The 288,358-nt window shown below is 38.6% G+C and overlaps 1 protein-coding gene, 1 long non-coding RNA gene and 1 pseudogene across 4 annotated transcripts; 2 read left to right on the top strand and 1 right to left on the bottom strand.

Moving 5' to 3' along the window:
- Positions 1-53,349: 53,349 nt before the first annotated feature.
- LOC148217182 (uncharacterized) lies at positions 53,350-56,747 on the bottom strand. Its single transcript, XR_015798066.1, has 3 exons — positions 56,426-56,747; positions 55,302-55,546; positions 53,350-53,774 (listed from the first exon to the last, which is right to left on the bottom strand). It is a non-coding gene; the product is annotated as an uncharacterized LOC148217182 (long non-coding RNA).
- Positions 56,748-81,151: 24,404 nt separating this feature from the next.
- Positions 81,152-270,480, top strand: BCL11A (BCL11 transcription factor A). 3 transcript variants are annotated; one of them, XM_088149637.1, is made up of 5 exons: positions 81,152-81,586; positions 88,244-88,573; positions 251,666-251,808; positions 253,229-253,393; positions 265,925-270,480. In XM_088149637.1, the coding sequence occupies exons 1-5, from the start codon at positions 81,532-81,534 to the stop codon at positions 266,006-266,008; spliced, it is 777 nt and encodes a 258-aa protein (XP_088005763.1). In that variant the 5' UTR covers positions 81,152-81,531; the 3' UTR covers positions 266,009-270,480. The 3 variants fall into 3 exon arrangements, with proteins under 3 accessions (XP_088005763.1, XP_007423636.1, XP_007423635.1); XM_007423574.4 differs by having other exon boundaries at positions 251,666-253,393; positions 265,925-270,478; XM_007423573.3 differs by lacking the exon at positions 265,925-270,480 and having other exon boundaries at positions 251,666-258,013.
- Positions 214,289-214,744, top strand: LOC107326034 (small ribosomal subunit protein uS10 pseudogene; annotated as a pseudogene).
- Positions 270,481-288,358: the final 17,878 nt, after the last annotated feature.

Genomic DNA, 288,358 nt, shown 5'->3' with positions numbered 1-288,358 from the left:
ACACTTCACTGCCCTTATCACCATATTTTAGGCTCCAATGTAGGCTTGTACCCATACTTACCCATACCAGTTCACTTCTGGTTTTCTTCCATCAGCACTCCAGGCATCTCTTCGGCAGCTTCATTTCTTGATGCTGCTCAGTTAATTAACTTTCCAGGATAGCAAGGAGCAAGAAACCATGTGGAGACAATTTCATCAAGTGCTTTGGCCTTCCTGGTTGGTTGTAGCGCCCAACCAAAATATGGGATTGCCTACCAGACTGCTGAGAAAATCTCCCGCTACTTGCTAGAATTCATCTGGATCCATAAGATACCTGGGATGGACAATATTAATCAATCCCCTGTCCTGTAGAAGTCAGCAGTGACCTGGATGAGGGAATAATTTAAATACCATACATAGCAAAGAACTAACAGCAGTGTTCTCCATTTTCTGATAATAAACCATATTATTGTGATGCTGTAAAATAGTGGTCTAGATGACTTCTTTATCACTGTTTTTAAGTGGCCATTCAGATATCAGGAAATTTCAAAGATATATTTTTGCATGAGACAGATGAGCCTCAAACATTTCATGCATCTGATGAAGTTGGTTGTACTCCACAAAAGTTATGCCATGCATTATTCTTTAAGGGGCCACAAGATACTTAAAAAAAAAAAAAAAAAAGGTATCTTAAAAGTATTGTCCTTAGCAGAATTGCTGCCTATGGGAACTCAATCAAAAGGGCAAGTGCTCATTTTTTAATTTAGATAATGTACCTTGCTCTGAAGCAGCTTAACTGCTCTTTCTTCCAATAAACAGTACAAAAATAATTGGTTGGAATGTGTTGCAGATAAGATTTTTCCACTTTTGAAGCATTCCATTTTCCTGAAGGATGTCTTATTTAATCGATGAGAATTAGATAGGCTAAACTCTCTTGGGGGTGCTCCATTCACTCTTCAAAGGCAAGTTGCTAGCAACTCAGCACTGAATTATGTTATGAAGCTATATTTCATTCTTTATCATTTATTTGGAGAGGAGCACTAATTAATTGACGCTAGGTTGCTTTTAATTATGTCCCGCTCTGAGTAAGCTTTGGGGATCTGTTTATTGTTGGTTGCAAGGTTTAGAATGGGGAGGAGTTCAAAAAGTCTGTGTTTAGCATTTTCCATTCTTCTAGTTTCATCAAATGCCCTGAGACAATTACTAAGCTTTATTTTTCCTTGCTGTTTTGTTTTTTGGAGTTGCCAAAATGAATCCATGCATAGTTAGCAAAGAACAGATTCTGATGAGATAGCACTGCAGTCAAGAACATGATCATAGAGGAAAGCAGTTGGATTATTTGGATACTAGCTATCTAAACAATCTCAGTAATATCAGCACTGCACTGGTTAAGAGTGGAAAATCCAAATTCCATCAGGAAAGAAATGTTGCTGAACCACATCTGCCAGCATCTCTCATTACTGGCCCATTCTACCTGGATTTGCTAGGAGATGTAGTTCAATAATATCTAGTGGACCTTAAGTTTCCTATCTGTGACCTAAAATAAGTCTACATGAAGACTACCCAGATGTTTAACCTATAGGAAAAGTTGATTCTTCAAAGTTTGTTGAAGCAAAAGAGTTCAACAGAGAGGTCTGGAATAAGAGGGTAAGAAAGCAGGTAGGTTTAAAAAGCTGGCAGGTTGGAGAGAATGATCTGACTCTAAGGCAAGGGTGATCTGAAATATCCTCTTTGTTCCATTCCAGGTAGGAAACCTAGGGCAAAGACAATATCCTCATCTGAGTCTTCTAATTTGACTTGAGGGTTCTTTATGAATCTTTGTGGTTTGGTAAACAAAAGAATTCTGGGCTATTCCTGATGGTCAGGATATATAATGGTAGTTTATGGATGACCAGACCAATCACTTTCCATAAGTCTTTCCCCATGTGCACTGTTATTATATTTCCCCTAATTTGCAACTGGCGTGCTCAGCTGCCATACTGAATGGAATTTATGGAAGAAATGGTCCAACATATCTAGTGGGCCTCAGAGTGGGGAAGACTGCCTAAGGATAGGAAGGCAGAACTATTTCAGGGCCAAGGGCCACTTGTGAGTTTTGTGGAATGTAAAAGAGGTGCATGTGAACAGGATAAGGGGGAAAGTGACCATGCCTATAATAAAATTACTCAGATTTTTCTTAAACCACACCATACCAGTACTAAAACCACATGATTCATTCTAATTTATCTACTGGAAATTAGGGGAATCTATGGAGATTTCTCCTTTGGGCCAAATAATGTACACATTTGGCTTAGGAGAATATAGGAAGCTGCCTTATAGCAAGACCGAATGCTGGTCCACCTAGATCAGCATAGCTTGTTCCAGTTATGAACAGTGATCCATGGTCTCTGACAGAAGCAGGTTTTCAGGCTGTGTAGCTGCAAAGTGAAAGTGCTCACACGTGACAAAAGTTAAACAAGGATACAGTGGAACCTCAGTTTACGAACGTAATTCATTCCGTGACTCTGGCCGCAACCCGAATTGGTCGCAACCCGAAGCAAATTTCCCCATAAGGTTCAATGTAATTACCGTTAATCTGTTCTGGCGTGGAGGACAGGGAGGCAGCTATTGCTTGGAGGGAGAGTCCCCCTCCCTACGACCACGTGTCAGGGGTGGAAAATGGCCGTGGACCACGTGTCAGGCGGAAAAATGGCCGCGGACCACATGTCAGGGGCGGAAAATGGCCGTGGACCATGTGTCAGGGGCGGAAAAATGGCCGCGGACCACGTGTCAGGGGTGGAAAAATGGCCGCGGACCACGTGTCAGGGGCAGAAAATGGCCGCGGACTGTGTCACGGGAGGGAAAATGGCCGCGTATCCTGTTCGTACCCCGAGGCGGAGTTCGCAAACTGAAGCAAAATTTTGCGGCCGGAGCTGGTCGTAACCCGAAAAGTTCATTAACAGAAGCGTTCATAACCCGAGGTTCCACTGTTCTTGGCCTTTGCCAAGAAGGAGCTGCAAGATATGTACTCTGTGTGTGGGAGACTCTGTCTGTCCTTGTCAGGGAAAAGAGTATCAGAGAACACAAGAATTCAGACAATACATAGTTTTTATAGTAGGCAAAGTGGATGCAGGAAGATAGAGGAATGTAAAAGAGGTGCATGTGAACAGGATAAGGGGGAAAGTGACCATGCCTATAATAAAATTACTCAGATTTTTCTTAAACCACACCATAAACTAAACCACACCAGTACTAAAACCACATGATTCATTTAGCAGTTGTACTTTAGCAGTTGTACTTTAGCAAAAGTTGAACTTAAGCAAAAGTTTTCCCCTCTTTCCTTGGTAATCCATGCGGATTGCTTCTCTAGTCTACTGTAATTGGGTGTTGTATGTTAAGGCCAGAATCCTAAGTGAAGCAACTATTAAGGTCCTAGAAAAAGGAATGCTAGAGATGTTTCTTTGGATATACACACACAATGGACTTGTTCAAGATGCATTTCACAACCTTGGTTAATGTTTTGATGTGTATGTGTGCATGGGTGTGTGTGGCTTGTTTTGCAAATTTAGCATGTTTGGTTAGTGAATAATTCAGTATATTGTTCAAATCCCCAAAATGCGTAACTTGTTAATCAGGTTGTGTTATGTGAATACAACCAGTAAATGTTCTGGAGAGTGGATAATTTGGATTTGTGTTGAAAATGCCCTTTCTCTAGAGAGTGATGCAGCACATGTGGATGCCATACAACTGTGACACCACTAGAGGATACTCAAGACATTTCATATTAAATAATCAAACCAACCAACCAGTAAGCCCCAAATCTTATGCGATGGCCATGCCTTGTAAGTTTAAACCTGTTGCTTCTTTTTTCCACTTTTCCCATGTTTCAGTGGGCTCTTTAATCTGTGTTTCATGGCCTTGACGCTGAGCAGTTGTTAGGTGTTGGCATAACTGACATCTTGTCTTAAGAGTGCTGGTTCTCAGCTTCTCCCACAGGTGAGCAACTCAACACCCACAGGCTATTTGTGGCCTCCAGATCTTAGAGCACCCGCAGAGTGGGTAATATCCAACTCTCTTCCTGTTTGGAGGGGAATTGAGGGTTAAGGATCAAAGTGGCTTCCTTAAACCTTGCAGAAATGTGAGGAACCCATTTTGCCTATTAAAAAAATCACCTTTTTTTCCTCCCCTTTTTTGGTGGGTTAAAAAGCAAATGGGTGCTTTAAACTTCTACAAGTCGCTGAGGCACCCATTTTGCTCATTAAACCCGCCCCCTGCCCAAAGTCTCCTCCAAAACTGAAAAACATGAGGAATGGCACATTCTAGTGAGGTCATGACATTGCAGGCCAAACACTCCCCCCTCCCAACTCTTGGAGGCAAGAATATCCAAAGAACAGCCCTCTGCTGCAAGAAAGCTACTCATCCTGAGGATAGAGGATGCAGTAGATCCCTGTATCCCATCCCACTATGTGTTGCTGCTGGTGTTTGGGCCATTCCACAGGTACACCCTCCCTACTCAATTGAAATGTGCCATTAACATGCCAGAAAATTCAAGCAATGGCTCTCCCATTCCACTAGCATAGAGGCCAAATTCTAAGACCCCTCAACCAGCAAACCTCATATAGGATTTCTCTGTAGGTTAGCATATATCAAATGTGAAAAAGAGGATGTTATTTGAATTCAACATCAGCAATTAACTGGCTGTTCCATACATCTCTAGTTTTGAGCTTATTTCCTAGGCATGCCTGCAGATAAGGCTTGAATTTCAGTGTAGGAAAAAGAAGTTAGCACTCATTGATGAAGGAATCTTTCTGATAGTGGCTGGAGGAGACTGAAAAAAAACATTATTCAGTCATGATAAGCTAAGTTTAATTTCAGCTAAGCAGAGTTTTGTTCATGATAAAGGATTTTTAGAAACCAATTCTTTGTGCCTGTAGGGAAACCGACCCCTAAAATGTCTAATCTTTGACAAAGAATGAGAACAGACTTTTCTGCATCCTCTGTAAATCCCAGAGCTGATAGATAGTCAATGTGGAACACGCTGAATATAAAAAGAAAAAGACCCACTTCAGAACTTGCTGCCAATATAATATTCTTGGAGTCAAAGAGTAATCTTTCCCTAAGCGTCTTAATAATGAAAATAGTGGTCAGATAAGCAGAGCTCTGGATGCTCTGTGGTAAACCAAGGAATACATTGAAAGGATTTAAATTAATTTTTCTTTTAAGAAACGTAATCTTGATTGCCATTGCTGAATGCAGGCCTATTTTATGATATAAAAGTTAATGTTACCCACATTTGTGAAAGGAAAGGCCAAGACCTCTTTAAACAAGATTAGAAGAAAGAATAGAATCCCAAGGCAAACGCTATAAATTCCTGCATGTATACAGATACAAACAATACACATGGAAATGCAAACACTGCATAACATACAAAGAAAGATATGTGGACACCAGTGATGGAATGATTCAGATAGCACATCTACTAGAAAGCCAGTCAGGTATTCCAAAGAGAAAAAATGAATGCACGTCGGGGATACATAAATGCCACTAGATTTATTATCCCCATTTATCATGCCTGAAGGTAGCTACAATTAATTCACTACACAGATAGGAAGCTGAGATTTGGGACCATTTAGGTTTTAGCGGGTAGCCCATGATTTGTCCATAGGCTGCAAAAAGCTCCTGACCCCCCCCCCCTTTGCAGGTTTCAGGGCATTCTCTGATTAAAATTGCTAGAAAATAATGCACAAGTTTTTACCATATTCACATGGGAACCACATAAAAATTGTATTGTGGAGTCCTTGGGGTTCTCTGAGCTTGGTTCTTTTCTTGCAAATGTTTCATTACCCGGCTAGGTTACATCTAGCAGTAAACATAGGCTAATCAAGGAACTACCAGAGGAGCTAAACAACCCCCACCCCCACCCCCACCAGCACTGGTAAGGCAGGCCACAGTATATAAATAGAGAGCAAACCCCATCCCATTTTAGCCCTGAAGATGTTACCTAGCTGGGTAATGAAATGTTTGCAAGAAAAGAACCAAGCTCAGAGAACCCCAAGGACTCCACAGTTCAACCCTGAGCTACACATATTCACCTCTGTTGGTACAAAAAATTGTGTTGTAAATCCTAAAATAGCACATCCATGTGAAAAACAAAACAAAACTTCACAAAACTTCTAAAAACTGGTCTTGCCCATCTATGTGATGTGGTGCCCACCCATTTTCAGCTTCCCCCCCATTACCTACAGCGTTGGCTACAAAAAAGTTTCCCACCCTTGAGTTAAACGCAATCACAACAGCATAACAGTAAGTTAGGAATGGAAGACTAATGACTAAACTGTGCATTACAAAGTCATCAGTGTCACGGTAACTACTGCTGAAGCAAGAGTAAGTTATAGCAAATGGAATAAAGGTGTCTGGAATATCCATCCTTGAACAGTCCTGAAAGGAAATGATTATTTTCTTCTCTATATCCTATAAGAATGCTCTGTGACAATCTGGAATTCCCAGAAGTAGTCTCACATTTATGTTTGTTAGCCACAGATAGTGATATGCTTGCACATTCACTTCTACACAGCTTGTTAAAAATGGGAGAGAGATGCTGTGTTCACCTGAAACTTCTCTGTCATATCTGCCAGGGAAAGGTTTTTACTTCCATGACTCGGTTGTACGTGATGAACAGGTATTAGAGCTGTCACTCCAAAAGTGGCCACGCAGGGCACTACCTCCCAGACTGAACTGGAGGACAAAGGTCTAGGAAGAAGTATTTATTGTCAGGATAGACAAGGATTGTGAGCCAAGAGATTCTTTGCACAATAGAAGTAATTAGGAGCCTGTTGTGAGAATTAAGAGAAAACTTTTAATTTACTATTTAGTTATTCTGAAATGTAAATCTATTTAAAATCCTTTTTCAGTTATATAATAAAAGTTAATTTGACTCTTTGCTCAAATTTAATTTTTAAAAAGTGACTCTGCTATTTGGTAATTTCTCCACATTGCACCAAGTAATTCCTCACGTATATGTGTAAATATACCTTCCCATAAGTATGCATCTTCTTATATACTCTCCTCTCTCTCTCTCTCTAACACACACACACACACACACACTCACAGAGCCATATATATAAAATATGCCAGAGAAACACACAGAGAAAGAAATAGAGGAGGAAAAAAAAAAGAATTTCCAAATCAGGAAAGATTTTGGTGGTGGTAGTAAAACAGATAAAAATCTCGCTAGATTACAGTACTGGGATTACACTTCAATTCTGAAAAATCAAAAAAATCATTATTATTTATGTTATTCTGTTATTTTGCTGTTTTTATGTTTTGAAGGTTTATTATGTTATGTTGAATTTTATTTTTAATTCTTTGTTTTCATGTTTTTTCAAACTGTTAAATTGTCCAGAGTTGCTCTTGCAAATTGGGAGGCAATATAAATCTAAAAAATGAATAAATAAGGATATCCACAACAGTTAGGGAACACCACACATGGAGATAGTCTTTCTTGCTAATAGAAGTTTGGGTAGGAAGAACTTTTGGTTTGACCTAGGAATGCTCCTATATTATTGAACTGCAACTGGCATTGAATTCAGGCACCCTCACTGATCTCTATAAATACCCACAAAAGGGTCACCTCATCCTGGGCACAGAGAGAACTGCTCCTGTCTGTGCTCCTGCCCTCTGAAGACGCCGGTCACAGGTGCTGGCGAAACGTTAGGAAACAAAACCTCCAGAACACGGCCACACACCCCGGAAGACCCACACCAGCCATCGTATGCCGGCCGTGAAAGCCTTCGACAATACATTGGCATTGAATTATTTTGTTCAGGTTTGTATTGCTACCAAAGTACTAAAAGTTCCCTCTTCCACAGAGCTCCATCCTTGAAAACATACTTTAGGGACTGTGTTTCTGGTCTATACATTTGTAGAACTCAGTGGCTGTATTCACACAAGACATTTAACCCAGATACCGAATTAGCCTGTTTTCCGAGTTTGTACACTTCCTTGATCCATGGGTTGGATATATCCAATACAGCTTGCAAACTCTCAAAAAACAAGCAAACAAACAAACCTAAGGTCAAAGCCGTTCAAATTTAACATGCTATCCAGATGTAGCCATTGGTAGTCCTGAACTGCATCGTTAAGTGTGTTGGGTGACGTGGTGCTTAATTATATTGTTAATTAATCATCCATTATATATAGGTTTCACTGCACTTTTTCTGTAACCTTACGGGGTCAGCTCTTTAACTATTTGGTCACAGCCCATTTTTCCTCAGTATTTCCCTGAACTGGGAAAAACGTTAAAAAAAAAGACAATTTGAAGGTATTGCTCCCTCTCCTGGTGTAAAAGAGGGAAGCAATCAAATACTAATTTTAAGACGAGAAGGAAGGGGTTGGACTCTGGGCATTTTTCATTGCCAGTCCATTCTTATAGTTAATCCCTGCCTCCAATTACTGCTAATTCAAGGAATGGCACTCTGTTTAGGAAACCAAAACTGTTGAAGGGAATCTAATATTTCTTCTTGAAGACCAAAGGCTTTGCGCGTTTGTAGAATACCATCTTATCACATCACTGCCTGTCCTTCAGCAGTTGGAAAACTCAGACAGCTGTTTCCTTGATGGGCTATAGTTCAATTGACCCATGCAGTGATTTGCAAGCTTCTAGTGCCACAGATGTGGTAATATCTTGCAGCCATTAGATCTCAGAATGCATCAGTGCTGAAAAATAGCTAATGGAAGGATTGGTGCTCAGTAGAAAAATACATGCTTTACACATAAATGGTCCCATGTTTAATTCTTGGCATCTCTGGTATAAAGATGCAGATGATGTTAAAATCCTCCTCTACTTCAGTTCTTAGAGAAACACGGCTAATCAGAATGGATAATACTGGCCTAGGTAGACAGTCTGATCTGTATATAATATACTGATTTGGATTTAATACTCTTTAAACAAACACCTAGCTGCCAACACTCACTCTGTAAGGCATAAGAGGAGGGCCAATAAACAGGAGCTGAATCCAACACAACGGAGGCATTATGGCTAAGAGTCACTGGATCCAGAAAAGCTATGTTCAGCCTGCTTTGGATGGCGTTGCACTCTCTGTGATAGACGTTTGTGATTTGGAAATGCTCCTAGGTCCAGGTTTGTCCTCTGAGATCCAGTTGGCATGGTGTACCTTTTACCACAAGGATGAGGAAGCTGTGGCCCTCCAAAGGTTGCAGGACTAACATTCTCAACATCCCTCATCCCTGATTGAGGTTGCTGGGAGGAGGAGTTCAGTAGCATCTTTGGAGGTGCTGCTTCCCCATCTCTATTTTGGCTGAGCTATAATCATTTCTGAACAGGACAGTGATCCATGCCCTGAAAATTTCCTGGTTGGGTCATTATGTGGGTCTTCCTTTGAAGATGATGCAAAAGCTTCAGCTGATGCAGAATTTAGCTACAAGGATTTTGTCTTGCCAAAATTGATCATGTCATCATGATATTAAAAGAACTGCATATGTTGCCTATTTCCAGGCCCAGTTCAAGGTTCTAGAACTTTCTCTGAAAGTGTTAAATGGCTCTCAGGGCCCAAATAGCTGCTGAAGTGCTGCTTGTCCTCATGGCCTCTCTGTGTGTTGAGATCCTCTGTGAAAGATGTAATTTTGCGGAGTGCCTTTCTTATCAGAAGCGCAATAAGTGTGAGGGGAAAAAAAACTTTCTTCCTGCTGGTGCTCTGACTGTTGAAAGTTTCCCCCAATTTACCATATTTTCAGCTCCAGATTAAGAAATATCTTTTTACCCAGACATTTTAATGCTTATCACCTGTTTATCTGTCTTTCTAACCAAAACTGTAGTTGAAATTTTAATTGCTATTTATGACTGTTTAATATAAGCTTTATTATATCATATTGCATTATACTCTGCTGGGTTTAATATATTATCACTTAAAAATGAAATATCCTGAGCTTTAATACACATACAGTACAATGCTTAAGCATCTACTTTTGAAAATCTTAGTTGAGAAAATATGGATGGTGTTGAACATTCAGGAGATCTTAGCTGTGGTGTTCTCATACTGGTGTTATAGCAGCAAATCTTGTGGTGAATAAACCTAGTTTTCCGAGAGAGACAGAGACAGCATGGGCAGCTGATGTATGGTACTTCCTTAGAAGTCACTTCTTAATTTTTATAATGGGCAGTTCTGACTGAGACACCTTGTCCAGCATTTGGACTCTGTTATTTACATTTCAGAATTTGATTAGATGCGCCAGAGACGGAGTTGCCATAAGAAGCAGCAGAAGCTGGAAGGTGTAACAAGAGGGCAACTAATAAAACAGCAGATTAAAGGTCAGCTCTTGCATGATTTTCCATACTGCATTAACCAAATATCAAACTGTAAAGTACTTGATGCTTAAGGAATGAGAAGACTTATTCTTTATATTGTGCATTTGATATACCTATTCTGAGAATACACTGCTGCTCTTCAGGGCCAGTAAATGAGCGGGCAAATCGAACCATATTGTTTCAGATGATAGGTAGTAGAGTTGCATGTCTGAACACCTCCCCTTTGAGGAAAGCTCCCAAAATCTAACATTCCCTTTTAGCCATTCTGGGAAAGTATTACCCAAGGCAGCCAGATCCTATTTTACGATCTCCATTCATTCAGAAGGACAGCTGTGTATACAGCTACATACAATTACCCAGTACTTTCTCCCTCTTCATTTGATGTTTGTTTTAAAACATAAAGTACAATTACGTATGCAGAATTATGTCTCTGAGTTTATTAATACTTGGACCTAGATAAAGAGGTAGTTGGGAAGATGACTGTATATTGCTGGATAGTGACCCCATGATATGGGGCTTACCAAATGGTCACCCAAGTTGGCTTCTTTATGGCAGCCAAAACTTTTTTCTAACTGCATTGGAAACATTGATACCTTGCTTCAGAACAGTGGAATAAGGAATTCACTGATGTATCTAGCTTGGAATATATAACTGAACTCAAAAGACAATGTATGGATACATAACAGACATATATTAAGGTTAATGATACCTGGATCACTGTGTATGGTTTATTGAATTATAATATAGCTGGAGAGGTATCTCTTTTCTAAATATGGCATTTTAACTCACATAGGGGGATCCTACTTTTCCTCTAATTGGCCTGTTTTACTGATTCTAAAACAAAAAAATAGTTTTCAAATATTATTTCAAATAATTGTATGTTCACAGGGTTGTCTTCATTTGATTTGCAAAAATTTCCTCTTCGTGTTTGGTTTTTAATTTTAAACATTTTTATGTCTCTGTTGATTTTCAGACTCAAAGTTCTCTCATACCACATACGTACACCATAAATTAATTATCCAGGAAAACTTCCAGTATTAAAAACATAAACCAATTAAAGTTATCCATGATTGTAATTAGCTAAAAGAGCAGCACATCAGCAAAATACCAGCCTGGTAGTCAATTAAGATATTTCAGTATTAAGTAAACATAAAATGGATTGAAATAAAACTGTCTTCAGGGTTTGTCTAAAACAATAGAAAATAGGGTCCAAATTACTATTTTAGAAGAGAAAGGACCATAAAATATTTATGGTTCCATATTTATGGTTCTTTCTCCTCTGAAATAGTAATTTGAGTCTTTCATATTTTAAATGCTGTTGTCTGTTTTTATTGATCATGTCAGCCTCCATGGTCATAGGTAGTAGTCAAATACTATAGGAAAACCCAAATCATTCCATTCCTACAGTTCAATGCTTAACACACAAAGCAGCAGCAAAGCTTCTCTGATTGAGTTCTAGCAGCTCCTCAAATTTGTCTAGGCGGAGGAGATCACCCCCAGCAGCAACAAATCCTGTTTTCATAAAAGTAGCTATAGACACTGTCTGACATGGCATGTCAGAAGACAATAGTCTGAGTAAATGACAAATGAACATGAAGGCCAGAACGTTCTATCTGGGGAGAACTCCTGTCTCCCTCTTCCTCAGGTCAGTCTGTTGGCCTTTTCATCAGCCTCAGAAGACCTAAAAAGCATTGTCACCTAAACAGCATTTGCCTTTGATGAAAATAAGCAAGGACCATAGAAAAAACAGAGTTGGGTCCTTCAAGAAAGTAAGGTCAATTATACTACAGGTCTTTTCATCCTACATCAGATTTCAGTTGACTTCAGGTCTGCATTGAAACAATATCACTTAGCAATTGGGTAGAAATTTCCCACTCCTAGGACTGCTGGGAGCTGTCCAGCTACTGATTCCAGTGACTTCTTTGGAGACCTAGCAGGGCCAAACTTGGCCTGATCAGAAAGTTTCAGACATATAATCTTACTTCTTTTCCTTTAGGATGGAGAACAAGCCAAACAGATAAGAAGGGCAGTAGAAAATGAAGGTAGAGGAGAAAAAGTGTTATGATGGAGCAATGCAATGAAGTTGGGCTAGATATGACACCTTTATCCCCCAATTCAAGTGCTTATTTAACTGTACAAAGCCTTCCATAGGTTAGGCCATGATGATTGCAGAATTGTCATTTCCATATAATTATTCAGGGTTAGGTTATCTTTAAGGCCTTTTGAAATCAATCTATCTATCTATCTATCTATCTATCTATCTATCTATCTATCTATCTATCTATCTATCTATCTATCTATCATCTTCCTCACTGTCAAGATTAAATGCTGCCAGCACCTAGCTAACTTTTGTGTGTGCCTTCAAGTCAGTCTTGGTAACATTTTTCAGATGTGTTTTGCCATTGTTTGCTGTCAAGCCTAAGGCGGGACTAAACTCACAGTCTCCTGGTTTCTAGCCAGTACCTTTAACCACTACAACAAACTGTTTTTCTAGCTGACCTTGGCTGATCTTAAATAGTTAAGCAGGCCAGACCTGGTTAGTGCTTGGGTGGAAAACTACCTGGAAATATTAGGGCTTTAGGGTAGACCATTCATACTTTGATAAGCAAACTATTTTCTTACATGTCCATTGAAGCCACTTGGAGCTGATCTAAACTCAAGGGAGTTTTTACTTTTTTCAGATAATTTTAGATATCACAGAATTTCATAGTTGTTGTTACTTCTGGCTGCAAAAGATCAAGATATCTTCTCAGCCGATTTTGTCCTTGTTGATCACGCAATTGCCTCCAGTTCAACCTGTCTGCTGTGTGCTCTTGTTGTTAGCCTCATCTTGTTGTCTTATGTCAGCATTTTGCTGAGACCCTGCTGCTCACAGCAATTCATAAGTGAGCAACATATCCATTTGTAAATGATATACAAAAACTGAAAATTCAAGAAAAGAAAATGCATTCTTTCCCTGGTTGCATGGTTGGAAGTGATAGGTCATCTGCCCTATGATGATCTAGGGTTCAGCAGAATTACACAGTTCTGTAAGTGCTCAACAGTGTCAACCTCTGATAAGGCTCTGGCTATAAAATGCTCATTGCAAACCTATTTATTGATTCATTAATTACTCTTTGCTGGGAAGGCAAAATGGTTCCTGATTTCACTAGACATTAGTGAAGGGCATTGTAGCATTTAAGTTAGGAGGGTTTTGCATGTACATTAGGCTTTAAACTCATTTTTTAAAAATAACATTAAAAAAATCTTCCAGTGGAGATGATTTCTGGAAGATTCTACTAATTGGATTGATGTATCTTTGTATCAGAGCATGATCTTCATTGCTGAATATGCTGACTATGTCCATAGCACACAATTAGTCATGCCCTGCAACAGTGATATGGATTTAGCCATTTGTTGCTACAAAGTATTTTCTCTCTTATTAACAGTATAGGGTGCACATTTCTAAAACTGAGGCCCACAATCTGCAGTATTTTTATGTTAATCATTAAAATATGTTCTCCATTAATCACTTCTTAAATGTTGATTTTAAAGTATTTTATTAATCAAACTGATAAAAGGATGCATCACTAGATCATAAATGAATGGATTTCTGTTCTGAGGATAACATAGATCGTAGGGAAGAATGAAAGTGGCAATTTGGGTCAGGGAATATGGTAATTCCTTGACTGGAGCCTGCCCTATTATTCCTAGTACTTACACTGTCAAGAAGTCATTTTTCCAAATTGCTTCTTTTTTGCAGGAACATTATACAACAGTTACTTCTAAGTGGCTTTGTAGAAGATTCTCACCCACACCTTATAATAAACCAAGTGTGCAGATAACATATCTTTTCATGCTTTTAAAGTGCTTGGATGATAACTGTGAGAAATTATCTCATAAATGTTACCAAGAGGTACCTGTGGCCATTTTCTCATGACCCCTGTGAGATAAAGTTTACTGCCTTAGATCATGATGCATTGTCAAATTGCAGGTTTAGCTTGTCTGGCCAACAAGAAGTAATTGAAGAGTGTTATAGCTTTACAATCCATGTTCCAAGGAATTGGGAGCATCTTAGCTGTTAGACCTGAACAAAATAGGTCAGCACTGAGAAAATAAAGTTTTCTGTATTTGTTTCTCTTTCTTTTTACATCAAAGGTATTTCTTTGTGTGTGTGTGTGTGTGTGTGTGTGTACGTGCGCGTGTGAGAGAGACATTATTTCATGACATTTCCTGAAAATCCAATGGATGATTTTTTTTCACAGTTAAACAAAAAGATATATCTATGTCTATAGAATAGTGGACCACTATTCTTTTTAATTCATGGTTATTTTTTTCACATATTTATTAAAGCCATAATAATTTCTTGCAACACATTCAAGATACAATTTTTCTGAATGGTAAAAATAATAATCAATGATTGAAAATAGTATTCTAATCAATTTTTACTGTTTTTTTAACTGACATCCCCAGATGAACTGACTAATTTGTGTTCCAGGTTCTATTGCAGAAAAGTGTATTCTCTTTTAAGAAGAGAAAAATCTGTTTCTTCAGGAAGAATGTTATGCTATGCTTGAACAAATTTTATAAAAATCCCTCAGAAACTTTTCTGCTTGGTTAATTATAGGTTTTAAAGTATAGGTTTGTGCTGGTCATCACCTATAAAGCCCTACGTGGCATAGGGCCAGGTTATTTGAGGGACTGCTTATCACCTATGGTTTCTGTCTGGCCAGTATGTATTGGCAGAGTTTCCGTGCGCCAGGTTCCTTTGACTAAATAGTGCCATCTATTGGAACCCAAGAAGTGTGCCTTCTCTGCCACAGTGCCTGCCCTCTGGAATGAGATGCCCCCTGAAATGCATGTGGCTTCCACCCTGTTTATCTTCCATAAGGCCTTGAAGCCTGGTTGTTCTTCCAGGCATTTGGTTAAGATGAATGGAGCCCCTTGTTGGATGTCTTTTTATCTACGTTTGTGTATAAAGTGACCAGATCCCATCTTGTTTTGTTCTGTATTATGTTTTTATGGTTTATTATGTTTGTGAGTTGCCCAGAGTTGGTTTGGATTCGGGTAGCACCTAAATTTAAATAAGTAAGTAAGTAAATGAATAAATGGCTTTGAACACCTTATAGGTGGAAAGGTGGGGCAAAGGTTGCATAGGTGAAAGTGTTTGTTTTTCTATCAGTGGCATATTTGTGCCCCTCACCTAAATTAGCAGCTTGGATTCTGACTGATGAGTAGATCTGGTCTTGAGAAAAGCTCCAGCCTTCTGCTTGAACCATGCTCTTCCCAGTTATCAGGATAATTTTACAGTTGATCTCTGGGAAAGATAATGATAATGGAATAACATTTGCCTGGGTCATTATATCCTGAGATCTTTATTTATTCTCCTGTGGATCTATTTGATAATAAGCATACACCCCTGCTGTGTGAAAAGAACATGCAGATCCCATCAGTTTAAAGCAGCAGAATAGTTACTTGTAAAGAACCATCCTATCTTTCTACCCAACTCTTGGGGGACTTCTCTGGACAGATGCTGCTGCTGGTGCTTTCTTCTTCTTCTTCTTCTTCTTCTTCTTCTTCTTCTTCTTCTTCTTCTTCTTCTTCTTCTTCTTCTTCTTCTTCTTCTTCTTCCTCCTCCTCCTCCTCCTCCTCCTCCTCCTCCTCCTCCTCCTTCCCCTGATCAAGTCACTACTATTTTTCCTCACCCACTCTTTCTTTTTCACTCTTTCCTAACAGCTCAGGATGCAGATACTGCACAATAACATAGCTGCTTCTTTCCCTGGACTTTGATCAGGATGGGAGGCTGCTTTCCAACTGGATTGCGGGTCCAAAATATAATACACATAATAATTACTGCACTTGTTTCTTCAAGAAGGAGGTGCAGATGGCTAACAAATTGGGAGGGTAAGAGACATAAAAGAAATGGTAGAGTGCTTGCTTAAACTGCAGAAGATCCTAAGTTCCATCACTGGCATTTCTGAGTACAGTAAGGAAATGCTGCTTGTTAATGAGAAGGCATTACTGACCTAGAGAGACCAATAATGTCTGCCAGTCCTTCAGGGCAAACCAGATCAGGAAACAGACTCCACAGGAAGACTAGAACTATACTTTATTGAGTTAGGCTATAATAGCAGAATCTTGCAACCCTGACTGCACTTTACGTCCCTTCCCTCAGTGAATCAGGGAGGAGCCTGCCTGAGTCTCTCCCAAATACAGGTAGTCCTCAACTTACAACCATTTGTTTAATGACTGTTCGAAGTTATGACAGCACTGAAAAAAGTGACTTATAACCAGTCCTCGCTCTTACAATCAGTTGTAGCATCCCGGGGTCACATGATCGCCATTTGTGACTTTCTCAGGGGGCTTCCGACAAGCAAAGTCAATGGGGGAAACTGTATTCACTTAACGACATGTGATTAATGACCACAGTGATTCACTTAACAACCATGGCAAAAAGGTCATAAAATTGGGTGCGACTCACATAATGACCACATTGCTTAGTGATAGAAGTTCCAGTCCCAATTGTGGTCATAAGTTGAGAACTACCTGTACTATCTTCTTCTCCAGGACTTAAGGAATGTATAAGCCCTCTTTGCTTATAGTGATTCTTGCCTGTTTTCCTCAAGGTCATCTCCCTGATTCTCTACATGTGTGTGTGGATAATATCATATTAAGGTTTACACTTAAGGTTGCAGTGGACAGAGATGTTTGTTTGCACTTTTTAAAAAAAGATGCAATTCTTGTCAAACTCTGTCAGGAGTGCCGGTCTAGCTTCCATTTTAGTCTGATTTGGTTTGAGGCAGCTTATTGTTCTAGCAATTGGTATATTTAAATTGTACTTAGGAACATAATTTTTTAAAGTAAAACATAGGCAAAATCTGAGGGTGGGGGTAGGCAGACTGGGAGAAAAGGTTCAGGGCAGGTCTAGGGGCAATGGCAGCTGTTTCATCCAGATGGAACCAGTACAGAAGTTCTCTGAGCTCTTTTGACAATGGTAGAACTGTATTAAGAAAGCAAAAAAAGTTTTGCTTTTTGGATGACTTAGTCTGAAAAAAATAAAGGAAAGAAATTGCCCATCTTATTGTAGTTGTACCTCTTTTGTACAGGCAAATAGTTATTCCTAGTTGCTGTAACAATTTCCCTGACTCTACTGGCTGTGATTCCAACATCCTTCTCTTTGTTTTCAACTGTGTTAAAAAGAGCTGGGTTATTTAAACTTACCATCAAACAGAATAAAAATCAAAGTGAGCTAATTTTTCTGAAACACTAATCATTTTAAAGCTATTGAACTAAATATAGAGGCAGTTCATTAAATCATTAAAACTGCTTGCAATAATCCTCACAATGTCATTATAATGGTATTCCCTAGCCAGAGAGGTACGTTTGCCTTAAGCACAGTTTAATCAAATTAGATAGCAGGCCTATGTCATGGGGTTTCTCCTATTGATATTCATTAAAAATACATGATTTATCACTAATCTATGTAAAGTATATCCTGCTTCTGCCAAATTAATTTTGTAAGAGTTGGGAGGGGGTAGAGAGTAAGGAAAACAGCATGGTCTATTGTTACAGTACTGATTTAAAACAGACGCACATTTTACAGTATTTGAATGCTTTCTCTTTCTGATTAAAACTCTTGCAGTACCAACCAAACCACAAAATGTAGTCATGGTATCTTTTAGGCCATGGGTTTCCAAATGTTATATTTTTTGAAGCACTTTTTTCCATTTACTTGCCAGGAACATACACCATGCACATTCGTTGGAATTCTGGTATACAGATTTGGGTACATGTTCAGTTGCTCTAGATCAGGGGTGTCCACAGGGTCTGGTCCAAAAAGTCAAAGTGACAGCCATGACAGTACAATTGCACTTAACAAAAGGAGGAACTTCAACTGCACTGTTGTGGCTGCCATCTTGACATTTTGGACCACATTCTATGGACAACCCTGATTTAGACCAAGTCCAGTGGGCAATATTATGCTAGATCAGGCTTCTAGCTGGAAGTATTACAACTTCCAATTAACCCATTCAATATGGTCACTGGCTGGGGAAGAGGAATGTGGTAGCTGATAGTATCTAGAAGCCGCCATTTTGGGAAAAGGCTAAATAGACAATTAATATGACCTGACAGAAGAGAGCTTTGTACATCCATATGTTTCTAATGCTGTCATGGCTGCTGGTAAGCCGAGTAAGTCCTTGAAGGTATCCACCGTTCCCTGCAGCCACGTTTGATTCTCTCTGTTCACACAATATAGTCTGCCACATATGGTATCAACTGCAGACAAGTAATTTATCTAGAGATCTGTGGTCAGACACCCCAGAAAACTAAGAACAGATTCAAATAATAAAAAGCCTCATGGCAAGCTTAGGCTTTAATGTGCTACTTATTATTGTTGCCAAAAAGCTAAGATGTTTCTCCTTCTGAACAAGCAAACTTTTATGGCATAAACTTTCTAGTCTCCTTTATTCTTGTTCTTCCAGATGTGTTGGGCCCATCCCCTTCAGATAACATTATTTTGGCTACACTGATTAGAAACAATGGACCCCGTGGTCAAATTGACTGGGGATGATGAAAGTTGTATTTATTTATGATTTATTTAAATTTTGAGGCAATCTAACTTGTTGACAGCTCTGGATGGCTTATAAATAAAAGATGAAACAATACATATAAAAAAGAACACAGCCAACCAGAAGAGCAAACAACCAATCTTAAGTTAAACAAGGCTAAATTGACTGACTAAAAAGGGGCTCTACAGCCACACACAACCAGGTTTTTAACAGTTTCCTTAATGTCATAAGGGTGGGAGCCATGCAAATCTCTGGGGGGATATCATTCCAGAGAGCTGCAACCATGTAGGTGTACCTCCTAGCTCCTGCAAGATCACATTGTTTGATAGATGGGACTTGGAGGGCACCCAGCTGTTTGATCACACTGGGCAGCAGTTTCATGTAGATGTTAAACAGATGTTAAACAGAAAGGAGAGAACATTGAATCCTGCAGTGCCCCACAAGTGACAGGCCATCTCTCCCCACTCTTCCACACTGATTGGAACTAGCCACAGAGCAAGGAGGAGGACCATTGCAAAACAGTGCCTCCTACCCCCAATCCTTGAAGCTGTGTGAAAAATACACAGTCAACGCTACTGACAGTAACGAAAGCACGCTAGGAGGGCACCAGGTTGGAGAAGACTGATTTAGGCAGATCTGATCAGCAATAGCTTTATTTCCATAGACATTATGAATGCTATTGATGTTCCTTTCAAACTTCAATAAAAACTCTTGGTCAATTTTTTCCACATTTGTCAGGCTTTTTTTCACTAAGTGAGGACAACGACAAATTACAGATGTTTAAACTATTTAAGCTGTAGCTGCCAACATCTTGCTGAGTGCAACAGCTGGTTCCCCAGACGGGAGGAGCTGCAACCCTGCAAAGAAGCATCCCATTAGCTTCTTTTTTGTACTGTAGACATACACTCAGAAATAGAGGAAAGATCTACCAGCTGACAGCCAGCAGCTATTTAAATGGGTTATTGTGTCACCTGCTTCTGTGCACAGATACTTCTTGCTGATGACAGTGTAAATATTTAAAAAAGGAAATGCTTTTCCAAATGCAAAAGCATTACTTGTTTCAGTTTTTGCAATGCTATAGGTTATTTGCTTTATTCATTTAACATTCTATTTTTTTTAGTTGAAATTAACACATTATTGATGAAATGTGTTGGACTATGTTAATGTCAGACAGCAGGCGAGGGCAGGAAGTGGCTGCAATATTCAATTCAGAAAAGGGACTCCTGATATGAGAAGCTTTTATTAAAAAGGAAAAAATTAATAAGAGCTTTTCATACTATGACTTAGACCATAAAGAAGTCTTCTTTCTGCAGATCACCATCTTGTGTTCCAGAACGAGAGGTTTCTTTCTTTATTTTCCTGTTCAGGCCAAATTTGCTTCTGGTGTCATTGCAACAATCTTAGACTTAATGCTGGGGGAAAGTTTGATGAGGTGATATGAATAAATAAACTTTTGATAGCTGCATCCCCCACAATTGGAAGGTAGCCTTCATAAGTATGAACAAAGGATATTCCAGAGACAACTGGACAGCAAAATGGTATATGAAGTAAAAAAAAAATTGTTAGATTTGTGGTTAAACATTTTTCACATTTTTCTTTTCTCTCTGCTTCTGATGTACAGATTTATTTTGCTACTAGAAGTGTTACTGACCATCTCATCTGGGAAAACAAACAGGCAAACAAGCCAGAGTTGCTGGATCCATTCTGGGCAAAAAGTGAAAGCCTAAGTGAAAAACAACAACACTCATTTGTTATAATAGAAGAATGCAATATATCAAAATAATTTCCCTCTCAGATGCAAACTAAGAAGCTTTGCTAAGTAGATGTCTACCTTTTCATGGCTATAGTCAGCTGTGTATATTATTCAGGACATATAAAACACTGTAATAATACAACAATGTAATATCCTAATAACACGTGTGCAAAACATCCAAAAGAGGCATTTCACAAAGCACAGCAGCACAAGTGCAGCACCCCTCGCAGAAGCATTAAGGCAGCTGTATCCTCCAGAACAATGTTTTTCAACTTAGCAATTTTAAGATGTATTGGCTGGGGAATTCGTGGACTTTAAGATATGTAAATTCTGGGAGCTGAAGTCCATGCATCTTAAAGTTGCCAAGGTTGAAAAACACGGCTCCAGAGGATTCGTTGTAGCTGCTTTGAAGTCCTTCCTCATTTGCCTGCACAGGTGTAGGCATGTTGAGACAATACTTCCCCTGGCACTGTTGTGAGGTAAAGCAGCTTTGCATGCACACACAGCCAGGAAGGATTTTGAAGCAGCTGGAACAAGCCTGCAAACTGCTTCTTCCTAATGCTTCCACAGCCCCATCCACATGGATGGGCATCATGATGGTCAGGGATGTTAGTGACCCAAGCCCCTTTCTGCCACCTAGAAGCCAAAAGCTAATAATGCAATTGCTGAAAAATGGTGGTGTGGTTTCTCTCTTTCTGAAATAAGAAAATGTAACAATTCTGTAAATAAAGTATTAGAATTAACATAGATTGAATGCCCTCCCCCAATCCTCTCCCAAACACTCAGAAAAAATGAAAAGTCCCAACCACGCTCATGTGTTGGATGCATTTTGTGATCTACCACAGGTGCCCTGCATATGAAGCTCAACAGAGAAAGCAGATGAGTCAGTTTGATTGAGCTTTGCTCTTACGCCACGTGAAATGAAGATGAACTCTTAGACATGTCTAATGGTTTTCCACGGGGATACAGTCCGAAGTTGGACAGGACCAAACCTGCTTTGACTGTTATGCTGATAGGTGATTCTTCCTCTTGTTAAGAAGGTATAGTATTGGGCTGATGTTTCCTTGTGAAAATGGAAGTTGTTAAAAAGCCATTAACAGGAATCTTTTTGAATTTGTGCTTGAATGACATAAAGGTAAGGTCTCTCTCAAGCTGAGCTGGATTCCTGGACATGCCCGTGTAATTTTTGTCTGGGAAAGAATTCAGAAGGAGCTTGCCAATGCCTTCTCCTGGATTTTTTTTTTTTTTTAAATTTCCAGCTTGCCTATTGCCCTGGGATTCTGTGGTGCTTTCCATTTGAATACTAAGCAGAAATGATCCTGCTTAACTTTTCAAGCTCTACAAGGTTGGCTAGGTGTTGTCCTCTGCTGTGGGCAAATGATTGTACCCATCAGGATTTGGACAATGACTTATGTGGGAAGAGAGAGAGGAAGGAAATACTGGATGAGAATTAATGAAAAGTTATGAATTGATCAAAGACACCTGGAATGTACGTATATCAGTGCAGGCCAGTGGTGTCCAGGGATGGGGGATGGAAGTTGTCAAAACAGTCAATATGTCAACCTTTTGATCTTTTGGACTTTTTGGATACTGCTCCCCGTGGACAACCCTAGTGCAGGCCTTTCTCTGGATATCTGATCTATAGTAAGTCTGTAAATTTATAACTAAAACGTTAAACGTATATTTTGTTTTCTTTTTCTTTCTGCTCAAAATTAATAGAAACTTGAAAAGCACTGAAATTTCTTCCTTCGTGGGAAGTGGTGGTGCACAATAATTGATGCCAATCCATGGGCAGCTTACTGTACTCAGTCAAATGTCCAAGGCATTAATTAGGATTGCTTTTGACTTTAAACACATAACAATATTTCATTTCCTGTTTTCATTTCACAAATAGAAAATTAATTGCATGCTCTTGAAGCCGGAGTAGATACAATTCATTATGGATTGTTAGGGTTGTCTGTGATAAATTTATCAAGCTTACATAAAAACTACATTGAAATCACAATGAATCCATCTTAATTAAAGCTTTTTTTAGTGACAGGTACACCTGTCCTGAAACTGTGGGGTGGAGAGAGGAAATCAACAATTCTTTCCAAAAGTGAAGGCTGAGTGCATATAAGACAAATGGTAATACTGAAAAATACAAGTATATGTATTTATATTGATTTCTCTCTTTCTTTATGTACAATATGCATATCCTGCATATATATTGATTTATCATTTTCTATATTGATGAAGAGTTGTATGCTTCTTTATTACAGTATTGCTTCTCAGTATTGCTTCTCAGTGCGAAAGGATAGGCAGGAAACTCTGTGAGAAGAAATTACTGGGACTTGATAAACCTTTGCAAAATCTGTTTGCAAAATACACAAAAAGAACCTGGGACCAACAGCAAACAGTCCAAAAGGTACTCTGAACCTGAAAGCCTCAGTTCCAACAAAATCATTTAGGATATACTTCTGGCAGATTTTTTTTTCAAGGTTTCAATCTCATGTACAAGATATCTATATCTGTATCTATATCTCTGAAGGTATGAGTCATTAGTGACCCCTAAAGAAGCACCTGCTTGTTAGTTTTTCCAAAAGAATCATGTTGCTTACCCATTAGTGATAAGAAACTGGAAACACCTCTTTTCATCTGATACAGCAAATAGAATTTCCATTAAGCTATTCTTCTTGCCAATTAATACTTTTTAAAATTAATACTTAATGAATAACCAAATAAACTAACAAAAATTCATATTTAGTGTTCGGTATATCATTACAACAGAACATTGAGATGATTGTAGAGTTTTGCTTCGTTCCAAAATATTTCTTTCTTACATGCCTGCTGAATGTAATGGATTAATGGAATTATACTCCTGAATAGATTGCCTTATTGATTTTCTTATTGATTTCAAAGCAAATAAATGATCCATCCTTAAATATCTATTGATACAGTGTCACTGTGTTCATTTTACACTTTTTTCTTTTTATATACAACCAAAAGAGCTGTTTAGTTAATCATGTGCTAAATCCAATTTATCTAATTTGTACACTATTCAACAGGCAAGCTTTCTGACCAAAATACATATATTTGAACAAGTGAGTAGATTCATAATAAATTATCAGATCCAGTAATTAGAACTGATAACAAGTTAAACAATTATTTCTACAATAAAAATTAGAAGTATTTATTATTCCAGTTCTACAAATTATGTGTCACAGCCAAGATTGGCCAGTTTTCTTCTTCATGATTCTAGTCCTACCAGGACTGGGGAATCATAAAGGTAGTATTTAATAATGTATGAGGTGCCCAACAATGTTGTTGTTTGCAGTTGGGCTGTCGTGATTTGTTCCAAATTTAGGCAATCCAAATTTCTTCTAAGTCCTCAGGGTATTTCATCTAATGCCCAGTAACAACTGATATCACTGTCAGCTTCTTCTAAATGTTTGTGATCTCTATTTGCAAATCTCCGTATTTTGTAATCTTTTCCAATTCCTTGTCTTCAACATTACTCTCTCTTGGAATTACTACATCAGTAAATCAAAGATGGTTCTTTTAAATGACAATATGTCTGGAAAGGTATGCTCCAGGTGTTGATCAGTCTGAATTTTAAAATCCCATAAAATATTTTGCTCTTCAATACTTTATCATTTCATGTTTCCAATAATTCTTATTGACTGTGAATCCATACATTTTGTATAAATGCCAGTGTATCTTTTCCCAATTCAATCATGCTTTTTCGTAATCAATCTGTGTGATTTTGCTGCATCCAGTTATTATGGTCAACCATTTCGTCCTTGGCACAACTGACGTTTACTATTCGAACTAGGCTTTTTTCCATGTTTGCCTTGATGACATTTGTATGTAATGCTTATTTTTGGGCAGCATAAAGGATTCCTTCTGCATCCTTTTTTAAATATACTATTCTTAAGTCACTGCCATGTTCTGGTATTGCCTGATTTTCCTTTAGTATCTTTAAAAAAAAATGTCCATAGAGTGCTTTGGTTTTCCAATTTTCTAATTTCATTTCAGTGCTGTTGCTTTTTATAGTCCTGTTTAGATTCCAGTTCTGCAAATAGCCTTTCTTTCTGAGGTTCTTTCAATAAGTTATTTTACTTGTCTTGATGGACTCATTAAATCCTCATTTTTCCTCCCCTACAGTTTGTTTTACCTGTAAAAGTAGTTGTTCCTTGGAAGATATAATATATTTAGATCACTATGAGGGTATAGTGCATTATTTATAGTCATCAATTTTCTGGTTTGCTGGCCAACATTATCAAGGTACATCTGACTCCTGTCAACTATTCCTGCTGTATATCAAATTATTGGCATTGCCATGAGATGATGACTCTGATTGTATTTTCACAATTTAGACTAGCCTTTAGGATTTTCCTTAATCACTTATCATATTCTAAGCTTACTTTTCTCTTTATTGGCTTGTGCAAAATTTCTAATATTTCCAAGATTCCTAATACTTATAAGCTTGCTCTAATGCTAGACTTTTGATGGTTGTTTCATTTATGAGTTAAATACCTTGTTTTGAGCTAGTGATTTTCTATTTCTTTACTTCTATGATTGCATATTTATCAAGCCCAAACTGCATTGTGCTATCATTACTAAATATCTGAGCAGTATTTAATAATGATTCCAGTTCAGTTTTTGATTTGGTATACAATTTTAGGTCATCTATGTAAAAAACACGGGAGACTTTTTTTACCTTGCTTTGAAAATTGGTAGCCACGTTTTGCCTTATTTAGTATCCTTGACAATGGGACCATTGCCAAATTGAATACTAAAGGTGATAATGAATCACCTTGAAAGATCAACTTCCATGCTTTCATAGATGTTTCTGCAAAACTGGATATCTTGACTGATATAATATTTCCATACTTTTCATGATCCAGCTATATGTATGGGAGTCAAATGCTTTCCTTCAATCAATCCAAGTTATACATAAATGTATTTTTCTTCATTTTGAATTTTTTAGGATTGCTTCATCAATAAATAACTAATCTTTGATTCCTGTGAATTTTTGCAGTTTTTGTTCAAATCCAGTCAATCCAGTTTATAGACTACGCAATAGAATTCTCTGATCAGTTCAGTATAAATAAAATATATACTTGAAAAAAACAATATTCATAAAAATGATCAGATCTGATAATAAAAATAGATAAGAATTTAAATAATTATTTCTCCAATTTAAATAATAATAATAGCAGCTTATATCCTGCAACAATACCTTTAACACCATCAAACAACATCTGCCTATCCCAGGTCCTTGGGAAGGACTCAACGGGTGGATAAGAATGCCAAATCCAGGCTAAACATCTGGCTGACTGTGCAACTCTCAACAGTATATGTAAGCAGAGATTTCAATATCTGTTTTCTTACATTTCAGCTTGTTGTGCATGTATAGCAGAATGCATTTTTAAAAAGCATATCTGAATTTAAGCAAACATTTTCAGAGTTGTAAACTACTGGAATTAGTTTACTGACTAATAGGATTATTATTCTAACTGATGAATGAGAAAGACTAGGACTAGGGGATGCAAAAAGGCAATTCTGACTAGGTGAAAGGAGAAAACACATAGAAAATGGTAGGAATATGTTGAAGTAACTCTAGCAAGAAGTCTCCTGTTCATTCATTGGAATCCATAGTTGGCTTAGAACACATATAAAACGACTAAACCTATCTAAAGACAGATGCTTAGGGTCCAAAATGGCAAATAATGCTGTCTGAAGAAGTTTTGTGTTCTGGCAGAAAGTCTGTATTTCAAAACTGGCTGTCCCCATGAGGGGGAGAGGAGAAGAAAGTACTTTGTTTTTTCTGTTTGAAACAGTCTGAATGGGAAAGGGTGATAGTTTCAGTTAGGGATATGCAGAAGTTATTAAGGAATGGAACTCTGGAACTTCGGAATATTCTGCTCCCACTCTGAACCATGATGAATCTTCTCCCAATTTGGTGATTTCTGGAACTAAGTTCTCTAAAATACAAGCAGTTTGAGCTCTCCCAAGCATGGTGCTCAGGTCAGAATAGTAGAATAAACTGCCTGCAGAGTAGCATGGTCTGGGAAGAGGTTCACCACTGCCTGGAGGTAGAATGAAATATTCTGGAGTACTCCAGAGTGCTCTGTTCCCAAATTGGTGAGTTTGCACGTCTCTGGTATCAAACATCTAACCAGGGAAAAGCAGAGCAAAGATCAAACAATGAACAAAGGTTGAATCCATTATTCACTGTCTCTACTCCTTGTGCCCCTAATAGTCAGTGGAATAAGAGTTGCAAAGAATGAATGCTTCTGGAGCTGCGTTTCCATCAGAAACAGGAGTCTTGGAAGCCTGAAGAACTGGTGTCAGGTGTGAGTCCGGATAGTGGTGGATATGAATATTCACCAAGCTCTTTCCTAGGGCACTGCAATTTTGCATTTGTGTAACAGAATTCTCCATTTATTTGGTCTGCAATTTTCAGTTTCATGGGCCTTTTAGAGGTTGCTTAGTGTCATCACACATACCAAATCTTAGTGCTGGCATGAGTCAATAGTGATTAAAACAAAAGGAGATGAGGGAGAAAATGTGTCTCTCTGTGTGTGTGTGTGAGAGAAAGAGGGAGAGGAGGAAAAAATATCACATAAGATCTGCCAACCAACAATTACACTGTTTGGAAGGAACATGGAGGAAATAAAATTTCACACAGTGCTCCAGAGTAATCCTATAGGGATATTTGGCTGAATTACTATATCTATTTTTGTCCTGAATGCCCAATGAGAGTCCTTGAGGGTCTTTTAAATTCCCCCTTTTTCTGTGTGTCCCCATTTTTGTGAGAGAGATCTGCAGCCTTGAAATAAGCCATCCTCTGCCTTCTCTTTAGTGGTTTCCACACACTGACCACAGAAACTGCCTGGCGGGATTAACCTTCCCTTTCTTTTCTGCTCATTTGTCAGCTTTGTAACTGCAGTTGTGACACTAATCCTCTTGGAGGCATGCCCTGTTTGTCAACAGCAAAAGGAAACCTCCAGAAGTCAAGCCAGCAATAATGTACTGTATGTTTTAAGGAAGGTGTTTACTGGGACTCTTAATAGTTGGAGAGAGTAAACCAAGCATTTGGTCTGTCTTCATCCCAAAAGGCCATATAAGTTCTATATTGCTAATAGGGAGTGAATATACCTGCTAGCATTCAACAGGCACAGGAACTGCAACAGCAATATATTCTTTTTTCTCTTTTAAAACTATGATCAAAGCAGCACACAGTATTTAAAAAGGGGAAACACTGATCACCATTTCTGTCAGATTCAGTTCTTGCTTCTTCTATTCCTCCCTACTCTGTCAGTATATCAGTTCTGCATAGGCAGTAATTTGGGTATCAGTGAATGCATGCAAGTGAGAATTATCACCATCATGGTCACTGGGCATTTCCTTGAGTTTCCTACATCCAAGGCAATCCACCTGAATCCATCTAAACTCCTTTGATTTTCTAGGGCCTCTGTTTGCATATGCAAGAGCCTAGGCCATAGTTTCAAGGTAAATTCCATCTGTGGATGAATGGAGGACAGCTCTGAAACAGAGGATGAACATTTCTGGCCATAAGCACATCCACAGATGGTCATTTAGATACAAATGGACTTCATGGTCATTGAAGGCACTAGGTTTTTTCCCAGTTCTTCACTCAGCATCAGGTAGTTGCATCTAAAATTTCTCACGTAGCCTCCCTGTGAACTACACTGAGGATGTAGAGAGAGAAAAGGAATAGATCCCACTATCTTCTGCTAACTACATTTATAAAGAAAGAAAACTCCACTGCTATTTCTAATATATCCAGGGAGAAGGAATCCCCTTGTGTTTTGTCTTTTAAAATCCAGGAGTTGTTGCCACGTTTTCTGTCAGAGAAAAGCCCAACATTTTTACTCTGAATAGCATGTTCCTGATTTGGGGGTAAAGATAGCAAAATCTTTGTCTGTAACTGGTTCTATTCTATCACTTTGTCTTGTACTGATTTTGAAAACAGGACCAGTATTTGACTGACAAGGCTTACTCTTGTCTGAAACCTCCTAAAAGCAGGTGCAAAGTAATGTCACTAAACCAGCTTCTCCTGAAGCTAAGAGGAATCTTAAAAGCAGACAGCAGCACCCAGAGCATCTTATTAGCTTATCGATTGCCCCAGGACTCACAGCTGACTTCAATGGCTTACAAAAGGAATTAGACAACTTAATGGTGAATAAAGATAGGCCTATCAAAGGCTATTAACTATAAGCAAATAATTTTTGACTGATGTCCTTACCAAATTTTAATTAAAGTGTTTTAAAATATAGCTAGGCTTTTTAAAATAATTTGACAGAGCAATTCTGTATGTTAATATGAGAAAGAAGACCTATTGAGTGCAATAGGACTTATTGTCAAGTGCAAGCTAAGATTGTAATTCTATGCATAATTACCTGACAATTATTGATTGATTGATTATGTGCCATCAAGTAGGTGTTGACTCTTAGCGAGCACACAGATCTTCTCCAGGAGGATCTGTCCCTAACCTGGTCCTTCAAGTCTCCCTATGGTGCACCCATTGCCACTGTAACTGAGTCCATCCATCTTGCTCTGGTTGTCCTCTTCTTCTCTTTCCTTCCACTTTTCCCAGCATTACAGCCTTTCCAGAGACTTAGGTCTTTCCATAAAGTGTCCAAAGTAGGATAATTTGAGCCTGGTCATTTGTGCTTGTGGGAATTCTACCTGACAATGAGCCCACTGAATACAATAAGACTTTATTTTGAGCAAACATGCCTTCTTAGCCTCTTAATTCTATTACAATCTAGTAAACTTGTTGAGTGTACTGTTAACCCTCTGCTGCTTTTAAATTTTAAGCTTTGTGGTATATTATGTTTTACAGCTTTATGATGATGATTTGGTTTAATTTTTTATTTCATGTCGTAAGCTGTCTAGAGAACTTCTCATTATAGGGTAGTATATAAGATGCAAATATATAATGCTATCAGGTTATAAATCATGCTTTAATTGTGGAGGGGGGAGTTGCAATGAGATGCCATAGCACATATGAAATGTTTATTAATAGCTGGTGCCTCCACCTTAGAGTCCAACCATCTTTGGGGAGGAGAAGAGACAGTCATGGAGCAATCAGGTTTGATAGATGTCTGTAACTTCCATGAATTTGAATGATTGATTGTCAGATCTAATCCTGATGAATGTCACAAATTAATGATGTGTTGTGTTAAAAAAACCTTTTCTTCTGATTGTCCAGAATCAACTTACACCAATCAACAAAACTGAGAATGTCTGGTTTAGTAAGAGATGGATGGGGAAAAATCTTCTTTGACCACATTCATCATGGACATTATATTTTGTAATCCTCTATGAGTTAATCTAGTGCTGATTGCTTGCATTAGATAAGCATAGCTTTATTCATATTTCCCTGATCTAAAACATAAAAAAAAAAATCAAATGAATCCCAGGTACCTCCCAATGAATCATTTCCACATACAAGGAGACAATCCATACTTTTTCTGGTCATAATGGCAGAGCCTATAAGTGGCAGAGAGAGAGAGATTTCAACTTTCTCTGCACATCCTGAAATTTGGGGGGTGCGGGTGTCTTTGCAAGCTGCTTGAAGAATGCATGGCCTCTTTCTCACCCTTGTTTTGTCCCCTCTCTGTCTGACACGGCAGGCATGCTGAACAAGAGTGGCATAAGAATCGATCTGCAGGCAATCAGTGACACAGCGGCTGGCCAGAGCCACACTCCACACCATCGATTGGCTCCAAATCAATTTGCACACCACATTCTCCTCTCAGGTTACCTGCCATTTCAGGCAGAGAGGAATGGTGAAGTGAGAAGGAAATTGCACCCAAGTATGTTGGGACCTTTATTTGTAACCTCAAAGGTCACCAAGAGGTGACCTTTCTCTGTTCATATTTCTGTGCCTATGCTCTGTTGGAAAATATGAGATGGATCTGTTTTGATAGGTGGAAGGATAGCCTCCATCTATACAGCAAAAACAAAAACACCCTCACAATTTTTTCTTATGCTTTATTTTAGAATTTTCTACCTGTGTTCTGAAATCATATGAGCTAAGAAAATACCCATCTTGTGAAATTGTGCAGTTCGGTTTTGGGACTAGGGCGCTCTTCACTGGCATTTTGTTCTAATTCTGACCTGTTTCCAAGCTGCCAATCCATGCGTGTGGTTTCTCCCTTCAGTTTTGTGGGGGACTGGGTTATACTGAAACATAGCAACAAGCCCAAAGCCTCCCTATGGAGGAATTTGCACAGCAGTCTGGAATTGTCTAAAATGGATTTGGGAACTTGAGTTCAGCATCTTGTGGGAAGCAAGACCTTGTCTTAACAGGCTGATTTAACAAGGCCACCATATTAAGCCATCATACCGTTTAGTAGTTTGAACCCACCATCATGTGAACACCACAACTGTGTTTGGTGTCCTGGTTCAGGGTTAAACGTATTGTGTGAAACCAGCCAGGGCATTTCATGGCTGAGTAAGAACTGGATTTACTTCTCACCATTTCAAGTCCAGCATTTCATTTTTTGGAACTTAGTTCTTAGCTTTTTTGCCAAGACTAGAATTGGAGCTTCTGGTAAATTCCCAGACTGTTCTTGTTCCTTATGTAGTTAGTTGCAAAAGGCAATGTTGTTTGCTTCAGATTCACGAAGTATTCCCCAAAGAAAATACACAAAACACGAGCAATACACATATATTCTCACAAGAGTGTATCTTTTTTTTTTTTTAAGCCTACCCAAGCTTCTAGACAGAGGGACACAGTTATTTAGGGAAATTTCTGTGTCATCCACACTTTATATGTTTGGCAGGAGCCATGAAAAAGCGTGGTGACTTCATAATGTGGAAAACTCCTCTAGGTACGCTGAGGACCCTCTCCACACATTCAAAAAACAAGTGAATGCTCATTGCGGCCACTGCCTATATGTATATGCTAAATATGTACATAAAACACTTCCCCCAAGTATATCACTGATAAACCCCAGGACTCCCTTATATCTTCTATCAATGCCCAGGGGCAGCAAGGCAGATCAATACTTGCAGGATCTAAGAATACTTCAAGTAAGCAACCTCCTCTCACAAACTCTAGGCTTTTATCCTGTCCTGCAAGGCAGACCACTTTTTCTACATTCCACCCCTTCTTTACAGGCGTGGTTAAGATGGAGAGAGTTCCTTGGGGAATGTAGGCTTAGGGTTTATTTACTCTGAAAGTCCAATTCTGGGGCCCTCATTCAAGGGACACCATAGCCATCTGTTTCTTATCACAATGACACAAAAATGATGAGACCTGCATCATGACGTCACAATACAAACTCTGCCCTTTCATACTTGCGTTGCAACATTGCAGGGAAATACGTGATTGGTGGTTTGTGGCATGATGTTACAATGCAATTTGTCACCCCACCCCCCCAAAAATCTAGGCGGACTCCACTTTGATGCAGTCAGGTTCCACCTTAAGAAAGAAATCGGATCCTTGATCTGTATCAGCACCCAGTGTCTTTGCCTTTAATGGTGCTGGTCTGAGTGACCTGGCAGGCCTCTCCTTGTTTGCCATAGTCCACCATTCTCCTTCGAGAGGAAAACAGTTTTAACCAACTCAAGCCTAGCTCTGAGCAGATGTTCTAAGTGGGAACAGCATGCATCAGACAGTATATATGCATATGCGAAGGGTCAGAATAACACTATGGTTTTGCCTCCTTACTGCACTGAAATTCCATATGATCTGCTTAAGAAGGACACACACAAACATGCCTCAGTTCTACAATTTGTAGCCTGCAGAGTTGAAAGGCATGGACTGCCAAGTGCAGCCTACATGCTTCTGAGCATACAGAATGGTTCCAGTACCCCCACCTATCTAAAAGCGTGCATTTTCAAGTATATTTCTGTGAGCCTGAAATCTACAGTGAATATGGCTGGACCACTGGCTCAGAACTGCGGTGATGAGTGAAAAGGGGTTTCTTGAAATTGGGAGCTGAGCTGGGAAATAGTAATAAATGCCCTGAATTGTGGAGGTTTCACTTCTGCTAACAACAGTTCCAGTTCTTCCTTTAAGTTTCCCCCCCCCCCCCAGTGCCTGTGGAAGTGGGCTGGTGCTGCCATTTCACCCCCCACACATTCTGCAGTGCCATTCTGAGAAGACTCTGAGAGAAAAATAATCTCTCAGTACTTTGCTTTCTATTGGCCACAAGACTATAGTAGAGGCAACTTGAGGAAGGAAATGGACAAGAGGAGATATTATTTTCTTTCCCACCAGCAACAATGTGAGAAATAACTAATGCTAGTGTTCCCAGCAATGATAAAAACTAGAACTGTTGAGGGGGTACTTGAACTTCAAGTATGGAAAAATAGCTTCCCATTTTCCCAACCTGGAAACAGCATAAAGGGAAATTTCAGTTGAAGTTCAGTGGCACTTCCAGTACAGCCTTTCGGTCTCAAGATGGCGCCAATTACCTGTTAAAACAGGCCTGGCGACAGCCATGCATATTAAACAAAGGGATTTCACAGTTTGCTGCTGTCTGTTGAAGAGAGTTTTGTGAGGCTTTGAGATGGTGTTAGTTATAGTTGCGTGCCTTCTGTAACGCAGCTTAGGAGGAAAATATGCAGGTACAGAGGCACAGCCCTAGGAGAACAAGAGAATCAACGCGTAAGGTGGAAGACAGCTTGGTAGACATTCCTGTACTGTTGTTCATATTTAAGAAAGGCTTAACTACTGTCTAAAAGGAAGTGATCCAAATATCTCTTCTTTACCCATGTTTTCCCCTTTATCGCAAAAAAGAAGGTATTGAGGATCAAGAGCCCAAGGAGCTGCAAGAGCAAGGGGAATGGAAGAACGAGAGAAATCATGTGATCAGTGAAGTTTCAGGATGTCTTCCTCTACATTTGTACAGCAACACCCTTGCCTTTGCTGCTTTGCTGAGGAAGCCAAGTGAGAAAGACGACTCTGGCCCCAGTGAATTTACTGTCTAAGTTTCAACAGGAGGAAGGCAGAGGGAGGGATGGAGATAGAGGACCAGTCTAGGCACCTGCAGTTAGGCATAGCTTTTGTGGGAGCTATGAACAGTTGAGCCGAAATATAGCACGGGATACAAGCACAACCACTGGTATTTTAAGGCACCATTCCTCTTTCTAGACTAACAATCGTTTGGAATCCCCATTTGCTCTGCTGGCTTGTCAATAGTTGTAGTAATTGATGCTGCAGTAGCCATGTTTTCCATTGATTTAAAAGCCCCTGTTCCTTTTGTAAGGAAAAGACTAGAAGACCGATGGGCAGATAAGTAGATGTCTGGGTAATTTGGAGTTCTGCCTAGCAATAGCAAGAATTAAAAAAGTTCCCCTTCCCCTTAAATGAAGTTGAAGAAAAGTTGTTTGAGGGAAAATTCAGAAATGGATTTCTGCATGGAAAGACTTAGAACTGTAGAAGTGCCATTCCTTAATTCTTCATTGACATCTGCCCTCCTGAGCCAGTATTTTCATCTTCCCCAGGTTGAGAGACTGCTTAATAAAGCAAAAAAAGTAGATCACACAAACCTGGCCTCTAGCCATGCCTAAACTAGAATCAATTGTCTTCAGAAATGTGCAAAGTAGTTCAATACATATTTTGGATAGCAGGTAGTATATGAAACTGCCAGCCATGCGCTACATAGTGCCTTAGTGTTCACACACATGCATTTTGGGCAGGATATTCACCACCCATCAAACTCACATCTAGAAGAAAAGAACATTTAGCTCCTCAGAAGCCATTTCCAGACTGCTGGGCTTATTCCCATGTAGCCCTGTGAGGTGGGAGTGGGGGCATCAGTCTGAACTGGTGAGGAATGTTGTAAACACCTTCATTCCCCCCTCCATCCCCACCCCCAATCTTGTATTTGCCATAAAGAACCAGAACTTGCCTTCTGAGGGGTTTAAGTATAGCTGTTTCAAAAGCATTTCCTTTGAGATCTAGTCTGATTCTGAAGCAGCTGGAGTTCTCATGTCAGGGGGAAGCTTGTATAAATCTTTGCCCTGCTTGTCTATTGTATTGCATTTTAAATATACTTGAAGTTACCTGAGGAACCTTTTGGCAGGGTGTAAGTATTTTAAATGAATACTCAATTACTTCCAGTTCTGTGGCAAAGTATTGTCCATTCCTGCCAAATATGGGCCTTTGAACAGATTAGCTTCCTCAATTTGGTACCATCTTAACCTGGGGACTGAATGTCTATGCTGGCTGGCAATTTTAAGAATCCCAATTCCAACTCATCCAAAGGGCACCAGGTAATGGAAGGCAGGAATACAATTGGCGACTTCAATTGGGAAAACAGGATTGGGCCTGGATAGAATGGGAGACTTCCAAGGAATACCAGAACTGTAGCCTAGGTTAGGAGGATGAAAAAACATCCCAAGAGAAGGCAGTAGCAGGCTTCCAAAACTATTGCCAAGGAAACTACATGGATGGGCCCATTTAAGCCACCAAGTGTCCAGCTCAACTCAAAAGAGACTTTACTTTTAACACAGGCTTTCAGAAATTCTTGTGATGGGTGGGTAGGAAATTTTTCCATGGGCTGATCTCAACAGAGCGGCAGATTTAAAAATCGAAGGAAAGGTTCTTCCCTTCTTGCCCCCTCCCCAGGCTATTACTTTTCTTATGCTCCTGATTTTCATAAAGGTCTTCCAAACCTGGTTTCTTCTTTGACCTGCTTCCTTTTAGCTTGGCGCCCACTTTGTTTGGATGCATTGGTTCAAGTCCCGTGGATGATGACTTGGGAAACAGCTTCATCATCCTAACAATGGCTCCATGTAAAATTTATAACTTAGCTGCAACAACTATGAACAGCGACCTGTTCTGCTGCAAAGGGATGAAAATGAGTTGGTTGCAGAATGTTTTGCAGAAGTAGTTTGAAAACCAAATCTGGGTTGCCTCTGTGTGGAATAAGCCATTTTAGGTATACCATATTTAGACTGCAGACATCCTGGTGATTGATAGACGGCAGCAAAGGGATACAGGATACTCTTAACTCAGTCTGGTGGTTGCCTGGACCTTTGCAGCCTAACTTTGCTATGCCTAAGCAATATGACTCTTAGGTGATGTTCTTAGATTTCCAAACAAGCCAAAAATGATCTTAAGCTCTACCTCATTGCCTATCCTGTACCATTTCTCTCCAAAGACATTCTTTTTCTCCATCCCATTCCTGCCTACCCCAGCTAGGGAAAGGGGGAGGGGTGAGAGAGGCATGTCAGTTTGAGGGTAAGCCCTAAATGTAAGTTGACAGTGAAGGGAGGGAGGTGATGTGATGATTGAAAACATATGGGGCAAGGCTTATTTCAATACATTGTCCCATTAAATATTGCACTAGTGTATCTATCTATTTTTAAGAAATTGCAATTGCAGCTCAATGCTAAGAAATTTCTACCAACTACAGTCAAATTAAGGACAATTTCTGAGGCTCAAATAAAGTGGCAGATGTATATTTACCACCAACACATATCTAATTCACACAGCTCTGCCTTACCATCTAGCAAATCCAAATAGGATGACATCATGCTACATGCTTCTTTGGGTCAAATTACCTTATACATGCTTTTTAAAAAGTGTGCCTTACTCTGTTAGTTATATTTAAAAGGGGAAGCAGGATCCTAATTTAGATGAAAAGCATGGGCAGTCAGTTGCCCATTTAAAAACCCTGCAATCTACTCCTCAAGCACTTTTGTCTTTGGGAACAAACAGCAATGGGAGTTTTCAGAAAGAAACCAGCAGTTGCACACCACTCTTCCAGTCTGGTTTGGAGTTTAGAGCCACTGCTTTTTCTTCAAAATAAATCTGTCATTGCAGAGAACCATACTTAATATAGTGCCTTGTTTGCTCCTTGCTGGGGAGATATAGGGGAGGGGTAGGCATTGGCAACAGCCCCTTGTCTTGCCCCATTCCCCAGGACAGATCCTGAAACAGCCTGGCTGAGTCAAAATGGTGCAATTAAACAAGCTAGGCCATCAGTCTTGGTCTGTAGCTCTCGATCATCCTCATGAAAACTCAGAGAAGATGCAAAACAAAAGGACAATCAGAAAATGCTTAAGCACACCTAGAGCTGCATCTAAACACAAAGGAAAAAGGAGACTAAACAAGCGCAAGGTTTTTCTGTTTTCTCCCTGAGCCCAGTAATCCCTTTGATTACATCTAATACCTGCCAAAACCCAGATGGTATGCCCACCCATCTCACAGTGTGATAATGCCACATGGCAAAATCTACCTATTAATATTAATTGTCAGCCAGAGAATCTTTCTGAACTGCTATAGTTTGAGACTGCCTCCAGAAAGCAGGGCACGGTTTAGCAGGGATTTTAGAGTAATTCTCATTCTTTCAGCCTGAGTCTCACATATGTGGAATGTTAAACAACATTCATCTCATTCCCACCACCTTCAGGTTCTTGCAGTCCTGGCCTTAAATATCCCTATATTTGGTGGGTTCCACCTGCTGACCAAAGATTTTACCTTCCCATTTCCAGAAGCAATACCACTGCACCTGAGAATATGCAGTGGAGGGCATGTTCCCTAGTTAGTTGTTCACCTTGGCACTGCCCTGGCATGTAGGATGTGCCACTTGTGTAAACCATATTAGGAACTGACTTAGAAATTGTTGACACGTGTACCCCAAAATCAAGTCCACAAATTCCATGCCTCCAGCTTTAAGTTTAAACTGGAAAAAAAATAGATAAACTTCTACTAGTATAGTTGGAGGAATAATTGCAGTTTGGTAAGACAGCCCATACTCTGTAGGCAGAATTTCCTGGGTTCACCCCCCCCCCGCCCCAAAAAGGCTGGGAAAGGCTATTTGAAATTCTGGAGAGTTTCTGACAGTAAGTATTGACAATATCAAGGCAGATGCACCAATTACCTAATTCAATTTAAGGCCGTTTTTCTTGTTCCTGACATCTTCTAAAGTTAGAATGAATCAGCTACCATTCATATATCTTTGATACAGATATCGCTGCTAAAATTATTATTCATTCTTGAGAATCCTAACTACAATTCTTCAAAAGCATTTCCATAACAGGTTTTCTTGGGGTTGTTCCCCTCCAATGGCCTTTCACATCTGTTTTCCTAGCATAATGATGCAGAAGTTTCCATCACAAGTGTAGAGCAAGGGAAGGTAACTAGGTTCCTATAAGGCACTTCAGACTCCAATTCCCATCATTTCCACTTTTTATGGTTAAGAACTGTAGCTCCTGTATCTAAACTATCTGGAGGGAACCAGGTTGCCAACTTCTGCTTAGACTACCTTATTTGAGGTCCAAGTTGCCTCATTTAGAAGAGTGCCCTCTGTTATGATTGGAGACAGTGCAGAATGCAGACTTTTTCTATGAACTATCCATATCTGTGCTGTAAGCTATTTTATAACCCTCTCCCCCACTATGTTACTATCTGCTCTGAAACCTTATATCTTTGCTCACTCTATTTCATAATTTTATTCTAGCCTTTAATCCACATACCTCATGCACATAAATGTTTCTGTGCATCCAAGCCAGCAGAACAGAGACCATGTTGAAAAAGGAGGGGTTCTCAGTATGATGATATATGCAAACCCCCTGCATGTGAGCATGCTTTTAAACGAAACATTTCAGCATAAATGGTTGAGCTATAACATTGTAGGACTGCAGTGAGCAGAGTTTTCAAGCACATTTCTTATTAGGATATTTTTAAAGACACCACTAGCTAGTAAAACATTACTAAATCTCTATTTTTCTGTGGGATAGAAGCAGAAGATTAAAAGAGACTATTCAGTTATAAATAAAAGTAAGTCATTAGTAGGAACAAAATAGATAACAAATGATAACGAGAAAAGTAATGCATGAGATTAGTCCAATGAAATTTAGTGTGGAGGTACCCTGCATTGATCAGATGTTAAGAAAGAAGATTAATTTGGTACATTTTTCCACATAGTGCTTATATAAAATAGAGGTCCTTACCCTTTTAAAAAACATCTGTTGGTAGTCAGTGATTTCTACATTTAACTAACAGTCTCCAGGTATTTGTGCGAGATTTATTTTTACCCAACCAGCAGTAAACTCAATTATGTAGATCATACATTATATATACAAAAAAGACATCCCTGGGTGATTTCAAAAATTTAAGTACGGTTGGACTTGGTTAGGAGTGGGATGGAAGACCACTGGGAAATACCTGTGGGGTACACTAGACAGGAAGTAAAAGAAATATCCAAACCATTTCCATATTGTTGCCAAGAAAACTACATAAATGCGTCAAACTCAACTTGAAGATGATTTTACCTCTAAATAATATTCATAATCTAGATTTCTGCTTTTCACAGAGTAGATCTATATGTAGATATAAGGGGTGATTTGGCAGGGTGGAGATTAAAAGGGAAAAAATAGCATGCAAAATAACTTTTTTAGCCAGTTGCCTATAAAAGCTTCAACATAAATAGCCTAATCCTGAGAAACACAATGTGATCTCATAAATTGACCAACAGGAGCTTCACCATCGAAAGTTCTAAAACAAACTGTGATGCCAACAACTCTTAGCTTACTGTCTTGTTTCTCTTGGAAAATTTTCAGATCAGAAGAAAATATATTTCTGGTTTTAAAATCTGGTTTTTAACCCCCCCTCCGCATTCCAATTAAGAAATCAAGATGTTGATTCTTGCTCTCCAGAATTTCCTCAAACCAATTGCTTTCCCCTTTCTCCCTTTTCTTCCATTCTACTGTATCAGTTTTACCATGGTAGCCATTTCCTTTCTCTGCATCTGTGTTTGGCCGCTTCTGAGTGCTCTTCATAGAAGATATGAAAGGGAGGAACAGACAAATGCTAGACTAAATAGCTCCAGCTGAACAACAGTAAGTGCTGGACAAAATATGCCTGAGGTTACCAAAAAGACCTTAAGAACAGAAAGCTGCGACATGTTAAAGATGCATCGTTTGAGAGTTGGGCAGGGAGAGGAAGGAGTAAGGGGTGAGGAAAGCTCCAGGGATATAATTTAGCCCTCAAAACAAGGTCAAACACATTTAATCCTCCCTGGAAGGTCGAGGAAAGGCCAGACTGACCCAACCTCTGGCTTCTCCATCTGGCTCTTCCTGAAGCCAGGCACTTTCAACAGGGGAATGTGAGTTCCTGACTGGCTGCAAACAAACTGAAGTAATCTCCAGATTTAGGGGCTTTCTCAAGCTGTTTGCTAACCTTCTCCCATAGCCTCCGGAAGTTGTTGTCCACCCCCACTTCGCAGAACTGCACAGTATCAAAGTCAGAATCATAAAAGTGCTGTGGTTGCTCAACATCGCAAGGTTTACTGAACTTTACAACTTTGCTGTTAAACCACCAACCCCAGTGCTTAAAACCAGGCTGCCTCTAAAGCTGTATGTACATCACTGGCACCCCCCTATCTCCACATTTCTCAGTTGTCTCCCCTGTGCTGAAGTTCAGTTGTAAATTCTTCAGAGCAGGAACCTCTCCTCTGAGCCTGCCTAAGATACATTGCTGCTTTGGAGGAGGTAAGTTGTTTTGACAACTTCAGGGATAGGTTTGCAGCTGTGTGGCCTTATGCTGGCTGGGGAATTCTGGGAGTTGAAGTCCACACAGCTTAAAGTGGCTGAGGTTGAGAAACACTGTGCTAGACTATGATAAAATGGATCTGGGAAGCTTGTGGTTCAGCAGCCCAGTTCTAGACTTAGCACATTCATGTGGCAGGCCATCAACTTAAGATTTTTTATGAGCATAGCATATTAGAAGAGGATAGCAATTGTGTTTAGTCACTCTAATTAAATGTTGTGTCCATTTTCTTCCCCAGTAGTAAAAGTACAACTACAAATTAAATAATATTTTTCTGCCCTTTTTTGTTAGTTGAAATCTGCTGCCAGAGGTAGCTGTCTCATTTTAAGGTACGCTGGCCCTGCCTCTTGTTTTCTGCAAAGCACCATGTCTCATGCATCATGACTTCAATGCACAAAGAATGTGAATTATGTACATAATTTGCATGATGATATCATGATGCATGTGACATCACTCCCCCCCAACATGTTCATGCCTAATAATACATAAGACGACATACTAGTAAAATTATTTGAGAATCAAACTCACACACACCATTTAGAGAAAACAGCTTTTAGGGAACTCATTTCAACTATGCTTCCACCCCGTCATTCTGTGCAAACAGGTGGCTGTCTCATTCTCTCCTCCCCACTCTTATCTCTTTCTGGAAAACTGAACCTAAAGTTTTGCAGTGGGAATTTTTGGCATGAATTTATAAGCATAAGACAGGAGATGGTCATTCAAACCTAAGTAGAGTGTTTCAGGAGCAGGAGATGAAACCCAGAACAGAGAAGATGCTGCATCTTTTCTTTCTTAACATTCCTCTGTTAGTTTTGCTATATAATTATTTTACACTTCTGTGATAGCATATATAGATCTGTGAGGAGATTACCTTTTTAAATAGGATTTGGGGTTTCAGAATATATGCAGAATCCCTCCAGAGAAGAAGGTTGGTCTCTTGTTTAGCTATTAAGTAGCTCATCTTTAATATGTTTCTCTGAGAACAATCTATCATTTTATGATATTACCATTTTTAAAAAATATTGTGTTTTATTGTGTTTTAAATGGCCTTAAGTCTTAGATGGGGACTTCATAGAAATGAGTGTAATAAATATATAGATGATAATATGTATCTCAGAGATACACAAAGGAAAGCCAGCCTAGTTGTGAGGCAGTTGCTGTTCTGTCCATTCAAGTAGTAGTTACCACCTCTAATATCAGGGATCTACAGTAATCAGCAAATCAGAAAATGATCTGGCAGCTGAGCTCACTTGCTGAACAACCATACTAGATATGGTATGTTTAAAATGTTATTGTGAAGAGAGATTATGTCTGGGATGCTGAGAGAGGGAGAAGAGTTCTGACCAATTCAGGAATCCCAACATAGGTTCAGCCATTAGTAGATGCACTAGGATAGCGGGGCAACCTTTTGGTGGACAGAGTCACACTTAACTTTTTGGGGAAGGGGGGAGGAGGACGAGAGTGTGAGTGAAGCCACATCATATACAGGAGCAGAGCTTTTTGGTTCAGAGTTTTTTAAAACTGTTATACCTATTTTCTTGCATAACAGTTCTCTTTTTTATATCATTTTTATTGAAAATTTTACACAGATAAAGGGTAAACATGAAAAAATATATAAAGAAAGAGTAAGAAAGAGAAAAAAGATGGAAGGGAAAAAAAGTGCAGAAAATACAGATAGAAAAAGTATTTAAAGAAGCAACTTCCTATCTTCTTTACAGCAGTTAGAAATTTACTATCTCTCCTCCCCTTTTAAGATTACATATACTGTATAATTCCGTTCTTCCCATATTCAATCCTTTTTAATTAGCAAATCCAGAAATCACCAAGTCATTTTTATTCAATTTCAACAAAAAGTGCATAAAGGGTTTCCAGTCTTTTATGAAGTATAGTTCTCATATGTCACACTTCAAAATGGCAGCAAACTGTGCTGTGCATTTTCAGCAATTATTCAGTACTACAGATTCAGCACTGAAATATGGGTTTTAACGGCTGACTAGGATCAGTTGATGGGGATTGTATCTTATTGGTACCAAAATAACTGCATTGCTTTTTGGTCTGTCCTCCAGGTGTAGTTCAAATTGGTGATACTTATGTCTGAACACAGACTTTCCAACTGGAGTCAATATGCTCAGGACATCTTTGGAGACTTTTCTCCCACCATCAAAGCTGAAAGAGTGGTGGCAACCGAGAAGAGCCTCAACTGTGCATGGAACATTCACTCACTGCATATTCTGAGATCCTTTCAAGCCAAACAAATATTCTTCAAACTTTCAATCTGTTTATAGGTCGCTTTTTCTTCTTCTACTGTTGCTGTTGCTGTTATTGTGTGTATATCAGTTATTCCTGCTTTAGAATTGCTTGAAATGTCATGCAGTGGGTGACAGCACCTAGCTAACCTTCGTTGATATTGAGGGTTGGACCTTTGGATGGGAGACCACCAAGAAGCCCAAAACTGTGTGCTGGATGGGGATGTCAGAAAAAGGCAATGGTAAACTACATCTGTAGTATTGCCAATAAACTGTTACCACCAGAAGCTGATTTCAGTTTAGGGGGACTCTACCTTAAACATAACAAAATCATAGAATGTTAAAATTTAAAGGGAACTTGGAATCATATGGCTTTACTTAGCAATTTATCTCCAATGCAGAATACAACTAATTGATTCCTCATACATGGCTAAGCTCCACCACCCATTGATGAAGAACCAACTTGGCAAGCTGTGCCAAAAATCAGCATTGTTTATACATTGTTGGAGTCTGATATTTCCTACACTGTCCTTGAAGGCCCTCAAAATGGCCTTCTTCTGGGGCATTGTGAGAGATTTTCATTATTCCCCATAGAGAAGCTACTGCATGTGCGTGAGGGAGTAGCAGTTCAGAAATAGTGTGGGGAACCAACATGGCGGCAGCTGAAAGCAACTTTACCTGGAACCCTGGCAAATAGGCAGACAGTGTATACGTACCGTACAAGGCAGAAGTAAGCAACTGCCCCTGGCTTGGCTTTAGTTTGGCCACATGAGAAATAACACCTAATCTCATTTCTCAATGTGTGTGCTAGTGTGACACACCAGTTTGCAAAAACATTAGTTGGGTTTGTGCAAGGCAGTGGGGTTTGTAGGTTCCTTCCTACAAAATATAATGTATGAGCTGACCCTTAAGAGTGCACTGTATTTTGTAAAAATGTAATGAACAGAAACCCATGCTGCAGTTTGCTGAAAGGAGCTTTTCCACCAATTTGTTCCCCCCCAAATGAGAACAAATGATAAAACTAAAGCTTGTTGAGCACTTTATCCCACTGTCTGAGATCTCTCTCTCTCTTGCTCGCTTGCTAAGTAAAGCAAAGATTCTTTAAAAATAATTGTCAGGACAGGATAAATATGCAGGGTGGTGGCGTGTGAGTGAGTAATTTTTGTCTCATGCAAATTACTGACAATCCCTCCTTCCATTGGTAGTAAAAACCTGCTTTATTAGAAACTGAACAAAGAGGTTAAGAAAAGCAGGCCTAGAATTTCCCCAATCCCTTTTTCCACACCAAAATATTTATCTTATTGATAAAAGCCACCGCGGGGGATTTATTAATTATTTATTTACTTCAAGAGATGCATTCACTTTCTTTTACCCTGAAGGAGAAAATTCTACATTGAGTCAACGTTGTTTTGTTTCTATTCTGCATGAATACAGGGCACTATTATCATTTTCATACTGACAGAGGTCACAGGAATTAAACCCTTGGTTTTTCCTGCTTGGGGCACATTATTCTCCAGGAATCTTACAGCCTGGCCCCTAAATATCCAGCTTTCCAACGTTTATTAAGTTTAAAACACAAACACACCCAGATGCTAGAAGAAACATACAGCTAGTATTTAACCTACTAATCAATATGAAATAACTAAAACAGCAAACGTTAATTGGCTAGATTTATCAACTGAAAACTCTGCTAATCAGGCATATGTTAAATAAACATTTAAACAGGTTTTTAAAAAACAATAACTGCAAAAATAATTTTGGTGGCATTGTAGCAGAAACTTTCTAATTCATACAAGGGAATGCCTCTGCTGTGATGTCTAAATTTTTGCAGGCATCACCTGAAGCCAATAAAAAATGAATGTTTTCCTCCTCTTCAAACTTTTATTTTTATCTAAATGAAAACGCATGCAGATCTAACACATTAGTCTATCACCCATAAAAATAAAATATTTCCAGAATTCTTCACTTATATGACTAATAAGTAAGGGTAGATGCAGACTTGGGTTTGACTATTTTCATTATTTATATGTACTGACCAACGTAAGAGATACATTTTCTGGACTTCCCTTCCTATAAACTGTAGTGCTTCCTTGGTTCAAATATTTTTCTGGTCTATGGAATGGACAATCCACAAATAACTGCATTAAATCATTTTCCTGTGGGGTGGGATGGATCTTAAACACATTTTACTGGTTTAGGAACACTTCGGTGAGAGCTTGACATTTAATTACTAGTGGTTCATTAAAACAAAATGGTCTTCTAGAGTATTCAACCAATTTCATTAGGGGTGGCTGTAGGGTATGGTAAAAAAGTCAAGATGGCAACTGTATTAGTACAACTGAAGCTCCACCTGTATTGTATGTGTGCTAAATTTCCCATGGATGGGATAACGGTGTAAAATGGATGCACTGAGCTCTATACTTTTTAACCCACCCCCAAAAGATACTGAAAATGTTGGGTGCACTCACACTGGTGAAGTCATGATGTCCTTGGGACCACTTCCTGCAGCTTCAGGAGACCAAAGAAATTAGCATGGTGAACTAGCTGCCCAGCCCTAGCCAAAAAAAAGGAGAGAGAAAAGGAGTGGGCTTAGGCCCCACCCACTGCTAGCATGCACCCCACAAACAAATGGGGCTGTGGAATGAAATACAAAAGCCTCCTCCTTCTTATTCAACATTGGCTTCCTCCGTTAAATCTAAGCATCATTCTGGGTGGTCCTCCTACAGCATGCAGCCCTTGAAAGCCACGGAGATGTTCCAAAAGTTACCACCAGCTGTAATTTTTTTATGGGGAAATTACTAAATACACAGTAGTAATTGTCTGTGCCATTCATTTGGAGGGCATGTTGTGAAGTCAGCAAAGCCCTAGTAACTATATTAAACTGTATTAACTATATTAAATGTACTATCATATTCAATCACATTTAGTTTTTATCCTGGTTTTGCCTACTTTCTGCAGTGTGTGCAGGTAGAACTAAACAGCAAAGGCCAGGAAAGCTCAGAAAGATTACTTATCCCTGCCTTATAGAATCTTTTTTTTCCCTAAATCTTTGCCTAAAATCTAGAATGTATTATTTCTGTAAATGGAATTGTTGCTATAGGTTCCCTGCAGCAATCATTTGCAAGTCTTAGCATCAGGACAGTCAATAGCTGGTTTGTATTTCAATGGTCCAGGAAGGGCCATCACCCTCTGAAAAGCATTTGGAGCAACACTAGAATGGGTTGCAATTGGTAGATTGTTCCTTTTTCTCCCCCACCACAAGAGTCCAAGAAAGAGACTAACCTAATTTATTGAGCTTTAATCCCTCAATATTCTACTTGTGAAGGAAGAAGCAGCAAAAGCCATCCTGGTCCTCTGCAAGAAATCTGGAGAAAATCAGGGAAGAAAGTAAAAGAGCAAGAGATAAATGCTAACAAATTCAGTTATGTGTATTTGGAGGATGAAGAAAAATTTGGGTGGAAGCCAAAGACTGCAGATAACTAAGTTTGAAGAAACGTTTGGGGAAAAAAAATTGTTAGACTTTTAAAAAAATAAGTGCATTTATTTGTTAGATTTATGCCCCCACCTGTCCTCCAGAAACTCAAAGCAATATACCTATCACTTTCTCCTCCATTTCCACCCTCCCCCAACAAAAACCTTGTGCTTAAAGTTAGGAGACATCACCTCAAACTTACCCATGGGCTTCCACAGCTGAGGATGGATTTAAACTTTGGTTTTCCCAGTCCCACTCCTGCACCCTAACTACTACATGCTGTACAACTGAGATGATGCTGATATCTCTGAAGAGAAAGTATAGGAGAAATCTGCCACCACAACATCAAGAACAATGGGCCTCTATTGTCCCCTGGGGGGGAAACCTTCATTAATGATATCCGACACCTCACCTTTGAAGGCAAAGGTATCTAAGGGCCCCAGGCCCTCCAGCTGGATCTCCATCTGGAGGCCGATCTAGTTGGGTATTATGAAAAAGCCCAGGGTTGGGGACGGCTGCTCTAGTGTGTGTATCTTCTCTCCGGACGTCTTCTTGACAGTCAAAGAAAAAATTCTCATCTTGTTCTCAAATTGCCACTATGGTAATAAGTTGATTCAGATGGCAGAAGTGTTAGATGTAAAAAAAAAAAAAAAAGGGGGGGGAGAGAGACTTCCCCCCCCTTTTGCAAAAATGTACCTCTGAAACATTTTCACAACTAAGAGGTATAGTTCTTAAATTAGAGCAGCAAAAATGAAAAATGATTAAAAAATACAAAACAAAACTTGACATGGTCTTATTATAAAACAGCTTGTATGCCTTCCCCAAGCATAGAAAAATTCAGACAATTTCTTGATTAAAGAAAATTGTTGAATTTTCTGTTAAAAATATTACATTCTTGGTCTCCTTTTCAGGTTCCAAAGTTTTTATTTTTAAAAAAACAGAAGATCTTTAAATGGGATAATGGGTGTGTTGACAGTTATCTATTCATCTCAGAGTAGCATCCATTTCCCTCAATTCAATGAATTCTTTGCAAAGAAATAGCATAAAGTGGTGAGGCTTACAGGTGCACTTAAAATCCTGATATTCTAGCAAAAACACACTCAGCGTGCATAGGAAATGGGAGGTTGATTTGTGGAATGATGCACCTACCTTTTGATTATTCATCCCATTAAAAAAAATACTTTAATTAAGTAAAGCTTTTGCTGAAATTTTCTTCAAGACAACTGATGATTTCATGGACACATCCATGTAATTTTCTGGGCAACAACATGGAACACCACCTTCTTCCAGATTTTTTTTTTTTTTAACTTCTCAGTCTAGCCTACAGTCCTGGTACTTCCTGGTGGTTTCCCATCCAAAGCTTTTTGAAATAATTCAACATCGGTATCATCTAAATATGCTGTGCAATATATTCAGAGTTGGAGATGAGAGTCTTGTGGTCTGGAGTTCAAGGTTGTTTGGTTCAGGTATAGTTTATCTGACTGATATTTCTATGGTTTGCCCTGATGTGGACCCTTTCCCATGTTAGTTATCTGCTAAAGACAAAGTTAAATTAAATTCCCATATAGTTCATGTGGTTAGAAGAGCCACCTATAGGAAAATACCATGCTGTGATCTAGAACATGGAATTCTTAGTTTGGGTGGAAAGAAGACAATGAAAATGCAATAAGATAGGAAATTATAAAATCATATATGATAAAAAGAAAAAATTCTCCCTCTTTCATACTATTTTTATTGAATTTATTTCTCTTACTATATTTGATGATGTCTTCAACAGTTTCTTGGGGTGGCTATGAATAAAATAAAATTTAAAATGAAATTTTGTATAGAACAGATCAGTGTGGCATAACAATAAAACACAAAGAAGAAAGTTAAAATTATATTACCAAATGTTTCAAATAGCTTGATAAAGATCTTTTATTGAAAAGGTCCTACGTCCAGGACAAAATAGTAGAAAACCAGAACCCATGATCATAATAATGCAACAACCAGAAGGAAGTCCTTCACATAGAAAATTAGTCTCTGTAGCATGAACAGCCACAAGTAGTAATTAGCCATTAACTTAGCTGACTTCTTAAGGTACAGTATTAGACAAATTAACCCAGCTGAATTAATGGTGACTCCATGAAACTGCCAGGTACAAAGAAATTGCATTGTTAAATGCCTGATTTTGAAGGAAGAAGCTGAGTCTTTCCTGCCTTGTCTGGGCAATCAGCAGAAGAACTGGGGGAGGAATCACTGACTACTGTTGGAAGCAGCAAATTGGATTGGTTAGACCTTTCATCTAACTAGCAGAAACATTCTGATGTTCTTGAAGTATCAAGAACATTAAAAGAACATTAAAAATTACAGCACAATCAAAGTAGAATTTCTAATCTATTTCGCTGCTTCCTGATTTCAGATTCCTTGGTTGTGTGAATGAGCCAGAAAATCTTAAACATAATGGAGAATTTTTCCCGTTATTTCAAATGCTATACATTTCGCAGTTTAACTATTCATTTGTTTACGTTAGATAATCAGAGATGAAACTCTGGTTCATACATAGACACTTGACAAGGAGAAGCATGATGTGGGAGGGGACACATGAATTTAGATTTGCAATGGTCTATTAATTCATGCAAGCCTAAGATTATAATTACACCAGTGTAGGAAACACAAATACATATGTAGAAAGAAATTTGTTGAAGAATTGGGGTTGGGCAATCTATAGTGAGTTGAAATTTCTGCAAACATTACTTAGAACTTGTGTCTTGAGATGCTGACTTTTATTTGTTCAAGGAGACTATGCAATCTTTTGAGTTACATAGCTCTTTCAGCTCATTAATAGCCATCTTCTTAACTCATTTGTATTTCTTTTCTGAAGTCAACTTAGCAATATCCAACAAGGAATTCTACTACATTGCTAGTCTAAGTAGGGTTTTTCCCCTATAGCATTTATTTCTTGCAGAACATTCCAGTTTTTTTGTTGCTTTTTTCTGAAATATTTTTAAGATTGGAAGCCCCTGATTACATAGCATAGCTGGTTTAGAAGACAGTGTTATAGCTGCTGGCTAGCATGACAAAAGGTTTTCTGTAAGAAATGAATATTCCTTATATTTTTAAAAAAATATTTTAAAGTGTCTAATGTGCTTTGGCATTTGCAGGAAGCAGAGAAATTCAACAGTTCTATTTAAGGAAGCGTTGTCTTGGGCTGAAAATGGTGAGTTCTGTTAGGAGGAAAGAAACTAACACATCCGCCTCAGCAATTTTCTAAAAAAACCTGTTAAGTTACACGAGTGTAAAAAAAAAAAAAAGAGAGAGAAAAAAGAGAAAGGAAAGCTTTATTTTATGATTAATTGACACTCTTTTTTTGGCAGGTGTTGGCAAGATTTCCAAACGAACCTTATGCTGCACATATCCTTGTTTTGTACCAGAAAGTTTCACAAATATCCTATCTTCGTACCACAAAAAGCTATTGTAATATTCAAGGGGGGGGGGAGTTGGGTGTATGCATGTGTCTGTCTGTAATGGAATTATTCAGAGTTTTGAAAACAAAGCTAAATCCTAGCTGTAAATCTAAATCATAGTAAATTCTTCCAGACCAAGAGAAATACTGTTATCAGGTACCTTTGCAAAAATTCTATAAGCCACAATGGTGCCTAATGCATTTCCAGCTCTTACTAGACCAGTGTTTCTCAACTTCAAGAACTTTAAGATGTATGAACTTCAGCTCCCAGAATTCCCCAGCCAGAAACACTGTACCAGAGACTGATTGCTGACCTGAATGTATAAAGAATGAGCAGGCAGTTTTGTGGGATGAAAGACCCATCCCCCAAGAGCTGCCATGGTTGGGGAGACCAAGCCCCCCACACAAAAAAAGTTAATCAGAAGGCAAGTTAATTGCTTCCCATTACCCCATGTAGCCTCCCGCTAGGTGGTGCTTCCTATGGCTTCTAGTGGCTTTGTATTTTGGGCAGCAGGTAGCTACATTTCCAAAGCACCGAGCTGCTGCCAACCAACCTTCGAATTTTCCTAGAATATTTATGTACATCTTAGAGATATTCTTGCAAAAAAGATGATGCTGAAGGATGGTGTTTTGTTTTGCAGTATGACACTATTTATAAGTTGTTCTAAAACCTGTAAAAAAATGAAAAATCAGGTGAGGCAGGGAGTCTGTAGGCATTCAAAAGGTTTTGTAGGCACATTGGTCCTTGTAGGTTCCATGGTGCTTATCCATAATATAAAGAAGTGTTTGCGGTTCCCCCTAAAATGTCAATATACCTGGGAGCTCCAGGCTGGAGAACTTTTCTCTAGTACAGTGTTTCTTAAACTTTTTTCTCTTAGGACTCCTTCCCACTTTTAAAAAATTATAGGGGACACCAAAAGAGCTTTTGTTTGTATGGGTTATATTTATTGATATTTACTGTATTAAAAATTAAAATCGATGCATTTGCTGCCGCTACCACTTCTCAACGCTGTTTGATGGGATTTAATATTGTATTATTTTTCAACATAAGCTGGCAAATAATTCTGATTTCATGGACCCCTGAGAGGGTCTTGGGGGACCCTCAGAGGTCCTAGGACCACACTGTAAGACACACCGCTCTAGCACATTTCAGCTACTTCATTAATGAGGCCAAATTAACTTCTGGATTTATGGCATATACATTGCCTTCATCTATTTTTGTTACAAAAGCCTGTATAAGTGGCTAGCAACAGAATGGTAAAAACAAATTAAAAAATGAAAACAAGGTCTGGGAATGGGAACATCTACATTCAGAATCAATGAATAGAGTTCAGTTCTCTGATTAAGGAATCCCACTTTCATGGCCTATCTACAGGCTATGGAAGGACGGGCTTTCCAGCAAGAGGGTAGTTTATGTGCCACAACCGAACAGGTCTTGCATTTAGGGCCTGCTTTGGATACCTTCAATGACAAGGAGAATAGAATGAAGCACATGAGCATCGGTAAATCTGGATCTGCAGTGACGGAATTAAAAGCAGTTTTTGCATAAGACAATTGTGGGTTTGATGCATTACTGTAATAGGGACTTAAAAAAAAAAAGCACAAGGATAGCTTTTTTAAAAATACACACCAAGCCTGCTTTCCTACACTCATTTAACTGGGAATAAACTCGAGTTTTACTTCCAGCTTGATATGTATCGGAAGGAACTGTTGACCACATTATACTTCCTTTATGGTCAAAAAAGGCATCTATATTGAGGCTCTCTTGAGACATAAAGTTTAAATGTAATTGCTTAATTGATGAGCAGAACAGCCCACTAGTACTGGCGCAATGCCGGTGTAATTTAGACAGAATCCAGCTGGCATAGTGGAATGGTAGGACTGTGCTGTAAATTGATTAAAGGACAGATGGCTGTTCAGTTAAACATTCTTTAATTAGCTATGTTTCACATACAGTATTTCAGGAATCCTTTTCTCTATCCTGTAAGGTAGGCCAATACAACAACTCCTTACACTTCAGACAGGAGAGCTCACAATGCTTACTCTTAGCTATTAGCTCTTAATGTACAGGACTAACAGACAGCATATGGTACTGTATTCATACATATACTTAGTATTAACTTTTTCTCCCTCTGCTCTTTCTCCTCTTTGCCGCTCTCATTTTTTCTGTAGCTTGTCATGCTAATTTTGGCCATGGCTAAAATAGGCCTGGAGAGTTTGGTGTAGTGGTTAAGGTGTAAGGTTGGTGTAGTGGCTAGAAATTGGGAGTTCTAGTCCTGCCTTAGGCATGAAGCCAGCTGGATGATCTTGGGTCAGTCACTCTCTCTTAGCCCTAGGAAGGAGGCAATGGGAAGCCACTTCTGAAATCTTACCAAGAAAACTGCAGGGACTAGTCCAGGCAATCACTAGGAGTCAAGGCTGACTCAAAGGCAAAAATAAATAAAAAAATAAATAAATAAAAAATTGCCCATGGCTGAGACCAAATCATAGAGGGCCTCACCTTTCCAGAGTGTTCTGCCATCTCTACAGAATATCTTATGTAATTTCTTATTTAAAGGTTTGCATTTTTAAATGGCAGATGTTTACTTACTGAGCCAATACATTAAAAATCATGTTGCTCTGCTTTAGCAAAAAGAGAACATTGTGATAGTAATGAGCATGCAAACTGAATCAAGATTACTTTCTTAAAAATATTCTATTTTTTTTAGTGACTAATGTCATCAAATAGTCAAAATGGTGACTACTATTGTTTTTATTTATCATATTTATATAGCCACCCATTTCACACAAGGTGACTCTGGGTGGCGTACAACAATTAAAAAAAATACATAGTTTTTAGTTGGTTGAATAGTGTTTTTTTAAAATAAATCTTCAATTTTATTATGCTGAATACTTTTGTGATTGTATTGATTATGACTATAGTCTTTAGACTTAAGATGCAGTCTTTTCATGTAAACAATTAAGCAAGTAAATAAATATGCAGAATTCATTTTATTGTTACATTTGCCCTATTGCTGGTTGTTGTTTTCTCTCTGTTTGCTTAGGGCTTCAACTTATAACTGACTAATCAGTTAACCAATAAATTAAAAGTCTTTTGACTGAATAAAAAGAGAGCACATATTAGCTGAGAAACATGTTTAAAAGTAATTTTAACACAAGCATTTAGTAAGAGTTCATATGGCAAGTGCTATGTTTGAAGAGGCATTCCTTCTCTGCGTGTGTGCAGGGGTCCTTTTTATAACTTTTCTTACTGTACATACCTGAATTTTGCACATTTAATCAAGAATTTATGATTGGCTAAATTTTGTTGGATTACAAGACAAGACACTGCTAATTATGATCAGTAGCTTTTACAGCAATCAGTATGCTTACTTACACATACAAATACTAGGGACTGATTTACATGGTTTTTCACACGATACAAAAAATTGTAAGGTATCTTCTCCATCAGTGAGAAAGCTGAAATTTGGTACAGAATTCAGTACAGCTCTTTTCTGAAATGAGAGTCAGAGAGAATATCTAAAAATAATTAAGATGTTTCAACACCAGCTATGAAGCTGAAACTTCATACCCTTGTAGACCAAGATACCTTTACTATCAGAAAGGAAATTGAATGTTTAGGGTTGGGGATTTTAATGCAGATTCACCTCATTTACATTGTCTAGACTTATATATGGACAGAAACAATTGTTCTTTGAGGTTTGCCCTTTACTAAATTTTGCAGCGCAAGTTTCAGAATAAAAATACTAACACAGAAATGCACATATTAGAGAAAAGTGGATACAAAAATGCTTTTTGCTGAAAATAGTTTGCAAAATTTGCATATATTTGGAAAAATATTAGGACAGGTGTGCAGAAAATGTGTATATATTTTCAAATGGCTTTTCGTATAAAAATTGCAAACGCATCTAATTAAGATTGAAGGAATTTATGTATTGGAAAAATTGAGCAACACTGCATCTGGCACTATTTTGGCCCTACGTGAGGCATCTTTCACAGTGATTAGCTCTACAGCAAAACACAAATCAAGATCTATGTACAATACATTTTTAGGATGCGTTCAAATAAAAGTATACAAAATTCTGGTAAAATACTAGCACCTTGTTTAATCTAGAGCATTTATACTAAAAACAATATAAGTATACTGCAAAATGTAGACTATAATTTGGGGGATATCTTGTAGAAATAAACAAATCTGGAAATAAACCCTCCCAACTCAGATGTACAGTTATTTAAGAGTTAAGTGTGGATAGAGTTGTTTTTACATTTTACTCCAAAGGCCTCAAAGACGAGTGTGTAAAATGATCTTATTTGATACTTACAACAGCCCTGTGAAGATTATCCTGAGAAGGTGACTAGCTTCAGATCAACACTGGAGTTTCATTGCTGAATGAAACCTGGGATTCAGATTTCTCCTGTTCAGGTTAAATATTATTTATTTAATTTGCAATTTGGCCAAGTGAGAAATATTTAATCTGCTGTACCACAATGAGCACCTGTAGAGGAAGAGGGAAAACACATGATGTGAGGCTCCATTTTCTACCGAATCAAGCCAGGTGGACCACAAACTCAGCGGTGCGTTCTCTTCCTAGCAGTGTGTTTTCAACCTCAGGTTAACAGTGGCATCTCACAAAGTCTTGCTACCTGAGTACTATTTTATCAGGAATTGCCTGGTGCTGCAGCTGGCACCTTCTGAATACAAAGCATAGAAAATAAGAGCTCCTGAAAGTAAGACAAAAATCCATCCCGTGCTTCTCTCATTTCCCACAACTGTCAATCAGATGCTCCCAGGAGGCTCAGAAGAGCTATCACTATTCCCATAGTTGTTCTCAAGTAACTGGCATTCAGTGGCATATTATGGTAAAGCAAAGTTTTCTACGTCCATCCAGATGAAACCATTGATCTATCAGTCCTCCATAACCACAACTTGGTTCATACATTGTACAAAATCCTTGTTGACCTAATTATGTTATGTTAAATAAGCCACAATGAGCTGGGCTCATATATCACACAGCCCAAAACCAGGTAAACCCTTGATGGTTCAATGTAGTGTGTGAACCTCCTGGTCTGTGTCCCATTCCCTTTAAAGCTGCCTAAGTTAATAGTCCTCCTGAGGTCACCTGTGAAGTTTAGGTAAACAGGTTATCTTTGTAAAGTATTTTTACCTTGTCAGCTAAAAAGGTTCCCAGGCAGTTTACAAAGATCAGTTCATGAGGAATGTGCTCAGCCATTAAATGAAATCCTTTCCTTCTGTTGAGGTATTCCCATATGGGGAGTTTGAAAAGCAGATGCTTGATACCCACAAACCACAGAGGAAGTCTGCTGAAGACTGTTAGTCCAGCAGACCCAAGGCAGTCTCCAAACCGGTGGCCAGCATAACCATGCAGTTCTAGCATTCACTGGACACCCTCCTTGGCTTTCAGTTTCCTGCAACATCACAGCAGACAAGGCAGCACACCTTACCTTAGGCAGCAGCACAGTTCTTTCTTTTTTCACTCTTGCCAACAGGTGTGTGGTGTTTAAGCCCAGCCTAATGTGGCTTATTTAAAACACCAAATCTATGTTTGACACTAAATTGATCCACACATCTGTATGAACTCCTATCTAAAATCACAGGTACAACTTTTACAATACCTGCACATAAATGTTGTTTGGTGGAATTGTATCAACCATTCGTACCTTGTTTGCACATTATCTTTTGCTTAACATCCTGAGTCCTTCAAATAGCACTCACTGGCCTTTCTGTGCCCAGTGGCACTTCTTTGGGTACCTGATTTAATTTTTTCAAAGATTCTGATAATTAAAAGTGGGGGAAGCCTGCAAGTTGTATAGCAAAGCACCAGCTGTAAGTTGTAATGCCTTTGGATTCTATGTACACCCACACCTTTTAGAAAATAAAACAGTGAGTAGCTAGAGCTCAGTATTGTCATTTTCCAGTCACCCCATCCGATTTACAGTATAAAAGTAACCAAAGGATAAAGAGTACCTAGAAAACCAGGGGAGAGTGGTAGGAAGCAACTCACCAGTTTTCCTTGTAGTAAATGGGTATTTTGTGACTGGTCACATCCCCAGAGCAAGCAGTTGTTGAGAGGGCCTAGTAAGATGTCCTCAAGATGTCCTCCTTTCCTAGAGGATCTGCAGTTGGATGTCTGGACAGGTTCTGTTGAAGATCTAGGTTGATATTGTGTTACCAACTTCACCCTCTGTGACTCCCCTTGCGCCACATATAAAGTAGAAGTTCCTTAGAGCAGAGACCTGTCCTGTAGTTCTGAATAACAACATACAAGTTGATACAGAAACAAAGGAAGCTATTTCAGGCCAGGATGAATTCTTGGTTTATCTAGGCCCAGACTGCTCTACGGGGCACCAATCCTCTAGATTCTGATCTAGAAAACTATTCACACTGTGTTCCACAGAATCCATGGGTTTTGTGAGAACTCAATGGAGTTCCATGAGACACTAAGGGGGGAGAACAAGTTCACTTGAAAGCAGCCAATTTTCTATAATTAGAGCTTAGCTTCTTGATCAGAGGTTCTGGGATTTTTTTTTTTTAACTAACAGGATCCAAGGTCTGAAAAAAATTAAAAATAACTAGTCCAGAGGGCTTCTGTCCCATCACCTGCATCTCATCCTTGTATTCCTTCCTCCTCCTCCTCCTTTGTAATTTCTATGTCCCATACGCAAATCCCCAGCTGCCAGTAACCGTGTGCTCAAAAATCAAAATTGGAGAGAAACTGTAACCATAGTCATACATATATAAAGTAGGCCTTGATTCATAGCTCAGGATGTTTTCTTTATTCTTGTTTCTTCAACATCTACATCTAGACTAGAGGTAGCTCCCTGCAGATCTTCTAGATTACAGCCCCCTCATCCTTGACCATTCTTCATATTAGCTGAGGCTAATGGCAGATGTATTCCAAAATATCTGGAGGGCATAATCTAAATGAAGGCCTCTGTTAGCTTTGATGCCTACAGGAAGAATTTGGGCTCCTGCAGTTCTCTTAGTCTGACCTTTTTTTTTTCCCCGGTGCCTAGCAGTCAGTGTTGACTCCTGGCAACTGAGCCTAAGGCGCGACTAATGCTCACAGCCTCCCGGTTTCTAGCCTGATGCCTCAACTGCTACACCAAACTGGCCCTCTGGGCTTACCCAAAACGTCCCTCTCTGCTCTCTTGAACAGCTATCCAGCTGCTATTAAGGAGCTGTCCTTTTTCTTTCCAATCCAAAGCAAGAGTTTTATTTTGCGCGCAATTCTGACGTTGCTTGGCTAATGATTGCCTTCGCGTCAGCGGTGGAGAAAAGCAGAAACCACGAAAGTAATTTAGCATTAAGTGCGCGATGCGGGGGAGGAGCCGACTGGTTAGTCCAAATGACTCTAATCGAAGGCGGCTCCGGAATCAGCGAAAAGCGTTTCCGTCCAAAGCGCCGGTTGCGTGTGCTGCAGTTGGAAAAGTTAGAGTGCCCTCGTCCCTTTCTTCTTCCGTCGTGTGATCTGCCAACGATTAAAAAAAAGTGCGCCTCCTCCTCTTTTTTCGACGCATCAAAGAAAGCAAACAAATACGCGCTCCAAATGCAAGGCTAGTCCGTAAATGAAAGTGGTCCCGAAAAGCTTGTTTTGTGCAGGAATGTAAGGCAATGTGTTGCAAACGCGACGCGTACAAAACAGCAAAATGGAAATTTTTGCTTGCGGTTGTGGATCTGCAATTCGCAGCTCGCGCCCCCATGCAAGTTTTGCAATTAAGGCAGTTTTAAAAGGAGGAGCAACTCTTCCATCTAGCAATGCAATCTCTCAGAATAATTATTTGTAAAAGATAGCCACGCATTCTTGGAGATAAAAATGCGGCTATTATACCGGCGGCTCTGAGAATACAACAACAAATTGCATAGTCAAGATGAATTAAACGGGAATTTAGAAATACCAAGATCCGGCTACTGCAGTTCAAAAGCAAAAAAAAAAAAAGCAAGCGACGTGTTTGCGCGTGAGAAAGATCGGAGAGGAAAATAAGAAAATTGAAGGAGAAATAGAGGGGGGACAATGACAAAAGTGTTGATTTATTGCAAAAGCCGCTGGTCATTTCCATATATTGAAATGCGCCCAAGCGACCAGCAAGGCAATTTTCTTCTAGGAGCAGCAATCGCAGCCGCCGCCACCGCTGCGCCTGGCCAGGGTGACTCCCACGTGACATCGCCCCCCCCCCCCGCATCTCCTTTCTTCTACATCTTTACACTTTACGGTTTCCTAGGAGGAAGTGTAGCGGGACTAGCCTCACGTGTGGCCGAAGAAGTGAGGCAGGCCTGGTCTTGGAAAGGAGGAGGGCGAAGGCTAAATGGCGGAGACAGGTGGGCTCGCCACGAAAGCCGCTTCCAAATTCCTTTCCACCTTCCTTCGCCCGCCCTCCTTTGTGTCGTCCGCACAGAGAAAGCCAGAGGTTGCCTTGCTTAGCCCCAGCTTAACCGCGTTTCCTCGGGAGGAAGTCTTACAGAAGTCGGTGCCATTTGACCCGGGGGGGGTGCCTTTGACCTGGCGCAGTGGGATTACTCGGGAGTAAGCCTTTGCGAGCTTCACCGAGCTTTCTTCTCCAGGAAGCGCGCGCCGGCTTTTTAAGCCAGGGTACACCCTCGCATAAGGATGGCTACGATCCTTCTGCGCGTTTCCTCGGGAGTAAGGCTGGGTTTGCTTTCAGGAGTGACATGGGCAAGGGCGCGTTTATTCTGGAAACGCGGATCGCTAGCCGGACGTTTGCGCGGGAGCCCTACGCGGGTGCTTCGTCGGGGTCATTCCTGAGAAGGGTGGGAGGTTGCCTCCTTGAAGGACGCCCCTTACTCATGAATTGGATCTCTGCTTATTCCTGTCCTCAGCACTCCTAAATGAGTGAGAATTCAGCTATTTGGGGATGCATTTTTAATCATACTACAAATAATGTTTTGGGACTTGCGTTATTTTTTAAGAATTGCTTTTCCGAGTAAGTTACAAATAAGATCCGGGATCTGAAGTTACATTCGTATTCTTGCGTGTGGGTGGAAGTGTAACAGGAGTTATGCAAACGGTTGTTTAGCAGCATCAAGTGTTTTATGGCTTCCCTTTAAAGTCCAGTAGAGTTACAATTTTTAATAATTTAATTTTTAAACGTTCTTTTATTGTAGATTCAGTATTAACTTATTTACTTGGACGTCTGACTTTGTACATGTCTACTCGAAAGTAAGACCCACTGAATTCAATGGTTCTTACTCCTAGGTAAGTGTAAATAGGTTTTCCTCCTACAGCTGGCTTCTCTGCACTTCTTTACCCAGGATTCAGCTCAGCTGAATTTCTGCACAGATTCAGGCTGCCTTCATCTGTAATCCTAAACACCCGAACATAGTGGGCCTTGTTTCTAAAGAAATATGCCTAGGATTGCCAGCTCCTTTTGCGTACTAGTTTGAGGACAAGCCAGGTTGACCTTAAAGTTAGACTTCCTTTTGACAACTGCAGTCCTGTTAGCAAATTGATAATAAAAACATTTGCATTTAAACAAAGCTTTTTGCAGAGTGAGCCAACATAGGATTGGGCTGCATAAATAATTTGCATATTTTTTAAAATAAATTGTTCTTTCAACTGGTTTCACTAGAAATTTTCTTACCATCATTCCCTGTTCTTAAAACAAATAAGTAGGCAACATTTCTAAGTACAAAGTAGAGTGGGTGGAATTATATCAAAGAACCCTGAGCTTAGAGCAGGTGGGATGAATGCAATAAAATGCAACGGAATTGCTGGACAGTGGTGAATTCTGCCTGCCAAAAAGCTTTTTGCTATTTTCTCCCATGTGGTGGTGGTGGTGGTGGTGGTGGTGGTGTGGAAGTGTGTCATGAATAGCTTATAATACTGAATCCTGTGGGGAGACTTATGGGGGGAGTAGGAGGAAGGAATGGTGGAGAGAGAGAGAGAGAGATTTCTTAGAGGTGAGGGGGGATCACATCACAAATAGATTTATGGTTGCATAAGAAGCTCGGTCATTTCCATATATTGAAATGTGGTGTCCTTTGCACGCATCGCCCAAGCCCTTGGAAAAAAAGGAAGGGGGGAGAGAGGAGGAATAAAGCGGAGGGGGGTGCATTGGATTCTGCCTTGATCAATGTTGACTGTGAAGCCAGGAGGAGGAGGAGGCTTCTGCGGCCTGGGGGAAGGAAAACCCTGGGCTTGCACCAGATGGAACAGGGTCTAGAGGCAAAGGTCAAGGTTAGCTCAGGCTGCTATTGAATCCGTGGCTGCAAAGATAGCTCTTTGCCTTGGAGGCACCCACTGGGGCTTCTCAAAATCAAATCTAATAGAAAAGGCAGTCTGAGAATGAAATCGCTTCATCTGAATGCTAAAATTGTTATTTGGCTACATTAAAGAGAGAGAGAGAGAGAATGAGAGGGGAAGGATGGAGGGAGAGACCACTCACATCTCTCTGTAGCAGTTTGTGCCTGGAAAAAAAAGGATTCTCTTGTGTGCACATGCTCGCACTTGCAGGCACACTGAATATGTTGATGGCATCAGCAAGTTGCAAGAATGACAAAGAGGGGTGTGTTTTGTGTATACATGGATCAGATTTAAGATGCTTAGGAAGCAGGCATTTACTGTATAAAGCACCTATATAATTCAATTCTTTTACAATCCACACATTTATGAATTGGATTCCTGTTAGGCACCAATTACCACTTGAGCATTTTAGACTTTGGATTAGGCCTGAAAGATTCAGTAATCAGATAGGTTAAACAGATAATATTGCCTTCAGGTGCATAGAATTGAAGAGTGAGTGCCCATTTGTATACCAGCATCTTAGTAGGAAAAAAGACTTCTCTGCCCATGAAAATATGGCTTTCTTTATACTGCTTTAGCTGCAGAAATTACATTCTTCTTGCATAAGTCTTAGTTTGAAAATTGCTAAGGAATCTGTTACATCATTGCATAACGTCTTACATGAATATTTGTGAAACAGTGCTAGCAAACATGGTTCCTTTTTCCTTTACACATAGACCCATTTGTGCACATTAAAAGCCTGCATATGTCAGTTCAGAAACATCCATTGAGTTTTGCAAGGCTTGTAGATTGGCCTCACGTATTTATTTACTAGATTTACTTCTCACCCTTCATTTGGGATTTCTAGGCCATGCTAAGCCATAATGTGGTTTGTTTGGGTCTCTCTTGGTGCGATGTGTGAACTCAGCCAGTGTGGTTTGTAAACCATGATTAAAGACTTAGTGTGAAGTATAAAATAAGCAAACTGAGATTTAGGCAATAACCCATGGTTAAAAGGATTGTGACTTAACTTGATGTGTGAATCCAGTTTTATTCGCAGGTAAGAGGAAGCTAAGTCATAATCTTCATTAAAATGTGTACAATAAATCAACCAGAATGTTTTTTTTAATTAGAGTGACAGCCTTTGGTCGGCTTGTGACAGGCTGATTTCCTTTTATGGTGTACATGCTGAATTTGATCATCCAGTTACCTTTTGCAATATGACTCAGCCTTGTGAAAGAATTGCATCACTAGAATGGAGTATATTCTCTTGTTCTGCCTCTTCCTTCTAGATTTTCTGCAAGCAGACCCATTTTAAATATCATCTGCCCATGAACAAATGCACAGATCAACAACTGCCATGATTTACATTTACAGTAAACATATTTTTATATTCCCATTCCAGAAACACTTCCAAAGTAGGACATCTAGTTCTTGTGAGATCAAATGCCAGCCATGCTAGGTTAGGCTTGAGGGCTGCATAATAGGGGTTAATAAATTTGGAATTAAATGATCATCCTAGCTGGATAGAACTGCTACAGATGTTTTAATATATAGCCTTCACTGACAGTCAGCTCACAGATGCAGATAAGATCAAGCAGCCTCTAGATTGAATCCAGTAGTTATATGCAGTGAAGGGAAAGTGAGGGACACGATGTAGGTGGCGACATTTTGGAGAGAGACAGGTTGAGAATTCTAGCTTGCTATGTTTTTTTTCTCTAATAATCAGTCTTTGCCTGCAGTTGAACTTGGGGTAGGGATGGAAAAATGGAGGTGGAGATCTCCTCCTGTGAGGGTGCTCTCTTTATGGAAGGTAGGTATGAGGACTACCATATTTTGTTTACCCCGCTGGATTTTATCCTGCCATTCCATTTCAATCGGAAAGCTGTGATGTTTTTAACTGACTATTTTTGATGCATGTACTTACACAGTTACTTTTACTCACATTATGGTTACTTCCAAAGTGTGCTTCTGCTTTATTTGGTTCTAAATACAAATGCTTAAAGCTAAAACAAAGTGCAGCTGCCCACATATTAAACAGTTGGAAAGAAAGAACAAACCACCAGTTCATACAACTTTAGTTGCACAATGGTTACACTGGATATTGATATTTATCAGTCTTCAATAATCATGCTTCTCTGGGCAGTATACATACTGTAGTTTCTAATTAAAATGTGTAAAAGCCAATAGGGGGAAAAGCACAATAAACAAGGCAAAAATAATAATTTGCTGTAGAAATAGCAATGAATATTGCATAAAGCCTGCAGTAAAAATAGTAAATAACAGTGAAATTCTAAAAAGGCCATTTTTTAACATGGCTTGGAAGATAAAAAGGTCTACTATCATTGAAAGGACCATAGTGCAGATCTTTTTGGGGAGGACGCTCCACAGATCCCCCGAAAAAGTTTTTTCTCTACCTTGCCACAATATGCCCTTGGAATTTATTCCAAGCGCTGATCTTATTTGGAAAAGCCATTAACAGGTTTTTGTCCAGGTCATATGCTTTTACACACACTGTTCTTTGGCTACAGTAAAATCTACTTGAAGGGTCCAATTGGATGCCCTGAACCAATGGAATGCCCCTCCACAGGGCTTCCGTAGTGGTTGGCTGTTGGCAGAGTTGCTGCATAAGGTAATTCTTAACTTCTGATACAATCATGTATTAGTACCTTTTCTCTGGCTTTGGGATGGCAAAGCCCTAAAAAGCCATCTAAAAGTATTTGAACTAACAAATCAGTTGACGGGCACCATCTTAGAAGAGACATGAAGAAATGCCTGTTTTGAGATGGTGCAAAAAGAGAATTCCGCACCTGCCGTTCCACATAAATAGTAAATGCTAAATATAACTACGCACAATTATACAGTATACCAGTTGTCTACTCAATGGCACTTCAGTTTGCTGACCCTTTTATTTCTACTGGTGCTTGCTTGAATCCAGAGGTGCATTACCTAAGAACTAAATATTTGGAATGATTCTTCTGCACCCCCCTCCAAAAAATACCTATTTTCATAGAAAAATGTTCTTTACGAAGTATGGCAGATGTCAAGGAGGATCCAGAGAACTGGGATTGGAATTGTGGAATCTCTGTCTTATCTGTCACCCAGAAAGCAAGGGCTAGGCCTATGTATTGTATTATGCCATAATGTGGCTTGTTTAGTTTTGTCTTAGATTGTTTTGTGGTCCTATTAACTGGTTTGCAGCTTAGTGTATTGTGCAGATCCAGCCACTTGGGGTTTATTCAAACCATGGTTGAGCAAACCACAGTGAACCAGGCAATATTCTTTATACATTTGGAGAGGAAAAGCACACAGGATTTTCAGTGTTCATTGTTACCTCTGTCCCATGCACATCTCTGTTCTAGGTAGGGAGTTGAGAAGTTAAATATCACTTAAGCAGCTTATTATATCACTCTCTTTCTACCCTCTTCTCTCCAGCCTTGTTCTTAGCTGTAATGTTTGGGTTTTAAAAAGCTACACACATACATAAAACAGTATTCCTAGATGAGGGTGTAAGATGACATGATAGACTGGCCTATAACAATTTTTATTATTTGATAAAGAGGAGGATGCCTCCTGATCCATTAGACGCCGTCATGTGAATATATTTCAGGCAATTTTTAAAATGGATATTATGTCTTCAATAGACCGTCAAGGGTGTGAATGATATTGTGTTATTCTGTGATGTGCGGAGAGCACTGCACTATTCAAAGGAGCACCAGTGATAAAGTTATTGCAAATCTACTTATATCCTTTACTCTTAGATAAGATAGCTGTGTGAATGTTGCCCCCCCCTTTAAATCTTTTGGAATAATGACCTGCAAAATTTTACTTTGACAAACAAACCTCTCTTAATGGCTCGCCAGAGGAAAGCAGAGAAGGGGAATGGCTCAGATTTTTCGTCTCTTGTTTATATTCTAACTTTCCGATGTGCACATCATTAGGGCAACAAACAGAAGCGTTATTTAAATTTCTCGCTAATACAAGAGCAAATGACCAAAATCAACCAATCCAGTCTTGGGCTATAAAAATAAAAAGATATAGCCTTTAATTTGTTTTAGCAGTAATGAGATTATGGCGCCATGGGCAAATACAGCTAGATTTTTACGAGCAGGTACATTAGAGAGAGAGATTGAGAAAGAAAGAAATAGTGGGAGAAGGGGGAGAAGTTTTATTTCTTGTATGGCTGGACAGCTAGGACAACCTTAAAGGTGTCTAAGTTAACATGCAAATATATTGGCTGAATCTTTAATTTAAAGGCAGTCATAATATGCTACGGATCTTTCCTGGGGATCTGGATATAGCGTTTTTTTTTTTAAAATAAATGCAAGTGCAAATAAGCTATAAATAAATTTTGTAACATACGCAACAAGATAGACAGACTGAATGAAGGCTTTTAGTTGAAAATTAGTAACGCCGCCTCCCATAACTTAATACTACGTAGAGACCCACTTCCAGTAATTTTCCTTGTGCTTTTTCACTTCCCTAGAGTTTTGCTCAAAGCCAATTTTTATACTTACGTTCTGTTCCTTCTGAAAATAACAGTTTGTAACAAAAATACTGATGGATCTTAGATCTGAAAGAGGTTTTTCACAGAGTGCTTTGCCTCCTCTTCCGTGGACAGCTTGTGAATACAGCAGGGGGCACCACTGACATATAAATTACTCAGAATGGAAGTGTTTTGGCTGGCGTCCTTCTACTTGAAGGCGGAACCATTGAAACCAGTTATCTCTCGGCGATTTGCATATTTATGGGGCCTCCTGCAGTTTTCCGTGATTGCTTTACAGTCAGGAAAGGTAACTGCAAAATATAGATCCTCTTCTTTAAAGGAAAAAAATGAAAAGAGATCACACCCAAGCAGTTTCTCCAATACATTGCTAATCTTTGTAAAACCTGTGCCGTGAAATTTATTTACCAAACATCTCCCTCCGCTCCATTTTGCGTTAGAAGTTGCAGTAGATAAGAGCCGAGCAACCCGAAGTGCATGGTTTTTGCCAAAAGTGCCATGCAACAAACGCCAAGCATTTCCAAGAAGATAATTAGCCCAGTCACATTCCATATGTGTATAATGTTAAAGAGGTTGCAGTCCCAGAAGGAAAGAAATGGCATCTGACAGAGACTGCTCACCGTGGGCTGTGCTACATTTGCCTTTAGCTACAGCCTTCCACAACATACAGAACTCCAGTCGGCCCCGCGCACAAAGATTTTTCAGATTCAGTAGAGAGGATTTCTCCTTTACTCAGAGTAAACCCTAAATTCTCATCTTTAAAACCCCTTTAAAGTGCAGGATTCAGCTTTAACCCTAACCAATGCTATAATTTTTTTTCATTTTTAAAAGAACAGGGAAAGAATAATAAGTATATTCCAATAGATTGGAGAACCCAGCAGAATCCAAAGAGGAGTTTGCTCTTACCCTTCCCACAGTGCTGGGCAGGGGATGACAACCCAAAGGCAGGGTCTCCTGGTCCTCTCTAGTCCAGGAGAGGCAGCTTCACTGTGCTAAATGCAGCATGTTGCACAGGGATGAGAAATGCTGCATTTGCAGAAACTTCCTGTGATCTGGGCCTCCTCAAATATACTGTCTTTTTCTTTATGAACCTTCTCTGTGTAATTGTAGCTTTGCTTAGTGTTACCTGCAGACAGAAAGTGAGCTTCCACAAGGAGCAGGGCTACAGTACCCAAGTACTGGGAAGAAGCATCTAGGCCCGGTGGTTGCCCATGCTTTTCCTTTTTGCCCCTTGGAGCTTTTTTTTTAAAGGGCAATTACATTTTACCCCTTACCCACCCCCACCCCCATTTCCCAAGGGGAGAATTGAGCCTTTTTTTAAATGGATGTGGTAGATCACATTTGCCTCTGCAAAGATTAAAGGCACCTATTTGGCCATTTAATCCCTCCGCTCAAATTTAAACATTTTAGACCAGTATTTTTCAAACTTGGCAACTTTAAGATCTGTGGACTTCAACTCCCAGAATTCCTGAGCCAGCATGAAGTCCTCACATCTTAAAGTTGCCACATTTGGGGAAAAAAAACCTATTTTAGACCAATTGTGGATGTTTCAGGGCTGTTGTGAGATCACATGTAGCTCACAGGCTTAGGGTTACTCACTTTGAATTTAGTTTGTCCACTTACTCACTTTTGACAAAACTCTCATAGTCTTTTTATTGAAATCACGATTTGAGGTTTACCTCTTGTCTAGGCAGTTCTGTTAAGGAATGTATGGATCATTCCTCTTGAGCTAAACCTGGTTCCTCTTGGAGAACAGAATAATGAAACCTCCATATAGATGCAGGCTGTAGCTGCATGTACATGCTACTAAGCCATAATGAGGTCTGTTTGTCTTTGGCTTAGCAAATTATGCAAATCCGGTTATTGTGGTTTGAAAACAATGTGTTATGTACTTGCAAACCTCATCTTCTGCACGTGTTCTGCTTCTTTGAACAAAGAGAAGTTACAGAGGTGCAGTTCTTAGCTGATTTTTCAAATACACCGGTTCTGGACAGGCGAAGAAGTCATAGCTGTTTACCTGGCAAAGTTGCCATGAATCTCTAACAAAGTTTCCTGCAGTACTGGTATGCCTCAGAAGAAAATTAGCCCATATGATGATTGATATAAAGGAGAAATCTGCAAGCATATGAAAGATTGAAAAAAATAATTACAGAATTTTCAACTCTCCATGTGCAGATGTAACAAGAACTTATCATAGCCCATAAAACACAGGAAAGGCAGCTTATACAGAACATTCCAGCTGAACCTTACTGAATTGTATTGTGAAATTAGCAAATTAGCATTGAAGGCAGAGATATCTTCTGTATAGAATGTGCTTTTTTAAATCAGTGAGCGTGTTAGGACTGGCAGTATACAAAGGAGTTGTGATTTATAGGGTTAGGATTAAGTGATGTTAGGATGTTTAACCATTCTTGTCCCCATTTTTTCTCTTCTTATCACCTGTTGACATTTTGCTGCCAGGTGTAGTTCCCATAGCAAGTGAAGGGAAAATGTTTAGTGAGTGAGAGGCATGCATTCTAAAAGGGAAGGAATATCACATATATTGGAGAAGCAAAGTTAGACCCTCCTTTGTCTCCAAACATTAGATCAGCTTCAATTTCTAAATGCAAGTATTGATGTTTGAGGAAATCTGAATTGCTCCCTTGACCTGACAGTCCTCTTCTACCAGTTATCTTGCAGGCATGGAGCTTAGTTAGGAAGTAATCTGTTCTTCAGGAATCTTGGAATTTGGGAGGATTACTTGAGGAAAAATGTGATTTGGTGAGCAACTGCTATTAAAAATAAATTGTGTCTTGGACTCATTGGAAAAACAATAAAAATCCTGAATATTGTAAAATCTTTGAAGAAATGTGTGGTCTAGTCACACCTCAAGATTATTGTAGAACTGAAGGGTGCAGAAAAGAGAAAAGCTGGAGGAAAGGAGGGACTATGAGGAAAAGTTACATTGGATTAGGCAACCTGTGGTGGTCTAGATGTTGAGGAATTACAACTCCTGACATTGTCATACTCACTAGGGATGCTGGGAGTTGTTAGGGCTCTTTAGCTTATAATAAAAGATGATGAAGGGTAATATTATGTAGATGGTTCATAATAGGGATGGCTTCATTGGTTCCAGCATGAGAAAAACTTCTTCAAGCATCCCTATTTGAAGATCTTTAGCATAGGAGATCTAACCTTTAAATGTAATTGGTTTTACTGACAAAACCCTTCCTACCATAAATAGATTTCTCTTACCACTTTCCCCTATCAATCTAATTTTACTCACTGGTGTAACAGAGGAGTAAAAATTGAATAAAATCTGAACATAACTCGCCAGTCATGTATAATGGCCCACCAATGGGTTGATAAATCTGGTTTTGCAACAATCTTAGAACTATAGTTGTAAGTTATTGGATGTCTAGCAGCTTGCATGTTTGGACCACTTCCTTCCTTTTCACTTGTTTGTTCAATTTATATGGTCACCTATCTCAAATTCATGACCCTGGGTGGCTAACATAGTTTAAAAACTATGTAAAAAATAAAAAAACCATTTAAAAACCATAAAAGCAAGCACACCTTGTGGTTTCAGAATGCTGCAGAGATCTGAGAAACGTTGCCCTGTAGTTAGAGACAGAACAATTTTTCACAACTGTTGAGTGCCAGGAGTGCCAAGAATTTTGGTATTAAGGCTTTTCCGCACTGCAGCCTTAAGCTGCTTGTCTCCCATGCATAAACTGGCTGGAAATGAGGCTGGTTTAAGAAATCCCTTTCTGGATTTCAAGCCCTGCCTCAGCTTTGGCCAGGGGGATGGCCCGATGTTCTGGTCCAGGCTACAGTTACTGCAGCTCCTGCTTTTTAAAATGATGTTCTCCTGGAAGGTTAAAAAGAAAAGGCAAGACTTGCTGTTTTACCATTTTTTTCCTCAGAACTTGGTCAATTTCATTTTTTTTTTTTTAAGTCCATCCTTTCCCTGTTCCATCAGTGAACTTGTTCAAAACAAGAAAAGCCCTGCTTTTCATTGTTCTACTGGTGAACTTGTTAAAATCGCTGTAGAGGCAGTGACCACGGAGGGGAGGGACCCTTCCTGCCAACAACTGGGATGCAGAGGTTTGTCTGCAGTGAAATGAAGTGCAGCAAGCATCACTTGAGCTGACGCAAGCCCGAAAACATTGCTTTTGATGTGTAACACAAGATGATGGTCAGAGGTTGCCTTGCTGGTGGGCTTTGAGCAGGTAGAAGATGATGCTGTGTGTTCCTGCTCTCAAGAAGTGGTCAGTGGCCCATTCTTGGGCTAGGCAAGTTGGTCATATGGATCAGCCCCTGACTCGGGAGAATCTGCATCAGATTTTCAGCCATGCATCTCAGTGAATAAACAACCTCACAGGGATATGTTGAAGAGAATGTAGGATTTTGCTTTTGTTGAAGGAACCCTGTGATTTAATGATTGGTAATCTAGGTTTTTCTTTTCTTTTTTTAATGGCTAATAGTAACTAAAATTATCTGGATTTAGAGATGGATTCCTCATGGGGAAAAAAATTGATTTATTGCTTGATTCTTACAACGGATGTCCAGGATTGGGGAGAACATTTACCAGTTGTATTTTGGCCTATGACGCATTGAAAAGAGTTTTTGACGGAAAAATCTGCAGGGCTGCCAAACATTAAACAAGCATAGACAAGCTGTGGTACTCCAGATGTTGCTGAACTACAATTCCCAGTATTCTTAGGAAGTGCAGCCAGTGGGAGGGAGTTGTAGTTCAACATCTGGAGTACCACATTCAACTGTTCCTTCTTTTGCATCATATTCTCTGGCTGACCCTTTATTAGTGATGAGGTATGGAGAAATTAACAGCACTCTCTATGCAGTGGAAAGTTTTCTGTGGCAATTTCTGTCAGACTGAGCTGTAATTAAATGTATGGGAGCAGACTAGGTTTTTTTTCTCAATTGCCAATATTAAGAACCAGGGGCTGCCTTGATATTTTGGGCTACAGTTCCAAGAGCCTAAGTATGGTGGGAATTGTAGGCCAAAAGTTCTGAATGGAGCCAACTTGAGGAAGACTGAAACAACTCCTATATCATAAAGTTGTTTTGACTACCACTTTTAATTGTAATACATGTATGTCAGCATTCTTCTCAAATACACATGTAAAGGCTTAACCCATTGTATTAAAAAATAGAGTGTAGATATATAGCTGTTTCTTGAAGGCAGCTAAGCATATTATTTCATTACAAATGTAATTGCGCTATTTTTTATAACATCAGTGCACAGTTGTTGCAGGAACAAATACTTAGAGAGAATTCTAAATCTCCGCTTGAGTAAGTGAGGTCAACTTTATCACCCTGTGTTTCAATTTGATATTGAGGTAATAAAAACAATATCCTTTACTCTAAGATAGATTTCATGGAAACACAAACAGGCAGTTCCAAGTGTTGAATCAGAGACCTGCCTGATATGTGACCTATCAAGCCAAATGCAGCTTCATCATGCAGGAACAAAGCGAGTGAGTGAATAAATATATGGTCTATATTAAGCTCCTGGCAGGCCACTATCCATGGCTGGGAGGCTGCACTTAGCTTGGCTATGCAAATGTATTATATGTTATGCTGTTATTTTAATTTATTGTGCTGTTAGCATTAGTGTAGTACAGTGTAGATTGGCAACTTGGTGCTTTCCAGATATTTTGAACTACATTTCCTACCATTCCTTGGCATTGGCTATATTAACTGATACTGATGGGGTTCAAAGGATAATATGCCTGGAGAACAGAATAATTCTCTAAGGTATTAGGCATAGAATGGGAAACCCTGTATGCAAGTCGCCCTCAGTGATAAAACTCACGGGTCACCTTGAACCAGTCACTGTCTCTCAGCCCAATCTACCCAGCAAGGATATTATGAGGACACATAATAACGTGGGTAATGTACAATAAAAAGGCTTGGGTGGCAGCACAGCATTGGAATATTGGAGTTTGTGTTGATGTGGGTATTGTACTTCTTTACATTAATTTAGAACTAACACTGCCCTGGAATGCTAGGGTTGGAAGAGGTCATTTATGCCATCAATTCCAAACCCCTGCTCTGTGCAGGAATCCCAATCAAAGCATCCCCTGGAGGTGGCTTTCCAGTCTCGGTCTGAAGAAATGCAATGAAGGGGATCTCTTCCCCTTGGTAATTAGTTCCATTGTCAAAGTACTCGTTAGGAGGTTTTTCCTAATGTTTAACAAGAATCTGCCTTCCAGTAACTAAAGACCACGATTCCATGTCCTGTCCTCTGGGACAGTAAAGAGCAGATTGACCTCCTTATGGGTGATACCACTCAGTTACTTAAAAAGTGCAACTGTATCCCCTTCGGTCACTTTTTTCTACCGCAGCTCCTGGACCCAAGCAAATGCAAAGCTGGGAAGCTTTTCAGTGTGAATTCCTGAGATGAAGGACCGGATGGTGCCTCCCCTCCCTCCCATACAGAAAAGCTGATTGAACTGGCAAATGAATTGCTGATAGTGGGTCAGCTTCTGACCCATTATTCTTAAAAGCAGCTTTGTATTTCAGGTGACATTGAGCAGCCCACATGCCACACCATTCTCTTTTCAATGCTGCCTGAAGAAACATCCTCCCTCTCCTCGATCCAAGCTGTAATCTAGCTCTTTGTCTCAGAGGTCTGGTTCACAGGGTTTGCTCATCTGAAATGTAGTTTGGATTTTGCACGTTGTATAAACCTAGCCATTGTAAACCAGGGTTTATGACTTAACATGCTGTATGCAATTATTCAATAATTGGGTTAGGCAAACCACACCTTAGCATGATGTCTGAACTGAGTGTCACAGCAGTGCAATAATGAAGCACTTGCTTTGGATTCCCAAGTTCAGTAACTGTAATCTCCAGTGAAAGGATCAGGTGGTAAGGACCTTTTCTTATCTGCTATTTATACCTGCACAGATCATCCTGGCTACTCAGTGTCACTCTTTGATCACATGATGCTGGCCTTATATATGACCCTGATCAAATTTCTGCTGATAACTTCACATTCCAGAATAAAACTTTTTTTTTTCTCTTTAGGCCACCATAGAGCCATGATAGGTAAACTTCATTGTGCTTTCCCATTCTTTCAGGGAGATGTGCTGAAAACTCGTTTTTAAGAATATAAAAATATACTCCATTGAAAAATGTAATTGCACAAAGGTTGCTAGGAAAGTTGTACTTGTGATGATTTCTGATGGTTCCTTCAGTGGAGTTAATTAGCCACAAATAAACCAGCTTCAGAAGCAGTTTCCATGGTGAACCCCACAAGATAGGCAGTTTGAACCCATGGGACTTATCCCTAAGTAAAGCTGTGTAGAACGGAGCCATATATTCTCCTTTCAATCCAGAGTTGTTGGTTGACTGGCTTCCAGTCCTAAACTCCAGAACCTTTTTCCGTCAGCTTCTGTCAGACTGGAAAGTGTTATACTGCAGGTCCCAATATGGCTAAAGTGGAGTTGGAGTCAGAACATCTGGAGGCTATCAGGTTGGGGAAGGCTGCTTAACACTGTAAGAGCTGTCTGCCACACTGTTACCTATGGCATATGGATAAAGTGTTAAAGGCTCTTTAATGATGCAACCTCGCCTGGTTGTTTTATACTCTTTTAAAAAGTGACACCCCTTTTGCATACTGGGAAGTAGTTATATATTTTTTTTAAATCAGGAAAATAAAAATATAATTTATGGCGCTTCAAGGATAAAAATGTAATTGCAACATTGTAAGGAGTGATCTTGGGAGTGTCAGTACAGGTCCATGCGTGTTTCTTTGGGAGGAAGTCTCCATTTGAGATCAAATGGATCTCCTTTCTCCCACATGGAGAGGTGCTGTCTGGATCAGTTTGAAATCTGCAAACTTTGGCAAAAAGTCTTACTGAATTTAGCAGCTTCTACAGCAAAATCCCCAGTGTGATTGATGGCAGATTGCAGTAGGAAATCAGCAGTAAGTACAGGTCTATCTGTTTCATCATGTTTATCCTGAAGTAGCTCTGAAGTAATGGCACAATCCTATTCAGAATTCCCATGGAGTTCAATGGGGCTTACCTCCAAGCAAATCCATAGGATTTTGTGCTGTAGCTTTAGCAGCTTATAAAACCTACCTAAACATCCTGGTGGGTTTGTGCCCTATAAATAGGGCAAGAGGCCTAGTTTGAGAACTGCCATGTGCAAAAAAGGACTTGTGCGTAAAAGGTGTGCCATTGAAGTTACAAAGGAAAAATGTGTGCCTCATTAAAGCAATGAAGTTTTTTCCAGTTGCATTCTGAATCAGGAGAATGGATCCCCCCCCCCCCCACTCAGTTAAGCAAGGCTCAGAAGGATCCCTTTGGGGTTCCCCCTTCAGTGTGTTTGTTTTTTGAGGGGAGAGTTTGCTGTTTGTGGGCAAAACAAGCATCAGAAGGAGAAGACACAGTGACCTTTCCCGGGGAAGCACCTGCTCCCAGAACCCCCACAGCTGAGCTGGTCAGGCGGGTCTGAGTGTCCCTAATGCAGCCATGGCAGTTCTTCCAGTTCAGCGCCTCATGCTGCAACTCTTTTTCTCCCAGATTGCTTACCCACCATAAGGTGGAAAAAAGCTTTTTGAGCTTTTAATATAAGGCTCCTCTCACTGCCTGGGTCTTTGCTTGGAAATAATTTGCTCCAGAATTCGATAGGGATTTCTTCTCTACCATGTTATATGACTGCCACTGTAGGTGAGTGATCAAAGCCTTTTGTGTATTTTATCAGTCACACAACAATCCTGCAAAGTAGGTGGCTATTAATGATCTCCATCTTGGCTGGGAAAAAAGGCTCTTTGGGTTCGCCCAGATGTAAGGAAGTGATCAGCCATCACACGCTCCTGAGATCCCCTGTGAAGAGAGGAGGAGGGATTTCCAGTAGAAAACATATGGCGCTCTGTCTCCTTCTCCAAACTACAATCTCCAAGATGTTTTGGGGTAAAGCCATGCCACTTAAACTCCTGAAAGTGGCATCAGTTTTTCCAGTACAGATGTGTACCAGATGTTTTTCTTGTTAGGGCAAAGTCAGCTGTTGAAATAGCTCTTCAGTCCACACATTGCTGCTGCTTTGGAATTTAGCTAAATTTTCCCATCCTGCCTCCCCACCCCCCATTCATTGTTCTACAGCTTTCATAAGCTTCAGCAAACATGGCTGAGAGCGATGGGAACTGTAGTTTGGCACATTTGGAGGGCAACAGGTTGGGAAAGGCTAACTATTTATTGCTCTGACATGCTTTCTCCATCATCTGTTACAATCCCCTGCATACATACCTATGAAAGGATCTTACAAGATTATTTCTTCCAAGGCAGTTCAATCTTACCCTCTGAGAATCCCACTGAGATCAATGAGTACTTCCAGTGCTGTGGTAGGTGCTCATCTGAGTAAAGCCCCTCCTCAGAAGTAAACTACTAAATTTTGCAATATTTACTTCTAGGTAAGTCTTAATGCCATGTTGTATAGGACTGCAAGCTTAGGGAACTTGGATTCACCAATGAGAAGCAGATAGGAATTGGACAGATTTGCTGGACCCTGCTGGGATCCACCAGCTTGCTTATAAATTACTAGGCAGGTGGGATCAGAAACAAAGGTTTTAGAAAGAAATCTTCATGTTTGAGGAAATGAAATGAATTGTAGCAGTTAAGACAGTTCCATTTTCTTCTCTTCTGTATTCCAGATCAACTTGATCATTTGTTTTAGTCCTTTGGACCTTTAAAAAGATTGTAAGCCAGCCAAATCTGAGAATAAGAAGGCCTGCAAACAAAAGATGGCATTTTTAAGGTTTCTCCAATTGTTGTGGGGTGTGTATATGTGAGAAGAGTACTGAAAGTAGATTGCAATAAGAGTTCAAATGAATGAAAGACAAATAGGTTCTTGATAAAAGTCAGCACTTAAAAGCAGCTTAAATAGGTCTTGGAATCCCAATGCTGAGATCTATAGTCATAGACTTCCAGGGGTGAGATGGGAAGATACCTGGCACCTGTTAAAAGTGCATTTTAGTCAGTTAATATATTAGTCTTAAAAAGGCATGATCTAAATGCTTTTATAGAAAATGTATTTGAGGCATTCAAGTTATCCCATTGCAGGATGGATAAAATATTGTGGCCTGAACATGCCATATGGGTATTTCATTAAAGGGAATCATAAGTGCTATCCACAGCCTTCAGAGAGTTAGGCTTAATGGTTTCACATCTCCCAATAATATAAGGGATCTTAGAAGTCCATCATTTTGTGTTAAATTGCATCCCCTCCACACACAGGCATTCTGTGCACATAATATAGACCAAACATGTTAATACACTCACATGCACCCACTGTAGAAAGAATGTGTATAGACTTGTAGAATTTAAGGAGGGGGGTCAAACTCATCAGGTTATGTCTACTCAATACTCTCTCTGGCAGATCCCTTCTATACAAAAAATCAAGATTAGTTTTGGAATCTGTCCCAATCACCTATTACAGCGTAAAGGAATATATAGAGCAGACTTCGCCTATGGCATTCCTAAAGTTACAAATATTCTGCAGTCCAGTGCCATGTAGGTTTATTCAGAAGTGATACACAATGAGTTCAGTGGAACTTAGCATTCAAAAGTTTATCCTTCCACAAATGTGGCAAGACTTGAAGGTCTTACAAGACTTAGTTGGTTTTACTGCAACAGAGTAGCAGCAAATTATTTCTAACATACTTACACATTTTCTCACATACAATACAGAAAAATAGCTGAATGGTCCTCTATTCACATCCTGCTCAATCTGTAGAGGTAGACTTCTGGATCCAAAGGGGTTCCATAGGTGCATACGTTTCCCCCTGTGCAAGTTGACAGTCATATCTGTGATTGGTTTCTTTGTGCAACAAACTGCATCCAGGCCATGTTCAACTCAGTTTAGCCTCAAGATCAGGGTTGGGGAATCTCTGGCCTCCAGATGTTATTGGGCTTAGACTCCCATCAGTCCCAGTTAGCACAACCAATAAGTGGGGATGATAGGAGTTGTAACCCATCTGGATTTGGAGGGCCAACTCTACTGTGTCTCAATCATATCTGTAGGACAGGGAGACAAGTGTCTGGAGCATGTCCTTGGGGTGGGACCCTGTGCAACTGCCTTCTTAATTTTGTCTTCCAAATAAAGTGTTATTGAGTAAGGTTTCCTTTTTTGCCAATTAAACCTTATTTCTAATTGTCCCTTCCTACAATAAAAGAAAGAAAAATAAGATACTTTGCTTGGTTTAGGTGGCATTTATTTGGGGATTAAAGACAGGCATGCACAAACAAAACAAAGCACAAAATACAGAAAAAAGGGAGAAAAATATTGTTCTGCTAATATGAAGAACTGAATGAAGCATAAACAGTGCAGATTCCAGTCAGGGTACACAGTCTAGATTGTGTGGCTGAGTTTGCAAGATGTACTGTACCACAAACCAGGCAGCTTCAATTGGCAAATCCTGCCTGTACAGCTAGCTTATAGCTCAAGGCATCTTGTGAATCAGAAACTTGGGCTAAATGCGTAGTCCATGGCTAAGTTAGCTAAAGGTAAGTAGTAGTGTGAACAAAACCTGTGAATGTGTGTGCACAGATGTTTCAAATAATACGTTTTTATAAGAGAATTAGGGTGTTTGTAAATTCGTTGTGGCTCTTTTTCACACATGAACTAAGGGGAAGGAGGTACTCTGTTCAACTATATTTTGAAGGAAGAAACTTGGTTTGGGCTACAGAATTCCAGACAGAGGGGCAAAAATATGCATTTGCTCCTTATTTCAAGCATATTTTCAGACATAAGCCTGAGAGCAGAATTATTTACCTACTTTTAACTGGTGTCTATTCAATATCCTTCACATTGGGATTCTCAGTTTTCTTTGGAATACCCATTCTGCTTGTGATACAAAGCACTTTTCTTTCAAGTAGGCTGCACTTACTTCAATAGGACTTCTTTCCAAATAAACATGCTTGCTTGGAAGACAAACATGCTGAAAACAATATCAAAAGATCTTTCATCAAACATACTTAAGTTGACGCTATTTTAGTTGGAAGCAAAAGGAATTTGTTTTGATTCCACAGGGCTGATTTCTAGATTAGCTCAGTGAGAACTTTAGCTGTATTCTGTGCGTTTACTACCCCCACCTTTTCTCTTTATCACGGAGCTGTGTATCTAGCTGTGTTTCTGTCATGTTTCCTGTACCTTTTTGCCTATTTCACAATAAAATCCCTCCCCACCTGTTCCCTTTCTTACCATACTTTCTGCCGGATCTATCTCGCTATCCGTCCTATAGTCTTAGTTTCTCTCTCGGATCTTCCCATCTTACCACAGCCTCCTTGTTGTACTTGGCTGCTTTTTCCTCGCTGCCATCTAATCTTACTATTCATCTTTAACACTCACAGATTGTCATTAAGGTAACTCCAAGTGGTGTCATTTTTCAGCCGCCAACATCTTATCGGGCTGGCTGCGGGGGAAGGTAGCGTTGGAGGAGAAGGAGTCGGAGCTGCTGTAGTGGGTGGGAGGGAGGAAGGAAGGAAGGGGGCATTTTGGTGATGCTCAGAAGCGCCTTTTTGCTCGCTGCCCCTTTCGACGCGCCTTTTTCTTCGGTGCGGCTTTTGCTGAGCCCGGGGAGGACAGAGCTGGCAGAGGGAACCTAGGAAACCGGCGGCTGCTTCCTCCCGCCGCTCTTCTTCTCCCTCTCCGCGGCAGTAACTCGCTTGCCGGTTCTAGGGGGAGCCCTTGTCGTACGGGTGGAGGCGCGCGAAGCCGCGTCTCAAAGCAGCCTAGCTGGCAGCTGACCAGCGACAGGCCTGCTTCACTCTGCGGGACAGCCCACACCATCACCTCGGGGCCTGCCTGGTGCAGCGCGACCCGCCTAAAACGTCCCCTTCGCCCGAAAGGGCCTTGCTCCTCCGAAGGGGGCAGAGGAGCCAGCGGACTCAAGGCGTCTATCCACCCGGGTACTTGATTACACCAAGGTCGGCGAGGCGCTGGGCTTCCCAGTAACCTTATTTGGCGCGGCCTTCAGCGGTCCTTGCTTCCAGTGGTTTCGCTGGGAGTAAAGTCGCCACTATCCCCTTCCCTCTCCCCCCCCCGCCCAGGTACAGGTGCGCGCTCGCAGCAACGTCGAAATTCAGCAGCTCTCTTCCTCTCCGAAGTCCCCTTGACCAGAGAAGAAACTTAGGGAGGGGGCTGCAGTTCGAGCCCCCCCCTTCCATCCAGCGTCACTAATGACTAGTTCGCACGCGCTGCTGCCACCGCCGGCCGCACCATTTCGCCCGGGGATCGTTCGATTCCTCGGAAAACGCGTCCTCTGCCGTTTCCTCCGGAGCCGAGGCGAAAGCGCTCTTCTCTTTTGGAGCCCCGCACGTGCGTGGAGCGGGAATCGGTCTGCTGATTTCTGAGAGCCTCTTCTTCCCCGGATCGGATCGGAAATCGTTTCTGCGAGGGCCGGGGTTGTGCAGGCGTATCGAGAAGGGAACGCTGAGGAGGAGGTCTTTGAGCTTCTCCGGGTGTGTGTTTGGGTGAAAGAAAACGGACTAGGACAGTCTTTATGAGGGTGACAGCAAAACTTACACCCTGATCCTATGTAAATTGCTCAGAAGTTCAGTTAAGTGGAGTCAGTAGTCATGAGAAGAAGGGAAAAGCACGAGCGAATGTGTTTGGAGACGAATGGAGAATGCCCTGTCCTTCCCCCGAGGCCCTGCGCTGTCCGCGGAAAACTCTTGGCTGAAAACAGGGCAGGTTTGCAGCCGAAACGTTTGTATTTGGTGTGCAGAGGGTGGCAGTTCAGCCCGTCGGCGGGTCAGCGAGCAGTTTGTTGCGCCCAGCGGAGCTTCTGGGAGAACAAGAAAGTGGGTGCGTGTGTCCGAGTACACGTGGGAGCTCGTACAGGACGCGCCTGTAAGAAAGAGACGGGTTCACCTCTGTTTCTGCGCAGCTCGTTTGGACGCAGCTGTGTCGGCGCGCGGACCGAGCGCGAGTCGTGTAAAAGTTGTGTGTTTAAAAATGAGTGGTGCAAAGGGGAAGGGTTTGTGACTGAGATCCTGGGCACACTTACTCAGGAATAAGCCCCAGTGGTCTTCGCTGGTCTTACTCTGGGTAGGCCCCATAGGGGTGCATGTCAAGGAGAGCGCCCCAAGCGGGCGCAGATTAGACAAATTCGCCGCCCGGGCCCAAGAATGAGTGCGGGAACGGAACTGAGAACATTCATTCGTTAAACCCCCGTGGATTTTAACCGACCTCTCAAGCACTTTTCAAACGTTCCGGTCTTCAAGCGCCCTCACAGTAGAACTTTCTTCTGGGGAAACACACCCAACGGACAGATTTCTTCCCCAGAAATCAGGATGACCTGAAAAATGCTCAACTTCGGCTGTTTGGCGGTCCGTGTCTGCGCGCGCGCACGCCAAGTTCGGTTCTTTTAGAGGAGAGAATTGATGCGGGCCGCACGCGTGGCGCAGGCTCCCTCCAAAGTCGAAGTGATCAGAGGGACTGGTTTTTTTATTCTTATTCAAGACCGTTAACAAAACAAAACAAAACAAAACCACCGCACAATCGATAATCGCAAGAATTACATCAAGCCGTTGGCTTCACCTTCACATTCCTCCTTCCCGGGCCATTGCCTTCAACGGAAGAGTTTGAAAGGTACACTCGGCGCAGGGCGCAAGGAGAAGGAAGCGCTGAAAGTACCTCCTGCCCGCGGGCCTCGCCGAGTCTGGAAAAGGCCCGCGCGCGCGACGCCCCTCCCCCACCGCAGGGACGCACGGGCCGCCGCCGCCGCCGCCGCCGCACCTCGCTTGCCTCAGCTCAGCCTGAGCCGCCTAAGCCTGGCGCCGAGCCCTCTCGCCCCTTCGCATCTCCCGGCTCGCCTCCCGCTCCTCCGCCTCAGCCCTGCAACCCGACCCACCCTTGGCCGCCCGTGCTTATCCTTCTCTTCTGTGGCTCGGCGGCTTCCTTTCTTTTTGAGGTTGGAAGCGTGAACAGCAGAAAGTTCATCTTTCCCCAGCGCGGGATTTTTCTTTTTTCTCCTGTTTACTGTAATGAGGAACTCGTACTCTCCTCAGACATGAGGACGGTGGTCTTTTTTAATCTCTGGTATCCATTCCCTTGTCTGCTGCTGCTTCCTCTTCTCCCCTCATTGCCCTCCTCAGGCTGAGGGTATGCCCTTCTATAGCCCATTACCCAAAAATAAGCCCCAGTCAACTTAGTGGGACTCAGCGCTGAGTAAATGTGTCATACCGCCACGGAATTCTTCCTTGGCCTTTTTGGCCGCGAAGAAAACGCAGGAAATCTTTTCCTAAACTTTCCTTCCCTTTCGCTACTTGTGGGGCTCATTCTTCCTACTCCCCTTAAAATGAAGGGGCTGTTTTATTTGGGAGCCTTTTGTAGGGCTTGCCTTTCTTCCCTCCTTGTACATTGTGAGCCGGAGTTGGAGACATGTTTTCTCCCTTCCATCGCCAAATCCAGGACCTTCTTGGTCGCTAATATGTCCCTTATCATTAACAAGCCATTAACTGCCTTTTCTTCCTCTTATTAGTTTGTTCCCCCTTCAGGATATTGTAGGTAGAATCGCCAACATTCCTTCTTCCCCTTCTTTTTGTGAGGGGACAGCCTTCTTCCTCCTTTTATTTTTTTTTAAATACCCCACTTTTAAATTTAAACACATTTTATCTTCCGGAAATATTTTGGACAGTGCATTGTCAGGGGGCGGGGGAAAAGCTCCGAACTACTTCTCCTTTCACAAACCTAATAATAACGACCTGCCACCCGGTCTCCAAAGTTAGGAGAGCTGAGGCTTAGTCGGAGGGACACCCCCCCCCAAGCAAAGCAACAGGTGAACTTCCGCTCTCTGACCCCAGTTCCAGCTTTTGTGACAGACAGACCTTAGAATCAACACGTTTAAACAGATTGTTATACCACTCTCCCCCCCCCCTTTCAGCTTGCTGAGATTAATTCTAATGTCGAGGCTGTCAAGCATATTGGAAACATGAGCTCTGCGATCCTATGCAATCTCTTTGGAAGCAAGTCCCACTGCATCCATTGAAGAATCCCCTTGGATTCTCTCAGTAACGGAGCTATATTTATTTACAATGGATTAGAGACATTCTTACAACCCGAGTGTGGTCCTGTTTACTCACGAGTAAGCCTCACTGAATTTAACGAGGGTTATTCAAATAATTGATAAGGTTGAATCTTTAGACATTTTTCTGGTTATATACGTTTCGCGGGGGGAAGATTCCAACCCGGTGGGGAACAGGGAGAATCACCTGTTATGTTTACTTCACAAACCCTGGGATAGTTTATTCCGTATTAATTCATAGAACATTTGGGAATTACTGTGTTTTTAATTTAAGAAAAATCTACCAGTTTCTATTCTTCGCTGAGAGCCATACCAAACCAAGTAGAGCTTCCATGATTTGAGGCAGTGTACCTCTGCTGCCATATCCAGGCATATAATCGGCTTTGTCCAGTTTCCACACATCCTTCCGAGGTAATTGCTTGTCCGAGGAATAATGAACTAGACATGACCTTTTGGCCTGATCCTGCCTGAACAATTCTTAACTTTCCACCTCTTAAAGGATGAGATACTTGTGCTCTCACTTTGCCTGTTCGCTACCGCTGTTTTGCTTTTAATTGTGCGGCAATTTGCTAGCAACTCTCTATGAAGGTAAGAGCACTCATTTGCAGCGGCATTTGACTTCTTGATACATTTTACGGTCTCTCCCTTTCTCTCTGCTCGCCCCTCCCCCCTCTCTTTTCTTTTTAAATTTCCCTCCTGGCTTTAATTGATTTTTTTAAAGGCTCACAGCACACTTTCTTTCGTACCAAGTCTTCCTGCTCCCCCAACGTGCTTCCTTTCCTTTTTCTGCGGTCACTCCTGGGCTGTTGCGCGCCTTTACGCACGCCTCTCTCCCTCTCCCTCCCCGCGTCTTCTACCACTCCGCCTCCCTCCGGAGGAGCAGCAGCGTGTGCCTGGTGCCTAGGAGGGTAACCCCCTCTTCTCCCCCCACCACTGGCCATTGGCTTGCCCTGCTACGGCTCCCCCCTCACTCTTTTGCTTGATCATGTCCAGCCCCCGGTGACTGTCCATTGGCGTGGCGCACTGCTTCCCTCCTCCCCTTTCCTCCAGCTTCGCCCTGCCCATGTTTTGTATGTCTCTGTCCATCCAGCCGCTTGACGTTCAAGTTCGTAGGGACGTCACGTCCGCACTTGAACTTGCAGCTCAGGGGGGCTTTTGCCATTTTTTTCATCTGTCTCTCTCTCTCTCTCTCTCTCTCTTCTTTTTTCCCCCTCTCTGTTTCTCCCTCTCTTGCACAGAAAGGAAAAAAAGAAAAAGAAAAAGCCATGACTGCTATCCCACAATTCATCTTCCCCGCGCCATCTTTGTATTATTTCTAATTTATTTTGGATGTCAAAAGACATTGATGAAGGTATTTTCTCTGGAGTCTCCTTCCTTGCTCACCCGGCGCTTCCCGATGTGATCCGAGCAAGAGAGCTCCGTGCGCGCCCGCCCGAGCAACCAACACCACAATGTCTCGCCGCAAGCAAGGGAAACCCCAGCACTTAAGCAAACGGGAATTTTCGCGTAAGTAAACCACCTTACCGCTCTGCCTTTTACCTTTAAGCACACTCGCTTGCAAAATAATAATCATAATTCAACAGTTTTTTTTAATATTTTGCACATTTCAACCTTTGTTTGTGCATGCGTCTTTTTAATGTATTGGAAGACAAAAACGCAACTCACCTTAAAACTCAGGCCCCCTGCCCCTCCCTCTTTTTTTGCATCGCTAGCACCTACATTACTTTTCAGAGAAGATCCTTCTGTTCTTCAGCGCTTACGGTCGCTTGGTCTCTCGCTCAAAGTTCCATTTGTCTCTCCTCCCCCCAATTGATTCTTCTATAGATATTTTGCCGGAAGAGAGAGCGTGTCTGTGTGCGCGCGCCTGCAGCTTACAAATGAATTGCAACTTAAGAAAGCACGCAAAGACACACACATTTTTTTTTTTGCGGAGGACAGAGAAGAGGCAAGCTGCTTGAAGGAGGGGATAAAAGTGCGAAAGAAAGCGGTACATGTGCGTGTACGTGTGTGTGTGCTTGAATCGGGGCAGTTTCTTTATTTTCACGCGGACAGATTAGGTGCTCTCGGGGCGCCTTGTCGTGTGACGACTCCCCCTTTTTTCAAATCCGCTTTGCTTATTCCATGCAAACCTCCCCCTTGTTTTTTTTAGATAGGGGTGAAAAGGGGGACCATTTCTTTTGTCTCCACCATCAAGATATGGGGTGGTGGCGGTGAGAGATCGCCTACCCCCACCCTTTTCTGCGTGTCCCGCTCCTTTTTCTTTCTTTCTCTCTCCCTCTCCAACTCCGCACCGGGAAAGGGCAACGAAGGGGGCAGACGTGGTGTCTGTTTTTGGCCGGAGATCGGCTGCTTTTCTCTTCTTGCACCGCCACGATTAGCTTTTCTCCCCTCCCCCCGTCAACTGCCTACTCTTACCAGCCGCATTTTACCCCCCCTCCTTTTCTCTTTCCGTGGTTAGCCCCCAAACTCTTGCTTTGCAGAAACTTGGGTTAGCATGCGTGCAGCTGAAAATGTAAGAAGGATCGGGGTGTGTGGATATGCATGCGTGTGGAATTCCCCTCCTTTCTCTCGTACTATTTTTTGGAAGATTTTCAAAAAAAAAGTGGAAGTGGATTTTGATTGGGAAAAATCTCGTGTCTGACTGTTTACAAGCGCCGCGTGTGCTGCGGAGTCGCTGCCAGCAAAACAGGCTAGGAGAACAAACGTATTGGAAAGAGGAGAAATTCGTACAACGTATTATACACACATGCAAGGTTTTGTAGATACTATAAAAAGAAATAAAAGCTTAGATGCAGCTGTGTCATCTCTGATCGCAAGAAAGGGACCATTACTCTCCCCTCAACAATTAATTAGTACTCCCACCTCAACATTTGCATTTTGATGTAAGGATGATATTTTCCTCCTTTTTATTTGAACAAAATAGCGATTTTTGCAATGGCTTGGTTTCGTCTTTCAGCCTTCGAGGCATGCCGTGCACAAAAGCTCGAGCAAAGCCGTCCTTGCTTGCAAACACAAAAGGGAAGTCTGGTCTGGACTTGAGATGGTTGAAGGCGGGCGGGCAAAGTCGAGGGGGGAGGAAAGGAAGACATTAAATATATAAGTTGTATTTGCAAAAGAGAAATGCGTGGTCTTTCTTAGGCTGTTTTGTTATTGTTTCCCTCCTTAATTTTCAAGATTGAAGCTCTTTTGATTTTTGCAAAACTTTGCATTTTAGCCGTCACTGCTCCTTTCTCCCAATTACCGCTGCCTGCATTGCAATGCAAATAATATCCGTTTGGCAACATGCATATTTAATTAAAATAACTCACTAATAAAACATTCCTCCCCCTTCATTTTCATGGATTACAGTTGTCTTTTAAAATAAATACCTTGCACATTATTTTTCTGCCCATTCCTGCTATTTTTTTAATTGTTATTTGAAATGCAAAACGGTATGTTTATTGCAACATAACTGTCATACTTTTGGACATGCTGCTATCACCTTCCAAACACGTTGCAAGATTCTGTCTCCCTCCCTTCCTTCAGCCAAACTGATAACCTAATTTGACTCTTATCTTAAACATGGGGTAGGGGGTGGGGAGGGTGAAGTGGTTGTTTGGAGGAAAAGATGCCCCCTTTTCTAATGTAAAGACGAAGATTTGCATCTATATTCCAACCTCTCTGGTCCACACTCACCTGGAGAATACTTGAAAATTAGCCACAGAAAATAAATATACAGAGAAGTGTAAGTTTTTGTTTAAATAGAGATTTGTGATGTGTATCAAGGGATCAGTAGAGTTCCTATAGAAGTTTATTTTTTTTCTGTCTTCTTCTTCCAGACTTGGGGAGCAGAATGGGAGAATGGGGGATAATGAGATTATAGCAGAGGGGGCAATTTGTGTGAGTTGGGTTAAAACAATTCTTTTTCTGCTTCTATAATTTTTTTATTTAAATTGTGAGGTTTAGCCACTAGGAGGCAGAGTGAGATCAAGAAAGCCTAGTGAACTTGAACCTGATCCTTTTGCTCACACATCTTTTAATTTTCTATATTTTTCATTTGGCATAGGAAGGTGGGGTGAGAGTTCTGTGTATTTATGTATGTGCTGTGTGTATGTGTTCAGATATTCTCCCTTTTTTCTTCCCCCCCTCCCCGTGTAATTCAGCCCCTCCTTTTTTTGCTCTTAATTTTGTTTCTTGTGTTAATCTTTGGGAAAGGACTGTAACATTCAAATTACTCTTTTACCAGATGCCCTCCCATATAGAATATCACAGTTACTGCTTTTCATCTTGTCATCATCCCTCCCCCCCCAGCTCAGAGCAGGAATAGTCCCTCTGTTAGGAAGAACAGCATTAAAATAATTATTAGGTGACCAAGAGCACTACAACATAGTATTTGATTATTTATTTATATATATACACACACACGCGCGTGTGCAAAACAAACTATGTGAGACAGGAAACTCCTCTTAATATTTGTTCTGTATTAAGAGCTTTCCTAGATGTGCACCTTATTTTTCTGATGAAGGAAAAATGTACAAAAATTCAAAGGTATTAAATGCCTTTTCAAAGACTTTTTGGTGCTTTGGCTTGATTTGCAGAGCATCCGCTTTTGTTTGGGTGGCTTGGTGAGGGCTGTTATTTATCCAGTCTTAGTCCTGTTAGCTTATTGTTGCTTTTGAAAATCAGTTGATTTATTTTGTTTTTAAAGTAGATCCCTAAGAGAACAGCTGGCCGAAAAGGCAAGCAAATATTTTGGGTCCCTTACATGTGTTACTAGGTGAGGTTTCTGAGGCTAACCTGTATTCTCTCCCTCCCCCCCAACATTGTGTTTTCTGCTCCTTCCCAAGTTCATATCCATCCAGATGTTCATTCACCTAAACACGATTACTTTTTCTTTTTTCCTTTCTTTCCTCTCTCTGTTTTTGAATACCATTCCCTCCCCTCCTTCAGCTTCTGTTAAACTAATCCACTTGGATGCAAAGTTGAAACTGAGGTATTGTTTCAATTTCAACTATTTTGCCCAATGGGGCGGGGGGGGGGGAGAGATATATCTTTAACTGTCCTCCATTATTTGTGACTCAGGTTTGATTGCTTGTTCCATCCTAATTCATATTTCAAAAATGAAAGATGTTTTCTTCTGTAAACTGGAAAATGCCTCCGTTGGCATTTCTGGCTCTGTGCTCTTTCTTCTTCCTTCTTCCTACTCTTTGTAAAGAAGTGAAATCTGTGGCACTAACATTTTGTTTTTCAATTTAAAACTCCACCTTCCTTTTAGGTTGGCCTTAAAAAGAGAAAATACAACCCCTTTTTTCCTTAATGATCTATTAGTTTAAACAGGAATGTCAGATATATAAAATATAAAACAAAAATGGTGGCCAGTAAATTAAAAACAAAGCCTAGCATGCAAATAAGCGACAGCAAGGATGATGATGATGGTAATACATTAGCTCTTTGAATTGCAGACATACTTTTGAATAACAGCAGTACAGTTTTGCCCTGCATTCTGTATCTTAGAAAACCATTTTTAACAAACTCAGTGTGCCAGTTCTCATTCATTCATTGCTCTGTCATTAGTCTTGATTAGCAATCATTTACATTAAGTGCTTTAAAAAAATATGGAGGGTATTCGTATGTTTTAATATCTTACTATACCTTGTCTCTTATAAAATTAATTGGATGAAATGCAATCAACAATACTTTCGAGTTTTTACTTGATTTGCTGTTTTTTAATGAAGATCCAGGCCAATTACACAGAGGTTTACAAGAAATTACTCCCCCCAACCGTTATTTAGTATAAATATTATCTGTTTAGAAAATAAATGTTTTGTCTTTTCTTGCTAAACCATCTTACTGATTACACAATTGTGTTAGGCCCTAGTCGTATAGTTTGACTAACTGCTACTTAGAACTTCCTGTTATACAGAAAATATTCAACTCAGTTATTTTGCTTCTTGGATTGGGTTTGAAGCTTGCATGGAAAAATATTTCAGGTTTTTTAATACTTTCAAGATAGAGTGTGCTGGGACAATCTGTTCTTATATATGTTGCCTGCCGTTTTGATAGAACTTAATATTTGCTCACCCAAAAGAGTAGAGGAAAGTAGATACCATAAAAGCACTGATAGTCCCAGTTTCCCCCTTGACTATTAATCAATAACTGGTGTTAAATTATTTTTGGTCAAGAGAGCTTAAGTGGAACTCCTGTGGGTTGAAGATATTTCAGTGTAAAAAATAATGTTCATGTTTCTGTAATTAGTATTACTTTACATTCAGGAGTAAACCTGGAGACCAAAAAAAAAAAAAAAAAAAAAAGTGAAAGCAGAGAGTTGCAGAATTTTTGTTTAGAAGGAGCTATGACATCCAAAATTATGTTCCTTTGTATATGTGGGAATTTCTTGAGATCTCCATAAACAGTATGGATAGTTCGGAAATAAATTTAATCTGGTATACTTTAAAAAAAACCAAATCTATTCCAATATGACTCTGTCAAATTGAAATCTATTTTTGATTCTCTGTGGCTTTAAATTAATTAAATATGAAATTGGCCATATACTAAAGAAGGTCAGGCTGATTAACTGTTGAGGTATTGTGTCCTTTCACTTCTTTCTTAACTGGTAGCTTTTCATATTTTGCAAGAATGCTATTTCATGTTTGTTTATAGGTGAAAGTACTGTGCGGTCGTAATGGAATTACATCCCAAGCTGGATTTTTCTTCTCTCTCATTCTCTCTCTCCCTCCCTCTCTCCCTCTCCCTCTCAAACCATGAACACTGTATAACTGTTCTGCAAAAATATTTTAATGGAAAGTAATAGTGGGAGAAAAAGCTAATTGCTGTATATCTACCTTGTTAAAATACCCATGTAGTGTCTGTAGAAACAGACTTTTAGTGGAGATTTCTGGAGCTTGTTCAGCAAATTAATCAACTTTGACAACATTAGGAAAGGTGCTTTGAATCTAAAGAAAGGACTTTGGTTATGAATGCTGGAATTCAGTCATTTTTATATTAAGGCTTATAACTTACAAAGGCCCCCAGTGCTTTATGAATGAATGGGACACTTTTTTGGGGGAAAGGGCTAATTGGTTTATTTTCATAGATGTTTGGAAGCATCTTAAATGTAACTAGAAATTTTCAGTAGATTGAAGATATATATTTATATTTTGTAGATGAGATGTTTAGAAAAAGTCTGTGGTTATTCTTGTATTTTTAATAATACTTGATAAATATACAATAAATAAAATAGCAGATTTTTTTTTTTTTGCTTGACCATTTTAGAGAAGTGTTCTGAGAAATTCTGTGTGCATCTGTATATGTATGACACAGAACATAGGAACATACTTAAAAGCTACGGGCTGTTCAGGTAATGGGTGCCAACTGGCAGATGGACATAAGCAATCTTTTTCGTAATTGTGTGATTATGCTTGCTTATATTTTTGCATGCATGTCCAAACAGTTGTATGCATAAGTGTACCCTAAAGCAGCACATTCATTCCAACATATGACACTGACAGGGAAAAAAACACACACATAATTTTGTGAAAAGAAAAAAGACACCCATGGGACCACAAATAGATGGTTCTGAAATTTACTTTTGGAGAAGGTGAATAAAGGTAAGAATTCTGAGTCCCCATATTTTTTTTTAACTATTGCCCATTTGTAAACAGCAGATTTCTCTCTCTTTTTTCTTTTTGCTCTTTGGGGTATGAGAGAATCTCAAATGCTCACCTTCTCAGTTATTTGCATTGTAGCTGCTTTTCCTTCAGATATAACCGCTCGGCATCGCTGATAAATTTGTTTTCCTGTTGCATGACAACATGCTATAAAGGACAGGCTTATTTGTATCTTTAGTTTTGGGATTGGAGCGACCTAATCTTTTTTCTGTTAAAACTAGTGCAGTAATAAAACATACAATCGTTTTAAAATAGGGATGTGTTATGCCTTTTGTTTTAAGGAAGACTCTTGATGAAATAAATGAAGTGTTTCTGTGGATGCTCCCCCCCCCTTTTTTTTTGTTCAGGCATCCCAGCACAATGCTAGATTAGAGGTGTGATAGTATTACTACCCAATATTTGGGATTTTATTTTTTTGAAAGTTTGGCCTGTACTCTGCAAACATACTTTCCCTCTCCAATTCTTTCTAGTTCTTAATCAGTATTTGAATACCTGATTTCCTTTGTTTTCTTTGCAGCCGAACCCATTGAAGCCATTCTTACCGATGATGAACAAGATCATGGTACGTTGGGAGCTCCAGAAGGCGACCACGACCTCCTTACCTGTGGCCAGTGTCAGATGAACTTCCCTTTGGGGGACATTCTTATTTTTATTGAGCACAAACGGAAACAATGCAATGGCACTCTTTGCCTAGAGAAGGCTGTGGATAAGCCCCCTTCGCCCTCGCCAAGCGAGCTGCGAAAAACTTCCAATCCTGTGGAGGTTGGCATCCAGGTCACACCTGAGGATGACGATTGTTTGTCAACGTCATCTAGAGGAATTTGCCCTAAACAGGAACATATAGCAGGTAAATCAAAGTGATTGGGGGGGGGGAAGGCAATAATGGCATGTTTACAGGTTGTCCATTGAAAATGTATTCTTTTGTAGAAAATCTGTTTTCTGACATTTTATTTTACCAGTTCATGAATTAAATTTGCACCATTTCTATTTATATTAAGTATGCACACATCCAGTATTCTTACAGTTATCTATAGAAGCATAAGACTCATGACATATGGAGTAACTTTCCAGCTGTTCTCTTTTCATGTCTTCCATGTTGTGTACATTTTTTTGAATCTGGATTGCCAAATTGTGTTCATCCAAAGAGAAAGGTACAGAAGAGAACTAGGCTTCTCCCCCCATCTGCAGCTTTTTAAATTTTTTCACTTATGCCTCTCTTAATATTTACCATACAAAAATGCCTTCAAAGAATTTCCATGTCATACTTCACCATTATGTTTTAACATAGGTATACTGGTGTTAGTGCTTCCAGTAGGAAACACATAAAATATCATGGACAGATGTGTAACAGTTCCTTTGCAGTGAATGTTCACCGGGAGAGATTTGATTGGCTACTGTTTTCTGTCACATGTTCCTAGTGTATGTGTGTGTGCTTTATATATTTACTGCAGGAAACGCAGGTACAACTCCACTGCAATCATATAGAAGCAAGTTCTTTATGAAGTGTAAAGCATCTCTGCCTGTTACGCTTGCTTAGTCCTTATTTTGATTCATAGGATGGAAAGGACCCTGGAAAGTGTTGCCCTACAAGACCTTTAAGTCATATGGAAAGAAGCTTTTCTTCTCAGAAGAAACTTCTCTCTCAACTTTCAAGGTTGATTGTACCAGTTTGTAAAATGGAGACAAAACCTACATCTGGGGAGCTTAATCCAGACAGTAACCCCCCCATCTTATATAAGTGTTCTAAACAGGTCATTAAAGGGCAGCAAAGTCTCCTGGAAATGCAACATACCAGCTCCAGAATTTGCAGTTCTGCTGCTGTGCCCATGCTTGCTGGAATTGGTTGTTTAGTCTTTTTATTTTTCTTTTTAATCATAGTCTTCTGCAAACTGTGGTGTGAATGGGAAAGAGGGGTTAACATCCCCTGCTTCTGTTCCATTTTGTCTGTCACTGCATGGGATGTAATTAAAGGCAGCCCTTTGGTGAAGTGACATGGCTGACCTTGACTTTCAGATGCCATTTTCATTGCCCAGGCCAGAGTAGAGAGGGCAGTTTCTAGGGCATGCAGGTTTGCTTATTTGAAATGTTTAAGGACATGTTAGAAATTTCAAAAGTTTGATTTGACAAGGGAGGAGGTTGCTCTCTGCAATCTTGCCTCCTCAGCTAAATGATAAATGTCTCCCCTTCCCCCACCATACTGTCTCTTGTCTCTGATGTGGTTTTGACAGATGTATCTTGATTTTCTTGTACGGCTTTCTGCTGCCGCATGTCACCCATATGAATGTCCAAGGCAGATTGGCTTTTTGGACAATGGCATTAACCTCAACTTGTAATTAAAAATAATGTAAAATAAGAAAAATTGATCAACAACAAAAAACTGGTGGGCTGCATCCTGTCTGCATGTGTGTATGCTTTTTTAAAAAGGAAGTGAAAAGATGTTTGAAGTTAATGCAGATGTGGAGAGGTCTGTTAATACTGCTAGATTATAAAGAATTGTGTTTGGTGTTAGAATCCAGATGGCAAACAAAACTGCTTTCCTTTGGTTTTCATGTGCGCTACCAAAATTGACATAGATCGAATAAGGGTAAGGAAAGGCCAGAACAGTTAGCATAAAGTATCACTTGCACTATTGTTTTAATAGCCTAGGGGAGGCTGTGGTATTAGGAGACGTAGTGTATGTAAGTCACATGCTGCCTTGTATTTAATTCACCCCCCCCCCCAACAATCTCAATAAGGAGGCAATTCACAAGCCACCTCAGTCGGCATGGCCCTGTCAGTGTTGTTGGATCTGCAGATGAATAAGTGGACTAAAACTAGCTTGTCAGCTGATGGAAGTGATGAACATTTATTTTGTCCCTTTCAAAATGAAATAATTAAGTTAACTATATGTGTATTTATACAGAGAGAAAAAAATGGTAGGTAGGTAGATGGGTGGATAGCCAGCCTTGATATAATTGGAACAAATCAAATTTAATTTCATTTTTTTTATGCCTGCTTTGGCAGTTTTGTATTTTATGTAGTTTTATAATTCAGGTTTAGCTTGATGACTCTGGTTTGTGTTAGTGGATTTTTCAGACAGATTTTAATTTCTGGTGGGGTACCTCATGTATGTATTTGTATATGAAGTCATTTCAATGGTAAAAATGAAGCAAAAGCTGTAAATGCGATTGTTGAGCTCAAGACATTTTAATCTGCTATACAGCATGCAGTTTATTGGAATTTTGAATTTGGATCAAGTATTGTTTTGATACGGAATGGCTTGGATACACATAACCTTAGTATCTTTGTCATATGAAAGATGGAGAATTCTTGCATATTCATAATTTTAAAATTTGGTGTCTCAGTAGAAGTATGCCACTGCTGCACCCCTACCGAGTTATCAGCAATTTTAAACTATTTTAATTCCTTTTATATCTTTGTGTTGCCTGTTATTAAAAGAATACTTTTTTACCTCCTAAATTTTAGATAGCTTTTTATACAAGCTTGGCATTATATGTCTACATACAGAGTACAGGCCAGCTTCCCTTGTCTGAGCTGCAGCGGTCTGTATCCATGTTACAAATTATAGCAAGTATCTTGCATAACTCCTAGAGTTACAGTGCAGAAGCAACATGCCCATTGATCCAAACGTTTTATTATCTTAGATATTCCTTGTTCCTCCTAGTCACTTAGATAAATTAAGAAGTAGTTTATATGCATTAAAATAATGGCAAGGATGGGTCACCTGGGCATGTGATTGGGTGTTTGTGTGTATGTGATGGTGGGGGGGGGCAAAGCACAACTGGAATACAACTATCTTATTTATAGCAAGTTGCTTAAGCTATTGTAATGTCATGTGCTGCTCACATTCTGAACATGAAGGAGGTTCATTTAGTCAGTGCTTTCAAGAAGGGTTTTCTGATCTTCTGTGTACTGCAGGCATGTTAAATCGCCAAATATGGAACATCCCTTCTGTGACATAATGCACTATTTACATATTAAACATCTCTATTTCAAAGAGTAAACAGAGCATCTGTCAAGCAAGAATTAAGGGGGAGGATGAGCCAAAAGGCCCGCTCTGTAGATACTAGATAGGTTGCTTGGTCCAAGATGGAGCAGAACTGTAAGAAGGGAAATAACAGCTTTTTTTCAATGCATTGCTGCTGCCTTGCCAAACTCAGACCCATTTGTATTGCTTGCACAAGTGGGCCACTATATAAAAAAGCATATAGGATTATCAGCATACCAAAGTCTGGCAAGCTGTGTTTGGGTTATTGGTTGTTAATGTATTGCTTTGAACAGAAACAATGCATTGTGCTGCTTGAGGATTTGAGTCCTTGTTTTTGAGAAGTAAGACTGAGGCTAGAAGCACAGAGTTGTGCTGAAGTCATAAAGTGAGTTCATTGCTGAGAAGAGATTTGAGTTGATGTTTTCTTGTTCTAAGTCCAGCATTCACCTGGACTTAAAACTAGGGGAGAGGTGTGTGCCACAGTAGGATGAATATTACTTTATATTTTTCAAGTGCTTGCAAATGCTAGGGCTTTTTGCCATTTATTGTAAGAAACTTGTTTCAGCCATCTATTTTGTACTTCAGAAAGAGCTTATAGAATTCATTTCTAATACCTCAGTATAAATGCAGTACATGTGACAGATTTGCTTGGAAGCCACAGAGATTGATCCTAATGCAATGAAAACAATATCTGTTTGGAATAACTTGCCACCATTAATCCCTGCCAACCAGTGAGGACAATTTTCGTTCTGCTGTCACCAAATATATTGAAACTATACTTTCCAGAACTCCTAGCTAGCATACTTGTGGGCCATGTTTAAAGCATTGGAAAGCAGAAGATTGGGGAAGAGGGAGTTATATTTTGCTAGCTATTCATAAGATGGTATTGAAATGATAGGAAAAGGAAGTCTTTCTTGTAATGTTTTAAACCATATAGTAGTGAAAGAGCCAGGGGTCTTGCACACATTTAAGGCCTTTAAAATATGGTCCTTACTCCCTAACAAATGGATCAAAATTGGTGTAAATAGTTTTTGAAAGTCTTCGTGGAATTGACCATTGAAGACAGAGTTTTAAAATCAGACTTGAGAGTACAATAAAACTGCTCAATTTATTGCTGTTCAAGATTAATAAATTTAAATAGAAAATGAATCAGCTAAATTTTAACTGACCTGTCACTGTCATTGAAGGCAGGGAATTATCTTAAGTGATAAGAGTACTCCAGTTTATTATTGAGGTGATTCTTATTTTGGTGTGTTACTATAATTAGGAATGAAAAAGAGAAACACAAAGTGGGTTGTTTTTTTTTTTTGGTTAGTGAATAAGTCACTTTGCACATTTAGCAAAATGGAAAAGTTTTTAAATTTAATTTGCCAAGTAGACTTAATTCAAAGAGGGAACCATTTTTTTCTGGTGGGGGAGAGAATATTCCTACTTAGAATTTATGTAGACTCACCAATGTTAAAAGGATTTATTTCTGTCTTGAGAAACGTGTAATGTAAAATTTGAAAATGGGACAGTTAAGGAGGGAGGCGAAATGGTGGTGATTGGAGACAAATGATGAAAGTGAGCAAAGTGCATACTTTGGCTTCATTTTGGCTAGGAACATGTATTTGAGGGTTTCAAGATTTTCATGCTAGTTGGCGTTTTAAAGGAAGTTACTGTTACTTATTTCTTACTTAGGACTTCATGCAAGGTAATTTGTGAGATACATCCATCAGTGTCCATCTACTAGGAAAATGGATTCTATTGGGAAAAATGATTTTGTTTTCCTGCAAACCTCCACCCACATTTGCCCTCCAGATCTGTTCCAAGGAGTTGTGGGATTTTTGTGGAGTGGGGCTGGAAGAAGAAAAGCAAGGGTACATTAAGTTTGCTTACACTGTGATAGATGTTGCCACATACTACTTTTTTTTAAATCTGTGGATTGACAGGTGTTATAGGTAGTCAGAATGTTCATTTTGCAGTTGGACAACTGAGATAACATTTCATAGATCTTTGGCTCTTCTAAACTTGGAATACTGATCTCCCAAGCCCATCAAGCCACTGACTACACCGATTTATTCTGGTTTGCTTTATAAACGTTAGTCTGATTGTTTCTTTTGAAAGTGGGAGATGGGAATGCTCTTTTCTGCTTGCATTGCCTGTCACTCATATTTCTACATGCTGCTATCTGCTCTTTCTTGCTCTGCAGAAACCAATCGGACTGTTACCATTTTTAGTTTAGAAAAGGCATGATTAACTGATGTGAAGGAGATTGTAATAGAGGTTTTTATAGTCATCCATCCATTAATGTTTTCCTGTGTAGATATAACACAGGCAAAAGAAAGTTCTCCAATGTTTAATGAATTTATGGAATTCACTGTCACAAGATGTGATGACAGCTACTGACTTCAATCACTTTCAGAAGGAAATAAGACAAATTCGTAGGGTTCTAATGATTGTTAGTCTGAGTTGCTTTTTATAATCTTAAGTTAAAAAGCAATTTGATTTTGGTTTAATACAGAATGGGAATCCAGTCAATTAAGCTTGTTTAGCACATCATAGTGACATTTGGCCACTTTGTCACGAATTACTAATTGGTGGGTAGCAATAGGTAGTAGAGAACTACAGCTTTTATGTTTTACTACATTTCCCAGTAGCATTTGGTATGACACTGCAGGAAGCAGGATGATGGAGTAGATGAATCTTGGGTTTGCTCCAAGATTCTTATATGCATGTGCATGAGCTCTGGGTATCATTGGGACTCATGTGTGCAGTGTCCTGGAATGTTACATTTACTATTGATATGTACTAAAGTTTAGTGTTATGGTTTGCTGCATTTTGTAGATTATTTTAGAAGATAGCCAATTTGGAGTGTCTTCCAAGTGAGAGAATATCTTCTCAGGTTCATAAAAAGATCATATAAATTGGGGAGATCTGTAATGGTTTAAAATGCTTTCATTGTGTAAAAAAGTCCTTTCCATTACTTCTTTCATTTTGTTTCTCCCTATTTCAGCAGTTTACATAAATTCAGGATAAAATGTGCATACTGTTTGAGCTACTATTTTAGTAAAACCGGAGTAACATAAATTGATTCTTTGTAATTCTTACTTTTGGGCAAAAGTACTTCTGGAGTTCAAGGATTGTTCAAGCAAAGTAGTTGGATATTCTTTTTTCCTAGGCTTGCTATTTTTAGCAACAATTTGTCTTACAATCTTGGAAAATAAAAGAACAATTGAGTATGGCATTCTGAATGATGGGTGCATCTAGTCATGGGTGTATAAACCAGTGTTTTAAAGACATGTAGAAGAAAAAATGATTTATCATAATAAGTGCCATTGGGAAAAATGCTCCATAACAATAAAAGAATGAGTTCTGTTAAGACTGTAGCAGGAACATGTTTATTGTCCTGTTATATATTAAATATGGATTGTCATTGAGCCATTTTCTAGTCAATAAGCACGTGTGTTGCAATAAAAGGCTACCTTCTTAGGATAAATAATGTTCAGGGTTCACTGCTTTGATATAGAAGACACAAATTACTGCGTCACACCATGAGATGATACATCTTTAACTCTTTAGTTTCACTTTCTTGTCTTGTTTTACAGAAAGAAAGTCAGAACTACTGTTGATGTGAAATTTTGACAATCCATATTAAAAAAATACCTTCTTTTGCTCTCTTTCTGAATATGTGCATTCGTTAATATCTAGCAATGTAGACTAACTTTTCCACAGGCTCTGGAGTAAGACAGTAATTTTAGAGGTCAGTTGCTGTAATAAAACAAAATCTGATGGAAAATGAAAGCATTCTGCATGATTGTGCATGTTTATCCTATAAGGTATCTTTTGTCAGTGATTTAGCAACAGTTTAATGATAAAGGAATAACAAGCAGTTCTGGTTTTTGCTAAGCTGAAAGGTAGATAATTCAGTTAATGCTAGTGAAAGCCGATATTATGATTTTTAGTATTACTTGTTGTTTCTTTATATTAGGCAGATATCTGCTTGTTTGTATAAATTCGGTGGCCTATGGTTGTAAGGGAATGTAATCCTGAATTTTGTTAAGCGTTGTGATTTATAATGCATGATATAGATAATACATGTGCACGTGTCCTTATATAAGCTGTTAAAGAGACAGGAATTCTTTAAATGATAGTATTATTTCCTATAACATAGTTCTTAGTACAAAATTGGGAGACTAAGCCTGCATGATGATGATGATGGTGGTGATGGTGATGATATTTATTTTATTTAAATTTATTGGCCACCCAACTCCATTTAGAATTAAAATGGATAGAAGAGAAGAATATAAGAATATAAGATTGTTGCTTTGCTTGCCTACGTCTCCAGTAAATGGAATAAGTGCAGTAGGCCAATTGTTCTTTTAATTTTATGTTTTGCAAATTTCAGTTTTTATTTTAAAACATTCTAACTGTATGCTATTGAAAATTCTAGCATTTAGAATTTAACAGTTGCAGTTTGGATGGGCAAATGGGACATGAACCTTTTGACCTAAATCTCAATCCATTTTTCTTAATCTGAAGGGTCAGTGGAGATTGCTGCAGTTTATGTAATACTCTGAAAACCCCCACTCATTCTCACATTTTCTCCTGTAAATATAACATTGCAGCTTAAGGTAGTTATTCATCAGAAAATTTGAGCTGGAGTCCTTCCTGCCTTCTCCATGTGAGTTTTGCTTGTAAATAAGAACTGGGAAAAGCTGTAAATTGTCAGGTTTATTTTATTTTATTTGTCAATGCACAACATCAGAGCAACTCTTTCCAACAGAAATTGTAAAGGGAACCATCACTAGATTATACAGTTGAACTATTGAAGTGCTTTTCTTTTCATTGCTGGATGGTTGTTAGAAGTTTTTGGAAAGCTTAATTAAATCCAGAGGTTTGCTTGGATAGGAAATGTACTTCTGACAAGCAAAGAATGCTGCTGCATTGCTGAGACAATCCCCATGTTCTGTTTTATTCTGACTTATATATTAAAACATTTTAAAATGTTTTTCCTCCTTGCCGTTATCCAGGCAGCTTACCAACACAATACTCAGAAAGTATTATGAAATTATAAATTATATCATTGGAGTTAGCAGGATAAATGCATGGCATAATTTGCTGAGTATGCATTTTATGAGATTCCTATTCTGAAGTTACTATTTTGGAGAAAGGTCTATGAATCTGGCAGGTCATCGTTTGCCTGGCAGTGAGGGATTGTTCCAGGTTTTTTTCTGTTTCCCCCAGACCCTATGATATGAAAGCAAGTTTTTACTTCAAATACATCAGTCTTTTATACAGAAGCATAGAAATTTCCTTCATTGTTGATCCTCCAAAGGAGCTTTCACATGAGCTGGAGTCCCTTGAAACAACCTACTACTTTGCTTCCAACTTGTTATATTATTTAGCATATAAAGATTTTTTTCCCCTATATGTATTTTTTCTTCTTCCCTACCAGCATGTGATGGTTAATTGAGGTGCTCCCAGTGAACTGAAATTGCCCTAGGTGCACAGGGTTGACTGAATAGCAAGAATGAGCAAGAACATATTGCAAACTGGAAATAATTTAATAAATACCAGTCCTATGGCTGGGCTTGCTTAGACAATAAAGAGATTGATTTATAGATTCTCAGCAGGGATGTTAGAATAATAGTGTGTGTGAGAGAGAAAGAGAGAGAGAGAGTGAGAGTGAGAGTGAGCAAACATTTAGGGGAGTAGTAAAGTGCCAAAAGATAAAATATTTCAGACCAAAAGTACAGGGAAGTGAACCATTCTTTCATGGATGTTTCCCTAATACTTTTGAACAGATTGAAAGTATTTCAGCTCTGTAATAAGAAGAAGGCAAAATTCTTTATGTGTGTTTTTCAAACACAAATGAGAACCACAGTGATGTGATAATACAAGCCAATTTATGTGAAATATACATACATTTGTCACTTAGAATATGTGAAGTTCTTTGGACAAAATTCAAGGCCTTATTTAATTATGTACAGCGCAGGATAGCCAAACTCATTCTCTCTAATACTGATCACAGTGCCATTTTGTTTTTAAACAAAAAGCATAAGGTTTATTTTTTTGGGGCTCTTTTCAGTAATAATTGCTTCAAGAATGTGTGTATTGTTCACTGACGGAACTTTCACCGACTATGTTACATTTCATATATTACACTAGAACAAATGCAGATATACTTATATAATGCTCCATAATGCTTCTCTGATGAGTGTGTCTGTATATAGAAATATCTTCAAATATTTGGTCATCTCACTGGAAATTAAATTCTTGAATATACTCTTGAAAAATTGGATGTAACCTAAAATTTTAAAAAAGTAAGGTGTGAAAATGCTTTGTAAGAGTCTTAAATTGTACTGGTTTATTATGTTGTGCATAATATAGGATGACTGGCTTTGGTCATGTTACTGTACTGTTGAAATAAATTGTATAAATAATACCAGAGAACATGAGTTCAGCCAGTTCTTTTATTTACTTTGTTGATCCTTTTTTAACATAGTTTATTGTCTTTTTCCCCACAATTTCCTGTTTAGGTGAAAAGCAATAACCTCTGGATTATTCAGCAGCTAACTTGATCCAAGTTTAAATTGGTCTTGTGCTTAGCTACTTATGAAAAGTAACATAACATAACAGAACTTGAGGCAATTTAATTTATATATTCTCTAATTGGACTGTGGTTGCACATTAAACATAGCAGCCATAACCAGGTTATGCATTCTGCAATCCCAAGCAAACACACATTTGCTATTTCGAGCTCAAATCAACATCTTGGGTACCTTACTTTATTATCATTTTTTCCTAAAAGAGAAATATGAATTTCTAGTCCTTAAGAATATGACCTAGAAAATACCTGGTGAGGTGATGAGTATTTGAATAGACTTTTTATTTATTAGACTTTGATTTAGAGATTTTTAGAAAATGTGGGTTGATATGGACATACATGAACATTGTAAGTGATGTGTTGGGAATTTCTGTCCTTTTGCATCTTGAAATCAACAGGGTTGTATATTTTGCTGGTGGAAGAAAAACTGGTAAATATGTATGTTAAGGAAATGTAAACCAATATTCTTGTTTCTGTGCTTGTTGATAATAATTGAATGACTTTGTATAACTTGGCTGGCCCAAAACATGCTGCCTGAGGCAGTCAGACAAGAGGGTTCACACAATGTGCTAAGGTATGATGTGATTTATTTGATGTCAAAATAAGGTGTGAACCCATCCACTGTGGTTTGTAAATGATTTTTTTAGGGATAGGTTTGTACCTCGTGTGACGCCTAAAAGCAACCACATTATGAATTCATACAGTGTATGAGCCAACCCTCACCCTCTGAACAAACTGAACTGGCAATTTCTTTCATTCCACTGATGATGGAGTGTTGTTTTCTGTGTCTGAGGGCAGTAATCTAGCTTAGGGAGTACAGTACAGGTCCGTGCCATGTCCTTAGCATCTGCCATCACTGGCAATTACCTAACTCAAATCCGGTTGATTTCAACAGGCTGATTCTAAGTCAGTGGGACCAGCCTTGGTTATTGTGATTGCTCTAGATAGAGGACACCTCTATTCCTTTACTTCCCCCTTCTTCACTTCCCCTGTATCATGTACCCCTTCGTTCTCTTTTGTCTAAGGACTTCTGCTGCTGCCCCTTCACACCCTGTCATAAATCTGTCCTCCAATGAACTACATTTAATTCATCTTAGCAACTGACTAGATAATTCTTCACTGCAGAGTGTTTCAACTGACTGATGGAAAAAGGAATAGGTGCAATTTTTTCCCTCATGGATAACAGATGGAAGGAGGAACTTGCCTACCTGTGCACACTTACACATTTTTAAGAGCTCATATTCTTAAACAGCAGCTGAGTTTCTTGATTGCCCACTCTGTTTCTGTGCTGAGTTTGTGCTGGCTTTTGGCAAGCATGCCACTCAAATCAGTTTGCTTCAAGGTCTGACAGACTTGGGTTAATGATGTAGTTATTTTGAGGTATAAAATAGCCACAAGAGATTATAAAATATCTATATACTACTAAAACTCTCATTGCGTTTATCTGTTTGCCTGTTTGTACCCTCAAGCATTATACCGCAACAATTTTTGAATTAAGGTACCTAACTTAAGGTACTCAAGGTAACTTAAAGAATGGCTAAAAAATCTGGGACCCATTACTCCTGTGGAATTGAAATTTCCACAATGTTCAGACCAGTTTTATTTGCAAAGTTGTGGCCGTTGCAGCATCCCTGTGGTCAAGTGATCATGATTTCTGACACTCCCTGCCAGCTTCCCACAAGCAAAGTTAATGCAGAAGCTGGCAGGAAGTTGGACATCTCTCCCACTCCCACTGCTTTTTTGCCCACCCACGGTCATTTTGTTTCTTCGTTTAGGGAAATAAATATTGAATTATTGTTGAAGTTCAGTTATTTTTCTGTTTATGATATATACTCTTCTTAGATGTTCACGGGACCGTCCAGCACTGGGGTAAAAAAAAATAGGGTCAGCCTAAAATTTAATGTTTATTCTGGTCACATCAGACTGCGCTACCTTTTTCTCAAAGGATGACCCAACGGGTCACTGGGGTGCCTAATATTGTTTAAAAAGCAAAACAAAATTATTTAATCCTAAATGTAACTAAAACAAGCTTTAGCATCTTCCTGTAAAGTTTCCTTTTCCTGAACTAGATTGATTGGATCTAGGCATAGACACTTAGAACGCAACTCTAAGCATGGCTAAGTTGGCATCCAAACTTTTGATTCTCCATATTAAATTTGCACTAACACATTGCAGTTGCATTGTGTGAGAGGGAGGTTCTTTGGATTAAGAGGAAGCTCTTTGGACTGGTAGCTCATGCCTCTCCCTTTCAGACCTCCAGCATTATATAGGAGCTGGTTGGAGTGTAGCAACTGTGGAATACAACTGCATGATCCTGGGAAAAGGTGTGCCTGCTTTAAGGAGTTGCAGATGGGATACTTTTGGGCTCCTGTATGTTTTGAAACACCTTTTTGCTTCCAGTCTGAAGGGCTGAACAGTCCTACTAGATATAGATGTGTGATAGAAGTTGTGGCAAAACAGCTCTTCCTTCACTGAAAGTCTTAAATCAGACTAAAAGGACACTTTTGCAACAACATTTCTTTCCTTTTGGGGGATGGTAGATATAAACCCTTTACTTCTGTATGCCTGGCAGTTGATTAGGAACATCCTCCTGTTATAACCTCCCAACCACTTTAGCATGCTCATAATGAACTGTGCTGGAGTTTGCAAAATGTTTGTTTTCTTTGCTCCTACCTCATTTAAAAAAAAATATTTCAAGGAGCGTGTTGTACTGCTCTTTGTGGTGGAGGCTTTCTGTACATTCCTCATTCCAAAGTGATGTTGAGTCAGGCTGTTGAGGGCAGGAATGGAGATATGCGTGACTATATGTATTTGTCTATTAAAGTGGTGAGAAGGTTAGTCCCAATTCCTGTGGGGATTATATGCTCTTCATTTGTCCTCACAATTAGAGTGCTGCAGAGTAGCTTTTGGGTTTGAGTTCAAATGGATCCATGTCCTGTCGGATGCAATCCAAAGAATATTAATGCTCTCTTACCACCATACAGTAATAAAGCTATATACAGCAGATTAATTTGGAGGCAATCTAGGGAATTGTAGAAGATTAAGGTAGCCTAGAGAGAATGAAAACCATAGAAAAATTTTCAGTTTGCTAGATTTTCCAGAATAAAAGAGAATTGATTCATATTCCTTCTAATTTTGATAGAATTAAGGCCTTTTCTCTCACTCCCCATTAATCTTTTAAGGAACTGATGTAGAAATTTGCATAAAAATAGTGTGGGGATGGTGGGATGAGAAATACCTTCCTGTTACTTGTTCAAATGTGTTTTGCTTAAGAATTGCCATACATTAATTTTTAAAAGCAAATCCTGCATCTGATTGAATGAAACAAAGGAAAACACCGTCAACATTTGCAGTCTATTTTCCTCCCAAGCCAAACAAAAAGCAAGAACACCTCCTCTCTCTACCCCCCCCATTTTTACATTTAAAAGTAGTTTTGGGCCATTTTTCCTGCTTTCGAAGGTTTATAATAAAGTTCTAAACATGTATTTTAATTGGGAAGGAACAATTTTGACCCCCCCTTTAAAAATAATGCATTTATTTGATAAGTTCAACCGCTGTCAGATTCATTTAGAATAAATTGAATGAAATGTATGAACGGTGGGATGAAAAAGAATAGCTCCCTTTTCTTCCAGTAGCTAGATATACTTTTTAATATTGGAAACAAATGAGGTATCAATTAGGTGTTGATTTTAAACTTTTTAGATTGTGCATAGAGGTGTCTGTTGTCTCCCCTAGGTAATCTGATGCAATCCTGATGGAAGCTTTACATATACAGTTTACTGATTTAAACAAATGTACTTTGGTAGGCGGAATGAATCAGTGTTATTGAAATTTGGAATATATATATATATATATATATATATATGTGTGTGTGTGTGTGTGTATTTCACTCAAAATAACAACATTGCAGACTGTATCAAGAAACAATCAAATTTTAATCTTTCTGTGAAATTATGGTGGGAATATGCTGGTGCTTTTGTAGATAGGCATTGTCAGCATGTTATTTTGCTTCAGATAGGCATCACTCTTTGAATTCATCCTGGAATAGTTCAGTGTTGATGATGATGACGAAGGGATGCCCAGGGAGAGCTGGTCAGTTATAAACAATGAGCACTTGTTTATATGGTCTTTGTTTTTAATGCCACTACTGAAAAGGTTATACCGACTATTTTACTTTGGAGTTAAAGAGAAACACACACACACATGCATGATTTAAAAGCTTGCTTAAATTCTCCATCTTTTATTCCACAGTCCAAATTATATTTAACCAAGTAAACAAAGCATCTGAAAATAAAAGTCTCCAAGCAATATGGGTTTCATAAGAGACATAAATTTTAGGCTCCCCCGTTCCCCCCTTTTTTTTGCCTAGGAGTTTCAGTTTTGGGTTGGTAACATCTGTTGAGTTTAATTAGCGAGATAAAATATAATTAGCTTTAATTGATGAATTGGTATGGTTAATCAATGGAAGCTTTAATCACAAATTTAAATTCCCACCAGTTAATTGGTATGACTGAGAAAAAGTTGTGGTAATTTCAAATGGGTGCATTTTTGTTACCAACAGTGTTAAATTTTGTCTGTTTACCTCTAAATAAACTTTATAGTTGGATTTTCCTTCATTCCAATTTGTATTCAATGGTAGTCAGAAGTTTTACTTTCTGATTGAAATTTTATTACTTTTCATTTAATGCAAAGAATGTAGATCAAGGATGTTTGGTTGAAAATCTCAGAAGAAGGATATTTTAAAACAAATACTAAATGGCCTTGCTTGCTTTATTTCTTTATTTCTTTGATTTATGTAGCCACCTATCCCACATAAGTGACTCTGGGTGGCTTATAATAAAATAGATAAAAACAATGAAATACATAATAGATTAAAAACAATAAAATACATAATATACGTAATATAAAATAAAAGCACATAATTTGTTAGCATAGCTTAGCATATCCTGTTAGTATATCTGATGTGTTACTGTTAATTCCAAAGGCTAGTCTCATGGATTTGGTCCATAAGAAACAAAGAAGGAAAGAGGAACTGTTTCCTAATTGGGTATATTAGGTTTTTTCCCTCTAGGTGAGAAATTACATTGCTCTTAAGAGAAGCTGCCTGTTACCTTTTGATGTTTTCTCACAAAAAACATTTTACTCAGTTTTCTATGAATTATATAAATATAAAGAAATATTTTATATTTTCACAAAGAAGGTAAGAGAGTTAAAAAGTGTTTAACTGGTTGTCATTTAAACTCAGTCTTCATGAGGTAAAAATAGGTAAGTGAATATGCTTTGTCCTAAAATGCCAAATGACAGCTTACTGACATTCATATACTAAACATTTCATATTTTGAACTATTGTGTAAATTATGCTTGAGTAAAATATGTAGCATTTGAGATACTTTAAAAAAATTGTATCTCAAACTACTTTTTTTAAAATACAAGCACATTTTGGATCAGTTAGCAGATAGTAATTTTGTGTTGATCATAACAGAGATTTTGAATACAGTATGGTATATATTTTATATCTATTGTCATCTATAGGAATTCTAGTAATAAATAAACTATAGATAGCCCCCAGTTTAAGAACAAGTTCTGTTCCGCAGGTCTCCCCTTAAGTTGAATTTGTATGTAAGCTGGAACAGTATTATTGTATAATATTGTATAAGTAGTATTGTGTAATTAACTTGAACCACTGTGTATTTAACTTGAATCATAGTGTATTTAACTTGAATTTTGCTGCAGTAGGCTCCATTCTTAACTATGGGTCATCCTTAAACTGGGCGCTCTTAATCTGTGGACTACCTGTGTAGAAGTCAGTCTGCTCCTAATACATATAGAGAGGGGTGTGTGTGTGTGTGTAAATAAAATCAGAGCAGGCATTTAAAAAGGAAAGGGGATTGTTTTTTAAAAACATATTTATAACAATCATACTAATGAACATGCTATTTTACAGTTCTAGGAGTATAGAAGCTGTAGTACAAGCATTCCAAACCATTCTTTAAAAGCTCTGAATGTAGCCCAATAGAGCCTTTGCCAAAGTTTTGCTAAACTATAATTTTTAATGTGGCTGAAGAGGAAAATTGTTGAATAAGTGAGAAGTCATGTTAATTCAATTTAATTGATTTAATTAATTTTAACTTTGAATTAAATTTAGCTTTTGTCCCCAATCATTTTCGTGTCCTGGACAAAGATATTCTTTGGAGTATGACTATTCTGCCTGCTGCTGAAAGGCCAAATAAAAATATATTTATGTTTACAAAATATTTTCAGTATTACAATATGTTTTGCCCCAGAATATGTATAGTCAGTTGAGGCTCATATTCTTACAAGGCATTTCAGCAAAGGCCGCTAGATTTATTTATTTTTAATTATACACTGTCCTTCAAAATAAAAGTTTTGTGTAGTTTTGTCCCTTCCTCACCCAGGGCGGAGAAATTAAAGTTGGACACATTGGACCAAATGTGACTTCTTTGTGTTGTGAAGAATTTGAAGCTGTACTGTCTTCTCACCAAATGATTAAATTAAGACACTCGATAATCTGTTATCTATATAAACTAAGCTTCCATTTTAATAGGGGAAAGTGCTGAGCAGATTGTAACAGGAATAATGTGAAAAATGTCCATTACTTATATATTTAGAGGCTTAATTTCAGTTAGGGTTGAGGATTTCTAGAATTTATAGAAAGTGAGATTTGAGCAGGATTTGAAGGAGGTGATGATAGGGAAGAGACTGAAAAGGAGTTTGGGGAAGGAAGTTCCAGGCAAAGGGGCATCCAAAAAAATGGAAGTACTTGCAGTTTGGTTGTGAGGTTGTTATAATGTAACCTGTATTCCTGCCTTACCATAATTGTTGTTGGTTCTGCTCTAAGCAGGCTCTATAAAACAGTTCTTTTTCCCCTATATAGTATAAACAAAAAAGTGGCTTTTGAAGTTAAAAATTATATTGCCTTATTGAGTCTTAGTGAGAAGTATTACTGTCTTGTAATAAAATGTATACTGTTTATTTAGTGGTAAGTTTTGTGTAGTACTGGGAAAGGAGGTAGTCAATAAGGAAAACACTGAATTTTGATAAATTAGATCTCTTGGATCTTTGAAAACAACTGCTGTCCTTTTAACTTCAACATTTGAGGAATTTCAAAGGAATGCATTTCTTCTGATCTTGAGGCTTCTGTGACTGATATTAGGGACCAAAAAATTATTATAATAAAAAAATCCTACCTTGTTCTGCATATAAGTGGATGGTGTAACAAGTTAGCACAGGAACATACTTATTTGTACAATAGAGATAAAAATATTCTTGTATGAAAACTAATTTGTTTGTTCATGGCAGCTGCTGTGGTATGACTCCTTTTACATTACTCGCGATGGTCAAGGAATGAAACTATGAATAGGCATTTCCGACTATTTTCAGTGATAGCTAACTGGTAACTGGGAAACATACTATTATCTTTGAAACATTTATTACTTATTTATTGCCTTTCAATATGCAAAACTCAAGGTGAGCGTTCAGAACTTCTTCAGTGTTATTTTAATCAAGATGTAGCATGTTGGCTACATCACACATTCATGTTGGCAGGGAGGGGGTTATGTTTCACCAATGTTTGCTATTTATTTTTGAAAATTAAACACATACAATACATGCATAAATGGTGTCATGTCAAGTTTTGCCTGGGGTGTTTAGGCATTCTCTAGTAAAATCTTTAGAAGCTTGAGAATGAATGTATAACTTTTTGTAGAGGTCAGTGGTGGATTTTTTTTTTTTCTGATTTCTTCCCTTAGAGCTCCCCAAGACTAATACACTAAATCATTCAAATTTATTAAAATAGCAGCAAACGTGGAAAATAAGGTAACTTAACTGTATTGAAATTATAGTATTCACTTTTCTTTGTACTTTTCTTTTTTTAAAAAACTTGCTTTGTACATACAATCCTGATGGAGATTCTCTTCCATGTGTATACATGCCTGTAAGGTTTAAAACATCCTAGAGGAAATTATAGAAGTCTTCCAAAAAGGAATGTGATGTGAATACAACTTCAGAAATGTTGAAACCATTCTTCAGACATCTCCCTGCAAGTGTCTAAAATTTGTTTTTAATCCAATTTTAGTTTACTCCCTCACAATCCATAAAAATGGGCTTTTTTATACTATATTGGAAAGAACTGGGAATGTAAATTGAATGGCTCTAGCATAAACTGTCAGTGACAGTTCACCTTGAAGGAAAAGAACTTTCCCTTTTCTTAGAATATGTGGCTCTTAAAACCTGAGCACATTTTATAATGTCACATTTACCTTGATGTTAGAGCAGTTATAAGACACTTTGTGGTCCTCCTCTTGACATCCCCCATTCTCTTTATGCGGAACATTCAACTTCCTTTTTAATTTGGAGGGCATTTCTGCAAGCCAGTGTTTTCAACCCTTTACTGATTTAGTACTGTTTATTATGCAGAAGGCTAATAAAGGGATTCTTGTGCTGATACATATTGAGTAGTTACAGACATTTGGGTTAAAAAAAGAGAGAAAATTCAAGTTTGCTGTATCCTTTTGCCTGTAAGGATCAGAAGGATGGAGGTATATATAAGCATACACATACACATATTTGTGAAGACTTTTATTTAACTATCAATATATTCTAGGATTGAAATGTTGAATTGATTTAATTGATAGATTAATTGCCTAAAGCTTTGGTTGAATGATAGAGGGCAAATTTTAAATAAATTTAGATCATTTTAATTATTGGTAGCTATGAGAGTGTTTCTGGTTTCTTGTTTTAAATCTAGTTTAAACCTGATGAGAATCTGATGGGTAGTTTAAAAAAGTAATGAAAAACAGCAACAACTAACATTAGCATTTATTTATTAAATTATAATTTATCTTACAGTTCTTTCAGTATTTCAAAGGGGCACTTATATTTACTTATTATAAGAGCAAGTATTTAAATTTGATTAATTGATTAGTCTGTGAAAAGGCAAATGCTTTTGCCATTAAAACTTCTTTAATAAAGTACATAGCTATGAAGGAGCAATTCTAAAATAATTTTCTATTGATTTCTTGGCTGCCAAACACCTGTTGGAATGAAAATAGCTTGTGTTGCTTCAGAAGATGCTAAGGTTTGGACTTTGCTGGGTGTGCGAGTTACTTGCCTCTGGGGGGAAAAACCCCGCTCTTGTAGTGAAATCTCATACCACAGATACCTGAATTTGCTTTTCCATCTAGGCTCAGCTGTGGATTAGTATCTTTGGCATTGCTAACCCTCTCTGTCACTGGAGGGCATCAGTGATCAGTATGCAAACTGAAGGGGAAGACTGATAATTAAAGTACAACTCTGAGCCCCCTATTTAATAAAAGTGTTTTGGGGATAATGTTTGAACTAGGCCTTTCACTTTCAGTGTAGAAAATTCTGAATGCTATCAAAAGTTTCTTTTTAGGTCCCAACAATCCCTATTTAATGTATAGGAAACATTATTAAGAGACTACTCTAAACAGAGCATAAAACTAAGTTGAGATGTATATTTTGAGAGAAAACTGTTGTTATATTAGGTGAAGTTATAACAAATTTCAGATGGCGCTGCATAATAAAATTAACAATTAAAAACAATATTATGGAAACAAACATACGCATGATTTAAAAACTCCAGGGAACTTGCAGAGAAAGAACTGTGTTGAGCAATACATGTACTAGTAACTGCCTTCAGTTCTATAGCTCACAAAATATCTACTAGCATCTGCCGTTAAATATTGATAGGATCCATTTTTATTTTAGGCAACAGAACCTGAAATCATGGAGAATATGACTGAGTAACTTTTCTTACTGACAACTCATATATTTTAATTTTTTTCACTCAAAAATGGCAGATGTTTCTTTTTATCAAATATCATTCATTATACTCATAAATATATTCCTTTATTTCTGTCTCTTCTAGATCAATTTGCCTTGCCTTCTTAATGAAAATACTTTTTCTTATTTTGCTTTTAAAATTGTTGCCAGTGCACATTGAGAATAATTTTATAATACGGTTGATATATACATGGAAAATGCAGCTACAAGGGAGAATAATTTGGGGGGGATGGAGGTGGCAGAATTTTTTTTAAACTGTTCTTGGAAAGTAGCTTACAAAATCACTCATAAGCTGTTTATGTTGCTTTTGATAAATTACCATGTTTAAAGGCATGGTTGGCACTGAAGGGTTTAGGTTTTTGAATAAAGTCTTCCAAACTGTTTTTATTCTCTGTCGTCAGTGCCTATAGCTTGGCTTCGAGATCTCTGTAGAAGTTGTATTACAGTCTGGAAGACAGAATGATTTTGCATTAAAAGAAGAAGAAGGAGGAAATCATAGGAAGAAAAACCCTTTTTGCTTTTTGGACGAATCTTCCTGATAATTTGCTAAAGCTCATTTGAATTTTAAGCACTTCTTTAATCTTCAAAGGCTAAATTGCTTTATGAATATGCATGGTGTGGGCAGACTTTAGTTCATTACCTAGTTGTAAATTCTAATGACCATTAGGTCCTTGCAGTAATTGTGAATTGTTTTGCATTTTTGATTGGCCTATTAACATGTGCAGTCTGCACACATCAGGCCAAACTGTCAGGCTGCTGAAGGAGAGGGGGAGAGAAGGGAGGGGGGAAAAAGGTGAAAATTGTTTATAGCACTAAGATTCTTAGATTTTTTTTTCAATCTCAGAAAATTGATGATGTAGAAAAAAAAATTAAAGCAGTGTGTTTTCAGCACCCCCTTCCTCAAGATTGAAAGTTCACCAAGAGATTTGACATATTTAATTTACATGATGACTTTGCACTCCTTCATTAATGCAATTTGCATATGAAGCTGTTGTTAATCACTTTTGATCATGTTTTGTGTATTAGCTGCCTCAGTAGCTCTTCTCCCTTGGATGCTCTAGTCGAATGCAACAAAATGATGCCTTCTTTCTTGCCAAGTTTCCTTTAGTGAATTGAGGAATTAGATGTGTAACCTGGAGTAATTAAGTATATTTTATCCATTCTCTTTTAATGTTAAATACAGTTTGTGGAAGTGTAGAATTAAATTGCTCCCATTTGGGGGAGACATTTCTTTTAACAATTTTTAGCTAAATCTCAGTATAGCCATCTTGTGCATACCTTTTCTCTTAAGTAAAAAAGGTATATAGGCATGAAATATACTACTACCTCTCCCTCTTGAGTGATCTGGTACTAGTAAAATATGATGCAGGGGGAGAGGTAGTAGTATATTTCATGCCTGTATACCTTTTTTACCATCAGACTTTTGTCAGTATGGAAAATCCATCCAGGAAAACTTGCACTGGAGAAAGGATTTGTGCAAAAGTCTCTGGGTTGCCTCAGCCTGTAATGTTTTAGTAAAAACAACACAGCTTGTTAGTGTTTTTTCTTCTCTCTCTTTTTAGAAGAACATCATTGCTGCATGCAGCATTTCATAAACAAAAGTGGTAAAAGATCTACAAGTTCCAGCTCACACTCTAAAATAAATTAAATAAAAAATTAAATAAAAAATAAAATAAAGGGGTGGGAAAGGGGAGAAGTAGCAAAAGATGAGCAATGTCTGACCTTGAGCTAAGTGACAGTTTGTGGGAAATGATTAAATATTATAACAGTGTTCTTAAGAAGTGGCATTTGAGAAGGAAGTATGAGTAACAGAAGAACCAGGAATTTCAAGGACTGAATTCCAGGTATAGGCGGCAACCAAGAGGGAATGACCTAGGTATTAGGACAACAGCTTAGATTAGTTCCATTTGATATATATTTATGCTGTTTATCCACTACTTCCATCCAAAATGGACTCTGGCTAAGGAAACACAGTAACACTCCTTGGTTGACTAGATGCCCAAGCAGCTAAAGAGGAGCAGTTACGCTGAATTTAACCAAAAGAATGAATGCTAAAGTATATTGTGGGTGCCTCTAGCTTGTATGAATTGCTGTGGGATACTTGTGAAGTATAAGTAATGTTTTATTTTATATTTGAGGAATAATTATAGACATAAATGCAAGAAAGAAAAAACATTTAAATTCTTCTTTCCACTGCCCTGGTGTTGCCTTTTTTCTTCTTCCACTTAATTTTTGTTCAGTCCCTCAAAATGCTTGATAAAATATTGACGACAAGGCCACAAAGTTTTCATGGAAAGCAAATTTTGTAAAGTAATTAGAAAGGAAAGTAAGACTGCAGTGTAAAATGGGTAGGCAACTTAATGCCTATCAGTTTTGAACGTAGCTCCCTTTTCCAGCTTTGCCAGTTATTTGGGATAAAGGGAGTTGTAGTCTAAAAATGGAGGGTACCATATTCTTATCTCTGCTGTAGAAACATCTACTTCACATTAAGTTTAGAATTTCCATAAATATAACTAAATAATAAATCAAGGCCAGTGAAGTCCTTTTGAATTAACTGTGGCTTATATTTTTTTGAATCCATCTCAACATTCTTTTTGTTTAACAGTAACTCTCTTTCTCTCCCCATCCCCTAGTTTGTTTTAAAAACAAAATAAAATAAAAATTCCGCATCAAGAAAATCAAAATTAGATGCTGAGACAAAATTATGGAAATTAACTAGATTTGCATGTAATTGCATACTTTTTGCCTAGTTTATTCTGCTTCCAGGATTCAGGTGCTGAAAGCGTTTATGCTGTGGACATGTGTTTAAAGTGAGAATGCATGGTGGAGTATTCTGATGGGCAAAAAAGAGGATGAAGGAGGGGAGGTGGAAGAAATTAGAACTGAGAAGAGTTGTGAGATGGGGCATAGCACTCTCATGAGAAAGGAATAGCATTGAACAATTGTTTGCCATTTTTGGAATGAAAAAACAAACAAACCCTGACTAGGGTTGATTGACTATCAGACTGACCTAACATGACACTTTAAAGTTCTCAGTTTTCTGTCCTCCTATATAATAAAGCTGAAACAGAAGCAAAGAAGGTAAAGGTCTATATAGTTATGCATTATGTTGAAAAGGTGGGCAGAATTTTTCTTCATATTACTAGAAATCGTACATCATTTAATTAAACATTTTTTCTTAAAACTAAGTATGAAGGAGGACTAGATTTGGATTGGATCTCTAGTGTTTGTATATGTGTAGTGTTAAATCTCTTAGTTGTCAGTTATGGTACCATTTGGATCAAAGGCAATGTGCCTACCATTTGTTAAAGAGAGTTTTGAAGAGACATATCACCTTGATGTTCTATATGAGGGTTTCTTGGAAACATCTAATCATTCATTGTGGGAAACAGAATACTGGAATAGGAGGACCTTGGTCAGCTCTGGCAGGGCTTTTCATACTTTTTTTTATCTAAGCAGCATTCTTAAAACATGCACCTAAAATGTGAAGCATGAATATAACAGATATGAACTTGGAAACACCAACATCAGATTAATAAGGCTCTAGAGAGTTATGATTGGCTACAGATTGCAGACTTTGATTTACTGCTATGTAGTGTTCAAAATGTCCCTGAAAGTTCTACTTTTGAGCTTTCTAACAAGTTTTCCATTTTTCCTCAGTAGCTATGAGTCCCAGAAAAATATATGGACATATATTTTTAGGGTGCTGAATTTTATGCAAGGTTGTATTTATACACAGAATTATCTTTAGAGCATTTTTAGCTGCTGTTGAGAGTCCCATGCCAAGAAAAGTTGAATTTTGCAACCTATAAGCATTATGCAAATGTAACCTATTAGGTTATTTTGCAAAGTATATTATACTCCTGCTCATCATAGGAAAGGGCAAAGAAAGCTATAGAGGTTATTGAAATTGGTGCTTTACAACTTAGGATCTGGTCTAGGCTCTCATCAATCTTGACAAAGTTTGATAAAATTTTAAAAGCCAAGTGGTTGCTTGATCACACTTAAGCTCAAAATAGCATAGTGAAATTGGTTCATGTGGTGAAAAAATAATGGATAAATGGGCAAAGCAGTTGTATTATTTATTCAACATTTGTCCTTTTAAAAAGAAAAAATAAATGTAAGCTTGGACACTTAAGTATATAAAGTTAATAGATTATCATCCCTGGTTGGCTAAATCCCTAGCTGTTCACCATTTGAAAATGGCTATGAAATACCTTTAATAAAACAGTACACTGAAGATACCCAGTTATATATCTCCATGCCTGGCCGACCTAGTGACTGTGTCCCAACACCTGGAGGCTATAAGGGTTTGGATTGGGAGGAATCACCTTTGACTCAACCCTAGCAAGAAGGAATGGCTGTGGGTTTTTGATTCCCCCTGGTTGCACTCCCCCAAGTGCAGCTGGTGCGCAATTTGCGGTTCCTGCTTGAGGAGGAGGTGGCAGCTGTGGCTAGGGGGGCCTTTGCACAGATTCATCTTGTGTGTCAGTTGTGCCCATTCCTGGACCAGGAGGTCTTGCCCACAGTCATTCACACTCTGGTCACTTCCTGGTTCAATTACTGCAACTTAATCTACCTGGGGCTGGCCTTGAAACCATCTGGAAATTACAACTGGTCTAGAATGCAGTGGAACATGCAGTTTTGGATATGCTACAGTTTGCCCATGTTATACCATTGCTGTGGGAACTTCACTGGCTTCCAGTTTCTTTCTGGGTGCGATTCAAGATGTTTGTTATCACCTTTAAAGTTCTGGATGGGGCAGGGCCAGGTTATTTGCAGGATTGCCTCCCCCTGAGGGTATCTGCCCTTTTCACGAGATCTGACAGGGTGGGTGCATTCCAGGTCCCTTCCCACCTAACAGCACCTGTGCCTCCTCATGGTGGCCCCTGCCCTTGAACACCTTTCCTCCTGAGATCCATGGGCCACTACCTCCTGATCTTCCAAAAAGCCATGAAGCCCTGGCTTTTCCCACAAGCCTAGAGGTAGTGTGAGGCTGGAGCCCAGAGAAGCTCTAAAGTCCCCCTGCCCAGATTTGTGGGGATGTGTGGTATTTGGGGGTACCAGGGGATTCTGGTGGTTGTTTTTTATGTTTTTTTTTAATACCGTCTTTGCTGTTTTATTATTGCTTGTGAGCCACTTAGGGTTATGCTGCATAAGATGGGCAGCTGTACAAATCTATACACATAAATATGGAAAGAAAGTAGCAATGCTGTTCAATATAATTTTTATTCTCCTCCAAAATGTCTCTTTGCTCCTCCCCCATCACAGCATTTAATAGTATTGCGTAACTCCAAATATTTTGAATCTAGATCTATGTTCACTGAATAGATCTTTTCTCATTTACCGTATCTAGTACTTATCTTTTGATTGTTCCACATTTTCTGCTGATGATAACAGCAAATGCTTTAATGGTCTAGAACAGTTAATGAAAATAAAAGATGAGGAGTGACCATTTTGCAAGAAACATAAATTTGCTGTTCTGACAAGGACACTTGGTGTTGCTTTTTTGTGACTCCCAGCCATATAAAAGAAGCATGAATTAATTAATAGTTGCTGATATTCAGCTGTGAGTATATTTTATTTGTGTATCTGGAACACAAGGAAATAATTTATGTGAACTTTTAAAGTTATAAAATGAACCAGTGGGGTCCATCTGTGAGTTCTAAGTCTTTTGTGTGGATGGATATGGAATGGTTCTCCCCTTCCTGGCTTCATAACCTTCCTCAGACAGCATCTGAATGTATGTGTAATTGATTTTATCTATGCGATTATTTTCATAATGTAATTTATTGGTAAGATACGAAAATAAAACTGTCATGGATAAACTGGCTAAATACAAAATGTTAAGAAGAAAGGGGTAATCACACAACTTTTTAATAGAAGTAATTCAAATATTTTTGGAAAACAAACATGTATCATTTGCCTTCTGTTATAAGGCAATTAATCTAATCTTAATGAAATGCAGATTTTTTTTCCCCGCAACATTTTTAGAGCAGATAGGAAAGGATTTTATTGTTGTAGTGTGCAGTGTATTTATATGTGACCATTGATTGCTGTTTGTGTTTTCTTGAAATGGAATGGTGAAAATTATATAAAGTCTTTGAAAGTAGAATAAAGGATTCTGTTTCTTCAAGTTGTCTTAAAATGAAAAGTGCAGCATTGTTTCACAAACTGCTTTAAACCATTATGATATTCTCAATGAAACACTGGTAAGTGTAAGCAGATTTTGTTCTATTTCTGAGTAAATTTACAGCTACTTAAAGTGTGGTATATTTGAGACAGTGCAGAAACTGTTCAAATGTCAAAGTTAAAAAGATCTGAAACTTATTTTCTCCCTTCCCTATTTTCTTCCTTATCTTCCATTTTTCTCTCTTCTGTTTCTCACCCCGTCTCTAAAAATGCTTGTATAAAACTTCTATGTTGATATAATGCTACTGTTATATTAGCCATACTCCCAGTCTAAAATATTATTTTAATTTGGAAGTGCAAGTTTTGGAATCAGACTATTAGTATAAGTTGAAGCCAGGAATGATATTAAGAAAAGAAAACTCATTTTTCTTTTCTCCCTCTCTGCAAATTTTTTCATTTGAAAGCTTTCCACAAGAGTTGGGGCAGTATTTGAGGCCAACCCACATAACCGCGGCAAACAGTTTTGAGGCAAAGCCACAATAATGAAAGACACATGAAATGAAATTTGATCAGCAAACATATGCCTGTGCCAAGGAATTTCCTTTTGCCATTCACATACCAAAATTCTGTTACTCACTAATTTGTTGCAGTGGTACTCATTCAGAGGAACCATAGTGAAAGGAACACAACCAAATCGTAGCATATGAAATAGCCGACCAGAATTCTCTTCTTGTAAGAACTAATTGTAAGGGGAATATTAGCAGAATCATATTTTATTGGAATTGTATTATGATGATGTAATGTATAAGAAGTGAACTTCCTGAAAGTAAAATACAACTTCCATTTTTCCACATGTGAATTAATGCATCAAATTAAATTTTAAAACTTTAAAAAATCTTTATCTGATAATTCCATCTCACCCTCACTTTTGTGTTACATTCAACTAAAATGTAAATTATTTTCCGGTTCTAATTGGATTTAATTATTTCTTTGGGAGAGGATGGTTGGGAGGGGGTGGAGATGGCATGCAGCTGTCCTGCTGAAACAAAGGATGTAGCGAAGGAAGAAAAAAAGTCTACCCGAATCCCCTCCCCTTACCCCCAAATGTTGGTTAATAAACACTACAGAGGATGCAAATTCTGAAAGGCAATTCATATACTGGATGGGAAGGGTATGGAAAAGATAGGAAGTAACTGTGCAGCTGGGGCTTATAAATGTGGAATCATTAACTATTAGTGCATATTTTTTCTTTAGTGCTGTGTGGTTTTAAAATAATTTTTTCCCATAGAACCTGTATTTGACCCATTAAGATGGAAGGATTAAACAATATAAGCCAATTCTTCTCCTTCAGGAAAAGTTATAAGAACTAGAAAAATGTAATGTTATAGATGGTTTTCTTTTAAATAAATAATAAAAATATTCTTCAAATAATATACAGGATACTATCACAGGTCTCTCCAAATTTAGAGTTAGTACCATTAATTAGTATGAGTTACATAGTTAGATCCTACCATGTGTAAGTTATATGGGGCACAAGTGGGTAGGCATAGTTGCTGTAAAGTTTTGAGATAGGATCATAAGCTTGCTTACATTGAATACAGTTATTGGTCTTTATAGTTCAGTATTGTCTACACTGACTGGAAACCAGTCTTGCAGGTTTGGGGCTGGGCAATGATAGGAAGTAAATGTGGGAATGTTAGTATGCAAAGGATGTTCTTGAACTTTGAATTTTGCTCGTTCTCATGGGATACAAAGAACAGGGATGGTTGTCCATAAAAGTGAAGTAGGCTCACTTTGAGAAAAAAATTGAATTTTAAAATACTTTTTTTTTTTTCTGTATGTATGGACCCTGATTGCAGGGTTCATCTAAGTGCCAGCTACTGGCAACCAGTCTAAAGTTATAGGCATTACCTGATAAGGAGCAGATTGATAAAAAATGCATATACCTGAAAGGAAGACTAATTTTTTTTTAAAGACCCTCCCTTAAATTAGGAGGGTCATCATAGACTCACTGACAATAGAGTAATGGTAGTAGACAATATTTTTTTCAAATATTCCTTTGGTGTGGGGAGGTAGAATTACATTAAATTCAGGGTTCTGTTCCTTTTGAGTAAATTTGAGTAAAAAATTTACTTTGCTTTCAATAACCGTGCATCTAGAGAATCCCCATGTTTATGGCAGATGATAATATCGTTCTTTAAATTTGCATTTTAAATTACTGTGTCATATTTTAATATGACATATTTTAGTAACAGTTTTTTGAGAAAATTTGGGTTCTCTGGTTTAAGTTACATTTTCGTATTATTACATAGGTTCCTGGGTAAAATGTATTTTTTTGTTCACATACTGTCTCTCCATACACTGGAGGTGGATTATATGATTTGCTCTCTTCGTTGTATGTTTATGGGCAGAGACACACAACTGTGTTAAAATGTAATCCCTCAGTTCTTGAAATGGTGGAAAAGTACAGTATGCTAGCATAATATTTGCTGCTCTGAAGGCCAAGGCCAGCAAGTGATGTTGTCCTAACAATTTTAATGTGAGACAAGGAAACTTTTGGTGGATTCCCCTGTTTTCACTTCTCCTCTTCCTGAGTATTACCTGCCAGTGGGAAAATCAACCACTAATTGCTTTCCTTGAGAGCTAGTTTGATGTAATGGTTTAAGGCACCAGGTTAGAAACTGGGAGACTTTGAGTTCTACTCTTGCCTTATACACAAAGCTGGTTGGGTGATTTTGGGTTAGTTACTCTCTCTCAGCCTTAGGAAGAAGGCGGTGGCAAAGCATTTCTGAAAATTTGCCAGAAAAACTGCATGGACTTGTCCAGGTAGTTGCTCGGAGTCAAGAATGACTCAAAGACACAAAAACACACATACAAAATCAAAACTCATTTCTTAGCATGTGATGTGGCAGGGGTGGTGTGCCACCCTTGCCATTTTGATCCCATAGAAGGAGCAAAATTTAGAGTTCAGGTATATCATTTGAATGTTCTTTGGATGGCAGGTTTAGCCACCTCTTTTTTGTAATAGTGATAGAGCTCCCCTGTTTCACCCCATGCTCCTCTTCTATACCGGTGACTTGTGAGTTAAGAGGTTCAGAAGAGGGTGTGGAGTGAAGTGGTACAGAATGATTACTAATGAGTAAACTTTGTCCTCAACTGATGCTGCAAGGTAATGGCAGTCCTGGCCGAAAGTGGCCATGGCCAGCAGCACCCATATGTAGCGTGGAGTAGGACAAGGACATAGAAATAGGTAACATGGTGTTGCTTCCAAAGTAATAAATACAGTAGAAGGAACAACCATGTGAAGTCCCTAGTTTGATATAGTGATGGAAAATCTGTAAAGCACTCATTGGTGACAGAACCAGCAACCCTACTGGCATAACCAGTTCTTTTTCCTGATTTAAGTAGACTTGTGCACCATGGGACTAGTGATAGACCCATTTGTTTTAAAAAAACAAACATTTACAGTAATCTTTCAGAGCAGTGCTAAACCCATATACATAAGAAACCTACTTATGGCCTGACAAGCATTTTGGAAGATATTATGTGCGTAGATATCTCTTTGAAAGCCAGGTGTGCAGTTGTTCCCACAGTTCAAATCAAAATAGTCACAAGGGCAGATCCCAGCAAGTGGAGGAGAGTGTTGTGTCTGTAGCAACCTAAAGTGGCCAATAGGAGCTGGAAGGTCCTAGCCTCTGACAATGTTATGCAACAAATTGTTGACAAAGTGTTCTAGATCATATTCATGATAAAAACTATATCATGAGAAGAAGGAAACACTGCTTTAACAGTGGAATAGCTAAAGACAGCTTCTGCTCCTCTTGGCTAGGGGGATGAGATGAATATAACATTGTGAGGAGATGTCATAGAAAAGTAGTTACTGGAGCATGTTTGTGCTCATGGTTAGGAGGTCATGAAGATGACCCTTACGAGAAAGTGATGTGTATGTAGAATGAATATTCTTTTATGATGTAATTACATTATGGATCAGTATCTTGAATATTCAATCTTAAAGGAAATCAACCATGATTGCTCATTGGAAGGATCGATAATGAAGCTCAAGCTCAGATACTTTGGTCACCTAATGCGAAGAGAGGACTCTTTGGAAAAGACCCTGATGCTGGGAAAGATTGAAGGCAAAAGGAGAAGAGGACGGCAGAGGATGAGATGGTTAGATAGCATCACTGAAGCAATGAGCATGAAACTGAGCAAACTCAGGGAGGCAGTGAAGGACCGGAAGGCCTGGCGCAGTATGGTTCATGGGGTCACGGAGAGTCGGACACGACTTAACGACTAAACAACAACAACAACAACAAATCTTGAATATTATCTGATACTTTTCCTTTTGCATTGCATCCTTTCCCATGAAACTTAGATTCCAGTGCCCAAGTTCAGTTCAGGGAGGAGCGGTGATGAAGTTATATTGCTTCTTAGTTGAAGCATGGTTAGATCAGAAATAGGCTTTATAATAACACAGAAATAAAATCTGTTCATGAAGCATGTTGGCAGTATTTTTCTGTATGGCATTAATTAGTATTAGTATTACAATATTGTTATACAGATGTATTGAAGTGGACAGTAGTTTTCAGTAAAATACTGATGAAAAATTATAACATCTTTGGAGCACACTTAAAGCACTCTTGCTGTATAAAGTGATACCCATAAATGGTTTAACAACAGTGCCAACAACCTGAAGATCTTTTCACAGAGAACTACCATTGGGACAGGTGGCAGCCTTAAAAAGTTTGCAAATCAATTAGTCTGTAAATGCACAAAATACCTTAAATTCTAACCATTGCTATATTCATTAAGATTGTCAGCAAGGAAAATCTAGCATTGTAATACTGTGTTCAGGAAAATGGGCCTCATTGAATCGGATGGAATTTCTTCATAATTATGATCAGAGTTATTCTATTACAGTGATGGTGAACCTATGACACACGTGTCAGAGATGACATGCCACAACGTTTTGGGTGACATGCCAGCATTCACCAACACCTGACAACAACTATTCTCCCTGTTTGAGTTACCAAAGAAACTGAGTTTGACTCGTATTTCATTTTTGTAATTATTTGACATTTCTTTATATAATACGTAGCACCATACATGATAGGACTGTATTTTTTTAAAAATAAATGAATATGTAAAGAATTGTTTCTCTTTTGTTTGGGGGGTGGGGACACGCCAGCAGAGTCAAGTTAGGCGTTTTCCTAATTTTTGACATGCCAAGCCCAAAAGGTTTGCCATCATTGTTCTATTAAAATAGCTACCAGAAGAATGGCTGTGTTACTCCCTCAAACAAAAGCGATTAAGACCCTTGTGGTTCTGAAATACCACATTTATTATAACATAAGGCTTCTTGGATCTATTAAAATATATACTATAATAAATATGTTAGAATTTAAATGCTACAAGAGTCTTGGTTGCTTTTGCAGTACAATAGTTACAGTGGTGTAAAATTTGAAGACCTGGTCTTTGTAGTGTGATCCACACTTCTGTAAATACTATTTCTCCCCACAGTATGAAAACAATACTATTGGACTGTGCTTATTTATTTGGGAACCAAATCCAGTTACCAAGTAAGTTAGTTAATTATGAAAATTGTTCCTTTTTTCATGTGTCTGGATTGTGTGTGGGGCTTGGCTTGCTTACTTGACATTTCCGGGGGGCTCACTTTCCCAGTCTCTTTTTCTGCAGTGCACCGGTTCCCTGCTTCAGTGGCTCTGCTCTAGGAAAAGAGAGACAGTCCAGCAGACTTTGTCTTACCTTGGAGCAGTTGTTCTATTTGAACCATTTGCTGTTTGGTCTTGATTGAAAAGGTTGGCAAGAAATAGTGCCCTGGTTGTTTTTAGAAGTTAAAATTAGCTGCTGCTGCTGCTTCTTTTTTGCCTGGAGCAATTAAATTTTGTTTGGAGCGGTTAATCAGTTTTCAAAATGGTAAAGACTAAAAATATAAAATCATGACAATTTGTAAAGCATTTTCAAATGCATGTAGACTTGTACACACTCACACAAATGTACATGTGGTACTTAAAATATTTCACCTTGAGTTTTGAGAAAATATGTGATTGCAGAATAAAACCCATAAAACCCTCACACTTAATGTCCTTAATTTTTTTTAAAAGTGTGTTTGTGAGAGAATGCTTTTGTGGTCAATAGCAACTGCTCCTGAGAAAGAAGTAGAGGCAAAGAGGTTAGTAGTAAGAGAGCAAGCACACAAAGGGAAAATTGTACATTGAGATCATTATTTTGTTGTGCCTTAGTGTGGCCAGACTGGTTTAGCAGACAGAATGATAGATGGCTTTGTGAAGGGTCCCAGGGTGTGCCCTGGACTTGAAGCGTTATGTTTATCTTGAATGGAAAGGGAAAAGCTCAGACATAATCGATGTCTAGTTTTTTAGGACTGAGAGGGTCAGGGAAAAGGGCCAGCATGGGGTGAATTGTGGAGGTGGGGGATGAAGGGAGAGGAGGAAAATGGGAGGGGGCTTAGGCCATGGTTGTGGCTGCCTATTAACAGATGAACTTGGCTGAAGTCCAGAGTGTGATGAGAGAGTGTCACATCCCAAGAGCATTTAGGTCTTTTCAATATTTTTTTAATGCTTCCTGACTGTACATAAAATGCTTACAGGTCTTTTGACTAAAGGAGAGAAAGGCGGAGGGAAGGTGGGGAAAGATGAAGACAGCTAAATTCCTCCCCCCTCCCCTCCCCAAAAACCAGTTGAGACCAGTCTCTTGGCCATACAGACGGTTTCTATCATCTTTCTTGGCTTGGTGTTCAGAAGAAAAAGAAAAAAGGAGTTGTGTTAGTGCCAGTAACCTAAGGGCCCAAGACAAAAAGAGTTTCATTTTTTTCTCCAAGAGGCAAATTAAAATGAAAGTATGTGCTAATGCACACACACATTCTGTGTTACAGAGATGAGAAAGGTTTGATGAACTATAATTGTGATTTGCCAATGAAGACATATTTGACACAGGAAAAATATGGATATTGTTTTATGTTAATACAAACCAGAGATTGATAGCAAGCCAGCTAAATGCAAAAACATTACATGAGGACAGTGGCGAGCCTTCTCAAATTAATTTTTATGTGTTATTAGTCATTAACTCACTATTCTTTGTCATTAACTCACCATTTTTATTTGTACTAATTGATAATGACTCTTTTGCTACTGGATGGCTACATGTAAATGTAGGATGACTGCAGCATGTGGCCATTGGCTTGATTATAATGTCTGTGTGTATATATCTACATGGTTTAAAATGTCAAAGTGTAGAATAGTGGATGAACCTCCAGTTGTATAATTTATTAAAATAGCACTGTTGATGTAGTACATCTCTGACCTGTAATGTCCCATCCGTAAGTGGGGATAATAAAACTGGGTTATGGTAACTAGTCAATCTAGGCTGATCTCAAAAAGTCAGACCTAGTTAATATATGAACGGGAGACCAGTAAGACTGTAGACTAGAAGGTTTTTTTAAAAAATTCCAGGATGAAGATGGTGACAAATCCTTTCCAGAGCGTTGCCAGGAAAACTACATGGATGTACCTATGAGGTCACAAGGAGCTAATTTTGACCTGAGAAAATATTTTACTGTTTTACTGTACAGGGCTGTTGAAAGTATTACTGAGTGCTAGTTTGGGAAGCAATCTCGTAAAATTGCCGGACATAACAACTATCCAACTTTCACAAGTGTGACATCCCATGATTAGTTTACAAGCAACAATTGTGACCCCTGATTGCCAACAAATATCTAGTTCACACAACACTAATCCATATTTGCTTTGGATTAATCTTATGTTTGAACCAAGCTATTGTTTTTATGAAAAAGTGAGCACGCTGGTATAAAATGAATCTTTCCATAATTACAGAGATTTTCAGAACTAGGGAAGTGTAGCAATTGTAGCCTCGTGAAAGAGTGCCGCATTAAACACTTTAGCAGTCTTTTTGCTGGACTACCCAGTTTTGTATAATATAGTTTGAGGATTGTTCCCATTTTGCTTTTACAGGTAATATTCCTTTTCGTGGAGAATCACACACTCCCCCTAATCACACTCTTGGGGGAGAATCACAAACAAGTCAGTGATTGTGATCTGTAGCCTGTTGGCTGGGTCCTGCCTGTGAATCCTTTTTTTCTGGTCTTCAACAAGGCTGCCAAATTCTAATGACTTTCATTCGCAGTTTTGCTCATAAAAAAGAACAGTTATGAGGGGGTGACAATCCTTATTTGAATATTCTGTCTGTTGCTTGATTTGATACTGTACGCAGTTCCCCTGGATATATTCTATTTATATGAAACCTTCACCACTAAGTGGTGCTGACTTTATCAGTCTGCTGTTTGCAGAACTGGAATAGCCCCTAAGGATACTGAAGTTGGTTATGTCACTATCAGCAGGCCCAAACATGTATTCAGAGTACTGTAGTTTTTATGCATCACTTTTTGTTAATCAGAGAGTGTGATGTGTGTTCATAAGGTGTGTTTGTAGGGCGTTTCATAACCAAATCTAGAAATGGAAAATGGTGATAAAACACAACTCTAAAATCCTATTATAATATACTTGTAACTGTTTCACAAGGGTGTTACATGAGTTAATTTTGTGATGAAATGGTAATAAAGTACAGTTAGTTTTTTAAATTCATGTTTGGAGAATTTTTTTTAGAGAGGGTGATGGAAAGTCCGAGAAATCTGGATAGAAGTACATTTATGATACATGAACTGAACCGTTAAGAGCACTACTCTTACCTCCTGTTGCTACTACCATTGTGAAGTACGCCAGAATTTATTACTAAAATACAGAAATAAGGCCTTGTGTGGTAGAACTAAATATTCTAGATTCTCCCTTTCAGTTTTTTCTCTGAGATTTTGCACATGCATTATAGCTGCCACGTGGAGCCACTTCAGTTGCTTCATATGTCAAGTCATTTGTCTACACTACAGCAACTCATAATATGGAGGAATAATTTTGTCATGTAAACTGACACCTTTTTTTTTAATGTGTTTTTGATGACATGGAGAAAAATAATCTCAAATGACTGAAAACTTTTTCTGTTGAATGAGTATATGCATTTTACTTTTATTTAAAAGAAATTTTGCAAAGGAAATTTTGAGGAACAACTTTTAACAGACTGAATTAACAAATGTTACAAGGCAAACATAATTCTCTTACAATTCAGAAATTGTGCATCCTTCTAATCCTTTACATTTTTAGATTTTGTTTCAAGTGATGACTGAAGCATAGTTTTTGTAACCATTCAGGCAGATTGTTAGCCTGTTTGCCCAGGAAACTGTAATGGGGTTCCACATAATCTTTTTTTCCCTAAAAGCAATACTTTACTCATGCTCAGGGCATGGGTGTCCATTAGGGGAGGGGGGAATGAATGTACATGAGGATGTCGTCACACAAATGTCACAACTTCATACTTGTGTCAGATGTCAGGATGCAAGTATGTAATGGTGGCATTTGTGTGATGTCACCATACATTTGTTGTTGTTTTGGCATCAGTTTTTCCTCTCTCTCTTGAAAACTGCATACCATGGATGTAAAAATTTAAACTGCATGTTCAGCTGTGTCATCATGAATAAAAACTGAATGTGGTTGACAGTACTGAATTCCACTTCAGATTTAAATATGTTGACATATTCATCTTAATGCTGTGAGAAATATGATTGCCATATTTCTTTTTATTACAGAGCTCCTATGCTTTTAATTACTCTATGAAACATTGTAGGAAGGCCAAACTAAAGCTATATCAGTTGAATTTCTTCCAGTCAAGCAGGAGCATGCCAAGAAAAATAGATACCAAGCTAGAGGAGTTTTAGATGTGGAAGGAAAACATTTATTTGTATTTTGTATGTGTCATGTACCAATCTAAAATTTAAGTATAACAGCAACAAATTTTGCACTGTTTGTTCATTCCTACTCCCGTATTAACTATAAAAATTAAAAATCCCCAAAAACAGAAAAAATTCCAGAAATTATATACACACATTTATATGACTAATGCATTTTAGCTAGAATGTATACTTTGACTAAAAACAGTTACACTGGATTTTTTTGCACAAATTCATTTTTCAACTTCAGAAGAAAGATATTACTTGTCTTGTTTTCCTGAGATTTCCACTAACCTTCTTCCAGCAATTTACTAATCAAAAGGCATTTTTCAAGTTTCAATTTGTCAGATATCTCTGATGGCTATGTTTTTAGAGTTTCACGTGGCTTTCAGACGTCTATGTTACGTATTGTCTTGTCTTCTAGAAGCAGTGATTTAGAAGGCACATGGCTAAGTTGGCCTCCTTCTAATAAACTCTCTCAGGCATGCAATTGTATTTCCTCTGAACTTGCTTGAAAATTAGATGCTGTGAAAGTTACAGTTAATTTGGACTGAAGAACAAATATTAAAAATGGCATTTCTTTTATTTGTGTGTTCCATAGTGATATCCATATATGCTGTTAGTTGGGTCTTATCCAAGTTTTTTTATATGGCTCCCGTGGGTGGGGTACATTATATATGGCCTTACTGAATGCTGTTATTTGTCTTCAGTCTGATATGAAAAAGTATTTTGGCTATATACAGCACTTCACAATAATCTGCGATGATGATCTATGCTTGTCCTGTGTCTTTGTTTATTGTCTTAACATGCACTTGTAACTTGGCAAATGAGTACACCCAGACCAGTATCCTTAGGAGGCTTGATGTGCAGATGATCCAGTGATTTGGCTATGTGAAATTCCTAATTTTCTATTTCCTTTTTTTTCCTCTCAAGATCTTCATTAGCATTAATTGGCTTTGTTTTTCACATTTCCTTGTAAAATTGTCATGGATCTTAGTAATAGAGCTGAAAACTATATTCAGTGCTGAATACTGTGTAGAAAATTGGTAGTTTGTTTCTGGAGGACTGGAGAATTCAGAGCACTTGGGTGTAAATATCTGATGTATCTTTGAGTTGGTTCAGACGTAATGCTGGTTTTCTGAAAACGGTTACTTGCAAAATGATAACTAGTCCTTATTACATTCCCTATTCTTTCATACTCATTCTCTGGTGTATATACTTCTTTTTTCTCTTGCTTTATTTGTGTCACTGTAGTTTAATGTAACAGAGGTTGTACCATCTGCATTTAAAACTAATCAGATTTAAAGCGTGAATTACGAGAGAACCTATTTATCATTAACCATGGTTAACATTTTAGTAATAATTTAGACAAAGAAAGGAAGATATGATTTGTATCTGAATAAAGAGATGGGAATTAGCATACATTCCTTGGGTTAGACCTTGATGTGTAAATCATAGTTTGTAGGGATTTCCATTATGCCTGTACTAGATGTAAATGTTCCTGAGAATATTTGTTAAAATAGAGCAGGAATTGTCTATCATAATCAATAGTTGCTAAACATTGTTTATTTCTTGGCAAACATAGGGCAGTTGGGGGTATTTTGAAGATCTTAATTTTACAAAGACAGTTAGTTTGTGGTCTACTGGCCACAAGTCATCCCAAAAGCTCAAAAATTTTGATTTGTGGTAGGATAATTTCATAATATACATTAAGCTTCCAACAGATTTAATAAACTAACATTAAAAAGAGCTTCATTGCATCCCAAAATGCAAAAAAAAAAAAAAGGAGGGGGATATTTTGCTTTGGTCTCAATACTGTCACTATGTCACCTCCTTGTCACCTGTAGCTCCTGGTTACAAATAAATAAATAAACACAGACACACTACAGTGGTGTAAGTTTATCTATTTGAGATACAGTGATGTTTAATTTCTAAAACATAAATGTCCTCCCTTGGTGGTTTACAAAATTAAAATACAGCCTCATTGTAACAACAGAATTACAAAATACAGCAGTACCAGTGAGCAATAGTCACAAATTATTTACATAAAATAATATGAAGTTGTGAATAAAATTAATTCACTTATTTGTGGGCATATTCAGAAGAATAGAATCACATAGGTTGCTTTCCCGGATCATAAGGGACTTTTCTAGGACCTGTGCCTCTGCTTTGAAAAATCTTGGCCTTGCTGTAAGTTTGGATAGTGAGTAGAATATGACTCTAAATTGTGACAGTTCCAGAAGATTATACAGTTTATTCCATTTGCTTGAACGAATGATTGAACCCAATCAAAATCTAGCAGATTGATGTCATTCATTACAGTTTACAAGCCATCTGATTTAACATTGGGTGCTTTCTTTTCTTCTTTCATAATCCAAAAGAAAAAAGAGGTGAACACAAAATTCTGAGAAGTTAATATAGCCAGCCATTTTTTTTTTGGTTACAAATTAAATTAAAATGGTTAACCTGGTTTATTTAATTAAGGGGACTAGTCATGGAAATACATTCAACTTATGCCTGGGATACCCAAATGTTATGCCAATTGTGGAAAATCTATAAAAAGTATACCAGTGATTCAGGCTTATGGTATATGTTGATTCTCTTTTTTTCCCTCTCAGAGCAGGGATCCATGCCAGACTGAGCATATTCAAGAACTCCTTTTTTAAACATTTGGGTGAATTTCAAGCCCCAGCAAAGTCAACTTAGAATGTCTCAGGGGATGAGCTGGTGACCTTTAGGTCAAGTACCTGGGTCTGGAGATTCCATAATAAATACTGTACTGTAGAAACAAGGAGGGATTTAAAGAGCGCTGTAAGCAAAGGAAGAGGCTCCAGAGAGGTATAGGCAGCTTCACTTAAGAGGCTGTTGGATGAGCGGTGTAGTATTTCTAGTTCAAACTGATTGAAATGTCGACTAAAAATCAATACTGTTGACTCTGAATAATTTACAGTTCTCTCCATGCTAAGTAGTTCTGCTTTTGCTGCACTGACATCAGAACTAGAGAGTTCTGATTGCCACAATGAATCAGATGCATTATAGGTCAGCTCTTTATTTGTTTCATCATGACTTTTACACAGTTGTCATATAATTTATGGTTGCTTTTGTGTTGTCAAACACTTTCATTGCAGGTTTCTCCTTAGCACACAATATACTCTGTCTCTTATACACAGACTTACATACATATAACCATGGATTTTAAATATGACTGTATTACTTTCTTATCTGAGACTGAAGAAACCTATTATGCTACCTTCAGGCAAATCCAGATGCAATAGCTAATTATAGATATGCATTTAATTCATATTAAATGAGAATATGTGTTCCGATTCTTCATTAGCTCTGTCTGTGAATACTGCAGCTATAAAGAAAGACAACCTTACTCTAGTCTAATGAATATGTTTTCCAAATCAAGAAAGATCAGTTGAGGATCCATGCTTCAGAAGTAATATTCATTGGTCAATTTTTAAATCATGTTTTGGCTAAAAAATATCAATTATAATTTAATTTATAGAAAACAATAAGCTTGTATGTTTATATTGCTGACACCCTATTTTTGACAGGAGTTTTCAGGAAGCCCTTTAGTTTCTCAGGTTCTTTCAGTCAACTGGAATTGGCTACAGTTAAACAATACTGGGCATGCTAGTTAATGTACAGTTACATGTTTATAGGTCAGACACTTCATATTGTATGCTTCCTATTTATGTAGTAGGAGATGTCAACTTTCTTTTGGAGGCTGACTTGTAATACAGTTTGGGTTCTTCATCTGGATGCTTTCAGATGAAGCTTTATCGTGGAATCACATTGTCTCATTTATGAATTTTTTTTACCAGGGATCTAGACATCTTCTACTATAACTCTCCTGTCTTTCCTCACCAGTGTTTCTTCCTTTTTCTTCTTCTTAGTATTAGAAGGAAGAGGTAGAATAGCTCTAATTGGGCTTGAATTATAGATTTTTAGTATGTATGTATTTATTTATTCAATTTCTATTTATCCTTTCCATTTGTTGAACACTCAAGGCAGCTAACAGCCTATCCCAAACTTTTTTAGGACAGTAAAAGGCCAGTACATACACTTTAAGCTGGTTCCGAAAGTGCATTTATAAATGAGCATTATAAATAATAAGCCCACTGTACTATCTAAGAACAGGAAAAGGAAAGGAGAATTCTTACCTTTGATTAGAATAAGGATACTATGCAGTGTTCTACAAATCATAATTTGCTGATTGCAAGTGAGCTTTGAGAATGTGTGTTGTGCTGCATTTTTCTTTTTTTTCTCTGAAATATACCCACTCCCTTTTTGCTCGTATTAACCATGGTGATACAATGTATACTGTACAATTGGAGCCATTTTGGAATAGAGCAGCATAGAAATTCCAGAATAGTAATAACAACAGCAATAACAATAACAACAACACTCCAGACTTAGCAGTTGTTGATAAGATAGACAAAAAAAGTCTGGATAGTGGACATTGCAATACCTGGAGGCAGCAGACTAGAAGCAAAAGAACTAGAGAAAATACAAAGACCTGCAAATAGAAATAGAACAACTGTGGCAAAAGAAAGCAAAGATAGTACCAGTAGTAATAGGCATTGACAAATCACCATCAGTCAATTCCAAAAGGCAGCTTTCCTTGGAACAGCTTACATCCTGCGATGATAACTTTAACACCATCAAACAACATCTGCCTATCCCAGGTCCTTGGGAAGGACGCTAGGTGGATAAAGATGCCAAATCCAGTCTAAGCTTCTGGCTGACTGTGCAACCAACAACAATAATAAACAACTAAGGTTAAGCCTGAATAATGGTGAACAGGTCCCCTCATATCTATGGTTTGGAGCTGCTTCAGACTAGATGGTTTAAAACAGCGGTCCCCAACCTTTCTGGCACCAGGGACCGGTTTCGTGGAAGACAATTTGTCCACGGACCCGGGGTGGGGGGATGGTTTCGGGATGATTCAAACGCATCACATGATAGGGTTTTGAAATGAGTCTGCAAGCAATTGATTTATTAAGGTTTCTCTGCAGTCAGACCTCTCTGCTAATGATAATCTGTGTTTGCAGCCACTCCCCAGTGCTAGCATCACCACCTCAGCTCCACCTCAGATCATCAGGCATTAGATTCTCATAAGGAGTGTGCAACCTAGATCCCTCGCATGCGCAGTTCACAGTAGGGTTCGCACTCCTATGAGAATCTAATGCTGCCGCTGATCTGGCAGGAGGCAGAGCTCAGGTGGTAATGCGAGCGATGGGGAGCAGCTGTAAATACAGACAAAGCTTCACTCACTCGCCTGCTGCTCACCTCCTGCTGTGCGGCCCGGTTCCTAACAGGCCACGGACCGGTACCGGTCCGTGGGTTGGGGACCCCTGGTTTAAAAGAATCGTGATTAGTGTAGGGACACTTGTAATTTCAACCATGGTTAAATTCAGTGAGGGAAAGAAGGGAATTCACTGTCAGAAGGTGGGATGAGGAAATGTAAGCTCTTGTGCCTGATTTGCAGTTTGCAAATCAAGGTTTGCAGAGATGTAGTACTGACATTCATCCAATACCTAATTCCAAATATGTGAGAGAAGAGTGGGACTATGGTTGTTATGCCTTCACCCATGACCACGTAGGCCTGTGTCTGTATTGTATGTGCATTGGGCCAGGAGATCTAACATTCAGAGCTTGCATGTAATTTGGAAAAGTAGTCAAGTCCCAGAGGAACCTGTGCATGGGAAGTAGATGCACCACTATGGACTTTCTGACCCAGTATATGGGGCCGGTGAGTACACTAATTGTTCTCTCACATGGTGGTAATGATATGGAGGTAGATGCTTTATAAATATAATGCCACCCCTTCACTGAATACAAAGATACATCTTTTCCAGTATTTTGTCACTATTCGTTTGCAGGATGCTAGCAACCATTCTCTTCTGCTTTTCCATTACTTCTGTCAGGTAGACATTTACTACTTCTGAACAAAAAGCTTCCATTCCCAGCTGTCAATAGCTGTTAGTGGTAAATTTATTTCTCTTTAATATAATAAAGCAGGAAGGAATATTCCTTTATTTTGGGGTCGTCTAACTTCAAAAACAGCTGCTAGGACCTATTGTTCTCTCCACTAATTTTTGTGAGTTTGCTTATACTGTTGCCAGGAACTGCTTGTGTTAACCACAGCATCACAGAATATGAGTTTTGCCAATAACCTGGTTTAAGACATAATTTCAGATTAAGTGGTTAAATATTTATAGCGTAAAGGAAAGAAATATCACACTTTCAACCCCTGTCCCCCCCACAAAAGAGAGTTTATTTGCTCATGGGATGTTTGCTTGCATTTAACCAGAAGGAAATGAAGTGTTTTTTAGCATAGTTGATGCATCTAAATGACTGCCTAAGAACTGAAAATGTTGTTACATTTGCTTGTCTTTGTAATTTTGAAGTCTAGAGGATATCTAAATATTAACGTAGTTCATATGCAATATATAAGAAAAAAAATACCTTGCAGTGGTTTCTGAACTGCAGCTAAGGAAAACATTTCCCCAAATTCTCATCAATGTCCAAACTGGAGACTGAATTAATGATTCTACTTTTTATATAGTTCTGGACGCATAGGTTTTGCTCAGCTAACTTACAGATGTACTCACTCCCACATACATCTCTGTCTTCACAGATCCTGTGATTAAGCTCTGCTTCATGTGCCATTAATGCTGAAAAATAGATTTCTTGGTACTGGCTCTGGATTTGTATTAGAGCAGAAATGGGTAGGGGATAGATTTGAAACACAGGGATGAAGAGCTAAAGTTCTAATAAACGAGTAAATAATAAATAAGCAATATTTTTATAATACATACACATGTACACATATACTGAAATATTGCTTATTTATTATTTACTCATTTATTAGAACTTTGGCTGCTGAAAGTATTGAAACCTTGTATACCTTTCTGACAACCAATTTTAGTATCCCAGGTAGACTGAAAACCTTGAGGCTTCTCTAGTCATTTAAGAGCCAGATTATATGTCTTGTGGGTATTTGGCTTGGTGTTTGTCAAGATATGTAAGATTCAAAAGGCATAGCTTGGGAGTATTCCTTGATTTTTCACAGCATATACGCAAATTCTGACCAACCCAACTTCTGATTTTGAAGTTAAAGCAGCAGGTTTACATCATTTCTTAGTGGTAGAAGTTGGAGAGAACAGAGGAAGGGATGTCTAGGACATTTTCTGGCCCAACATACTTATTTATGGATATTTGTTCTGTAGATTTATATCCCACATTTCTTCCAGGAGCTTAAAGCAGCATCAATGATTTTCCTTCCATTTTTTTCCTGTAGAACTCTGTGTATTAGTGTGGGCTGAGAGAGAGTGACTGGCCCAGAGTCACCCAGTTAGCTTCCAGGACTAAGGATTGACTTGAACCTTGGTCTTCTTGGACTAGCTCATCATTTTATATTATTACGTGGATTGAAGCCTTTGCTCCACACCAAAAGAGAATGTAGTTGATATGTATACAGGCAGTCCCTGTGTTACACAAGAGTTCTGTTCTAGAAACACTGTAGTAAGCCAATTTTTGTGTATGTTTGATTGCTCATATGCAAACATGGCAGCTGTTTTTGCTCATGCAAATGTGGTCGCTGTGCTTGCCCTCCCTTTCTGTAAAGTTAGATATAAGTTAGGGCTTACCTTACTCGGGGGCTGTTTGTACTTGTAGATCACATTTCAATGTAGAAGAGTGAGTCAATTGATCTTGTGATGTCTCTTCCCATATGTGTTAGAATTTAAAAAAAAATTTAAAGTAAAAATGGGGGGATCTCTTTTATATAAAAGACATTGACATCCACCTTAAATAAATAAATTTATATTTTTATTTATAATTCACATAAAGCCATCTAACCTCTTGATGATTACACACAATAAGAAGTCAGAAAACAGGTAATGCTTTCCTATAATTGAATGTTCAACTTAGAGAAGGCTGGCTTGTTGAAATTGCTTGCCACACAGCTGCTAAAGACACAAAAAACTGTAATGCCAACTTTAAGCAATGCAAAGAATGCAGTTTTCATGAGTGACTAAACAGTTACATATGTCTTTCATTAATTTATTTTAGATTGGCAGTACATTCAGTGAAAGATCAGGCATGGTATTTCAGATAGGGATGGTGTTCAAATACCTGTAATTGTATAATTTCAAGATTAAATTGTTAAAAAGCAAGTTGAGTATAAATGCATTTGTTTGTAGATAATTACTTATACTGCATTAGTATACTTATGTTGTCAGCACAGATTGGTCATCCTTTCTTTTCTTTGAGCAAAAAGGCTTTGAAACCATGAAGAGAATATATCCCTTTCAGTGTTTATTTTGGCAGTAACAGCCCATACAAAAAATACCCTTACTTCCCCCTCAACACTGATGCAATCAACTTAATAGCCTCTCCTTCAACTACATTTTTTTTTTTTTTAAGGCTTGAATTGAAAAAAGTACTGCTGTATACTGTAAGTCTTGTCATACACTCTTCAGTAATGTGGGCATAGCAACACTAAATTTCTTTGCAGGACTAATAAAACCCATGATCTCTCTACTAATGGAAATTATTTGCAGTGGCAGGCTAATTATTTCAGTATTTACAAACTTAGGAAAAAAACCTTTGTTTTGCATAAAATTAAACTTGACTTAAGAAAAACATGGGTTCGTCTTTACTGCTATATTTTCCTTTTAGGTGATAAGCTACTGTCCAGACAGAACTACACTTAAATCTGGGGTTTCTCATTTATTTTTTCATCTATGTTCTCTGGGTGGCAATTCCTTCTCTAGCAAAGAAGATGAGCAAATGTCTTCAAAGTGAATTGGGAAACCCCATTTTCAGATGGGTGCATGTGCGTTTCTGATTTTTTTCCCCTTGACATAGCTCCTTTGAATGTCAATCATAGCCAAAGAATTGATTGCCTGGAGGTGGGGGAGTTGTTCTCATTCAGTAGGAAGGCATTCCTCTTTTCTCCATAATCTACTTGAATTAATTCACTGCTAGTACAGTCTTCATGGGGACAACCTCAGATTTCAATGTATATTTTTTGAAAAACCAAATAGTTGTATGGCCAATAATTAATAGCAAAAATAGTGTAGAGTTCAACTGTAATTATTATCTGACTTTAATGTACTTTGACAACCATGGGTCACAACCCTTTTCATGCTTTTCATTTGGCCTTTAATGAAATTTCAGAACTCTAATAAGTGGGCAGGGTCAGCACAAAACTTAAATTTGATTTAATTTAATTTAAATCCAAATTTAACACAGTCAGATTTGGGGGACCCAAGTACTCAGCTTCATCCAGAAGAACCTGGAACTGAGTTGAGTTGTCTTTACTGCCTTTTCCACTGCTCTTATCTTATAATATATCCCTGCCAATGTGATTTCTCATTTTAGCTACACCATCTACCAATGTCATTAGAGCCTCAATTTTTTCTCTTTTGCCTCCTGTATACTGGTTGCTGCCTCCCTGACACCTATATACTGTTTCTTATTCCATAACCAAACCACAATTATGTGTGACTGGAACAATTGTGTATTCTTTCCCCTTTTTCTCTTGCCTTTCCTTCTCCCTCTTTACAGTCACTTCCCTGCATCAAATTTTAGATTTTAAGTTATTCGGGGCTTTATGATAACAATACATAAATAAATATATTTGAGATGACAGCTTCATTTATTATCTGGCTATCCATTGTTTTATCTCTCTGAGGTTAGAGAGTGTCACAGTGTCATTGGAAGAAATTTCTTCTTCAGTTTATTTTGGTAGGGTTTATTGACAACTGCTTGTGGTGGTACAGGTAGTTCTTGCTTAACAACCACAATTGGGACCGGAATCTTGATTGTTGAATGAAGTGGTCGTTAAATGAGACGCCCACATGACTGCTTTGCTCAGTGACTGCAATCCAGGCACTCCCAGTTGCAGTGGTTAAGCAATCTCCTGGGTCATTAAGTAGACAAGTGAAAGAGCTGCCTGCTGAAGGATTTCAGCTTCACATGCAGCAGAAATCCTCTCGGCAGGCAGCCCTTTCACTCTCATATGTTCCTGCAGCCTGCTGAGGGGTTTTCCCTCCCCTCTATGCATGGAGGGGAAATCCTTTGTGGAGCTGCAGGAACGGAGCTGAAATCTTCAGGGTTTGAGTTTGGTTCCTGCAGCCCGCAGGAAGATTTCAGATCCCCTCTGTCCCCTCCGCTTGCAACCTACTCTGCCAGTTTCCCAGTTCACTTTCTGGGGAAGCTGGCAGAGAAGATTGCAAATGGTGATCACGTGATCACGGGACTCTTGGCAACTGGTCATAAATGCAAGCTGGTTGCCAAGTGCACAAAATGTGGTCACGTGACCATGGGGGGCACAATGGTTTAGGACAGCTGGAAGTGCTTTATGGCTTTCTACTTGAACCAAAATATTGGATTCTGGAAGCTCAGTTGAACCACATATGATTGATTGTGTTTGGAAGAAACAAAACTCAGAAAGGTTTGGTTGTTCTGTAGCAAAATCTGGAGGTATTCTGGAGTGATTTTACAGAGTGAGCAGGACAAGATGGTGTGAGTTACCCCTTCTGGCCCTTAGCAGCTCCCAGGAAGGCATATCCCACCTGCCATTTGCCTTCCAATCTTCCCAGAGTCTTCCTTTTCCTCCCTCACTGCCACCAATGTCCCAGCATGCCTTATTCCATAGGCCTGCATGCTGCCAATTTTCCCAGCCCCTTCCTTTCCTCCTATCAGCTGCTAATGTCCCAGCAAGACATATTTCACCATCAATCAACACACCAATATTTCTAGTCCTTTCCCTTCTCTCTCCTCTTAGCCATCACTACTGCTTATGCTGCAGCAGGGCATATCCCTTCTGACTACCTGTTCCCCTGAACTTCCTAGTGTCTTTTTTCCCTCCTACTTCCTCTCATCTGCCATTAATGTATCAGCCTGTGTGCCTGTTCTTTACTGCAGTGGTTGCAGTAGTACTGTAAGAATATAGTTCCCAATTCAGTATATCCAGCTGTTAGGCTGGCCTGCCATCCAGTTTTCCTAGTCTGTTTTCTAATTTGCTTTCCTTCAGCCACCATCAATATCCTTGCCTTTTCCTGGCTTACCTGCCCCCTTAGTCAGTTCTGCCTGTAATTGCATTTTATTCAGTATTTGGAAGAAATCAGTCCCCTTTTGTTCTGTATATGTATTAAAACATTCAAAATGTACGTGTTTTGTGCATGGAATAGTTTGTGTGTGGAATATTTGGTATGTCTCTTATCAGTTCCTGTTTCCTTCTCCATGTTACTTATAATGCACCAAGTAGTAATGGATAAGCATTTGAAAAGGAATCAGAGAAGAAAGTAGAAGTGGCACTAAAAGTGAAGGTTCTTTTGTTTAAAAAAAATAAGATCTTCTTAATAAATAAATATATCTTACCTTTTAGAATACATTTTGAAGTGCCTATGGCTGTTTATATTTTCTTTCATTGTACTGATTTGAAATTAAATACATAGTTGCTTATTATTGTCCCTACATTTATAACTTCTGTTTGCAATAAATAATCACCAACTTCAGATTTTAAATGTTATATTTATTATGAAAAGTAATTAAACATTCCATATGATCTAATAGTGTGATAAAGGAAAGTCATCCCATGTGCTTTAATTTTTACATGGTATATTATCAGTTGAATTTTGATAAAATTCTAACCTATCTACCCTATGCTAGGGTAGCATGCAGCGTACTCAAATACAAATATGAAAAATTTTGCTATTTAGCTTTCTTCCTATTAGTACAGATTACTGTGATTACAATTCTATTTCCTGATATTATTGTAATTTATCTGAGGCATTGTATTGTCCATGTAATGTCAACCATTCTTACTAGGATGGCCTTGAGTAGTTAATGGGGTCAGTCATGTCAGCATATGATATATGGATTACAAGAAGTTAAGTTGCTAGAGTAGACAGCTGATAAATAAAAATACACAGTGCTTTCTCACCACTTGTCTCCTCTTCTGAAGTCACAGTGTCTGTTATGGAGTAATAAAGTGCTTTGAAGGATACATATGGGTAGGAAGTTAACATAAAAGTAGGAGATCCATATCTGATGTTTGGGGTACAGGGAATATGTTACATAATTTTATTTAAGCTATTCTTTGACCAACAGAAATTAGAAAAAAAATGTACTGTAATACCTGCAGAGGTAAGCTCATGACTTATTTATTTATTTATTTGTTTATTTATCAGTCATATTTATATAGCCACCCATCTCACATAAAAGTGACTCTGGGTGGCACACAGCACTTAATTAAAAACAATACATAAAAAGTCATAATTAAAAAATAACTATAAAAAGCACACAAAACAGAGAGGATGATATTAACCGCAATAAGGGAGCAATCGCAAAATCTCCCTGATCCCCTGGGGAGAATTCCAGTATTAGCATAACTTTTCTAAACAGAATTACGGAAAAAATGATAATTATGCAAATGCACAGCAAAAGCCCATTGTTGGCAGTGTTTATTGGCTGGAAGATGTGGTCATGAGCCCATCCCCCTCTCAATCCCTATAGTTGGGATTGCAATCCAGTATAAAATATGTTTAGTCTAGTCTAGTCTAGTCTAGTCTAGTCTAGTCTAGTCTAGTCTAGTCTAATGAAATATGCAACATATTGGGTCCTGAGATAGTATTGTTCATGTTTTAATATTACTCGAGTGTAATGAAACATGTGCAAGTATGTTCATGTGGGAATGTTAGTTATATTTAATGAATTCCAGTGGGTTGGAGCTGATAAGCTATTTTGGGAGGAGATTATGGTAATTTGCTACCGGAAATTGGCAAGGAGAGAGAACTTAAAAATTGACATTAAGAAGGAAGCAAAAAGAGCTGCTATAACTTCTTTATTTTCCCTTCCAGTTATATCAGTGCTCATGGTAGTTGAGTGATGTATGAAGGACTGCATTCTTAAAAACAAGTGATGGGGGCAGGAGGAAAAATAGTTTCAATTTTATTTTAGTTACTTTAAAATGTAATTAAAGTTAAATATAGTTAATGTGAATATTCTCCTAATAGATGTTTTTCTCTTCTGCTTATATTACAGAATTATTATATTGCTACCTGTTTTGAGGTTCATACTTGGGGCTTTGGAGCCTCAAGTTATGCACCATTACTCTGTAGTTCTATTTTATTCTTTTAAGTTTGTAAAATGGTATTACAACAAAGGCATACATTACTGGATAAAAATCACTTTCTAGGTGATTATTGAAGAAGTATCTCAGGAAGAGTAGTAGCTGTGCAATCCTTTGGCACAAGTGAACAATTGCAGTGTAGCGTTGGCACCTCCTCTGTTGGAAGTACACTGACAGGATGGAGAGGCTTCATCCAGCCCTGTGGGTGTAAGCCACTTTCCTCTTGTCCCAAGCAGACTGTTGAGGTGAATGGATTTTGTGTGGCAGTTCTTACCTTCTAATTGCTATGAATTGTGAGTAGCTTCATAGATACTGTGATGCGACAGACTGAGAGCAAAATATGGTTAGCTGCATGATGATGAACACCCTTTTTGAGCAGTGTTTTGAATTGATTTGCCTTGCCATCTGAATTATGACTTCACTTGTTGCCATTGAACAGCCACACTACAACATTTCACTAGAGAATGGAATACAATTTAATTCCTTAATTAACTTCTCCCTTTTTTCCTTTTCCCACATCTTGCATTTGGTTAAATGGATTAAAAATGTGCATGGGTGTGCTTGAATGTATGTGTGTCCTGAAATACATGAAGTCTAATAAACTTTTGCCCTTGAGCCTGTGAAGAAAACGTCCAGGCAATTTCTTTTTCAGTCTACATGTCTCTCTGGAGCACTGTTTCTAAAGATTGATCAATAGGTTTATTGTAAACTTCACTGTCTTTAAAAGCATTGTGACCTTATCCTATCTAAAAATAGCATGCACTTCTGCTGCCAAGGGAACCTTGACCTGCAGAAACCTATTTGGAACATAACTGACACATCCAGTCAGCTGTGTATCCAACACACTCTTGGAGGACATATTCTGTCCAGCTTCATCCCATCACTGACTTAGAAGTCCTAAAAAGGGAAATATCAGCATTTGCCAGAAGATAGCTGGTGTGGTTGGGGAGTGGTGGTGGTGGGCTGCTATGCTATGCTAACATCTTTGAGAAAAGATCAAATGCTAAAGTAAAAGTTGGAATATTATTCCTTCAGCCTCATAATTCACTGATAAAATCTGTGAAGTACTCCTGTGGTAAAGGCAGGCAAGTAGCAACCAAGGGGCTTAATTCACTCTGAAAATGTCTAAAAATTAGAGTCAGCAGTCACTGAAGAAAGCTGAGTGCATTGAATTATTACTTTTTAAAAAGCCCATAATCTATTGAAGTGTAAGCATATCATGCTCCTAATAAAAAGATAAATTTATGTTTCAGATTGTTTTCATTCTTCAGAAACATTTTAATTCATTGTCATAAGAGTGAAACCCAACTTGTAAAAAACCCCAAAACCTTCTTAAGGCCAATGCTGTCCACTTCAATAATACTTGATTATATTTATAAAAAATCAAAGTGGTTATAGAACAGGTTCTATAAGAAGGTCTCCAACTCTTAGTGAACAAACTAAAGCCCAAATGTAGTCCCTGTAGGCTTCTTCTTTGGGACACTCTCCCTTCATCCCTTGTATTGTTCAGCAAGGACTGAAACACCAGAAGCATTAGTTTTGGCCATTGAGTAACTTTGATGGGGGTGGAAACTTACAGCTCATTATCAAGGTTCAGGCAAAGAACCTCTTGACCCTCCCCAGTGTGAGCAGCAATGGATGCTTCAGCAGAACACACATACTCTCTCTCCCTCCTCCCCACTTTTCCCTTAAAGAGCTCTTTTTGAGTAGTTGAAAGTCACAATATGAGGAAGTGTCTACTGAAGCATCCATTGCTGATTACTGAGGAGAAAGGAGTTTTAAAAGTTCTTTGGGTGATAGAAGGAATGGGGTTCTTGGAATCAGGGATCTAACTGAGGCCAGATGAAAAATTCCTAGGACATATTAAGCTCCTGAGTTAGAAGTGGTTTTCCTTTAATGTAATATTTAGCTTGTTGGCTAAACTAGTTTCTGTTTGCAAAATCATTCCATCTTTGAAATAGAATAATTCTGCACCACTAACATCACCCACTACTCCACACTTCTGACCAAAATTATTTTGGGTGTAATTGGACTAAAGAGCTTTCATTTTGAAAAGAAGTAAACTAGCTTTTCAGAATGGCAAAACAATTTATTCTCCAACTAACAAAAGCAGGGGCCCTTGTCTGAAAGTAAGGTTGCTGATAAGCATATAAGGATCTTGGGTGATCTTCACTCTGCATGCTCCCTCTGCAGAGGCCAAGTTGATCAGTTTCTATGTGTGAGTTACTCTCCATTATATATAATGTCTCTTTAATGTACAGACTCTTTTTAACAAATGTCATTCAATTCTCTGAGAGTGATACTTTTAGTTGCCATAAAATTTTTAGCAGATAGTCTAGTTGGACTCCAGTAGAAGAGAAAAAAAATAATAGCTGCTTCTGATACAGACATAAACAACAATGTCTATCATGGTGTCATGAGTGATATGTTATATCCCTCCATTTTATCATTCTCCCCCCCCAACCTCCAAAAGTTATAGACTGAGAAATCAACAGTTTGCACTTTTTACTTTCTCTTTTTACTTTCTTTCTCTGAATTTAGTTTGTATTAGTTTTTATTACTGTAATTAAATTTTTCAATGAAAATTATATATATATATATATATATAATTTTAATTGAAAAATTTAAAAAGTTTATCTAATATAGCTTAAGTAATTAGCATAAGAGAACTGTAATCTCCTGCAATATTGTGAATAGTTTTCAAATTGGACACAGATTAAAATTCAGGCAATCACAAGTTTACCATTTTTTTTCATATGTGTTCTTTGCACATTAATCCCCTTACAAGTCATGCTTCTCCCATTCCATGTTATCTTTGCTATTTATTATGCTTGCTTCTTCCTAGTTATCTCCCTAAGAGTTAGTTTTATACTTAAGTCCTTGGAGTGGGAATCTGTTTTGTAATCTTGTTTATTTTGCAAAGCAGAACTGAAAAAAAATAATAGTAAAAGTAGCATATGTATTAGTAATCCGGCCACTGTCCCTGTAAGGTATGCTAGTTGTTGATGGAGACCTGAAAATGGCTTATTAAAATCTAATTATCATATTGAATAAATTTGAACTGGAACTTTCTCAGTTCACATGTGATGTTCAAAGCATTGTTCCAAGCCTGGGGTTAACATATTTTGGGGGCCCTGTTTTGTTTTGTTTGATTTGTGTTGCTTTTAGAACATTTTAATATGGGCTGTCTATGTGATGTTGTTTTATCTGTTTCTATGGATTTTTTTGGTTTGGTACGCTGCTCAGAGTCCATCAGAATTGGGCAGCTATAATGAATATAATTGAATGAATGAATGTTTGGTATTATGTGAGTGAAAATTGGATTTGCTTCCTCCTCTTATGCCTTCCAAATCTGATCCAAAATATAATGAATCTGTTCCATCCATATTGACAAACTATAATTGTTATGTGACTTTTAAACCAGAATTTGAAACTGCATTTAATCTATGGTTTCCATTTCTGGTTTGGATGGCAAATGGAAGCCATAATTGTCATAGATTTAGTTTGTTATGAACCAGGAAATCAGGAAGGCATTGGCATCTACAGAACACAACAAGAAACTCAGGCTACTTGAGGTCTCTTGGGCCCTCAACTTCTTTTATGCAACTTCTTCAGTTCTCTAAGATTATGCTACTGAAATTTAGTGAAAAAGCACTGCATAACAATGGAACAATTGTCCATTTTCATTAAAAATATAAGAAGCAAAATTAATATATTAGGCTACAAAAAATTCTTTAAGGTTAAAATAGGTTTAGAGCATTTGTGGTTCACTGTTGGGGAAAACAGACATTGTTATAGCATGTTAAGTGAACCAGGTTATTACATAAATCAGTAGTACCATATAGTTGTTTGGGTATAGCATGTTATATGTACACAACAATTCCATCATGTTATTCCAGATTTAGGGGTTACTGTTGTGTGAACCCAACCATATTTTACTAATACAAAAAGCCTAAATTTGCTGTGGAAGGGGAAAAGCCTGAAAATTCAATCCAATCTCCTGTGATAGCCATAAATTCACCTCCAGTGCACCAGAATTAACTATGTAGACATGAATCTTGTAGTTCACATAATTTGCCATTAGCATGAGCATCTATTTATTATAGTACTAAAGCATTATACATTGTATTACAAGTTACAGTAAGTTAAATAAAAAATTCCATTGGGAACTGTCACTTTTTGTACCAACTTACTTGAAAGCCCCTATTGCACATAGAGTGGTTCTCTGCAATAGTTCAGCCATCAAAGAACAAAAATGTAAGAAAAGACCCTGCTGAACTAGACTAAAGGTTTGTCTAGTGCTCTATCATGTTTCTCACAGTAGCCAAACCAGTACATCTGGAAGCCTATCTATGTACATTATCGTGACTTTTAGATGTTGGTAGCTGTTCTTAACACGGACCAAGAAATGGCCATTACTATATATAAGGTAAACAATTTCTGTAGGTTAAGTACAGCAGATAAGAAAAGAATATCCAATGTTATGGTTTTGGCATTCTCTCTCTCTTTGCTCTTTTGCTCTCAGTGGCAGTGTAGGTCATAAGAAAGTAGTGACCCATTCTTTTCTCTGACTCGTGTTCAGGCACCCTTCCTGACTTACCCCTGACTAAACCTAATTTTTGTAACTGAGGAGATGGGCCAAGTTCAAGAAGTGGCTTTTCTTTGAACCCTATCATTCCTATACAGGTAGTCTTTGCTTAATGACTGTTTGTTTAACAACTGTTAAGTTACGATGGCACTAAAAAAATTACTTATGACCGGTGCCCGAAGTTACGACCATCGTAGTGCCCCTACAGTCATGTGATCATGATCCATGCGCTTGACATCCTAGGGTCATATGATCGCCATTTGTGACCTTCCCAGCCAGCTTCTAGCAAGCAAAATCAATGGGGAACCACATGATTCACTTAATGACCATGTGATATGCTTAAGGACCACGAATCACTTAATGACCACTGCAGAAAGGTGTAAAATTGGGTCTGGTCATGTGATGATTCACTTAGCGGCTTAAATTCTGGTCCCAGTTCTGGTCGTTAAGTGAGGCCTACTTGTAATCTGGTCATCACTCTTGATTTTGGAATATACTTTTTTTGGCAGCAGAAGATTGGTCAAGACATTATTTGGAGACGCAAGGATAGTTTTCGATACATCAGTATATAATAACTTACTTGCTTTATGTTAATAATGTATTTGCTTAGTTAATGAACAGAGTTATGCTTGTTGTGAGCTGAGGTCAATCTGTCAGCAATTTGCTTTACAACCTGGAACTTGGACAACTGCTTTTTCAGTAATCAGGACAGGCAAGCCCTTTAACTGGTCACTTGTCATGCAGTTTCTTGGATAATCTTTTACCCACTAAAGATATTAGAATATGTTTTCAAATGGGACACTTGGCAAAGGAATATTTCAGTTAATCATAATTTTGATTTTTCAAGTTTGTATTTATCTGGGAGGGAAAGAAATTAAGCAAACTATTACATTTGGGCATTTCTTCATGATGCTTTTTAAACTTTTGACAAAAGTTTTATATTTAATTATTTGTATTCTTATTTCATGTTCATGGTTAAATGGATGAGGAGGAGGATGATAAGTGGGGAAGGGGTTAAATTGGCAGGGAAAAGCAGCAGAATTGGACAGTAAGCCAAATGGGTGCTTTGGAGTGGGTGTGAATGTGCACTCCACACCTGTCAGCCCCTCCTTAAAGAAGTTGTATCTGTTACTGAAGTCATATGTTAGCTGTGTGACCCCTGGAAAATACATGTTTGCATTAAGGAGATGATGACAAGGTACAACAAGGTGTTTCAGAGTGGATGTGGACACCTTGTCAGCACTTCCTTAACTCAAATATGTATTTTCCTGGGATTATACAGTTCCCTTACCATGTATGGGAATTAATTTAATATTTTATGAATCTTCCTTTTTTCTTTTTCTTTGTTTCTTTTACCCCTTAAGTTTTAGTTTATTGTAATAACTGTAATGCATGTATTATTTCATTGTACTAAGGTATTAATCTTCTTTTTGTTTGTTTAACTTCACTAATAAAAAAGAAATCAAGTTAAAAAGAGTGAAACTGGCAAAGCAGGAATTTGTGGTCAGCATAGATCAGGCGCCTTCCAAGACCATCAAGAAAATAGCCAAATATCTGTTGACTCAGAAAGGCAGAAGGAAAAAGTCTAGAATTTAATCCTTGAATATAGATCTATATCTGGCTTCATTTTTTTCTGCAATAAAGATCTAGATAAGTCATGTCTAAGAGCCTTCTACAAAGCAAGTCAGTTGCAGAATAATGGGATAAGTGTCTGATGAGATTTATAGATGAGAAGTGCAGAAATCTAGCCACTGCTGGCAGTTAAAATGTTGGGCAGGAAAGGTGAATATTTTCCAGCTGTGGCAAACATGTCCATTGTTTACAGAAGGAAAAGACGCATACAATGCTTTTGAGTAGCGGAGTTTTAGATGGTGCTGCAAAAGAGGAAACATGTCTGTCCTCAAACTAAGAGAGATCCGAGGAAACAGTTCTAAAATAAAGGTAAGCTGTGCATAGCTCCAGTTTAATGACTGTGTTATATTGCCAATCTCTCCTTCCTCCTAGTCTCTTACTCAGAGTTTATGAAGATGATAGAAACAAATGTACAAATGAATACTCTTTCAAGACAAATTAAATAGATCAACAGAACTCATTTAAAGGGATGGGGAAAGGAATTTACTGTTTGATGAACCTGTTTGATTTTCTGGGCTGTTGTTAAAGTTTTGAAATCAGACTTCCCCAGTAGCTAAGAGAAATGCTGGATCAAATTCTATACCAAATTCTCCAATATGTACTCAAATTACCATATGTGCAATTCATCCTTTGCATCTGATGATATTTAAAATCAAGCACCTCTTTTCAAATTAATGGGAAGGAACAGGGGAAGTTTCCCAGAGTGCTGAAAGTGCAAAAGAAGGTTTACTTGGATTTTTTTTAATCTTAAACATTTGTTAGCTGAAATTGCTGTCATAATCCTTTTGTAATTTATTTGCTAATAGTTGATGATATTTATTAAATTTGAACACTTCTTTCATAAAGAGTATTGCCCCAGGCTAAGACTGCTTTTCTGGAGCAATTTCTTAAAGTAGGTAGGATTACTTTAAAATGGGTAGGTAAAATCTTCAGTGGTGAATGATGGTAGACTTCTTATATTTTCCAGTCATTTTTGCACAATAATAATATGTAGAAGCTGGATTTTAAAATAAAATGAAATAAAAATGAAATAGATATTTGAGATTATGTACATACTGATTTTTTCTGTGTCACACTGATTCTGGTATTATTGTGGTAAAATTGGAAATCTTGCCTACAGATCTTTTGTGATTTATCAAAGCTATGGGATCTGGTATAGTAGCAGTAGTACTGTAGTTATAATAATAATCAGTAGTAGTAATAGTAGTAATAGTGAACATAAGAGAAATGGCAGCTCTTCCCATGGGTAGACTTGCTTTTTTGTTACTGTGGTGCAAGCACTACTTATGCACTTTAAGCTGACTTAAAGGCTTAGAGTGTCAGGCAGTATTTGTGCAGAATCACTATTCTTTCCACAAATGTTAGTTTCATTATTGTACTTCACCAACTGTTATTTCTGCATCTCTGTAATTTTATTTATCAGAAACTCAGAGCTCTTCAACTTCCAGAGATAACCTTATGTTCTAGTTTTAGCCCTTGGTCAACTGAATTTTTGGTCTCTGTTCCCTGTTGGGTCAGATTGTATTCTCATGCCAAATGAGGTCCAGCCATGTTGGAAACTATTTAGATTTGTACTTTATTCCAATCTGGTTGATTGTGGCAGCAGAGAATCCCTGATTATTGGAGGAGATCGAAGTCAAAGCAACTGCGTATTGTATTGTATTGTATTGTATTGTATTGTATTGTATTGTATTGTATCGTATCGTATTGTATTGTATTGTATTGTATTGTATTGTATTGTATTGTATTGTATTATATTGTATTTATTATTTTAAATTTATTGGCCATCCAACTCCAGTGGACTCTGAATTAGATATATATTTGATCCTCTAAATCATGGAGGTGCCCTGATCCTGGCTTTTTCTTACTAAAATTGACATTAACTGAAGTTTGTCATTATGCCTTGCACAATTTTAAATACAGTCTATATTGTTCACTGTGCAGATTATCAATCTGCATCTTGTGGGATGCTTCTTACACAGGATAGGAAAAAACCCCCCAAATCAGTAATAATTTGCATGTAGTACCTATATGCTAATTTATTTGAATACATGCAAGTTTAGAAGTCATTATTGTAATTTAAATAGTATGAGTAATATATTCCAACCTAGTGGAGAGAATTATGACCAGGAGAATTGTGTACTTCTTTGATCAGGTACTAACTTTTCTTTCTTAGGTTCCTTATCACTCAGCAAGATTGGGATTGCAAAAACAGTTGGATGTCTTTAAATAGAGAACTCTTCTGTGTTGACATTTATGAATAAGATGATCATATATAGTGTACAGGTATATTTGAAACTAACTGATAACAAGTGGCACAGAATAAACGGAGAAAGAACAACTTCTGTTATGGGGGGGAAAAAACTTGCAGGGAAGTCCCAATTCCAGAGCATTATTTTCTTATCATGCCCAAGGTATGGCTCAATGTTTATTTTTAATGTTCTAGCAAGTCTTATGTCTAACATTACTTATATGCAGCCAGGATCCATCATCAGTCCTGGAGACCAACTTGTTTTCCCAGATGGCTGCCAATAGAAGCAAGTGAAAGAGAATGGTCTAGTATCACAAACCCCGCTCCCTAAAAGTCTATTAAAAAAAAATCTCTTGCCACAGCCACTGTTCTGTTAACATTTTTTTTTTCCTTCTGAGATGACAGTTGGTAGTAGATTTTGTATTCCTTAAGATGCCCCATCCAGTTTGGATTCAGAAATTCTAGATGCTAATCTATAATTTTGCTTTTTGTAGACTTATGGTGTTTAAACAAGCATAAAAAGCATGGGCCATGCCCACTAATCCAGCTTTCAACATTCTCATATATGTTTGGGTCACCTGTAGCAAATTCTGAAGGAAGGAAGAATTGGAGGTCTGGCTTCATGGGGTTCCCCATTTGGGAAAGTTCTAATTATATTTAAGCAATGTTATGTAGCATGTTCAGAATGCAGCAACATTAGGGAATGGGTTGTTGCAGTCCCTATGCTCCTTATACACATTTTATTAACCCAATATTTTAGCTGAGTTCTAACTTGTACTTAAGAGTGGCAAGCATGGTCTTTTGATCTCAAAATTAATATTTCTGAATATAGGAAACATTTCACATTTCACCCAAGCTTTGGAATATGGTCTCTCCAATCCTTTCTATCATGTAAGTGCCACATATAACCAGTTGAAGTAAGTTATTGCCTTTGAGAGTTTCCAGCTTTAGTAAAAATAATTATGCTTTCAGACAAACTACAGGTAGTCCTTGCTTAACGACCATTCATTCAGCAACTGTTCGAAATTACGATGGCACTGAAAAAATGGACTTACAACCCGTGCCCAAAGATGTGGCCATTGCAGCGCCCCCATGGTCAAGTGATCAAAATTTGGACACTTGGCAGCCTGTTTGCACTTACGACTGCAGGGGTGCTACAACTCCACCCACCTGCCTATCTCCACCCCCCCCCCATCTATGCTCTTTTGGCTGCCCTGCACAGTGGCAATTGATGGCAGCACTAGGGCTGGGTGTGATAGAATGTATCTACAAGAGGAGAGTGATGTGAGAGATCAAGGCTATCAGGAGGGAGGAGGTGCATTCCAGGAGGGGAAAGGAGGCAGGAGACAATACAGTCCGCAGAGGGAATGTGGGAGCCGAAAGAGGTTCAGGATAGCCACTCCCTAGAATCTCACAGGGTATATCCACTAGTTGCTGTAGTATAGATTTAGTCTGGCAAGATTCTGTCTATAGGTGTAAGCAAATAAAGGAACTATACTGGACTGTTTCATTGTTGTTCTTGGGCTGGGCTTGACACTGAGGCTGCCCAAGGCCTTCAGTAGTCTCAGCCAAGCTACCATTGCCCCCAGGCCTCAACTTCAGCCCCCAGTGCTTCTGCTGCCACTGAGAAATGCCGCCTCAAGCCCCACACTGCTGGCCTTCACTGCCTTGCACTGTTCTCCAAGCTGCACCTCTTGTTCCTTCCCCAAGCTGGTGCCTCTCATTCCTTCCCTAAGCTGGCATTCTGTTCCTCCCCCAAGCCAGTGCCTCTCGTTCCTTCTGCAGGCCACACATCTTATACCTTCTGCAAGCTGATGTCTCATTCTTTCCCCAAGTCAGGGCCTCTTGTTCTTTCCCCAACTCGGCATCCCGTTCATTCCCCAAGCTAGCGCCTCTTGTTCCTTCTGCAAGCTGGTGTCCCATTCTTGTGATCCTTCAGAAATCTTCTGGTCTTGTCCAGGACCTGCACCATTCCTTCTCTAAATTGTGAAGGTTTCCAAAGGGTCACGAGAATGGGGTGCCAGCTTGGGGAAGGAATGGGATGCCAGCTTGGGGAAGGAACAAGAGGCATGGCTTGGAGAACGGTGAGAAGTGATGAAGGCCAGCAGTGTAGGGCTTGGGGTGGCATTTCTCAGTGGCAACAGTGGTGCTGGGACTGAAGTTGAGACCTGGGGATGGTGGCAGCTGGCTGAAACTGCTAAAGGCCTCGGGCCTCTACTTCAGCTCCAGTCCTGGTGCTGCTGCTGCCGAGTGCCACTGTGCATGGCATCCAAAGGGTCATAGATGAGGGGGGAGATAGGTGGGTGGGGGGAGTTGCAGTGCAGTCGTAAGTGCTGCTGGGCCGGGCTGGGGTGGCTGTGGCTTTGCACCGCACTGCAGCACCCCCCAACTCACACGTGGCCTGTGCCGGGCCTCCCAGGGCCCTGAGGCACCCCCATGCTCCTTACCTGGGACTCCATCCGCTTAACAACCTGAGATTCTTGCTTAACAACAGCAGCCAGGAGTACTGAAGTGGTCACATGACATCTCGCTTAACAACCACATCGCTTAGCAACCTAAATTCTGGTCCCAATTGTGGCCATTAAGCGAGGACTATCTGTAGAATATTTCTCCTTCATTTACACAAATAATCAGTTCTGCCTAACAAAACTTTTAATATGTTTTAAATCTTACACAGTTCTCTGTGAATCAGGTGATGAAACTAGCTTACATAAATATTAACTGAAAGATTAGAGATTATTTTGTATACTGGTTTGTTTTTAGCTGACAAATTGTATATTTAATTAATAATTTGATATTACATTGCAAAAGTATGGGAAAATAAGTAAGAGGTACATTATGTGAATATAATAGTATCTTATACATGCAGAAATTAGTTTCATAAATAATTCTGAAGATCTTTGCTTTCATTTACAAAGATAACATACATGTTCTTGTCTATTAAGGCTCTGAAAATAAAACTGAAGCTCCAAATGTGAAAGCATTGAATAGTGAAATTACAGAAAATAGGATTTTGTACCTTGGAAGTAAACTAAATTGTCCAAAATAAACATTCTCGTAAGTTTGACTTATGGTAGAATCTAGCTATTATTTGGATATTAGTTTGATAATATATTAAAAGAAAACAACATTTAGTCTTCCTTTATCCTATCCTAGGATGTTCTTGTTTACAGAAACTATCTTTCCTTCTCTTAGGGAAAAAAAATGTATTTACTGTTTTATGTTATGTCACACCATTTTATTTTATTGTACCATTCTGCAGAAGTGGCCCAGCAGGAGTCCTACAACCCTAAATTTTATAAGAAATAAATTTAAAAGGGCCCTTTTACAGCTACTGTAAATAATAAAACCCAAAGCTTTATCTACTTAAAAACACAATTCCAAAATATATAGAAAAATGGCAAAAAAGGGCAGAGATTTCTTTCCGTGAAACTATATACAATAAAAATGGCATAATTTGTTGTGTAGGAGCTAATACGGAGCTGGCTGAAAGGTCTTGTGAGCCAAATTCTCACCTGAGTGGTAGGAAATGGCTGTGCTTCTGGGATAATGATGTGCTCACCTCAGGAAAGAAACCTAATCTTAATGGCTGGTGGAAGGCTTCTCCAAGGGGCCACGTTTTCCTGAGAACACTGTAGAATGTGCAGGTATGCCTCAAGATGCTATCCAGAGGAGTAACCATGTAAAATATGTGGCATTTGAAACAACAAATAGTGCTGTAGCACCTTAAAAGACTAGCATATTGACTGTGGCACAACCTTTTGTACGCTGTATCTGATGAAATAGACAGTAGGGGTTTTTTTCCTTTATAAAATGTTATATAGAAATAATTTTTAAAAATAAAAAACAAACAAACAGAAGAAAAAGAAAAGGTCAAAAACAGTATCTATGAAAAAACATCTTGGTTCTTAAACACAGTCTGAAATTACCAGCTGAGTAATATTCATCAGGCTTTTATCCTGATAAACAGCCAGTTCATCAGTAGAGATGAACACATATTATCCCTCAAAGATTGTAAACCTGGGGTAGCACTGTCTTTCCATCATAGACATATGTTTGCTGTGCCTAATGCTTGTCAAATCCATAATTTTTCATATAATGATACTGGCAATTTTTATATATAATTTAACATCATATCTTTGAACCAGATTACTCCTCCCTAAACCATGTTAACACATTTATGAATAGTAAACAATTGTGGGCAAGCCCATATCATATGCATAAATGTGCCCTTCATTATTTTATACTTCTAGCATAATGAAGTTGACAGCCCCTTTTAAACATTCTCTGAGATGTCTGATAAACATGAAAAAAGTTGATTTAATCTCATTTTAAGAACAAAAGAAACATACTTAATATACTTTAAGACCCTTAACCATTGATTTGTTAATATTCCAGTTCCCTGTTTCAAAGTTACAGTGCTTAAATTATGCTTTAAAAATGCTTTAAAAGCCTTAATAATGCTTTTAATTGTTTATAAAAAATACTGTAGATTTCAGTGTTAATAGTAACTTAGGAGTTTTAGATGCTACTAGAGTGGGTGTCTGGACTAACTTATCAAATCAAAGATGCTTTAATTGAATGTACTACCATTCTGCAGTTTCAAATGATCCACATTCGTTTTGCAATAATTCAAATGGTTTAAAAACTTGGTTGACAATTATCTGATCTGAAGTATTAATTTCAATATTAATTAGCCCATGAATTCCAATAAAAAGAGAGGGAAAGGGAGACTGGCTTTCTCTTTTCATATTGGGATTTTCCCCTGGTGTGTTCATCTGTGAATAAGGATCAGAATTATTCTTCTGTCCTAATTTATTCCAGATATGCCTCATAGCCTTTCATGTTGGAAATACAATATAATTTTGACTAAAAAAAGGAATCAAGCCCCTGTTATGATGTCAGAGAAGTCACATAGTAACTTCTTGATTGTGCTCATAGTAGGTTTTTTACTTCATCATTTGGATAACATAGAGAAATAGAAGTCAAGATATATGCCGAGAAACTGGATGTCAGGAAAGTTACCCCCCTGCCCCACAAGCATCATATGATAATTGTAATCTTAAAAAAAAGAAAAACTTGGGGTTTGTCCTTCCCAGAAAAAAGTTTCTTATTATTAATCTGGTTGAAATATCTTAAAGATATTAAGGGGATCCTTCTAAGTACATGTATCAGTCTTGAGGTAATATTCATTTCTGCAAGTTTTCCCATAAATTCATTGGGATTTTTAACCATCTCTTCATTATCAGTATTAATCTGAATTTGCAGAAGTTACATCTGCAGATAAATATTTTTCTTGGGATTATTATTCCAGGACATTTAAAATAATTTAAACACAAAATAATATCCCAGTTTTTACTAATTTCCATAGGTGCAATAAAACCCATAGGAAGTGTGTGAGACCTACTCCAGTTAATTGAGTAACTTGATTTACCAAAGTGTTGTACCATGTCTGTGAAGTTTAAATAGAACATTAATGATGATCAATACAACATAATATATCACCAACCTATAACAACAATTTGTGTGCAGCTCCAACTAATTTTATGCCTAGAATGTCCTTCAATGATCTAATAAGACAGACCAATTATTACAGTATTAGATTAAATACAAAGGGATATAAAGAGCATCCTTGACAAGTTTTATGAGACACCTTGATAAGTGAGGAAATAGTTCAATTTGTAATAGCCCTGGATCAGAGAATATATTTTAATCCGGTTAAATAAAAAAGAAGGAAATACATCGGGCAAACCTTTCTCCAAAAATTTCAACTATACCGTATTAAAGGCTTTTTCTGCATCCAACAAAACCACTACTGCCTATTCTAGTTTTTTTGAAGGTATATATAAAACACCAATTAATAGCCAATCGTCCAAACTCCCATCCTTTTATAGAACCAGATTGTGCCAAGATGAACTATCAGAGGTTTGTCTATACTCTGATGTGCCAGGGTCAAGATCACAATTTTGACATCAACATTTTAACAAAAAAAATTGGTGATAGCTAGTAGAACTAGCAGAATCTTTACCAGCCTTCAGAATCTCAGTTATATAAACCTCATTAAAGGAAGTTGGGAAAACTTCGTTCAAGAATGCATTATTATAAATCTGTAACAAGATAGGTGCTAAGCAGTTGATGGCCAGGCTGTGATTTTATTGAATGTAGGGAAAAAAAAGTAATCGTTACTTCTACAAAGATTAATCTTTTCTAGACAAGAAAGTGGGGGAGGGGATATGCATAAAGCATGCGTGCAAATTCCCTTCCTCCTTCCCAAATTACCTGACATTAGTAACAAACACTTCTTGCCATTTTTTTCTCCCACAAGAATGCAGCCCTTGTTGTTCTCTCCAGAAGTTCAGGTGGCATAGCTTGAGGCTTTTCACCATGAGAAGAGTTAGTGATTAGTGATTCATCTTTGCTTTACCTTTCCAAGATTAGCCCCACTAACAGCAGAAGACACAGTTTCCTGAATGACTCTGAATAAAGCACTGATGACCGTTAAAAAGGGGAGGAAAAAACTCTTGGGGGGGGGGGAACATGTCGGAACACATATTTTGCAAAAGCTCACCATAAAAAAATGCTGAAACTCACCTTGGAATCTGCTGAATTACAAATGTGAAAGACAAAACCTTTAAAACTTTTGTGCACGTGACTGTTACACACAGTGGATTCTCTACCACACACCTAAACAAGGCGATTTTAAATTGCTGAAGCAATAGGACTTTTCTAAGGTTAAATTCCTGAAGTTGGAAAAGGTACCAGTCAGCCATTTTTGATATCTTTATGCTGCAGTGGTCTCCTGGACATCTTTTCAACTGGATTCTTCCACCCCCACCTCTTGAATGGCTGGGCTGGATGAGGGCAGACATAAAAACACAAGATAAGTTTCTCCTGGATTTTCTGACTGCCAAGTTTTCCTTTGTGAAAGGAGTACCACACCCATGTCTGCCTACCTACAGGTTTGAGAGGCAGACACATTTTTGGCACCAAGCAAGGGAAGGGTTCCAACATGTTTTAAAGAACAGCTTTCCTGCCTCTGTCAATCTAATGTAGTGATGTTTGCTGAGTGTTTTTAGGAGATAAAACTGATGCAGGGTTACTCAGAAGAGAAGGCACACGACACATGTCAGATGCTGCCATATACTAATATGATGAAATTATCTACATCTCTATTGCCACTATTGCCACTGCGTTATAGCTTTTGTTGTTTTCATTACTTCTAGTGAAATGGCTATCACATGCAAATGTGTAGGTTTTACATACAGAGAATTATAAAATAACCAGGATTTTACTGGTTTAACTGATAACACTGTTCTGTCAGATAATTGATATTGGCAGTTTGAAAGACTTCTAGTCATGTTCCTAACAGCAGATAGGTGAATTAAATGAAAGCCTTTACTTTGCTTGTCCATTGAAAAGATATTAGGCAACATTCTTAAACAGTCTTTGTGTGTTATTAGAGCATTTTATAAAAGTTAAAATAGAAAACAAAGCAATAAATAGAATGCTTGTGACTGTACAGATACATGTATGAAAATGATCTTGTGAGTAATTTATGAATCTTGTAATAGCTGTTGGCTGTGGAGTTCATATTTTCTTATGCTATGCCAATTAGCAATGGGAAATTAGCCAAGTAGTGCTATGCAGGGCTGTAGTGCTTTAGAACAGTCACCTACTTCAGAGACTTCTGTGATAGTGAAGATAAAGTGGGAAGAATTAGAACCTGGCCTCCTTATATGTTGGCTTTCAACATCTGGAAGTTTGGAAGTGGGTGGGTATTTGCATATTTATTGTCCTCCCCACCCTTTCATATGGTGTAATCCCAGCAGAATTTTCGTATACCTTATGTCTAATAAGGACAGGGATAGAAGTAGATTAATGAAGTTAGACATATACCGAGGGCTTGCTGGATCTGTTTAAGATATATCTAGCTCAGCACTTTTTGCTTCCACCAGTGATAAAACATACTTTTCAGAATGAAGGAAACAGCCTTAATTTGTTATGTCCAACTTCTAATATTTAGAAATCCCTATCCATGGAGGTTTAGCTACCATGGTTGACAGCTGTGGATTAGTAATATTTATCTCATCCTTTAAAACAAAATTTAGATTAGTGGCCCTCATCATTTTTTGTGATATTGAAATTCCACTTGGATTGAATAATTTTGTATAGAAGTTTTTCTTATGTCAATTCCTATCTCCTCCCTCCTCCCAACCATTAACTGGCATTTTTCTATTACATTACAATGTAATTTCTTTTCTGGAAAAAGTCAGTAGACCCATCCAGCTCTGTTTGGAGGAAAGACTGATGAGCCTCTTCTTTGTTATGTGAAACCCTGTATGTTCACCCTTGACCATTTCTCTTGCAGGCTGGTGTAAGAGGTTAGAGATTTTAGACTGTTTCCCCAAGTGTCAGCATTTAGGAGCTCCATTAGAAAGCCTTAAGATGGATGGCCAGAATGAAGTGAGAGAATACATTAGCTACTTGGAACAGTGCATAAGACAAAGCCATTTGTGAGGAGTACACTGAAGTTTTCCATTGAGGACTCCTTCCCCTCTGACATCTGCTATAGTTCATTATAAATCAAGAAATTACCCCTTTCTTCACTCATGAAGCAGGCAATATTATTTCTGGAGGTAGTCCAAGATGTGAACTTGGTGCTGTGTCTTTGAGGTATTCCAAACTTGAAAATACAGCAGCTGTTTTTTTTTTTTTTTTTGCAGCTTATAGCTAAAAAGGAAAGTAAGATGTAACTTCAGATTTTGAGAACCTTTGGGGCAAGATTATCTCAGTGGGCCCAACTTCTCCCCACTGCTGTCAGGAAACCTCTGGGACTCCATTCTCCTGTTTTCCAACATATAATAGAATTACTGTTCTCATCTTTATATTTTATATGTTTCTCACACTAAATGGTAGTATATGTGCAGCAAATGTAGGTGAAGGTATAGATGAAGGAACAATTAGTTAAAAGAGTACAAGTTGTTTTTTGTTTGGTTTTATTTTTTTACCATGACCAAGAGCAAAATGGGGGTTAATATCAGACTGGGGCTATTTTACTGTTTGTTTGTTTGTTTGTTTGTCTGTCTGTCTGTCTGTCTGTCTGTCTGTCTGTCTGTCTATCTATCTATCTATCTATCTATCTATCTATCTATCTATCTATCTATCTATCTATCTTACATACCATGAGTGAGTCTGACTACAATTGCTGAAAATCAGTGGAATTTGGTTATTTATTTATTTATCTATTTATATCTATCTATCTATCTTGTATACCATGAGTGAGTCTGACTACAATTGCTGAAAATCAGTGGAATTTGGTTATTTATTTATTTATGTTTAATTCACTCAATTTATTAGCCACCCATCTCCCTTTATCCAAGTGACTCTAGGCAGCATACAACAAGGTTAAGAAACAAGCAATAAATACATTAAAAAGTATAAAAAATACAAGAAAAACCAAGTGAAACAGAAAATAATAAACAAAGGGATGTTAAAAATAATGGAGCCAACTCACTAGATCACCTATCCCCTGGGGTCCCCAAGCCTGCTGACACAACCAGGTCTTGAGGGACTTTTGGAAGCTCAACAGGACAACCTCACCTCAGGGGGAAGAAGGTTCCACAGTGCGGGCATCACAGCAGAAAAGGCCTGCTGCCTAGGGCCCACCAAATATAGCTCCCTAGGCATCAGAACCCGCAACAGCCCTCTCTGTTGGATCTGGTAGGATGGGCAAGTGAAATCGGGGAGAGGGTGGTCCCTCAAGTAACCTGGTCCCATGCCATGAAGGGGTTTAAAGGTCAACACCAGCACCTTGAATTGGACCTGGAAACAAACTGGTCAGTGCAGCTCGCGAAGCAGAGGTGTAACATGTATTCTACCAGAAACATGCATAACTGCTTGCGCCGCTGCATTTTGTACCAGCTGAAGTTTCTGAATACTCTTCAAGGGCAGCCCCATGTAGAATGCATTGTACTCTAATCAGGAGGTGACCAGGGCATGAGTGACCGTAAGTCCCCCTGATACAGAAATGGGTGCAACTGGCGCACAATATGAAGTTGTACAAAGGCCCTCCTAGACACGATTGCCACCTGCTCATTGAGCAGGAGTTGTGAGTCCAGTAGGACCCCCAAATTGTGCACAGGTCTGTTTGGGGCAGTGCACGCCCATCTAGTACCAAAGATAGTAAAGTCTTAGACCCAGAGGAATTCAAAACCCAAAGCCCCTCAGTCTTGCCAGGGTTCAGTTGAAGCCTGTTGTTCCCCAGCCAGACTCTCACAACTTCCAGACACCAGGATAGGATGTCCATAGCATTGCTTAGTTTGCCAGGATGGAGATGTACAATTGAGTATCATCAGCATACTGATGATACTTCATCCCACCCCACCTCATGTAGATGTGAAAATTGAGGAGAGAGCATGATCTTTCCTTCCCAATCACCACTGACTGGAACTGGCCCCATAGAAAGGAGGTGAACAGGCACAACACTGTGCCACCCACCCCAATCCTCTGAGTCAATCCAGAAGGATACCATGGTTGATGGTATTGAAAGCCACTGAGTAGTCAAGTAAGGCAAGGATGGAACGCACAACCACTATCCTGCCCACACCAAAGATCATCCAAAAGTGTGACCAATGCCATTCAGTGGCATACCTAGGTCTCAACCCTGACTGGAAAGGATCCAGATAAATCTCTTCATCCAAGGCCCTCACTACGCAACCACTTTCTCAACCACCTTCCCCCAAAAGGGGAGTTTGGATACTGGATGAAAATTGTCCAGTATTGTGGGGTCCAGTGGTGGCTTCTTGAGGAAGGAGCAAACCAAAGCCTCCTTAAGAGGTGAAGGAACAACCCCCTCACTCAAAGAAGAATTCACCACTAGAAACCACGCACACAATACCCCTGGGCTGCTTTTGCAAGACAGAAGCAGTGTGGATCCAAGGAGCGGGTGGGTGAGCTCACAGTCCTAAGGACCCAGCCCACTTGCTCAGATCCAACAGGTTCAAACTGGGCAAGATTCCACCCTAGACATCTTCCCTCAGGCCTGCAGCAAAGCCAGTGTCCAACTGCAAACAGATCCGAGCAAATTTATCTGACAGATGCTGAGCAAATTCCTCTGCATGACCCTACAACAGGTTCGTTGCTGTTCTTTGCTCAAGAGGCCTTGTTTCTTTCTATGTTGAGGTGGGAGATACATGGAAGCAGCAGTTTAAGTTATGGAAAAGGTGCCATTTTAACCAACAGGGAGAAAAGAATGCACATATGTCCTCATGCTTAACAAGCTTCACCCACTTCATATAACTGTCCTCTCTTCTTGCCCTTCATCCTCCAAAATACTGAATTTGGCCCCAACCACCAGAAGATTGACCACCCCTGTCTTTTACCAGTCCCATTTGTTAATACAGTTCCTTTGTTACAAACTTTACACCAGTGGAAACTTTACACTGAAGGCCAGACTCACGCTCTTCTTTGTCTTCTACTATGCTAGAAAATTTGGCAGCTCACGCTGTTCACTTTTTCTTTATCCTTTTGGAAGAAGGGACTGTGCCATCCTTTATGTCTAGAAAATAGTGTGTGTTGGAAACAAATAATAAATATTTCATGTTATTAATAAATATTTCACCAAAGCAGGGAAAGTTCTAAAAACTACTTGAAGTATTTAGAGTTTGGCCCAATGGTGAAAGTCAGTGTAGTGGGTGACACAGCTTGCAGTATATTTGAGGGATTTGGGGCTGGGGTGGGGGGATAGTATAAATTCTGGAAATACATCATCTAAGATTTAAATTATGAGAAAAGGCTTCAGTAATTCCCTTATTTCAAGCAGAAGTTAATCTCTTTTAACTTGCAGGAGAAACTTTACTTTCTGGATAAGTGCAACTTGGTATGCCTTTCAAAGTTCAAACTCCTTGAACTTCATCTGTGCCACTGTATTGCTGGATCATAGAATATAATAGAGCTTGTAGAATTTGTGTTATAAAGAAATAGGAGTTTTTCCACCAAGCATCCATTTCAAAACATGCTAGATTATTTGAAATAGGAGGTCAAGAAGCTGGATATGGTTACTGAAAGCCTTAGGGGAGCCTCAGACTGTCTCCTAAAGTTGCTACCAAAGGTCAAATATGACTTTCTACCTCAAAAAGTTGGATTAGAGGGTACATTTTTTGCCCTATAGATAATGATGCCCATTTTAGGTGACTAGAAGATGGTTTGGAGAGGTATTTGCTGTCATATATACAAGGGAATCTTGTTAATTAATATAAATAGAATTGCAGATTTAGTCTGATTCAGACTAACATTTTTGTCTTATCTAACTCATAATTGTGAGTAATTTATGTAGACTTTTTTATGAGAGTGATGATGATGGTGATTCACATGAATCATAGCTAAAACAAGGAAAAAACATAATTTCTTAAATAAATTAGACACAATCTGCTAGACAGATGCTAAAAGAAAAAGGAATGAGAAGGGAAGAGGGAAGAAGAATCAATTTTAGATACTAATTCTTTAAGTTACAACTGTTACTTATTGCTCTTCTGTGACTGGCTAAAATAATGACCAATTTCTTGACCAATTTTTCAGGTGTTTGGCATCTGCAGACTGTTGCTAATGTTAGAAATGTTACAGCTGATGGGAGTACTTAGCTAACCTTGCCTGGTCTTGCAAAATCTAAGCAGGTTTGCACCTTCTTAGTCGTTGGATGGGTGATCATCTGGAAACCCCAGTGTTGTAGGAGGTGACTAAGAAGTTGAAAACAACATCTCAGAAGAAGGCAGTGACAAACTACTTTAGTGTTATTGTCATGAAAGCAAAATGGATATGTGTTTGGGGTTACAAGGAGTTAACTTTGATTTTAGGAAGCTTTTATTTTACTCTTTCTAAATAAATTATGTGGAGAACAGGGTGCCAGTGAAAAGACATATCCTGTATGTCGAATACTTTCCTCTCTCCCATAATACATAACCCAACTTTCTTGTGCTATGACATCATCATATCATGAGTTTCTTTTTCCTGCTCTTAGCTTTCATGGCAAGTGACACATGTGATGAGGACACAACATTGTAATATCTGTCCCAGGAAGTGGATGATAATTTAACTGTAAGGTGCTGTTTATGTCAACATAATTCTGGCACAAAATACATTGGGGAGCTGACATACACTGGAAATCTTGAACAAAATTTGCTCCTATTGTTGTTGTTATTTTAGGGCATTTTTAAATCTAACAAACAATTTTTCTTTCCAGAAACAGAATTCTGTTTTGCTTTGCTTTGTTTTAAAAATGCTTCATTCATAGTGATGAGGCTTTATTTAAAGAAGTAGCTGTGAGGATGAACTTGTCTGCACTAGAATTTTAGGATGCTAAGAGACTGGCTCTGTCTCCATCATATTTTTTATCTGGGTTACTGCAAACCTTTGAATTATTGGAGTTTGAAAGAGACTGTGCATCCCTCTTTGCTTTTTCAGGCTTAGACTGTGGTTATTCAAGAATTTAAATGGATTTTTTCCTTCTTCTCTCTCACTTGGTTTCCTTGGTATGAATCTTTTGAAATTTGAGCAGGGAAATCCTCCCTTATCAGCCCATACCACCTCCACCTTGCCTTGTATTCCAAGAAAAAATGCATCTTTTGTATTCAGAACTGGGACTCTGTCCCTATCTTAGTGCACAGAGGTCTAAGGAGGCAAGGAAGTGACCACTTCAAAAAGATTATCCTGCAGCTTAGGCATATCAGCAGGCTTTATAATACTCCTGTAATTCAGGACCTGAAAACGAAAGAGAAATTTCTTAAAGAGAAATAAAGTGATAGCTTTTTCTTTTGCCTTTTCACCAACTAATATTCAAAATCCTTCAGCTGGGCCATTTCTGAATTACACACTTCTCTTCTTAAGGCATAGAGTTATGAGGAATAAATGAAAAAAGAAGCAGTTCTGTCCCCATTCAAGCAGTTTTAAGCTGGGGATTGTATGTAGGAAAGATGATGAAATGTAGCAGTTAGAAATAATAGAAGTTATTGAGCCAGGGTCTTTATCACAGTGGCACCAAAACACTTGTACTTTCATCCAGGAAACTGCACTGTTCTGTTGCAGATGGTTTTGTGTCAATAAGTTGCAAGTTATTATGCTTCAAAGGACACTTAGTTCCTTAGATCTGCTAAAATGTGACCTCTGTTATTGGCTGATCTGTCTTTTCCTGCTGCTTTTCTGTACGGAAGAGCCAATTTGGTGTAGTGGCTAAGGCATCAGACTAGAAACCATGAGACCATGAGTTCCCGTCCTGCCTTAGGCATGAAGCCAGCTGGGTGACCTTTGGCCAGTCACTCTCTCTCAGCCCCAGGAAGGAGGCAGTGGCAAACCGCTTCTGAAAAACCTTGCCAAGAAAACTGCAGGAACTAGTTCAGGCAGTTGCCAGGAGTCAAAAACTGACTTGAAGGCACATTATAATAATAATTTCTGTATGGAATATTTAATAAGATTGTGGGCTTCTGGATGTGTTCATTATGTAATCACTCTGCCTCTTCTATTTTGTGTTGATGGTAATATGTAGAAGCAATATCAACTTCCATTTGTAATTTCTGTTTTTTGGTCGCTTCTTGTCCTTTTGGTCTCATCACAGAAGATTTGTCAAGAAAGGAAGTGCAGAATAGCTGGACAGAGTGTTTTGGTTGGTGGTAATAATAGGAGCCAATTGTCTAGAAACATATGTTTATAATTTTATTATAATCTTGAGGTACATTCAAATGTAATAGGGGGTTTAAATTTTTACTAAGTCTAACGGCAGCAAACATACTACTGCCATTCCCTGTAGAAGATTATCAATATGGTAAATTATCCCAAGTAGATTACTGATCTCATGAAAGAACTTCTGATAAATTTCAGGAAATGACTGTAGTTTATGGAAACCAGCATGAGGTGCTTTTCATGTAATCAACATGAGGTACAATACATGTGTATTTGCTGCTCATTTGTTCAATACTTTGCAAGTTTCCCTCAAGGTTGCTATGTTGCATCGGGAATTTTTCAAGCATTCAAAATGTATCATTTTGTATCTGGGGAATATATGTCCAGATATATTAATTGCTGTTTTACCACCTGTATGTTATGTGGCTATTTACTTCCAGTATTGTTAGAAATAAAATGATCCCACTTGTTTATGTAATTCAAAAAATTGTTTAATTTTGGTGTATTTAATTTTTAAAATATATATTTTAAGATTGTTTTTCTTGTTAAATTCGTCCCTCAGATAATTCATCTAATTTTGTTGCAAGTGATAAAACTATTAGCTAGTATCTACAACAACTTCTCATTACTTTGGAATCCTTTTGTTGAAATCACCTTCCTCCTCTTCCTCCTTCTCTTCCTTTGCAAGCTTTGTCTCATGTTCCATATAGGTAGTCCTCGGGTTATGATAGCAGTTGGAACCAGAATTTCTGTTGCTAAGCAATGTGGTCATAAAGCATGACATCATGTGTCCGTATCGCTTAGTGACAGCAATCTTAGCAGTCTCAGTTGCCGTCGTAACCCAGAGATTGTTAAGAGAGGACCTCATGTGACTGGAGTCCTAGGCAAGCAGGCCAGCACTACTGAGCAGAGGCAGGCTAGCAGGGGATGTGAGTGTGTGCTCGAGTGGGCGCTACTGAGTGTGGGCGGGTGGGGGTGCAAACAAGTAAGAGATCCATGGGATCTCGTGCTCTTTAGTGCGGCTATGGAGAAAGGTTTTTCAGGAGAAAAAGCAGCGGGAACAACTTGTAACCTTCCCTGCTGGCTCCCCCATTGACTTTGCTTGTGGGAAGCTGGCAGGGAAGGTCACAAATGGCGATCACATGATCGTGGCTTGCTGCAATGTCGTAAGTGCAAACTGAACACTCAAGCACTTGGATTGCAACCATGGGGACGCTGTGATGACCGGAACTCCGAGGACTGGTCATAAGTCCCCCTCATTCGGCATCATCGTAACTTTAACAGTTGCTGAATGAGTGGTTGTAACACAAGGATTATCTGTACAAATATCTGCAGGTCGCCTCTCATGCAATCTGCCCATATTTTTAGATCTTCAAAGAGGCATACTTTACATTAATTTAATCCTGCTTTTTCCTCTGGTAGGACCTAGAGCATGTAACAACTTGTCATTAAAGTTAAGGGTGAGTCTTTTATTGTTACGGTTAGAAGGGGGTTTAAAGATTAATTATTTTATCAAGGCCTTTTATAATTTTTTTAATGTTGATGTTTTCTGGTGCTGTACTTTCTTGCTTGTAGATCATTTACAGTAGAGACAAAATAAGCATGGACATTATATAATTTTTTAAATAAACAAACATATGAAGGTAACATCTCTGTATGTTGGATGTCCCACAGTTCTCTTCCTTACATTTATCCAGAATTTTTAGAAATAATCTAGAGTGAGAAGGCTGTTCTTCCTTTTCTTTCTGTCTTATTAAAGTGTAAATTCTTTGAGGATGACTTTTTTTGCATATTATCTGCTGCTGTGAAGCCCAGTGTAAATGAATATTCCTGAATATACAGTACTAATTGTAATACTAGTATCAGTTACATTTTACATAAATATTGAACTAGCCCTGCTGTAACAAAATATGTCTGTTTCCTTCTGACTTTTTATCCTGGATAACCACGCTCCTTTACCATGTTCATACAGGGTGATAAGCTTTGGAGGGATTGGCAAACTGTAGTAGACTACAAAGGAAGAAGGTGGGTATTTACATCTTAGATTGTATCATTGGGGACAGAGAAACATTTTCAGATGCAGAACTGCAGTTGCTTCTATGTCCTAGGATACATCTGGACAGAAACTAAGTAAAAAGAATATTATGCAAGAATGCCACACAAGCCTTTGTGCTTGAGCTGGATGCTGCTTTCCATGTTTCTGACTTATGGGAAGAGCCGTAAATTGGCATGTGCTTGTCTTTCATACTGTATATAGGTATAAAGAATGAGTTCCATTCCCAAGGTCTGCCTTAAGTCAAATTTGTATGTAAGCCGGAACAGTATTATTGTATAATGCTGTATAAGTAGTATTGTGTATTTAACTAGAATCACTGTGTATTTAACTTGAATTTTGCTACAATAGGCTCCGTTCTTAACTACGGGTTGTCTGTAACCCGGGTGTTCTTAACCAGGGCCTACCTGTACACAGAGAGGAGAACTTTAATTTCTTTGATAAAGCAATGACCTTTGAACCAGGAAGTCTAAGTTCAAATCATGCCTTTAAAGGTGGGAAAGCTGGGAACCTAAATTTCAAATCAGAATCTTCTCAGTGAATGACAAAATGCAGTGTGTTGTTACTGTGCAGTTAAAGCCCATAAACATCTCACTGTCAATAATATATTTCAAATCATACTTGTTCTTTGCAGTCACCTTTCTTCTTTGCTATGAGCTCATTAGGTGGCATTAAGCAAGCCATCTTTTTTTCAGTTTCTCCTCATTTATGAACTGATGATAAATAATGCTGGTTTATATTGTGTTTGTTGTTAGGTGACTTGTAATACTATCTCTACATGCCACTGGGCCAAAATGTAATCCTAACATTGAGAATCAACTGTACAATATGTTAAATTCATGATTACAGTGAACATTATTTGGCAACCAGTTTTGTCTGGAGTATTATTAAGTGCTTGGGAATTAAAAGGCTGGGAGAAAATGGGAAGAAAGAGGATGTCTGCTATCACGGCACCATTTAGGTAGACTGGTCATCTTATATTTACTCATTTATTTGTCAGCCTTTTACCCTGCCTTTTCTTCAGGAGCTCAAAGCAGCTTACACATGGATCACTTCCATAACAACAATTCTGTGAGGTGGGTTGGGTTGGGCTGAGAGAGAGTCACTGGCCCAATTCAGTGAGTTTCCTTGACTGAAGATAGACTTCTTCTCAGGCCTAGTTCAATACCTTAATCACACTAGCTCTGTCAGAGTTTCCCATATCAAATGCTTATTAAAGCTCATTTTCAGTTAAACTGTTAGAAAAAACCCCCAAAATACTAGCATTATGAAGGATGTTAACAAGCAAGCCATTAGCACTTTTAGCCTGTATAAAAAGGTACTTTATCTGAGGCATAACAGATAGATACTGTAGAAAATGGTCATCTATACATACGTGTTTTTTCTTATTATTTAAAGACAATGCATTATTAACTTACATAGTGCTTTGCAGTCTGTCAGTGTGAAGTTAGATGGGAAAAATGAATGTCATCAGAAAGAAGAAAGGAATGCAGATGTATAAGAAATAAGTACTAGAGAGGGAACCATTGGTAAGACAGTTCTGGCCCTCAAATCTCCATTGAACTCAGCAAGTTGTGCATTTTGCATCAGTGTCCATGGGTCTTCTGCAAAAAATGATTGCATGAGAGAATTTCCACACAGGAGGATTGCTTTTGACCTTTCTTCCTAAAATATATTAATTAGTGTCTCTGTAACAGAAGTATTTAAAGCAGTCTTCTTTATGCATCATGTATGGCAATGCATATGTTTCAAGTCTTCTTTTGCATTAAGAATAAACAATAGCAAAATCTACTTAAGGATTAATATTTTAATTTATTTTTAAAGGGTTTTCTATTTAGAAAAGTTGCATTGGCTGGATTTTATAAATGTAGTGGCAAGCAGAGAACTGAAATATTTTCACTGCCGTGACCACTGTGGAATAAACACTACTGTGGTTATGGCATATCTATAATAACTTTGCCTTCATGAGTATTCTAGATGTCAATCCAGTAGTTTCATCTCCTGCAAGTTCCAGCATATGAGGAAGATGACACAGTTTTGTGATGGGTCAAAAACACTCGGCATACCAGAAGAAAGGAAAAGCATTAAGAACTTATCCATGTCCTTATACAGTATATTCATAAAACCCTCATGCATCCCATCTTAATTATGGCCATTTGGCTAACACATAGTAAATTAGGATCAACATCAGTTTTAAATGTTCAGATTCAACTGTGGAGCATTTGAGGTTTCCCTCTTTAAATATTGGTTTTTACCAGCAATATTTTTATTTCATTTTCACACTATAGCATTGGATAAATCACCAACATTATCTTTGCAGTAAGTCCCACACTGTAATTGGTTTCAGTGGAATCTGCATCAGGCTTTTAGCCACAGGCTGAAGATCAAATCAACAATTCTATTCATTGATTTGATGTTTTGCCCCACCCTTCTCTGAGATTCTGGGAAATTACAACTTTCCACAAACACAAATGCAGTGAAATATAAAACTCCTCCATTCTGGTTCAGCTTAAGTCACATAAGTCGGTATGTACAGTAAGAACAGAAGAGGAAATATGTTGAACAACAATTAGATTTGGTACCTAGGAAGAGAGGAGATAAGCTTTACAGGTTTACCTAAGGGCATATATTAGCTTATGGAGACTGAGTAAGGCCGTGGATTTCTTGTGCTGAATGTGGTTTGTAAAGGAACATCATCTTCTCAGCAGCTGTTCATAGCAGGTATTACTTGCAATCAGAATGCCTTGTTTTACTAGTCATATGCTCTCACACATGCTTCTCTATCCAGATAAATGAACCGAACTTTTAGTTGTCTGTTAGCTGGGTTGAAGGCAGCCATATGGTACTCATAGTTAGGGTTTGGATAATCCCAGTTCCAGTTTCTATCCTGCAGTTATTTCAGAAGAATTAAAATATTAATAGAAGTCATAACTGAAAAGATTAACTTGAACTAGATCCATGATTTTTTTAATCTCAGCTTTCAAAATAGGATATATTTGATTATCCTTGAAAACATGATGTATTATACAGAAACCATAGCAGATTTTAGGCTTAAATATCTTTTTTTTTTTTTTACAAGTTTCTTATGTGGGGAAAAATATTATTTTCCACTTTGTCCAAATCCAGAAAAATTAGTTTGTAAAAAAACTAGTATTCTCCAACAAATGTGTTAGGAATATACCTCTGGAAGCTTATGATATGGGCAAAGGCCAAGCTAACTAGGAATTCTGGGCAAGGCTGATATAAACCATGATCACAAATCAGGATCAAACTGTGTTTTGAAATCTTGATTAAATTTATTACTATATGCATACTGAAGCCAGTGTATGCAGGGGTCAGTGAGTGAGTGGCTCCTGAAATTGAGGAATTTTTGATGCAGCATTAAAAAATGTTAAAAAATACTTTAAAGCCTACCAAATTTTTAATTGGAGGACCTGGAGATTGATATTAGCACTTTGGAATCTCTAGAATTGTAGAGAAATGGGGATGAAGGACTCAGATTGCCCATTAGATCTCTTCCTTCCTTTCTTTATGAAATGCTGTGCAGAGAATGTAATGCTCACTTCACACATTAGGGCTCTTCTTGGGGAAAAGAATGGCAAGGAAGCTGAAGTCCACACTGCATTGTTATATGTAAAAATTGGGCTGGGAAACAATAGTTTTAGAAGAGCCACTCCTTTCACTCCTTGGAAGGTCTCAAAAATGATACAAATGAAACTGATTCTCAGCATGGTTGAAAATTAAATATGTTCAGAATAATTATGATGAGGGAGAGGGTTTTCTCTGGCTGTGTGTTATTTCGGTTTCCAGCATCACCTGCCATCTTTTTTTTTTTTGCTTTATGTTTTGAATCTTATTGATTGTTTAAAGATCAAGTGGGAAAATAAGAGGTCATGCTCATGCTTTATGTATATAAGGTCCCAAGTTCAATCCCTGGCATTTCTAGCTGAAAGGATCTTTGGCAACTGATTTAGAAAGGAATTCTGCTAGAGACCTTGGTGAGCTGCTGCTAGTCAGAGGATGCAATTTAATGTTAGATCTCTAGCCTGCATCAGTATAAGGCAATCTGGTATGAATTTTTCCATGGAAATCATTTTTTAAAAAATCTGCAAGGAGGCTAGAAAATTGTGTATTATATATTCTGCATGGATCTTAGGTTGCAGCACTTTTATATGGGAGTAAATCCCATTGAACTCAGTGAGGTGTACTTGTGAGTATAGAATTGCAGTTGACAGAGTTTCCATAAATCAGACCAGTGGAAACAGGAATGTATGACAAAAAAAGAATATCCTCTAGTTACTTTTCATTTAGGTGTTCTTTCTCTGTGACATCTGATTTTTAAAATAATTGTTATTGTTTTCTAGGTAGAATAGAATCAGGGTTGGAAGGGAATTTAGACACCTTCTAGGCCAACCTCTGGTGGATTTTTCTCTTAAATTAAAATTAATTTTCATTGCTGTTTTCTAGTTGCTGAAGAAGTACATAAACTTCTTCATGAAGCAACTATGCCATCTGCTTCTGAAGAAGAAAGCAAAACTGTAGTGTTGTTCTGTTTTGTGTTGCTTCTTCTCCTCCAGCATCTCCAGAAGCTAGAAGCTCCTGCACTTCTGTCCAAGAGCAAAGGATTCTTTCCAAGCTTCCAGTGAATGTGCACTTTCCAAGCTTCCAGCAAAAGTGCATGCACTTTATAGTCTCTTCCAAGTCCTGGAGATGCTGGAGGTGGTCCCGAAAGTGATGCAAAACGCTTCAAGGAGGCAAATTGCATCATTACTGCACCTTGGTGAGAGAAAGCACAGTCACCTTGCAGAGATCAGCGTTGCAGAGGTCGTTCGCTTCCTTGTTCAGGCACTCATCACAAACCACAACTCTGTTTCTGCAAACAGAGCTCCAAAGTAGCCATTCAAGATAGGGAGCTTATTAGGGAGGGACGGAATTCTGATCAAACCATGTTTCTCCCAAAGTGAAGTGCTTTAGTAGTCAAAACTGCAGAATGTTTTATTTTCAATATGTGGAAATTATATACTCATTTAAGAATTCTCCATTCCTCATTAAGTGATTATCATTTTTCCAGCTCATACAAAACTGAGGAATTGGTTTGGCAGTGCACTGCATTTTTTACAGTGACCCTGTGCTCTTATCCTACAGGGTAAAATGTAGTAAGTACTTGATGATATAAGTGAGATAGTAATGTTTGTCCCAATATAAGTAGAGTAGGCTACTTGGTGTACATTAGCTTCAGTAGTTCTGTTTTCCATTACTTTAATCAGGAAGAGGCATCCATGGGAGCTGGGGTCAAGAGTGGCAAAAGATTAAAGCAGATTCATGCTATAAGCTACACCCCTTTTGTATGCACATTGTGGAGGAGGTGGAGCTTATGTCATGCAGTGTGATACTGCTTTTCCTCTTGATTAAAGCATTGGATGTGCAAATGCCTCTGTCTTCAGTGTAGTGCTTGAGGTCATGTCACACTCTTGCTATTTTTTTTTTTTGAAATCTATATATCTGTATTTCTGAAATTAATTGTGAGCATAGCTGCAGTTTTTAAAATTAAAATGGAAGGCACAATGTGAGGTTTTTTTTGTCCTCCTAATTCTATTTTGATAATGCCTTTAGCAGGCCATAATGTTTTCAAGCATTCTTTCAGATCTAGTTTGCAAAAAATGAAATGACCATGAGATAGCAATAAAGCACTAATTCTTTGCTGCTACCTAGTGGTCATTTGGATTTTTGCATCTTAAATCTGGTAGTCTTAATCTTAGCAAATTTTTCTGGATTATGACAGAAATGCAAATGATCTTTTTTTGAGGTGAGAAGGGTAGAAAAACACTTTTGGCTTTACATGAAAATAAATGCCATTGAAATGAATATTCCACTGTAAATCTGATATTCTACCAGGAGACCCAGATGAATGATTGGCAATTATAATTGGATTGGTCATTAGGAGTTTTGAATACAGATGCCATTGATATGCTGATGATACTCAGTTCTGCTTTCCCGTAATATTCCACAATATAAATCAGAATAGGTTGTACATGTTCTGAATCAGTGTCTGGATAGAGTGGGGAGGTAGATGAGGGCCAATAAATTGATGTTTTATCCTGACTAACCAAGGCCTTATAGGTGGGTAGTTCCTTGGTATGGGAACTAGGAAGCTTTCTTGTTGGAATTGCAGTCTCTTAGGAGAACAGGAATGTAGTTTGGAAACACTCTTAGAATCATTGTTGCCAAATGCCTTCTTTCCAGAAGTGCCTGTTGTCTTCTTCAGTTTCTTGTATAGGGGTAACCAAGATATAGTTGTTCTTGCAAGAGCAGCCTCATGTTTAAATAATTGTAATGTATTAAACAAGGTAGGGAAAACGTGCAGATGGCTCTTGGAATTCCTTCTATCCCCCTAATAGTAGCTCTGTTCTAGATGATGGGTTAGATTGTAGCAGTTCTCCAGCATTTCAAACTGCCTTCCCCCAAGGGATGCTTTGTAAAAAATTTTCTGGATTATTTTTCTTTGCAGTTCCTGGGCAGATCCAGTCCATTTTTGAACTTGATTTTTCTTTTGTGAGCTTCTCCCACCACACCAAATTTGGTCCTATTCAGTTTTGGTTTTGGAGAGCGCCGCCATCATCATCATCATCATCATCATCATCATCATCATCATCATCATCATCATCATCATCTTTCAGTATTATCTCACTGGCCAACTGGTGTGGAGCCATCTAGTATGCCCACACTCAGTTCTTAAGAGGTCCCTATAGTTGACAACAGTAGTGATGTTCTTCTTGTTAAAACCCTTATGTGAGGTAGAGAAGCATTAGTTTCTGAAAAAGAAATCCACTTGGTACTCAGGAGAAGCTTCATCTGCAGTTAAATATTAGATTTAGAATCATATGGCAACTTGAATTAATTGTTGAAAGGGTATAAAAATAGGTAAAACATGAAATATGTATGTTCTATATTCTTTGCTCTGACTATTTGTAATAGTTGTGTAAATCCTTGTTTTAATATCTTTTAAACATCCTGCTTCTCCATTTCAGTAGATTAGTGGCACTTTTACTACTTACCCAATGTCCTTGTACCATAGAAAAGCCACCATCTATTAGAGCTCTCTGCCTTTTCCTTTGTACATGTTCAGCTCCCCCCTTCCCTTTTGTAAATGACTTTTGAAAAATATAAAAAGTTTTCTGGGTTTCCCAGTCATGTTTGCAGTGATCCTCCTTTTCAGATTTCTTACATGTCACATAACCTCACTATTACATAGGTTTTATAGGTGTGTGTTATGGATATCCATCTCTTTGTGACTAGCAGTCCTTCTTGTTAGTGTAAATGTCAGATTTTGTGTAGCTACTGCCTGCTTTGATGGGCCCACGTGTCTTAGTGCTGGAGAGGGGTTGGCCTTAGGCAGTGGACCACAAAATGAATCCTTTATTTTAGTTTCTCATGCTGATCAGTTTCCCCCCCCTGCATTTGAAGGTACTTCCTTTCTCTCTCTCTCAACATAAATTTCTTCCCATGGTGAGATTATCTATCTATCTTAATCAATCAGTCAATCAATCAATCATCTATCTCTGTGTGTGTCTGTGTCTGTGTGTAACAGAATAATCTTCCTATTGGGTGATGTAGAAGACTGTTGAGCTACAAGCATTTTAAGTTAAATCAGCAACACAATATGTAATACTTACCTGATACTGTTATTTAGGTTTTCAGATCCAAAATACCTGTAGAAGTTAACATTTATCAATACCTTTAGCCTTTAAAAAACTTTTTAAAGTATTTGCGAATGTCAAGATTTAAAAAAATTAAACTTTTTAAAAATATCAGAAGTCTTCAGAATTAAGAATCAGGAATTTGCAGTGACCTCACAGAAAAGATCCCAAACTCTGGCTAGACTATGTGTTTTTTATGCAAAATATTCCAGGGTCAGTAGTCCATATCTCCATGGGAGTTGGTAACCTCCCCAGTCTAAACCTCAAAAGAACTGCTGTCAGCCTTGCTCAACCTGATGTCCTCTAGATGTATGGATGTCAGAGCACCCAAAAATTCCAGCTAGTTAGAAGGCTGTTCTAATAGTAGTATCCTCACATATCTGGAGGCAAACAGATCTTGTTCTCTGTGGACTCAAGCATGTAAATTAGCACGACTATACATGCTTCAAAAATTATTCAGAAAAAATGCTTTGGACTTCATATGAGTATATTATCTCTCTGCTGTTCATGAAAGCAGGTGATCTTTTTTCAGGCCTCCACATGAATCTGAGAAAAAGATGCCATTGCTTAAAGAATGTCATTGAGTTATCTTCTTGAAGCATCAACTTCCTTTTTTTTAGAGTTGTGTGGAGGCCGGAAAACCGACCACTTTAAGCTACTTTAATGAACAGAGAGGTGCTGCGCTTGCATGTTGTCCAAAGAACTGTAAATCACAGTGAATGAAGATTCCAAAGGAAGCACAAAAAACGTTTATTACTGAATGATGTTTTCCTTCTCCTTGCTTCACTCCTTGTTCTGACATCCTGCAGCTTCACAATGCTCAAAATTGGTCCTTTCACCTGATACAAAGAGAGTCATTCTAATTTTCCACCTCTGTTTCTCTCTCTACCCTCCATCTGCAACATACTTCCTTTTTACTCCTTATTTTGCATTTGGCTATGCTTACTGAGCATTTAATCTCTGGCCTTCTGTCTGTTGCAATATTATGTTTTTTTAATTGTGCTTGTTTATGACTAGGGTCAAAGACAGTATTTCAGCACAAAAATTAGAATTAGTTCATAATTGACTACATACTGTATGTATGTGACTGTTTATTTTTATAGTTTGCTAATTTATTTTTAAATAGCTTGGTTGAGCCACTGTGTTTATAGTCATGTTTTAGTATATGGAATACCAGTCCCTATGTGAAAAGAAAGGCAGTTGCTTTTCAGTCTCAGATCTAGAGCTAAATAAGATAATGCAGTCAGGTAATAGTTTAATTACATTAATTGAACACCTAAGCTAGGATGTAAGGTGAATTTGAGATGTACACACCTACCTACACTTGTGTTTTTATAAATACAATACATAGTGAAATAATTTTTATAAGCATTCCTGCCTTTTTCTTTGGCAACATGGAAATATAGATTTTTTAAAAAAAAATCAGAATAAGGGACGGTTTTTCTTACTATTTCTAGATTCGGAGATTTCGATGGCTCCAACCCTCTGAGCCTTTCACAAGGCATTGAAGACCTGGCTGTTCCCCCAGGCATTCAGGTCAGGGTAGAGATGAGTTCTGCTAGTATGGGTGTTTAATAGTTAATTGTTTATTCGTGGGTGCCAGGGATGTTATGTTTGGGGGTTTGTTTGTTTTTAATCTTGTAAACCGCAGTCACTTGTGTGAGATGGGTGGCTATATAAATGAGATAAATAAATAAATATTTAGTAATTTAGAGGCATAGTTTTTAGAATATTATGAACAAACCTACGGAGACATTAGCAGAAAGTGAAGGTATCACTTGTCTTGATTTTTAGTTCCTGTTGCTTATTATGAGCTTTAATAAAGAAGAGTGTTGATGCTGTAGGGCATTAATCTGTCATTCCCAGCAAATGCATCCGAAGGGCACCATGTAGTGGAAGGCTGCAATAGGACTAGTTTTAGGAATTATTTTCTGACCTAACTAAGAATAGGACAAAGAACCAGTTTGGTGCAGTGATTAAGGCATCAGGCTAGAAACCAGGAGACTGTGAGTTCTAGTCCTGCCTTAGGCATGAAGCCAGCTGGGTGACCTTGGGCCAGTCATTCTCTCTCACCCCTAGAAAGCAGGCAGTGGCAAACCACTTTTGAAATCTTGCCAAGAAAACTGCAGGGACTAGTCCAGGCCAGGAGTCAAAAACTGATTTGAAGGCACAAAAGAGAAAATAAAAGAATAGGACACATTGAGGTATGTTGGCATTACTTCTGAACTGAGGTGCATAGGTTTGTTTCTTTTATCATAAACAGTTCAACTTCTGTACAGAAACTTGTGGTGATTTAAATTCTCAGGAGATATGTCTCAAAGCACCTTACTGACTGGTTCAACCAGATGTACATTTGGCAAAATCCTGACAAAAGAGTCAACTGTGTTTAAGAAAACTTGACTCTGTTTTAATGTGATATTTTGAGAAACCAAGTTTTACACTCAATGACAAACTGAAATCTGTAACACAGTTTGAAGTAAATTTGCAAATGATGTTAACTGCTAAATCTGGTTTGGGTTGAGTCTGTGCAGTTTCTCTACTGCTGGAAGTTTTTGACTAGATAGATCTAACTCAGTACCAGGCAGGTTCAGATTTAAAATATGATATGGATCATTGAAAGAACACTGGGAGGTCTTTGTCCAGAATGATTCCAGATTGAACCATTGCCATGTTGTCTTGCCTATACTTAGGAAACAAAGATGTATTTGCCTTCTAATTCCTTTGCTAAAGAGAAATGTTGAGAGTCTTAGCACTGAATGCAAAAGCCAGTTTTTGTATGGCATGGACAGTGAATAACTGTTTGATCCTCCAGGTCAACAAAAGTGCCAGTTGACACCCATAGCTGGCTGAAGAGGCTGTTTGTACACTCAGGGTGCAGCCTTAAGGTTGAAAAATAGCCACCTGTATGCTGTGTTGATGGAAAGATTAGGGGAAGAAGAGAGTGTGATCTGGCAGAAAAGTTTCATGTGTATTAGTATAGGTGAAATATTTATCCAGCTGATATCAGCCCCTCCAGGCTTTGTACTTGGGTGATTTCCCAAGTTGGACTTACAAATATGCTGTTATTGCGTAAAAGCAAAGAAAAGTGCAGGTCCTAAAGAGATTTGTGAAATGTTAAATAGAATGTAGGGTATATATAGGCAAGGAATTCAGTTCCCTATATAACCTTCTCTTGATTAGAAAAATCAAAATAAATGTTGCAAAGCAATACAGTACTGATATTCTTTCTTTGTGGAATTTATGCTGTTACTTTTTGTCCAGGGTCAGCCATGAATGAATAGGTTGCCCTGAGTCAATCCTCTGTGTCAGTCTAGCCTACTTCACTGAGTTGTTATGAGGAGAAATACCAGGAAGAAAAACTGTGTTCTCTGCTTGGATCTCCTGGGAACGAGGTCTTTGTTTGTCATTTTCATTTGTTACCCATTCTATGATTCTAAGCACAAGTGCCTCACACAAATTAATCAGAAATGCTTTGGTGGATCAGGGTAAAGATTGATTGAATCCAGCATTCTTTTGGGCTCATGTGTTTCTGAGAATATCACAATCAGGGCTAGAAAGCTGGGTCTGTCTCCTAAAATTGCCCTCCATGAGCTCTGTTCAGAGGATGGAAAGTCTTTTGGTTCCCGAGGATCACACCCCCAATCCTTGGGGGACAAGGATTAGGGTAATAATGTGTGGGAAGAGCTGCATGACACCTCTGAATGTTTGTTTTGGGGTTTATTTTTTCATTTTAATGGGGTATTTTTAAAGTGTTTCTGTTCTCAGGTTTACGTAACCATTTAATTTAATTTTTTATCTCAAAAGCACGATTGTCCACCTTCTGCAGTATGGGCTATGAACCTGATGGTCCATTTAGCCTATAGGACAAGTGTTCTTTATGAAGTAGTCCACTCTAAAGCTATTTGAATTAAGGGCCATCACTATGTCTTGAGGCAGTAATTCTATAAATTAACTATGCTTTATATAAAGAAGCTTTTGCATGGAGATGCAGTGTTGGGAAGAATTATATTCATTTAAAGCATATTCAGTTTGCTCTTTAGTGGCAAGACTGCCAAAGCAGCTTAAGGTCAATAGGAAAAAAATGTTATTAAAACAAAAGGCTAATTACAAAAGTGGAATGGTGACTATTTATTTCTTATTTCTCTTTTGCTCGTAGAGCAGTTGATTCTAATGGTAAATTCATGCTGACTTTATACCTCTTGTGCTGATGATAAAGGGTATTGTGAGAAACATAGGAGTGTTTTGCAAAAACATATTTTGTCAAGATTTAATAATTAAGTGAATAATTCTTACACTGGTAGTAGTATAATAGTGTCACTGCCACCAGCATTACAGCTACCATTATTATAATTACTATTTCCACCTGTTCCAAGTATTGTGTTTTACAAAGTGGAAACTAAAAGGTCTATCCCAAGGAGTTTACAATTAAGTATTCAGGACTTCTTCCCAAATCTTGACTGTCGGCTAGATGCATGTTCAAGTGATTGAAATCCCATTTAAAGAGAAGAACTAAAACATGCAGTTTAACACTAGAGAGATCTTTTGGGATGAGTTTCCTCTTTCTCTTTCCCTCCCTCCCTCCCTCCCTCCTTTTCTTCCTGATAGAATGCCTGAAAAAGACTTTTGTGGGTGTGAGAGAGATACACACACAAATACACATTCACACGTGTTTGTGTGTGTGTGTACGTACGTGCATATGTACACATTCTTTCCTTTTCTTCTTGAGTGCCTGAAAGAGAGTTTGTGAATGAATTGGGCTGTCCTACCTAGATATAGAACTAATCTTCTGCATAAACAATTTACTGATAAAATGCTAGAGATAAAGGGAATGACATATCTTGTGTCTCTAGTAAAAGAGTTCAGGCATTCCAATGATAGGTCTCTTTAGGATAAATGAGAAAGAACTGGAGAGTTTTTTGTTTGTTTGGGGGGTTTTTTTGTGTGTAGTAATGCAGTTTTTAAAAATCTGTCACTGCTGTTCCGGTTCTTCACATATGAATGAAAAAAGTGGAGCTGTTTCTTCAGAGCTACACACTGTTTGCATGCTTTGTGAGAAAGATGGATTTCTATTATTTGTATTTCATTTCTTGTCGAGTATAACAACACATTCCTTTTCCTCCCTCCCACTCATGTCAGTATTAGTGAAATCATTAAGATATTAATGTATCTTGGAGTTCAGCAACAGGAGGCATCTGCATTGAATTTGACTTGTTGAAAAGAACCAGTTACTTTCATAGTGCAAACCAAAAGACAAGGTGGGTAGCTTTTTTATACTGTTACTACTAATAATATGAATAGTGTCTACGTTGAGAGGGTTTTATGGAGAAGATTCATCTCATACCATCTGGAGAAGAGAAGAGGGAAGGGAAGGGAAGGGAAGGGAAGGGAAGGGAAGGGAAGGGAAGGGAAGGGAAGGGAAGGGAAGGGAAGGGAAGGGAAGGGAAGGGAAGAAAGGCTTGAAACTTCAACTTGCTTTTTTGGTTTTATGGCAAAATCCCATGTACCTCTAAAATACTTCTGTTTTATCTTGATTAATTCTTTTCTTTTTTAAATATATATTTTATCCCACCTTTAATATTTTTATAAATAACTCAAGGTGGCAAACATGCCTTAATACTCTTTTCTCCTCCTATTTTCCCCACAACAACAACCCTTTGAGGTGAGTTGGGCTGAGAGAGAGTGACTGGCCCAAAGTCACCCAGCCGGCTTTCATCCCTAAGGCAGGACTAGAACTCACAGTCTCCTGGTTTTTAGTCCGGTGTCTTAACCACTAAACCAAACTGGCTCTCTTGTTTACTTCTTGTTTCACCATTTGCTTCACAGGATTAACCCAGAATCTGGTTTAAAAGTAATGAAACTTCTCCCCATTTCCTTTCTTCACCCCATATATATAAATAATGATATAGACAGATATCCATATATACATACTGCTCTTTGCTCATCTTTTTTTTTTCAAGCTTAAATACTCCAAATGGATTAAATGGAGTTGCTTCAGTACTTTGAACCTTTTTATGTTCAGTGCTATTTGCTTTTGAGGTACAGTGATAAGAATTTTAGGCAGGTTTCTATCAAATGTCAGATTTCTATCACTTGGAGATATAGCCATCCAATTTCTGACACCTCCATAAGCTTGTTAATTGTTTCCTGAGACCTAAGTATGTTAATGCAAGCATTGTATTTAATAATCTGGCTGGTAGCTAGAGACAACCATGAATTCTATGCAGGCAAATGAGAGTGCTGGTGGGGAAGGGGTGGACGTGTCTGTCTCTCCTCCACTACTTTGCATCAATGGTGATTTTTTTAGAAAGGGAAAACTGTATCTTCGTTTTTTTTCCATCTTTGTCATCCTCTTCAGTAGAAAGCAATTGTTTTATTAGCTTGTTAGTATCCTGCATTTTCATGGTGATTGCAGAAGACAGGGCTTCCCCCTTTCTGCACCCAGTATGGAAATAATAGGCTGTGATCCACATAGCAAGCTAGTAAAAAAAGTTGAAGGTTAGTTAACTTTTGTGGGTTTATTTACAAGGCTCCTTTATGTACTTCATAGATTACACCATCCACATTCATGCATGTTTTTCTGAAGAATAGGACATTTGGTTAACTTTTAAGAGGACTTCAAGAAACAGATGGGACTCTGGCCATTTACGCTTCTGGAATGCCCTCTTAACATATTGACAGGGTACCATTTTCCAAGTAATAAAAACCCAATTCATAAAGCTCTATTGGGCTTAAGTCCAGCTTATAAAAATAATATTGAGTCAAGAATAGATTGCAGTCCTTTCACATACAAACCCATTCCTTGTCTGTCCCAGTTTTAGCTCTTGATTTCAACAACTTAATTTTAGGTGAGAGGTGCATTATTTTTTTTTTTACAAATATGTAAAATGTTGTTAACCTTTGGGAGTCAGAAACTGCAAATCACACAAATATCCTTTTGCCATTCTGAGCTAGACTATTTTCCAGCCCTAATTAGCATTAAAACTAGGGTTTTGACATTTTATTAGTAAACTAGGGCTCTTCTCCTATGGGCAGATGAAGCCCCAGTTTTTATGCGTGAATGTTTTTGTTCATATTTTTCTCATATCATCCTTGCTGCTTCTTGTCCTCATTTCTTTTTAGTTATTTAGCCACTAGTGACATTTAGACAGACAGACAGCTCTTTGGATAGTTTGGACTTGTGTACTTTCTCTACCTACTAGAAATCTATAAAGAGCTGTTTACTTTGACAAAGCCATTATTGGTAACGCTGCATTTTACCATGTGGGGAACAAGATACTTTTTTTATGATTGGAAGGAGTTCTCAGTTCACAGCAGGATCCTTCTGCCTTCTTCCCCTCAGATCTTGAAGAATAATCTGCGGCAGATCAGCAAGGGTATAATAAGGACTCCAAAGTGGGGCAAGCATGACACCAAGCCATTATTTTTCAGGCCTGCTGGGAAATTCTGCTGCCATTCCAAGTGTGGTTTCCCTGTTTGTCAGCAACAATGGCTGAAAAGCTGGGCAAATTCCAAGGGTAGACAAGGCCCATATGTTTAGATGCTGGTCTTGGCAGAAAGCCTGAGTAAACAGACTTCACACAGGAGAGATCCATTATAAGATGTACCTTGAGGCCCCAACAATATGCTGTGGCTACCACTACAACCTCAGGCCGGTACTAGTAGCCATCACGGCTGTTTGCTTTCCACACACAGAGAGGTTCTGCATAATTTCCTTTATCCTGCTTCTGTGGCAAGCTGTTCCTTTGTAGTTGCCATTCTGACACAAAACAAAAAGGAGGAAAAGGCCTCAAATCTTGAAAAATCCTATGTTCAACAGCCAGCTCAAAGATACTGTAAGTGTGAGTCCATACCAGTGTAATGATCTCAAGGATACATGTAGACATGCACATGCATTTGTTTATAAATAGTTATACAGCAGGTATACTTCAAGGAGACTTGCTTGGCAATAATCATCAATAGGTCGTTGATCAGTGATAAACTTGTACGTGATTATCTGCAGTGTATAAAATGATTGTAAGTCGTGAAGTCTACATCTTTTTGATTTGGGGGTATTCAGGGATATTTAATTTCTATAGCACAAAATGTTCTATAGCACAAAATGTTATAATAAAAAACTTGAATTGCTCTTCTGATGGCATACAGCAATGTCATTATTCAAATTCTGACTTTTCTTCCTTGTGTTTTGGTATTGGATCCAAATACGAGACTTACCAATACATGGTAAGTCTCAGGGTTTGCATCATGATGCATATTTCATTTCTTGTCTTTGCCACCCAGATTCCTGTGACACAATTGTAAAGTATAAAACTGGGAAAACTCACAGTCCTTTCTTTCTATGCAACCCTTTTGTCAGAGAAAAGCTAACTACCTAAATAGTTAAATGTGCTATACTTCAGTAATACATATATGTATATTTTAGAATATTTGATGTAACCTCTTTCCTGATTAAGATAAGAAGAACTCAAAATCTAGCATAATTTTTGTGTTATTGATTAATCCTAATAAAGGCATCACTCATGTAAGGGTGGATTTATTTGTTTTATTAATTATTTATTTATACCACCTTACTGGTATTTTTTTAAAATAATATTTTATTAAAATTTAAAAATTACAAAGTTAAAAGTTAGAAATGAAAAAGAAAATTGAAAATACAAATTATAAAGAAAAGGAAAAGAAAGCGTGAGATAAAGTAAAAGAAAAAGAAGAAAGGCATGAAAAATAGATAGCTTCCAATCTATCTCTGGTCTTAAGAATAATAAGAGTGTAATAGGCGCTAGTTTTTAATGCATTAAGTAGGAATAATTCTTTGTCAAAACATATCCCATTACATTTATAATCTAATCTTCAAATCCCCATGTAAGCTTCGCCCCGCCTGCATTTTGCAAGTAGTCCATCAATGGTTTCCATTCCTTAAGGTAATAATTATTTGATTTTTCTTTTAATAAACAAGTCAGTTTATCATTTTCTGCCATTTCCATCAGTTTTAGCAACCATTCTTGTATTGTTGGTAGTGTCTGGGTTTTCCAAAATTGTGCGTACAAAAGTCTTGCTGTGGTAATCATGTATTGAGTAATTCTGATAAGATGCTTTCCGATTTGAAAGTCCATTATCCCCAACAGGAATAATTCTGGTTTAAATGGAGCCTGTATTTGTAGTATGCTCTGCATCAAAGATTGTATTTGACTACCTTACTGGTATTTTGAAGAGCCCTAAAGACATGGTTCTTTGCCCAGGCCTTTGGGAAGGATGACTGGCTTCCCTTTCTTCCTTTTTGTTCCCCTATGGGTTTGTTTTCTTGCCATTGTTGTTCTTACCAATAGAAGAGAATATGTGTAGCTCAGGGTTGAACTGTAGAGTCCTTGGGGCTCTCTGAGCTTGGTTGTTACAACCAAGCTCAGACAACCCCAAGGACTCAATTGTTCTTTTCTCTTGTGCTGTTTTGTTTTTTGTTCTTAAATGTTTTTAACAATTGTAAACCTCTCAGAATTGCTGGGAGTTGGGCGGCTAATAATAATAATAATAATAATAATAATAATAATAATAGAAATAATTTACAGAAACCTATACCGGATTGGTCGTTGCCCGGAACAACAAGGACCGCACTAGGTGCTCTTGTTCCTGGACATCTGGTGATGAGTGGGCTACAGGATTCAGGACTGTTGGCTGAGCAACCAGAGCCAGCAGCTGCAGGACTATTAGAAGAAAAGTTGTTTACCCATCACAAATATATGAAGACTGAAGACAAAGAAATAATGATCTCCTATTACAAATGAAGTTCAACGAGAAGAGGATATCTGAAAAGAATGTACCAGTTCTGGAAAGAACAACATCCAGAATCAGAAATAACAGAACAGAGGCTAGCAGATCTGCATTAATTTATAATACAAAATAAAGTATTCACTGAATTAGAATTGGAAGAACTGCAAAAGTCTACCCAGGGCAAAGAAATCGAAGCCTTGCCAGAAGTAGCTCAGACTGTAGAGGTAAACCAGGGGGAGTCAACAGTAGAGGAAGCCAGCATAGCTGTTGAATCATTTTCATTCCCAAACCAGGTATCCTCTCTGCTTTCTTCTTAGAAAGAACAAAACCCTTTAACTAAAAAACAAGAGGAATTGAAATGAAGAATAACTGAGCATCTAGAACAGCACAAAAAGAATAGAATAAGGTTGCCTGAACTGAAGCTTGTTACAAAGAAAACAGCTAGCACATGTATTAAAAGATGCCAATACCATAATATCAAATATAAGCACCAGCTTACTGCAAGAAACAAACCAACTAATGTACAGCGTGGCTGCAGTTATAACTAAATACCTTGGATGCAAAATCAGCAAACAAGAAAAAAAGCCAAACAGTGCAGCACCAAAATGGAAGATCAGGTTGGAAAATAAGATCAGCATGCTAGGATCAGAAGCAAGCAAGCCAGAACAGATGAAAGAAGCTGAAGAACAAGAAGACCAAAGAACACCTGATCAAGAAATATCACCTTGAGAAACAAGGAAGATCAAGGAAGCACTGGAAATAATAAGGCAGCAAATAACAGCCATAGCCAAAAAGATCAGCAGGTAGGAAGCTCGAATTGTACACTATAGGCAGAATTTCCAATTTCAGTCAAATCAGAAACGTTTCTACCACTCCATCAATGGAGAGTCTGCAGTGAACCAGTCAACCTGACAAAGAGGAAACTGCAGTTCTGAGCACAGCTATGGGACAACCCAAAGAAATACAAGAATGCAGCTTGGATAAAGGAGATGGATACGGATAAAAAGGAAGCTGAAATGAAAGAACTTGTAATAACAACAGAAATGGTGGAGAAAAGGGCAAGAAAGATCAAGAATTGGTCAGCACCAGATGAAGATGAACTGCATGGTTTTTGGTTGAAACATCTCACTGCTCTGCACCCACTCATTGCCAAGCAGTTTAACAAGATATTGCAAGCAGGTGAAACTGAAGATAGGTTGACATGTAGCAAAGCCTATCTGATAATGAAAGATCCAACAAAAGGGGGAGCACCAGAAAACTACAGACCAATTATCTGCTTACCAACAACTTTAAGATTGTTTAATGGTGTGGTAGATGATGCAGTTCACAGAATCTAGTTGAAAACAAGCTTTTTCCATCTGAGCAGAAAGGAAACCACCCAAACAGCAGAAGAACAAAGGATCAGCTATTAATTGACAAGATGATTTTAGAAAACTGCAAGAGAAGGAAGACCAACTTGAATGTAGCTAGGATTGATCACAAGAAGGCATTTGACTCTCTGCCACATGACTGGATAATCAAGTGCCTAGAAATAACAGGAGTCAGTAGAAACATCAGAAACTTTGTGCAAAGATCAGTGGCACAACGGAAGACACAGTTGCTGGTCAGTGGTGATAGACTGGGAGAGGTTACTATCAAGAGAGGAATGTTTCAAGGAGAGTCACTATCACCATTACTGTTTGTCATTGCATTGATTCCTCTGTCAACAATACTGAACAAGTCAGGCCATGGCTATCAAACATCAAAAACATCTGCTAGGCTATCCCACCTCCTTTACATGGACGATCTGAAGCTGTATGGAAAAACATCTGAAATGGAATCACTGCTCAACACTGTCCAAATATAAAGCCAAGACATTGTAATGGAGTTTGGACTGGACAAATGTGCCACCCTGACCATCAACAGGAGAAAAATAGTGAAAACTGAAGGAATCAAGATGCCCAATGGAAATAACATCAAGAGTCTGGATGAAGAAGATCACTGCAAATACCTGGGCATCCTTCCGGCTGAAAACATCAAGCACACTGAAGTCAGGAAGTAGTAGTGAATGCATAATGAGAGTGCAGATGATCTTAAAGTCCAAACTCAGTGGAGGAAATACCATCAAGGCAATTAACATCTGGGTAATTCCAGTCATTAGATACACAACTGGAACAGTGAACTGGACTCAAGCAGAACTAGAAGTCCTGGATAGGAAGACCAGAAAAATAATCACAATGAATCATGTCCTTCATCCACACAGCAATGTTGACAGACTCCACTTACTAAGCAACATAGGTGGGCATGGAATGTTGCAAGTACACCGGACAGTTGAAGAAGAAAAATGGGCATTGGAAGAATATCTGAAGGAAAGTGAAGAAAATGCACTGAAGCTAATACACCATGAAGGCTTACTGAATACTGAAGAGACCAAACTGGCCTACAAGAAAGACCAGATGAAGGATAGAAAAGAGACATGGCAAGGCAAATGATTACATGGCCAGTAGGGCCAGCCAAAGGAGATAACAACAAGACCTGGCAATGGCTAAGAACAGGAAGGTTGAAGAGACAGAGAGGCTAATTCTGGCTGTACAAGATCAAGCCTTATGAACAAATGCATACAAAGCCAGAATTGACAAGATAACAACAGACAGCAAATTCTGCCTCTGCAAAGAAGCTGAAGAAACAGTGGAGCACCTAGTCAGCTGCTGCAAGAAGATTGCATGGACTGACTACAGACAATGGGATGACAAAGTAGTGACAAGGGTGCATTGGAATATCTGCAAGAAATACCATTTGCCTGAAAGCAAGAACTGGTGGGACCACAAAAAGACAAAGTAATAGAAAATGAAGAAGCTAAAGTACCCTGGGACTTTAGAATTCAAACAGACAAGGATCTGCCACACAACACCCAAGACTTAACAATTGTTGATAAGAAAGACAAAAAAGTCTGGATAGTGGACATTGCAGTACCTGGAGACAGCAGAATAGAAGAGAAAGAACTGGAGAAAATCAGAAAATACAAAGACCTGCAAATAGAAATAGAATGACTGTGGCAAAAGAAAGCAGAGATTGTACCAATAGTAATAGAAGACCATCAGCACTGACAAAATCACCATCAATTGCAAAAGGCAGCTTTACTTGGAACAGCTTATATCCTGTGGCAATACCTTTAACACTGTCAAACAAAAATATTTGCCTATCCCAGGTCCTTGGAAAGTACTCGATAGGTGGATTAAAATGCCAAATTCAGTCTAAACAACTGGCTGACCTTTGCAAGCAGCAGTAATAGTAGTAATAATAATATAGATATAAAATATTGCATGGGCAGTCTGTTAGGCTCTCTTTGTGAACAATTTTAGGTTGACAGATTAGGGATAGATATCCACCAGTCTCCCTGCCATCTGACTTTTTAAAAAAGAATTTTTAATTGAAATACAAATAGGACGCCAAGGTGCTGAAAAGGAAAACACCCTCCTATAACATCATATTGATGTATCAGAATGTGTTTGGACCCCATAGACGTTGCACTGGATGGCAGAGAGGATCCTAGGAGTAGTTCATTTTCTAGTGAATGAATGTTTATGGATGGGCCATGCTCAGAATACCAGCCACTTTGTGCTTATCATTTGCTCTCAAAATTCCAAATGAGTCCCTAGTCTAAAAAGGCTGTCTATCCCTGTGCTAAATGGCAATTTTGTTTAATAAAATACAGTGGCTGTTTCCATTATGTCCAAGCATGTAAACATTGCTTAATGTGGTGGCTATTCTTTGGTGGCTGGGTTCCCATAATACACATTATTACAGATTTAATAACCCTGTTTTGGCCTCTAACCTAGCATGTTGTTTGAACCTAGACATACGCTCCTTTAAAATATTTCCATCCTGTCTGGTATCAAGTGTGAAGAATTTTGACTACTGAGAGCTATTTTTATAGCTGCATGTTAAATAGAATGTACAATGAAAGTTTTGGGCATACACTTAAATTATAGCTGTCGCTTCCAGGCAATCACCCTCATTCAAACTGCTTATACAGTTTCCAACTTGCTTGGGAAGGATTCCAGGTAGTTGGACCAAACAGTATTACACACCTGCCAGTGCTAGATTCATGCATCAGTGACACAGAATGGCCCCTGTGTGCCTCTGTGGCATATTGCATTTTTGAAGGATGAATTTTAAAGGTTGAGATTAACAGAATATTTAGTGCATTTTTGTGTCACTTCCTGCATTTTCAGTTAATTTAAACCTGGGTTGGTAAACATTTTCATAGTGAGGGCACTGCATATCTAAAAGTTGTTTTTCCAGCAATATTTTAAAATCCTTTCCTGCTACATTGCCAAAGCCTGGTAGTCTAGAAATAATTACACAAATTTAATTAGTAGTGGTTGTTCTATGATATAGTGAATTGGGTCCTAATGGTACTGAGCTAGCTCTGTGCTGTAACCCTAAAATGTCAGAGATTTGATGTGTTTTTCCTTTGATGTAAGTGTTGAGTAATATTTTGGTAGTACTTCTGTTTATCTTCTTCACAGACCATCATTAGTGCACCATCCTTTCTCTGTTACTGGGTGGAACCTCCACCTTCCACTGTATTCATGGATGGTGGAGGTCCTACCTAGTAATGGAGAAATGGAGGAGTCTGACAGATGACATTCAGCATTACAAGCCACCAAAGGTCATCATCTGTTCTGTCTGAGGAAGGATAATGAGGTTACTGAAGATGTATTGCATGTATGCCATTTGCCAGTTTGCTTCCCTTAAAAAAAAGTACAATAGCAGTAGTTTCCCTTGCAACTCATCCAACCAAACCACAAAATCTGATCCTGGGATTTATTATAGCTATATTTAAGATAAACTTCTGAGAAGTTGGCTTTTTTAAATAATACTTCAGTGGCTGAAATTTTATTTCAGCACAGAGAAGCTAGAGATTACGAAGACTACAGCCTCTTTTGTTATCCATTATTTTCTGGATTTGTTTTGTTGAGCTTATTTGATTGATTGTAATTTTTGCACTCTCCTCCACCTGAATTTATGTGTTGGGATAAAATTTTTGTAGTTTTGGCCTTCCTGTCTTGGAATTCTGGGAATTCTAGTTTCAGCAGATGTAAAGGGTGGCAAAAGGGGGACGCGGTGGCGCAGCGGCTTAATGACGCTGAAAGTTGCCGGCCAGAAATGGTCGACGCTTCAGCAGTTCGAGTCCAGCCTTCGCGTTAAACAGGGTGAGCTCCTGTTTCCTCCCCAGTTTCTGTCAACCCAACAGGTCGAAAACTCACGTGAGTAGATAAATGGGGACTCTCACTCCGGTGGGAGGAAAAATGCTGGCGGCACCTTGCAAAAAGAAGTTGGGAGCAGTTGCCGGTAAGCGCGAAAAACCGTGCACGCCCAAAAAGGGCGCGAAGCAACGGAAACCCCGCCTCCTGCGCTCACCAGCTGGGCTCTGCTCTAGGAAGGAGGCACTGGCAAACCACTTCTGAAAAACAATTGCCTTGAAAACTGCAAGGACTCGTCCAAGCAGTCACTGCAGGGTCAGCAATGACTGAGCGCAGACAAAAAAAAAAAAGGGGGTGGCAAGTGGGGAATGCTTGTGGGAGGCAAATTCACTACTTTTCTGAACATATTCTGTGCTTGGATTCCTCATTCACCTCTTTATGAACTTTAGGACTGATTTTCATTCACAATATAAATATGTATGGAGAAGAGCACAAGTGAACGAATTACCTAATTGCCTAATTTCTGTATTCAATGTATAGGAACAATACTATTTCTCATCCCAAACTATAAGAAAAAATAAATGCTGTTTTAACTTCAAGATTTGACCACTGGTTATAGGGACAGTCATAGTTTATTTGTATATCATCTAATATATGATGTTTCATGGCAAAGTTAGAGGCAAATTAAGTATAAATCCTGTTTTCAGAAGTGGCATATCTCAGGGGTTTATCCAAGTATATCAATAAGAGGAAAGATTAAGAGCAGAGCTCTGCTATCCCTTTCACTGCTGGAAAGAAACCAGTAACACTGCCTAGTGGTTGAATTACCTGCACTTTACTGTTTTTTGGTACTGTGCTGTTCTGCAATTAGTATTTATCTTTTAGCTCATCGATTAACCAAAGCAAACTTGGGAGGAAGAGGGTAGTCATTCTTGCTTGTGTAACAGAATAGTTTTTAAACTATCTTCTCCAGGAAATTTCTCACACAGTAAATCATCTGCTTTTGAACTTCAGCATGTACCAGAAGATCTATTTTTCTCAATATAAGTGGATCATTTTCTGAGCTTCTTTGGCCTTATGTTTTCTCAGACTGATAATATGAGGTAGGACCACTGTATTGTAAGGCTTAGATTATAATGCAAGGATTGAAAAAGATGAGGTGCAAGTCTTCATGTAGCTTTTGGACCAGTGGAGAAACCTACTTCACAGAGTTCATATGCAGATTAAAAAAAGACTGAGTAGGAGGAAGGTCCACATATGATGCCATGGATTCCAGAATCAGTGAGTGGAAGAGGCTGCCACATGAAGGGCTTCAAACAGAGCTGGATGGTCATCTGTCAGAGATGCTCCAGTACATCCTATGCCAAGGAAATGGTTGAATTAGGTCACCTCTATGACTCCTTCCAATATTTTATGATTCTGTGAAAAGCAGGACTTGAATTTGTTCTTTCTAATGCACAATTGGTTGAGTAGAGTTTCACAACATGCTGCTGTTGGTGGTACAGGGCCATGGGTGTTTGATTCATTGCCTCGCTTACCCATTGTGATTTTAACTTCATTCAAATCTAGTTTATAATGGGCTGGATCAGTTTCAATTTGAAATTTCCATCTGTGGGGTCATATTCTTGAGAATAGCTTCTATGAATTGCGAATTGGATTGTTCTGCAAATGTCACCTCAGATGCCATTTTTAAAATTTTGTTGGCTATTATTGGCTAGTTGCAGCATTGCTGACAATGATTTCATTTCTTATGCAGTGCGTCAATATGATGCCAAGGATCTTATGGAGGCAGTATATTTGGATGGTTTCTAGTCTTTCAGTTTCTGATTGTACAAGGTCAGTGATTTGACCCCATATAGTAGCACTGGTAGTATCAACCAAATCATCACATTTTGGTTTATAGGCTTTCTCCACAAGCACCAGATGAGTGACGCAAAAGCTGCGGTGGTGGCATCATTTGGTTTTTAACTTCAGCTGTTGAGGCAAGCTTCTTTTCTTGTACTATGGAGCCAAAGTATTTGAATTCTTGTACTTTTTTTTAAAGATTTTTTTTATCCTGCCTTTATTATTTTTATAAATAACTTAAGGTGGCGAACATACCTAATCCTTCTTCCTCCTCCTATTTTCCCCACAACAACAACCCTTCAAGGTAAGTTAGGCTGAGAGAGAGTAACTGGCCCAAAGTCACCCAGCTGGATTTCATGCCTAAAGCAGGACTAGAACTCACCGTCTCCTGGTTTCTAGCCTGGTGCCTTAACCACTAGACCAGACTGGCTCTTGTTCTAATTATACTGCATTTAGCTGTATGAACCACCTGCATCAACCATCAACTGGTGAAACATCGAGGAGTATTTTCATTTTTCCCACATTAGAGACCAGTTGAAATGGCTATGCTGCATCCAGATGGCACAGAAGATATTAATGGCTTCACTTCATTATTGACAAACCTTGTAGTGGCATCCTCATACATGAAGTCAGTGATAAACTGTTCCTAGCCAATTCAGTTCCTTCCCTATTTGTGAACACTTTTCTCATGATGGTATCTATTGCAGTATTGAATAGCAATGGGGACAGGACACATCCTGGAGTACCCCTGTGCAGATTGGAGTCTTCTAGTTCACCTCTGATGGAAACCCTGCATCAGAAGTGTGCTATAGGATGATCCTACTTGGCATTCCCTCAACAACAAGTGTTTTCCAAAGAGTCGGTTAGCACACATTGTCAAAGGCAGCTGCAAGGTCAATTAATAGTATGATGAATTGTGTGCCACACTGGATTCATTTTTCTGTTATAGTGTAAATATCTGGTCACAGCAGTTCTGGTCTGAATGAAACCAAGACTCTTCTTCATGGGTTGCTTGTTCTCTTTGTTTTTGTATTCAGAGTTGGATTATATTTTACCAACCGTGGAGAGCAAACTGATCTTGTAATTTTTGCACTGTTTCCTTTTTAAAAGTAAGGACTATGATGGCTTGCTTCCATGTTCTTGCTACTTGCTCAGATGTCCAATTTAACTGAAGTAATGATTGCTGTTATTGTTGCAAAGGGGCACCTCCTGACTTAGTTTTTCTGCTGTGACCTCATTGCATCCAGGTGCTTTACCTTGCTTTATTTATTTTATAACCTTTTGGATCATTCCACTGTTTGGTACCTCCTCTAGTATTGTTTCATTGGAAGGGCTTAGATTGTGAGGTGGTTCTGTAGATGGTGTATCAGATTCTTGGTGGATATATTGTTCTTGGTTAAAATGCTGTTTCCATTGGTTCAGACATTCAGTGCTGGAACATACAAAGGTACCACAGGTGTTGCAAATGTTATCCTTACTCCACATAAGATTAGATTAAAGTATCCATTACTCTAATGAAGGAAAATCAAGGAGGAAACTGGCAGGGCAAGCTATACATATGAACATGCAACAAACCCCACATTCATTCACCCTGATGATGTTACCTACTTGGGTAATGAAAAGTCTACAAGGAGACAACCAAGCTCAGAGAGCACCTAGAACTTGACAGTTGAATCCCAAGCTACAGATATTCTCTTCTATTGGCACATTATTCTTGATACTATGCAGTTGGCTTCCAAGATGGCACAACATAAGTGTACTGCTGGTATTCTCATTGGTGTGCAGCTCCTTGCAATTCTGCAGTGATATTCTAGTACTGTCTTTATTTCAATTTCAGATTATGGAGTCGTATTGGAATGCATCAACTAGTTTACATGCCTTCTGTTGGTCACTTCATCTGATAACCAGACCAGGATGCATTACATGGGGGACAAGGCAAAGAGACTTGGCACACTTCTTTACATTTGTAGCAGAATAATCTATAGCTTCCTCAGTATTTTCAGGTTCTGCAAGAATTATGAAATGCTTGGATAGGGCCAGCTGGAATTGTTGCTTGAAAATAGGGTTGGCCACTCAAGATCATTCTCTGCAATATGAGAGTTTGCCTTGGAGGTGGGTCTCTTCAAGTACAGCTGTGTGGTATGTATGTATGTGTGTATGTATGCATGCATGTATACATGTATGCATGTATGCATTCATTCATTCATTCATTCATTCATTCATTCATTCATTCATTCATTCATTCATATGGCTGTCCAACTCACAAATACAGTATTAGGCCCAGTAAAAACAGCACAATAAAAGCAACAAAAAATATGACATACAGGTAGACCTTGCTTAATGATGGTAACTGGGACCAGCAACTCCATTGCTAAGTGACACAGTCGTAAAGTGTGCCATCACATTGCCACACTGACATATGATGGCAGTTATGACAGTCCCAGTTGCTGTTGTTAAGTGAATCCTGCACAGTCGCAGCATCCTGTGGTCATGTGATCGCCATTTATAACCTCCTGCTGGCTTCCCTATTGACTTTGCTTGTGGGAAGCTGGCAGTGAAGGTTGCAAATGGTGGTCACGTGCTGCGACATCATAATTGCAAGCTGATTGCCAAGTGCTCAAATCATGATCACGTGACCGTGGGGAGGCTGCGATGGCTGCAAGTACAAGGACCCATCATAAGTCCCCCCCTTGTTCTGCGCCATCACAACTTTGAATAGTCACTGAATGAGTAGTTGCATGTATAAGATTGTGATCAGACCCACACTCCCCCCTATACACATGATTGTCCTTAAATGGGGTTCTGAATTAATTAGTTATGATCAGATAGTCCAGAACTGGGTTTCCTTTCCACTTTCATTTGGTTCTCCATGTCTGTAAAAAGCAGGACAGAAATATGACTAAAATAGAGCTACCCCACTGTAATAATTCAATCACCATTACTGATCTGCTCTTGGCAGGTTTGGACTTAGTAAACTTCCAAAGAATTTTAGAGTTCATTGGGATCCGGCTGTATATCTGCCATGATACAGAAACTGCGAGACAAAGTGTGAGAAAATTTTAGCTCATAAACAGTTGGACTGAGGTGACACCTGAACCTCAACCAAAAACAGCTCCCATATCTCATGGATCACTCCCTTTCAAGAATTAAGGATCTGTACTCACTTAGTTGAATTTGTGACAATAAAGTAATAAAAAATTAATATGAAGAAAACACACATACAGTGCTCCTTATAGTTAGGAAATTTAGGACAATTTTGACCCACATACTGATCATAATTTAAATGGCTAGTCTTGTAAGCAGTCACTGTTTTCTTTCCTTGCTTCTGGACTGCATCCTGAAATTGTAGAGTTTGAGAAAAGCTTACTACTTGATTTTGATGGATGCATAAATTGGCTCTAAGGAGACAACTGATTCATGGCATTGTTGAATCTATTATGACATTGCCTACAAACAATGTATGAATGCAAGGAAATATATGTTAACTACTTTGCCTCCCTCCCAGGAGTTGATCAGTATTTTTCAACCTGTTTATATTTGTGTGCTTGGACTGGTAAGTGCAAAGCAGTACATACCTGCAGTGTGCTGTCCTTATTGAAATTCAGAAGGAATGAATGGGATACCATATTCTTTATCATCAGCTTTTGAAAGATAGTATCTAAAAATTCCCCTGGATAGGATTTATTTTAATTGCTGCCCCCCCTCTCTCCAATAGTTTTGTCCTGGAAGTAGCAGGCATACACTTAAGTATTACATGGAAAAAGTGGCTGAACTTGCCCAAATTTAGCTCTCCCCCCCCTTTTTTTTTGCTTCCATTTTTGTTAAAATGTAGACTAAGAGGTTTCTGAGAAGAAAACAACCCTCTAACCTGTTCCTTTAGATAGTTTTTTTTTTCTGCAGAATCTTATGTACAGTAGTATCCCAGTGTAAATGGATATAATCTTTATACAAATTATTATCATCATCATATCCCACATTATTTTTTCTCAAAAACACAAATTTGTTTTGCTTTTGTTCCTTTTTTTAAAAGATTATGGTTCTGTAATAAACCTTGGAAGGTTTAATGTTTTGTGTGGCATAATAGCATAATGCAAACAGCTTTCACATTGTATAAATATTTGCACATCCATTGTGAGCCCTTGGATCCACTGTTAACAGTTCCTTCTTGGAAAAGAAAGCTATTTCTTCAACTTGCAATAGGTCACTAATAGTATTACTTAGTGAACAGTGAGCTGTCAGTAATCTAAAATTGAAAAACCACACACTCATCCCAAAACAATAGTATTCTTACTAAAAAGCCACTGAACATCTCAATTAATTAATATTATTAGTGCAGTAAATGAATAGTACATAAACTCAGGCAGCTTTCCATTTTTTCTGAATTAGAATTGTATTGTATAGTCCTTTAATTCAATAAGAAAAATATGCTTGTAATGAATTCTATATTTTTGCCTGGCCCAGAATGCAAAGGAGGTTTTTTTATTATTCATAATTCCCATCCTTTCCAAATGTATTTTATTTTGATGCCTGGATCATTTTGAGGTTTTCTGGATTTCGTGGCCTAGTTCCATATGTGAACATAGGTAACACATGGTATTGTGCCTCCATAATGCTGTCTTGATAAAATCTAAAAATATCATGTTGGAATTTTGTTCTGAAAACTCCAGCATAACAAGAAAAGGAATACATCCTAATAAATACAAACAGTTAACATGTTTCAGTGCATAATCAGTTTGTGAATTCATTGGCATATGATGCTGGCAAGCTTGAAAACCAACTGTTAAAAGAATGACATGAATACCTTGGCATGATTAAATGACCCACACATATTCAAACACCTGACTCCCCTGAAATGGAAATGGTATTCTTAAATTCTACATCAGATCTCTCCACATGAGCACCTAGCAAACATGCATTGCACCCCTGCCAGGAATTTTATAATTTGCTGCCTTAGGCAGCCATGTTTGTGGTCTTTCTCAGATTCTGGTGGGCTGTATTTGGTCTGATGAATAATAAGTTGTACGTGAATGAGTTTCGTACAATTTGATTTGTATTCTGGAAATCTGATGAAAACATGAATCTGGAACCTTAAGAGTGGCTGGGGAGGGGAGCTATGGAAGAAAAGCTTTTTTTTCCCAGTGCTGCTTTGCAGGAAAGAAATTGACACAAGACACTTTTAAGTTAAATGAAACTTGGCTTTAAAAAACCTCTCTAAAGGTACATATGCATAACCTGTATTTATTTGGCATGTACATACATTGTTTTCTCTGAACTTCCCTTCACATATAGGAGGGCAAAAAGGGTGGGTGAGTGATAACACCTGTGTCATAACACAAATTATGTCCCTATGTGCAGCATTACAGTGCAAGTACATAAGGGCAGAACTTGTCATGGCACACATTTCATTGTGGTTAGAAACAACGATAGTATCCCTTCATACATATGTGACATAACAATTTCTGCAGAGGCTCAAAAATGTTTTCATCTTGTATATGAGAATGTTCTTAAGCATGTAGAAAAGCTTTATTGTTCTTTTAAAAAAACTCTTTTATTGGGATTTGCATTTACATTGGGCAGTGAGCTCTAGAAGTTGATTACAGTCTGATATTATAGCTCTGAATGATTGGCAGTAGATCAGGAAATACTTTATAATTCCTGTTTGTTCTGTAATAGGAACAGCAAAAAGGAAAACTTCCCTCTCAGAAAAAGAAAAGAAAGGTAACTGATGCATAAAGCTGGTCACATATAAATTTGTATGGAGGATCTTGTGGATTCTGCTGCCATAATGCTGACTTCTAAAAATATGGCAGCTACTATTAAACTTCAAGAGTATCATAGAATCATAGATTTGAGGAGTTGGAAGGGCCACAAGGGTCATCTAACCCAGCTTTTTGCAGTGTGCAGGAAAACCACCTGAATCAGCTCTGATCATGATGTGGAAAAAGAAATGGAGGGAAAAAAGTAAAATAGGTTGATGGTACTTGGGCCAGTGATTTGAGCCACTCAGGTGAAATCCACCTCTTCTTTCCATGGTGACATCTTTTCTCAGAATAAACTGGTAGGGCAGGCCACTATATCTAAACAGGTGGCAAACCCCACATTCACTGGCACAGATGTTACCTAGCTGGGTAATGAAATGTCTGTAAGCAAACTCAGAGAACACCAAGAACTCCACAGTTTCTCAGAATAGTCAGGAACATGCAAATGATCCCCTGCTGCATTATTTCTTAGGCTGTGGGCTTGACCTGGTTAGATGAAGTCCAACTCCTTTACTGCTCATAGTGACTTCTGCTCTTTCCCTATCACATACACAAATCACACACACACACACACAAAATAATCAAGTTTAAAATAGGAAATAAAAGAGGCGTGTGTAATATCTTTAATGCTTATTACCATCAGTTATGTAGCAGCCTCTGATGAATAACAATATATTGCCTAAAATATTGGAGGGGAGGATGTCTCCCCTATCTCCACCAGCTTTTCTTTTCTTTCAGCTTTTATTTACTTTGTGTAGCAAATGTCTTTTAGAAGGTGTAGGTTTGTGGGTGACTGCATTTTTTTTCATATCCTATGATTAATTTTAATCCACTTCTTCTTTTAAAAAATCTTTTTTGGAGTCTTTACAGGCAGAAATGAAACTGGCTGCTAACCAGTGTATTTTTGCCTGGACTAGAAGACAGGATGCTTTCCAGTTCTCCTTTCAACAGTGGGATTACTGTGTCCCAAGGAAGGTCTTTTGTCTAATCATAATCCAACATGGGGATTTTTCCTGTGTTACTGGAAGCAAGGCCAGTTCTTTTTACAGGTGTTCCTTCTGAAAACTTAGCAAATCTAAGCCAGATAATTTCTTAATGTGGAGCATAATAAATGTATGATATTTTATTCTTTCCCCTACCCATTTTCTCTCCTGAAGGTACAGTGTCATTTTTTTCCTTGTTGGTCTGTTGAAATACTTAGTACCTGCATTATTTATTATGCATGTCAGTTATTTTGGTAAAGAAAGTTACTTATAAAAGGGATAGTAAATTTTATGTGTACATAGGGCAAGAGGTAGTGATTGATTCAGGGCTGCAGTTTGCAAGTTCCATGCCTGTTAGGAATTTAGAACACATCTGTCCAAAATCCTGGAAAAACACACAAACTCAAGAATGCACAACCTGAGTACCCAGTATCATATACATCAGGGTTTCCCAAACTGTGAGTTGTAGCTCCCTTGGGGAGGTGCAGACAGAGTCCAGGAGAAGTGTGAAGAACCTTTCAGTTACATTGTTACAATAAATCCACCTTTCCCAAAAATTGTTGTATGTTTTAATTGTTCATTTTGTTTTTATTTTGGTGTTTAGATTTTTAGGGGAGGTGTGTACATTAAGTTTACACTAAAGGGAGGTATGATGGCAAAAGGTTTAGGAACCTGTGATATACATCCATTTCAAAAGGTCTGTTTTTGCCATTTTGCTATTTCTGATGTGACCAAAGAAGAAAGTTATATCAGGGGTAGTCATACTTATTTTATTTTTATTGAATTGAGTTAAATCACATTTAATTTCTGTCCTGGCTTCTCCTACTTTTGGGAGGATCCTGCTTAAAGGCCAAGTATGGCCCTCTACCTGGAAAAGGTTATGCACTCTTGCTCGGATGTTCTGCACACTGAATGTCGTTCCATAAAGTATTTAGAGGAAAATGGGAAGGTTGCAGCAATACTTGGTGGCAAACTTAGTTTTGATTTAATATAATGGCTGAAACAGTCTAGAAACTGTGAACATACCATCTCTTTTGTAAGTAACTTTTTTTTACCTAAATAAAACTTGTCTTTGAATAGTTGTATATGGACTGTTTTTCAGATCTCAGAAGTTGGTTATGTATATTTCAAATGAACTAAAACATTTTACTCCAGTCATTGAACAGCATAAGGTAACCTGTAAGATAAACTATCTAACCTATAAGCTATGGAAAATGTAGCTGGATTAGAGTGATTGTCACAATGTTATGAACTCACTAAAATCTGCATAAAAACCACAAAATGGAATATTCATGATATTAAGACTTTGTGTAATAGAATATATTCTTACTGTTAACATATAAAAATACCTATGTGGTGGATTTTATAGTATATAGTAAATGTTGTCCTATACTAGAGTAAAATTTATGTTAAAATATAATAATACAAACTAAGAGGCTAAATACCTGGCAATAATGAATGATAATATAAATATATGGAATTTTGTCTAATCTAATTATCTAATCACATATTATTTACTGTCCCAAACCAAACCAAAATGTGAAATAGCATAAGAATAAAAATAAGAATAATAAGAATTATAGTACAGCAATAATTTAGCTACCCTAACTACACTATAGCTTAACTAATTGCTTGTTCTACATGCTAATAAAGCAAATTTAATCTCAGTATATGTTATTTTAGGGTCTTTATTCTACCAGAGGTACTGAGTATAAAATTCATCAGGCATCTGAGGAATGTTGTAATTATGGATTCTACTATAGAGTTTCTAAGATATCTATGAAAGATACAACCTAGTAGGACATATAGTAGGACACTAGACAACCTGTGACCCACTGAGTCATTCTTTCAGAGATATTTCCTTACTTAAACAGAGAAACAGAATGACCATGGGTGGGCAAAAAAGCAGTATGAGTGGGAGCAGCTTCCAGCTTCCTGCCAGCTTCCCCATTGACTTTGCTTGTGGGAAGCTGGCAGGGAACATCGGAAATCACTCCTCCTCCTCCTCAGCTGATCCATGGAACTGCCTGCCACTTTGCTAGGATGAGGAGGAATAAAGGGAGCTGCAGACTCCAAGGAAAATGCACCCCTGCTCCCTATCCTGCCATGTCCCCAAGGGCCCCCTCCCTCCAGGGAAGAAGAGGGCTTACCCATCAACCACTGGTGCCCCCCAGCCAGCCAGCCCTACCTTGCCAGCAGGCATCTGAGTCACTCCCTCGTCCTTCCCTTGCCGCCCACTGCCATTAAGAGATTTCAGATTTCGGCCTTGGTTCCAAAGCAGCCAATTGCTGCTTGCCCGTTGGGCCTTGCTGCCAGACAAATGGGCACAGGGGCCAGAGGGAGGCGGGGAAAAGGGTGGGGACATGCCCCTCCCATCTTCCCTTGTGCTATGCAACCTATGGGTTTCTGGGAAGTGTAGTCCAAAGGTGTGGTGGTGCTGAAGCAGCCACAACTTTGCCAAATTTCAATCTCACAGGAGTATGGGTCCCGGATTTTAGACGCATTCTTTAAGTTAGCCCATCTGAGGTACGTTGATTCAAAACGTACCTCAAATGGGCTAACTTATGCCCTATGATGAACTGTTTTGCCCAATTGAAGGTTACAAACAGACAAACACTGAGAGTTTTAGTAGTATAGAGATACGCTACTGTGTGCCAAGGATTCAACAGCTGCTGAACCATATGGACAAGCCCATTCTGCATAGGGAATCTTCCTAAATCTCCTTTTGAGGACTGCTTATATATTTTTTTAAAGTTACATGTATGAATGAATGGCTGATAGCATCTTGAAGAATAAATAGCAATATTTTGGGCCTTAAAATTTAGTGGAGTAGTACAGTGGTACCTCAGTTCACGAACTTAATTCGTTCCACGACTCTGGTCGCAAACTGAATTGGTCGTGAACCGAATCAAATTTTCCCATAAGGTTCAATGTAAATACGGTTAATCCGTTCTGACCCCTATGAATGTGGTCGCCAACCGATTTTGGTCACCAACCGAATCAAATTTTCCAATAAGGTTCAATGTAAATACGGTTAATCCGTTCTGAACCATATGTATTTTTTTTTAAAACCACAAAAATATGAAACAAAGTACAGTACAGTACAGTATGAAGAGAGGGAATGCTAACCTTGCTTGAGGCAACTTCTGGCGTGGAGGACAGGACGGTGGGTGGGGAGGCGGTTATTGTTTAGAGGGAGAGTCCCCCTCACCTACAGGAAGCCACGACCACGTGTCACAGCAGGGAAAATGGCCGCGGATCCTGTTCGTCACCCAATGCAGAGTTCGTGAACGGAAGCAAAATTTTGCAAATGGTGCGGTTCGTGAACCGAATTGTTCGTGAACAGAAGTGTTCGTGAACTGAGGTACCACTGTATTCTCTTTACCTGTTGCGTTTTGCTGGATAGATATAGTGTTCTGTCTTTTCACTGTTTTTGTTAGATTGGAGTGCTAGAAAACAATATTCCCCCCCCCCAGTCATTATCCAAACTTTAGATTTTTATTTTTTTGTGCCTTCAAGTCATTGTTGACTCCTGACAACTGCCTAGACTAGTCACCTTCAAATTACTTTGATTAGATAACTAAATCACAAAATCATCTTTTCTTGTGTAGTTTTGGTTTTGGTTTTATTTCTCTTTTATAAGAGCTGGGTAGGAGGTATAGAAATGAAGGCAAAGCTGGCAGTAGAGAGAGACTAGACAGCATTGATTTTGGGTATTTAGTGCCAGAATAAAAATAAGAATTTTTGTTTTGGGTTTGCTTTTTCCAGCACTTCCTTCTACATCCGGTGCTTTGTTTTGGAACAAGTGCTGGTCAAACAAGCTTTTGTTTGTATTTGGTCACTTGGCTGGCAACAAAACTTTTTGGGGAGGCAGACAATGAAGAAGCTGTTGTCATGTCAGCCAAGGGCAGCTATGATATTAGTGGCAAAGCATACTGATGTGAAGAAAGGAAACTTGTTGAACATGAGTATGTGCAAGAGATGTGGAATTGTGTGGCAGCATGCAGATCTCACCAGATTTTCATATGGTTGTTGAAGTGTGTTTAAAGTATAGCTGTAGTCAAACATTTTTGCTGTGTTCTTTCTTAAATACAGTATGTATGCTGCCTTTAAAAAAAAAAAAGATATCTAATTTACATACTGGGGAAACTAGATTTTGGGCTTACGTTAAACTGGGATATAAAATACAGTAGGCTACTAAGGATGGATTATGGGTTTTAATATTCTTTGCAAGTAGAAAATTAGTAAAGCGAAGAAAAACTCTGCTTACCTTTTCTCTGCTGTGTTCACTTATTTAGTTGCAGTGACTTTTTCTTAAATTAGAGGAGTATTTAAAGTGGTTCAGCATATAAGTCTTCAGATCTTGGGGTGGGGGAGGTAAAACCCGCAGCCATTCAGAATCTTGAAAGTCTGCCAAAGCAGTTCTCCAGATCAACTTAGACCTAGTGTAATTAAGGAGGAATTACTACATGTCTCTTTCTCACACTCCCAGTAAACTAAGACATCTTTTTTATAATGTTCCTCCTCTGTCCTGTAGTGGTCCTTAGTCCCTCCTCTGTGTTCTCAGGGTCTCTAAATAAACTTAAATAAATAAACAAACTTAGCTACCCAAACTAGAGTACAAGTTGAGTCTAAGCTGGTTCTTCTTCTCCTCTATGTTCTCAGCGTCTCTAAATAAATCTAAATAAATAAGCAAACAAACAAACAAACAAACTGAGCTACCCTAACTAGGCTACAGATTGAGTATAAGCCAGTTCTTCCCTGTCCAGGTCTTCACACCCTCCAGATACTAAGAGAGAACCTTGACGTCATTTGATTGGCCAGGGGAGAAGATCTATAATTGGGTATCATCAGCATACTAATGATAGCTAAATTTGTGCTGACAGATGACCTTACATAGCAACTTCATGTGGATTTTAAATAGGAGTGGGAAAAGAGTAGAGCCCTGAAGAATCCTGCAAGGAGTTTAGGACTAAACCTCTCTCTCCCACCAATGCCACCAGCCCCGGAGGAAAGAGGAGAACCACCACAACACCATGCCTCCCACTCCCAATCCCTGAACTAGTCCAGAAAAATTCCATGATTGATGGCATTGAAGACTGTCAAGAGATTAAAGAGGTTCAGGAAGAATGCAATACCATGATCCTGATCCCACCAGAGATCATCCACAAGCCATCTCAGTATTATACATGGGTCTGAAACCCAACTCAAAAAAGTCCAAATAATCTGCTTCTTCCAGGACCCTTTGAGGCTGCAGCTTAACCAACTTTTCAACCAGCTGCTTAAAAAAGAAAGGTTGGAGATGGTAAAAATGACCAATGCTCTTGGGTCCAGTGATGGCTTCTTGAGGAGAGGAAGGACCACCACCTCCTAAAGTGCAGGTGGGACCACCCCCTTCCTAAAAAAATGAATTTAATGTTGCTTGGATCCAACTACACATTATCTCCAGCTGGCCGTGCTTACAACTCTGAGGATGCTGTCTTATTCCTCAGGGCCAAGAAGCTGACATTATTCCCAGATAACCAAACCAGACAGCCCAATTCCATAGGTCCTGCACAGCCAGAGTCCAGTTCAGAAGAGATTTGAGTGACATATGTCTTGAGTAGTCTTCACAGTGACCCACTAGATGTTCCTCTGGCCCCACGGGATCATCTTGAATGGGGTTGCTGGCCAGCAGTCTTTGGACCTAAGTATGGAAAAATAAGACACTGTGGCTGTCTTACTTTGGAATTCTTTTTCTTGGGAATTGTGATCAACTTCTTGGTATAATTTTTGGTAGCCTTTTAAGGTGGTTTTAAAGTTGCCTGTTTTCCTGGTTTTATTTTCTAGCACCTACAGATGTTTTTAAAGCTTTTGTGTGGGAAGGTGTTTCTGTTCTGCTGCTTTAGCAGTTTTTAAAGTTTATAACTGCTTCTGTGGATATAAATAACATGTTGGCATTGTCCATCATTTTGAATACTCATGAACTGGGAAAAAAATGACACAAAAGTCAAATAGACAAAATTAGAGCAGTAATAGTAGAACAGGGACTTCCTGGTTCACCATTCGAGTATTTCTGCTGTTTTAGCTGCTGTATTTCTCTCCATAGTTCTAAATAACATTAGAAATTGTGGAGCCCCTTATCACTTTTACAGAGACATAATATATAATTGAAGCATTTTCTTTTGACCAAAGTAAACTCTTTATGGCTGTAATGCAGTTTTAAAAGAATGGTATAAGTGATATTGACTTCTTTGTCAGCAAAAAATAAAAAAAGGGAGGAGAAGGAAAGGGAAACCAAACTGAACAGAGATGCTATTACTGAAATGACATTACATCTGTATACCCTTTCCTTAATATTTTCCTGTAATCCTGTTATGGCACTGTTCTATTACCTCAAGCACTGTCATCTTTAACCACTGTCAAATCTTAACTGGATTGCCAAGGACACAAGGAAGGCATCTAGGAGGTGAATCCAATAGTAATTCTAGCTAGAAATATCTATCTGTGTGACTGTTTTCTGTTTGTTGTTACCTTTTCACATAGCACTTCCTACATAAATACACACAGTTTATTATAGGAGAAACTGTTGAGGTGAAATATATATTTCACATCTTTATGACCTCTTGGGCCTAGACTGAATTGGACGATGGTAGAAGTAATACAGTTAAAAAAGAGTTTATCCATAACATTGCCACAGCTTTTCACACTCAGCATACATTATGCCATTATTGATCAGTATAATTAGGAAGTCAAAGATCTGGTTCACATGCCATTCATGCTCCTAATGGCTATAGATATCCCAGTCCTAGTTGCATTCTCTGTTACTTATAAATGCTGAATTGAATATTCTCCTGTAGGGTCTGCTTGTAATTTCTTAGATCTGAGAGAACTGTTGAGAACAGGAACTGAGCTGCAGGGTTGCAGCTATCGCAAAGTGGGCCTTCATTTCCAAAAGCATTTTGGGGTGAGTAAAGTGAGACTCATCAAAACAAAGTAAACATCAGATGGGTTTTCCAGGCAGAGTCCCTTGAGCCTCCTTAAAGAGTTAGTTGACCTATTTATCTATAAGTTATCAGAAGTTTCTTTTCTAGGATTGGATGTCAATTGTTTGATAAAGTTGATATATGTTATGGTCATGAGTGGGGTAGAAAAAAATTATAAAGGACCTTGAAACTATAAAGGACCTTGAAACAAAATATAATTCATTGCTATTGGTAACTTATTTCTCAGATGCCACTTTATGGTGGTTTTCCCTTAATTCACAGCAATAAATCTGTGGCCCCTTGAAGAACTACTATTAAAATTCCTCCTACCAGAACAGATCAACAAACGAAGGACCAACAAGCAAAGGGGCTTCTCCAGTTATGTAGATTTTTGTGGATGCTGAATTGAGAGTGATAATTTGAATCATATAATTTATTATGGTTTTGTGAGACAAACCTTCTGGGGAAAATAATATTTAAATCTATAGAACATTGCATCTGAGATCCTTAGAGTCCAAAGAGCTGCATGTGTCTGACTATCATTTTACTGAATAACAGCAGTAGCAGAGAACTGCTATCCTAGAGCAGCAGAAGAAAACCACTGGTCCCACACTTTGCTTTAGTTTCATGGTGGCATCTCTTTGGCTACTGTGGGAAGTAGAATGGTAAATTAGGTAACTCTGAACTACCAGGGATGTTCTTTGGTTCCTCACCTGTTCATTATAAAGAAGAGACTGAAGTTTAGGAGGTTATAGCCCTGTAGCATTTATTCCTGCAAAACTGTAAGATTGCCTTGCTAACAGTGGTAAGAAAACATAGCTACAACACCCAATTACAATTATGTGGAAATTAATATCTCCAAAGCTCCTCTGTGAGCTTTTGTTTCTCTGAATGAGTCATAGTGAATTTCAACAGGTTTAACAGGCTTGCAGTGTGCAATCCACTACTTGTATTACCTGGAGATTGCAGAGTTAGTACTGCATGTTTAATAGAACCTGAAGAAGATGGGTGTAACTGTAAAGTTGCAGCAGAAGAAGTGTAAATTCCATTGTCTTGGCTTCTGAGTTAACATAAATTAGATTCATCATAAAAAATTCTTGCAGTTGCTGTCAAATAATACCCTTCCTTCCTTGATTTAATTGCAGATGCCAGATTATAACTCTTGAATTGTCTGGACATTTTTTTTAGAAAAACATCCCTTATCCTATTAATTATTATCCTGTTAAATACAATTTGATTTTTTATTTCACTGGAAGAAAGAAGCTGGATTATCCAAAAGTTATTCCCTAATGCTAAAACTGTTTGCTCATGAAAGCAAAGTGATTACTGATATCCACCATACTGATTTCTTTCATTCTAGGAAAAAAAGATACAGCAACTGCTCCTATGTGTGCAATGAGAGAAGGAATTATGATAAAGACTAGCAGGACAACTTTTCAGTACCATGCTAGGATTTATGTCCACTTTATGAGGAAGGAAAAAAAGTGCCATCCTATATACAATTAACATTATTTGTAATTGTTTAATAATTGATTGATTAATAATTGATTAATTCCTTTTAATTATTTATATGGTATTGTTTTTTTAATGGCTTGGGTTTTTGGTTTTAATTGTAAGCCTCCCAGAGTCACCCGTTGGGGGAGATGGGCAGCATACAAATTAAATAAACAAACAAACATCTGAATAACTTTTCTAGAAATACAGAAATATTTTACTTGTTTGTTTGAATAAGTATGTAGATGTAAGAACAACAACAAAACTCTCTTTAAATATGACCACTGGCCTATATAACAGGTGTTGCAAGCCTGTTAGGAAGACAGTCATGGGCACTTCCTGATTTTATGGGATTTGAGCTCCAAAGTATTCCTTTCCCTTTATCCACATTTTCTGCCTCTTTCCATTGGCCCTGCTAGGTGGTTCTAACATCAATCAAAAAGCATTTTACAGTTCTACCTTTTCCTCTTTAATGGAGCTTTTCTAAGGGAAAATTATAAAAAGATGGAAAAATACCAGGAATCCATGGGAGGGGTGCAAATGGGTTGAGGCAGAGCAGTTGCATGGCAAAATCATATTTAAGAGTGAGTAAAAAATTATCTGCTCTTGATTAGTGGGGAGGCACATAATTATAAAAGTAATAAAATGAAAAACTACATGTACATTTATAAAGGCCTCTGGTGGTGTGATGTTTGTGCTCATAGTTGAATGTTAGAAACCTTGAAGATTATGGACACTGAAGCTGCAATCTTAAATACTAAATCTCACACTGAGATTTATTTTTTAACAATGAATAGCAAGTAACAATTTAATTTATTAATACGGAGCAAATGGTGCTCTGAATAATGGGGGCGGGGGGGCTTAATAAACATGCAAACAGGATTGGACTGCACACTGGATATACAAATACTGTTTGCTTATTATATTTATATCCCAACTTTGTTTTGTACAACTCAAGGCAGCATACATAATGTTCCCTCCTCCTATTTTCTCCATAACAACCCTGTGATATAGGTTGAGTTGAGAGAAAGTGACTAGCCCAAAGTCATCCAGCCAGTAGTTGATTGCAGTTGCAAATGTTTACAAGGTAAGTATGGATTTTCATAAATAATAATTGAAAATCCCCCTCCCCAGGGTAAATATTTATATATTTATATATCCACTAGGTTTACATTCCATCTTTCTGTTTAGCTTGAATACTCAATAAGGATTAAAATTTAAAAGATACTGTAAGTGAAAATGCAAATAATAAAATTATTGACCTTTTAAGACCTGGATTAAAGAGTTGTCTTTACAAATTTTCTAACAGCAGAATAGGGATCAAATGCAACTCCTAAGAGTTTCATAGCCTGGGAGTCCTATGTGCTTGATAAACAGTACTCTGACAATGGGACATCTTCCAGAGGGATTCTTTCATTTTTTAATTGCCCAACAGGTTCATAATAGAAGTTGCAGTCCTTTAGACAGTCAAGCTTTAACTTGTTTAAAGCCCTAAACAAGTTAACACCAGCACCTTAATTTGTGCCCACAAAGTAAATGGCAACTAGTATGAGTCTTTCAACATGGTCATTGTTGGACCTGGCATCTTGAAACGGTCAGCAGCCTAGCTGGTGTGTATTGCAACTTCCAGACATTCTTCTAGAGCAGTGTTTCTCAACCTTGGCCACTTGAACACGTGTGGACTTCAACTCCCAGAATTAAGTGCTTACAGCAGACATCAAGCAATAAGTGTATCAAAAGTGAATCAAAATATATCAGTGCCATAATATACAATATCTCTTTAATTGTATAACATCATTCTATCATCACATGTTAATAGATTACATTCATTCTGACAGTTCCATTCCTTACTTCATGGTCCTGAATGCTCTTTTAAAAAGCCAGTTTTTTTAGTAGCTTTCTAAAATCTTGTTTCTGATGGTATGGAATTCTACAAAGGGGAAGCTCCTGTTGAAAATGCTCACATTAAAGTCTCCCACCATACTTACAGTGGGCAATTTCTTCAGGCATACCTTGGGTAGGCAGATTCTATTTGGAGTAAGCATATAATCAGGCCCTAAGCCTGGTAGGACTTTATAGATTATTACCAGTAGCTTGAATTGGACTTGGAAACCAGTCAATGCTACTCCCATAATAGTGGTGTTATATGGCTATCCTGGGTAGCACATGGAAAGTTGTATTCTGCACTACTTGAAATTTCCTGATCTTTAAGGGAAGTCTACTGTGCAGTGGAGTGCAGTAGTACAAATGTGAGGTGATGAGGGTATGAGCGACTGTAGTAAAGATATAGCTGTGAACTAGACAACAGGTTTTTGGGTCATGACTCCAGTAGTCCAGGTCCCAGCATGAACTGTAGAGATAATTGCATTGGAAAACTTGGTTATATTATTGTAATTCGTTTTTTCAGTCTGCCCACCACTCTGCAGTGTTCCATAAGAATTAAGTACAAGGCTATCAGAAGTTGCAACTTATAGACATTTTCTACAGTACTGTCTTCATTTCTTTTCAAGACAGTCTTTTGCTGCCTGCAATATGGATAGCCAGAAACACAATTTACTTGCTTTTGGTCATCCCCAGGAATGCCAGTCCCTGACCCTAGTCCTGAACGTCTTTGTTCTGCTTTTGGTTTTGGTTTTGGTTCTTCTTGGTACTGTAAAAACAGTATAACTGTCCTGGCATGTCATAGCATTTAGCTGATCGATATGCTTGACTTGGTGGATTTCACAAATGGCATATACCTTGTTATGCATAATTTCAGTTGTACATTTGCTCTGTGAATTGGAGCAGTATCTGAACATTGGGGGGGGGGGAAATGTCAGAAAATGGAATATTCTTCATTATTGTATCTCTCCAATGAACTCTTGCTTATATTCATCTAAAACAGGCCTTGAAAACAAGTGATCCACTGAGCCAAACATAGCTCTTTGATTATGTTTAATGGCTTTTTAAATGGGCGCTTAACACTTTCACTGCTTTTGTTCCCCCTAGCAAATAGCAAAAACAGATCTGCTGATAGATTTCAAAATACAAGTTTCCTTTGATATAAAACACATTTGTTTCAGCAAATCACCTCAAATGAGTTCCAAAGTAGTATCTCTGCAAAACTCACCCTTCATTTTTCAAAACAATAACAGTAAATTACCTCAGAAGATACAGCGCATACTTAGTACATAGTAGAATTGATGCCTATGTTTAAAGCCAAGCATTTAATTTAATTTAATTTAATTTTTTAATTTTATCCCTTAAGGAGCAGGACTGGAGAGCACCAAGCTGGGGGACATGGGTCTAATTCACTGATATGCAAAATGGACTTTGTGGATGCCTCCCTTAGAACCCAAAATAGGAAGCTGGCTTACTGCCAAACAAGGCACATGTCGGCACTATCATTTTGTTTAAAATAATGCTTTGGAATTCAACATAAATCCCATAGCATTCTTAGAAAAGAAAAAAATGGTGGTTAAACAGAGCCCTGAAAAAAGATGTTAGGGAACATCTTTGGGAGGATGTTCCCTGCTAGTTTGCTTTCTGGTAAATAGATATTTTGGGAGACAAGCTGCTTTTGTTCACATCCTTCTGGGGTTATTTACAGGATTGTTTTAAGCATTTTGGAGCAGAGAGAGGTCCTTGCTAAATTTGCCTCAATGTGTTGTGAGAGTATATAAAGAAGAAAGAGAAGATGGAGCTAAAATTGGTGTTTTGAATAGGAGAAATAATGGGGAAGAGCCATGTTAGTCTACGCAGTAAACTGTTCATGGAGTCTGGTAGTATGAAAGCTTATGCCCTAATAAAGTTGGTTAGTCGGAGTGCAAACAACTCACTGAATGAATCAGTATTTTTGAACAGCTAAAATCCATGAAGAGGTTCAAAGATTCAAAGAGTCGAGAAAAATACTTATCATAAAATATTTGGATCACCATTTGAGATTGGGGAGCAGCCTCTTTTCCCCTCCTTAATTTTATTTTGTTATTACATTTTTAAAAATCCCTTTGTTATAGTGTTTTGTACTAGACTTCTCTTTGATGCTGTGCTACATCTGCTGTTCAGCTTGAGAGCTCTTCAGATGTGTTGGACTGTATACTCATCATTCTTAACCAGCATGCTAGGAGTGAGTGGGAATGATGGGAGATAATGTCCAGTACTTTTGAAGGCCACAAAGTTAGAAAAGGCTCCTAGAGGATTCCTCCTGCCATTTTTCCTTATCCTTTGTGGATTGAAGCTGTGTTAGGAAGGAGGAAGTTCGTCCTAACAGATCACAAACCTACCATTTCAGAAACAACCATCATATAAATTTACTCCCTTTTCAATACTAAATTATGGGCAACAGTTGTGGTAAAGAGGATAACAAATTAGTGTTAATTTTGATAGTCTGCCTGAGTACTTCCTGAGTAGAATTGCTTCTATTTGCTCTGAGATGGAAGCTGGATAGACAAAGTCTGTTGAACTGACAGAGGTAATACCTTGTGATATTACATGAGAAGTTGAAGAAGTAAACATAATTCTTTGTGATCTAGCTCTGCCATTTGTGAAGTAGACCCCTATTTACCTATCTGGTCAAAGTGACTGGGAAGAGGGCTGGGAATTGGATATAGGCAGTGGTTCTTTGAGGGAAGGGGAGATTCCAGGAATCAAAAGAGGCACTGGTCCGCCCATTCCTCAAGAATCCCCATCTGGATCCACTGGAAGTAGCCAACTACCATCTAATACCCAGCCTCCTATTTTTGATGAAGATGGTTGAGAAAGTGGTTGAGCTGCAATTACAGAGGGCTCCGTAATATATGGAATATCTAGAGTGATGACAATTTGATTCCAGGCCCAGGCATAGGATGAAAATCATATTGATTGCTCTCATGGATGACTTCTTGTAGGACTTTGATGGAGGGAGTGCAACCATCTGTGGCCTTCTAGATATCTTAGCAGTCTTCAGTACTGTGAACCACTTTGCTTGTTAAATTTATATAGCTCCTCATCTTACTTCTGTGACTCTGGGCAGCTTACAAAGTTGAAAATATTAAAAAAAATACCAAAAAAACCCCAACCAAAAAATGCAACTGCAAAAGCCATTGAAACGCTTAAAAAACAATAAAAACTATTAAGACCATAAAAACGTCTTTCTGGACTGCCTGTGAGGGTTAGGAATTGGAGGCACTGTTTTCCAGTGGATATTCTCCTACCTGAGTGGTGGGTCCAGTATGGTGATAGTGGAGAAGAGGTCAGACCCATAGAAACCCCATTATGCGGTGTCTCAAGGGTCAGTCTTTTCTCATAACCTAGTTAACATCTATATAGAAGCTGTTGGAAGAGATCATCCTTTGGTTCAGAGCAAGATATGCTGATGATGCTCAGTTGTACATCTCTACCCTGGACCTAATGAAAGATTTGATGCAAGACCTGACTCAGTACCTGGAGGTTGCCACCATCTGGAAGGGAAAAAGCAAACTCAAACTCAAACCAAGCAAGAACGAATGTCTGTTAATTCAGAAGTCTACTGATTTCAGGATTTTGCCAACTTCAACTTTTCATGGGGTTGTGCTCCCGCAGAGAGAGCAGGCTTGCAACATGAGGATCCTCCTGGATTCTTGGTTCTTCCTCAGGGACTGACTTTGCCCAGCTTTAGTTGGTTTGGCAGTTGTTGTCTTAACCTGGAACAGGATATAGTACTCTAAGGACAGTAATTCATGCTCTTGTCTCTCAAGTAGATTACTGTAATTCACTCTACATCAGGTTGTCTTTGAAGACGACTCAGAAACTTCAGCTGGTCCAGAATGCAATAGCCCAAATGCTTATTTGATTGACATGATATTGCTGCATCATACCATTGCTGTGGGAGGTACATTGGTTACTAGTATGTTTCTGAGTGCAATTCATGGTGCTGGTTGCTACCTTTAAAACCCAGTATTGCTTGGGACCTGGGTATCTGAGAAACTGCTTTCAGCCTGATTAACCTAGAGAGGGAATGTCTGCTAGGTGTGACTCTTGCTAGGTGTTCCCACCTACCAGCTGTTGCCATCTATGAGGTGTTCCCCCCAACCAGGAGGGGGAGTAACAGGCGTTCTTAGTAGAAGTCTCCTCCTATAGAGCAATATGCCCCCTGAAGCAAGTATAACCCCCATTCTTACAACTTTTCAGAAGGTAGTAAAACTTGCTCTTCCAGAGGGCTTTCAGGGATTAGTTGCAGAGCCATCAGTGCCTATATTTGTTAATGTATTATTATTCTGACCGTTACTATTATAATTTGATGCTGTTTATTATTGGCTTTTTAATTATCTGTAAAACCCAGGGGTAACCAACATACATACATACATACATACATACTTACATACATACATACATACATACATACATACATACATACATACATACATACATAGCTCTTCAGGGACTTCTCCATAATCATAAGCTTGTTAACAGGAGTAGCTGGATCTTTTTGCTCCACCTCATATTGCTTAGCAGCATGAGCCTCAGAATAGTTTAGCTCTGAGTCTTGCATTTAAGAGCTCACTTTATAAGGAACAGTTTCAGAAGCTGGCCCACTGAATAGCAAGGAGGATTACTCCATTAATTTGTGCATTAGGCTTTCATATAAAGGCTCTCACCGGTAGCTAAGTGCTGCCAATTAACACGCTGAAGTGTGTGTTCCCTCCAACGAAACACTTATCTTGGTAAATGTAAAGGGCACTCCACGAAAGGTAACAGATGCTGAAAAGGCCCTTCTTTTCATTATGAAGGTCTTCCTTCTGTTTCTGCAGACGTCTTTCACATACACACAAGGCCAATCACAGAAATGTGGTTCTTGTAACGAGCCACAAATCCCATGCATGCCCAGTGCACATCAGTGCTGAAAGTTAGGTATAGTAGAATGAAAAATTGGATATTTTCTACTTTAGGCATTCAGAAGTCAATCCTGTGAGTTCCCCCTTCCCTTTTCTTGTGTTGCTTTTTTTCTTAGCCTTATAGATGATAGAGGAGTAGGCTGATTTTGAATCCAGGCCTTAGTGGGAAAAAAATATTTTCAGTAAATATGTCCCTGAAGAACTTTTCTTCAATGGTCTATTGAACTGTGGAGTCATATGAGTAATATTTGAAGAGTTTGAGTTTTGTTTGTCTGTATAGCAGTTAATCTTTTTAGCAGATGCCCATTTAGCATACTTTGGATACAACAGACAAAATTTCCTTCTGGACATCCTCCTGATATAATGGAAAAGTTTGTTTCAGCCAAAGTAATTTAGACAAGACACTTAAATATATATTAAAATTTAAAATCTTTTGCATCAATTTATAAAATTATGTAAATGACATATATTGAAACAAATGAAATAAATCACCACAGATGATTAACCCAATATGAGAGACATTTGGGAGTCACAGTCACCCCCTTCCTCTGTTTAGTCTGTTAAACTGAGGGCTTATTGTATGTGCATGTGTTTTCAATGTAAAACTATAGGTAGTGTCAACGTAATCAAATCTCATTAATATGGAATGGATATCAAAATCTTACCTTGAATGTAATAATTTATCTGTCACAAATATTTGTATGCGGCCTGCTCAGTTTTTTGTATAGCATGCACTTCCATCAGAATCCTTATTGTAGACTCACCCATGTTGAAAAACAATGTGAGACTGCACACAGACTTTATGTAGAGCTCTAGTCTCACTGAATCTTGTACTGTATGAAGTACTACAGCAACTTAGTACACACTTAGCACACTCCTCTGTAGATACATATTTCAGAAGGAAATTGGTAATGCTTTCATCAATAGAAGAGAAAATCCCCAGGAATAGAGTTTGGATTTTAGGGCTGGGTAGCACTTTGGATTTCACTTAGATGAGATGCTTTGGAATATATGGGAGTGATGGTACTCATTAAAGCAACCATATCACTTTTCAGGATCACATAGCTTGGAAACAGAAGGATAGATATGTTTGTGCTCCCTCCTCTTCCAAAACACTTCTTTTAAATGAAATCCATTGTATTCTCTGGAGGTTGAGTCATGGCAACTGGACTTCTTTTCTTTTGGTTTGATACATTTCACTGCTTGCCCAAGCAGCTTCTTCAGTCTAGAAAGTTGGTTAGGGGGGACTCCACAAATGTCTTCCAGGGTGGCTGCATTTCTCACTAACATGATGGGCTCATTGAAGGGACAATAGGAGATGTGATTAGTAGAGTCTTCGGGATGTGGATGTCTTGCTCCTAATCCCTCACTCATTCCCAAGTGAGTCGTTAAGTGCTGCCTCCCTGGTGAACTTGTGAAGTGGTCTTAATCTTCCTGGGGACTGATGAAAGAGCAGCATGAAAAATGGGAGACAAGTTGTGTCTGAGGCCTCCACCTCTACTGAGGGAAGGATTTTCCACTTTGCAATAAATGGACATTACACTACAGGGCAGAAACCATCCCCACCTCCATAGATGCCAAAAAGAAAGAAAACAGACACCTGAGGACAGCTCTTAAGGCCTGTGGGTATCCAGATTGGGCCTTTATTAAATCCACTTCTAGATCCAACAAAAAAACGGCAGAGCTGAGACCCAGAGTCAACGGAAGAATCTTGTCATTCCATACTTGGCTGGTTTGTTGGAGAAGATAAAACGGATATTTGGAAAACACCACACACCTGTGTTTTTCAAACCCACTAACACACTGAGAAAAGGCTTATACACCCTAAAGATCGAACACCAAAAAGTAAGAAGAGCAATGTAGTATATGCAATCCAGTGCAGTGAGGAGTGTTCAGAGCTCTACATTGGAGAAACCAAACAGCCTTTACACAAGAGGATGGCCCAGCACAGGAGGAGCAACAACACAGGACCAGAATCAGCAGTTTAGTTTCATCTAAAGAAAAAAGGACACTCATTTGAGGACAATAATGTTCACATTTTGGACAGAGAAGATAGGTAGTTTGAGAGAGGAGTGAAGGAATCCATTTATGCCAAAGTGGAAAATCCTTCCCTCAGTAGAGGTGGAGGCCTCAGACACAACTTGTCTCCCATTTTTCTTGCTGCTCTTTCATCAGTCCCCAGGAAGATTAGACCACAAGTTCACCAGGGAGGCAGCACTTAACGACTCACTTGGGAATGAGTGAGGGATTAGGAGCAAGACATCCACATCCCAAAGACTCTAGTAATCACATCTCCTATTGTCCCTTCAATGAGCCCATTATGTTAGTGAGAAACACAGCCTCCCTTGAAGACATTTATGGGGTCCCCTGTAACCAACTTTCTAGGCTGAAGAAGCTGCTTAGTCCAGTTGCCATGACTCAACCTCCAGATAATTCCACCTGGATGACTGGGAATCTTCATCAACAATCCATTGTATAGTGCAGAGCTATTAGATATGCGTCCTCCTTCTTTCCCACCATTCTAAGAGCTGCATTGGGTAACAGTAGAACTTTCCTCTGTTTTGTTGATGTGAAGTTTTAATAACATTTATTGCCAAGTGACTCTGCATATGTATGTATGTATGTATGTATGTATGTATGTATGTATGTATGTATCAAATTTATATAGCCACCTACACTCTCACACAAGGTGACTTTTAGCAGCATATAATAAAACCAGCTATTAAAATCTAATATAAAAAACAATTAAAACAATTAAATAATCAACATAAGTAAAAACAGATTATGAGAGGGTTACTTAAGATGCATGGGCTCTCTGCTGTTGGGATCCCCAGGCCTGATGAAAAACATGTTTTGAGGGCTTTCCAAAAGGCCATAAGGGTGGGGGCTAACCTCACCTCAGAGAGGATGATGTTGCAGAGGGTGGGCGCTACAGCAGAAAAGGCTTGTCTCCTGGGTCCCATCAGATGCAAGATTGATTTCAGCCTCCTAGGGGTAAACCAGATAGGAATCACAACCAGATGAGCTAATTCTACTTTATTGTAAAGCTACATTGACAGAATCTTGCAAGCCTGAAAGTATAATCCTCCCCCTGTCTCTTTTACAGCCCAAGAAACTAGGGAGGGTCTCTTCTGAGTTTCTTGCCCCACCCACTATTTAGTTGGGGCTATGCTGTCTCTTACCTGACGATTCCTTTGGTAGCATCTCTTTGCCCAGTCTCCCAAGGTCTTTCCCATATACCATTACACTTGTGTATGCTCTCTGTCCTTTCCATTTTTTCAAAAAAAAAAATGTAATACAGTCTTGAAAACTGATACTGGATATGATTAGTAAAATCCTAAAATATAGGCTCTATAGGGTAAAAGACAGCTTGATAGACTGTATTTTCCATTATAGGTTTGCCTATGTTTTAAGAATTTTTGGATAAATCCTTCTCTTCATCCCACTACCATTGGAAACACTTTTGGTGGAAATAATGAGAGTGCCTTCTCCTGATTTTGGAACACCCTGCCAAAGGATGTCCGGCTAGTTTGCTCTCTGATATCTTTTCACTGGCAGGCCAAAATGTTTTTGTTCAAGAAAACTGAATGTGTAAGCTGGTTTGGCTGCTGAGTTGGGTGGATCTCTTTTTTATTCATATAGGGCTTTTTTGTTTGATTGATTTAATTTGTTTTTTATTCTGTTTTCAACATATTAGTTCCCTTAAGCACCATTCTTGGGTGAAAAGGCAGATTGTAACTTCGCTAACTAGACAAATAAGATGTCCCATTTTTTCTGACGTTCTACCAACTCTATCTTTATGTACGGTAGGAAAATATCTTAATAATTTGTATCGTATTGTGAAAGAATGAAGTGCTGGATCTCATAGATATCAATAATTTTTTTCTCAGTGATTAGAAGAATGTGCTTTGCCACTGGGTAAGTCAAGCTATTTCAGCCTGGCATCCCTTGGGATGAATTCTTCTGGGTCAGGCAGGACCTTACTGGGAAATGTAATTTATGCTTCAATGTATCATCTGGTTACAGCAAAGTTAATATATTCTTGGGCATTTTGTAAATTGTTTTTAAACCCCTTGCCATATGGCCCAATAACCAAAGATAGGAATCAGGTTGCAAGAATAATATCCTTAAAAACATGCAGATAAATCTATCATTGTGAAAGCTTTGGCCACCGGCACATGCACACACCAGCAAGAAATAGCCCTGGTTTCATTATTTACTATTTGATTTATTACATGGGGGACTATAAGGAAATGGTCATAAATAAAAAAAAAATTCTACAGGCTTTTGTGCTAAATCTCATACCCCTGAGTAAGTCTACTAAGTCAATTAGATTACTCTTGAGGAAATAGTTTTGCATTGGTCCAGGTCTTACAACATTTATTTGATAGCATCTTCACCTCAGATTTCATCTTTCTGGCTGCTATGTACAGAAAATCATGTCAGCTTAGAAGTAATAAAAGAGAGGGAGTAGTTTCAAATCATTGTATTGTTATTTCTTTCTTTGCAGTGTAGTTTAAGAAATGTATCTGTTGTCTTACAGAGATGAAGAATTGTCATAAAGTGAAAAACAATCCCAGTGTTTCAGAGAAAAGCTATAATAGCTAAATTGATAGCAAGAATTGCTTCTACATTTCTAGCATATATCTGCATGTGTTAGAAATGCTCAGGTCTCTCTTAGCACACACACAAACACAGAGAGAGATGAAAGAGATCTGAGTGTTTTCAATAGAATATTGCATGAAATTCTCAGCCAGTTAGCCAATCAGATTCTACAGAAATGCATATTGGAAAGGGAAAAGATAAAGGAATCTGTTGGTCCTTCTGTAATTTTTAGTTGTTCTACCATAGTGGTTGTTAAACTTCTGTCTTAGTGGGAATCTTTCTGGCTTTATTTGGCTGCCTAGGAACCACTGCTTATTGCTAAGATTGTTGGAAGCGATGTAAAGAAACAGACTTCATGCAGGATTATGGCTAGACCTATCTCTTTGTATAAACTGAGACTTTTCCCCACAATATATTCAGTACGAAGAGTCGGACACGACTTAACGACTGAACAACAAAAAGTAGTTGCCCATTTCAGTAGAGAAAATGCCTTTCAGATAAGTCAGTTTGTCTCCCTCTCCCCCTCCTCCTGTAAGATGGCTCCAGAACACCATTGCTTATAGAACAATTTCAAACTTATTTGGTTCCCTAAAAAAACCCAACCAGTTTTGTATTTTGCTTTTCCTTCCTTCTTGTATTTGTTGAATCAGACCAATAGTATCATTGCTTGACTGACATAAAAATTATGCACATTGAAAAAACAATCTCGGATGGGTTTGCATGCTGTGGTGTAGTCCTTGTTTCCTGGCTGTCTGGTGTTCCCTGGCCTCTAGTACTCACTTTGGTCAGGATTATATCAGGCAGAAAGGCTTTGTGGTGGCTGTGGCATTTAAGGATACTGGGAAAGGACCCTGTGGAATAAGAGCTAGCAATTCATCAAATCAGAATTACGTTGACAAATTATAGTGTGAAGTTTCTTGAAAAAGTTTGTGTAGATCTCATCAGAGGTGCTAAGGGGAAAAAAAATAGGAAAATGAAAGGTCCAATTTACATGCCTACCAAGACTCTGAATCATTACAAGGAAAACAGGGTGGTTCTAACATTTAGGACTGTTTTCATGTGCATATACACAAACACTTAATTGATTTACACAGTCCTTCAGAAGTTGTCAAGTAGATAGCTTCTGTAAGTACTGAGCCTTGTATAGAAGTTGATGTTATCACTGCTGATGCTTAAATGATTGTCATCTGCATCAATACAAGATACAAACTTTTAGAATACTTTTTAAAAACCTTAACAAACATTCTTGTATTAGGTGAGAGAGAAAATACCCAACAAGCTGCTGCTTGAGTAAGCAACAGAATCCTGCTGGGTTTCAAGGTGACAGTTGACTGAGTGTTCTTGGGTTTGATTTCTACTCCAATCCTTTCTGCTGAAAAGGATAACATATATAATTAGATGGGAAACATTGACTTATCAGATACTAATAATCTGATGAGAGAAAAAAAACATGGTCTGCTGGAGCATTTCAGTTTGTATTAGTTTCCCAATTTTAGTCCAGGGGGAGGTGCAGGAAAAATTCAGTTTCATGACATCACAACATGGGAATAAGCAATACTTCATCTGTAGGAGAAGGCAGCATTTGTGTGTTGAATGCTGGGTTTATGTTGCACTAATCCATAATGCAGTTTGTTAGGCTTTGGTTTACTGCTATGTGAGAGTGCAGTTATGAAATAGTTAAGCTGATGTACTGTGATGTTTAAAAACATTTTTAAGCTTTTAAATTGCCACCTAACTAGTAACTTGTAGCAAGAAGGCATCACCTCTAGAAGAACAGACTGTTAGTGCAGTATTATTCTTCTAGTTCTCAAATAGTTGTGTTCTATCTGGGTGAACCAGAAGACTAATAATTCTGCAGCCTTAAGCTAGAGATCAAATTTATATTACTTCCAACATATCCAGTTCCTGGGCCTATTGTCCTATGGGTGAAATAACATAAGTTTTTGTTACAAGGCAGTTAAGGCAGAAGAAGCCCTCCCTTTTTTGTTGGGGGGGGAGGAAGAACACAAATACACTGTAACTCAAATCCAGAATATCACAGTATGCTCTGTGCTTTTCTCCCTTTTTTTTAATTGCAAGATTTCTATATTGTTTTTGTATGTATTTTGCTTTTATGTATTTTGTTTTATTAGCTATGCCACCCATGTGAGATGGGTGGCTACCCAAATATGAGAGAGAGGGAGGGAGGGAGAGAGAGAGGGAGAGAGAGAGATTGAGATTGAGATTGAATGGAGAAATATGTTTGTGGAGTAGTCTCCAGTAGAGAGTAATTCTAGTTAATCACAGGTGGGAAAAAAATTATTTATTTATTTATTTAAATGGTTACCACTATTGGACATACTAGGCTGGGATGATATATTTGAAGCTGATATAAATATTACCTTAAATGAAGATGTAGTACTGCTAATTAAGATAATTATTTTAGATAGAACTTTCTTCATTCTGTTTGCAAAGAATGAGCTTTTAGAAAAATAAAATGCAGGTTTAATGACAATGCAAATTCTGCGCTGAAAATTATATGTATGATTATTCATCCTTTTACATCCATACATGTATATCTTACTATTCTCTTTTAGAGTTAGCAATGCCATATAGAGTGCAGAAGTGGAGTAAGAAATAATAAGCCAAAAATAATGAAAAATATGAGGTATAAAAGCAGAAAAGGACACATAGCTGAAACTGTTTTACACCAATGTTGTTCATTATACTTTGCAGACTTTGCAGACCATCTTTCTGCCATGCCTGTACACCATTTCATACATTGCCTTTTTTTCTTTAAACTTCTCACCTCTTTCTTTGCCAGGATGATTAGCTCCATTTAAGTGAATTTCTTGGTCTTCCCCTTCTTTTCTGTTCACTGTTTGTTCATATATTTGTTTCATGAATCAATCCTCATTCATTTTCTTAGTATGACCAAACCATTTCAGTGTACTTGTTTCATACTGATCACTAACTTTTTATTTCATTCACAGCATCCATTCCTTTTTTACTCTATCTCTTCTTGTGTTACTACACATGTTTCTAAAGTACCACATTCCCATTGTATTCAACATTGATGTTTCTCCCTTCGCACCCAGCTCTCCCTTTCATATAAAAAATTGGGCAAAACTCTGTTCTTAATGCACAACGATTTTCATTATTTTGTCCAACCATTTTCATTATTTTGACATTCATTCATTGCAACAGACCACATAAACTACCTTTTTATGTCTACTATTTTTCTACCCACATTTCTATACCTCAAAATTTCTTCATTTCCCCATGTTTTAATAAGCATTGTACCATGTACATTCATCTGTTCGCTCTATTTTTGCTATGTATATATAACTTGCACTTCCATCTGCATTTCCCCCCAAATATCTCTTCTTAATATCTTAAAAATGGTTTGTCCTACATTCATAACCTTCTTGTATCCTTCACTAATTATATCTCCATCTTATATTTGAAATCACAGTTTTCCATATGCTATTGTTGTCATCAGATGGGCCCATATATACTGACCTCCTCTGTCCATCATGGCTTTCATCAATAGAGGCTTTCACATAATACTTTTTAGTAAGATAGAGGATATATAGATTAGGTTAGCATATTTAGTCATACCGATGCAATATTCCCTGCTAATGATTAGGGCAGTTTTGGTTAGTTTTGGCACATTTTTGGCCAATATGTTATGAACAAAACCAAAATCCAGTATTACCCCAAGTATGCTCATACTATTATGTGCAAGCTAATCTTTAACTTAGAGACTACGTTTCAAGCTAACATACCATTGTCTGCATCCTATCTACTATGCGGTATATGCAGTGCACTAAAACACACTCAGATTGCATATATAGTTTTTGCAAATATGTGTTTTATTTCATTTGCACACCTGGAAGCAGAGTTTTTTTAAGACAAGATGTGATCACAAGTAAGGAAGAAATGAGTAAGGCATCAAAGTTTTATGTGGGGAGGAAAAGGTGCCCAAATGGCAGAAAGAAAATTATGTAAGATACAGATACTTGCTTTTTCCATGTATTTTGAATATTATATATGCAAACCAATATCTAAAGATTTGAGACATAGGTATTCTGGTTAAGGTGCTGGACTAGGAGACCTGGGTTAACCCTCAGCCACAGAAACTCCCTGGGCAACTGGGCCAGTCATACTCTTGCAGCCCAACCTACCTCACAGTGTTTGTTTTGTAGGGGTAAAATGGGAAAAGAGAGTGCTATGCTTGTTATTTTGAGCTCCTGAAAAAAAGTGCGATATAAGCTTAACAGACAAACATGTGGGTTTCTGATTCAAGAAAAAGAAAATAGTGGAATTTTGCAAACTGATTGGGAGGATCCTAGAATATAATTCTTTGCCTTCATGCAGGAGGAATGGAACAAGGTTCTTGGGGCAACTGAACAGGAAAGGAAGGAGTTGTGTACAAGACCAGCTTTCTCCTCCCTTCTCTTCTTACCTACAACTTGGTATTGAAATTCAAATGGGAGATCTTTCTCCTGCCACAGTGGAAAACTGGTTCTAAATAGTACTGTGGGAGAGGTGTAAGAAAGGAGGGGTTGACCTATCCCATTGATTTTTATATTCCACTCTCTTACCTCTCTCTACAAAAGCACCCTCCACCCCCCCTTTTTTTAAAGTAGGGAAGTTTACAGCATTAATGCCTTTTCAATAAACATTGAATGTGCCCATGATAGTGAGTGATAATGCTAGATCAGATCTGGAAGTTTAATGTGTTATGTGACTGAAATAAATCATGCAAGTAAAATTTGCATTGAAGTCATGAAATGAGTTTAAAAAGCAGTACAAAGGATATTCAAAAATAGAAAACATGAAGGAGGGCTGTTTGGTTTAACCTCAGCTGGGGTAGAGTAGACAATCAGGATTGTCCCGTGACTGGTGGGATCATGTGTACCTTGTGTTCTGTTCATATAGTGAAGGTTTGTTACTGTTGGGGTTTGCATTCTGAAATGAACAAGCTTTGTTAAATGCTAAATTAATATAGTCTGTTTTCAGTTTTTATGGGATTCAAGATATGCAAATTGGACAGTATATCAATGAGGAACTGATCTGAAGGAGAAGAAACATAGGTTTCTTATGCACCCTAGAACAATTCTCAGTATCTATAAGCCACAGATATTTCTTAGGCTTCCCACACCTTTTCCCTTTTTAATTAGTTTCCAAGAGCAATTAGATCCAACCCTAGATAAATAATATCACTGCACATTTCATTATACTAATGTGCAAGCAGCAAGCTCGCTAGAACTAATGCATGTCAAACAAGTGCAATTTAAACAGTAGAATTTCAGATTAGCCAGCATGTAGGCAAGGTAATGGTCAGTTTAACAGGAGTTAGGGACAGATTAATCTTAATGCTAATGATACCATATAGGCCATTTGAAGCAAAGCTCATAGGCAAACTGAAGTTCTCAACAGAGAACTGCAGCCAGTTCTGGCATTCTAGTATGTACATCTAAACAATAGACAAAATATATATTCGCAAACACATTTTCATTGCATTGGCATTTTATATGTAAGGTTCATTGTATCTGAATTATTCAGTAAAGTACCTGGTTCTTTCTTCTACACAGAATGAGAGAGAAGAGAAAATGCTTGATTCCCATCCCTGCATTTCTCTCTGTTTATCTATCTGGCCTCACACATTCATGTAATGATTTGAGATTTTATTCTCATGGTTATGATAATATCTGAAATTTACCATAGCCAATCATGGTAACAGACTTATCTTTATATTTGCAGTTTAATCATATTCTGCACATTGATTCCTGCTCTTTTTTGTGTTCGTGTGATTTGTAAAAACTATATATATTTCATTGTATCCAACATTAAATAATTCCTCTAGACACTACATAATTTACATAATTAAAAAACCCAGTAAAATAAATAAAAATTGAAAATACTGAATACAGACACCATCATAGTATAAACTACTGGGACTAAAATAATAAACTTTAAATATGTGATTGATGTTAAATGCTGGGACAAACACTGGTTTTAAATCTGGAAGATTTAATTTTTCTTTAATGCTGCAAAATTCCAGCCAATTTCATTCCTAGATGAAAATGCCTTATGAGACTTCCCAAGAAGTTGGGAAGCAGTTACCAAGAACATCTTTCTACTGCTCATATTTGTGTAGGTATGCTTAACTTGGTATGAATGCTAGCTTTCTATCCATATGGAGCTCTCAGTGCAGCTAGCTTAAAAAGTATAATAAAACAAACAGCATGTTTAAAATTAATCAGTAATCAGAATTAAAGTAGGTGACACTAAATTCATACATCATAATAAACTATTTAGGGAAGCTTATGTACAATTTGTTGTGATTGCAGTGGTTTCCAATTTACTGGTGAACAGAAATCAAAACAGACTGAGCAGGTTTGGGATTTTTTTTTTTAAACAATAGTTCTGTTCCTTCCTGGAGGAATATATCAAGAGTGATGATTCACTTAATGGCAAGGGGTATATTGGATGCTGCAGAGTTTCACCTTATCTTCTAGGTTCTTCATCAACTAAATTTACTGTAAAAGTCATCCAGACATGCGAGTTTTGATGACATCCAACTGTCTTTCAGTTACATTTGGTCTGAATTGATTTCTGGAGGCCATTTTTGAATGGATGGGCGTGAAGAGACGACAGCTGTGCATTGCCATAGATTTGAAGGGGAAAACATGCTTATGTAGCACCTGTTGGTAACATCTTAAAGCAAGTGTGTCTTTTCCAGGAATGGCGGGGCTGCTTTCTACCGTTGCAGTGTGATGCAAGGAAAACATTTTAAGTTGTTGCTGAGAGATACTATACATGCACACTCATCCATGCTCTGAAATACTTCTTTCTCTTTGAATTCAAAACACTGAACAGCCCTAGAAGAGATTGAAGTTAAATAAAAATGAGGCAGAATTATGGGATTGGGGATGGGATGAATTATATTTTCAGAAATGTACTGTATATACAGCATGTTTTAGAAAATCTGAGAGGATCCTTCTAAAATAGCCAATTTACCACTAGGGCTTATTTCTGTCTCAGTTTTTGGATGCACAGGTGACAGTGATAGCTTTTTATTCTTGTCTTTCATTTTGGAGTTGGGTGGCCTCCAAATCTCATACATACATATATACTAGCATCTGCATCTGGAACTCTTTTCAGCTTCATTGTTCACTAGTTTCTTTTTGGGCTCAGATCAAGACCCTGGCTTTGGCCTTTCAAGCTTCAAATGGCCTGGGGCCACAATAACTCAAGCACTGCCTCCTTCATTATGCTTGAATGCTTCATTTTGCTTCTGAGGCCCTATCTGATTTCTTCCACAAAGAGATGTAGTAGTGTAATTTTTTTTTAAATGGGAAGGGTCAGCCAGATTATGGAGTAGCTTTCCTGGAAGTTGTTTTATTTCAGCATGTTTTCAGAAAGTCACTTGCATTTCATTAGGCCCTTTCTTACATTTGAGATTTTAATTTTGTCAACTGCTGTTCACTGTTTAGACTTTTTAGTTGGTATTAATGTACGTGAGAGCCAGTTTGGTATATTTGTTAAGGCACCAGACTAGAAACTAGGAGACTTGAGTTGTAGTCCAGCCTTAGATACAAACCCAGGAGGGTGACTTTGGGCCAGTCATTCTCTCTCAGCCCTAGGAAGAAGACAGTGGCAAACCACTTCCAAAAATCTTGCTAAGAAAACTGCATGCACTAGTCTAGGCAGTTGCCAGAAGTCAACACTAACTTAAAGACTAGCGCTGCATGTATGTATGTGTATGTATACACAGACACACACACTCACTCACATACATGCTTTATTTCAACCAGCTCTTTCAAAATCTCAGTGCCATCAAATAGCCTTAATCATTTTTTTTTTTAGGTTAAAGTGGGGATATTGCTTGCTGTGTTTACTAAGTACAGAGTTCTGTAAGTCAGGAATCCAGTGCCTGTAATTGTTGGCCTGGGGAATGCAGATCATGTTATCTGAAGCATGCAAACTTTTAGAATTTTGTGTAATTGAGAAGGGTCATGTTTGAACCTGAAGCACAGAATGAAGCCTAGCAGTTGGCCATCTGGATATGCAAAAGATGGGAGGAGTGGGGCCCCTGTTCTCTGTGGAGTGCTCTTCAGTTGAGAATTGGAAAGCTCTAAGATAAGATAAGGACACCACAGGAGGCATTTTGACCGTTAACAATTTCAAAAGCATCCAGGGACATTAGGAGAAAACCATACCTGATATGCCCTGGAAGTATTGCAAGACAGATGTTTGTTTCACAGGTAGCAGAGAGCTCTTTGAGGAAAAACTGAGACACCTCTCAGTGCCAGAGAGTGCACCTACTCTAGAATGCAAACTCAGGCAGCCTCACAGCAGAGTAGTACCCTTCAGAGCTCAAAGAAGACTTTTGGGCATGGACTTCTTTGATGAGCAGAGAACTTTATATAGGTGGAACTCGAATAGGCCAGACTGTACAAACCCTTAGTTGAGCTTTGGTTGCTGTTAAAAGGCTTGTCTTCAGCTCTCAGCTTCGTGGCTTAACCAAGCAGTCCTTATCTGCTTTGCAAATGAAATCCTTATGCTACTGACTGAAGTGTTATTTATGACCTTGTTCTTTAGACTGCTGGATCCACTTTGTTTTCTCTGTCTGTGATGCCTTGACAACTCCACATCCTGCATCAGCCAAGCCTGCACACAAACTAGGTGGTAATCTGCCCTAAGCAGGACATGAAATTCAGCATACATTTGAACAGTTTCTGTACATCATTATCCTTGAATGATCCTAGGCTAGGCTTTTGTTTTTGAAGGTTCCCCAAATATTTTAAGTGGTAGTTTAATTATCTTAAAACACTTTTAGGCACTATTACTTTAAAAGCAAAGTGCATTATATGTTAGTATCCTGATATTGTTGGAAGATAGGTTTAGAAAAGGTAAATAATGTCAGAATATAGGGAAAAGTCCTCTGAGGCAAGGAACTCTGTATTTTGATAGAACCATGTGAGTTTAACCAGCTAAGGAGAACACTGGCTGGGGTACATAGAACATTCTTTTGATATCTAATATATTTAAAGGTAGATTTTAAAGATAGATAAAATTTTACATAGTACCTATCACTGAAGACAACAAAGACTTGTTTACTATTGCTTCTGAACACAGCACTAAATACCATAAATTTAGAGTTTGGTTGAATACTAAAGGAAACTTTTAATAAAAGCAATTTTACAATGGAATCAATTGTTTCAAGTGGTGGGCAATTCTTCCGTGTTGGAGGTCTTCAGATGGAAACTGGGTAACCTGTTGGGAATGCTCTAGCTCTAGGTTTATTGAATTGAAGATGAACTCGAAATTGATATTCTACGAAGCCCTCGCCACTCTAAAATCTCTCTTCCAAATCTTCTAGGCTGAGCTAACTCTTAGCATAAAGAATATCTTCTAGTTCAAATCCTGCTTCCTCCTTGTGCCTGATATAGTGCAATTAAAGCCTTGGGTTGTGATTCAGAATACAGAGTCACACATACATCTGACTTAATTCCTAGTAAACATGCATGGCTACAGCTTCTAAATTTAATTTCAGATCTTACTGCCAGCAGAAGAATCTACCATGCAAATAATTTCCTATGGACATAGACTCAGCACTGAAAGACTAGTTGTGCTTCATCTTCAACTGAACTTGTACACTGGGGATGGGGATAAGAAATTAAAAATATATTATTTATTATAGCTAATTATATTAATTGTAGTATAATTAGCATAATTTATATGGGATAGCTAACCCAGGTTTTTTGTAGTTCAGAATTTGAATCATTTTTTGTAACATATACAATCTTCAGTGATTACTTACATAAAAGAGCTGAAACTTAGAGACTACTTTAGACTAACCTAGTCTAAATTTAACCTACTTTCAAGAAAGCTACTTTTCTTGAAATAAAAAATCAGAGATTTATTTTGTTCCAAATGCTTGCAGTTAGAACAAAAGAAAAAGGGGAAATAACAACAACAACATAGGACTGTGCTTTGTAAAGAACTTCTCTTTCTCACAAAACCACTCCTTTCAAATGTGCTATATTGAAGGCTATAATTAGTGTGATATGCAAATTAAGATTTCATCTATATTTGTTTAATCTCAAGAAGTAAAGTATACAAATTCCTTAAATTTCCAAAGTATACCAATTCCTTCCTTTGTTGCATCTTCCTTAGATTTGAAATAGTGAGCTAACTCCTTAACATCATGAAATCTGGGCCCAAAATTATCAGTTAACAAGCTATGACTTCATAGAAATAGTTTCATGAAAAACATCCATTAGTTGATCAGAGGAACACAATTACACTTCCAAATTAAGAGAAAACCTCTCAACAAATGGGCAAACTCCCTTCATACGTCTTTGCTGGCCATTGCTAAACCATGCGGTCGTAAAGTGCGATGTCACGTGACCACATCATTTAGTGATGGAAGTTCCAGTTGCCATCGTGACCCCAAGATGGTGTGTTGTTAACAAGGAAGACGTGGGAGTCCCAGGTAAGGAGTGTGGGGGTGCTGCTGGGGGGTGGGGGAGGTCCTAGGAGGGCCTGCGCAGGAGGCCAGTGGAACATCTGGGAGGACTGGCAGAGGCTGCGCATGGATAGGGAGTGCTGCAGGTGGGAGAAAAAGCAGGAGAGATTTACTGGAGTGACTTGTGACCTTCCCTGCTGGCTTCCCCATTGACTTGGTTTGTGGGAAGCCGACAGGGAAGGTTGCAAATGGCGACCACATGACCGCAGTTCCCTGCGATGTCGTAATCATAAGCCGGGCACACAAGCACCCAGATCATGATCATATGACCTGTATTAAACTGTATTAGAAACAACCTGAAATCTGGCTGGAACAAGAAGAGAATCTGTGGGATGAGCAAACAGGTTTCAGGGAGAGTAGATCCACTATGGATCAAAACCAACCTACAGTTTTTAATTGATAAATACACATGCAAACAACATCATCCCCTTTATGTTGCCTTCATTGACCTAAAGTTGGCCTTTGATTCTATTCCACATGACAGACTCTGCTGGAAGCTACCATGTATCTCCATAGACCTGTGGCTTGTATGTCTAACCAGGAAGTTACATAAAAATACTGTTGCCCAGGTTAGACAAGATAGTTGTGGGTACCTTATTGTGGATATTCCAGTAAACAGTGAGGTGGAAGCAGGCTGTATCTTGCCCCCCACTTCTGCTTAATATCTGTTTGAATTCTCTTGTAGCAGCCCTAAAAGGGAATTTTACCTCCCCCAGCTCAAGTAGAGATCTTACAGTGCTGCTTTATGCAGAAGATGCAGCAGTTACTTCACTTTTTCAGGTCAACCCTAGGAGATGTCTCTGAACCTTGGTAGACTATTGTAGGGAGGAAAGGCTCACAATTAATTACTCTAAAACTAAAATAGTGGGATTTTCAAAGGGACGTAGGTGCCAAAAATAGCAATAGCACATTGATAATAATCAGATGAAGTAGGTTTCTGCCTTTAGATATCTGGGCATTGTATTCAAGGCTTCTGGAGCCTGGTGGGAGCAAATTAAAGCTGTCTTCAACAAAGTCAGTAATAGCGCCCAGGCAGTATTGGGCTAATTCCATTCTACAGGCATTAGGTGCATCCTGGCTGCTGTAAAGCTCTTTAAACCCATACCTGTTTACAGCTTTCTGGGTCTCAGGTATGTGTTTGTAACACTCTTAAACTCCTAGAAACTGTTCAGTCTTAGAGTTTGTGTGCTCTCTTTCAGGATCTATGCTGTGCCTCAAATACATTGATTCATGCTGAATCAGGAATGGTTCCCCCTTGAGACAAGAGCCCACATTTGTTGCCTCTTTTACTGTCTAAAGCTCTTCTACACCAGCTGCTCCCTGGACCCATTAATTCTTGTTGACACCTCCCCTTTATGATACAAGACAAAAGTTTTGTCTGATCTGTGTTTCTGTGGTCTCTCTCCCCAGTATTAATTGTCTTTAGGTCTAGAGACAGCAGAAATCTACCATTAAGTTGTAGCACAGCAACTGGATTTGGGGACTATTGGGGATTTTTGCTGGCCGGTCCTTGATGGGAACCCACTTGTACCCCAGGTACCTATTTTAATCTCACCTCTGCTGTGCACTGCAGAGCTTTTTGCCTGGCCCACCTTGCAAAATATTGGAGGGTAGAGACCAGTAAATCCCTTTTGTAGAAAGAATCCGTCCTTGTGGTTTGAGTGAGCCTGAATCCTTTGCCCACGTCTTCTTCAATTGTCCCTTTTATGATTGCATACCCTCTATCCTTTTAACATCTCTCATTAATAGAATCCAATCCCATTATGTGGTGGATGCCATATACCTCCTCTTGCAGGATCAGAATTCAACTGTTTATTTGAGTGGCTAAGTTTTTATCGACTGCTATCTCAGTTAAAAAGAAAATAGTTTTTACCCTGATATGATTTTTTTTTCTATATGCTGGTCACAGATAGTATTTACTAAATAAAATAGTAGCCAAAATCTGAATTATTTGATCTCTAGAAATGAAGCAATTTTCTCATTTTATTTCCTTGCATTGTTTATTCGGATTTTTCCCCCAGTTTTGCTTACTTTATTGATATTTGTCACAGGGTGTCATTAGTTGATATGAAAGCTGTTGAAATCCCATTCTCAACTCCAAGAATCCTTTTTTAGCTTTATATTAGCTTCAGAGTTCAGACAGGGCATTTCCTGTTCATTTTCTAGTGTACCTTCACAGATAAAAGGGCCATAGCTATTTCCTGGTTTCCAAGATTCCTTTCTTCCAACCACCACCAGCTCATTTATACAGTTAGGATTTTTTTTAGTCCCAGTGTGCACCACTTTACACTTGTTTGCATTGACTTGAATTTGCCATTTTGAAGCCCATTGCCCTAGTTCAAAGAGATTGAAACTCTTCATTGTTTTTGTTTCAACCACACTAGGTTATTTGGTGTGATCAGAAAATTGGGATATGTCATTATTTAACTGCTGATCATTCCAGACGTAAACAAGTTACAGAGTTTGAATCCCAATGGGGATCCTGCAGAGGCACCTCTGTTTACCTCTGTCTTCTATAAAAACTGACCACTTACTCAGTTCTTTGCCTTTTGTCTTTTAACTAGCTACAGATTGATAAGAGGACCTCTCTATTTATCCCAATGTTTGCTTGCTTTTACACAAGTCTTTAGGGAAGTATTTTGTGAAAGGCCTTTTGAAACTCTAAGTAAATAATGTTTGCCTTGCAAACAGTCACTTGTATCCACTTGCCTGTTGTCACTTTCAGAGGACTCTAAAAGAGTCAGCAGGATCAAATGTTGATATTTTCAAGAAGCTTGTTTGACGCTTGCCTGTTACACTTTTTGAATTTGGCCTAGGAATTGGTGGCCAATTATAGAGAATCTTAGTCCTGGGTACTAGAGATAGAACCAAGTTATCTATTCAGATAAATATTCAGAGATTATTTCAGGACAGAAAAAAAGTAAGACATCCCCATTCTGTCCTTGATTATTGAAATAAAGGGAACAAATGGCATTTGTAAGAACAGTGATTTTTTTTGATGTTGGAATAGCATTGCAGTTCCTTTCCAACAAAGAAAGTAACTTCTTCGAAAAGTTCGAAAATACTTTACCTCCTCCTGCTCCTGATCTAGTGAGTTACCTGTGCATTTCTTAACACAGCATTTCTTTTAACTTCAGGATATTATGACGATACATTGCAACTCCTGATATAAAACAATCACAGCATATTTCTGCAGAGAATATGTGATTGAAGGTAGATCCAGAATTAAGGCTACACTTGCTGCAAATCCTTATTGTGATTTTTAGTTATATGTCAGACAATTATGTGACACAATGCTAGAAATGAATACGTTGTCCTTCTCAGTATTGACCTATTTTAGAGCTGCAGTTTGGATAAGTAACTCTTTCATGCTTCCTTGGGATATGGTTATAAGGAAATGCTTATGATTGTCAGCATTTGCACAAAGCAAAATAAAAATAACTATCTCTTTTTAAAAGAGGGTTAGCAAGAAAGTGATGAAATCCTTAAGTACAGATTCTCTTGTAGCTTTCTGTCCTTTATCCTTCCTGCAGGAATTAAAAATATTTGTTTCAAACCATAATCCAATAATGTGTGAAATATACCAATTTGTTTCTATGTGTTTGAGTTCAAAGCTCTAATCTCCGAGTTTGTATCAATTATTGCTGCAACTAATTGTCCAGTTGGATATTAAATATACAAGTAATACTTGTTTAGCAACCGTAATTGGGACCAGCAACTTGGTTGTTAAGCAAAGCAGTTGCTAAGTGAAAAATAATGTGACAGCAACTATGCTTACAATTTTACTTCAGCTTTTCTTTGCTTTATAGTGTCAGCTGGGTGAGCCTAAATGGAGAGGAAGGTTTCTGGAGCTTGACTCATGAGGAATCTGGGAAAAAGTGCAAATCTTATAGCCCTTTTCCCCATTCCCTACCCTTTGGAATGCTCAACCTGATGCTGGGATAATTAGCAAGAAGAGAATTGAAGTTTGTATTTACATTCATTGGAGAGGAAGGGATTTCAAGAGAGTAAGAATAGGGAATACACATCCAAAGGAATGCTAGCACCAGCTGTTTGCCTAGGAAGCAGCTTAGGAGGCAAACAAAAGCCTTTAGTGTGAAACTGATTACAGTTTAGTCAATTTCAGGCAGCAGCTGCAGCCAACCCAGGGTTCTAATCAACTAATTAAGGTCATAGAGCTGAACTTGTTAACTTGTGGTTAGCACTTTTTAGGGACCTGCTATACCACAGAGAAAAGAGAGCTTGTTTAGAGAATCTTTCTGCTGGAAGTGTGTGTCAGGCACAGGACATGTACTAACTGACTGTAATGGTGAACATGTGACTGAGAGATGCTGAGGTCGTAAATGTGGGCATTGGTCGCAAAGTTACTTTTTCTCACTGTTGTAACTGCAGATGGTCAGCGTCTGAGGCAGTCGCTAAATGAGGACTACCTGTAGTTCTACTCTTGATCTTGGAAGGCCTCTTAGGAACCCAGGTTGAGTCCATATGTTGCTATAGCTCTTGGGTCGGTGCTTGAAAGGGTTCTGTCACACATTATGGGAGCAGTGAATGGTGTACATTTCCTTGCTTTCTTGCTCCAACTGTGAAGGCCTAGCAGTGTCACACACAAATAAAATGATCTGGACAGGCAGGTAGTGACATTCTGCAGCAGAGTTGCAAAAAGGCAGATTCCAGAATATTTATGACGAGGAGTCTGTTTAATTTTTTTTTTCCACTCAAGTCTGAGTCAGTTTTTATGTAAGACCAACAGGGCTCTTGTAGGCTTTCCAGTCCTCAGTTTGCTTCATTCTTTGAGAGCTGAAAGACTGCACACTCCATTCTGGCTGCTGCATAAGTGTGTCCCAGCACCCAAAGAACTAAGATCTTTAAACCACACTGTCAGAGTTTTTAAGCCTTTGAAGCTGCATAGAGGTGAATTGCATCACTCATGCATGGTCTATGGCTAGAGCTTCAACTTACTATTGCAATACATGAGAGTGAATTCTTTTCTCTGAAAACTACTGTGTATTCCTTATTTTCTGCATTGGTGCATTCCTGCCCTCTTTCACTAATAGTCATAGGTAGCAGGAGGAACTTTTGTAAGATATTTTCTATTTGTCAATGCTTCAATAAGACCATAGCTTTTCTGCAGGGGGAGGAGGACACAAAGATTGTGAGACTTTACTCTGGATAATATTTTCTTTTTTCTCCTTTATTTTTTTTCTCTCTGTAGGTTTTTGTCTTATTTCATGCAAAAAGGGAAAAATCATCATATATAAATGGAATTGGGTGGAAAAATAGCAAATAATTGGTAATCTGAAAAATAGTGCCTGAGAACCAGTTCCGGTAGTTCTGAACTTCTCTCTACCACTCTGTAATTACTAACTGCATTTATAAGGTGAATGATTAACTCAATTGTCCCTAAAGGCCAGCAGGTAAATACATAATTATGGACTGTTGAAACAAGGTTATTGTTTACCCGATTGTCGGGCACCTGCTTTGAAAGACCTTTGATCTAGTAGGTCGAAGTTGGGCTGAGACAATGTAGCTTGAAGAGGTCATTGACCGGAGGTCAGAGTGTACATTGGGAGTGGAGAAAGAGACACACCTTCATGGGTTCCAAAGGAAGCAGTTTCTTGTTTTAGGATTATGTGTGCCAGTATTTTAGGGGAGCTATAACTCTTTGAGGTTTGGTGACTCATACAGGGAGATACGGCCAGTGGTTTAAAACAGTCATTCTAATGCTTGATCATAGTGAAGCTGAAACTAACATGAGATGGTTAGCACGAACTGTTTCTTCTTCTCATATTATGTATATGTATTTTCCCCCTAAACTGAAGGCTACCACAGGAGGGAAGGAGTGACACATGGAAAGGCTATTTTGCTCTTTTCAACATTTTTTTTCCTACCAGAATTTTCAGATCAAAAGAGCTATTTTTCTAAATATATTTTCCTGTAAACAGAAGGTGGAAGAGAATGGGTCTTTGAGCCAAAAAAAAAAAAAAAAGTGATAGGAAATGGGTTAAACACACTACTTCCCCCTGCTGGATCTCTGCATAAGAATGCAGATTCTTGTAGCTGTTCCTGTCAAGAATAATGCTAATACATCATAGAGAATCAAACACGCAACTTGCATGTCACTTATACTCTTAGTACAAAACTTTCTGAAATCAGAAAGATGGCTAAGTGAATCATAAGGTTTTCCTTTTTGTTTCAGCAATCAAAATTTGACTCAAGGCCATTTTTTACTTGTGGGGAGTATTGTCTCTCCCATCTTTTGTAACTTTTTAAAGTTTGGAGGCAGTAGTATGTATGGGACTTTTCTGCAAGTAAAACATACTGCTTTACCATTAAGTAGTTAGTAGTTGTGAGTAATTGTAGTTTCTTCATCCAAAGAGCTCAAGGCATTATCATGTTTTTATGAGACCCAAGCCAAAGACGTTTGAGGGGAGGAGAGGGTGGTATGGTGTCCAGGTATAGATTGTTACTACAGAATGACAACTCTGGGATGATACTTATTACATATTTAAATCAGTTTTGGTTATACTGTTGATTTTCATTTTAACTGCAAACTTAATTTTATTTAGGTTTTACACCACCATCTTTATTTTTTTTTCTGATTGATGGATTTATTGATTAATAGGGGGAGGGCTTTTGATGAGTTAACATTTTCACCTCCTGTGGGATCAATTCTCATTTGCTTGGGGAGTTTCATTTAAGGATTGAATCCAATACTGAACATTTGCCACCAATTCTAGCCCTTTCCAATTCTTTCTCATAGTCTGGTTCAAATGCAAAAGGGACAGCTTTTAACTTTCTTTCCACATCCTGGCATTAAGCCTTTAAAAATTACTTCCAGACTGACAAATTAACTTGCCAACTTGAAGACAGAAGTTTGGGGAGGGGGGCTGATCGCCAAACTCTGTGAAGTCCAATAAAAGAATGACAGTTGATTGGCAGCTGTGCTAGACTTCTGAGGGACAGCACAATCCATCTCTGTTTTGCCAAGCTCAGAGCTGTTTCCTGTTAATAGTTTTTTTTTTTTAAAGGAGTAAAAAATAATATAAAGAGATATTCCCTTCTGTACCTACACTCTGAAATTTATATAAATATCAAAACCAGCACATCCATGACTAACCACAGGCTTATTTAAAAGTGGCATCTTTTTTTATGAATCTGAATATGTGAATTAATGAATAAAGAAGCTGTGTTCACACCAGGGCATGTCTGATAATAAATCTGAATTAGTTTAATTATAGTATTGCTACTCTCTCAGAATCCCCAAGGTGTTGTGATTTTTAAACTTGGACCAGAGACCTAAAGCTCAGAGTAGTCTAAAATGCTACCATGGACTGTCTCTGCTTTGGAGACATCTGACACAGAGAATAATTGTGGTGCACATCAGTGCATCATGCAGTTGCAGACAGTTTGAAGCCTATGAGTTGAATAGCTCTTGTCATAAAATGTGGGCAGACTGGCCTTTGAAGTTTTTTTTTTATCCAAAGATGAGCATTCTCTTCCTACTATACTTCAGAATTATTTTCTCTCAGTCCCATTTACTAATCCAAAGGTTTTTGAGATGGCAACATACTGTCTGGTTCTATACTCTCTGGTTTTCGTACAGTATTTGGATATATAATACCTGCTCATAATTCCTGACTAAGTGAGGCACAAGGAATTTTGGTTAACCATTTAAATTCATCACTGATAACTACAACATAAAATGGTTGCTAAAATATAACAGTGATCCTGGATCAGACACCACAGGCAGATACTCCATTTTTGTTTTACATATCAGTTCTTAGTAAAAACATATAACATAGGAAATACTTCATGTGCTGGGCAGGGAGAGTTGCTTTGAAATTGAAGGTTTCCTGATCCTGAGGTAAGTAAATGTCTGAATCAGAGAGACCAAATGAAATAAATACCAAAATAAATAAAAAGCCATTTGGTTTTACCTCAGGGACAGAGCTTTTTAATGGGTGGAATTTGTACTCTTATGTAATGACAAAGGAAGGAAGGAAGGCCATTCACTTGCCTTAGAATGGCAGTACTGGGTAATGGAACATTGAGATGTAAGTGGTAATAATGGCCTTGATATACTCTGGGCCTTATATTGTACCTATGGGATTTAAAAGAAGCATGACACCCAAATGATCTGCATGGTTTGCTCAGAAGGAAGACTTATATTGAGGAGTCTTGTCTAGTATGTGCTCACAAAATTACAGCCTTAAATGCTCAGTCCACGAGGGCCAGTTTGATACAACAATCGTTACCCTCTCATTTTTAAACTTGCTGGTTGTTGTAGCTTATTATATTGTCCACTTACATAAGAATCAAAAGTAAATCCATGGAGATTAGATGCGTCAGTGATTAAAAATGATTAAAAATAAGTGATCACTGTATGGAGTTTCTATGTTGAGACGTATTATGGCACTGAGTATATGTTGTTGGGGAACAACTACATTAGACTTCATATATGGGCTTCCTCAGAAGTATATGAACCTATCTTTTACTAAATTAGATATACAGATATGCACACACATATATACACCATATATCCCAGTATAATCTATTCTGATTTGTAGCAGCTTTCCAGAATTTCAAGCTGAATTCTTCAGCATTACCTATTACCTGGTAAGTTGAACTGAAAAGCTGGACATTGAACCCAAATCTTGTACATGCACAACATCTCAATCAAGGCACGGTAGTGGCCCTACAACCCCCTGTGAGTCAAGTAAAAATTAAACAAACAATAGCTTGCCTCCTAGGTTTCTTGCAGAAATGAATACAACGAGCATCATAAAGCACTTCAAGCACTCAGACTATTGGATCTCTTTTCCACAATTTAAAAAGCAGTGACAATATATCCAAAAAGTATCGTATAAGTTTAATTTTCATTGATAAGGTGCTTTTTAATCAGAATTAACTAAGTTTGTTTCTAACGTTTTAAAGCTGTTTGTTAATGCTTTTTAAAATGTAATACAGAGCCAGGATTTCTGTGGAAAGAATTGGGAGTAGTGAATAGGGTATGCTTTATATTCAGAATGGTCTTTTTCTCCTTCATAGTGGCAGGAGCAGCATTTCCTTTTAACTATTGCAATCAATGCTAGAATAGATATATCTGTATAGCAAAGAAAAGCTAATCACACATACACAAAGTATTAAGAGTGGTTGGAATAAATTGAGCACTTTTGTTGTAAACTTTACATCAGGGATGAGGAACTTGTGACTCTCCACATGTTAGAATTGCACTCTCATCAGCCCCAGCCAATGGTCAGGGATGGGAGACAACAGTTTAACAACAACTGGAGGGCCACATTTGACCTGCTGTAAATTAGTAAAAGGTTTAGTTGATTAAGTGGTGGAATAATATTTTTGCTGGTGGAGAGAAGACAATATTTATATTTGTGTGATCTTTTTCATTCCATGGTTGAAAATAGAGAAGATGGTGTTTTCTTTTAACAATGAGTGGCAGTTCTGTTAAACTTAAGTTATTAATTGTGTATCCTTCAATATCTAAAGAAAATATCAAAATTGAGGTTTGGAATGACATAAATATTAAGTAGATAGTATTGATTGATTAGGACAGGAAGGCCTGGCGCAATATGGTTCATGGGGTCACGAAGAGTCGGACACGACTTAACGACTAAACAACAACAATTGATTGATTAGCCAGATGAGAAACATTTTTATAAGAACTTTATTAAGTTATGAAAAACATAAAGATAAAAGCAAACAAGAACTAATAATCAAAAAGAGAAGTAGAGAATAAGAGAGTTAGAAATAAAGAAAGAATACAAAAGTGATGGAAAGTAAAGAAAAGGGAAAAAAGGAAAAATTACAAAAAGAATGATTTCTGACTTCTTATACAGCAGATATAGGTAAATCATATAATAACCTCTTACTCTAAAACTACATCTTAACATACATATTTTGTATAACCTATTTAACTAATCATCAAATCCATATATCATAATTTCATTTTTTTTTGGCTCCTGCAAAAAGTCCAAAAGGGGCTTCCAGTTGGCATTAAAGTTAGTCAATGTTTTTTTTCTAAGCAAAGCTTAGTGAAAAATTTTGCCGTCTCAGCTAACTCCATCATCTTCACCATCCATTCTTCCATTGCATCTTTGAGCATATAAAAGTCTAGCTGCAGTTATCATATATAAACCAGATGAGAAACATTTTTAATTAATGGTTCAAAATCCTTTTTATAGTTGACAATCCAAATTATTATAAAGTTGAATGGATAGAACATTGAGCTGTCTATCAAATCTATATCTGCTCACTTGTATTTTAACCCTTGTTTAACTAAAACACTTGTTTTATTAATTTTTCAAATTTATTTGCATTTATTTCCTTATTTATACATTCTCATATTCCAGTTTGTATAATAAATTCTGCCTACAACTTTATCATAGATTTTTTTGTCTTATTATTTATGTTGATGAGCCACATGGCAACTTGACAATTAAGGAGAAACAGGTAACGTTTAGAAATATACAACATTCCATTTTGAAAACCTAGTATTACTGGTCAAAAATAAAAAAAAAAAAAGGAATATTTAAAAAAATAGCAACAATTTAAGCATTAAAAAATGCCTAAGCAAGTTTGCACCAATTATTTTTTCCTAAAAGGGTGACATATGAGTTGGGTAATTAATTTTATCAAATGGGTACCAGTGGTAAAATGGCTGTATTGAACATATATGTGCCAAGGTTGCCTTTGAAAGTTAGAGTACCAAGATTAATCTGATGACATTAGTACACAGGTGTCAGTCCTTCTAGGTAGTCCAGGCAGGAAACCAAAACCATGAGTACTAATACTACTTTTATTGTAAGGTTACAGTAACAGAATCTTGCAATTCTGAAAGTACTTTTCCCCTCCTTTGCTTTTACTTTCCAGAGAACTAGGGAGAGTCCTTCTGAGATTCTTTCTCCACCCCCATTCCTACTGTGGGCTGAGATACCTCTTGTCTGACCATTGTTTAGGCAGTAGCTCTTCCTTCTGTCTCCCAAGGTTATTCTCACACCCCTTACAACAGGGGAGGCATATGAATGACAAATTCTAAGACTTAGAATGGTCAGACTGAGCATGTGATTGAGATACAATAGTGTTTTTTCTGTGAGTCTGCAAGTCAGTAAGTACTACCAGGGTCCAGATAAGTACAGGTAGTCCTCAGGTTATGCCCATTCGTTCAGTGACCATTCAAAGTTACCACAGCACTGAATGAAGGGGACTTACAACTGGTTCTCAAAGTTGCAGCCTTTGCAGCATCCCCACAGTCATATGATCATGATTTGGGCACTTGGGAACCAGCTCGCACTTACGACAGTTGCAGCATCCTGAAGTCACATGATCACCACTTGAGACCTTCCCTGCTGGCTTCCCAGAAGCAATGTCAATGGGGAAGCCAGCAGGAGGTCGCAGTTGCTCTGCTTCTGCTGTTTTTTCTCCCATGGAGCCCCCAGGCAGCAGGGGGATCTCATACTCGATAGCACCTGCCTGCCTGCACTTGTGCTCACCCACCCACACTCTCTAGCACCTGCCCATAGCACCCACCCACCTGCCCACACTCATGCCCACTTGTACTCTTTAGTGCTGCTCCCAGTTATGCCTGCCCATAGTACCCGTACTTAGGCCCACTGGTAGCATCCACCTACCCACCTGTACTTGCGCCCTCCCATAACACCCACCTGCCTGCACTCTGTAGTTCTCACATGCTGCCCATAACTCTTGCCCACTGGCCTGCTTGCGAGCTGCCTAAGAAGGAAAGGCTTGTCATGACCGTGACTTGTGATTTTCTGCTGGCCTCCCCATTGACCTTTGTTGGAAGTTGGCAAGAAGTCGCAAGTTGTGGTCATGTGAGGTCCTCGCTCAATGACCTGCAGTCCTCATAATGACAACAGGAATTGCAGGGTTTGCTATCACTAAGTGGTGTGGTCACATGACATCATGCTTTATGACCTCATTGCTTAGTGATGGAAATTCTGGTCCCAATTTCCATCATAACCCGAGGACTATCTGTAGTTTCTCACTCTTAGGCTAGTACTGTTAGTCTAGCACTGCGCTAGTTAATGTAAAAAAATAGGCAGGACTTCCTTTAGCTACAAAGATTACTTTTTGTGAGTCACTCAGGTGAGCTGTACACTTGGAGCTTAGCAGGCCTCTGTTTAGTTTGTGCTGAAACTACCGGATTGTTACGAGCTTTAGCATGGAAAAGCAGATATAAGTGTAAAATATAAATAACATATTTTGCTTGTTTGTCCCATTCTTACTGGAAGAGTCAAGGGTGCTACTCATGCTAACTCTGGAAGTAGTTCTACTGCTATGGGCTATCCACCAATAGTACATAGTAGTGCAAAGAAGCACTCAGTCAGCAACATTAGAACTGGCAGGGTACAAGAGAATAGCAAGTGAACAGATATGATTTCATTTCTTTATACTTGAGCGAAGAAAATGAGCCTTTTTAGGGTAGCAAAAAGCTTTGGAATCCAACTGGCCAAAATTAACCATTTATACCTTGAACTAGAAAAGTAAGCACATTCTTAATTCTCCCCCAATGAAATAGAAGGGACTTCTAAGCACTTAGCTTTGGCTGGATTATGCCCTTGTGCACATCTTTTACAGGCCAGATGGAGAAAAGAGGGAATTTAGTGCAAGCGGTAACAATTAATTATTCTCCCATTCTGTTTTCCTCCTTTTGCCATGCTTTCATATTGTCGTGTCTGAAGACAAGCACTCATTTGACATTTAAGATGAATAAAAAAGAAATTCCTAGTTTAGCTTTGAACTGCTGTTCCAATATATATATTTTTTCCTGATAGAAGAGAAAGGAGAAGGAAAGGAGGACTCGTTCCCTGGTATCTGAGTTTGTGCAGGCGTCTATAGTAACAAAAGATGCACACATGCTGTGTGGGAGTTTACAAGAGAAACAAAATTTTATTCCAGAGCAGTAAATAGAATTATAACCTTGTTATGAAAAGAACCATATAATTATTTTTAAGTGGCAAAAGGTCAACAGGACCCAGATCTACCATTAGGCAGGGTGCAGTAGTTCAGATTTTGGGACATTAAATTGTCAATTATTCAGTTTATATTTTACTAGAGTGTGGAAAGATGCCATTTGGAGTTTCTGCTTCAAAATCTGAAATATCTTGGACAGTCTCAGCGTGTCAGATTTACAGCATGGTTCCTCTAGCAATTATTTCTGCCATTTGAGGGGTCTTTCTAATAGCTGTACTTTACTTTCCTAAAAAAAAATAGAAGTAAAAGATTAGGTGATTCATGTTTAGAAATGAATGTGGAAACAAATTATTTATTAGAAGATTGAGCATATCACAAAAGGAAATGAGGTACTATCTTAGCTAGACTACACACCTGTTTTGATAGTGCTTTTAGTAATTGTGGTTGGAACTTGTACTTGACCCACACCCATTAAAGAACCAGGTGTGAATCCACAGAGTGGTCAAGGACAGGATGTGATTAGGAAGTTACATCACCAAGGAACTGTTAAGATTTTTTCATTTTTCAGAAGTTAGTTTGTTGAAGGCCCTAGAATGAAATGAAACCCACAACCTAGATATGAGATAGATTTGAGAATCAGCTGAATCCCTTTCAGGCAGTTTTTATGGCTTTGACATTAAATATTCTCAATTTCTGGTTTGGCTCTACAAAAACATGACTGTGTTTATAATCTAATAGTCCCTTCTATGACCTGACATAAAATACATATCTGCTGACTAAAACCCAGTTAATGACACCTTATTCTTAGTTTTGGCAAACTAAGACAATATTTTTGCTTACATCTTTTCATTTAAATTTGAAACCTCTTGTCTTATTAATCAAGTCACATTTTTAAAATCTTATCTGCTGACCTGTAATATATTTTTACTAATCTTGGAATGGCTAAGACTTCTTTCACCTCTACTCATTATGCTTAATTTTTCATTCTGATTTTATTATGATTGCTCTCTCTTTCTCATTTAACATTTATCAGTTTTCCTGTGTGGTGACTTTGTTTGTAAGAAGATTCTAATTTTCTTTTCTATTCCCATTGTCATTCGTCTGTTTTTGATAGAGGATGAAAGTGGGTATATCTGAACCTCAAAAGGAGAAAGGCAACTGAGTATCAACATGTGTGGAGGACTGAGAAGAATGATGAAAACTGATATTCTTTTTGATGGAAGTTGTCTACTTCTGAATTTTTGCTGTATCAAGTCAGATCATAAGTTCCTCTTGTCATAGTGAGCTCTGGAAATGTTAATTTTTTGAGTTGCAGAAAATCCCTAGTATCTTTGGGGGGGGGGGAAACCACCTGTGAGGGCAGCCATTATGCATAACTGATTAAAATTTCTTATTCAATGATCCTCTAAGATCAGTGCAGGGAGGGACAAGATCAAGAATTTGATAATAGATTGTTAGCTAACATACGTCTGTTTAAAGGGGAGGTCCTTCACCCAGGTTTCATTCTTAAAATGGCCTTCTAGGAAAACAAAATGTTAGCAACGGTTATAGATTAGCCTTTGATCACATCCTTCCTCTAAAAATACTTCTTGATGAATATTTCCTGATCATGTATTTCTGTTGTCCCCCTTTCAAAATGATTGCTTATGTCTGCATCTTCTTTATGAGTATGTACAGCAAGTGGTTGCTTAACAAAGCAATTGTGGAATCACAGCCAGTGCTTGATGAGGTCCCACCCCACTTCTTTCTTATGAACATGATTTAATCTGGGCAATGTGAAATAGAACTATCCCACTTTCTTCCTTTTTTTTCCCCACTGCAGGCATTGACCACAGTTCTTCCCTGTGTGGTTTATACAGTGAAAAACATGTTTGCCCCTTGAGCCAGAGGTAGAAGGCCCTTGGAGCCAATTTTTACTGAGCCTCAACCGCAATGGGGATACTGCAGCATTCTAACAGACACACTGTTACATTCTTAGTAAAATAATCTGGATTGCTCACATTACTAAACTTTCTACTCCTATTTCTTTCACTTCCTAGAAGGCACACATTGATACAAGTTGTAGCCATTTCTCTGATTCATCCTACACAGTGTTGGAGCTCTTATATTTCTGGAGTATCATAACAGAAGCCATGCAACAGTGGAAACTCTAGATTTTTAGTTCTCCTAAAATGCCAATTGTGTACAAATACTAAAACATGTTGGACGTTGTCTTTAGTATTACAAATAAGGAAAGCTTTCCCAAAGCTTATTAGCACATTGGCGAGCATATCATTCCATTACCGATTTGGCAGAACTAAGTGCTTAAATACTTTACCCTCTCGCTTCCATCCCCATTGCTTTCCCTTCAGCAGTGGTGTGTAATTTGCATCATTTCTTCCCAGCTGACCCTGCTTTGGTTTTGTTTTTCTAGCTATACCAGTGACTGCTATTCTTTTTGAAGTCTTTTTTTAAGGTTATAGTTGGATTGGTTCTTCCTTCACTTGGTCATTGAAAATGGCCCACACAATTTATGACCCACAAAACTGAATTCAATTTGTATAAATTCCTGGCCAGTTCTGATCACTCCTGCTTTTCCAGATCCAGGCAAGCAAGTGAAGATTTATCAAGCCTATTGAGCCATTATAAAAACAATGCATGGAATTGTCTGGAAAAGCTGGATGAAGCAGTCACTTGAGTAAAACTGAACAGAACGATGTTACGTTTGCACAATTTTATACATGTCTACTGACAAAAAAGTTTCACTGAGTTTAGTGGGATGACAATAGATTGAAGCTGCATGTGGTCATCATGCAACTTACTTTGGAAAAAGCCCTTCTGTGATCCCTGTATGGGATTGTGATGTCAATCTTTTATTTATAAAATAAATAATAATAATGAGTATAATGATGTTATGAAAAAATAAATGAGTTAAAATGGTAAAGCACTTAGTTCTGATAGTATGCTTAATAAGATGATGCATTCTAATAATTGAATTTGCTTTGTTTTGTGCATTCATGAAAAAGATCTCATGTTATGAGGTGATTTGTCTTCATAATTGCATACAGGTTCCAGTACAAACTCTCCTTTCAGAGCTCAATAATGGTAAACAGAGTGTCTGCAAAGTAGATTCATCCCATTGTCAGAATCCCCTCCCCCTGTCCCCATTTATTACTGACATATCATTTAGTCATACATACACCCTCCTCCACCATTCCATTCATCAGTCCTGTCTAAAATGATCAAAATCAGTATTTTTCAAATTTTCCCTCTTCTCATAAAATACAGGAGTTAAATTACTGATTGGAAACAAATATATGGAATGCTCTTCAACAGATTTAAAACAATTATTCTGATTCCCAAATCTGTTTCTGAGCATAATTATAACTGCCTATTCTTATTTTTAATGACCAAAATAACTTTGAAATAGATGGAATAGCCACCTTCTCCCATATGAACGCATATTTGTACTTTAGAAGACAGGTGCTGACTGTGCCCACTCCCCTTTAATATAGGTCAGACTATATAAAGTCTACTTCTCTTTCATACACTCTAAAATTGTACTGTCACATCAGAATTCTGCCATAATTCTCACTTCAGATTGCAGTCTGTAGACCTGCCTGCATTTGAGTAGGAAGAAGCTTGGGTACAAGTTCACTTCATCATTAGGTGAGGTGTGAATCTTTCTTGACTTTATCATCTATCTTCTTAACAGCATTATTACACTTTTTTAATTTGCATGGAAGTTTGGGGTCCTGAGAAGACAATGCAGGAGCTTAATTGCAGCATTTTTTGTGTTTTGTTTTCACATTAGGATTAGGTCCTGAAAAACTTATCTTAATGACCAAGAACTGGTTATGATTTGGTGTAGATAAAACCTATTAGAATAAAGGCAAACCTTTGAAGTTTGGGAGAGGGAGGGAGATGCTCTAAAACTTGGATTTCATGTTGAAAGTCAGAGAATTGGCAGGTCTGCATGCACAGCAGGGCAGGGAAGGAGGTGGCACAGCAGGGGCCCTTCTGTCTGGCCCACTCTCTGCTCCATGTTCTTGTTTCCCTTCCTGGCTCTTAGGAGCAAACACAGTGTGTTTCTCCCCCTCCTCCTTCTGGTACTTTGGCAGGGCAGAGAAAAAAACCAGGTGGCTCTCGCCCATTGATCCAGCCTTGATAGAACAGTGCAGCCATGTGACATGAACACTAGAAGTAGCCTTGTTTGATAGCCGCTCCCACTTACTTGGCTTCAATGAAAAGTTGTGCTACAGTACTTGCATTCAGAAGTTGGATTTGCCAACTCGTGATTCATGTAGTAAAACTATAGTACTGATAGGAGTGAAGATTAAAGAGTGAATCAAATAAGCCAGTAGTAGTAGGGTTTAGTATGTGTAGTCTAGCTCTTTTCACCCTTTCAAAGTGGTTTTGCATTTCTAGCCTGAATGAAGGGGAAAAGGGGGTGGAGGGGAATATCTAAGTTGAACGTGCTGAAAGTAAGTCTAAGTAATTAAAAATGACAGCTGAAGCTCTCTTCACTACTTTCTCTTGTTCACATTATAAGGCTTAATCCTTAATGTGTTGCTCTCATTGTTATTTATGTTGAGATGAAGGCAATCTTTATATTGTTGAATAGTGACTCAGCTGGGAAGAGTGAATAATTGGGGTGGGATAGTCTTTTTTAAGTGAGAAATGATTAAAACTGTCTTCTTATATGGCTGCACTGTGCAGTCTCATGAAAGCACTGAAGAAGTCAGAGGCACAAGTAAAACCAGCTGAAATGGCTCAGAAAATATAGTGGTCACCAGTCAATGGTTGTTGTTCCCAAGTCCCAAAGAGAGCTTATAAACACTAGGCTAGAGTGTTATCTGCTGAAAAGCAAACACAGGCAAAAGTTTTAGTCTTTTCACAAAAGAGAGGAAATCAATTTGTACTCAAGTACACCATTCTGTATTGCAGGCAGTAACTCAGATGAGTCCTGCATTAAAGCAGACATATTGCTTTGCCTATAGAATGTAGCCTGGGATTTTCTTTGACAACCTCCCCTGCCCCAGTCAAAACTGGTACAATTGTCCAAGTATATAATATAATAGAGTGAATGCAGGTAGATTCATTACTCTGTTCTTTGTGAGAACCAGGTTTACTAGATAGATAAAGGAGATTTTTTTTACTAGAATTCAGAGGACTGGGGTGGTTAATGGTTAAGACGTTGGAGTGGTCCAGATCTACCCTTAGAAATTCACTGGGTGAACCACAAAAAATTATCTGGGTTGCTGCTGGCCGGTGACACTCTCTCAGCCCAACCTACTTCCCAGATTTGTTATGGGGAGGAGAGAGTTCTGTGTATGGTGCCAAGAGCTCCTGAAATCAACTTGAGATATAAATCTAACAAATAAAATAAATAAAATAGACTTAATTGTTTTTTTCTTGGCAGATTTTGGAAAAGCTTCTTTATAAGCCACAAACTTCATGCTGGTGACAATTTTGAGGTGGGTTGGAGAAAGTTCCATCCTTAGTGGATGGTAAAAGTCTGCTGAATCTTGGCAACACAGTGCTTCAGTTTGGCTAAATTAGCATGATTTGATAAATAGGATAGTCTTCGATCATGCTTGGCCTGGGTTTGTTCCAGATGTCTCTTAGCTGTAACCTATTGTTTTATTTTCAAATAGTGGAATAATCTGCACCACTGCACATGTAGTGTTAAGGAACTTAGGTTGTTTTTTTCCTAGGGCTCTGTGTATCTGAGTGTTTCATTAAAAAATAATAATTAAATGAAATAAAAATGTGCCGAGATAATTCAATAGTGCATGAAGAAAAGCTGAATTCTTCAGTCTGTTTAAATTATATAAAACAAGTGAATGTCCATATGTTTGTGCTATTTGCTCAGATCCTCATAGACACTCCTCCCCACCCCCATCAATACAAATGTTTCTAACCATTGCAGGGGGATATAAAAAGCTTCAAATGGTTTAAAAGTGAGAATGTGTAGTCTTCTGAAATTGTAATGCAATTCCTCTCCTGGATTCAGAAATTTCAGTCATTGGCTTCCAAAGCCTTAAGGACTAGTGCTGAATTCTTGGCCCATTCCCAAATTCTGCACTTGATCAAAATGACATCAATGCACACAGTACTGGACACTGGTATTTGAAGGCATAGTATTTGAAGGTTAGCTTGAAACTGTTGCCCGCAACATAATTTTGGGCTCATAATTTGAGTACATTGGTGCATTGTCAAGTGGATAAAAATACCCAAAGGAACCTTATAAATTTGGGTGTAAAATGATGATACCCTTGTGTCTAGACTAGGGTCCATGCGTATGAGAGGAAGCTGGAAGGCACTGTGTAAAGCACTGAAGCCCCTAAGTATTTGAAACCCTGAGATTTCTCTTGTTAATTCTGGGATTTCATTCTTCAAGACCATCCATCCAGCCCTTGGAGATAAAAACTTGCTTTTATTAAACGTAAGCTGAAATGCTCAGGCTCTGAATTCAGAGATAGTTCCAGACTTGGGATTTTCTGCACCTATGTGGAACTGTAAAATACACAGAGGCCTACTGATGATCAACATGGTTAAGGATGCAAGAAACCTTTTTAGCTATTAAAATAAACTGTTGCATTGAGGTCGTGTTTGATTCAGGAGCAGAAGGATGGAGAACATGGATGGTTGCTTGCTTTTCAGCCAGCCAGGCACCTCCCCAGATATTCTCTCAGTAAGCCTCTGTGTGGGCTTCCAGATGGTTTGCAGATTATGGTAGTAAGGAAAAAGAAGGGAAGTGGAAATGCATAAGGCATATGCATGCTATCCTTCCTTAGAGCGCACTAGCAGTTCCTTCATCCAAGTGTGTCTTTCACTCGATCTGAGCTATACTACCCATCTATGTTCCAAAAATCTCACTGAAATAAAGACACTGCTCTGTGGAGGGAGTGGAAACATGAGTGAGTAGTGCTTGTATTGTTTAACATGTTAGGAACCAAATTCATATATTTCACCCAGGCATCCATAGGGAAATATAAATATGATTTATACCACATGTATTTCCCCTCTGAAGGAGAAGACAGTTGTAAGCTGAAGATACTTGAAATGTCTGGAGGACTCTCATTCTATTTATATCTTCTCTGCTTAATTTGCCTAGAATAGCTGAGGTAATTGAGGTATTTAAAATATCTGAGGTAACCCAGCCAGTTTTAAGCAGTTGCTTTAAGTTATTCCTGCTCTGAGGTCTTGCTAAGGAAGTCCAGATGATGCTTCCCTATTTATATGTTTTCTCATAATAAGAACCTCAGTAAATAATATCTTATTGTTCTTAAATTATACCCAACATTTGTGTACTAAAGGGTAGAAGAGTGCTTTACTCCAGCAAATGGTTGGGGTTGCCTTTTTATTGAAGTGGATGTGTTTTTCACTTGGCCACTGAAAAGTTAGGGGTGAATACAATTAATGTAAACTCATATATATATATATATATATATATATATATATATATATATGAAAAATATCAGTTTATTACAGTCTTAGACCAGTACAAGGCTAATGTAAACTAGGAATTTAAATAGGGTTCCCTATAAACTACTTCATAATTTTAAATTATGTAGCAGGCCTTGACCAAGCTTGGGCTTTAGTCACTCAGGGATCAGAGAGAGCTGGCTTTCAGCCAAGTGGGCCAAAATCTGGTACATGGTCTAAAGCAGCCACCAGGACTAGGGAACATATCCTTCAACAAGTCCTCGCACCAGAGACAGTGACGTATTATTCACAATCAGAAACACCTTCTGAGGCTAGATTTTTGTGAGTCCTATTGAATATGTCATCTGACCTAAGGTAGGTTGCAAACTTGATGGTGTTCATGAGCTGTTTAGCTAAACTGCTACATTTGCAGTAATGCAGATAATATTAGACCTCTTTCCCAGCAATTTACAAGAACATACCAAGAATGTTGTGGAATGGTAGATAATAATGAACAATTTGGCATGTTTGAGTCACTCCTCCAGTGTTTGTAGAATCTCATCAGGGCTAGTAAATCAGTATATATAACTTTTTCTATATAACTTTTTCCTTGAACCTATAGCAGAGGTACATAGGGGCCTCAGGGCTGCATGTACCCCCTCCCAAAAACGTCTTGGATTCAGTTCACAAGGCCCCTTCAGAAATTGCCACCAAGGTGCAAATGTTAATGTTAAAGAAGGAAATATTATATTCTTGGGCAGTAATTATATTATCTATTTTAAATTGATTGGAATATATTAAATTTAATCTTTGTATTGGCCCTGCCCAGTTCTTCATCCTGGTTTTCCTATTTTCTGATGTCTTACCCTCTGGCATGGTTCATTGTGTTCCTTGTCTCAACCTCAGCAACTTTAAGATGTGTGGACTTCAATTCCCAGAATTCCCCAGCTAGCATGGTGTTGAAGTCCACACATCTTAAAGTTGCTGAGGTTGAGAAATACAGTGGTACCTCGGGTCACGAACGCTTCTGTTCACAACCAATTTGGGTCACGAACAGGACCATTCGCAAAATTTTGCTTCCATTCGCGAACGCCGGATCAGGTGACGAACAGGATCCGCGGCCATTTTCCCTGCCATGACACGTGGTCGTGGCTTCCTGTAGGGAGGGGGACTCTCCCTCCAAGCAATAACCGCCTCCCCACCCGCCTTCCTGTCCTCCACGCCAGAAGTCACGTCGAGCAAGGTTAGCGCTCTCTCTCTTCATAGTGTACTGTACTGTACTTTGTTTCATATTTTTGTGGTTTAAAAAAAAAATACATATGGTTCAGAACGGATTAACCGTAATTACATTGAACCTCATGGGAAAATTGGATTCGGGATGCAACCAAAATCGGGTCGCGACCAAATTCGGAGGGGTCAGAACAGATTAACCGTATTTACATTGAACCTTATGGGAAAATTTGATTCGGGTCGCGACCAATTCGGTTTGCGACCAGAGTCGTGGAACGAATTAAGTTCGTGAACCGAGGTACCACTGTACTGGCCTAATACTTATTGTCTCTGTCTCTTGCTGGAGTGGTGGGAATTCCCAAAGCATTGTGGGGATACTACTTGATGCACAGAGGGTAGACTTCCAGACATTTTGTTACTTTGCACATTCCGTATGGGTGGAGAAGTTGAAAGAGGTATCTTACTACTGCAAATAAAACATTGCAACTTCACCTTGCCTTTAGAGCAAGCTTGCTAACTTTTTGCTGCATTTGCCTTAGTTGGATTTTTCTTCTAATCTTTAATGCATTAGAAATCCTTCACTGACTGGTAAAGACATCTCCAGGAGGTAAAATGGTCAGTCAATAGCTTTCATAATTAATCAACTACTAATAGACAAATTAGAAATTGTGTTTCTTCAAAGCAGGTGGTAAATCACCCATGGATTTAAACTGCCTTGCTGTCCTAGCTTACATGTTCTTGTTCTTTTCCTTTCCTTCTCTCCCTCTCCCCCTCCCCTCCCCTCTCCCCCCCCAACCATCCCAGTCACCAAGCAGGAATGGCAAAAAAATGGGAACTTGTTTTTCAGCTGAGCAAATGAAGAAACATATTACATTTTATGCTTAGACTAGTAAATCAGTGATGCTTTTTTAAAAAAAATTCTGTGTAAAATTGACTTTAGCCTTTAGAACAGTTGAATGTGTTGTTAAGAAAGTCATTTGCTGAATTATGGAACATAACATTTTTATTGATGACTGTAGGTTAGAAATTTTGGCATTGTGAACAGTGTAATACAATCTACTGCCCTGACAAGAAGCTGAATGAAATACAGATTATACGGTAAAATTGCAATGCATCATTTGCTATTAGTGGACTGGTAATAATTACCAGTTTCAGAGCTGCTTTTTTTCCCCCATGTAATCTTTACTCTCTGCTGTAACAGCCTTTCTCATTGACATTATGATTATACCCGCTGCCCTTCTGATCCAGAATATCTAGTTGATGGGAATGCTAAAATGCAATTACAAAAACTGTGTTGTATCCTCATTATAAGGCACAGTGTTATTTCCACTGACCTAATACATAAACTAGCTAACAGGAGAGTATTGTATTGTTAGTAGACTGGAGGCTGATGGCATCACTTGCTGTAAGAGGTTTTTTTTTTTAAAAAAAAATCTTCTAGTTTTGAGTGGCAAAATAAAATAAAATTAGATGCATTTACCATTGCCTTTGCATTGTGTCGCCTAAATTTAACTTTGCCCTCCTTAATTTCCATCTAGACCCTTGCCCAAATCTTAAAAATAAGCACATGGGAATCTGCACACTCATGTTTCTTTCTTTCCAGAAGATGTATCCCTTTATTTGCCAGTGTCTTCAATGTCCCAATGCCCTGTGCTAAACACCACACGTGGTTCATTAAAATGTTGGCACTGGCAAAGGAATAAAATGTTAAATACTGTTCCAAAAGCTTTTTTCAAGCAACCAAAATGTTAAACACCTGCCAGAAATGGCTGATTCTTTCTATTTCGTTTTTTTTAATCACCCAATTCAAATTGTCAGACTAAATGTATAATAATAGAGAAACCTGAAACCTGAAGAAGGCGGAGGGGTGGGGGAACCCTCAGTGAGAGTTGCAATAGACATTGCTGTAAGATTGCCTGCCTGTCATTTTCCAAAGTCATTTATTCAATACCTTATATAATGAAAACCCCTTATAAAGCTTTTCTTTTTCATCCTTGAAGTAAGGAGGAAAACAAGAACAATGAAGATCAATTGATAGGAACTTCAACATTTTCTTTCAAAATCCATCCACTTCATATTTTTCTCCCTCTTCTCCACCTGCACATATATTAAGCATGTGTTTAGAAACCTCATTTTGGCATCTACTGTCTAATCTTGTAAAAAGGTTTGCCCACAAGTGGGTTATATTGAGTGCAAGTATAAATACTGCTGTAAAGTAAATTACTGATCATTATAGAAGTACATCTTGCAGTCAAATACCATTGTAAACCCAGCTTGTTGTTCAAAGACTAATACAATATGTATTTGTGGGGGCATTCACCAAAATACAGTACATATTCTTCTTTCCTCACATAAACATACATATTATCCTGTATTTCTTGGCAATTTATGCATTTTCAAAACAATCAAGTCATCAGTTTAACAATCAGCTCATGTAATGTGACTTTATACAGAGTTTAACTGTTGGCCTGTATTGCTCAACACTATCTACTCTGACTAGCATGTTTTCAATGATTTCAACCAAGGTGTTTCCTGCAATGCAAATTCTTTATGTAGAAATCCTGGAAAATGGACTTTGGACTATGCCCCAATAATTAGATACATTTTTATAAGTAGAGAAGTGGGGAACTTTTTTTTCTGGTTGAGGTGGTCATTGCTATAGGGAAACAGTGCCAGGGACTGTATGCTGGCTATTAGCAGGTCCAGATCCAGCAGGGGCAGAGGAATGTGTATAGCCTTTGGGTTCAGGTGTACTGTAACCCCAGAAGACCCACTGCCTGAAACAGAGGAGAAACTGCCATACCCATACACCTTTTTCTTAGCAGCAGCAGCAGCAGTGCTGGCACTCTCCCCCCCAAGCTGTCCACAAGTACTACAGATGCCTCATAAATGTGTCATTCTGAGGACCATCTCATAGTGCCTATAGGGAAACTAGCAGGGCAGTAAACCATTCCACAGATCCACATGTCTTAGATGAAATGAAATGGCTGCTGTGGGCAGCCAATTGAGAGAACAAGAAGTGGGAGGTAGGCTGTGTCCATCTGCAGCTTTAAATATCTGCTTCATTTCATGCAGTGGTAGAGCTGGCCTTGCTCAGGCTGCATTTTTCTGCTCTATCAGTTCTATGTTTTTGAGACAATTATGTTCATACACCAGTTTTTTTTCAGGAAATGTGTAATGTATGAACTTCAGACACATGTTCTCAGTCATTTGAGTATATACAGGTAGTCCTTGACTTATAACCACAAGTGGAACCAGAACTTCTGTTGCTAAGCGATGCAGTAGTTAAGTGAGTTACACCCAATTTTACAATCTTTTTGCCATGGTCGTTAAGTGAATCTGGCTTACCCCATTGATTCTGCTTGCCAGAAGCCCCCTGGGAAGGTCGCAGATGGCAATCACGTCACCCTGAGATGCTGCAACTGTCGTAAATACATGCCGGTTGCCACACACCCAAATCTTGATCATGTGACCGTGGGGACGCTGCAACGGTTGTAAATGCGAGGACTTATCATAAGTCAGTTTTTTCATTGCCACCATAACTTTGAATGGTCATTAAGCAAACGGACATAAGTCAAGTACTAACTGTATGTCAGGGCTTCATATTATTTTTGTGAGTACTCTATCCATCTCAGCATTTCTGGACAAGATTAATGGAATCAGCAGAGGCAGATTTCTTTTTACCTCAAGGTAAAATTGCTGGGAGTGTGGGACCCTGTATTCAGATACCTCTCCCCCAATCCTTGTAAATATTTTGGTTTCCTCTCTGTTAATCTCTTCCTCATCAGAGGAACTGCTACTTTATCAGCCAAAACATGTGGAAAAGTAGATGATGTTCCATAGGTTCCATATCCTGCTCTTAGAGTGGCTCTGGTTGTATTTAAGGATGCCTGTCCACTATAGGAAATGTTAGGATAACAGTGGTAAATAAGATTATTTAAGGCATAAAAGTTGGAGTGTATCAAAAAGATTGCTGGAAATCTACCCAAGTATTCAAGGAAACTGTGATTGTCTGAACTGCCAAATTAGATGCAGGGGTTAAATCAACCCATCAAGGATTAAGTTCTCATTTCTGCCAAGGTATTGGAACCAGTGGTTAGATGCCAAATAAGGATTGAAGTTGCAAGCAAATGGGTAATTCCATAGGAAACAGAGTGCTTGAGTTCTACTGGGATCTTTAGATTTAGGGCTTGAACTTTACGAAGAGTGGTAATCATAGGCTGAAGCTAAATATTATGGAGACTCTATGCGTGCTGCCAAAAGCAGCAGCCTCACATTTACCATCTATTTTTCTTTTACAGTTTCTACTTTTTCTTTTTAAAATTGTGATACAGCATGATCACTTTGGGAGTTTTCCTATGCTCCTCTTTGTAATTGGTTGCTACGTGTGGGTGTGTGGTAATTCATAACTTAATAATGTCATTCATTTTAAGTATTTAAAGCTAAAGGATATATACAAGGCAACATTTTTTACCATTTTATTTTAACCACTTGTACATAAGCATAGCACCACATACAAATCTAGTTGATGCTGGATATTCATAGAGATGCACACATTTGCATGTACTCATTCAGCCATAAGCTAATTGACAGTTAAACTGCCATAGAGTAGAGAACCAGTGGGCTGTAGGAGGCATCAGATCAGGTATAGAGTATGCTGTCCAAAATTTGCTCAGTCCCAAAGATTATTGGATGCTGTTGCGTCAGGTACCTTCTCTCAACCTAATCTATCTAACAGGATTATGAAGATAAAATGGGGAAAACTGTGTTCAGCACTTTGACCTCTTTATAGGACAATCAACTAAAAATGAGTAAGACTTTAACAATCTGTACACTCAGAATTTAGTTCTACATATTTCAAAAATATTTGTTTTAAAGTCAGTATACTTGTAGAGCAATTGTAGGTAATAATTATTTGCATACTTACTCAAGAGTAAGATCCACTGAAAACAGTTGGACATAGTTCCAGGTAAGCATGATTGCAGTTGGCTTTATCTGTAATCTTAAGCAACATTTCTCACTGAGATAATTGGAAAGTATACTGAAATAAGCTTTGTAGTAAAGCTGTGCAATATTTTAGATTTGACTGGGGAAAACTGCTTCAGAATATGCCAGAGTAGCATCTCTCTGACTCATTAAAGCAGTCATGTCTGTTTCCAGAATTGCATAGTTGGGGTAGAAATCTCCCCGCAGCCATGTGGTCCTGGAAGAAGACATATCTGCTTTAATGAGTTGCTCCAAAATATTTCTTCCTAACCAAATCCAAAGTATTGCACAACCTACGTTATAGTGTAAAATTTACATTGAAGTAGTCTCATTAAAATTAGTAAAGTTACCTGAAAATGTAGGTGAAGTAATAGTATTTTTGTCCTTGACTTCAGTCCTAGTAGTGTTATCCTATGCAATCTTACTAAAAAGAGTCCCAGAATAAGAGACTTATGTAGGATTGTAGGCACAGTAAGCATGTTTATGCTGTTCTAGGACAGAGCTTAATCATTGATATTGATGGTTGTATTTAGTACTGCAGCAATTGATCTTTTTTAACTCTGTAAACAAAGAAGTGTATTAAGGAGATAAGTATTTAAATTCCAATTATTGTTAGATGCATGAAACCAAAGTTATGTAATTATGTAGGATATACAGAAAGCAAGCAGTGACTTTTTCTCTCATAAATGTCAGAAGAATGATTGATGGGATTTGTTGCCTTAGACAGTGGCCGTAGGCTTCAGGGGCTTTAGAACAGAATTAGACAAATCCATGTGAGAGAGACACTGTGTGGAACACACACACATACACACACACCATTTTCTGGGCAAGTATGTCACTAAATACAGGTGACTTTGAAGGTATTGTTTTGGCCACTACACATGGCAGAGTAAAACACTAGATCAATCTGACATCTCATTTAACAAAGACTAACTTCTTTTTTGATGTTAGAAATAATTTGACAATTAAAAGATTGATGCTACCATTGTGTTGTTTTGCAGGTAAAGATGAACCCAGCAGTTACACGTGTACAACATGTAAACAGCCATTCAACAGCGCCTGGTTTCTCTTGCAACATGCACAGAACACTCATGGATTAAGAATCTACTTAGAAAGTGAACATGGAAGTCCTCTGACACCGCGGGTTGGTATCCCATCAGGACTAGGTGCAGAATGCCCTTCTCAGCCACCACTCCATGGGATTCACATTGCAGACAATAATCCTTTTAATCTTCTTAGAATACCTGGGTCAGTCGCGAGAGAAGCATCAGGTCTTGGAGAAGGGCGTTTCCCTCCCACACCTCCTTTGTTTAGTCCCCCTCCAAGGCATCATTTGGATCCACATCGCATAGAACGCCTAGGTGCTGAAGAAATGGCTCTTGCAACCCATCACCCCAGTGCCTTCGACAGGGTGCTGCGACTCAACCCCATGGCCATGGAGCCTCCAGCTATGGATTTCTCCAGGCGGCTTAGGGAGTTAGCTGGAAACACCTCTAGTCCACCATTGTCACCGAACCGGCCCAGCCCTATGCAAAGGTTACTACAACCATTCCAGCCAGGCAGCAAGCCACCATTTCTGGCAACACCTCCTCTTCCTCCTCTTCAGTCTGCTCCTCCCCCTTCTCAGCCTCCTGTCAAATCCAAGTCCTGTGAATTTTGTGGGAAAACCTTTAAATTTCAGAGCAACTTAGTTGTCCACCGTAGGAGCCACACTGGAGAAAAACCCTACAAGTGCAACCTTTGTGACCATGCATGCACTCAAGCAAGCAAGCTAAAACGCCATATGAAAACACACATGCACAAATCCTCCCCAATGACTGTGAAGTCAGATGATGGCCTCTCTACAGCCAGTTCCCCAGAGCCTGGAACCAGTGACCTTGTTGGCAGTGCTAGCAGTGCCCTCAAATCTGTGGTGGCTAAGTTTAAAAGTGAGAATGATTCCAATATGATTCCAGAAAATGGGGATGAAGAAGAGGAAGAAGAGGAGGAGGAGGAGGAAGAGGAGGAAGAAGAAGAGGAGGAGGATTTGACTGAAAATGAAAGGCCAGACTACGGGTTTGGCATCAATCTAGAAGCAGCTCGGCACCATGAAAACAATTCCCGGTCTATTGAGGAGAATCGTTCTATCCCGGATGTCATGCAAGGGATGGTCCTGAGTTCCATGCAGCACTTCAGTGAGGCTTTCCATCAGGTTCTTGGTGAGAAACATAAACGAGGGCACTTATCTGAATCTGAGGTGCATAGAGATACTTGTGATGAAGACTCAGTAGCTGGTGAATCTGATCGCATCGATGATGGTGCTATTAATGGTCGGGGGTGTTCCCCTGGTGAATCTGCCTCCGGAGGTTTGTCCAAAAAGCTGCTCTTGGGTAGCCCAAGCTCCCTAAGTCCTTTTTCTAAACGCATCAAACTTGAGAAGGAGTTTGACCTTCCCACGACAGCTATGCCTAACACTGAAAATGTTTACTCCCAGTGGCTAGCTGGGTATGCTGCTTCTCGGCAGCTAAAAGATCCATTCCTCAACTTTGGAGACTCCCGACAATCGCCTTTTGCTTCCTCCTCAGAACACTCCTCTGAAAATGGAAGTTTACGCTTCTCGACGCCTCCCGGGGAGATGGATGGAGGGATATCAGGCCGCAGCGGTACAGGAAGTGGAGGGAGCACCCCGCATATTAGTGGTCCAGGCCCTGGAAGGCCTAGTTCAAAAGAGGGCAGACGCAGCGACACTTGTGAGTACTGTGGGAAAGTCTTCAAGAACTGTAGTAACCTCACTGTCCACAGGAGAAGCCACACTGGGGAAAGGCCTTATAAATGTGAGCTGTGTAACTACGCCTGCGCCCAGAGTAGCAAACTCACCAGGCACATGAAAACGCATGGTCAGGTGGGGAAGGACGTTTACAAATGTGAAATTTGTAAGATGCCTTTTAGCGTGTACAGTACCCTGGAAAAACACATGAAAAAATGGCACAGTGATCGAGTCTTGAATAATGACATAAAAACTGAATAGAGGTATATTAACTTGACCCCTTCTCCTTCCTTCCCCCAATTTACTCCTGGCCCCCTGTGTAGAGATTTTCTAGTCCCTTGTGAGTAAAATATTGGAAGCTAAGGATGATATTAAGAAAGTGCTTGTCACCAGCACACCTGTTTTCATATTCCTTTTTGTTTTGTTTTGTTTTTCCCTTTCTTTTCTGTTTTCACCATTTGAATGCATGATCTGTATTGGGGCAATACTACGCAAACTTTGAGCCTTTCTCTTGTGCAATAATTTACATGTTGTGTATGTTTATTAATTTTTTAAAGAATTAGACAGCATGTATGGTATGTTATGGCTGTTTTTTTTTTAAAAAATGTCCCCAAATTCTTTGCTGAGCAAACAGACAAAAAGATCTCACACACACACACATATAGCACCATGGCTGTTTCCAGTGATGTTCCAGGAAAAGAGAGAGAGAAAAAAAAGCAAAACAAGTATTTTTAAACAACCAACCATGCTGCATACATTCTGTAATATATCATATCCATGTTTGTGTTTTAACATATAAATGAAAATGTGCTTTGAATTAGCCCTTTATGGATAGACAGATAACACTGAAAAGGGGGAAAACATTCCTTGTTACCTTGATTTCTGTCTTTAAAAACATTGATGATATCAGTTAATTTTGGTGGGGAGATAAGTCTTTAATTGAAAAATAAGGAAATGAGCAAAAAGATAAATTTGTACTATCATTTGGTTTAAAATGGAAATCTGAGTGCCTTGAATATATTTAAGCCATGTTGGTGGCAACTCTACTTGTTCTAAACTTGTAGGTCAACTTTCGCACTGGGCAATGTAAATGAGTCCTTTAGGACCTAGCCAATAACTCTTTATTATATTTCTCACAACAGTGGCTACCTAAAAACAAAAACAAAGAAACCCAACAAATCCTAGTTAATCATCATTCGATTCCCCCCCCAATTCACCTTTAAAAAAAAGAGTAATCATAGAACTCAAATCGATTTTGCTCTAGGAGAGTTTAAAACAATCGCCATTATCCTAGAGAATGCTTCTCTGATACTCTCACTTGCACCAGTCCCTCCCCTTCCCTTTCTCTTCCCCCTCACTTCCATTTTAAAATTATTATTTTGTTGAAAAAAATAATGTGAACTGCGCAGAAGGCCTTGGAAGATGATTAAATACATGAGAGAGAAAATTCATGTTATAAAGATTTTTTTTTTAATCCTTTAGTCATCCTGGCACAAATTAAAACTTAACAACAGGAATAGAAACTATTAAGCCCAGGTCTAGTTGGTTGTCAACTTGACAATCAAATTAACAGTGCACAAGCTTGTGTATCATATATCGATCTATGATTTCCCTCTTTATGAAGAAAGGTGTATAAACAGTCTGGCAATAATATTTTACTGAAGCATAAAAATATATAGTGATTTATTAACACTGTTTGCCATTTAAAATTAAGAACAGGTTATAAGCTAATATTGATATGATGATTAACTATGAGCTATTAAGATTTGCCTTGATGTGTGACACTCTGAAAGAGAGAGAGAGAGAGAAAGAAAGAAAGAGTAGTAGTGCTCCCTAAAAGTTGTTCTTCATTTTGTTTCTTTTTAATCATATGCTATGTGCTAGTTGTGTTGACAAGGAAAAAGGATTCATTGCTTTTATGATTAAGCTAGCATCTGCCCCGCTGGAAGTTCACATAGCACTTGACTCTGCCTGTCGTGTCTGTATTGTTTCTTTTAATCAGAGGTACACAGGTTGAGTATAAAAAACTTTTAAGACTGCTCAGATAGGACAATTTAAATGCACTGTACAATTTTCCCAGTTTACAGGTCTATACTTTAAAGGGAAAAATTGCAAGATTAATGATTTTTTTTAATGAGCATGATCTCATGATGAACATATAAATAATTCTGCCAGCTTGCCGTTTTACTTGACTAATGACTGGGACGTAACATTACGGCGCTGTAAATGGGAACAGGTCCTGCAATTATATTAAAAAACAAAAATCCTGAGTGATTGGTCTTGCTCCTACAGTGCAAAGAAGTGGTTATTTTGTACAAAACTTTTAAAAATATAAATGTTATGATTTTTTTAAAAAAAATTCATTATGTTTAGGGGAAAAATGTATTTTAGGATTCATTGTCTTGGTGGTGTACAAGACCTGTTCTTCATTGAAAACCAATAGTTAAAAATCCTATGCCTTGGATATACACACAACTCTTCAGGTTGTAAAATAAATACATTGGGAAAAGGTTTAACAATATATAGTACTTAAATATAGGAAAATGCACACTCCTGTTGGTTCCTATGCTAAGAAGAGGAAAAGCAAACAAATGGAAAAGAAGAAAAACACATTTATGGTCTCTTTTTTCTGTAATTTCTAGAATGGTATTTGAATTTAATGTTCACCTAGAGTAGGCACTATAGTATTTATAATGAAGCTTGTATTTTTAACTGTTGCTTGTTTCTCTTTTTTAAAAAAAGGTATCAGTTACCTTTTTTGGTAGTGGAAAAACACATACACACAAACAAAAAACAAACAGGCTGCCACAGTATATTTTTTTTTAATTTGGCAGGATAATATAGTGCAAAATATTTGTATGTTTCAAAAGATAATAACAAGGAAAGTGTGACATTGTACAGATAAGAGGCCATATAATGGCTGTTTTGGGGGGGAGGGGGAACAAAAACCTGTTTGAATGTCGCACTAAATGAGCGTCTCTGATGGTTGTACATATCAAAGTTCTTTTGGGGTTTCTTTGTTTTTTGCTGCCATATTGTATGCAGTAATGCAAGGTGATGATGTTGGTTTGTTCTGTAGTGTGCTTTTTGGTCCCTTTTCTTCTCTTACCCTTTTACATTCCAGCATCTTAAACTTCATATGCAGTAAAAGAAAAAAAAATTAAAAAATAGAACGAAAGGAAAAAAATAAAGTTTTGCAGGCTTTTTTTTCCATTGCCAAAAAGAAAAAAAATTAAAATGGTGCTTTATATATTTAGATTCGAAAGAATTTCATATGCAAAGCATATTAAAGAAAGAGAGAGAGAGAGAGAGAGAGAGCCCCGCTGGAGTCGATACCTTTTTTGTATATGGCAATGCAAAATATTTTGTTATTATCAGCCTTTTCTATTCCTGTAATGAAAGCTGTTTGTCGTAACCTGAAATTTTATCTTTTACTATGGAAGTCACTATTTATTATTGCTTACACGCTCTGTTAAAAACAGAGGCGTCGGATTTGATCTTTGTTTTTTTGTTTTGTTTTTTTATTATTTAGATGACCAAAGGTCATTGGCAACCTGGCTTTTTATTGTATTTTTTCCTAGTCTTTGTTAAGTTCTATTGGGAAAACCACTGTCTGTGTTTTGGGAGGGAGGGTCTTTTTTTTAATTGGGCAGTTGTCTGCATTACCCTGTTCATTCACCCATTTTGTCCCTAAACTGAAAAAAATAAAAATAAAAAAATATTGCTTAAAGTACATACCATAAGCTTTGCGTATCCTCATTTGACACACACTGTAAATTTCCCTCAGTGAGAGAAACAGCTTTTAAGAGAAGCCCAATGGGTTTTCTTCATGGGGCATTTTAATGTATTACTAACCTAGAGACCCAGAAAGCTCCTTATTTATACTACAATAAAATACTTTGCCCCTGAGGAAATGTTTCTTTGGTTTTATATTGAGAGGATTTAAAAAAAAAAAATGAGGAAAACTTTATTTTCCATCTAGATGTTTTCCTTCTCTCCCTTCTGATTTTTCCTAAGAATGCTGCATAGCTAAAGACTAAAAGGTGAGCAGGTTGATGATGCTCATATTTGTCTGTGAAAGGGGCTATCCCCTTGGCCACCCCCATTCCCCTTTCTGTTTTGCACCATTGCATACAATCACTAACATGCCCAGTTACAAAATTATATGCAACCCTGTATGGCGACCCCCCATAACTCCCTCCTCTTTTGGGCCAACTTTAAAATCAACTGAAGATCCATGTGATAGATGAATTGGAAATATGTGGTCTCTGCTGTGCTATCTAGTGTAGCAAAAGCAGAAATATGTTAAGGATGTGCAAGAATGCACATTAAAACATACTGGGGTGTGCATTACAAATCCCCAAGTTTGCATCTGCTAGACTCAACAAATTGGGAAATTGCTTTATGATACCTTGTCCAGTTGGAAAAAAGACTGGAACAGGAGCTGTTCTTTTTATATAGTCTGTACAGTTGATAGGTTTTATTAATACATTGTGTATATACATTGTCTTTAAATATCTGAACTTTGGTTCTGAATATATATATATATATATGTGTGTGTGTGTGTGTGTGTGTGTATATATATATATATCTCCATCCATCCATCCTCCTGAGAGGTCTGTATATGTTGTCAAGTTTTAAGAATACTGCATGTTGCAGCATCTACTGGCTTTATTAAAAACACATACCTCTGTGATACCGTCTCTTGCTCTTCCTAGTATAATAGAATCGTGTATTTCTCATTTAAATTTTACACTGGTGAAAGTTTACATTGGTGTCAGTTCATTAGCAATTTGGTACTAGTTTCAATCCTTCTTGAGATGTTGGTTTTTAACATAACTATAACAATAATTCCTGTAAAGCTGACACTGGGGATTTTTCATGGGTTGGTTTAACACTGCCCATGCACCTATGTTCAATGAGCTTTTAAGAACCTTGAATGTCCCAGCTTAGTTGTATTTTGGTTGGAAACCACTCTGCTATCAGGCTATTCAAATAACACCAAGTGAACAACATAACATCAAAAACTGGAATTCCTCCATCCTGGGATTCTGAAGTATAAAATAGCTTGGAACTTACTGTCCCCCCCACCGCCCCCCAATTCATGCTACTTCAAGGAGCCCAACAGCATTTTCTTTTAAGATCAAGAAAGAAACCTAGAATGTAAGGGTACAGGTTTGAAATAAGTTTATACAGTATGTGTGTCTCTGTATATACATACATAGGCACAAATACATACATACACTCACACATACATACATGCACTCACACATACTGTATATATATACACACATGGCAGAGAAACACACATTTTATAGAGATACAACAGTTCATGCTGAAATTATCCATCAAAAGTCCAGCCGTATATGAACTCTTTTAGTTTGTGATACATAAGCATGGATCCAAGGCTCCATGGACTTGTGAGGTATATATAGAACCATACATTTTGCACTTTGCTGGGAAAGCAGAGTTCTTAATGTTTCCATTTTCAGAGCTTTATAGAAGTTCCCCTGACGTGGAAGAGCATGAGGGAGTTTTTATTTCTCTAGGAGACTGCATTGATGATGATGATGATTTTCACATCCCAGTGATTCCCAAGATGGGCTAATTTTGTCATCTTATGGTAGAGTAGGGCTGAGGTACAAAAGGTTTATGTAAAATTGATGGCTGCATTAGTTTTCAACTGAGGACTTTCCTACTAACAGTTTTAGCCACCATATTGAACTAGTTTCAGGAACCCATATGAACATTGTAGACATTTACTGGAACAATTATATGCAGGGCTTCAGAAGTTAAATAAGAACTAGAAAAGTTGTTGTTGCTAGTAGCAGTATAGAAAAACTAGAGTTATATTGTGTTACATCATGCTGAAACACTTGGTGTTAGTTAATGCCTCTATTGCTTCCCTTAACATGCTCAACTACCAGTTTTCTAAGGCAGGTGCTGTATATAATTTTAATTCAGTGAGTATTATACATGCATGCTAATGTGAACAATGAGGGATGGCTTAGCATGTTGTTATTATTCCATAAGCCATAGTTGATCAAACCATACTTGTCTTGCAATGTCTGAGATCTCTGCTGCCCATTCTTCTTTTTATCTCTCTCTTCAAATTCCATCTCTTCTCCAGTATTCCTTTCAATTCCCCATTTCTTAGATTTGGTTGATCTTTCTGTTCTCAAATTTAAATATACCTTGTTGCCATTTTAGGGTGGAAGGCTAAGCATTTCTAAGTTCGTGTAATCTTGTTTTTTTCCTTCACACCTTTATAGCCTGGCAGCTAAAGGTTGGGTTAGAGTGTGTCAGACAGGTAAATAAAATTGAGCTATGTTACTGATTCAAAATTTGAGCATACCTTGATTATAGAAATGGAGGAATGAATTTGAATGATGTCAACAAGAGCTACCAGTTGCCTGAGCAGTCCCTTTTATATTAGATGGCTGACTGCTTTGACATGCAGGATCTGAAAAAGAACTCTTCTAGGAAGGTGGCACTGACTGTAGCCATGAATTTTCCTATTCCTACTTTCCCTTTTCTGATCTGGCAAGCAAACATCATTAGCTCTGCTCAAAATTCTTCACAGGTACTTGTGGCATCCTAAGACACCTTAGGACTGCTAAATCATACGTAGTTACAGGGATTAATAACAAGCATAATTTCTTGATCTGTTTTCTTTATCATATATTACTTAGTTTCAACCCTTACATTAATTAAAACAGGTTCAAAGCTGTACTAACCTTTAAAAAAATAAAATGGCCCTATTCACCGCTGCTTAATGCCCTATCTTAATTGTTTTTCAAGGTCTTCCAGTGGGAAGTGATCAGTGTCAATGTTCACCAACAACCATTGGCATCCCTAATTCCTGGCCAATTTATCTGAATTTAAAGTAACTCAGCAGGTGAATGAGAACAATATCCTCATACACGTGTATCTTCCCAACCATTAAACACTGCTGTTATAGGCTGAGGGCAAAGTAAACATAATGTGACAGTCTTGATTGACATGGTAAGTTGTACTAAGTAACACAGTGTTTACTACAGGGAAGCCGATTCCCATAGCCAGGATGTTATTTAGTCTCTGACAATAATAATGGTTCTTCATCAATTATCTTCAACCCCTACAGATTTTCAGAAATGTATCCTATAGACCTCTTTTCACTTGTCTTGGCATTAATCGGGTTTGAGGAATCGTGTTTTCTCCCTGATGCTTGATTACTGAGCTTTTGGGTGACTAGCCTATCTTATTTTCCTAAATATCCAGTTTCTTGTATTTTGATTTCCTGCCCGCCACATCAATTTTGTCTTTTCTAATTGGCACTTTACATTCTAATTCCTAGAACCATTTCCACATGTCCAAAAAATAACTGTCCTTTATTTTTTCCTGCTCTTCTCATATCAAGCCAGCCAGCCCACTGGATGTTCTTTCTCACATATTTAACTTTGAATTGTTCATGAGGGCATTATACAAATGTATTTTCTATCCCTCCAACCTTCTCAAATGTCAATGCGAATATTTCTTCCCAGTTATCTTGCCATTATTTCAGATCAAGTCTATTGAATTTCCACCTATTAGGACAACTTTCAGTAGTTTTGTTTTTCCCTGACTTCTAGGATGACACATAATTCTGTCACCTCTTCACCTTCTTGACATTTTCAGACTTTATTTTTTCTGTCTTCTTTTGCAGCAGAATCTTATACATTTATCTAAGTTTGTATTTCATTCTGTATCATTAATACAGAATTAACCCAGTTCTGTGATCCAAACAACTAATTGAGATTTGACCCAAAAATGGGTGTAGAAAACACTAGGCCTTAGGTTAGTCTCCAATCTGACTGAGACATCTTTTGCAGGGGTTTTTTTTTTTTTTTTTTTTTGCCAGTATCTTTATTGCTATTTTCAGGTGTTGTCCACAAAAGTTCTTTCTAGGATCTATGTAATATGTTGAATCCTCAAGTCATGTTCCTGCAATGCCCTGTGGTAATGGTGCTTGTCCCTGCACTGATGTGTTACATCATGGATCTGATAGGTCCTATAGATCTTCCACACTATTCGCTGAAGACTGTTCAAAATCTTTTCCCCAAAAATGTTGGGAAGATGTTTTTGTGTTCCTTTGGCGTCCAGTGCAATTTGCCTTTAATCCTGCAGACCAGACAGACTTTTAGAAACTTGGGGGTAAACAACAAAGGAGAAAATTATGGAGAAGTAAGGAAGAATTCAAAATGGGGAGTCATTGCATGTGATTTCTTTTATGGAGTTAAGCCCTCTGCTAGCTTAACTGTCCTGATGGTGCTAAGGAGGGCCTGATGAATTTGAAACATTGATGGCAGAATACTGACCAGACCAGAAACTTTCAGATGACTGGAGAACCAGTGGATCAGACCGTTAAATGAAAACATCGATATGATGACCTGCTTACTGTTTTAGCCTTGCAAAGGAGTTTACAAATGTATCTAGATCCCTCGCTTATATTTTCCTCTATTATTTATTTATTTGTAGCTCACTGAGAGCCTGAAGAAAAGAGGCTGGAGACTAATGATGCTGCAATTTACCCATGCTTGGTGGATTAGTCTCTTAGTAGACTGTATGAAAGCCATAGGGAATGTATGTGAGTGGCTGTTTGCAAGTCTCTTAACCCTGGCTTTACAAAATAGGTAGGTGATATTGTGTGCAATCCTGACATGGGAAAATAGGCCTCTACTGCAACACAAGGTTAATGCAAGAGTAACATCCTGTTTTCTTCCACCACATACATAAGGTATTATGTCAGTTGAGCCTCCATGCAGATTTTTTTTAATGTAGAGATTAACTTTGCATAATTTCCTCACTTTATGAGGGAGAAGTGTTGGTCAGGTTTCAGCATGGAACACCTACCTCAGACTTTACCATAGAATCATGTATTCAGCTCCACCTCAAAAAGAAAATAATCTGAATGCTAGCAAATAGCTAAACTCTAAATGGCAATGTTGTTTGAAGACTTCAGTACTAATTGGTTCACTTACTATTTTTAGTCTATTAGTATTAAACATTCCGAAATGCATATCCTGTTGTACTGGGTTTTATGAATGTCTGTAAAGATTTTAGAAATCTTTTCATTGCTCATCTGCTATGAAACAGCCATTATTTCAGTTTCCATTATCTTGAACATTGCACATGTACAGAATGTGATATAGGAAAGTGTCAAACTGTATGTCTTGTCTTCATTTCTGGGGCTAATTTATGTATGTACAACATATGCTTTAAAACTATCTGGAAATATATGACGCCTTGAAATAAATGATCAGACATATTTTCTTCAAATAGGAGAACTAGCTTGGACCACCTGAGAATATAGGCAGATCTGAAATATCCTGAAAGTTCAATTATATCATCCAAATTTGCTCTACAACTTTACTATGACTATAATAATTTTCTGAGCCAACGCTATTATGGTCACATCTCAATGATACCTGCTTTTGTATCATTGAGATTGTATAGGACAGTTGATGTTGAGAGAGTATAATTCTTGAAGGATGCTTAGTAAAACCATTAAGTTCAGAATCCAGACCTCCCAAGAGAGTTAATTGGTATAGGTTCTCATCTCATCCACCCCACACTAACATAGCCACATGGAGCAAGATATTTTCCTCCTCCTCCACTATCTGCTGCGTCATTTAATAAAATAAATCTTATCAAAGGTTTTCCCACAAACAAAGGCTTCCTTAAACCCAGAAATCCAAGGGCCTTTCAGACTTCTCATCTTAACAACATGTCTCCCCTTCTTGTGTTTTAGCTTGCACGGGTATAGACAACCCAGGGCCATGTAGCAACTTAGTCACACCTGGCAAATTCACAATGTACCTAAGGTTAAAGAACCTGCTGTTTTCATACAGAATATGTAGGTACGGCAGGTGACAACACCTAGCGTCCTTGGCTGATTCAAGGTAAAAATAAGTAGAGGCAGACCTAGTTAGTACTTAAATGAGAAATCACTGGGAAATCCCAGGACTGTAGGCTGTTGTGAGAAGTAAAAAAATTCTAGAAGGTGATAGCAAATAACTTTCCTACCGTTGCCAGGAGAACTGCATGAATATCTTTGTAGTTAGTAGGAGCCAAATGCAATTTGAAGGAGCCTTTACCGTTCTTAGTATATGAATAGAACCCAGTGTTGTTGCCCTTTCAGTTTGAATATATGACATGAGATTTTAACGCGAAACAGAACCCTCATTCTAAAGTAAAATAACACCATTTGTTTCTTCAAGTCATCTATTCCCATTGCTTAGGTTGTGAGCCCTTGTGGGATAGGATACTAATATGTGCACACCTGAATAATAACTATAAACTGCTGAAACATCTGAATGTGATTAAAATGAAGATTTTATTTATTTTCAATCATACTTGTTATGCCATACATTTGTGTATATAGCAATCTGAAAAGATGGTTATTGTGGTAGTCATCTGCTGAAGAGTTGTGAATTACTTTCATGATGTGGAGAGTTATGTCTGTTGGGGACAATAAGGCAATAGTGGAAAACAACAGCAAGGTACTACCTAAAGGTAGAGTGAGACACCTGGGATCCTTCAAATGTTCTGCAAGTCTCAGCTTCCCTCATCTTTAGCTGTGTTGGCTGGAATTGTGAGAATTTTAGTTCAGCAATATCTAGAGACCCACAGATTCCCTTTAAGCTTTAAAGACTTAACAATCCATATTTGGCATGGGATTTTGTACTGTAACTTTGCTTCCCATGTATAAGCTGCATGGAAGTAAGACTACTTTTTCAAGGTCTTACAGCATTGTTTATGTAACTAGAAAAGATAGGGAAGCTGATCTACAGGAACTAAGCAGAGTAATAAAAGTCTTTAGATGGCAATGCATTGTGGCCTGAAAGCCAAAGTAAAAAAATAGCCATATGAAATGTGACATTTTTCTAGCCACATGATGAATTAATGGTGTTATAAAAGCCTATTGAGGCCACTTACTATTTGTTAGATTTCTGAAAGAGAGATCTAATAGTAGCCATAGTGCATTCTTAAGTTGTGCCAATGCTCCATACAAGCTTGACTGGCAGGCTTAAGAAACCTTTTGATATTTATTTCTGGTGAAAAAAAAAATCTAAATAATGAACGATGTGGTTCGAGTGGGTGGAACATATAACATTGTCACTTGTGAACATTTCAAAGCCAGTGAACCTCAGAAAGGCAAGCCATTTCTCATGAAATCTGTTTGTCACAAACTTTTTGCAGTTTTCAAATGAAAGAAGACCCTGAAAAGGATTTTATGCTACAGTCCAGATTCCCACTGAAATATTCCAGTTGGGCTATATCACTTCAGGCTGCAGAGTAGCAGTCATGCTTGTGTGATCCTCTGAACAGATACACAAAATGCACATTAATGCTTCCATAACATCACTGCTGAACTAGTTTTTTTCTGTGCAGAGATGATGATGATGATGATGATGATGATGATAAAATTCTATTGTCAACCCTCAGAACAAGATCACTGAAATTACATGCTAGAAATGATCTTGAAGAGGCTCTTAAAATCAGAAGTGGCTTGTCTTTCTTTATCAGATATACTGAAAATTTTGATGTATTTGATCAGGATCCTGTGTAATGGACACTAAAACATTGCTGTGACTGACTTCAGGATATGAAAATGTATCATAAGAAGACTGGTTTTCTAATTAAGGAACTGTCTGCTATGTGTTTTTTAATAAGGGAAGCAGCACACATGGTCTACTGTGTGTTTCCAGTGCAGTTCCTCATATCTTCCAGCATTATGAGTGGAGAACATCCCATGCTTCCAACACATAACCAAGTATCCATCTCAGTGCAATCAGTCGGATGATCTTAATGGACAAAGCATCAGAGCACAACAATGCCGTTGGATAAGACCAATCTAGTGGGTGGGGGGAACAGAAAGAGCTTCTTCAACATTTACAAGAACCATAATATGGACGGAATTCTCCAAATCTGGATTCTACATCCACAGCTTCTACCAAAGTCAGCAAAGTTTGAAGGGCAGAAACGTGTTAGTCCATGTTTCACATCATGGGAGCTGCTGATGGGCTTGGATGTCAGCATTTCTCAAGAAAAAAATGTATTGGTTTTATGACAATTTGTGTTGTCATGAGATTATGCTATGTGTTAGGGTAGACTTAAAAGCCCTGATCCAGCAGAGGAGATCCATGTGTGAATGCAGGCTTCTTTGTGTTGAATCCGTGTGCATTCACCACAAAATGCACTCTGGCCCATAAAAGTGGTTGGATGTGTCTCTTTATATGATTGGGCAATGAGCATTCCCATACATGACCATTTGTAGTTGTGAGTGACTAGATGCATGTGCTGGATTGGGGCACTGCATTTTTCTGCTTAGGTAATATAGGAAATTGTTATCTTGGGAGGTGCAAGTGATCCAGTAAAGTATTCTATTGCCTAGTGTGTTGCATCCTCTTAATTGTAAACACGAATGCTTTGACTTTCGGTCCATATTACACCTTTCTTTTTTCCCTCCTCTGTCCCCATTTTTTTTTTCTAGGTTGGCGTAGCGCCCAGGGAACTCCCGATGTGTGGCAAATTCCGGATGGAAGCTCAAGGACGCTTAAATTCTGAGAGAATTTGAAACGCAATGGGGATGTGCGCCACGTATGTGACATCCAAGTGGGGTTTGCTGTTTGGTTAGTTTTGTGATGCTATCTGGCTGAACAGCATCAAAAGGCCCCTCTGCTGCCTGTCCAAAAGACTTTCTATTTATATATTTTTAACAAAATAGCAAAACCACATCATTGGGGAAAAAATCCTTCATCAAGGGCTTTCTTATATATATCTATATTCCTTTTATTTGACAATCTTGTATGCCATTTAGTTTCCAGAATGGCAATGGGAAAGCCACCTAAAAATATTGATAGAGTGATCCAATAAACAAGGAGTTATCAAAAGCTTTTACTCAGGCACATCTACATTTCTCCTTTATGATGTCTAAAGCCTGAAAGAACACACATTTTAAAATTCTTTAAAGTTCGGGAAGGCTTTTTCCCTGGACCTTTGAGCTTCTACATGATTCACAGAGGAGAGAGCAGTTGAGTTGGGGTGGGCACCCTATGGGTTGCATGTGACTCCTGAGTCCATTTTTTGCAATTCCCAGAGTCCGTCAAGTTCATACAACCAATATTTGGTGGAAAACTACCGAATAAATACCATGAAAGCCAGCTGAGTGACTTTGGGCTAGTCACTCTTTCTCAGCCCAACTCATCTCATAGGGTTGTTGTGGGGAAAATAGGAGGAGGAAGGAGTATTAGGTATGTTTGTCGCCTTGAGTTATTTATAAAAATAAGAAAGGCAGGATAAAAGCATCTAAAAAAAAAAAGGAACGATGGTGCCAATTCTCAATGAGAAATACATACAAATAGGTGTATTAATTTCTGATGGATTTAATGCACTGATAAAAAATTATCCTTTCCAACCCCTCCCACCAATAGAAAATCTTTCCCTCTCTGGTGACGCTATTATGTTACTGCATTATCCACTGCAGTCCATAGCAACCATGGACCCTGGCCATGGAAAAGTTGCAAGACTTGGACTGGACAGATTAATTTTATGATGGTCTGGTTCAGTATAAAATAACTTCTTTGACTTTACTTAACACAGCATAAAGAGATATTATCTCTCTTTTTAAATTAAATACTGAATATTTCAAGGCCAATTTTAGGAGTGTCTGATAGGAACTTTTTATCCACTCTGTTTAGCCCCTATTCTCCACTAATGGAGAATGGCAGAAGGGAGAGCACAATAAACAGGAAGTCTTGTGGCAACATTTAACATAGAGAGCCAGTGCTTGCAATGACATGATGGTGTGCCAGCTGATGTCACACACAGAACAACTGCTCCCACTGATTTCTGCTGGTTCATTTTGTGCATACTAGTGGCCAAAAGTCAATGTAATAGTGCAACTTGTCTTCCCTCACTAGTAGAACTGGAATACTATTATTTAGCCCTTTGAAAGTTTGAATCAAGTGCCTGTTATTTAATTATGATCAAACATCATGAAGTCCAATCACAGAAGTGACCATCTTCTTTTCACAGAACACTTCGCAGTGTTTCTTAAGGGAACATTGATATTGTAACTCCCTCTAGAGAGCTTTTCCTTCTCCCAGTGAAGCCCCATATCTTTGCCTTTCCCATAAGATATGTGCTGTAAGTTCTTTGAACAAGAAGAGGTTTAAAGGGAAGCAGAAAACTGACAAAAGCAGCCACTGCAATGGCACAGGACATGAGTATCTGGGGGTCTGAAGTACCATGGGAGCCTTACTTTTTCTTGTGGGGAGTGGGTTCTTTGTGTCAAATGGCATGGGAAGACAACTGGGTGTCCTCTAAATATTTCTGATTACAATCCCCACAGCCCTTTGCTATTGACCATAATGGAAAGGGCTGATGGGAAGTCCCAAAACATTTGGAAGAACCAATATGCCTACCCTTGTTGAAAAATTAATAGATGTATAGAAATAAAATGGGCTTGAAATCATAGAATTTGAAGGGAGGCTTCTAAGCAACTAATTCACCTCCCCTGTGATGCAAGAAATTGAGAGGTAATGTAACTCCTGCAGATGATTTCTCCCACCTCTATCTGGAGGCCTCCAGTGGAGGAGAACCACCAACTTTCCAGGTTCTTGGTTCCGTTATCAGAGTGCCCTTGTAGACAAGTTTCTTCTAGTGTAGAACTGAAATCTGCCATCCTCCATGATAAGCCTGTTAAATCCATGCCTTGGCCATCATGGAATTATACCTTTTCTATCTTCTGTTGATAGTCCTTAGGCTTTGAATTCCAAGGATTTGAAATTAAACTGATCCAGATCATTGATCCATCAAGTTTGGTATCATCTGCTATGCTGACTGGCAGCATCTCTTCGGCATTTCAGAGAGAAGTCTTTCCTAGCCCTATCTGGAGATATTTTTTTTAACATGCAGAACACTGTTCTATCACTAAACCTCCCAAATTAGCTACTCCAAAATTAGTGTGTTTCTATTTGTTCTTGGTTGTAGCCAGTTGGAACATGATTACTCCCTGCCTAGGACCTACAAAGAATCTGCATTGGGTACAGGAGGAAGAAGTATGGAATTTTGTGTCCCCAAATCTCAGTCTTTCTGCAATCTTTTTCACAGTGAGAGGGCAACTCCCCTTTCAAAGGACAAGTAAAGCTGAGTCATTCCTACTGGGTTTTTTTTCTGCATCTTATTTTACAAAGCATATTTAGCTAAATTAATTTGGGAAAGGACAGTCAAATGACGGTTCTGACAGATGATGGGATAGCACATGGTATCTAGGGATGGACACATAACTCTCTTTTCATCTCAGAAAACCTCTAGGACTTTCTGTGCTTTCCCTGCACCTGGTTCCAAACACACAACATTTCTCTTGATCTAAATAGGGATTTAGGTCCAAACAGATTTATAGCAATCCATGCCATTGCTAAATGTGTGGGTGCTTTTAAAAAAGTAAATAGGCAGGAAAAAGACTTTAATCCATTGCTTTTGCCATTCTCTGATTTGAAGAAGGCCATTGGCAGCTATTCCTTACATTAGGAGGGAGGTTCCCATTGGTAACAAAGGGGAGTTCCCTCTCGATGCAAATAGTAGCACCAGGGGATGTCTATTCATGTGCTATTCAGCCTTGTGCTGATTCAAACTTCTGACATCTAAAATGTCAGATTGATTGGATTCAAACTTTTGAATCAATCTGGAAAATCAATTTGATTCAATTGCTGTGGTGATTGAGTTTCAAAATTAAATTTATAGAATCATCTTCAAGTTGAATCTCTGGATAGAGTATTTGCACAGCTCCAATAACTATGTTTTGGGAGCCAGTTATGTTGGTTGGTATTCTAGTGGACCTCAACATAATTGCCTACAACATAGCCCCAAGCTTTTCTATACTTAAAAAAAATACAGTAGCCAACTGCATGAAAAAGACTGACTGTAGTTCCAAAAAATTCTGGTCAGGGAGGGAGGGAAATTGTCTAAAAAACATCTGGTGCAAATATTGCCCTCTTTGAAAGTGAGTTTTTGAGCCCATACACTGCTTTTTGGACTACAGCCTGTTTAACATGTCTACTGAAATTAGTGGAAAACTTGCAGAGAGAATGGAGACAAAATTTTAACAGACCTCCAGCAGAAGACCTATAAGCCAGGAGCAATATACCAGTGTTCAGAATACATGAACATAGAGAATGCTGGGAACATGTACTTTGGCCCCCCACCACCATCAGCCTCCACTTTACCATGTGTATCTGAGAGATCTGAAATGGATGTGTTATGTATTCAGTTGAACATGTTTACAGTGTCTGCATGATCAGGAACCTTCTTTATCAGAATTTCTGCTGGTGCAGAGTTTTATAATTAAGTTCAGCAAATGTGCTACATTTCCATTTCAGATCTTCCAGATAAATAAGGGGATGTCACAGGCAGAGAGAATGGGGCTGCAGTGTGTTTCTTGTTATCATCCATGCTTGTAAGTTTTGAATGTCAGAGGAGGGCTTGGGACATGCACTGGATTTATGTACGCCCTCCCTCCAAAATTTGTATATGCATGGGTTGCTGAGCCAGGTTTGTGAATGTAACTGATCGTTGCCCCAGTTGGGGGAGATAAAGGAGTCTGGTTGGTTTATACTGAGCCAGCCCATTGATTTATGTTGATTATTGTCAATGCTATGCTAAGTGGCTGTGTTTCTCCTCCAGAGGTCCAATCTGCTGATCCTTTTAACTGGAAGTACCAAGAATTGAACTATGGGCCACGTGGCTAGCATAAACATAGTTTTTTTTTTAAAATCTACTTTACCAAATTAAACCAGAAACAACCTATATTTTCACAACCGACAATTTACAGTTATAGATGGCATATGTTTCCAGAAGTACTGAAAATCATTATTACAATTCCATATTCTAATCATCACATTGATATTTATTCTTGCCTAATTCTGTGTGGGATTCCCAACTGTCTAATTTATTATTTGTGTGCAACTGAGTGATGTTTATTGTGATGTATTGCTTTTCTGTTGCTTAAGTATGTATTTTTGGGGAAAATGGGGTGGGTGGGCTACTTTGGAAAAATAAGAAACAAAAAAAAATTGAGAGGTGTTTGTGTCAGACTGTGATTGTACAACTGTGTTCTTTGGGGAAAAACAAGTGACAAAGTTAATAATATACTTCTTAGAGTTCCTCTCTATTTTAACAAGGGAGCTAAAACTATTCAAGGAAAACACTAAAGTAACAAAAAGTTTTTGCTAAGATAAGAAACACTAGTTTAGACACACTCATATGGAAATATGATTATATTGGTAATCTAAAACCTTGGGGGTAGGATGGATGAATGAAAGGAAATAGTCACATTATTGTTGTGAGCCTGAGGGAAGCTGGACAACATGGAAGGAAAGGTGCGGAAAATGAAACTGTTGGGTGTTGGAATGGCCTACAGATTATTTTAACTGATGCCAATTGACCTACATGTTCTGGACCATATCGTTGTAGCTGGAGAGATACTGTGCCACCCAAAGTTGCTTCTAAATATTTGGAATAAGCCAAGCCATGTGCTCCGTAGTGGGCAACTCCCCTGTCCTGATTTAGTGGCCCATTTGCCTTAAGTAAGGTTTTTAATCACAGCCTTAGAAATGAATTGAATCCTCACTTAGGGGTATGATGTGGGCGACACTTCCTTCCCACATAGACCACTACATTAGCAAAAATGAAGGTGGGTAGAATCACATGGGAAGGAATACACCAAGTCTGCTTCCAGATCCAGTATCTCATACAGGCATGCTTTTTCCCCCACATTACCTTTACCTACATACCATAACTTGAGCAATGTGGAATGAAGCTATAGTTGATGATACAACTCTAATCCAAGTCAATTCTGAATTTAGAAAAATTCTCGAGAAATTTAATGAGACACATCAGTCTTACATCATGTATCAAGGCATGGTTAAGCTCATAAAGTTAAAAAAGAGTGGGAAAATAATATGACCAGTTACACTGAAAATTATTGGAAGATTTTGTTTTCATTAGAAAATCAGTTTGGCTCACAATCGCCCAAACAAGAAAAAATACAGTAAATATGCAGAAAGAAAGAAAGAAAGAAAGAAAGAAAGAAAGAAAGAAAGAAAGAAAGAAAGAAAGAAAGAAAGAAAGAGAAAGAGAAAGAAAGAGAGAGAGAGAGAAAAGAAAGAAAGAGAGAAAAGAAAGAAAAAGAAAATAGAAATATGTTAACATTGACAAGATCTTATTTCAAGTCAAGTTCTCAAGTCATAATGTTTTCCCCTTTTTTAACAGCAATCACGTCTTGTTGCATCTTTGGTCCTAAATATCGAACTTATTTCCCCAAAATTAGTCTCTTTCCAACATGGTTCAGAAAGATTTTAAAAAAATAAATTGGCAGCCCCCCCCCCCAATACCACTGAATTTGTTTGATTAAATTACCTTGGTTCTAGAATTCTTGTCTCTACATGCAGTAACTGAGTCTCTTAGCAATAAAATACAGCAAAGGTTAACCTGTTTGTGACACCTTCCTTTTCCCCGACCTTAAAAATTACATTGATTAAGACATCACAAGCTGTTGGCGGGTTGATATAATTTTTACAGGATGCTAATAAAACAGAGCGGACCACTCATTAAAGCACACTAATTTCAGTTGCTCACAAGGAATTGGCACATCCTTGCCGGAATCTCTGAACAGGAACTTGAAAGATAAACACACAACCACAGTGCCTTTTTATGCCAGCTTCACATTAGATCCTGTGGGACGATCCAAATACCCAACAAGAAGTCTTGAGGCCTGATGGCTGGAATATTTAGTTCTAAAGGTGTTGGAGTAACTATTAACATCACAGAAAGCTGAATTGAAATGGGTTCCTTCCTTGGCTTTTAATATTATTCTGCTTAATACGCCATTTATTCAGCACTCATGGATCATAAAGTGAGTCCTTGCTGTGTTTTTAACCACTCAGCATGCTAGAATTTTATGGCAGAGTGTCAGATCCAAAGTTCCCACTAAAGCAGAGGCTTTTTTCCTCTGTGAGGAAGGAAAAGTGAAACCCCTTCTCTTGAGGGATGTTTTGCAGCCTCAGAAATAAAGATTGATACTGCCTTTCTCACTTGTCATTCAACTGGACAAGATCCATACCTTTGGCCCTAGCTACAAGTTTGTGCCATCATCCCTCCAATTTGTAGATACAATGGACCATTGTGGAAGCCACTTCCATACCTCTTCAGCCCCACACAAAGGCAGTCCTGCTGGGACTATTGGCACATGTGAGAAGGAACCATAAAAGCTTAAAATCCATGCATCTTATTGCACAGAAACACAGGACATCACTCTGGAGGCTTCAGTTAACATGATTTTGCAGCAAATACTGTTCTGAGGTCTCACCAGACTCAGAGTACAGATGCTTTGGTACCAGAAACTGGCCAGGTGGGTCTGAAGGTATGTGGTCCCAGTTTCCAGAGGAACATACAAGAATTACAAGGTCTCAAAGTCCATGCATATCACAAATATGAAATATTGCAATAGCCCATAAGTAGACAGAGCAGGGACCAGAGTCCTTACCCTACAGACTGTGGCCTAGAATAACAAGGAAGTCTCAGAGCAGAATAAAGACTGATGCATAGACACTGATGTTTTGGGGGTCATCTGAATAAAGACTTGGATTGTCTAGTACCATGACTATTGCTGAATGTCCATATTGACAGGAACTACTGAGAGCTGTGGTTCAGCAACGTCTAGAACTCCATCCTTACCTACTGATTTTCAAGATGGGGCAGCACACTCTTGAAGCATGGCTGTCTGCAGAGAAATACGTTTATAGATCTCTAAGTAGACATTTCATGCATTTTGGAATAAAGGTTCCATATATGAAATGCTTATCCATACAGATGACATAAAAACTTTTCCTGCCTAATTTGTAGATGTTGGAGAGGATGGAACAGAGAAGCTGGAAACTTTGAGGATGAAGCCAAGAAATCACCAACTGCAGTTCTTTTGTATGTTTCATTCTCTTCAGGAGATAATGCAAAGCCACAAACCATCCATATGAAAATCTAAAATGCAAACAGTTCTAGAGTATTGCAGAATGCATCGAAGTTATGAAGAGCAATTCACCAGGTGCGGGAGAGAGAAATCTATTGATCCATGGTATAAAATCTAGTATTGCTTGAGTAATAAGCCCTAGTTCTATTCATTATAATTTCATACAGTTTTTTTAAAAAATACCCTTGATGAAAAGTGTATTGTTTGAAATGCTTTTGGATCTGTGAGGTGCTCTTCTCTCGGTGAGATGTCCTGTTATTTTTGGTGAGTTTAGAATTCCAGTTGTGGAAAATATTTTGTTGAGCTTCGAGGCTCCAGTCAGTGCATCTGATTCTACAAGAACATCAGAAACACCATAAAGGAACAATGATCAAGAGAGCTGACCTGCCAGCTCAGCCAATAACTCCATAGTCTTACAAACTATGGGTCCAAGCTATTGCTGGTGGGATGAAATGGATAAGATGGGGAGAATGGTTGTGTGGATGCCATGGGAACTTAATTATCATCTTACCCATCCTGTCCTGCTCTCAATCCTGAATTACTCCAGGAACATGTTTTCCCTTCTAGTTCAGGTGCTGGCAGTTATTTTTACCTACAGTGAGGGGACACAGACCCTTGTCCTGTTTGCTCTGAAGCCAGGCCTTAGGTGCAGGGCTCCTAGGAAAAAACGACAGCTGACCTGCTAGTCTGAAGCTTGTACATAACTCATATTTAATGAATAGTGAATTGTCTGAGTTATTAAGTGAGATTACTGCGTGCCTGCTCAAAGAACTGTCTCCAGAACGCTTCTGAATGGCTGTCTGCTGGTTAGGTTTCTAGGAAGAGTTTCTGTGAAAGAAATCACCAGTATTAAGATTCATTAGATAAAGTTCTGCAGCACCAACAGCAGTAGTTCCTTACCCTGGACTAGTCATCAGATCTTGCATCTGGCTTCATCGCAGAGATAGGTAACAGAGCCATGGGTACCAACGTTGGCATCAGTGTCTCCTTTGGGATCACCAAGTCCCTCCCTGCTCTGCAGTTACTTTCTTTTTTGGTTCCTTTCTATAAAAGGGGGAGACATGGTCATGCTGAAAGTGAGGCACCAGCCTCCAACATAACTTTTGTTTCCAAGCTGAGCCTTGAATGCTTTCTTTGGCGTTATTCTCACCTGCCCCAGGGCTGGATGGAACAAGGGGGCAAGCTGCCTCACCAGGCGCCTTCTGGGAAATGGGTGGTTTGTGACAGTATACAGGCCCACATGGAACACAGTCAATACGCTTTGGTGAGGCCCATCAATCAGTTGGTAGTGGCAAAAAACCTCGTGGAGGCAAGTCACTGATCTGATTGGCTGCTTCATTTTCACAGAAGCAGCTTGTGTGCATGCACAAAAATCACTTTTGCCAAGCAAAACGGCACAAGCACTCCACTCAGTCAACAGGAAGTGGAATGCTGCAACTATTTGTGAAGGTGCTTTGGTGGGCATTGGGCTCAAGCCTTCACTGAAACAAAGGGCCTGTTTGAAGATTTTCACGGCAGCTATTTTTTGAGCAGGAAAGTCTTCGCATGACAGCCATTTTGTAAGAGGGACCGGGCATGCTGTAAAAACTCTAATTGTACCCAAAGGTTTGCCTGCTCTTAGTCCAACTGTTTTATTGTCCTGTCCAAGGTAAACACTGCCTTCAATGGATTTATTTATCATTTTTAAAAGGAAAAAAGAAGGGCAAATGAGGAACAAAAGGAAAAAAAAGTGGACAAAGGAAAAGAAATTGCCAGGATTTTACAGCTAGTGCTCAGGATATCATTGATGAGAAATTAACCATAAAAAATGAAGTACATTTAGTTATTCTAACAATGTGGGAAAGGATTTGAATCTCTGAGCTAAGTGCCAGAAGCCTTCAATGGATTCTTATAGAGTTCAGGTCTTTCTGCTTTCTTCTTCATACCTGGGTCTGAAAGGCCATAGAAGTACAGGTTCTTCTGGTGTCTAGTCTGGCCTAACAATGGAAATGGAAAGCAAGGCCTCAGTGCCATGATGTTGTCAGGTAGCAGCATCTGGCAGCAGATTAAGCCTCAGACTCAGCCAATCATCTAATCACAGTCTTTCCCACTAACACAAGACATCTCTGACCATCATGCTATGCATTTCTAAATTTGCATCTCTGCCTAAACATTCTTAGATTGTACAAATATGTGCAGTCTTATGGCAATGCCTTTCCTCTGTTTTGGTGATTTGTAAGTGGGCAGCTGTTCTCTGAAGGAACATGCCTTGCGGTTGTTCCAGAATCAAAATGTTCTGGGAGGATAGGTCTATTAATGCCTATAATTAGAAATAAGCCATGATGGAAAAAACATATTCTAGGTTCAACAGTAGTCTACCGTAAAGTCAGCCGGTTATTGTTTTAGTTTACAAGTAGTAAAACTATGTTATATTTGGACTATTTCCAATCCATTCAACATTATGAGCACAGGCTTGTTTCTGTCTTTTTGAGTAGTGTTTGCAGACAACCACCAGCCAATTGATGCTTGCCCTTTCTGGCCAATAGCTGAGCACAAAGAACTATCAGCCAATCCGTGTGCACCTGTCAGACTAACTGAACACCTTCTCCCACTGACTCAGATCTGTAACTCATCACACATTCTTCCTCCTCTTCTCAAAAGTAAAGGAGAAGGTGCTGCTAGTGTTTCCCCTGCGTTTCTATCTGTGCTAAGACAATACATTTCTTTGCTGTCATAACACCCAATACTGGTGTGCCAGCAATTCTGCATTGGAACTCCATTATTTAATCATGCCACCTTGATTGGGATTGATGATCCCATTGCTATAATGGTACGCTAGGAGCTGGGAGCCAAGAATCTCTTCCAATGGGTGCACAGATATATCCTCAAGCCCAAGCCTTTTTGGAGGATCTTGGGCTGCCTTGAAATTGCATTTTCCTGCCCTGAAGATTTTATCTAAATTGCTCACAATGATTCAGTTCCAGGTTACAATTTCATGGGAGCAGTTGGGGAAGGGGGATCATCATCCTACTGCAGGGATGATGGCCCTTGCTCTGGCTTATACAAGAGAAGTAGACAATCTGTGGCCCACAGATCACATGAAACCCTGAACTGTTTCCTCCTCCTCCTCCCCCTACAGTCACTCCAAATACACCATGGATCTTCCATTGGCAAGTTGATTTATTTCACTTTTGGGCAGAAAGTAAAATTAAATAGAAATTTAAGTTTAAGAATAGCCTTTAAACATAAAAGCATCTCCTTCCCAAATGCAGAAAACCCAGCCCTGGGTTTACATGACAGAGCCCTGTTCAATTCTTTGTCCACTGATGCCTTTTGTATCCTCCCTCCCCACCTCCCACTGCTCTGACCAGCAAAATATTGATTGCCTCTGGCTTAGTATTGTATATGACTGTAGCTCATCTTCTAGAAAAGTGTGGTGGTGGGATCTGACATTTTGCATAGTTTGAAATACAAGCATAGACAATACAGAACATCATTGTTTAAAAAGTCCAAACTGGGGTTTTAATATGCAAGCTTTCACACCAAAATTAAAAGTTTTACAATTTCATGTCTCGTATCTATGGCATAAATCCTCTTATCTGTTGACATTATACAGAGATGTTCCCTACAGCTCCGGAATTTCCCTTCCTGGTGATTTGCCAAAATTCTGACTCAGAGCACTGGAATGCACTCCAAAACCTTGGGCTAGGTTTGGGGGGCCTTGGTGAAGATGAGAGGAAGATAAGGCTCTGGTGGCATTGATGATGAGCATTTCTCATTTCCCACGTTGGGTTTTTATTTCTTTTAATTGCACATTATTACTCATGAATACCTGTTGCCACATAGACTCATGTACCACCCTTCCTTAATCCCTCGCAAAGCTGGCTGAAGCCAACCTGCATTTGTTTTACTTTTGCTGAACTTGAAACACCACAAACGTGCAGGGAACACCACAAGCCAATTGGTGCTCACTTTCAGCTGACCAACAGGAGAGGGCAAAGGGCACCATTCAGTGTCCCATCCCTTGAGTAACCATTCTTCCAGGAGCAACAAAAATTGAAACACAAAAGGTAACTAAAATAAACTACTATTGCCCCCTCCATCCATGGTTTCAGCTCACATGGTATTTGGATAATTGTCAAAATATCTGAGTGGCTGCTGCAATGTGAGTTTGGAGCTGATTTTGAACTAGCACAATGTGTTTTTCCGCAGTGTTAATATTAGGTATTGAGGGATGAGTTAATGCCATTGCCTGTCCAGATACCCATCAGAAGTACTGAACTTCTCCAGCTTACCTAAGCTTCCTCCTCACATTCTTTTGAAGCTGGAAAATCAGGATTGTAAGTTGCACAAGGTGACGTCTAAGCAACTAGGTCATTTGGCTCCCATCTACATCATTCAACTGGGGACAGGGTGGGTGGTAGCAGGGGATGAGCGATGAAGGCCAAGAAGTTGGACCAGACATGCTGGTTCCCATTTCTCTACACAATACTAATTACATGGAAAGACAAATGCCTGAATAATCTTTTGAAAGTTGTGTAACTGAGCACACCATTAGGATGTTCACACAAATAGCCTTCATGCACAGAGTTGTATACATTACTGATGCATCTGGCCACATGGAGCACACGTGAGAATCGTCCTGTGCAAAAATCGATGCTCCCTGCCATACTTTATGGAGAATAAGCTCTGTGTACAGGCCTAGGACCAATCAGGAGCCTATTTACATAACAGAGCTTTGTATACCTATGTCACTGTGTGTCCAGGATACTGAATGAAGAGGACGTAGGAGCAACAGGAGCTGGAGGATGGGGTGAATTATGAAAACAGCATGGGAGGAAAGGGTAAACCTTTTCCACTAAAGCCTTGACTCCAGAAGGCTAAGTTTCTGTCCTAAGCTTAATAGCTTGGAATGTGTCTGATCGATTTCTAAATACTTTCCCTGATTATAGGCCCATTCCCAAACACAATTCAAACTACTGAAATTTATCTTTAAAACTCTGCACCTCTTGGAATTTGGTTACCCAAAGACTGTTTGCTCCCATGATAGCTGGTCCTTCTCCCCAAGGAAAGAAATGGGTAGTGACAAAGTTGCAGGGGCTGGCCTGTTTAGTGGTGGCACCTTATTTATAAAATCCTGGACTCTGCCAAATTCCTTTATATTTTCCCAAGCTTTTAGTTGTTACATCATGATGATTTTATCACTGCTGTTTTATGTACTGTGCAATATTGTTGGAAATACTATTACATTTGCTTTTAATCATGTAACTGTGCATGCAATTTGGGGAATGCTTGTACTGAAGGGTGGCCTAGTAATTTAATAAACAAATATAGTTCTTCATTTAGATGACAATGATGATGGTGGTGATGATGATGATAATGACGATAATAGTCTATTTTATGTACTTTATTGCATAAAGAATATTTGAAATTTGAAATCACATGAAAAAAAGGATCTCATTAGCTGGATGAAAACCTGTCATCATCTCTAAAGCATTTGTCTTCATATCCACCTTCAGAATAACTCTTTGAGGCAGATTACTTATCATTCCCAGAAATAAATGCAGCCATTGACTTTGTGGTCAGTGGGGGATTTAAGAATAGCCAGTTCCATTCATTTACCACTAGACCTCAACAGCTTCTCATATGTTGCAGAAAGGTACATTTTCACAGTCACAGGAGGGACATGTTTAGTTCTATGACGATCTGCTGTTCACCACAGAGGCTAATCTGCTTCCTTTGCAATCATGGTAGGCTTTCAATCAACAGGTTTCAAAGTAATCTTCAACCAAGCTCATGATGAAGTGGGGTGGGGGGGCAGGGAGAAGAGCTTCCGATAGACGATAGACGTTTTGTAGATTTCAAGTAAAAGTTCTTTGGAATGAGATTATGAGGAGGTATGTCACAATTTCCCTGAATAGTCATTAGCCTCAGGCACTGAAGATTTGGAGTATTCAATCTGACTCATTGAAAGCTTGTGTTTCTAAAAAAAAGAGGAAAAGGAAAAGAGAGCTAGAGAGAGAGAGAGAGAGAGACGAGCACTCAGTGCAGATCCTATTGGACGCTCATGGCCCTTTTTTCTCTCTGTAAGGTCATGTTCTTGGGCTCCATTATTATTACCATTATTCTTATTTTGCCAAGGTAATTATTCTCAGAAAAGAGGAGCAGGTGGGTGCTGGGAGGGGAGAATAACCTTTCTGTATGATTTCCTTTTCATGGGTTAGTTGTTCTTGAATTTACCACCTCTGCTGGTATGGAGACAATATATAGCATATACATACACTTCAGGTAGATGTGGCCTTGGGCATTTTCAAAGGGAAAAGCCCTTTATTCAAAGTGCCATCGAAAGAATAGTTATGAAACAGAAATGCAGGAAGAAAATAAACTTGAAGCCAATATTGCATGCAACTGGTGAGACAGGTCATGGGGCAAAATGATACATTCTTTTTCCACCACCACCCCTTCCTTTCCTTTATTCCCTTTTGTGTATTAAACATCATTTTAATATCCTAGTGACAAGGTTTTATAATTAATCTAAATGTAAGAGACTGAGCACACTGGAGATTATGGCTCAGCGTAAAGAGGTGAAAAAGGTTTCTCAGCTCGTAGCTGGCTCACACAGCCCGTCTGCTGAATGAGGGTAGTACATCCAAGCCCATTATCTGGTGGGCTCACTCTGGAATAGCAAAACACCTTGTACACCTTGGAAAAGTGAAAAACCTTTAACTCATCAGAGCTGTAATGTTAATACAGAAGGAAAGTGCTTTCAAAAGATTACATTTCGTTCACAGACAGATATTGAACTCTGGAGGAGCAATCTAAGCCCCCGAGAGATAGCAACTAAAGAGCTGAGCTATAAACTAGAATGATAACATCCTTATTATAAGATGCAAATGAAGGTGGTGGGTGGGCGCAATTCACTTCAAAAAAGCATTAGGAGTGTTTAATTTTTCTTGTGGGAATAACACTCAAGCTGGCCTGGGTATGGTTTTTGTGCATATGTGCATGCCATATATGGATGATTTGTCTGCAGACAGCCGTTTGGGTTTGCAGTGGGGAAAATCTCATCCCTGTCCTCTCCCATCAGAAGATACTGTGTTCTACCAGGCCTCCTCCTTTTTAAAGGTCCCCCGTAATTAGTCTGTGCTCAGATAGCAGTTTTGTTCTTGGTAATTGTGAGACAGACTGGTTGCTCTGCTTTAAAACAATGGTGATTTTGCATCCATGTGCTTCACATTCTGGAAATGAAAGAAGCAGAATCCTGCAAGCTGTGGAAATTATGGAAATCAAATAAAGTTGCACAGGATTTGCAAGAGCAGAGGGATTATATAAAAGTAGTTGCTGTCGTTTATTGCCATTACTATTATTATTCTAATCTGCCAAAGTAGTCATAGTGGGGCTGGGGGGCGGGGGGGGATGGATGGATGCTTCATCCTAGAGTACATTTTCCCAACCTGTTATCTCCAAGTGTTTGGATCACAGTTCCCATCAGCCCCAGACAATGAGTGGAGTTGTCATCTTAAACATCTGGAGACCACAAATTAGAGAAATCTGAATGAGAGGATCTGCTTGGTAAGAGCTCTCAACATGCTACCAGCTGTTTGGATTATTTGTTGGGATGGGATGGGATGGCCTTGGGTGTTGCAAAACATGTTCCAGGAAGTCTGAAGCGGAGGGAAAATATCATGATTCTACTGAAAGTTCTACTGGTATCTGCTAGCATTCAACTTTATCAGAGGTATTCTGTAATTAAGAAGGAAGCTATCTATATTAGGAGGGAAGGCAGAGGACCTTAGAGCTGACCGGTAAATAGCCTTTTTTTTGAAGAAGAAGCAGCTATTATAAAACAACATAATCCCTTCTTTTGCCTTTGACCTTGCTTGTTTGCCAAACACTGAAGGCCAAAGTCTGAAGGGAAAGGAATGCAAGGTGTAGAGTTTTGAGATAAAGAGGGCAAGAAATTGTTTGGTCTATGTAGAGTTGAAAAGCCAAGAATTGCTCTTAAAAAGCACTGGGGGGAAAGGAAAAATCTACCTTGGTTACTCCTTGGCTTACATAGTTAGGGACAAAAGGTGATATTCAAATAGCTGACTGCTTCAGAGATTAAAGAACTCACATTTCTCCAATAAGTCCTTAAAAAAAGAGAAACTTGATGTGGAAGGGAGATGGCTGAAGAAAGGAGAAACCCTCAAGTTTTTGCCTGGAAGACAGATATCAAGGACTCTATTTCAAATTGAGATTTGGTTTGTTTGTGGATTCATGCCCACTTTCTCTAATGAAAGAACCAAAGATGTAGTTTACAAACCTAATTTGCCTTCTGTTTTTAAATTTTTGAGATACTTAGCCATTCGAATCTTAGGACTGATGGCCTGTTACAAATCTTGTGTGGAAGCCAGTTTAAGTTGTTCCATGCACATTTTCTCCATACTAGCACAGAGTTCTGTCTCTCTCTTTCTTGTGAGATCATGGAGAAATGACTGTCTAGTGGCAGTCAGTGTGTTGAATACAGCCTAGGAAAAGGCTGGAGTGAGCTGACCGTCATGGAGCATATTCATGGAGAATAACTGGGAGATGTTTTCACACTTTGCTTATGAGTCTCTCAGAAACATCTGGTTGGTCATTGTGGAAACAACTCAGATGGCCTTTGGCCACTTTGAGCTTCTCAATGCAAGAAGTCCCTTCCAAGTGAATGCCTACTGTAGAAAAGAACACTGACAAAAGCCAACCTTTTGTTTGTTTGTTTGTTTTTATAAAGTTGCCCAACTCTATAACAACTGTGGGCGGCATACAATAAAAAGTGCTACCAATTGTTCAACCATAAGAAATACAGGGAACCCACCACTCACTTTACCTAAGGTCTGGGGGAAGAGCCAAGTTTTCAAGGCTCTTTTAAACACAGTCAAGGTAGGGACCAGACAGGTCTTGGGATGGTGTTCCAAAGAGCAGGTGCTGTGACAGAGAAGGCCTGCTTCCTAGGTCCCACCGGATGACACTGCCTAACAGAGGAGACCTGGAGCATGCCCACTCTGCCTGATCATACTGGTCAGGCCAAAACTACAGAAGACAGATTGTTGCTTAGATAATCAGGCCTTATGCCCTGAAGGGTTTTATAGGTGGTAACCAGCTCTTGGAAGCCTATTGGAACCCAATGCATCTCATGGAACAATGACATACTCATAATTGCCTGTGCCACTGCATTCTTGGGCCAGTGACAGCTTCCAAATAGTTTTTAAGGGCAGCTCCATACAGAACACATTGCAATACTGTATGCATGAGTTGACCAAAGCATGACTCACTGTCTGAAGGGTGTCCCAGTCCAGGTGGGGCGCAATTGTTGCACAAGGTGAATTGGTGCAAAGGCCTTCTTAGCCACAATTGCCATCTGCTCAAGCAGGAGCTGTGAGTCCAAGAAGACTCCAAAATCGGGCACCCGTGCTAAAGAGTGCAGTGCAACCAGGAGTAAAGATGGAACATCCATGGCCCCACAGGATCCAAAAACCAATAGCTACTCAGTCTTGTCAGGGTTGAGTTTGAGCCTGTTCCTCCTCATCCAGGTCCCCAGGTCAGAAAAATACCATGATCAGTAATATGAAAAGTTGCTGAGAGATCAAGGAGAACCAAGATGAGTACTCTGATCTTGCCTCTGCCAGAGGTCATCCACAAGTGCAACCAATGCTGTCTCAATACTATGTCCAGGCCTGAGAGGGGATTAAGTGAAATCTGATTGAAAGGGATCTAGATAATCAATTTCCTCCAGGGCTTCTGTAGCTGCCTTCTCTAAAAAGAGAAGTTTGGAGGCTGGACAAAAATGTATGCCTCTTGAGAAGGGGTTGCACCAGGGCCTTCTTTAAGATAGCAGACCCCCCCCCCCCCGCAAGCTGGTACTAAAATGTAGGCTCAGCCACATGCCATCTCCCAGGTGGCCTTTAGCAACCAGGAGAGATATGGATCTAATAAGTGGTCTGGTTGGCAGATCTGAGAATCCTCCCCAGCTCTTCAGGAGTTACTGGCTTAAATTTATCCCAGTTAATTATACAAAGATCCTGTTTCCATCCCCTCAATAGGACTTGCCCAGTTGAAGTCCAACTCTCAGCAAATTTGAGCCACTTCATCTGCCAGATGCCTAGAACATTCCTCCCAATGGCCCTACAGGTGGTCCTGTGACGGCCCTTTCCAGCAGGGGACAGATTACTTTAAAAAAGGCCATTGGTCAGCTATCTCTGGACATTGTAAGAGCAGAAAAATAACTGCATTTTGTGGCTCTTATCACCATGATGTAATTCCTAATATAGGCTCTTACTCATACTCAGTTGGATTAATTCTTCATCTTCTTCTAATGGTGCTGTAGGTGTCTTTTCTGATACTTCATAACTCTAAGATGCATAGAAAACCATGGAGCACTCTAGGATCAGAGCATAGTGAGAGTCCACATGGGAGCAGTCCTGTCCAAGGCCCCATCACTTGCCTATTCCAGGCTGAGGCCAAGGTCTCAGCCAAACCATCTATCAAATCCTCAAGAAAAGCCCAAGCTCCCTCTGGAACCTAACAGGGTCTATTTGTCACTTGGGGCTAATAGGTCCTCCCTGCAGGGGAAGGTGGCACCAATAAGATGAAAAGCAATTAGAGAGTAATTTGTCAGGCAATGGACTGATGGTAATATCTTCAGCATCCAGATCATGTCACAGTTGCTCTAAGAGAAAAACCAGATCTAGAGTGTAACTTTCAGTATGTTTTGGGCTCTCAGTTATGGTGGATGTGAACTCCTGAGCTAATCAAGACTCAGTGCCACTCAGTGGAGACTGAAGTGCCCAAGGACCATAAACCTCAGTGATTCCACCACCAACCTGATGATGAAGTCTAGTAGGGATATCTCTGCACAACAAGGAGGCCAGTACAATAGGAACAAGTCCAACTACTATCTAGAATTCAAATTCAACCTGAGTCTTACATCCACATGCCTGTGGAGCAGGGCCTCAAAAGCCCTCAAAGTCTCCTGGATGAAACTGCCAACCCCCTTCCCCCACCCTGGAGTTGTGGCTGGTGCCAAACTAGAAACCAAGGCAGACAATTCTTTGAGGGGGAACTCCCCCTTGTAAGCCCACCCAGGTCTTCATTATGTATGTCAGGTTGGCTGTCTCATCCACAGTTAAAACATGAACGAGGAAGGTTTTATTACAAACCAGTCTGGTACTTAAGAGCAATTCTTTCAGGCTGCTCAAACTTCTTGGAGTTCTAAGTTAGAATTGGGCAATTACTGGGATCAGGAGCCCCGTACTGGTTGCAAACCCCAGCTGATGCTCATCCTCTGAAAAAGTCTCCTTAAAATGATCTAAAATTGCTGGCCTCTAGTGATCATCCAGGTCTCTGCAGCTCATACATGGTAACCATAGGCGAGATATGATAGTTTAGCCAGAGGTTCTTGTCTGCTAAGTGATGCAATTCTGATCTGCTTTGAAAGACTATTGTGCACTTGATAATAAGTCAAACACTACAGCTCCTTGGGTTCTTTGAGAAATTTTTATCTATGCATCTACACTATTTCTAAGGTAAGCAAAAGGCTGAAAGAAAAGCATGTTAAAAATAATCCCCCATTATTCTTCACAATTACATATTCTCCAAATAATTTTATTTATTTATACATTGTACTGTACTGAATGATTTTTTAAAAAGAGCAATATTTATTACAACCAAAGAGCTGGAGTAGGTAGGAGAGGAAAATTCTCAGGTTACCTATGGTATACCAAGGTTGGGCAGGGAAGCACAAATAAGTTGCATTTCCTCTTACTTATGATGAAGCCGAGTGAGACCTGCAAAAAGTTATTTTGTTTTCTGTCCTCCCCCCATCCTCATCTGATATGTTTGTACAGGCCCAGCCACCTGGCCTCCAGGAGAAGGGGTTCTAAAGCTGGGAACCGCCAACAACTGGGCCCTCATCATTTCTACCCGCTGCCCGGAGAATTCTCTGAAGGCTTCTTATGCTACAGACTATTTTTTACAATTGTTTCTTTCCTCTCAGGAAAAAATCCTGGAACTGCAGTTATGAGGTAGAGGGGGTAAAGCAAGCAATCCCTAAGAAAAGATACACATTGGTTACCCCCAACTTATAATTCCCAGGAGTCTTCAAAGGAAGCTGTAGTTCAGCTGAAGGACTTGTAGTGAATACCCTTCCTCTCACACATACCCTCCCTCTCAAACATGGATGCATTTTTGCTGCTGGCTGGATTGGGAAAGCAACCAGTGTAAAACATGCATCAAATCAGAATTTTCCCCCTTAAGCAAAAATGGAAGAAGCCCCCTCCCAACTTTTTTAAGGCCACCATTAAAGTATGCACATACATATATATCAGTGAGATAATTTATGTGAGTTTATTCGGTTGCAATAAGTTAAAAGAAAGGGGGGGGTAGTTCCTAAAACTATTGGTTCTGCTTGCATTTAACAGAAACACTTTATTACTGAACCAGCCTCCCCAGCACTCAAAACATGCTGGATTATAGTAACGACCCTCTCTAGCCAGCAGGGCTATTGGTTATGTCAGCTGGGCAGAATGGAGCACATAGTCCAAGTCATCGAGAAGAGAGCAGGTTAGAGATGACTGAGACAGAAAGGGGTCTATGAGTAAAGCCTGGGTTGCTTTAAATCCAGGTTTCTCAACCATGGCAACTTTACTCATTTTATTTATTACTTTATTTTATTTATTATTTATTTTATTTATTGTTCATTTTATTTATTTATTTATTCATGGTTGGCTGGGGAATTCTGGGAGTTGAAGTCCACACATCTTAATGTTGCCAAGTTTGAAAAACACTGCTTTAACCTATGCACAATGTCAGTCAATCAAACCACCCTGAAAGATTTTACTCTCTATTCTATTTTATGTAAACCAACTGGACTGGCAGTTGCCTCTTATTTTAACTCTAGTGATAGACTAACATCTTTCACAAGGTTAAGGCAACAGGTGAAAGGAGGTAGCTAGAATCAGGTATTGGGCACCAATTCTGAAATTAAGGCCTTTTTTACTCTCAAAAAACAAGACAATTATATTGTTTGGGAAGAATCATAAATATAAAATGTAACAGAGTAGTGGACCAGCTGGGCTGCTATAGGGTCAAAGGTTAATTAAGCCAGCAGTATTTATGATGGCGGGTTTACAGGGGTTCTTGGCAGTTAATTCTTAGCAGAGAGATGTTGTAACTCTGGCGTTAGCAAGATATATTTTCTGTTCTTCTTTGGGCCTAAATATCAGATATTCCATAAATGTCCTCCAAAAATGCACATGACAATCAACGCTTTCAGGAATGACAAAAAGAGAACTGTAATTGAAAGTAAGACTACTAGTGGTTTGTCTCTTAATATCAATAATTGGGACCATGAGCAAGAGTACATTAAAACATTTATGCCTTCCTTACTATGTCTGGTTGATCACTGTAGGATACAGGATATGAGCTAGTTAGATCATTGGTCTGATCCAATGTGTGGTCAGACCACTTGACCATCTATTTTAGTTCTTTTTTGGTCTGGCAGTAGCTCTTAGCAAAGTCCACTCTTTTCTATTACCTGCCCTTTAGACCAGAGAAAACAAGGTGGTTATACCAATCTTGGAAGGAGCAACCAAGTTAAAAATAATACAAGAAGAGATAAGCTCTACTGCTGGATCAGGAGTCCATGTTAAACTAGATGGAGTCCATGGATCCATTTAGTTTAACACAGTCTTCAAAATATTGGCTAACAAGGTTTTTTCTGAGGAACTTACAAAGAGGGTGTGAAGACAACGCCCACGTGTTTACTCCAAAAGTTAATATTCAGAAAGTTGCTGCCAGTAGTGTCTCCACTCCACTCCAGATCACAATTACATCAAATTACATCAAAACAATGGCGCATTTATGATGATATCACAAAAATGATGCAATTATGTACTTGGGTATATGGCATCTTACGCAAGCATATAAATTGTGGTATTTGTGTGATGATGTCATCATGTGTGTCTCATCATCTGCCTCCTCTTATCCCCCCCTGCCCATGTTGCTGCTGCTGAACCTGGAGGATCCACTGACTTATGTATAGGCTCTGTTCTCAAGATCTACTAAATACTGTAGATTAGCTATGGAAGAGTGGACATTCAAACAGAGGCTAAATTGCTCTTTCCAGCACTATAGCTTTGTTCACCTAACACACTTAACCCAGTGGGTGAAAGACCCACCAGTTGTATTCATGCAACATGTTAAGCTTGGTTATTTGTTTGCTTTTGTGATTTAGTGTGTTTGCACCCAGCCTGAGAGTTGTGTGGACCCAGAAAATGGGTCAATGCAGCCCATGTTTCTGTGAGTTGAACATGTTCCCCCTCCATACATACTTGGACAGACAGCTAATTTTCTGTTGCACTACTGTGTCACACTAGAACATGACTCATTGCAGATTTCCCCCTTGTTTCAGGACTTTGAATTCAGGAGAGCCATTTCACAGGTAGTACAGATAAGGGGGAGGGTTACTCCCATACACAAAGTGCCCTTACCAATCCCACCTCCCCAGCAAGTAGATCATTCTGATTACATGTGTGCAATCATGGCTGGTTATAATCACACTTTATATTCTTAGGTGTAGATTTCTCAAGAAAGCTTAACATGTGAGAATCTCTCTCTCTCTCTCTCATTCTCTCTGGCATGCCTCTTACTGAAACAGGAAGACTTTTGCGGTTTGCTTGATTTTCTCAGCTATGTGTTGGGGGAAGGAAGTTAGCCTTCATTACAGTTCAGTTTTATAACAAAGAAAAGTTTAACCGAACATTTGTTGACCCTCCCCTCTCAAGATTTTTTTAGCCTTTTCTCTCGCTCCTTACTCTAGATGACTAGAGGTGCACTCAGCTATTGCGACCTACCAAAAAAAGCTAAACTATGAATGGAGTCAGAAATGGGGTGCTGTGCAAT

Source organism: Python bivittatus, unplaced genomic scaffold, assembly GCF_059951505.1.
Source record: "Python bivittatus isolate LINGU-HERP-01145 unplaced genomic scaffold, Pbiv_v1 ctg000020_np1212, whole genome shotgun sequence".
Classification (NCBI taxonomy): domain Eukaryota; kingdom Metazoa; phylum Chordata; class Lepidosauria; order Squamata; family Pythonidae; genus Python; species Python bivittatus.
This window is presented reverse-complemented; position numbering and strand designations above follow the sequence as displayed.

Bases quoted from the DNA above. Each gene is read 5' to 3' on its own strand.
- BCL11A (XM_007423573.3), top strand. From the start codon at position 81,532: ATGTCTCGCCGCAAGCAAGGGAAACCCCAGCACTTAAGCAAACGGGAA. The intron at 81,587-88,243 runs GTAAGTAAACCA...TTTTCTTTGCAG, and splicing joins AAGCAAACGGGAATTTTCGC to CCGAACCCATTGAAGCCATT. The intron at 88,574-251,665 runs GTAAATCAAAGT...GTTGTTTTGCAG, and splicing joins TAAACAGGAACATATAGCAG to GTAAAGATGAACCCAGCAGT.